The sequence below is a fragment of the Anolis sagrei genome, chromosome 1 (assembly GCF_037176765.1).
Source record: "Anolis sagrei isolate rAnoSag1 chromosome 1, rAnoSag1.mat, whole genome shotgun sequence".
Classification (NCBI taxonomy): Eukaryota; Metazoa; Chordata; class Lepidosauria; order Squamata; family Dactyloidae; genus Anolis; species Anolis sagrei.
In genome coordinates this window covers 152,725,647-152,973,752 of record NC_090021.1, presented here as the reverse complement: position 1 = coordinate 152,973,752, position 248,106 = coordinate 152,725,647, and the positions used below count along the sequence as shown (strand labels likewise).

The following is a 248,106-nucleotide window of genomic DNA, read 5'->3' as shown; positions in this document are numbered from 1 at the left end:
AGGATATTGCAATTAATTATTTTGGAGGAACAACATACCTGCATTAGATGTATTTGACTATCTCTAGATATTTATCTTTTTTATATTTTGTATCCCATTAATTTCACTCAATTAAAATTATATATATATTGAAATATAGCCAACCTTTCACCCTCCATGTTATGGTTGCTATTACTTAGTTAAGAATCATGTGCAATTGCTTCTTTCATTTGGTTGTGGCACAATATGGAAATGTAACTGTACATATAATGTGTTTTACTTAGTGAAATTCTAGACCACAGTTTGAGAAGCATTAGTCTAGGCATTAATAAACAACACCTAAAGTCCATGCAAGGAGAGCTGTAGGTTATGCTTGACTCAAAGGAACTGGCTAAACCACCTGTAAGTATTTATTCCGTAATTCATGCCAAACGTCTACATGTGCTTGAAGGCACATAAGCACACACAGCATTTGCAATTTAGTGCTGATGGAAAAGCTTTCACATTCCATTGGAGGACATAGAGGACATGAAAGCAATGAGGCGTACTTCCAACACTGGTTCCCTTTCTTTGATTTTATTAACACTGAGAAGGCAAGCACACTTCTGCATCAAATGGCTTTTTGGAATCCTATAGTGTATCTACAATGTACAATGAAGCTAGTTTAACATGCCTCAATTATATGGAATCATGGTAGTAGTTCGGCAAGGCAATAGCACTCTTTGGCAGAGAAGGCTGGAGGCCTTGCAAAACGACAACTCAGAGCATTTATTTATTTACGGTATTTATATTCCGTCCTCATCGCGAAGGGGACTCAGGGTAGATCATAGAACACACATACACGGCAAACATTCAATGCCGTTAAACAGACAGGACATACAACAGTTAGAGGTATTACATCGGCATTTTTCCCTGACTTCGGCATCCTGGTGGTTGTGTTTGATTCCGGCCACAGGGGGGTGCTATCTTTCCATCCTCTATGATGAGGAGCTTTGATCACAGACTTTCTCCTTCGTTTGATCGCCAGCATTTTCTGGTATTTCTTTTATGGTGTCATAGAATATCTCCCTGCTTAAGCGGTGCCTAATTTCTGCACTCACAGCTGTTTTCGAACTGCTTATGTGGACAGTTAGATGGGCTGAAAGTCAGGTTCTCACCCCAACCCAGGCTTTGAACTGCCAACTTTTTGATTGATAAGATGTATTGCTGCTGGTGATTAACTAGCTGTGCTAAAGCCTGGCATTCAGCCATAGCAGTTAAAAATAGTGCCAAGCTGCATTATTTATTTATTTATTTGCAGTATTTGTATTCTCTCCTTCTCACCCCACAGGGGACTCAGGGCGGATTACAATGTACATAAACATGGAAGACATTCAATGCCATAGACACGCAACATATATAGAAAGACACACAGAGGCTATTTAACATTCCAGCTTTTTTATGAGGGCATTCTGGCCACCAGGGGAGATGTCGCTTCATCGTCCATTTGTGACACTGATGAAGTACTTCCTCATTCTTTGCATGCTTGCTGGATATTTTTTTATGGCGTTGAAAATTACGCGGTACCTACATTTCCTACTTGACAGATGCAACTGTCTTTCAGGCTGCAAAGGTCGACAGCAAGCTATACAAATTGGTCAGAAGCTCACTCCAACCCAGGCTGTCTTCGAACTCATGACCTTTCGGTCAGGAGTGATCTTAATCCAGCTGACTCTTAGCCAGCTGTGCCACAGTCCCGGTGCGTGCCACAGTCCCGCCATTAATTCTAGTGTAGACACATCCTTAGTCAAGCAACTTTAAACCACACTGATGTAGCAATTTGCAGTCAGCCCCCAGAATCTGCTGGGGTTTGGTTCCAGGACCTTAATGGATATCAAAATCCGTGGATGCGTAAATCCCATGACATACAATGGAGTAGTAAAATAGCAAAAATCAAGGGTCGCTTTTGGGATAAAATAAAAATTGGGGAGCAGATTAAATCTGTGGATGCAGAATCTGTGGATATGGATTGTATGTTAGCCTTTGGTTAACCAGTGCCAGCACCGAAGCCTTCTCCAAATCCAACATTACTAGAGAAGGCTTGAGGGAGGTTGTCATTTCCAACAGGGGGGTCGGGTCAGCATGACACAATAGGTGTATTGGGCAATATGTTGAGCAGTTGCAGATGTCTCCTTTACCCTTGCAAATTGGTATGGTTATACTGGTAGTTCAGTTCCATTAAAAAGACCAATAAAGAAGTTGGAAGAGTTTGCTTATAGGGCAAACATCAGCTTCATCCAACTGCTGTGGCACAGCCATTATGAGGATAAAGAAAGGATTGGAATCTCAGCAAGTCTAATGAATTTCAAAACAGGTCTTTATTGTGAAAGAGGAAGTAATTTCAGTCTATCTTCTGTTTTTGTCATTATGGGATACTGAAAAAAGTGTATTATTTATACCTCCTTCCCCTTCCTTCACTGAGAAAGTAAAGAGAAAGCACTTCCTTTCGGTCAGGACTACTGACCGAAAGTTGGCAGTCGAATGCGGGGAGTGGGGTGAGCTCCTATTTGTCAGCTCCAGCTTCTCAAGCCTCCCACAGGATAGTAAAACACCAGGGCATCTCCTGAGCAACATTCCTGCAGACGGCCAATTCTTTCGCACCAGAAGCGACCCAGTTTCTCAAATTGCTTCTGATAAAAAAAACCTGAGAAATCAGCTCTAATTTATTTAGCGGATTCATCATCATATAGCCAAGTCTTTTCCAGCTCTGGTGGTGCGCATGCTGCACCCAATGTTTAAAATATCTATATAAATAAAAATGTAATGTTCGTTTGTGGGTTTAACATAACTCAAAAACCACTGGATGAATTGACACCAAATTTGGACACAAGACACCTATTAGGCCAACGAGTGACCATCACTCCTAAAAACACTGCAAAACACAACAGAAAAGATGTAAAAAGCCAAAAAACAAACAAAAAAATACAACACATGTGCAAAACCACATAGATACACAAATGCACATATATACGCATATACACACATAAAACACATATACACAGACTGGGCCACAGCAACACATGGCAGGGGATGGCTAGTCTATATAAATAAAAATGTAATGTTCGTTTGTGGGATTAACAGAACTCAGAAACCACTGGACAAACTGACACCAAATTTGGACACAAGACACCGATCAGGCCAACAAGTGATTATCACTTATAAAAACAATGAAAAACACAGCAGAAGGGACTTAAAAAGCAACACCCCCCCCCCCAAATAATAATAATAATAGTAATAATCTATGTACATAAAAATGTAATGTTTGTTTGTGGGATTCACAGAACTCAAAAACCAGCGGGCCAATTGACACCAAATTTGGACAGCATACACTTAACAACCCAATGTATGTCCTTCACTCAAAAAATTGATTTTGTCATTTGGGAGTTGTACTTGCTGGGATTTATAGTTCACCTACAATCAAAGAGCATTCTGAACCCCACCAACGATGGAATTGAACCAAACTTGGCACACAGGACTCCCATGACCAACAGAAAATACTGGAAGGGTTTGGTAGGCAGTGTCCAGTGGAGTTGTAGTTCACCTACATCCATAGATCTCTGTGGACTCAAACAATGATGGATCTGGACCAAATTTGGCACGAATACTCAATATGCCAATATGTGAACACGTGGAGTTTGGGGAAAATGGACTTTGGCATTTGAGAGTTGTAGTTGCTGGGATTTATAGTTCACCTACAATCAGAGCATTCTGAACCCCACCAACAATAGAATTGGGCCAAACCTTCCACACAGAACACCCATGTGGGCCACAGCAACACGTGGCAGGGGACGGCTAGTTATAATAATAAAACTTTATTTATACCCCACCACCATCTCCCCAAGGGACTCGGAGCAGCTTACATGAGGCCAAGCCCAATAACACATCAAAACAGAAAAGCAATAACAAACAATACAAAGCAATACAAAATAATATAAATCACATATAACAATAACACACAAGATTTAAAAATTTATGGCCAGGCCAGATGTAATGATTTAAAATTTAAAAGATAACGCTGGGTATGACAAGATAGGATATATCTCGTAGGAGGGTTTTTAAAAAGTGAGGGTTTTAAAAAGTGAGGGGAACAGTCCAACGCAATCCAATGGTTAAAGTGCATTTGTAAGGACATTATACTTTACAACGCATGCACAAAACCACATATATACACAAACACACACATATACACAAATATATACGCACACAAAATACATATACACAGACTGGGCCACAGCAACGCGTGGCAGGGGACGGCTAGTGTTCCATAACTTTATAAGTGCAATATTCCATCCTGCTTCTTGGCAGGGGGTTGGACTGAATGGCCCATGAGGTCTCTTCCAACTCTTTGATTCTATGATTCTAAGTTTTAAGAATATACAACATACTCAAAAGAAGTATTTTTTTTTTTTTTACAGCTGCAAGTAGGACTCAACTGTGCTTCCCAATCCCACCCATTCCAGGTTGTCCCTTGGAGGGAGAAAGCGCACAGTAGTGAACGCTAAGGCAGGCCTGAGAGAGCCTCACTCTACATTGGCTCTCAGTGAACGCTAAGGCCTAAGACAGCCTCAGGCTAGTGGTCTAGCCCTGCGTAAGGCTGAATGATTCTTTCTGCGCAGGCGCGAATGAAGCTCAGGCAAAATAGGCGTGTCCTCTCGGGCAGCCCCGACGTCTCCTTGCGTCGCTGGTTGCCAAGTGACGAGAGGAAAGCGCGCGCGGTATAGAAAACCTTCCAAGGGACGGAAGCCCGAAGGGGACTATTGTCGCTTTGGCCTCTCCGTTCCACAGCGAGAGAGTTCTGAGGGAGAGTCCAGACGGGCAGGTAGCCGCGCGACGAGGCCGGTGGTAAGTTCCTTAGCGCCTGACAGACTGTGTTTATCCTATTGTACTTGTTGCTTGTTTAAAGAGAGGTGAAGGTAGGGGGTGAAGCCTACTAAAGGGGCTTTATCCCCGCCTCCTGCCTAAAATCCAAGGATGCATCTGCACAAAGAAGTTAACGCAGTTTGGCACCACTTTAACAACCATGGCTTCATGCTGTAGAATCCTGGGAGTAGTAATTTCACGAGTTCTTTAGCCTGCTCTGCCCAAGGCAAACTACCAAATTACATCCAGAGGAGGGCGATTAAAATGATCAAGAGTCTGGAGAACAAGCCCTATGAGGAGCGGCTTAAAGAGCTGGGCATGTTTAGCCTGAAGAAGAGAAGTCTGAGAGGAGACATGTTAGCCATGTATAAATATGTGAGAGGAAGTCATAGGGAGGAGGAAGCAAGCTTGTTTTCTTTTTCTTTTTTGAATTTTAATGTTATTTTATTTTTCTACCAATGAAATGCACGAGTGTTTTAAAACTAAGATTGTCTACAGAAAGGAATGTGGTGATCAGGCCCCTCCAGCCGAGGTTTTTCAAAGCTATTTTGCAGACAAGATCTCGCTACTTCGCCAGGACCTCCCCGCCACAATTGATACAGTGAGAGAACTTGAGACCCCGTGCCACTTGCTGGGCCCATCCTCGACCGGTTCATCCCACTGGATGCAGGGGCTGTCGATAGGCTCATAGCTGCAGCTAGACCGACCACTTGCTCCCTCGATCCGTGTCCCTCTTGGTTGGTGAAATCCTGCTTGGAGGAATTACGTGACCCTCTGTTGAAGATCATAAACAGCTCCCTTGAGCAAGGAGTCTTTCCAGAGGGTTTAAAAGAGGCGGTGGTCTCTCCTTTGCTGAAGAAACCAGATTTAGATCCCTCGGTTCCCTCCAGTTACCGCCCAGTTTCAAATCTCTCGTTCCTGGGCAAGGTGATTGAGAGGGCAGCAGCGGAGCAGTTGCAGCAATTCCTAGATGACACAGCCGGACTAGATCCCTTCCAATCCGGCTTCCGTGCGGGGCACGGGACAGAGACTGTGCTGGTCTCCATCACGGATCACCTTCGATGCCAGCTTGACCAGGGCGGGTCAGCGCTGCTAGTGCTATTGGATCTCACAGCAGCATTTGACACAGTCGACCACAATCTCTTGACCCACCGCCTTGCTGTTGCTGGAATCAGGGGGACAGCTTTAAACTGGCTGTCCTCCTTTCTTCACAACCGTGGACAGTGAGTGGAGAGGGGAGGCCTGGTCTCTGAGAGGTCCCCTCTATCTTGTGGGGTTCCTCAGGGGGCCATTCTCTCCCCTCTGTTGTTTAACATCTATATGTGTCCACTTGCTCAGCTGGTGCGAGGTTTTGGGCTTGAGTGTTATCAGTATGCCGATGACACTCAGCTGGTGCTGAAGATGGAAGGCCGACCAGACTCTCTACCCGATTGTTTCCATCAGTGCCTCGAGGCCGTTACTGGATGGCTGCGTGCCAGCAGGTTGAGGGTGAATCCAGCAAAGACGGAGGTCCTATGGCTGGGTGGACCGGGCAGTGGGGACATCCATCTGCCCACCCTGGATGGCGAGGCGTTACGCCCGTCATCATTGGTAAAGAGTCTGGGAGTCCTTTTGGACCCTCTGCTGACAATGGAGGCCCAGGTCTCCGCCGTGAGCAGAACCGCCTTCTTTCACCTGCGGCAGGCTAGACGGCTGGCCCCCTACCTGTCCAGGGACGACCTAGCTACGGTGATCCAGGCCACGGTCATCTCAAGACTGGACTACTGTAACGCCCTCTACATTGGCCTCCCTCTGTCGGTGATTCGGAAGCTCAAGTTGGTACAAAACGCAGCTGCTCGGCTTCTTGCGGGAATTCCGATGAGATGCCACATAACACCAATCTTACTACAGCTGCATTGGTTACCAATTGAGCACCAGATCACTTTCAAAGTGATGGTACTCACCTTTAAGGCCTTGCATGGTCTGGGGCCGATGTATCTGAGGGATCGTCTCACCCCCTACCAACCCCAGAGATCCCTCCGTTCTGAGGACCAAGATCTATTGGAGGTCCCCAGTGTCAAGACCTTGCGTCTAGCGGCAACCAGACGCAGAGCCTTCACAGCAGTGGCGCCATCAGTCTGGAATGCTCTGCCACCTGAGGTTCGTGCCCTGCGGGACTTACCAGCTTTCCGCAGGGCATGTAAGACATACCTGTTCCGACAGGCTTTTAATGTTTGATACTGTTGTTTTTAAATTGTTTTAAATTGCTTTTAAACTTTGTTAGATTTTAGCTATTCTTGTAAGCCGCTCCGAACCCCAGGGGAGTGGTGGCATATAAGTTTAAATAATAAATAAATAGATAAATAAAATGTGGATCGATCCTGTTAAATTGCTGTTTCCAGTTATTTCCTTTGCTATTATACATTGCTATCCACCTTATCGAACCACTTTAAAAAAATTAAAAAAAATTAAATGGAAGGCTTTTTAGTTCTTGGAACTAGCTATTTTTGGAATAATTTAAGAGGATAGCTACTTCCTTTCTGATAATTGCTCTTTTAAAATAGTTGTGAAACATTTGGTTTTTATTAAAAGTATCTGACAAATAGATGCACCACACGTGCCATGGAGCTGGAGATTTCCTCCTTAGCATACACACAATTGAGAGTTGTAGTTTGACGTAGTCTTTAGCCTTCGCTGCCAGAGTGCTGGTGCCTTGACTGTAAATCCTAGGAACATGGCAGTTAAAGTGGGATCAAGCTGTATTAATTTGACAGTGTGGATAGAAGCAGAGACTAGAAGAGCAGTTCACACCATGTGTTGTCCACAAAAAGGTCCATCTATGGGGGCAGCATGGGGCTCTAGTCCAAAAAGCTTCTAAGGGCCCTTCCATACAGCCATATAACCCAGAATATCAAGGCAGATAATCCACAATATCTGCTTTGAACTGGATATCTGAGTCCACACTGCCATATAATCCAATTCAATGTGGATATTATACAGTTGTGTGGAAAGGGCCTAAGCTGTTGAGTGTTTGGGTGGATCTACACTGCGCTATATCCCTGGATCTGATCCCAGATTATCTTCTTATCCCAGATTATTTGACAGTGTAGATTCAGGGCCCTTCCACACAGCTGTACAAAATCCCATATTATCTGCCTTGAACTGGGTTATCTGAATCCACAATGTCATATATTCCAGTTTGAAGCAGATAATGTGGGATTTTATTCAGCTGTGTTGAAGGGGCCTCATATAATCCAATTCAAAGCAGATATTCTAGATTATCTGCTTTGATAATCTGGATTATGTGGCAGTGTAGAAGGGGCCTAAATCTGAAGTGTTTTTTAAACAAACATCAACAACAAATATGTCTATTACCTGGAGAAATGAAATAATTTCAATATTTGTCATATGAAAATGGAGTCAGTTCTTCAGAATATATGTACATATGTTTCTATGAATGACACAATTGTTATAAGCCGAGTAAGCATTAAAAATGGACTTTTTTCATCATCTTTTGAGATATGAAGAGGACAGGGGAGTTTCCAAAGGTTGCATGAAGTATTTTGTGCGTTTTGTATGGCCAATAAAGGAATAATTCTTTTGTGCACTATTTTCTCTTTAAATTGGAGAAAGTTCTTGACAAAGGTAAAAGTGCTTAAATCTTTTTCCATTTTCGTCCTGTGTTAATATATTCCTGTTTTGCTTTTTCTGATAGCGATTTGCTTTTCTTGTTCGCTACCTCCCCCTTACATTGTAACAGCTTTGTAGATAAATTTCTTCTTTATTGTGAAGTTGCTTGAAAAATGGCCTACCTGCTGTGTTTTGTGAAATAAATGAACAGTAGAAAATGGCATAATTCCATGATGCTTTAGCGAATGTTAACTAACTTTATTTTGCGTAATTGCATGGGATTTGCATAACCATTTTTGTCAGCTGCAAAGGTCTAGCATAGGCTAAGCCAAACTGGGGCCCCCAGTATGCAGTGAAAGGGAATTGGAATGAAGCCAATATGAAACTTTTTTACTGTGTAAATTTCCCATGAAAATTAATTTTATCTGTACTAGTAGAATATCAGATCTCAAGTTCAGCCTTTGCCAAACCTGGAGGAATTTTTGAATTAATTTTCAGGTCTCAGGGAACCCCTGCATAATTATTATATTATAATATTTAGAGATCAAAAATGTTTGGAGTGTTTTTCCAATCATGATCTCTTGCTTAACAGCTTTTTGTGGCACTCCTACAGATCCAGGAAACTCTGGATAAGACCCTCTTCTCTAGATGGGTATTACTTTCTTCCATAATAAGAACAGAATGTATATAAGAGAACAAAAGCTTTCAATGTATCCAAAAGAGCAACCTTACTGTAAAACTTGTATAAGTTAAGTTCCTCTTGTGCTGGCTGCAGCAAAATAATATATTGATAACATATGCCGTCTATTCTGGTACGCTCGCATAGCTGCCCTAGCAAAGGGAAAACCACGCGGCCGCGGAGAAACAGGCGGAGTCTTCGACTGTGCTGGCACAGTTTGCTCTCCCAAGACGCTAGTTTGCGGCAGCTCTTATAGAGCGAGTGCTGAAACTTCCAATCCGGATTGGAGGATCTGTGGTTGCTGCATATTGTGGGAGGAGCTCAAAAATGGTAGTGGCCGCATCCCTGCAATATGCAGCCACTGTATGATAGCATTAAGGGCGATGCTGTACAAGTGCGATAGAAGAAAATCCATTCATCAGGATTCGTGGACCTAATGCGGTCCTGATGGTGAGGTGAAGGGGCACCTCACCAGGAAGGTGTAAATGAAGGGCAGAGCAAGCTGCAGGTGTCCGGGGTGCCCGGGGTATGGAAAAAAGAGATAGAGTGACTCTGGGCCCAGAAAAACACAACTCTTTAACCTGTCTGGCCTGTCCTTGTATCCTTTTACCGTACCTCCTCCTCTGCCTCTCAGATCTCGCTCCTGAAGACTGCAGTGAAGTGGTGCAGGTGCGCATGTGCGAGATCTGAACGGCAGAGAAGGAGGTACAGTAATAGGAAAAATACCATATTAAAATCAAATCTGATGCTTTTAAAAATTTTATTTGGTGTGTGTTGGAAGAGGGGTGGTCTTATACGGCGAGTATATCCCAAACTCTATATTTTAACTGGAAAAGTTGGGGGTCATCTTATATGCCCAGTCTTATATGCCGGAATATATGGGTATATTATGTTGAGGCATCTTATTATTACCGACTGCCTTGAGTTGTCTCTGGGCTGAGAAAGGCAGAATACAAATGTGGTAAATAAATAAACAATTATTAGCAGAATTGCTGCTATGGTTGGAGAAGGGCAAAATCTGTGTATGGTCAAGCGAAATAGAGTTGAAGAGGGGTGGAGCTTAAACACAATCCTGTACTCCTCTTTCAGTTGTGTCAAACATAAGCGTCAGTCGTAAGAAAATATTTCTTTTAGACAAAATAGAGTCTGTCTTATTCTTTGTTGCATTAACTTTGATGAATAAATATATAACTGAAAACAGTCAGGTTTAGCTCAGCAAAAATATATAAACAATGAAGAATAATATTTGAATATATTTTGATGATTTTTGACTGAAAAATTTAATGCTGTTTGCATTTAATTCTGTTTTAATGTTTGTATATTTGTATATTTTAAATTGGATACCAATGTTTTTATGTCAATCTGCTTTGAGTCCCCTTTGGGGAGATAAAGTAGGGTTATAAATAATAATAATAATAATAATAATAATAATAATAATATATTTTACATAGCATTTGTTTTCCTACTGTGTGCATGCATGTGTCTGTCTGTATAGGCAAGGATTTCATTGTCTGCCTAAATTTTCTAGACCTTGACAGCAAGCTCAAACAATTAACCTGCATAGTATGTGTCCTTTGGATATTGTATAGAAGCAGCCATTAGAATCGTTCACACTGCATTTGGTATTAGCTGGAGCATGCCAAAGAGAAGAAATAATAACAAAAAAGAGAATGAAACTAGAATTTTATCCATGTAGCCAATTAGTCCTGCATTCTTATAGGGCACATTTTAAGATTAGATCCTGAATTTGATTTTATTTATTATTTTCTCACTTCAGATCAGTATCCCATCTCTATTTTTAGGGTCCTTCTGACCGTTTGCCCAACAAAATGTTTTCAGAGGAAGGAGCCTGTAAAAGTGAGAGTATTTAGCTTTGATGCAATCTGAGGCAAATGATCTTCTCATTAATTTTTAATATGGTAATTACAGGTTCATTACATGAGTTGGGCACAAAGAAAGCCAGGGCAAACAGCAGCCACCTGGGTTAATGTTACATCCCAAAGGCATTAGTGAATACAGCTTATTTTTTTAAAAAAACTTGTTTACTTTTTTACTATAAAAGGTAATTTAAATATTCTAGTTTTAAAAATGTAGATATGATATATATTCTTTTGATATAAAATAATCAATCTATCTATAAAAAGTGAATGTATGTATGTATGTGGCAATGATGTATGTTTGTGGCTAATTTCCTATTGGCTCTCACTTTGAGACACCACTGTGACCCCCACTGATGATGGACCTGGACCACGCTTGGCACACAAATCATCCATGACCCAGAACATACTGGAGGAGTTTTGGGGGATTGACCCACCTGGGTGGGAGTTGTGAGATCACCTTGAATGCAGGGAGCACTCTGAACCCCACCAATCTGAATGCTACCTTTAGTAACAGAAGAGGTGTCCCACTGAATGCTAGTTGTTTGGTAACAACAGTGGGGTGAGACTATTGTCATCGTTTTTCATGGTGCCTTGTAAGCTTTTTCTTCTTTTCCAGCAGGACTGTTACACTTTTACTGTACAGCAAGCATTTTTACCATAATCATTTTTTTCTCTTTCTTTTATAGTGAAATCCTTTCCCATTCTTAACACAATAGTTAGCCTCCTATTGACCCTATTGACTTTGGTGTCTTTTATTTAGCTCTATTACCTTTCTCTTTTTTCTTCCTGCTGGGATCAAAGAAATTCCATTATCCCGGAGGAGAGAAAAACATTTTACCTTTTGAATGTTATCTGTCAAATAATTTTGTAGCTTTCTGCATGCTGTATATTTTTCTAATCCTATCACTATTTCCCACATAAAAGTAATAGGAAACTGTTGCCATCTTTTTGCATTCTTGTGATATTGAGATTCTTGGAACTTACCTCTAAATTAGCTACTTAGTTTCAAACATGTCACTGGAGATATATATATAGGGGGGGGGGAGAGAGCTTGGAGGCTGACACACCTCAAGATATGGAAAGAATATGCATTTTTTTCTTTTCAGAAGTTGAGTACATACAGGAACAAGATTTTATTTTTGGTTTGTTAGCATATAGTACTCTGATATTTTTTTTTACAGTAGATGAAGTTTTCTTGGGATGGGATTAGATGACTTCACTTGAGGACACTTATTATAAATAATATTTTAGCTGATGGCATGAAGAGCAACTGCTTCAATGGTAAAGGGTTAAAATAGTTTAAAATCATTATACTACGCTACATTTTTTAGGCTGACAGTGATTAAAGTATGTTAGTAATAGCTCAGATGTGTATTCTCAGATGCCTGAGGATATAAACATGTTTTACTATATTTTACTGTCTAAAGACTCAACAAACACATACAATTTACTTTTCTCCCTACAGTCAAAGCTACAATGGTATTCAACTGATTTCACTGTTCATTTGGTCTCATGCTTACAGGAGCCCTAGTAGTATACAATTTAGGGAAATATTATGCGAGAAAGACAGAGATAATAATTTGTGGTTCATATGTAGACCCCAAACTCTGAAGAATTACAAGCGGTTATTTGAGTTGTCAGAAAAATGAGACAACTGTTAAAGTGCAGAACAAAACCCTTATAATGCATTCAAATTCACAGTTTCATTTACCCAAGCTCCAAAAAATAATCCTCACCCTTTGAAATACTTGTGGGCTTCTCTCTAGATCTTGCAGTGTGATTATATGATATTCTTCAGGCCCAAACATGCCATAATCAAAATATATGCTTCAAGTATTCATGGGGATTCTGGAGTGCATCCTCTACGAATATGGGTACATATTATATTAACCAAGTGTTTAAAGTTTTGAATGCATAGAGATTTTTGCTAGACAAAAAGTTTGGTAGCAAAAAAACACATCTCCTCCACTCCTCCAACGTAGCTTTTTATCTTGTTCATTGCTCTTTCCATCTCTGTCCCTTGGCTGTAACTTTGCAACTGTAAGTTAGGACAGCATACTGGTGTGAGGCTCAGAGATTACTACAACAATGTTTTAAAAAAATTAACAATGTTAAATAAATAGTAATAATAATAATAATAATAATAATAATAATAATGCTCTCCTCGTGGCTCCTTGTGATCTTGATACATAAATACGCTCATGTTGGAGCTGTGTTTATTGCCAGTATCACATTTGCATTAATTTTTTAAATTAAAAAATTCCACAATGAATTCATTTCTGTTCCATTTTAAAAACATAGCCTGAAGGTAATTTAATACCCAATATTTTAATAATTTTGTTCATTAACCAAAGTTTGTTTACATTGAACCATCAGAGAACAGGAAAAAATATTATCTCAGTCACCCATGTGGAAAATTTTGGATTTTACAGTAATTTGGATATCTGAATCCAGGCTTTGTAGATACATTTTCTTCATGTAGTGATCATTTTAATCCTTTGTTTAAGGCAGGATGGAATTGCAGGATACTAAGAAATTACTCTAATGTAACTGACAGCTCTATGCTGCCCAGATTATAATTTTATCCCAGATTATATGACAGTGAAGACTTTTATAATCCAGTTCAAAGCAAGATAATCTAGGATCAGATCCTAGGATATAGGGCTGTGTAGATCCTGCCTCAGTTGCAGCCTGATTGCAGTATAAGCCAGCTCCATGAATCTCAATGGAAACCATGTCTTCAGGGACATTGAGATAGGTTGTTATTAGTAATATGTATTTTATAAGAATAATGTGTACTTCCTTTATAATGTTGAGTTCTAGTCTTGTTTTCCTGGGAAGCTTCCATTGTTCCACAGCAATGTATATTTAGTTATATGTCATTCAGTGTTCTTTAAGACTTTTAAAAACATGTAGAACTCCTAGAAATGAAGGATAGCTTGTAACATTTGAAATATTTATTTAAATACTTCTTACAATAATTTTGGGCACATGAGGCAGAAACATTCTTTGTGCTGTTTCTTCCAGCTGAGCTGGAATGTTTGCTCTGTCATGTGCCCAAAACACCTCATCAGTTTCTATGGCATTTTAAATGTAAAAGGATCTTCTGATTGCATATGCTGTGCCTGTGGTAGTTTGGTCCCCATGGCCTTCAATTTCTTTAATATGTCTTGGCTTTTCCTGGAGAGCTAATCTTCTGCGCTATGAATGGGAATGAAAGCCTCGGGTCCTCTATCATATTAAGAATATATATATATTTGAGAATCCACTCTCCTTTTCTTGGGCAAGATGGAAGTTACCTGGAATTAGGTAATCTTTTAACTTAAGTAGATATTTATATATGCTTGAAAATTGAGCTGTTCATTTATAGTGCTATGGATAATAAGAATAGTGAAATGGATTTCTCTCGAAGAGGTTGAGGAATGGTTGTTTGAGGTTTAGGATCATGCTTGCTCTCATCAGCTATTTGAAAACATTTGTCACTAGATAGTTTTCTTCCATATTATGTTCTGCAGTATGAAAATGGACAGTGCTTTACAACATCACATTTCACCAAATTTGTACTTTGTGATTATAATGTTCAGCTAGGTTGAACCACAAACTGTTTCTCAGAGTTAAGGAAATTTAAATAGTTAGTAGATGTGGGTGAGTTTAAGTGGGTGTGCCAAGGCTCTATAGATGATTATAGGTTCCAGCTTCCAGGATGCTTTTCCATTGCCTATGTGGCTCAGGTCCAGGCTATTTGACTGACCACATCTCCCTGTATGAACCTGTCCAGGTCCTGAGATCATCAGGAGAGACCCTTCTCTTGGTCTCACCTCCATCTCAAGCTCGGTTGGTGGGAACGAGAGAGCGGGCCTTCCTTCTCGGTGGCATCTCCTTGACTCTGGAACTCCCTTCTTCCCAGGGAAGCCAGAATGGTCCCTCCCTGTTGTCCCTTTGGCAGCAGGCTAAAACCTTTTTTATTCAGGCAGGCTTTTAAAGAAGATAGAATCATAGAATCAAAGAGTTGGAAGAGACCTCATGGGCCATCCAGTCCAACCCCCTGCCAAGAAGCAGGAATATTGCATTCAAATCACCCCTGACAGATGGCCATCCAGCCTCTGTTTAAAAGCTTCCAAAGAAGGAGCCTCCACCACACTCCGGGGCAGAGAGTTCCACTGCTGAACGGCTCTCACAGTCAGGAAGTTCTTCCTCATGTTCAGATGGAATCTCCTTTCTTGTAGTTTGAAGCCATTGTTCCGTGTCCTAGTCTCCAGGGAAGCAGAAAGCAAGCTTGCTCCCTCCTCCCTGTGGCTTCCTCTCACATATTTATACATAGCTATCATATCTCCTCTCAGCCTTCTCTTCTTCAGGCTAAACATGCCTAGCTCCTTAAGCCACTCCTCATAGGGCTTGTTCTCCAGACCCTTGATCATTTTAGTCGCCCTCCTCTGGACTTTACAGATCAAGTCAGGGAGTGCTGTGGTTTTAGCTTTTTGTAGGTTTTTATTTTTAATTGGTTTTTATGGATTCTAACTGAATTTTTAATATTGTTGGGATTTAATTATGTTTTAATGTTTGCATATCTGTAGATTTTAAATTGTATCGAAATGCTTTTAATGTAAATCAATTTGAGTCTCCTGTGGAGAGAAAAAACAGGGTATAAATCATCATAACCATCATCATCATATGCAGGCTCAGCCTTCAGAACATGAGAAGACTTACAGAAGAAACTGGAACAGTACTTTTAAAAATGTTCCTAGTTAAAAATGTAATTTCACACCCTTCTCACCCACCTCTACCTCCATTTCAAGTATGCGTATTGGTCCTAAAAATTAGCATTTTTGAGATTTTTTTCTGGCTTCTGCCCTAGTTCTGAAATCATGGTTCAGCAAAACAGTGAGAACTACCTAAGAATTAAGTTTGAAATGATTAGAATGGATTGTAGAAATTGCTTATGGGTCACTGAAGTTGTGTGAAGTCTTTCTTCCACCTCTATCCTCTGCCCCAAGAGTCTTCCCTACAGATATTTTGCTCAGTAACTCATTGTTACTTAAAATGCAGGAAAGTAGCCACAGAAAATATTCGTAGAATCATACTTTGACTGACCCCACTTAACCCCTGTACCTAGGTGAAGATTGCTTGGCATTTGGAGAATTGCAATTCTGTCCTACTCATGTATATTCAGAAGTAAATATTATTAATTTCCTTCTGTTTTCTCTTTGTAAGGAAGCATTCATGGGATTGTTGCATTAAATTGGGGCATCAGAATATCTAGTACAGTGGTTCTCAACCTGTGGGTCCCCAGGTATTTTGGTCTTGTTGTTCATTCGTTCAGTCGTCTCCGACTCTTCATGACCTCATGGACCAGCCCACGCCAGAGCTCCCTGTCGGCCGTCACCACCCCCAGCTCCTTCAAGGTCAGTCCAGTCACTTCAAGGATGCCATCCATCCATCTTGCCCTTGGTCGGCCCCTCTTCCTTTTGCCTTCCACTTTCCCCAGCATAATTGTCTTCTCTAGGCTTTGCTGTCTCCTCATGATGTGGCCAAAGTACTTCAACTTTGTCTCTAGTATCCTTCCCTCCAATGAGCAGCCGGGCTTTATTTCCTGGAGGATGGACTGGTTGGATCTTCTCGCAGTCCAAGGCACTCTCAGAACTTTCCTCCAACACCACAGCTCAAAAGCATCGATCTTCCTTCGCTCGGCCTTCCCTAAGGTCCAGCTCTCACATCCGTAGGTTACTACAGGGAATACCATGGTTTTGACTAGGCGGATCTTTGTTGCCAGTGTGATGTCTCTACTCTTTACTATTTTATCGAGACTGGACATTGCTCTCCTCCCAAGAAGTAAGCGTCTACAACTCTCAAAAATCACGGCCAGTTTACCAGCTGTTAGGGTTTCTGGGAGTTGGAGGCCAAAATATTTGGGGACCAACAGGTTGAGAACCACTGATCTAGTATAAGGTTGAATCATTGTTATGTGTTTTTATTTCTAAAAAGTAACTTGTAAAGTTTTTGGAGGACAGTAAAAATGGGAGAACTTACCTATATTGATATTGGGTGTGCTGATTTTTTCAGTGTTGAAAATGAATGTTTAGATTTTTATATCTAGTATATCACGAAGACACCAGATCCTGTATGATTTAGAAAACTAAGCAGTATGTAGTGGATATATCTTCATTGAAGCCGTTGACAAGGTTCCTCATGATATTTGTGTAAAATTTCATAACCAAATTTGCAAGTGATACCAAATTAGAAAGGGTACCTAATACCCTAGAGGGAGGAATCAGAATCCAAAATAGATTAGAGTTGAAACTACCAAAATAATTTCATTGGGCTGAAATCCTAGGTACTACGCTTAGGCAGGGAAAAAATGAAATGTGATACATAGACTGGATTTTTTTTTTGGTCGTGTCAGGAGCGACCTGAGAAACTGCAAGTCCCTTCTGGTGTGAGAGAATTGGCCGTCTGCAAGGACATTGCCCAGGGGACGCCCAGATGATTTGATGTTTTATCATCCTTGTGGGAGGCTTCTCTCATGTCACCGCATGAGGAGCTGGAGCTGATAGAGGGAGCTTATCCGCCTCTCCCCGGATTCGAACCTGGGACCTGTCGGTCTTCAGTCCTGCCAGCACGGGGGTTTTACCCACTGCGCCACCGAGGGTTCCCATAGACTGGATGATTGATACCAAACTACAAATTCCAGCATTGTATAGCATTGAGCCATGGCAATTACATTACAGATGTCATCCCTCAAATAGGACCTCCAGATGCTCCTGAAGTAGCTTCCACTTTTGCTTTGGTTCAGCAATAAGATTGCCATATTACTCAAAACTAATGTGCACCCTAATTTGGGGGAGGTAATTTAGCCATAAAAGGTGAGCATTAGATTCGAGTAAATACAGTAAATACCTTGCTAGGTTTGAGGGAAAGCACTGTTAAACAAAAACAGTTGTTTTGTGCCTTCAAGCACCAACTCAGTTGTGGGATTTTCTTGGCAGGATTTGTCCAGACAAGGTTTGTCATTGAGTTCCTTTGAGACTGAGAATATGTGACTTTTCCAAGATCATCCATTGGGTGTCCATTGCTGAACAGAGATGCAAACCCTGGTCTTCCAGAGTCGTAGGCCAGCACCCATATTGTTATACCACACTGGCCCATATGCTGGATTGTATGTGCACTAAGCATTATTTCATAATATAATTGTAAAATGATTAAAAATTAAAGATTTTAATAAAGCTGATTTCAGTAAATTTAGGGAAATCTTGAGTGTGAAAGTTCTTTAGCGGTTCTCTCATGGTTCTGAATAGTAAAAGATGAGAGAGTTCATGCTGGAAGGGAGCATAAAAGTTCCATACTGAAGGCACAATTTCAAACAGTTCAAATGAGGAAGACAAATGGGAGGCCGCTAAAGAACTTTTAGAGGAGCGAAGATTTAGAATAATCATAAATATTTAACAATATTATATATTTAACATTGTTTCTCAACTCTGCTTCAAATACTGTATTCTAATGCCTCATTTTATGTTTTATTTATCCCATGTTTCTTTTATTATTGGTCATTGACCGAAATAAACAAATAAATAAAAAGGACATGTACAAAAAATGGAAAAAGGAAGAAATCAGCAAAGAGGAATTCAAATGAATAGCCAACATGTATAGGAAGGTTCAGAATCTGCTCAGGCTTGCTAGAGAGGTTAAAAACAATAAGACTTTTCTCTTTTTTTTCGTTATGTCTGAAGGAAAGAAAGAGCAAGGAAATTGTAGGGCCACAACCTGGAGAAAATGGCAAAATGCTAAAAGAGATAAGGTAAAACTATTCACTTTACCTTGGTCTTCTCACAAAAGGAAAACATGCCTCGAACTGGAGAAAAGGTAGTAGATAATTCAGTAAGGGAAATGTAGCACAGAGGAGGTAGTACAGCAATACATAGCTAGTGGCTACTCTAAACAATTTCAAGTCTCCACAACCAGCTGAATTATATCCAAGGATATTTAAAGAACTGACAGAAGTAATCTCAGAACCACTGGCATTAACCCTTGAGAATTCCTGGAGACCAGTAGAATTCCCAACAGACTGGAGGAAAACATGGTCAAAAAGGGAGGAAAAACAGACCCAAACAATTACCACCCAGTCAACCTTCAATATCAGGAAATATTCCAAAGAAGATAATTAAATAGAATATCTGTAAGCACCTGGAAAGGAAAGCTGTGATCAAGATAGGCTTCTCAAAAACAAGTCATGCCATACTAATCTGATTTCTTTTTTTGTAGTTACATAAAGGGAATGTAGTGGATATATCTTAATTTCATTGCAGCTTTAGACAAGGTTCCTCATGATATTCGTGTAAAATTTAATAACCAAATTTGCAAATGATACTAAATTAGGAGGAGTACCTAATACCCTAGAGGGAAGAATCAGAATCCAAAAGAGATTAGAGCTGAAGCTACCAAAATAATTTTAATTGACTGAAATGATAGCTACTACGCTTAGGCAGGAAAAAAATTAAATGCAGATTCATAGGATGGGTGACACCTGGCTTGACATGACACCAATCAATGTAAAAGTGATCTAGGCGTATTTGTAGATCATAGGCTGGATGTGAGTCAGTGTTGTGGTATAGTAGCTAATATGATTCTAGGCTGTATTAATAATCATCCTTGGTGATCCCTTATGGCCAATATTAATGTGTTCCAGAAGTAGAGTATTGACGATGAGTCCATAAGTGACTGTAGAGACCTTTTCTGGATCTGCATGGTCTTTTGCAGTGAGGACATACGTTTCCAGATGGAAGACAGTCCCTGTAACAATAGGAGTACAGTGTTCCCTCGCTAATTTGCAGTTCGCTTTTAGCGGACTCGCTGTTTCGTGGGTTTTTGAAAATATTAATAAAAATATTAAATATTTACGCTCAGTGGAGGCCAGGGACCCCGGAAGCATGATGGCCTGAGGCACGGCAGGGAAGGGTTAGGGTTAGGGTCTTCTGCTACCTGCATGGCTCTGGAGGCTCTGCGGAGGCCAGGGAGGCAGGCAAGTGCCCTTGGGATGGGTCAGGAGGTTGGTAAGGAAGCATGGGTAAGAAAATAATATATAAATGCATAAAATAATGTATAAATATTAAAATTAATAGGGCGTCCCTACTTCACGGATTTTCACTTATTGCAGGTGGTTCTGGAACTGAACCCCAGCGATAAGTGAGGGAACACTGTATTGTTTCTAGACTGAGGAATACTGTGTCCAGTTGGGGGCACCACAATTCAAGAAGGATATTGACAAACTGGAACATGAACAGAGAATAGCAACCAAAATGATAACAGGCCAGAAAATCATGTCCTGTGAGGAGCATCTTAGGGAGTTGGGTATGTTTCCCTGGCAAACAAAAGGTTAAGAGGTGACATGATAGTCATGCTTAAGAATGAAAGATGGAGCTAGCTTGTTTTTTTGCTGCTCCAGAGACTTAAGTCATGGCACAATGGACGCAAAGTACAGGAAAAGAGTTTCTTCCTATCATATTTACTCAAGTATAATGCTCCATTGAATGTTTTGCACACCTCAGTTTTGAAGGTCTGCATTACCAAAAAAAAAAAATTGCTGTTGGATCTAATGTGAGGTAGCAGTGGCTGCAAAACTGCTGGTGGGAAGTTGCTTGTAAACCCACCTGCATTGTGGGGCAAGAGAACCCGGTTGCAGTCAGAGGAAGAAGAGGTAGCAGTGGCTGCAAAAAGCTGTGGGATGCTGCATCCCCCTGTCAGGCCTGCTGGGAACCTGTTAGAGGGGTGTGGATTCCCATCGCCTTTTCATGGCCACTGTTGACTTCCCACTAGCTTTTTGCAGCCACCACTGTCTCATCCTCCTCTGTCCGTATCCAGGTTTTCTTGCTCAATGGCATAAGTGGGTTTATGTGCACGATTCTAGCACTCCATTAAGTCCAATTTACACTCCATCAAACCTAATGCACACCATTTAGCCAGTGCACATTACCATTAAGTAAATATGGTAAACATTAGGAAGAACATTCTGACAGTAAGAGTTATGTGATACTCTTTTGGTGTGTTGGAGTCTTCTTCTTGAAGATGGTGGGATTTTGAGAGAGGCTGTCGGGAATGTTTTAATTTAGCATTCATGCTAGGCGGATGTGGGCCTTCTAACTCTATGATTCTTTTTTGGCCAGGGCTGGTGGTAACTGCATTACAGCAACATCTGGGGCTGGGGAACATATTTTGCTCACTTCTGTCTTGATCATTACCTTTCAGACTTGTTGAAAAATAAATTCTGAACTTTTGAAATATGGTACCATAGAATTACTTATCAAGTAGTCAGAATCCAACTTCAAAATTTGGATTACCCCTTTGGAAGCATTTTGATAAAGCAAGGCAATATGCAGTAGCGCTATTCCTTACAGAATCTTCCATATACTATGGACAGATACTAAGTCACTTAAAGGTGTTGTTTGGTCTTGAAATCAGTAAGAATTCCCTTTAAATCATGACTCCATGTTGATTTCTCTGAGTTTTTTTCCATGTCAGGAGAGACTTGAGAAACTGCAAGTCGCTTCTAGTGTGAGAGAATTAACCATCTGCAAGGAAGTTGCCCAGGGGAAGCCTGGATGATTTACCAATCCTGGGGGAGGCTTCCCTCATGTCCCTGCATGGGAAGCTGGAGATGACAGACGGGAGCTCACCCTGCTTCCCGGATTCGAACTGCTGACCTTTTGGTCAACAGTCCAGCTGGCACAAGACTTCAACCCATTGCACCACCAGGGGCTCCATGATTTCTCTGTGACCTAATGCAATATAATATAGTCTGGATCCAGCTATGTTATTTTGTGAAAGTTATTGACTACAGAGGTGATGCTAGTACTCAGTGACTGAATAATGCATGGCAAAATTGTCTGGGTATCCATTCCACAATATACAAAATCCAATTTGTAGAATAACTGTTCACCTCATTTGGAATTAGTAGCTGTAATTCTGTAAGAATGTTATGAAGAGTGAGTGTCAAACAAGGATAATATTCTTGTTTCACAACAGTTGATCATGTTAAATAGACATAAAGGCTTATAAATAATTCCATGGTACAATTTTGTCCAAAATTAACTTGCCAGCTTTCGGTATATTTGTAAGGTCGGAACAATGTCTATTCATATAATAGAATGCTCCTTTTGTAAGTAAGACTTGTAGCTATATTTAAGGAGTGTAAAGGTGATCATAGAGATTGACACTAAAGGTAAATAAGATCATATAGCCACTTCCTTTGTCTGTAACAGAGATTGCAGAGTAGGTGTCTTGGCTCCCTTTGATGTTTTTATAAAACAGATAAAAATGCATAAATTGCTTATAATCAGAGATGAATTAAAGCCAAATAGCATCCCAGAGGACAAAGCACCCCAGGCACCCATCAGCAGCCAAACCAAATGACAGACCCGAAGGAAACTTCAAAGCTGCAAATATAACTGCCAGAGATATCCACAAAGAATCTAGATGCTAATAGAAACCTAATTTTCACAGTTCTGAGGTATCCAGATTTGGCGGCAGGGAAGGGATAAGAGGAAAGGAAAAAAGTGCTCAGACTATTTACTTTTTAAAAATGTTTTGTTTTCCTATTCTTTACAAGAAAGTATAATGTTCTATCAATTGCTTAGGGGCATAGAAAGGTCCAGAAAAGCAATATATTGGTTGTGTGATGTTTTATTTCAAACATCAATATATTACTTCAGAAACAGAATCATATATTTGTTACACATTCTCTCATTTGTTGTATTTGATGTAAAAATATGCTCCATTCCTAAAAGGGCACGCATGAAAAGCAAAAAGACAATTTATGTCATACTGAGATTAAAGCGGGGTGAGGAGGGGGGAGTGTTGCCTGCAGTGGTTAGTATAATTTTTGTTTCAACAGTGGAAGAAAAACTCGAAAAACTACTTTATGTGTGTTTTGAATATTAACCACATATTAATACTTATATTAGTACCACCACCATTTAGTTTGGATTTCTTAGAGGATAAAAAGTTCTTCTGGGAAAAGTTTTGGTATAACAAAAGCTTTATAACAAGTGGTTGGTATATATTCAATGTATATACTTAAACTATATAATTTCTATTAAAACAAAGAGGTTTTGTTTTGGAAACCTTAGAAGTAGCTAGCATACAGCATAACCCAATATTTTATATAATATGGGCATACACAGAGGTAAGAATTGTGAAATTCATGTACCAGGTGAAAGGTGATGAAAATGAAATGTCAGTCTACATTTTTTCTAGAGTGATATGAAGAAGTAAAAACAGCTTCATGTCCTTTTGATATTTGGATATCCTATTTGATAAGCTCTCTTTCTCAAATTACATGCACACACATACCAGAGATGCATCTTCTACACCAGGGGTCCTCAAACTTTTTAAACGGAGGGCCAGGTCACAATCCCTCAAACTATTGAAGGGCCGGATTATAATTTGAAAAAAAGCATGAATGAATTCCTATGCCCACTGCACATATCTTATTTGTAGTGCAAAAAACACCTAAAAACAATACAATAATTAAAATGAAGAACAAATTTAACAAATATAAACTTACTAGTATTTCAGTAGAAAGTGTGGGCCTGCTTTTGGCTGATGAGATAAGATTGTTGTTGTTGTTGTTGTTGTGTACTTTCAAGTTGTTTCAGACTTAGGTTGACCCTGAGCAAGGGATGGGTAAATAATCTTGGAGGGCCATATTTGGCCCTCGGGCCTTAGTTTGAGGACCCTTGTTCTACACTATAGAGTTAGTGCAGTTTTATACCAATTTAACATATTTTAATGGATTTTAAATGAATTTTTTTTAGTTCTGTTTGTGTTTAATTCTGTTTTAATGTTTGTATATTTTAAATTGTATACTAATGCTTTTATGTCAAGCTGCTTTGACTTCCTTTTGGAGAGATAAAGCGGAGTATAAATAAATCTACTACTACTAATAACAATAATAATAATTTTTGTTGTGTCAGGAGCGACTTGAAAAACTGCTGCTGTTGTGAGAGAATTGGCTATGTGCAAGGACATTGCCCAGGGGATGCCCGGATGTTTCACCATCCTGTGGGGGGCATCTGTCATGTCCCCACATGAGAAGCTGGAGCTGACAGACAGAATCCTCCACTTTTGCAGCAGTTAAAGTGGAAAAATGGCAATTTCTCTAATTGTATTTAACACACGCATAAGCTGCCTTTACTGATCAAGTGATTGGGACTGGCTATATGTTCCTTCACTGTGATAGGACAGGTCGGGGAAGTGAAGGGAGGGGGAAAGGAGCACCTGTCCCATCCCCCCCCCCCCCACACACACACACAGTGAGTGAGAGAACAGGCTTGTGCATGCCCTCCTCCCACAATTTCCCCTTTCTCCATCCCACCCATGCAAGTGAGTTGAATGTATCTGTCTGCCCTCCTCTTGTCCCCCTTTGTAAGCCAGCAAGCATGCATGTGAGCTCTCTTCCCGTCCCATGCACCTGGGCCCAGCCACCCTGCCAGTTTGATGGAGAAAAGGAGGGGAAGGAGAGGCTGATCTTATTAAGCAGCCGCTACAAATTCGTGAATAATCAAACACACAAATGGTAAATCTACGAATGAGGCGAGCCAACTGTCCTGGCAAGAGGCCAAGTTGTAATTGTGTCTGTTTAAAAAACATTTTTTCTGTCCATTAACATTCCTCAGGCATATTTTAACTTGGCAAAAGGAGATTTCTTATTCATCTTCCAATAACTTTTCTTATTTATTTTTTTACTTCCCTTCCAAAATTGCTCGGACACCTGGCATTGTAGACTTTGTCCAAAGTCTCAGGTTTGTGTTTACAACATAAGATGAGATTTCAAGTTGCCATACAGTACTTGGTTTCTCTTAAAAACTTTTTTTCTAGATGTACGAACTACTATCTGATAGCTTCTTATGCAACAATTAGAGATGTAACGTGACCTGAACAGACTCTTTGCTGCCACTTGCATTGATCTTTTTTCCTTTACACCAGAAAAGGGATCACAGCTTGGCAGTAGGGTATAGGGTTCCAGTGACTATGAAATAACAACAACAACAACAGCAACAACAACAATAATAAAACTTTATTTATACCCCACCACCATCTCCCCAAGGGGACTCAGAGCGGCTTACATGAGGCCAAGCCCGACAACACATCAATAGAACAAAGTACAATAAGCACAAACACTACAATTAATATAACTCACTTGTAAACAGTAACACACAAGGATTTTAAAAAACCTATGGCCGGGCAAAATGTAATAATTTAAAATTAAAAAAATAAACGCTGGGCATGAACAGAGGAAGGATGTATCTGATAGGAGGGTTTTAGAAGAAATGAAAGAGCAACCCAACGAGTAGTTACAGTGCTTATGAGGACATTTTGCTGGGAATTATTTCCTTATTCAGGGAAGGCATACTGGAACAGCCACGTTTTCAGGCTCCTTCTAAAGCCTGCCAATGTGGGGGCTTGCCTGATATCCTTAGGAAGTGAGTTTCAGAGTCAGGGGGCCACCACAGAGAAGGCCCTCTCCCTCATCCCCACCAATCGTGCCTGCGAAGGGGGAGTGAGAGCAGGGCCTCTCCAGATGATCGAAGCAATCGCGTGGTTTCGTACACAGAAATACGGTTCTGAAACTATATTCATAAACATTCTGACATCAACATTGCGGTATCATTGTTTGCTGTAAATAATGTTACACATTGAGGTAAAAGCTCATGAGTATCTTATGTACATTTGACTCATGAGTATGTTCAACTCACTTTGGGTTTTACATGTTCATGAGACTGAATGTAATTGTCACAATCTATAGTTTTTGCATTTCATTTTTCTACTGCCGCTACTTGCATCTTTTATGTTTTTTTATATAAAGTTTCTTGGATCCAAACTAACCTCTTTGAAGAGTTTCTACTATTTGCAGATTTATTTATTTGGGGTGCTTCTACCCCGCCCTTCTCAACCCCCTAGGGGGGACTCAGGGAGGCTTACAAAAGGCACAATTCGATGCCGACAGTTACAAAATACAATACAATATACAATACACAATTTACCATATACTATCACAGTTATAACTAATTAAAACAATCAACAGTATACTAGCATCAATAAAACATCTAGTAGCCAATGTTCACCAAATCCAAAGTCCATTAACCATTTTGCATTGTCATTGCCTTTCTTACTCTGGTCATTATTGGTTGTCCTTGTCCATCTGCCAGCTTACCCGAAAGCCTGATCCCACATCCAGGTCTTTAGCATCCTTCTGAAGGAGAGGAGGGATGTTGATGTCCTAATTTCCCTGGGGAGCGCATTCCACAGGTGAGGGGCCACCACCGAGAAGGTCCTGTCCCTTGTCCCCACCAGTCTCGCTTGTGATAAAGGTGGGGCCGAGAGCAGCCCCCCCCCCCCAGCAGATCTTAGACTCCGTGGTGGGATGTAGAAGGAGATACGTTCGGACAGGTGCGCTGGGTGGCTTTTGAATCCCACTATTGGAAGGGATTAGAGATTATTCTTCCAAACTGTCCACCTTCCCAGTTTCCCAGACATTTGAAAATGTGTTCTGGAGGATCAAGGGAACCTTTCAGTTCAGTGAGAACAACAGCACTGAGATGGGGAAATGAAGGAAATTTGCATTTCCCTACTTCCTTTTGCTTCCATCAGAAATTAATCTAGATCTGATGCAACATAGATTTGTTTATGCATGCTGACCTAGGCTAACTGTCAATGCATCTGATGAGTTAGGGTGTATTCTGTTAATATTTTACCATAATAAAATTGTTAATATTCATTGACTTTCTCCACCTTAACTAGTATGATGATTTTATTGTGAAATACACACACATAAACACTGTAACAGGCTGACATCCTCTTAGTGACACACATACAATAGTTGCACTGTACATATGGGGCAAATCATTCACCATGGTGTAATGACTGTATTCTGTTTACTGTGGCAGAGAGGTGGTTTTGTTGAATGGTCTGAATGGTCATTGTGCTTTGAAGTTTCACTTGCAGTTGTGCATTGCACATTGTATGGCACCCAGTCATTACATATGTTGTATGATGTTGGTATTCTGCATAGAGGTTGTGTAGTGTTTGCATAGCATGTCTCTGTATGAGTATGTGCTACAGAAAGGGGAACTTTGATTGCAGCCAAAATATCTCTCTTTGTGTCACTATTCCCCTTGGGTGCTGTCATCTTTCATTAAAGCTACAGCCAAGAAAAAAAAGACAGGTTGGCCAGATCCTGTAGTCAGTTGCGGGAAGATATAGCACCTTCAAGAGGAATTCCCACCACTGAGGATTTGTTTAATACCTGTGACCTAAATATTCCTCTTCTCTGTACTGTATTTTCCAAAGGCTCGTAGAAAGGGATTGGGCACTCTTAGGTCCTAGTCCTGAGAACCTGAGTGATGCAAACATGGGATGTTGGGAAGAGCAGAGACTGTGAATTGGTGTGCTGTGACTTGCGGGGTACATCTCTGTGCAGTTATGTAGCTATGGCCTGCATATATGTCCTTCTCACCACAAACATCACTGAGCAAAATTAATTCTGATTACTGGAGCAGATTGGTTAAATATAAGTTCTGAATTAAATTACAGAATGTTAGTTTAGTATCTTAATCAGCTGAAAGAAGACTAAACTATTTCAGGCTAAATTATTTTAATGTTAGATTCATGAGATTGCCTTTAAAAAGGTATTTGGAAACTGATGCTGATGTAAAGTACAGCAGGATTAAGCACAAGTATGTAAGTGATCATTTAGTATCCTTGTTGTATCAACAGCATTGATTCCTAATCTGTGAAGGTAAGAGTCTTGCTGATGCCCAAGTTACATACGTTTCTGATGTTCAGCTAGGCCCTTCGCTATATACATTTTGTGTGTGAGTTGTACCACATATATACATACTTACTTACTTACTTACTTACTTAGGCGATCCCTTGTTTGCCGAGTAGGATAGTTTTCCAGGATCAGTGTTCTGGTGGGTCCATAGGTGACTGTGGAGCCCTATTCTTGATCTGCATCTTCTGTATTCTTGATCTGATCTGTATGTGTGTCTACACACACACACACACACACACACACACACACACACACACGTACTGTATATATTAACTCTTTAGAGGGCTTCACTTCAAAATAGAAATATTTTTCAAGAAACATGTTTCAGCAGTTATCATCAATGACTGGATAAGAGACAGATTGTGAATATATGTCAACTTGACTTCTTTTGGAAAGGTGGCATGTAAAAACGAATCTTTGAGTACTGCAACTCAGGGTCATGTGGGGCCAAAGAAAAGAAAAAGCATAGGCTGACTTAGACTTTACGTAAAAAGAATCAATGAAAGTTTATTTATTTCATCTATTAAGATCATTTCAACTGTGCAGCTTATTTACCATTGTGTACGTAATTCCCTTTGGAATATTTTACAGTCAGTATATCATAATTCTTCCACTGAAACATTTTTAGCATACTTATGTTTAGAAAAAGAATTTATACCTGTACTAGATTTCAGCAAGAAATTGTACATGAGGCCTGGAATAATCTGTTTTGGAGCATTGAGAAATTGTGAAGATTAAGATACAATAAAGCAGATAATTTAAAAATCAATAAGAGAATAGCCGAATGTTTGATCTTCCTGTGAAAAACTTTGTGTTGCCACTAGATGGCACCATTGCGTAAAGTTGTGTTTTGGTTACTTTTTGCTTTTCTTTCTTTTTTGAATTGGAGGTATTTATTTTGAAAGTTCTTGCAGAGTTCTTGACATTACCAGTTTGTTTACCAATCCTGATCGAATGCTCACATTATATAGATATAGATATTGTAATTAAGCCAATGTTTGGCAAGTTCTGGATTCACGTAAGTCATAAAAGTTCAGGATATTTGTATCAAAAATATTTATTTGCCAAAGCTTGGTGGAAATAGGCTGTGTATTCAAAGAACATGATCTGCAAGGTAGAGACTTTCAGATTCATTCTGAAAATAGTAAAACAGACTTCCCTTGTATTATTTTAAACATACCTTAAAATGCCTTAGGATTAAAGCAATTATGTGTAATTCAATATTGTCTACATTGGGAGCTGGTTGTTGATTCAGTGAAAACATGAAATACTGCTTTTTCTCTGCTTGGAATAATTACCCTCCCCCCCCCCCCCCCCCGCTGCCAAGCTCCCATCTAACAAAAATTGTGCATTCTTCATGTAATCCCAAGATATTAAAATAATTAAATTGTGTATTAACAGTTTTAATAATGACCTGTAAAAGGTGTTTATAGCACTTTGATATTGAAAGAGGAGAAAGAAAATATATTGGCTGTGAGTGCACAATGTTTTTTTTTTTTGGAGTGGTGTACGTGAATTAATAGATGTCTTTCTAGAGTAAAGGCTGACGATACTAGTCATGTTTGTGTTTAGCAGAAGGTTTTGCCCTTCAGTTCTTTTCTTCTCTCTCTGTTCTTCTCTTGCAAGTACAATCTTGAATAAGACTTAGAGATTATCTTGTCTACTGAGAGAGACAAACTGTATCGAAAACCATATATTGTTCCTATAGTTATGTGAGTAATGATTTTTAATTGTCTTCAGAAAACTTACGAAACTTCTGCAGTCATAAATCATGCGTAAATGTTTTGCAATTCATATAAACTATGTATTTCTCATTACATATGCTGATTCTTTTACTAATAAATATGGCTATAGATTTAGATGAGCTAGAAACTGCTAAAGAACTGGTGTTACTTGCTAAGTTGTTTTGCTGTAACACTTCAGTGTGTCAGTACACATTCCATTGATTTAAATGGGGCTTGGGCCAGGGAAGCCATGGGAGAATTAAACTTTCTTGCCTAGGTACTAATAACCTATACAAGGGTGCTTATTATGTACATTGCAAATGTGATAAATGCTGTGCAGAGAACACCTCTCCCTTCTAATTGCAGAAACACCATTCGGGTAATTGGACCTGTATTGCTTTCATTGAGTAGAACACATATTTGGGGTGTGTTTTGCAACTGAGAGAGCTGACATGTTGTTGGGAGGATATAGTGTGACTAAATAGTACATCTTCAGTGGAAATGAAGTGGGAGGAAGACAGTATCACAAATCTCATAAGTTTTATAATACAAACTAACATCTGTCTGCCTATTGCAATATATTGAATGTGTCCTCAGTGAAATATGCACCAGGAGCCAAGGATGTAAATTTTTGGATGATTCCCTTTGGCTGTGCTCCTCTTATCCCATATAAAATCTCACCAAGAGAAGCTAGATGCTTGTGAGCTTCCTGGACCTGAAGTAACCTTCAAATGATTAGTTCCGATTTTATCTATGTTCTTTCTCCTGGAGAAAAAAAAAACTTGTTTGCTGTTAATTGTGATATGGAGCCCTCCTTCAAATCAAGGAATAGAAAGAGCTTGTTTTTTTCTACATAAAGATTGGGAGAAGCATTTGTATGGGCTCTCTTAGTAGCAACAGGCTTTCCTTGAAATTACATGGCCAGCAATAGATGAACCAAAGCAGTGTCATTTTTATCTGCAAGTTAGTGTTTATCTCGTACATCAGGGAAAGGAAGGTTCTTCTATTGGCCTTTTTGGTGCTGAGTAAATTGTTCTTTTGGTTGACTGTGAGCCTTAATACAATGTCCCCAGAGCAGAAAGTGTATATGTTACTTGCCTACTATTCTCTCATGTTCACAAGTTCTAAGATCACTTAAAAACTGCTGTCTAGTAACAGAAATTATAATTTAAACACTTTTAATACCATCACCCTAAGGCAGAGGAGGTATGCCTGTTTGGTTTGCTTTTTCAAAAGCTAGCCATCAAACTGTTTTTTCAAGTTCGAAATAAAGTTTTCAGTATCTCAAATGCATGTTTTTTTTTTCTCGTGAAGCGGATCTGAAGCAATCTTGCACATTTATAAAATGTGTTGGTGGATCTGTAGGCAATAATTCCTTCTACTTTGTTGATGGCACAGGATTTTCATACATCGGAGCATTAACTCGAAATGCTAGTGAAACTAGTAAGATTTGAAAGTATATTTGGGGCATGTTGAAGCCCAAATGATTTCTTGGAACAGCATCTTGAGGCAGAGACAGTGTTGATTAAGATGATTACAGTTACCCATTTGATAGGACTGAGTTTATTTATTTATTATTTACGATATTTCTGTCCTGCCTTTCCTGAACCCCAAGGTGACTCAAGGCAGCTTACAGCCAGGCAGCCATTTGATGTCTTAACAATATATACTTAAAACCACATTTAAAGCAGAATTATAAAATACATACAACAAGATCTTTAAAAACATATAAAACCAATATCCTCATTGTTAGCGTCATTGTCCAAAATCATCATCTGAGTTGTTCCAATATTCAATTTCACATTCAGTTCTGTTCTGATGGGCTTTAATATAACTTTGACTGGTTATTATGGAAGGCTGAAACACAGTCCAGAATAAGAAATCCCAGTGGCTTAAACCCTATACACAGTTGCACAGAGGACTACTGCAAGAAATTTAAACTGTTCCACCTTATTGTTCAGTCATTGGAGCTAGAGCAATTTCATCTATTACACATTTATTTGGGATCAATAAAGTTCTGGTTTAGACCAGTGAAATAAAATTATAATTAAAAGATGTCCTGAGATGTCAAATTTTAGTACTAGTATAAGACATTTCTGTTTTTCAGTGATGTGGGGTTTTTAATTAAAAAAATAGACATTTTCTGTGCTCTAAGGAATGTTATCTGATTTACCTATTTAGCCTAAATATATGTTATATATGTAATTTTCTCACTCTATTCCTTGTCTCTCTTTCAGTTTCTCCCCAGCTTTTCTAGATAAAGTATGGTTTTGTTTTGGTGGCTTTTTCTGAACTGGAGAAAAATGTGAACTTCAGAAGAGGCCTGTTGGTCCAGACCAAAGGCTTATCTAGTCCAGCACTTTGTTCCCACAGTGGCCGGATAGTTGATACCTATAGGAAGCATAAGGACATAGAGTCCCTATGACCAGGAACAAATTTAGAATTACATACTGCTTCTAGTATTGAATGTAATATATGGCTACTGGCCACTGGTATCCTTATCCTCCATTGACGTGCCTGATCACTTTTTTAAAGCCATTCATGTTGGTGATAGTTGCTATATTCTGTGGTAGCACATTCCATCACTTATCCATTTACTGTTTGAAGAATTTCTTCTGATCTGAGCCTTCCCCCTCTCAGTATCATGAGACCTGTAGCTTTAGGAGCCAGGAATAAAAAAAAAAATCAAGACCTGGCTGCTGTCAGAGCTACTATGTAGGGATTCTGTCAGATTTTTTTAGACAATTATACTGCTTTGACTGTAAAGCAATTATGCATTTTCTCTGTCTTCTACCCTGCTCTTCAAGTTCTAAAATCTGGAAAGTATGCCCATGTTAAGGGCCTTCTGGTGGTGCAGCGGATTAAGCCACTGAGCTGCTAAACTTGCTGACTGAATGGTTGGCAGTTCGAATCCTGGGAGCGGGCTGAGCTCCCGCTGTTAGGCCAAGCTTCTGCCAACCTAGCAGTTCAAAAACATGCAAATGCGAGTAAATAAATAGGTACCACTTGGACGGGAAGGTAACAGTGCGCCATGCTGGCCACATAACCTTGGAGGTGTCTACAGACAACGCCGGCTCTTCAGCTTAGAAATGGAGATGAGCTCCATCCCCCCAGAGTCGGACACGACTAGACTTAATGTCAGGGGAAACCTTTGCCTTACGCCTGTGTTAAAAAGGGTTGATGGCAACTACAGTCCAACAACATATGGAGGGTTTGCACTGTGCATCCCAAGTCTAGCTCAGTGTCCGACAGCAGCTCTCCAGATTTTCAGGCAAAGTTTCCACCCAGCTATCTCGGTAAATACCAAGGTACTTACCTGTCACATATCCCACAAACGGCATGTGCTATAGTTCTTCCCTAAAGTCTGAGACAAAAAGACAAATAGTAAACTAGTGTTTTGAATTGTATATATATTAAATAAACTGTGTTTATACTAAATAGTATACATTTAAAATACTATAAGGTTATTTAGTATACTGACATACCTTAAAATAAGAAACATGACTCTCCTTGAGATTAAAATGAAAATTTTAGAATACGCAAAGCAACAGGAAGAACATTTTGCTTTGAAAGCTGTTCTTAATTCCTGCTTAATTACAAATGTGTTGATTGGAAAATAAGCATTCTAAATCATTTTGTATGGAAGTTGTTGTGTTGTTAGTTAAAATAGACTTGTTCATACAGAGTGACAAAAAGGCGAAGTGACTGCTATGGGTCCATCAAGATATCTAATGATAGATGTGGGACTAATTAGCTCAGCTATACAAAGGGTGAACGGATGATGTTAATTGTGCTAATTGATGCCTAATTGGTGCCTGCAGTAGTAAGGTTACACATATTTTGTTATTTGAGAACTCGGCAGTCTGATAAAGATTTTTTGTAAGAGAGCAACAAACTGTTATAATGACAGCATCAATCTAGGGGCCAAGATGAGAAAAAAAAAATGAAACCCAGATTATGTTTTGTAAATTAAAACAGAGAAAAAAATATAGATGCACGAAGAGCTGAAACATGAACTGAGTCTTTTGACATTCTTTATGTGAAGAAAACCATACTTTTTGTTTAGAAATTTGGCTAGGTAGGTATGAGAAGGTATTCGTTTTTATCTTAATATATTGATATGGATCAGGATTAGTTAGGTGATTTTTGCCATTATATATTTGTCCTTTAGCTCTAAAATAAACCTCCTGGCTAAAAATGTTTAGTTGGCTTTTTTCATAAACTGAAGTAAATTTGAAATAGTTTGTGAATATTAATACTTTGCTCACCTCAAATTCTAGCAACTGATTTCAGATAATGTATGAACAAGTTTAAAATAATGAGCCTTCATATAGACTGATCCCAAAGATTGTTTGGCCTCTATTAGACCATAAATGGGATCCTGGTCTTGTTAGTAGCATAGTATATATTCTGTCTTTTACCCTACTTCTTGCCATTCCTGTAATGAAAGTTGCTTCATTTTTGTGGACTTCACTTGGGTTATGATTGATGGGGGCCAGGAGGAAACTCATCCGGTCTCCAGATTTGCTTATGGGAGCTTGGGTTTTCCTCTTCTCATAGGAAAGGCTTGTTGACTGGTATATTGTTATTGATAAGGCAATTTATTTATCACTGTTGCACCCTTCTGTTTCATACTTCAGAATACCTTCATTAAGAAAACAGATCATACCTGAAACTAAGTAGAGGTAGTTTTCCATAGAAAAGAATGGCGGTCATGGGTCACATAGTTGAGTGTAGAGATTGGTTGGCACCTTATATTGTAGTTATGTATTTGTTACCTAAAGTTATAGATCTTTATGTGCTCCCTATTCAGATATGCTGCATGTTCATCCTTGTGGCACAATTGTAAATACTCCCTGAAACCACTTACGTTAGAGAGAGCAATGGAGGTCTACAGTGTGGTTGAGTGTTCATGCCATAGATCTTTGTCCCTCAGAGTGGCTCCCTCGAGTTTAAGTGAATTCAGGTTTAATGTGAGTCTCTTAAAGCATTTATGTTTATGTTTACATAGTTACAAATGAGATGTAGGATCTCGGCTGTTACTACCAGTATTTGACTTGTTAGCAACAGTTTGTAATCTAAACAAAAAGATGCTTCTGGTAATAGAGCATTCTGGTTTTTATATATATTTCACGAGTTTTTAATTATTTTAAAGCCTTAAAAGCAATGTTTCAATTCCACTGATGGTTGAATGCTTTTTCACTTTCATGTTTCATATTGTTACGCCAGCTCCACTGGCTGCCAATTAGCTTCCGAGCACAATTCAAAGTGCTGGTGTTGACCTATAAAGCCCTAAACGACTCCGGCCCTGTTTACCTCTCCGAACGTATTCTCCCCTACGAACCATCAAGATTACTAAGATCATATGGAGAGGCCCTGCTCTCGGTCCCACCAGCCTCACAAGCGCGGCTGGTGGGGACGAGGGACAGGGCCTTCTCGGTGGTGGCCCCACGATTCTGGAACTCTCTCCCTCTGGAGGCCAGAACCGCCCCATCCATCCTAACATTTAGGAAACGAGTGAAGACGTGGCTGTGGAGTCAGGCCTTCGAGGAATGAGACAACACCATAGGACTCTGGATGGAAGTGGATATAGATCCATCTTATTAGGACGACTGACCACTGTAGTTTTATATTTAGTGTTTTTAAAGTTGTTTTGTAATTTGTGATATTTGATATTTTAATGAATGTATATGGTTTTATGGCTGTAAACCGGGCTGAGTCCCTCAACGAGGTTGAGAAGCTCGGTATACAAAACTGTGAAATAAATAAATAAATAAATTGTTCTAGGTGATTGATTTTAAACTTTTTTTGTAAGCTGCTTTGAGCCCCTTTGAAAGAAAGGCAGGATACACACACACAAATAGTTTCGTCCAGTCCCTCCAATTTCTTTCATATATTCCCTTTCTCTAGTTTGTATCTTGTTTCAGCACAATTTCCTAAACATTGTTGCATCCCTCCCAGTTGATTTCAACTTAAGACAACCCTTTCATCAATCTTCTATGTCATAAGATGCATTATAAATAGATTTGTTCAAAGGAGGTTTGCCACTGTCTTCCTCTAAAGCAAAGTTATGTGACTTGCCTGACGTCATCCACTGGGTCTCTGTTTCTGAGTATGATTTGAGTACTGGTCTTCCAGGGTCATAGTCCAACTTCCAAACCATTATACCACGTTGACTCTTTTTCTAAATATACTTACGATTGTGACTATAGCAGTGATCCAAAACACAATAGGATGTTGATTGAGGTATATTAGTGCAGAAAGCAGGTACTATTGCATTTTAAACCACTGCTGTAGTCAGTCATTTAAAAGATTTAAACTATGTAGTACAAAAAATAATATTATATGATGTGAAAAGTATATAGTTTGAGTATTACAAAGTCAAATGAGGATTTTACAACTTAATAAGAGATTAGTTAAAGTTTCATCCATATTCAGCTAGCATAATTTATATGTTGACAAATAGGTATTCATAAATGTAAAAGACTGATGATACGTATCAGGATATTAAACAATGGTATTGCAACAAGCCCTTCTTACAGCATGAAAGGTTTCATTTTAGAGATTTAGAGATATTCAAAGTAGTGTGTCTCATCACTGAACTACCTCACCTGTACTTTATAGTCAGAAAATATTCAGATTGTGTTTATACGCACAAAACATAAATGCTGTGAACACAATAATTGCAATTCAGATTCTAATAGGCTACTAATTTATACCTGCATGTTGTATCGAAACGTAATGAAACATCACAAAAGTCAGGCAATTAGAATGGGATTAGTCACATCAAGCCAAATAATAATGAACATATAAAAAGCTAAAGGAAACATTGGAGACAGAACTGAGGAGCCAGTGAGTTTCTGGATAATTGCTTCATTTCTTATAGTATATTCTTCAAATGTAAATTTGTAACTGCCCAGTAAGAGAAAAATAAAATTAATGACACATACAGAACTTTATCAGATAGACCACTGTATACAGCCTTCATGGTTGAAACATTATCCTTATGACTCCAGGTCCATTAGTAATACATTTCATCCCATTTTTCATTATTGTCGGTATATCTATTCAGATCATCATGTATATACTATATGCATCTACATATGCATTTCATCAGTGTTAAATAACAATCAGAGTCTGACCTTTCCTGCGAAAAAGTTGTTATAAAGAAGTCTTGAGCTCTTTTATTTAGTTGGCACACCAAAAAGAATTGGTTTGCTCCTATACTCAAGGATACTTTTTTTAAAAAATCCTCATAAATAAACAAACTGATTGTAAACTGAGAATTAGTTCATGCATATTAACAGCTATTTTTGTGGGGTTAGTTTTTTGTCTTTATTTACTTTTTAAAACTATTTGAAGTTGTTGAAATTTTGTTCTTAACTGCCATCAAGTCATCTTCAAGTGATGTGAAAAGAGGTGTCTTTAGCAGATCAGTGTCAACACTGACAATTTATTAATATATGATCATATCAGATGTCAGAATCTAGTGAACTTTTTCATGGACAAAGGTGGCCCACCTGGCAGTTCTTGTGACCATTTGCTCAAAACTTTTCCCTAGGGGATGTGAAAGACATTCTTGTCATGCTTGGAGCCCTCTGAACTCCCCAAAATGGTTTTTCTTAAAATGACCAAGTATGCTGTCTCGGAGCCCAAGAAGGTCCAAATGCCCCCATTTTCCCAGAGGGCCTATGAGAGCATCTGGGAGCAAGCTGATTTTGGAAGGAACAGCCCTGCAAGGTCTCTTGAAAGGCGAGTGTCTTCCCTAGTCTTCCAAAGTTGCCTTCCCCTGAGAGTGAACAAATACAGCTGTAAACCTGTTGCTTCTAATATTGGTTCTATCCCAGTGGTATTCTTATATAAAAAATGTGTGCTGTACTTGATTTCATCTTCCATTCATAACTGAACTTTTTTGTTGTGTCAAGTTTTTGACAATGGTTTCCAAAACCAAACCAAATCCAATGGTATGTATATCCTTCCAGTCAGAACCAGAAATTTGAAGAGGGTAAAAGTGGTCACATGTTCCTTAAATCTTCTATGAAAAATCAGAGTTTGATTGAAAGAGTCTAACCAGAGCCATTAAGAAAAATAGCAAATTTAGATGAATTCACGCAAAGTGCAAATAGGAAAAGAGCTGATTATACATCTGCATTTATGCAAATACCTCTTTCTGGTATTTAATTATTTGCTTGTCTGATTTTGATTATTGAAATGGTTGTACATGTACATATGTTTCTTCAAAGTCTTTTTGTCTTTCCTCTCTATACAAGTACACATAATAAACCTATACATGTAGCACTGCAATCTTGCATCATTGCAGTGTAAACACTGATGGGTCTTTTCTTTCTTTCAGAGGAGGTAGGCATATCTCAATGTAAATGTTTTTTTAAAAAACTATATCTTCCTGTTTGAAGATCAGAAAAGAATACAAAAGCAAAAAAGGATTATTTCTTGTTTATATATCTTGTGAAGCGAAAGACTGGGGCATGAGTATTGTAATTATTTTCTGATGTAATGAATGCAGCTTGAAATAAAATATTCCAAGTACACGTCCCTTTTTTCTACATCATGAAAATGTTTTGCCACCATAAGATGCTTTACGCCCAGGCACTTGACTTCAGTGGTAACTAAAGCATCTCACGTGGCTGCAGCATTTGTATAAAACATTCTGATAGTATCAAGTTTTATAGTAACATGATTATAAATATGACTGTGGCAAAGGTAATATTTATTTTGCACAATACAAACACACAAACGGAATACACACAAAGACATGCACAAACAAACAAAAAACAGCTCCTCTATGACACTCCCAATCACAGTCTGATGGGTTGTATCTCTTACTAGTTTAGATACCCGGTGATGCTTATGTTAGGGATTCTGTAATGATAATTATTAGAAGTGATCACTGTTTGCTTTAGATTTTATGAATGGTCCCATCTGAAAATTCACAAGGATGTGGGTAAATTACTATTCCCATTATCATCTGTCAGTGCTCCCAAACTGCACCAGTAGTTAAACTTGGTCAAGACAAGTGTATCTGATTTGGTCCAGCTCCATCGTTGGTGAGGTTCAGAGGTTCAACTCCCATCATCCTGAGTTTATTTCCTGAACCCCTGCCAGTATGTAAAGTTGGTCATGATGGGTATGTGTGCCGATTTTAGTCCAAATCCATCATCAGTGGGATACACAAGGCTCTCTGGAAGTGGGTGGACCCAAATTCCCATGCTCCTCTGTCATGCCCCCCTTCCCATCAGTATGTAAAGTTGATTGTTGGTATATATGCCAGTTTTGATTAGGATTCATCATTGGTGTGGGTCAGAGGGCTCTCTGGACTGAAACTCACATCATTCTCTGTCGTATGTTAGACGATTCAGACATCTGTATTCCGCAAACTGATAAACATCTAATAAAAAGTAGCAGCTGAGTATTAGATTAAATAGTCAAATAAAATAAATGCTTTTGGGGGGAAATCTGCATAAACAGATATTGTTCAGATTTGAGCTACAGTAACTTCCTATAGTTTCACAGATATTTTTTGAGATTTGGTGTTTTATATTAATTGATAAAGGAACATGGAATCTGTTGAGTATATGAAAATTAAAGCCTTAGAGCATTTTCAAACTCTATGTTTTTCCAAAAGAAAATGCTAAGTGTATAATCCTATTTTGCTAGTGTTATACATGAAATGTCTTAAAATTGAAAGCCTTATAGTTATTATATGACCACTTGTAATTGCCCAAGATAGGACTTATTTCCAGTTCTTAAAAATGTGAAGAATTAATTCAGTGGAGCATGAAACAACCTCTCAGCAAATGGAAATAAGTTTACAGTGTGTGATTTTCAGGCTTCCATTCTTAGGTTATCAGATAATGTATTTCTTTTCAGTGATTATTGTATAACCCATTATTAGGACTTTTTTCTGACATTATGGGTTTTGGTGTGGCATTAAAATCAATATACAGTATGTTAAGTTCTATAGCCATTGATTCATTGCTGTTAAACGTCATTTACAAAAATAATGTTGGCAAACATTTTAAAAGTTTACAAAACTCTGTCCTCACCACCATATTGTTAATTTTATTAATGTTTTGCAGTTTTAAACAAAGAGAGTCAGTATTTTTTTTTCTTTGGAAGCGATTCATTAACAAGTCTGTAGGAATCCTGCCCTCTATCCCATCATGAAGTAGTTCAAGCAGTTGGATCTGGATTTGAGGGAATAAGGAGTAAGACTGCATAATGAAACATACTTTGAATGGAGAATGCAATAGGTATATTTCAATTAATAAATACGGGCAATCCCAGAGTTACAAACATCCAACTTACAAATGACTTATAGTTAAGAACAGGGGTGAAACAACAGGAAGTGAGAGAAATCTACTCCTAGGAAGGAGAATTCATTTCTAAAAGAGTTATCATGGGGAAAAGATGTTGAGAGAATCTGACCTGATTGAAGACGTCAGGTCTGGGTGGGTGGGGGGTATATAGGAAGCTGATGGGAGCTCCTTTTGGCAGTTGCCCTTCCAGCCAGCAATCCGCCCACCTACCTTTAACTTAGTTTGGTTTTTAGTTTCTCCATCTTTGCCACAACTTCAAGATCTGGTCCTGGATCCAGATCTAGAAGGAGCAGTACTACTACTATGGCATTAGCCATGACAAAGGGAGTCACCTACTAGAGACTGAGTGGTGCACTCAAAATGGGTCCGGAATGGCTGTTGGATTAATGCGTCACCGGTGGTGAGGGACAGAGCTCTGTGTGGCCTCTCACCAAGTCATCCCATTAGTCTCTGGCTCTAATCTGGAGTAACAATCTCATTGATAAACAGGCAAGTTAGTTGATGATGAGATTCATGTCCCCTGTATAGTTCTTCAACCTTGTTGTGAGCTATAACCAATAAAGTTGTGGTTTTGGCATCCCAATGTATATTCATCTGTGTATATTTTTGGGGATGCAGCAGTCTCTCCCTCTGTTCACATGAAATCCCCTGAAAAGAGTCGAGCAAAGAAGAAATGGGGAAGAGAATTTGCCTTCCTTCTGCTGTTGCCCCAATGCTGTTGTGGTGGCCGGGAGAGCTTTTGCACAGTTAAAACTTGTGCGCCAGCTGCACCCGTACCTTAGGAAGCCTGACTTGGCTTCCTAAGAGTGGTCTACACTCTTGTTACATCCCGAATAGACTACTGCAATATACTCTAAGTGGGGTTGCCTCTGGAGACTGTCCGGAAGCTTCAACTAGTCCAACGTTCGGCAGCCAGGCTGCTCACTGGGGCTGGGTACATGGAGCGCCCAACGCCCTTGTTACGCCAGCTCCACTGGCTGCCTATCAGCTTCCAAGCACAATTCAAAGTGCTGGCTTGGGACTATAAAGCCCTTAACGGTTCTGGCCCAATTTACTTGTCCGAACGTATCTCTCGCTGTGAACCACCTAGGGCCCTAAGATCATTTGAGGAGACCCTGCTCATTGTCCCCCCATTGTCACAATCGCGTCTGGTGGGGACAAGGGACAGGGCCTTTTCTGTGGTCCCCCCCCCCCCCCGGCTATGGAACTCCCTCCCAAGTGAAATTAAATCTGCTGCATCCCTCTTGACCTTCACGAAACAAGTAAAATCCTGGATCAGGCCTTTGGAGAATAGGCTGACCTACTGACGTGTTGACTTATTTAGAACTGTTGGACTGCCCTTGGATAATGATTTAAATCGGTGACCACTGACTATTTGTTGTCTGTTTTTATATTGTTTATACGGTTTTATACTGTGTATACTGTTTTATATTGTTGTTATTATTACATTGCTGTTAATTGTATATTTATGTTTTGATGTGGGCGCCATGGGGTGCCACTTAGTTAGCCGTCCTGAGTCCCTCTGTGGAGGTTGAGAAAGGACGGGATATAAAAGCCCTAAATAATAATAATAATAATAATAATAATAATAATAACAACAATAATGTGGATTTTAGAATTGGTATTTGGGACTCAACAACTGGGTGTTAACAGAATGAGAAAAATAACGGTGTGAGAATGAAAAAGAGAGAGAGAACAGAAACGTATGGTTAAAATAGGACCAGGTAGATATACTATTAAAGATAAACCTAACCTTATACATGAACTACAGTTTCATTTATTATTGCCATGTAATATTGGTGATTCTGCTGGGCTTCGTAATTAAGACAATTCCATAATAGGATTGTTTATATTTTTGTGACATGTTCAGCAAGTTGATATGCTTTTCTGTGGTGAATCCAAGATTGAGGACAGTAAATGGAATGGTCAAAGTTTTTCTTGTGACATTTTGCCACTGAGATATTATCACTTTGGTAAATCATGCTAGCAACAACTTTTCTTTGTACTGAATTTACACTTCTGTTCTCTATTGGAAAAAATGTTTTTTGCATGACTTGTATAAATAAATATGACAAGGCTCTATTTTCTGAAATCTGCAACACTTACCTCTTGGTAATATTATATCTGATTGGAGCTAATATTTATCTCAAAATCTGAAATACAATGCTGAGTTATCAGGTGAGCTTCCAGGAGCAGCTCTCCTTGGTGAAGGAGAAACTAATGTAGAAAAAAGAAGCCTTAATGTTTTATTACTGTTTTTCCAAAATCAAATTCTATACAGGTATGCAAAAATTATATGCATTGCATCTAATAAGCAATAACATGGATAGCAATAATAACATTTAAAAATAAAATTCTGCTCTATTAATTGCAATGCAGACAGATTGAAAATTATAGGTCTGCCTTGAATTTAGTGAGTGTAGTCACTATCATATTTTTAATGGAAGGTGGTTTTTTTGTCATGTCAGGAGCGACTTGAGAAACCGCAAGTCGCTTCTGGTGTGAGAGAATTGGCCGTCTGCAAGGACGTTGCCCAGGAGACGCCCGGATGTTTTGATGTTTTACCTTCCTTATGGAAGGCTTCTCTCATGTCCCTGCAATGAGAAGCTGGAGCTGATAGAGAGAGCTTGTCCACGCTCTCCCCGGATTCAAACCTGCAACCTGTCGTTCTTCAGTCCTGCCGGCACAGAGGTTTAACCCACTGCATCACCGGGGGCTCCTAATGAAAGGTTTAAAACCTCCTCTTTAAAGGAAACATTTAGTGAAGAAAAGCTTTGTTTATCTGCTGTACTTTCTGCTAGGCATCATCCACTCTAATAAATAGAGTAAATGAAACAGTATTTTGGTGCCCCCCACCCCCAACCAATCACTGATATATATTTTCTGTTCATCATGGGAATTCTGTGTGCCATATTTGGTTCAATTCCATCATTGGTGGAGTTCAGAAAGCTCTTTGATTGTAGGTGAACTATACATCCCAGTAACTACAACTTGCATATGTCAAGGTCTATTTTCCCTCAAGAGCGCCCCTGGGCAAAATCAACTATACTGCAAATGCTTACTTTGCATAATGGTTGAGCCGCCCCTGAAGACCCCCTATCCAAAAGAAAGCCTGCAAGAAAAGTAGGTTTAAAAAGTAAACATCAACATAACTTATGAAATCTCTAGCCCTTGCATTTTGGTTATGAAAACCTTAAAAAAATACAATAGATTCTCAGTTAGCCCGCACCATGTGGATTGTAGATGCTGGATAAATCTAGTTTCTAGATACTTGAGATAGGCCTAACGGATACTACAATCACATACTATACCATATCATAAACTCCGTATTGACTTGATATTGATATTGAAATATAGTAATTTTTTAAAATTAAGGCAAATAAATACATATGGAACTTAATATGACTGTATTATAAACACATTTTTGTAGACACAGTATACAATTTGAGTCAGTTTTTCTTCCTGGTTGTTTGAGTTCTGAGAATTGACTGTATTTATTGCTCTCGGGTTTTATAAACAGTTTTTTTTTCCAGCCTAACATTTTTGTGTTCATTATTTTTACTCTAGAACTAGCTGTAAGCTGTTTCAGATGACTGTCCTTCTGTGTGAGATGCACCTTTGGTCGCTGAAGAATACCTTGCATGTTGAAGGTAAAATAAAAGTTATCAATCCAGTTCTTGAGTTCTACCAAATCATTTTTTCACTTCACCCATTCAGTCCTACCATTCAGCTCCTGACTGCCAATTGTTTCTAAACATGAAAAAACACTATACTCTGGCCTAGACAGATCTTCTAAAGAATAAGTCTTTCCCAAACAATGGTACAGGCACACAAATTTTGGCATAACGAAGGCTGTTAGAGTGCATCACTGGCTTTTTGCACTTTAAAAAGAAAGATATTTAGTGTGCATTGCTAGTCTTGTATTTATAGCAGTGGGCTCCGTAGCAGCCTTTTGCTACTTTAGATTTTGCAGTAAAGAATAATCTGCCTGTGAAACTTCCACCCAGATGTTTTTGACCCATTAACTGAGGAATAAACCTGTCAGATAGGGCAGATTACTTACTTCCATTACTTTCTTACTTTCATATGTGAAGAGTGTTTAAAAAAGGAGGATGGCTAGTTATTGTGCTATTACACACACGTTGATTTTATACCCTATCCTTAACAAGCCCATCTACACTGACTATTTAATGCAGTTTCAGGCCAGTTTCAAAGAAAGTGATTTTCTGTGCAGTTGATTACATAAGATCTCTTGGAGCCAGTTTGGGGTCCAGATAGGGATTAACAAACCACAGAACACTGATGCACACTTTTTCCCCACGCACTTTTGTCGGAGTTTGTTGTCTGGCTGCCGCAGTATTCAATGCAGCTTTGAACTGCATTGAATAGTTGCTGTAGATTGGGCATTTGTTTCTAACACCAAAGTTGGTTTTATTTTTATTCCTTGGATATTAATTTGGTGTTACGTTTCCTTAATTATGTAGATCAAGACATTGGAGTCCACCATTACTATGACAAAAAGGAATCGGGTAAGATATATATATAAATATATATATATAAATATATATTATAGATATATAGTAATATATATTTACTGATGAACATTACTCCCCAAATCCTTATTTTTTCTATTGAGAAACTATAGTAAATTGTATTCATTGATTAAGATAAACATGATTAACCGGAATAAAGCAAAATCCACAAAAATGTGATACCTTTCATGGCTAACAAAATGTAAAAACCATGTCATGCAAGCCTTCAAAGCTCTGTTAGATAGATATTAAGATATTAAGACATCATACTGAAGAAAATAAAAGTGATGGAGTCCTAGGCCTGCATTTTTATCAGATGTTGTAAAACAGCAGCAACTTAAAAAACAAAACAAAACAAAACAGAGGGTGCATCTACACTGTAGAGATAATGTCCATATAACTACACCACTTTAACTGCAATGTCTTAATGCTATGGAACCATAAGACTTGTAGTTTTACCAGGTCTTTAATCTTCATTGCCCAAGAGGTGGAGCCCCTGGTGGTGCAGTGGGTTAAAGCCCTGTGCCGGCAGGACTGAAGACCGACAGGTCGCAGGTTCCAATCCAGGAAGAGGCGGATGAGCTCCCTCTATCAGCTCCAGCTCCTCATGCAGGGACATGAGAGAAGCCTCCCACAAGGATGATAAAAACATCAAAAATCATCCGGGCGTCCCCTGGGCAACGTCCATGCAGACAGCCAATTCTCTCACACCAGAAGCGACTTGCAGTTTCTCAAGTCACTCCTGACATGACAAAAAAAAAGTGCCCAAGAGTGGTGATGTCTCACCAAACTACAGCTCCCAAGATTCCATAGCATTGTGCCTTGACAGTTAAAAGTAGTGTCACACTGCATTCATTCTACAGTGTAGATGCACCAACAACATCCAGGATCCCAAGTGTAGATACTTCACTGCTGCCGATGGGGTTTAAATTTGACTAGCCTTTTCCCCAGTCATCACATGATCAAAAATGGAGTAGCCTTTGTCTCATTGAGATCCCTCCAGACCAGCTGAACAGTAACACTATGTAACACAATTTTTGTTCCTGGGTTATAAAAGTCATTTCCTAATTGGTTCTATCATAAAAACATGGAAAAGGTTGTTAAACTGCCAAAACTTTGTTTTTGCAGGACGTCCTTCAACACATTTTGCTATAGTTTTTCAATGAATATCTCACCAAGTCTCAACCAATTCAACATAGTTTGTGGCAGCCACAAAAACAAAGTTTCTAGAGTATAACAACTACTTTCAAAGTAAGGGCCGTACAACTAAACAAAAAATAACACTTTCAAACCAGGAACCGATTTTTTTTCAAAATGTGTAATCGAAACAACATATGCCTCAAAATGTAAACCAATAACCCTATACCTTTTTTTCTTTGTTTCTTCTCTCTTTTTCTGGAATCCTTTCTGGAATATTTTGTTCTCAATAAAAATAATTAAATATATATATAAGCTTGTGACTCAAAACACCATTACTTTTCTTCTCTTCTGTATAATCTTAAAACAGCTTTTGACTGATGCAAAAGCCGGTGGAGCTTTGAAAGCTTGAATGAAGTTATTTTTGCATTTTGTTTAATCAATAAATAGATTACTCCTTTATGGAATTTGTTTTATTTCACTGTATGGCCAGCTTGGCTACTCTTGAATACTACAATTAATCTGACATATTTTCAGGGGGAAACAGGTATAAAGTGACATGTATTTAACTTGTAGAGCATAATAGGTTTCAATCTATCATTCCTTCTGTCTTTTCCTTGCAGACATACTCAGATTTTTTTTTTGCCCTTCCTCTTCTTCTTCTCCCATCTTTTAGAATATTTCCATGATAGTTTTCCATAGTTTTGTTCTTGCTGAATAAATTCTGATCTTGAATTTGATAATTTTCTTCTTAGATCAGTATGGCTTACTTTGCTTTATAAATGCGCCTGAGCTTCCTGCATTTCTATGCACTTAATTAGAACAAAGTATAGATTTGTATTATTTTTAAATGTAAGATCAACACATGCATTTCAGATATTTTAATTTTCTGTAAAAATATAGGTTATGTAACGTGATATTTTAGATTGATATGTGCTCCTGTTATCTATCTATCTATCTATCTATCTATCTATCTATCTATCTATTTAGAGCTCCAGCAGAGGGCATTGTAAATTCATAGGACTGCACTTTTGTTGACCTCCTGGGTCCTCCTTACCTGGTGTTTGAAATAGGTATTTCAGAGTGAATCAGTTTGCTTTATCTGATTAATCTTTTTAATCCTAGAAGATTCATGATGGACTAAAAGGTCTATTCAGCTAGAATAAAACTTCCTGTTTTAGTGCAGATTAACATGCTGGCTTGTGTCTTGTGCTGCATCCACAACTGAATCCCAACTAAAAAAATCTGTCAGCCCAATGACAGATTGACAGAAGTTTTAGTTGGAATTCAGTTCACCGATCAGTTTATCTAATTAGACAAAAACTTCTACATTATTAGCCCTCTATAGGGATTGCTTAAACTCTTATTTCATTGCTAATTTAATCTTTCAGGAAGGGAAAATGTCTGAACTTTTATTCTCAACCACATTTCTGTATTATTTGAAAAACAGATATCATTGAGCATTTTACTGACAACACATGTGGAGATTATTCAACTTTTGAATTTTTTCTTTTTCTAGAACCACAATTGAACTTTGACCATTTGCATCAGAAGCAACTGTTAGCAGAATGTAAGCATTATTTTCAGTTTTCATGTTAATAGTGTACCTTTTTTTTCCTGGGGCTTTCTTTTTAAAACTAGCTGCAGTGGTAGTAGTTTTGAATAGAAACAGAGGAAAGGGGTTTATTTGAATTATTTTAATTTGTCTTTGAATGTCATTTTAGTTTTCCCTGCTGGTTGCAGTTTCGATTATGATAAGGTTCTGTTAGGTAGGAATATAGCTAGAATTGAATGGATTCAACAACCCTCCTCCTACTTGATTCTCAGTGTAAAATCAAAGGGCACATCTACACTGACTACATAGGTCAGCGTAGAGCCAGATCAGCCCCGTGGTGGAGCAGATTTTCAGTAATGAAGGGCAATGGCAGTCACCGTCCTCTCTCACCCTCCGTGTCAAAGTGATATCTGGCCACAATATGGATTCTGCCTGTCTGCTGTCTGCTGCAGTGACGTTGGTCAAGGTGAAGGGACACTCTTGGAGGGGAGTGGGGAGAGAAAGGGACATTTCTACTCTTCCTCGTCTTGCCTTGCCCCATTCTCCTAGTCCAGTAGTTCTCAACCTGGGGTCCCCAGATGTTTTTGGCCTACAACTCCCAGAAATCCCAGCCAGTTTACCAGCTGTTAGGATTTCTGGGAGTTGAAGGCCAAAAACATCTGTGGACTCCAGGTTGAGAACCACTGTCCTAGCCAATATTACTGAAAGTGAGGGCTGAACAGATGAGACCCATGGCATGGATGGAGACCATCATGGAGTGGGGAGTAGGTGAGGATGGTTATCTCTCCACTACCAAAGGCCCAGCAACTCTCTGACCCAACTCACCTTGAGCGAACTCCACCACTCAAAATGGTGCTCTACAGTTCTAGCAAAGATCGAGGAATTGGGCTATGATAACGATTTCCTGAACTTGCTAACTTTCACTGAGATCTTTACCCTTATTAAAAGGAGGCTGCTAGAAAGGGACTATAACCAATTGTTGAGGTGAGGATGGTTAGGGTTGGTGTCCAGCAGCACCAAAAAGTTTTCAGTGCCTCTGGGTGATCAGGTCTACCTCATACCTCTGGAGCAGCTGGGGGAGTCTCTGTTTCACCCATATCTGGACCAGTTCATCATATGATATGCTGAATAGGCGCCAATAATCGGCGCCAATTACAGGCTGTCCCTAAGTTACAAACAAAATAGGTCCTATAGATTTGTTCTTAAGTTGAATTGTATGTAGTCGGAACAGGTACATTTTTTAAGTGTAACTCCAACCACATGTACACACACACACGCACACACACAGATACCATGTTGTTGTTGTTTATTCGTTCAGTCACTTTCGACTTCTTCCTGACCTCATGAACCAGTCCACACAAGAGCTCCCTGTTGGCTATTGCCATTCCCATCTCCTTCAAGGTCAAGCCAGTCACTTCAAGGAGACCATCAATCCATCTTGCCTTTGGTTGGCCCCTCTTCCTTTTTCCTTCCATTTTTCTTTAGCATCATACTGTAAATAAAAAAATAAAATAAAGCCCAACTGGAGGGAAGAATAGTAGAGGCAAAGATGAACTACTTTGACCACATCATGAGAAGAAAGGAAAGATTAGAGAAGACAATGATGCTGGGGGAAATAGAAGGAAAAAAGAAGAAGGGCTGACCAAGGGCAAGATGGATGGATGGGATCCTTGAAGTGACTGCCTTGACTCTGAAGGAGCTCGGGGAAGTGACGGTCGACAGGGAGCTCTGACGTGGGATGGTCCATGAAGTCACGAAGAGTCGGAAGCGACTGAATGAATGAACAACAATAAATAAATAAATAAGGTAGCATTATTTGGAAAAAGTTATTACCAATGCAATTTCAGAGTTAATGAGAACGAATCTCCTTACAATAGCTAAAACGTTTGTATTAATCCTTTAAAAAAAGGAATTGGGGGTGGGAGTGGGGGAGAAATAAGCCAAAGTTATTAGAATTTATTTTATAGCATTAGAACTTATTTCACTGGATGGAAAGCCTGATATATCAATCATTCTATTAGAAGGTTGGTAATATTTATAATGTATTGGGAAAACATAATTTAGGATCTGATTCATCATAATGTATTCTTCAGTTTTAGATTATCAGGATATGTTTTGAATTAAAAAGTGCTACTAAAATATGAAGCAATATTGATGTTGATTATAATATTTCCTATATATATTTCTTTTGCTAGCTCGAGATTATCCTTGGGTACTTAAGAACAAACGTCCAGAGAAGCTGAGGGACACACTTAAGGAGCTAGAGGTACCTTTCAGACTTTTTCAAATCACAATCCAGGTTTTCAAATCTCTTTCAACAGCTTTAATTTTCATAAAGGATCATCCCTTCTGGCGATGAATCCGCTTTTGTGTGGTGGGCTACCCAAAACAGTTGCATCTTTGTTTAAAATGTCAGACAATCTTTTCCCCTTGAAAATCAGAAGCACTTTAGCCACAAGTAAAATGTCTACAGCCATTGATGCACTATTTTCTGTTGTTCTCTAGGAACTGATGCAAAACAGTCAGTGTGTGCTGTGCAAATGGAAGACCAAATACGTCTGTCAGGTAAATATTTTGACATGCTTTTGCAATGTTCTGTCAACAGAGATTAACAGTTGACAAGGGACTGATGCAGCAGGACAAAGTTAACTGCTAGCATATCATTAGAATGATCATATAAGAGGTTTTTTTAATGCAAGTCTTGATGTTAACAATTGTAGTAAGTAAAATAGTAAAATCCATCTTGGTAAAAATGACTGTATTTGCATAGGGAAATAACAATATAAAATGCACAGTGCCTTGTAATGTCAATTAAAGAGCATTTTCCACGATATTTAGGTTGCAAGGCCCTGATGGTAAGCTTGGTTGAACTGAAGTGGGTTTACTTTTGAAGAGTCATGCACTGAATTACACTGTCAGGATCTTCAAAAGAGATCTACCTGGAAATAAGAATTCAGTTAGAATTGCATAGGAAAACCTTATATGTTATATTTAAAGTGTTTTATTGAAGCAAATACTTGAAAAAACGCATGATGACAACAAGACATCTAAACTAACCAGCTAAGAGTAGTTGTCCAGTGACGTGAAGTGACGTCAGTGAATCATATGTCTGTATTCTGTATTTACATAAATATCTATCTATCTATAAATATGATGCATCTGTTCACATCCTTGTTAGCAGCATAGAAAGTGGGAACAGGTTGGAATCTTAAGTTGTGTGAGCCAGCATGCTAATCAACAGCTTTCTCTGTTTAATGTATTTAATTCATTAAAAGCTAGTGCTAGCTTTTTAGCCTTCCTTATTCTATTTTGAACAGACATGTCCTTGAGCTTATCATGATGTAACAAAGAATTTTGACTTTTGAAGATTATTAATTTATAACCTAATTATAAAACAGCTACATTGAGACCTGCATTACAGCCAGTTTTACTATAAATGCATTGAATTTTTAGTCATTGTAGATTTACTTTCTAAAATAAACATTAGTCTGCTCAGTTCTAAAGAGATTTACTCTTACCTTGTAATGTTAAGATACCTAACTGCAAAATCCCAAGTTATAAATAAGATAATGAACCTGGTAGTAATAGTATGTTAAATTCATATTCTGCACTAATATCTTATTACAGAGAAAGCCGCATCGAAAACAGTGACTCATACTTTTTGCTAAATTTCCAGAATGTTGTTCTGTTAGGTACTTAAAATGATTATAAAAATGTACAATCTTTGTTCTTTGGCAAAGTCTCTGAAGAGCTAAGGCTTTATCTTTAATCTATTTACCTAGAAGAAAGCAAGACTTTCACTTGGACATACTTGTATACGTTTATTCTGATGGTCAAATAGAGCTGACAAGATGGGATCCCTGACCATTCAGCAGCTCGCTGTAAATCATATGCACAGTCTTTGCGGACAAAGTCACTCTAATCCATTACGACTTGGATTCCATGTTAATGGCAGTCCCTGAAGATATAACTCGAGCACCTGCTTGTCTGGTTTTAATGAATTTATTTCAATTGGTGCAGCCTGAAGATGTGGACAAGATTCTTGGAAAGGCGAGAGCAACCACATGCATCCTAGATCCCTGCCCATCCTGGCTAGTAAAGGAGGCCAGAGGGGGTTTGGCAAAGTGGGTGAAGTTGGTGGTTAGTGCCTCCTTAAAAGAAGGCAAGATTCCAGCGAGCCTAAAGGAGGCCATCATAAAACTGCTGTTTAAAAAACCATCACTGGGCCCCACTCAATTGAACAACTTTCAGCCACTTTCCAATCTCCTTTTTTGGGCAAACTCTTGGTACATGTGGTGGCCTCGCAACTCCAGGTGTTGGAGGAAACTGATTATTTGGATCTGACGCAGTCTGGCTTTAGCTGGGACATGGAATTGAAACAGCCTTGGTTGCCTTAGTGGATGATCTAGAACCCAACAGGTGGAGTGTGTCTCTGTTGGTTCTCCTGTACCTTCCAGTGACCTTTTATAACATAGACCATGGTATCCTTCTGTGACATATGGCAGGAATAAGTCTTGGAGGTACTGTTTTACAGTGGTTCCAGCCCTTCCTGGAGGGCCACTCCCAGAAGCTGTTGTTGGGGGATACCTGCTCGGCCCTGCTGCCTTTATCCTGTGGAGTCTCGCAGGATTCAGTATTGTCTCCCATGTTGTTTAACATCTACATGAAACTGCTGGGAGAGATCATCCGGAGTCTTGGAGTTTGATTCCATCTGTACGCAGGTGATGCCCAACTCTATCACTTCTTTTGCCTGCTCCTAAGGAGGCTGTTCAGGTCCTGAACCAGTACTTGGCAGCTTTGATGGTCTGGATGAGGGCAAATAAATTGAATTTGAATCCAGACAAGACAGAGGTCCTCCTGGTCAGTTGTAAGGCCGAACACGGTATAGGGTTACAGCCTGTGCTGAATGGGGTTACACTCCCCCTCCCCCCCGGTCCAATTTTCTAGTTTATCTAAATTCTTTTGAATTCTGTTCCAGTATTCCAATATGTTAACGAACCCGCTTTCCTCCAATCCATTATCTATGTCATTGATAAAAATGTTGAGCAATGCTACTAGGACAGAACCTTGAGGCATTCTAATCAAGACTTCCTTCCATAAAGCTCCATGCAAAGGTACCCATATTCCCTGGCCTTTCAGGACCACATACTGTCAGCCATCAAATGCTGGTGGAACAGAAAAGTCTTTACTTATCCATGAAAATAAAATAAGGGAGTAAGTCCTGAGTCTTGAGGCAGTCACTGAGAAAGCCCTTGTTCCAACCAGATGTATGTGCTAAATCTCATTCCAACCAGATGTATGTGCTAAATCTCATCCTGCTTGTCAGGCCCCTTCTACACTGCCATATAGTCCAGATTATCAAAGAAAATAATACACACTATCTGCTGTGAACTGGATTATATGAGTCCACACTGCCATATAATCCAGTTCAAGGCAGGTGATCTGGATTTAATATGGCAGTGTAGAAGGGGCCTCGGTTGGTTTTGAGTTTAAAGTTACAAGCCTTTTCTTGTATCCAGCCTGGCAATCCTAATACTCAGGAGACACCGGGGGAGTGGGGGGGGGGGGTGTTTGGGATGGGTTGTGCTTTCATTCCTCCGCTTACTTCCTGGTTGCCTCAACCCACAGCAAAACAGCAAGTGCCAATAATAGTTGAACCATATTACTACTTTCCTGTTTAGTCTGGCCATAACCTTTAAAGTTACAGCCACAACAGAAAAGGAGTTCAGCTATCTTTTGTTGAGTTATAACTATAATATATCTTAGTTTTAATTTGATGAATGGGGAAAGGTACTTATTTTGGGCAACTGTTTATTCATAGCGAGTTCCTTTCATCTCTGGATATTGGAGGAAATTGTTGTAGGCAGTATTATTATTTTTTTGAAAAACTGTTCAGTTTCTTCACATGGCCTGTAAAATAGCCTTCTCAACTTTTGGAGTTTGTTGTTCTTCAAAAAACTTTTTCATTTATATTTTTGGGACAATTATAAGCACTAGTCAAACATTGCTGGGCTATAAGGTCATATTATCAACTTGGGAATAAATTGTGATTTTATCTAATCCAGCTGCAACATGAGGATAAATTGAAGTTTTGAAAGGTTGCAATAAAAGCTGGAATAGTGTGACTGTGTCTAACACTTTTAGTAGGACAAAACCTTAAAGGACATCTGCCATAAAACTGATGGAGCTTTCAACCGCCTCCCAGATGATTATCCAAAAGATATATTTGCCAGATAAATAAAAAAGGGGAGTTGCTGTGGTACGGTTAATGTTTTATAAATAGAAATGCTTGATCTCGATATGTATTGACTAAGCTCTGAACAGGTATTTGAATTGCTTAAGTAGCTCTAAGAATTAATTGTATTTTGTGTAATGTTTTGTATTTTGTAATGTGCTCATATATTTAAATGATAGCACTAAATAAACAAATACCATCTGTATACGTGTATGTACTGCCACAACATTTGATGGTCCTGATATGAAGCATATACTTTGGATAAGAGTCTATATCAGAACAGAATATGAAGAAGCAGAACGGTTTTCAGTTAGCAAAGGAATCAAACAAGGCTGCATTTTGTCAGCCTGTCTGCTTAACAATACAGAAACTAATTTGACCCAAAGGAAGGAGGAGTGAAAACATCACAAACATGTAGATGACACCACATTACTTGCAGAAACATCTGCTGATGTGCATTGGGAAGGAAATAGAGACGGGGGGCAAAGACTGAATATTATGAAAATAAAAACATGACCACAGAAGAATTATGCTATTTTAAGTGGGTGACAATGTTCAAATTGTTCAGTGTTTTCTATATCTTGGTTCAGTCATTCATCAAAATGGAGGCTGCAATAAAAAAAATGAAAAAACATTGAAGGCCCCTTCTACAGTCATATAAAATCTAGATTATCTGCTTTGAACTGGATTATATGCCAGTGTAGACTCATATAATCCAGTTCAAAACAGATAATGTGAACTGTCCGTTTTGATAATCTGGATTATATGGCAGTGTAGAAGAGGCCTAAAATTTGACATGTCAGCTTTGAAGTAACTAGATCCTCAAGTGAACAATAAAGTCTGGACTGCCCTTTTTTTGTGAAATCTGGACAGGAGTAGGAAAAAATAATCTCATTTGAAATGTGCTGGAATCAAGTTCTTCTTGGACCACCAAAAATGATCAAGCTTAGAAAAGTTGAAGGGAGTAGAAAAAGAAAGATTGGAAAGTGGGAACCAATTCCAATCAAGAATATGGTAGAAGAAAAAGTTAAAGTGTTTTTCCTGCAAACTATCTCATCTATTGGAGGCCGTGACAGACTTTGTATTTCTAGGTGCAAAGATTACTGCAGATGCAGACTGTAGCCAGGAAATCAGAAAACGCTTACTTCTTGGGAGGAGAGCAATGTCCAGTCTCGATAAAATAGTGAAGAGTAGAGACATCAGACTGGCAACAAAGATCCGCCTAGTCAAAGCCATGGTATTCCCTGTAGTCACCTACGGATGTGAGAGCTGGACCTTAGGGAAGGCTGAACGAAGAAAGATTGATGCTTTTGAGCTGTGGTGTTGGAGGAAAGTTCTGAGAGTGCCTTGGACTGCGAGAAGATCCAACCAGTCCATCCTCCAGGAAATAAAGCCCGACTGCTCACTGGAGGGAAAGATACTAGAGACAAAGTTGAAGTACTTTGGCCACATCATGAGGAGACAGGAAAGCCTAGAGAAGACAATTATGCTGGGGAAAGTGGAAGGCAAAAGGAAGAGGGGCCGACCAAGGGCAAGATGGATGGATGGCATCCTTGAAGTGACTGGACTGACCTTGAGGGAGCTGGGGGTGGTAACGGCCGACAGGGAGCTCTGGCGTGGGCTGGTCCATGAGGTCACGAAGAGTCGGAGACGACTGAACGAATGAACAACAACATCTCATCTATTCCACTGCACCAAATGTTCATTTTCAAAAACTTTAAAGATGTGGATAACATTGCATCTGGTTTGGCCATACAAATATGAAAGCAGCAGTAATGCTATCTTCATTAGCATTATTTATTTTTCATATTCAATGAATATGTGTTCAGAGTAGGTGGAATTGTAGCACTGGTCCACTGCCAATTTATACATATTCCCTTTAAAGATCTGTTCAGTGCTCATGCACAAACAATTGTGCATGTAAGACTCTCTTTGCAACCGAGAACTCTGAATATATGTTATCTCTTTCCCCAGGCCTCCACATCTGCAAGGTATTTTTAATACATACACACATTTCTCTACAGCCATCTCGCTGCCTCAGTATAAAAGAGAGGTGGAACTGAGATGCATATATTGATGATAGCTATTTCCCATCCAATGTTATGTGGACATTAAAGACAACACAAAAGAGGCTAAAGGAAAAAGACACTTAATAAGAGTCAGAGGTCATGAAGGAAGGGGTTGCTAAAAGCACAATCTCAAAAAAAATCTTGGAAAAAGAAAAAACGGGAAACATCAGAAAAAGCCAATGTCGCAAAGGAAGTGGAAAGAAAAAAGTAGGTATAAAGAATGGAAGAAAGGATGAATCACCTAGGATGAATACAGTTGTTTAGCTCAAGTGGTTAGAAATAGCAAAAAGGAAAGCTAAAGCTCAGCATGCACTGAGATGGGCTAGGCAAGCCAACAAAAAGTGTTGTTTTTTAGATATATTTGAAACAAGAGGAAATGTGGGTCTTCTTCTCAGGATCAACATGTATTTTGCATCACTTTTTTTTTTTACTAAAGGGGAGAACTGGGTTATCATGTGTAAGCATATACCTTGGCAAGAAATCCAGAATTCAAATCAAGATAAGGCAATAGTCAGGAATCGCCTAGTTACTTTAAATGAGTTCAGATGTTCAGAACCAGACAGACTGCATCCCAGAGTATTATTATTATTATTATTATTATTATTATTATTTACTTTATTTATATTTTCTCAGCCCTCAGGCGACTCAAAGCGGTGAACAACATCAATACAAAACATCACGAGACAAGGATAGGGCAATTAAAAACAATTGTAACATAAATCATTAAACATCCGTATAACAATCATTAGCGCCTCAACAGTAAAATCAGAATCCAGTCTCATCATTCATTATTCCATATTCCTATGTTCAATTACACTGTTTAATCAAATGCTTGTTCAAACAACCAGGTCTTCACTTTCCTCCGAAATGCCAGCAGGGAAGGGGCCAATCTGATATCTGCAGGCAGGGCGTTCCACAGCCAAGGGGCCACCACTGAGAAGGCCCTGTCTCTCGTCCCTGCCAAGCACGCCTGTGATGCAGGCGGGACAGAGAGCAGGGCCTCCCCAGATGATCTTAGTGTCCTAGCCGGTTCATGGGAGGAGATGCGTTCGGAGAGGTAAGTCGGGCCAGAACTGTTTAGGGCTTTATAGGCTAACACCAGCACTTTGAATTGTGCCTGGTAGCAAACTGGCAGCCAGTGGGGCTGGCGCAACAGAGGAGTAGTTAGCAACCTGGCTGCCGAACACTGGACCATTTGAAGCTTCCGAGCAGTCTTCAAAAGCAACCACACGTAGAGAGGGTTGCAGTAGTCTATACGGGAGCATGGACTACCGTGGCCAAGTCAGAGTATTGAGGTAACTTGTCATCCATTCACTCTCAGAACCAGTGGCTGTCATTTCTGAGAAATCTTTAACCCCATCCACAGACATTATAATCCGGCTGGAAGCTGGCTTGAAGTTGGGGTGTCTACAAAACGTTCATCTCCAATGTTGCAGGATGCGACCTCCAACCTGCATCCATCCGAACATGGCTTATTAAAAAAACATTTCTGGAAATTCTGGAGTGCACCATAAAATATGCCGAACTTAATCACTGTGTAAACAGTGCAGTGCTGCAAAGCAGAAGTATTTAGAGCGCTTGTCTGGACAGGGTTAAAGCTGCAGGAGTCACAGATGGAACCCACATAAACAGCTCAGAGGGAAGGTAAACAAACCTCTCCAGCAAGGAAAGAACAACCAGATTCCTTGCCATTACAGTGTTGTTGCCAAATAAAAAGCCAAGATACCTTCTTGGAGGGCCTTATATCTTTCCATATTACAGAAAAAAAAGCCTTTGTAAAGATGTTCTTCATCTTTTTTTCTTATTCCAGGCTATTTCCATAAGACCTCTCCCTTCCAAATTTCAGTTATGGCAGATAATGGTCAATAAATAACAGACAGGAGGGAATAGTCAAACAAAGAGAAGATGTAAATATAATATTTTGAAAATAACTATACACAAAATAATTTCAGTATTTAATATATCATATTTAGTTTCATGATCCAATTGTTATATATATCATGTGCTTTAGTTATATTATTTACTTAGTGATATTGGTTATTTTAGGTTAAGGTTTCTCTTGTATTGTATATAATTATTTTCATAATTTTATATTTATAATCATTTCTTAATTTTGTTTGAGTATTTCCTCCAATGTTTTGTTGGTGTTTTGGGGTGTTTTGTGGTCCTCCCATAGTTCTGTAGCTTTGCCTTCAATTTTAAACAAGAAAGAGATTCCCAAAATCAACATGATATATCAGTTCCGTAGATGAAGGTTTGGCCATACCTGATATTTTGTATGACTTCTAATTTTTTAGAATTAGAATTTTGTATGACTTTTTAGAATTTTGTATGACTTCTAATTTTTTTAGAATCTATTTTTTCAGAATTTTTTAGAAGGTATGGTATTTTGTATGACTTTTGTATGACTGTATTTTCATGACTTCTAACTGAGCCGTTGTATTCCTATTATTAAAGAAACATATTCTACCAGATGGGCCCATTCAGAAATAAACAGCAACAGTTCAGTAGACTTTAATCTCATTTTCTAAAAAAATTACTAAGAAACTGTAGAGAAATGTTTATTATAAAGTGTTTATTATACTGTGTTTAAACTGTATTTATGTTTTACATTGGTTGCCATGTCCTAGCTGTGAGAGATAGGTTGCCATGGTGACAAGGCAGAAGAGGAGGTGGGCGGAGCTTAAGGAGAAAAAGGTTTGAAAGTGACAGTTAATTTTCAGTCAGGAGGATGAGACCCTGAGAGGAGGAGCAGAGTCAGATAGGACTCTGGAAAAGTAGTTCAGTCAGGAGGATGAGACCCTGAGAGGAGGAGCAGAGTCAGATAGGACTCTGGAAAAGTAGTTTAGTCAGGAGGAAGAGACCCTGAGAAGAGGGCAGAGTCAGTTAGGGCTCTGTGGTGTGAAGCAGTGTAAATTCAGTTAGTTCTTAGTATTTGTGAATATTTCTTCAGCAAGGGAGCTGAAGGAGAAACCTCGTTAGATTGCTTGAGTAAAAAAGAATCTAACAGAGGGGGTTTTAGGATCGCCAGTAGTGTAAGACTGGAGATCAGTGGTTTGATCCGGTATAGGACAAACAGTGAGAATATTCACAACAAGGAACCCTGAAATAATAAAGCACTTCACTGTAGAAGGAGTTTATAAGATTGTAACATCTAAAGCCTGAATGTATCTCAACCAAGCCATATTGTAACCATCAAGCATATGCCAAGCTCAACATCTCAATATTGCAACAATTACGCTTTGTTTAACAATAAACTTGTTCTCTTGGTATTTTAAACCTGCCTCCTCCATTGATTTTACGTTCGGTGCATTCCACTCTACCAAAGTTACCTCACAACGCAAATAGGGATAAACAGAGACTTTAAGACCAGCGTCTCTAAACATATTGGTGGCAGTTTAATTTAATAGCAATCTAGGAACTTTCTTACATTTTTGGTAATCCCATTTGGTGGGATTAACGACTTTACATTTTATTGGTGGCATTGATACGTCTTTACATTTTTGGTGGCAGACGACGGGATTCGTGTAACAACTGATCGAGTGCCTTAAGTTTAATTTAGGAATAAGTTGTGAGGTAAAAGTTGTTGAAAACATGGCTACCAGGCGGCAGAGAAAGCTGGCTGAGGAAAGAGAGGGAGACCAAGAAGAAAGTTCGAGCTCTGAGACAGAGACAGAGCCAGTGCCTATGTCAGAAATGGCTTTTAAGTACAAGTTAGAGATGAAACGATTGGAGATGGAGAGAGAGGCAAAACAAAGAGAATTTGAAGAAAAACAAAGAGAGAGAGAGCTGGAAATGGAGGCAAAAGAAAGACAAAGAGAGAGAGAGTTGGAGATGGAGAGAGAGGCGAAACAAAGAGAATTTGAGGAAAGACAAAGAGTGAGAGAATTTGAACGGGAGTTAGAATTGAAGAGAATGGAGTTTGAGCTAGAGAAACAAAGATTGGCTTTGTCTCAAACATCCAGTGATATCCAGGAAGGGAGATCTGGAGGAGATACCCCAGATTTGACAAAGAAATTCCCTAAATTTACCAAGGACGATGACCCAGAGAAATTTCTAATATCTTTTGAGAGATGTTGTCGAGATTTTGGGGTGGCTAAAGAAAAATGGATGACATACCTAAGGCCTCAGATAAGTGGGAAACTTTTGCAGATTTATGGACAGATGCCTGAGGAGTCTTATGGAGACTATGATCTGTTTAAGAAACAGATTCAACAAGAGTTTAGATTGACTCCTGAATATTACAGATTTAAGTTCAGGACATTAAAGAAAGATAAAACACAAAGTTTTGCTCAGGTGGCCTCTAGATTGTCTCAACTGTTCGATAGTTGGATAAGGACGTCTGAGGTGGAAGATTACCAACAGCTGAGAGAACTTTTAAAGCTGGAACAGTTTTTTCAGTTAGTGCCTTATGATATTCGCTGGGTGATTCAAGATCGCAAACCATCCACTATTGTAGAGGCAGCGGTTATGGCAGATCAAATAACAACCTTAAAAGAAGGATTCAAAAGGGAAGATCCGCCAAATGACAAAAGAACAAACAGGCAGCCATTTTATCCACAACAAACGCGCCCACAGCAAGAAAAGGGCTCTGACTTAGAAAACACCATCTATAGGAGGCAGAGTGTAACAAGACAAACTGCTCCTGAGGTAAAAAGACGGTGCTTTCAATGTGGAAAATTGGACCATATAAAATATCAATGTCCCCTGTTAAGGAAAGAGAAAACAACCCTATTTGTGAATAAAATGAAAGAAACACCAAAGGCAGAACCAGATACTGTTTCAAAGGAGAGTTCAGGCTCAGAGCCTCAAGAGAAACAATGTTTGTTCATCTTGTCAGGCAGCCCATCTAAAGATTACTTAGAAACCATTTCTATTGATAACAAAGACAGGAAAGGACTTAGAGATACAGGCTCCGAAGTGTGTATAGTGCACCCCGAAATAATACCTCAGAAATTTCAGCAGCCAACCTCTGAAATAAGATTAAAAGGTTTAGGACCTGCGATACCAACAGCAGTGGTGACTTTGCCAATAGAATATGAAGGATGGAAGGGTATGTGGGATTTTGCAGTCAGTCCTGACATACCATACAAATGTTTAATTGGAAATTATTTGGCTGAGAAGATTGAGAGCTGGAGGATGGCGTGTGAGGAGAAAGAATGTAACAACGAAAGCCCTGAACAAAAAGCCATGTGTTTTGCCATACAACAAGATGGGGATGAGAGTCCGGAATCCAGTGCTACAGTTGCTGAGCTTGTTAAGAGGACGGGAGGAGTTGAAGAGATTCGGCAGGAACAAGGACCCGATGTTTCTCTTAAACCTCTATTCTCTTTAGCTCAAAACCCCACAGTATCGGCAAAAGAACAGCCCTCCGAGTTTGTGTTAAAGAATGGTGTCTTATATAGAGAAACCAGAAGTGTGAACTCGACAGAAGGATCAGTAACATGTAGTCAAATTGTAGTGCCTCAAAGTTTTAGAGAACAGCTGATGAGGGTGGCACACGAAAACCCTCAAGGTGGACATTTGGGTGTGAGGAAAACCACGAAGAGAATCACTAAGAACTTTTATTGGCCTGGCATGTTCCAGAGGATCAAAGAGTTTTGCCAGTCTTGTGACATCTGCCAGAGATTGAGTACTGGAAGGGATAAAGTTAAAGCTCCTATGATCCCTATGCCAATAATTGGAGAACCATTTTACAGAGTAGGCATTGACATAGTGGGTCCTCTTTGTAAACCAAGCAGACGTGGTTACCGATACATTTTAACCATGATTGACTACGCCACAAGATATCCAGAGGCTGTAGCTCTGACTAACATCGAGACAACAACAATTGCAAATGCACTGTTATCCATTTGGGGAAGAACTGGTTATCCTAAAGAATTGGTTTCGGATTTGGGAACCCAGTTTACTTCCAGGCTTATGTCGAAATTGCTTGAGTTATGTGGAATCAGACACCTGACTTCAACAGCTTATCATCCACAGACAAATGGACTAGTTGAAAATATGAACAAGACTTTAGTCAAAATGATAAAGTCTTACAGTCAAGAGAAGCCATACGACTGGGACGTCAAATTGCAACAACTGTTATTCGCCTACAGGACCGTCCCTCATGACAGTACTGGCTACAGTCCATTTGAATTGCTATATGGAAGGAAAGCTCGTGGTCCGTTAGACCTGATAAGAGAATATTGGGAAGAAAGTCCGGCGACAGATCCAGTTCCAGTGTCGGAATATTTAAAAGATCTTCAAGCAACAATGCGGCTAGCTAGAGACATTGCTCAAGAACATTTACTTGCGGCTCAGCAGAGACAAAAAGACTATTATGATTCTACTGCTAAACCAAAGATCTTCAACATCGGAGATGAAGTTTTATTTTTATCTCCCAACAAAACCAACAAACTTCAATTGGATTGGTCTGGACCCTGGAAGATCATCAGAAAGCACAACCACATAAACTATGATATTTTTGATGAACATTCCAATGTAGAAAGAAGAGTCCATGTAAACATGTTAAAGCCTTATGTTGTAAGGTCTGCGAATGTATGTTTTGTTGTTTCGGAAGAGGAATCCGGTCCCTTTTCTTTTTGGGAGGGTGATCGTAAACAGTACAAAAATTTAGATCGGGTAGATATGAACATAGAATTGTCCCAACCACAGAGAAGAGAGGTTGTGGAAGTTTTAAGTAAAAAATGGCATTCTGATGAATGTAGTATGTCAACAAATGAAAATGGCTAGATAATGTGAAAGGTACGAATAACAAATTGTTAAGATGGAGTTTGTGTTTACAGGATTTTATATTTGAAATTAAACATGTTTCAGGTAAACGAAACATAGTTGCAGACGCCTTATCTAGGATTCCATAGGTTAAAGGTTTGTATGTATGTGTAATTGAAATGTATTTAACCATAATATGTTTCCCTTTCAGAATTGATGCATATGTATATATTGTTGAATAATATGTGGGATTATTTTTGCCATTCTAGGATTGAGAATGGTCCAAAAATAATTTTTCTGGGGGGGAAGGTGTAGAGAAATGTTTATTATAAAGTGTTTATTATACTGTGTTTAAACTGTATTTATGTTTTACATTGGTTGCCATGTCCTAGCTGTGAGAGATAGGTTGCCATGGTGACAAGGCAGAAGAGGAGGTGGGCGGAGCTTAAGGAGAAAAAGGTTTGAAAGTGACAGTTAATTTTCAGTCAGGAGGATGAGACCCTGAGAGGAGGAGCAGAGTCAGATAGGACTCTGGAAAAGTAGTTCAGTCAGGAGGATGAGACCCTGAGAGGAGGAGCAGAGTCAGATAGGACTCTGGAAAAGTAGTTTAGTCAGGAGGAAGAGACCCTGAGAAGAGGGCAGAGTCAGTTAGGGCTCTGTGGTGTGAAGCAGTGTAAATTCAGTTAGTTCTTAGTATTTGTGAATATTTCTTCAGCAAGGGAGCTGAAGGAGAAACCTCGTTAGATTGCTTGAGTAAAAAAGAATCTAACAGAGGGGGTTTTAGGATCGCCAGTAGTGTAAGACTGGAGATCAGTGGTTTGATCCGGTATAGGACAAACAGTGAGAATATTCACAACAAGGAACCCTGAAATAATAAAGCACTTCACTGTAGAAGGAGTTTATAAGATTGTAACATCTAAAGCCTGAATGTATCTCAACCAAGCCATATTGTAACCATCAAGCATATGCCAAGCTCAACATCTCAATATTGCAACAATTACGCTTTGTTTAACAATAAACTTGTTCTCTTGGTATTTTAAACCTGCCTCCTCCATTGATTTTACGTTCGGTGCATTCCACTCTACCAAAGTTACCTCACAACGCAAATAGGGATAAACAGAGACTTTAAGACCAGCGTCTCTAAACATATTGGTGGCAGTTTAATTTAATAGCAATCTAGGAACTTTCTTACATTTTTGGTAATCCCATTTGGTGGGATTAACGACTTTACATTTTATTGGTGGCATTGATACGTCTTTACAGAAACCATTAAAGAAAGCATAGCATCCATTTCTTTACACTATGCTACTCATATGAAAACAAAGGGCACAAATCCTGGCCCTGTACCTTCCTCTATTAGATCTCGCTTTTTACTCCCCAAGTTCCAAGCAGCAGATAAATTTACACAGTTTCAGGAAAAGAGGAGATATGGAATTTACATGGTATACATGGTCAAGACCTAACACAGCAGGTGATTTAATTGTCCCAACTAGATCAAACCAAATGCCACTGATTTCAAATAGCTCAGATTTCCTCCTTTTTCTTCATACCTGATAGTCACAGGGGAAGTTCCCAAAGCTCTTACCTTTTGCGAAGCTAGCCCCTTCTACTTTGCCATATACAATCCAGATTATCTGCTTAGAACTGGATTATATGACAATGTAAAATGATATAATCCAGTTCAAAGCAAATAATGTGGATTTTCTGCTTTGATAATCTGGATTATATGGCAGTGTAAAAGAAGCCTCTATTTACACAGGTGATTAGCAACTGAGACGAGGAGAAGCAGTGTGTATGTATAATTGTTTTACAGAAAATTAATGGAACTGGGCAATATTTCAGAAGAGTCTGGTAATCTGAACTGGAAATACGACATCTTGGAAAATTGCTGGCCTTACATAAGATCCTTCCACCCTTATAAATCACACTTTATGTCAGTGAGTTTTTAAAGTCATACATAAATGGTTACTTAAACCCAATATAGTTACTGAGTGTGTTAAAAAATCTCAATAGATTGTTGGAGAGGGTGTAAAGTTGTAGATTACTTGTTATACATGCGGCTAGAATGCCTTAAGATCTAATATTTCAGGTATAATGGTTTGGTGCAGGTTTCTCTTATCACCAATCAAAAGGTTAAAGGTTAGCCTTAACTCTTGTTACATGAATGTTCTATAAAGAATATAATACTATATTTCTTCGAATCTAAAACACTATCAATTGTAAGACGCACACTAGCTTCAACACCACCAACACCTGTACCTTGTTTAATGTTTATGCTATTTGTGTATGAGATTTATTTTAATTGCTTTGTATTGTATCTGTTATTGCTTATATTGCTTGTATTGTATTGTGGGCTTGGCCGTACCGAGTTCCTTGAGGAGATGGTAGCAGTTTTTATTATTATTATTATTATTATTATTATTAACAGAAAAAAGTTCTTTTTCCTTCTCTTTCTTTTTCTCTGTGTAAACACATCCTGTAATGTAAACAATAAGAGTAGACCAATTCTCGCTTATGATAAATACTAAGCTTAGTGTTGTACGAGTGTCTGTCTGGGACACTCGTACAACATTAAGCTTAGCATTTATCATAAGTGAGGATTGGTCTACTCTTATTGTTTACATTAACAATATGCAGCTGCCAAAGTCTCCATTGCATCAATCTGAACTATGAAACATACATCCTGTAACTTAGGCACAGTTAGGTTACACACATGGAAAAGCAAGGTATGAACAACAGTTTGAACATGTATTGGGTCTCATGGAGTGGTGGCTTGGAAACTTTACTCCTCCTGATGTTTATTTATTTATTTACTTACTGCGCTTATATACCGCAATTCTCAGCCCAAGGGCGACTCATTGCGGTGTTTGAAATATCCATGTCCAGCATTTTGACACATTGCCCAATGTCCATGCGACGTGTTCATAAATCCAAAATATCTGGAGGACCAAAGCATTGGATAAAGCTTAAGAAGCTTTGAAATAGAAAGTATACAAACTAGTTTGTCCTCTTTCTTTGAACCTACCATCTTAATGGTTCTTCCTCTCCATTTCTATTGGTTTGTTTGTTTGTTGTTTTGTATATTGTGCACTATGTTTTTGGTACCTATATAGTTGACACCATAAAAAAAACCCTCTGTCTCTGTAAGGAACATTCTCATAAGCAAATTCAGGGGTAGCCTTGTTGACCATACAGCAAAATGGAATAAAATCCACAAAAGTACTGCGTTATTGACAGCCAAATTGCACAAATGACTTCATGCAAGTTTTCAAAGCTCCACTGGTTTCTTATCGGGCAAAATGTTTTAAAAAATAATGAGAAGAAAAGGAAAGTAATGGTTTTGGAGTCACAGGCCTACATTTTGTATCAAAATTACAGATTTTAAATGCAGACAGAAGCTGCTACCCTCTTGACCACATGAGGTCTATGGCCCCATCTACACTTCCATATAAAATCTAGATTATCTGCTTTGATCTGGATTATATGGCAGTGTAGATTAATATAAATCAGTTCAGATTAGATAATCTGGATTTTATATGTCTGTGTAGATGGGGCCAGAGACCACCAACAGTCCAATTTAAACTTCAGCGTCAGCAGTGAAGAAACTCCTTATGGGATTCAGAGTGCTTTTGTCTTTTGTGAAGCGACAAGTGCTTTTCTTGGGCAGAAAACACTGAATTTTGTGACTTTACAGAAGCATCTGATCTTTTTTGCTTATCTACCTTTTCACAAAGCAGCAGGATGGATTTCAGCAGAAGGATTTCAGCTGTGAATAGCAACATCTGTAGTAACTATTTTACACATAAATTATGGGACATTATGTTGTATAGCGAAGTATATCATTCTTAGTTGTAGCAGGTGTATTTGAAGATCTCAGTATGTTCCTCTTTCTAATTTTCTTTTTTTTTTCAGTGAAAAAAGATCTCATTGTGAATCTGATATTTGTCAGCTGAGCTTCAGTGTGTGATTTCCCCCCAGAAATTATAGATTTTAAATGCAGTATTTTACTGATGAATTACATTACTTTTTTCTTGTGTATTTGGATTCAGCTCCTGTTTCATTCAGGTATACTGGTATCCCTAAGCCTTTGTGGGCCACAGCTGGAGCGAGTGGTGATTGACAGAACCCTGATGGGGAAGCTCATCTCCGACACTATCAGCGATGGTAATTATACCCATGTGCAATTCAGTTGCCTACATTTACAGTGGAACAGGAGGAATAGCATGTCAACAGGCAGACCAATTATTACCACTGGGGACATGGAAACACAACAAGTAATTACATATAATGCCATAGTTACTACCCTCAGGACCAAAACCACTTTAGAAAAAATATTTAACATCAAAGTTTCTTTTCTTAGCAAGTATTGCACTTTTTCTAAATCTCAGTTCCCTGTGAATTCTCCCTCAAAGGTATTAAAGTTAGTGCATCTAGCCACCTCCCTCCCCCTGAGTTGAGTGCTTCAGTCTATACCCACAAGCGTATTAAAAATAAATAATAATGTAGCAGTGATGAATGTCAGATCTCAGTTAATGCTACTGTCTTTCAATGGCAGGAGCCAGCTAAATGCATCCAGCTTAGTATTGTCAGGTATGATGGGAAACAGTGCTTCAAATTCTGAGTAAAAAGGGCTCTTTCCTTGACTTCTTCCTAAAAGCTATTAAATAATGGTGTTAGAATTGAACATAGAATCTTGGTTTAGATCAGGGGTCCTCAAACTTTTTAAACAGAGGGCCAGGTCACAGTCCCTCAAACTGTTGGAGGGCCGGATTATAATTTGAAAAAAAATAAATGAATTCCTATGCACACTGCACATATCTTATTTGTAGTGCAAAAACACTTTAAAACAATACAATAATTAAAATGAACAATTTTAACAAAGATAAACTTATTAGTATTTCAATGGGAAGTGTGGGACTGCTTTTGGCTGATGAGATATTTATTTTATTTACAGCATTTCTACCCCGCTCTTCTCACCCCCGCAGGGGGATTCAGAGCGGCTTACAATGGCAATGATTCGATGCTGCAATAATTACAATTATAAAAGCAGAATAAACTCATACAATACAACACATTAAAACAACATTAGTTATCCAATCATAAAGGCATTTCCATTATAACAACCGTCTCGTCTAATTCACTGTTCAGGTACCGTTATATCCATTTGACAAAAGCCTGGTTCCACAACCATGTCTTCTTCTGAAAGAAAGGAGGGAGGATGCCAATCTAATTTCACTAGGGAGCGAATTCCACAGGCGGGGGGTCACTACCGAGAAGGCCCTGTCCTTCGTCCCCACCAGCCGCATTAGTGAAGCTGGTGGGAGTGTGATTATAATCTGATCTAGATGGATTTGCCCTCCTTTGGATGTTCCAAATTTGCTTCTTATATTTTCTCAGTATATGTATGCTTATGCAGACTTCTGAGGAGGAATTAAAAGGAACTACTTGCACCAAATAGGTTTGAACTTGGTAGGTACAAGTCTCTGCATTATTTTGGAATGGATAACAACACAACCTATGACTTGGTTCAGCTCTACATAACTGAAAGGTTCTTTAGTGTAAGTTATAGTTTTGACTTATCAGTGTTGCTCTTTGGACACATCACCTGAAAATTTAGTTTGGTTTTTAATAATGGCACACTACTTTCAGTTCAAAGAAGGATTGCACAGAGGTCTGAAATTATCAAACTTAGAGTTGTCAAAGTATTACAAAACTTAGCCATCTGCTGAATCAAATAAATTTAAATACATTTATTATCTGAACCCCAGTATAGAAATTAGATACTGAAAGAAAGGTGAGCTGATTTACACTTAGTAAAAAAAGAAAAGAAAAAAAAGGGGGGGGGTATTTAAATTATATTTCAGCTTTATTCCAGCATGGGACCCAAGATGTTTTTATTCAAGTCATTTTTCTTTTCATGGAAAGAAGGAAAGACTATTGTTGCACTCTGGCCTGAATTTGCCTTTGCACCCTGCACCACACAGGAGTCCAGTAGTACTAACTAAATAGTTTATTGATGAAAGCATATATAAAAAAGCAAAAGGCAATATAAAAAGCAATGTCCAAAAAGGAATAGGACAAAGGCTTTTAAAAGGCAATAGTCCAAATGTCAGTGTTCTATTTAAAAGTGAAACATGAAAAAACAGGAATCAAGACATAGACATCAATCCATAACCATAAACACAGAAACTTATTCCAAAACATGAATCCATGAGCATGAGCTCAAGACTTTTCCAAAGGTCTTAGACATAGACTTGAATGTGGAACAAGAACAAAATCCAAAGTGTACATGGTAAGGCAGCATTGTCTGCTCTAAACTTTTCAGTAAACATCACTTTTATTGGGTTGTTGTAGGTTTTTTCGGGCTATATGGCCATGTTCTAAAGGCATTTTCTCCTGACATTTCGCCTGCATCTATGGCAAGCATCCTCAGAGGTAGTGAGGTCTGTTGGAATTAGGAAAAGGGTTTATATATCTGTGGAAAGACCAAGGTGGGACAAAGAACTCTTGTCTTCTGGAGCTAGGTGTGACTGTTTCAACTGATCACCTTGATTAGCATTTAATTGCCTGGCAGTGCCTGGAGCAATCTTTTGTTGAGAGGTAATTAGATGTCCTTGTTTGTTTCCTCTCTGTTGTTGTGCTGTTCTAATTTTAGAGTTTTTTTAATACTGGTAGCCAGATCTTGTTCATTTTCATGGTTTCTTCCTTTCTGTTGAAATTGCCATACATCAAGGGAACCACTGACCGCATAGGGAAGCTGATGAGGAAACACAACATACAAACTATCTACGGACCCACCAAGAAAATCCAACAAATGCTACATTCAGCAAAGGACAAGAGGGATCCTCTCACTTCTGCAGGAGTCTACCGTATTCCATGCAGCTGTGGACAAGTCTACATAGGGACCACCAAACGCAGCATTGCCCAAACACGAATCAAGGAACATGAAAGGCACTGCAGACTACTTCAACCAGAGAAGTCAGCCATAGCAGAGCACCTGATGAACCAACTTGGACACAGCATATTATTTGAGAACACAGAAATGCTGGACCACTCCAACAACCACCATGTCAGACTACACAGAGAAGCCATTGAAATCCACAAGCATGTGGACAATTTCAACAGAAAGGAAGAAACCATGAAAATGAAAAAAAATCTGTAGACTTGTCCACAGCTGCATAGAATACGGTAGACTCCTGCAGAAGTGAGAGGATCCCTCTTGTCCTTTACTGAACGTAGCATTTGTTGGATTTTCTTGGTGGGTCCGTAGATAGTTTGTATGTTGTGTTTCCTCATCAGCTTCCCTATGCGGTCAGTGGTTCCCTTGATGTATGGCAATTTCAACAGAAAGGAAGAAACCATGAAAATGAACAAGATCTGGCTACCAGTATTAAAAAACTCTAAAATTAGAACAGCACAACAACAGAGAGGAAACAAACAAGGACATCTAATCACCTCTCAACAAAAGATTGCTCCAGGCACTGCCAGGCAATCAAATGCTAATCAAGGAGGTCAGTTGAAACATTCACACCTAGCTCCAGCAGACAAGAGTCCTTTGTCTCACCCTGGTCATTCCACAGGTATATAAACCCTTTTTCCTAGTTCCAACAGACCTCACTACCTCTGAGGATGCTTGCCATAGATGCAGGTGAAACGTCAGGAGAAAATGCCTTTAGAACATGGCCATATAGCCCGAAATAACCTACAACAACCCAGTGATTCTGGCCATGAAAGCCTTCGACAATACATCACTTTTATTTTAGGTCCACAAGCCATGAAGTCATGCTTTTGACATCTGATCTGTTTCATGGATTTCTCATGGAGTCTCTCTGACCTCCGTAATCTGAATCTCTCCTTCCTGAGATCAAGTCACATACTGACCTCAGGTGTTTTCCCAGGGGAAATATTTTTTTCCTTCCCGTCCTCATCTTCTGTTGCCAAGGAACAGCCAGGGGAAAGGTCTTCTCTATCTTCCAATGCCCAAGCATCTCCACCTCCTCCCTGCTCTGAAACCATTTTTTTTCTGACCAGACACAAGCCCATCCTCCGAGACAGAATCCTGATCCAAAATCCTTTCAGTTCCCACATTGGAAAGCCCACCATTCCTCACAACCTCTGACTGAACAATTCCCTCGTCTTCAACCTCTGGCTAAACCAGAACAACTACTGTATATCTTTAACATTTCCTTTCTCATTCACTTACCTTATAGTTATACCACAGTCAACATAGCCTTAAAATTCTTTCTCCTTTCAGTCTCAAAAAAATCTTCATTCACATGTGAGATTTTCATAGAACCTAATTTTTAAATTCATTCAGAACACTATGTTGCATATTTTTATCTGTATCTTGAAAAATCTTAATACAAATGTATATAAAAAAAGAACACTGTGTTGCACTGATTCGCTCGCTGTCACACTGAAAGCAGGACTACATATTTTTATTTATTTATTTACTATATTTGTATACTGCTTTTCTCAGTCCCCAGGCGACTCAAAGTGGCTACATTTAATCGGCTTCTTCCTATATCTCAGCATTTATTTTATCATTTTATCATTGCTTTAGATTTCATAGAGAACCAACGTAAAATTCTGGCTGTTTCTTTCTGCCAACTAAAAGGTACAGGTCACTGTATCTTTGTCTCAGGGTGACAAACAGTGAAGGGGCACATTTGGAGTGGACAAATGCCCTCAAGGAAAGAGCTCAAGTGCCATCTTGTTAGCCTTCCCTTCGATCACCCATTCAGTATGAACCAAGCTGCAACATCTTTACATGATAACAGAGAGAAAGATGGAGAAGAGGAGGAATTTTAGAACTATACATAATGTACTGTTTTGCTTTTAGTTGAGTGAAGGGCAGCTCTATGAATGCTGTTAAGTCAAAAGAAATTTATTTTTAAAGCTCTACACAAGTAATGTAAAACAATCCACGCATATTTATATCTAATGGAGGTCAAAATGAGGACAAAGATCTCAAATTCTCTCTCTATAGTTGGCGCAGACTGTGAACAAAATGCCGCAGCAATGTTTTTATTCAGAATTGAATCAGAAATGGGCAAGCAATTGCAGATAATACATAGTAATTTAATAGCTTTCAGAGGGATTCACAGAGTTAGAGTTGGCTATTAGTTCCCACTCTAATGCACAGTTTTGCATGCAGTTCTTTAAGCCTCATCATAGGTTTTGTCCACAAAGGGTATATGTATATTTAAATGAATTATTATCATTATTTTTGAGATATTTGGAGTTCAGTTTATAGAGAGACAAAGATAAGTAGAAACTGCCTGACATAGTCAATAAGGACTTCCCTTCTTAGATGTTCCAGTGTTATAAAAATACAGTGAAACCAAAACATTGATACTTCTTTATTTTAACTGTAATTGGACTTTTGTATGGAGACAATTGTCTGAACACTACAGCTCTGTCCACTGTGATTTAATTGGCTTCTGATATGCTCAGATTCAGAGGTGAAAGAAGATTTTTTTAATATGTCAAGGCCAAAAGTTTCTCTCCTGTTGCTTAATAGCATTAAAAAACCTGACTTCTGAGGCAGCATCTGGCATATCATTGATATCCTCCTTTTTACATTTATGCTTGGCTGCAGCTGAAAACAGCATTTTTGCTTCAACAATGAAGGCAATCGTTGAAGGGAGTTACACTCCAAAATATAAAAGAAATGAAGAAGAAAGGAATATAGGAGGTGAAAGCTATATCATATTACAGCAAGTATTTGGTACATGATAATTTATTCAGTTTTATTTGATATGAGTGCTCTGTAAGCTTTATTTTTCATTACCAGCCAGATCATGACAAGATGAAACACTGATGTCCTTTAGGAAATCACAGGTGCCTGAATGTTATATTTTAAGAAGTAGTATTAAAATATTCTTTTCTTGCTCTTTGAATCAGTGGAGTGCTAGTAATTTGTGTTGTTATTACTAACAGATATTACAATTTTCCCTTTGTTTTTCAGCTGTTCTCACAGATAGTTTCATGATCTTGACATTTTGGGAACAATGCAAACTCTGTTTCATTCAGTTTACTAAGAAGGCAAATTCTCCTGATGTAAACAAAAGGCCTGAAAAACTCTCATCCCTGGAATATAAGGTATAGTCTTCAATTATGTTTACAAATATTATAATTGTGTACACCTATAGTGTAATTACTTACCACTTAGTGCAACTTATTTTAAAAAGCAATATAACTGATTTTAAAGTTGTTTCTGAGTCTACACTGCCATATAGTCCAGTTCAAAACAGATAATCTGGATTTTATTTGTCAATGTAGATGGGGCCTGAGACTGGATCTACACTGCCATGTAAAATCCAGATTATCTGCTTTGAACTGGATTATATGGCAGTGTAGCCAAGACTGTAGCCAAGAAATCAGAAGACATTTACTTCTTGGGAGGAGAGCAATGACTAATCTCGATAAAATAATTAAGAGTAGAGACATCACACTGGCATTGAAGGTCTGCATAGTTAAAGCAATGGTACTCCCTGTAGGTTACTATGTAGGTTACTATGGAGGTGAGAGCTGGACCATAAGGAAGACTGAGCGAAGAAAGATAGATGCTTTTGAACTGTGGTGTTGGAGGAAAATTCTGAGAGTGCCTTGGACCGTGAGAAGATCCAACTAGTCCAAGAAATAATGCCCAACTGTTCACTGGATGGAAGGACATTAGAGGCAAAGATGAAGTTCTTTGGCCACATAATGAGAAGACAGAAAAGGTTGGAGAAGATAATGATACTGTGGAAAATGGAAGGAAAAAGGAAGAGGGGCTGACCAAAGGCAAGATGGATGGATTTTATCCTTGAAGTGACTGACTTGACCTTGAAGGAGCTGGGAGTGGTGACAGGGAGTTCTGACGTGGGCTGGTCCATGAGGTCATGAAGAGTTGGAAGCAACTGAACAAATAAACAACAACAAGACTCATATAATCCAGTTCAAATCAGAACATGTGGATTATTTGCTTTGATTATCTGGATTATATGGCAGTGTAGATCCATCCTGAGAAAGTTTGAAAATTCTTCCCTTTTAAAAGGAAGAAAAATAGTTTTGAAACCATTATATACACTTTTAAATGGCTGCCAGCAATAAAGTACCATATATTCTGGCGTATAAGACTACTTTTTAACCCAAGAAAATCTTCAGTGGTCGTCTTATACACAGGAGTCATTTTATACGCGGGAGTAGTCTTATACCCTGGAATCGTCTTATATGCGGGAGTAGTCTTATAGAGCGGGTGCTGACACTTCCAATCCGGATTGGAGAATCTGTGATTGCTGCATATGGTGGGGGAGCTCAAAAATGGCAGTGGCAGCGTCCCTGCTGTATGCAGCGACTGTATGATAACATTAAGGGCGATGCTGTACAAGTACAGTAGAAGAAAATCCATTCATCAGGACTTAATGCGGTCCCGATGGTGAGGTGAAGGGGTGCCTCATCAGGAAGGTGTAAGTGAAGGGCGGAGCAAGCTGCAGGCGTCCGTGACGCCCGGGGTATGGAAAAAAGAGAAGAGTGGCTCTGGGCCCAGAAAAACACACCTCTTTTACCTGTCTGGCCCGCCCTTGTATCCTATTACTGTACCTCCTCCTCTGCTTCTCAGATCTCGCTCCTGAAGACTGCAGTGATGCGGTGAGGTGCGCATGTGCGAGATCTGAGAGGCAGAGAAAGAGGTATAATAGGAAAATTACCATATTGAAATCAAATCTGATGCTTTAATTTTTTTTTATTTGGTGTGTGTTGGAAGAGGGGTAGTCTTATACGGCGAGTATATCCCACACTATATTTTAACTGGAAAAGTTGGGGGTTGTCTTATACGCCCAGTCGCCCTATATGCCGGAATATACGGTATGTTTTGGCTGGATTAAGGGTTTAGTTAAAACATTAAGCCAAGTCTATATTTTCCCTTGTGTATGCAGAAGCGATATCATGTTGTAACAGCCTGCAGGAGTAGTACAGAATGATCCTGATATTTGCATAAGAGAATACTTATGAGAGTCTGGCAAGTGTCTTACTTTTTCCCAATGCTATATTGATACATGGGTTTACTTGTAGAATGTGCCAAAATGATTTACTAGGTCGGGTTTTTATCTTACCACCTGATTTTCATTTTATTTTGTTGTTTAATGGGCTGTGTATCTTTAAGGCTGCTTCTTTTGTTAGACATTTTGCCAGGTTGCATCATAACTTGTTTGTTGGAATGCTCTCTGCTAGGATGGACATCTAATACATTTTCCAGGCTGTTTCAGTTCAAGGCCCCTTTTCAGTACCGACTTGTGTTTGCAAGATTGATCCAACCTCTGTAACATGGATTTGAGACAGTTCACTGTTCACGAGGAACTGAGCTGATATGTTGTTTACTTCAAAATGATGCACACTTGTGCCTTCCTGGGTATTTGTTAAGCTTAGGTTTTGCAAACCACGATCCTGATCTATAGACATCTCGCCTAACCACAAAGCTTCATTAGGATCACGTTTATTATGCTAATTTATTTTCAAAATTTGTGATTCATGTGGCTGTTAGCCATGTTTGTGGGTCCTTATGTATCTCCTCACACATAGGGGAGCAGTATAAGATTATTAATGTCATCCTTAAAAAAGAGAGGAACAAAATCACAGCCCATTATGAGCAAAAGAATCAAAGGATAATCTCTAACACAATTCAAAGACTGTTTTGGTAATATCTCGGGATTGTGAAACGTTTATGTCTTAATATTTGTAACTGAACATTACTGCAGTTTTATTATTTCTTACTGACTGACTGCAGTGCTTATTCATATGTGTGTTTAACTGGCCTTATTTACTGTCCGTTCTAAGAATATGTTACAGAACAATGGATGAATATTTTTTTAAAGAATCTTATTTTTATTAGGACCATATAAAATCACAAAACAAAGAAGCTAGTTTTTGGATTTTCGAAAACCTATTGGAAAATGAAGTTGCTAATAGAGGGCATTTTTCATACTTTGCACTTGGTTATTAATTGGAAGCTACAGTCAAGACCCAGTCCCTTTCTACACTGCCAGGTTTTTATTTTTATTTATTTTATTTTTTTTAATATCAGGAGTGACTTGAGAAACTGCAAGTCGCTTCTAGTGTGAGAGAATTGGCCGTCTGCAAGGACGTTGCCCAGGGGGACCCGGTTATTTTGATGTTTTACCATCCTTGTGGGAGACTTTTCTCATGTCCCCGCATGGGGAGCTGGAGTTGACAGAGGGAGTTCATTTGCACTCTCCCAGGATTCAAACGTCTGACCTGTCAGTCTTCCGTCCTGCCGGCATGAGGGTTTAACCCATTGTGCCACCAAAAATCCAGATTATCTGTTTTGACCCGGATTATATGGCAGTGTAAGCTCAGATAATACAGTTCAAAGAAGATAATGTGGATGTCTGCTTTTCAATCTGGATTATATGTCAGTGTAGAGGTGACCTCAGGCTTGGTAGAGTGTTTGTCAAGGAACTAGACAAGATTTTGAAGTGTAAAGATATATTAATGAATATTAAAGTTAGGATTGTCCATGCCATTGTATTTCCCATTTCTATGTATGTTTGAAAAATCTGATAGGAACAAAAGCAATTCCTTTGAATTGTAGCACTGGATAACAGCTCTGCAGTGACTGTGGATTGTTAAAAAGATAAATAAATGGGGTCTAGAGCAAATCAAGCCAAACTCTCTCAAGAATCCAAGATGATTAAACTAAGACTGTTGTACTATTGGCATATTGTGAGAAAATATGATTCCCTAGGAAAGGCAATGCTTGGTATGGTAGAAGGCATTGGGAAAAGGGGAAGACCAGATTACAGTTATGGCCCTTCCACACAACTATATAACCCAGAATATCAAGGCAGAAAATCTCACAATATCTGCTTTGAACTGGGATTGAGTCCACACTGCCATATATTTCAGTTCAAAGCAGATAATAGGGATTTTATTCAGCTGTGTGAAAGTGGCCTTAGAGTCAGTCAAGGAGGTCATGGATTTGACCGAGCAAAGCTGTTAACAGAATGACCTGGAGGTCTCTTATTCATAGGTTTGCCATAAACCAAAATTAATTTGACTGTGATTAATAACAAATAGAAGTGAAAGCCTGATCTGCAATAAGTCACAGATTTAAAATGGTAATTTTAGGAGATTCTTTGTAGTTTAATTACACTGCCATATAATCCAGGTTATCAAAGCAGATAATCCACATTATCTGCTTTGAACTGGATTATATGAGTCTACACTGCCATGTAATCCAGTTCAAAGCAGATAATCTGGATGTTATATGGCTGTGTAGAAGGGCCTAGTTAGGCTTCATGTTAAGTGCACATAATCACAGGTTGAACAAAGGAAGAATGGACATGAAATGTATATCTTTCTGATTTTTCTGAAAGAAATTGTAGAAGTTACATCAATCTCTCCTATTTTTTAATTAATAAGGACCTTAGACTACACTATGGATTTCTTTTGATCCTAAAATAAATTACTATTATCTAAGAAAGTTCCCCACCCACATCCTCTTTTCTAGATCAACCTGTAAATAAAGTACAATAATAATGGGTTGTTGTAGGCTATATGGTCATGTTCCGGAGGCAATTTTTCTCCTGACGTTTCGCCTGCAACTATGGCAAGCATCCTCAGAGGTAGTGAGTAGTGAGACCTCACTACCTCTGAGGATGCTTGCCATAGATGCAGGCGAAACGTCAGGAGAAAAATTGCCTCCAGAACATGGCCATATAGCCCGGAAAAACCTACAACAACCCAGTGATTCCAGCCATGAAAGCCTTCGACAATATAGTAATAATATACTTTATTTACATTCCGTCCTATCTCCCTTAGGGGACTCAGGGCGGATTACAGAACACATATACGGTATTCAATGCTATGATACAATTAACAAAGATAGATGACTAAATAAATAATTCCAACTATTTATTTATCGTGTCATCCGCAACCAGAACATTGTATTACATTTCTAACAGAACAAATAATTCCAACTGTGACAAAAGGAAATCAGTATCCATGTACTCACTGAAGAAACAGTGAGGACAGGAAAATGAGTGATCAATGTGACAATGATAAAACTATGTGATTTCACTCTGTGAGCTGAGCTATGCCCACGTATCACTAAAGTCAATGTATCATTTTAAGTGACATCACCAATATCTGGTATTTTCCTTGGGATCACCAGCTTACTCAGTGGTGCTCAAGTGTTTCAAAAAGTAGAAGAATACCTTTTCTTCCCCATCCTCAATCTTTCCTCAGAGTATTACAAACGTGAGCTTGGATTTTTTTTTCTAATTTCTTCATAGATTGCAATGCTTAACAGTATTCATGTATATGAATGTATCTTAGAAAAATAATTTATCCAAAACGAAAACCATGCACTTTTAATGGTGTCTTGTAAAAGCAACATTGGCCATAGCACACAGTCTTGTCAGTATTTCTTTAAGTTCCTCCTGAGTCACCTATTCAGCTTTTCTGCTACCAAAGTGGACATCTCTCCTGATCTTGAGCACCCCCATTTTCTTCCTCCTTTGAAAGGAAAACACCTGGAAATACAGTTGTCTTTGCCTTGCCTTGCCTGACACCATAGCTGTTTCTGAATCCTGCAATTATAGCCCCACTCCTGCTAAAACCACCCATCAAAGCATAAAAATAGTTGCTTCGAGTTATCTTATAGTTTCCAACTGAAAGCTTGGTGGACTCATTTTTTGGGTACCAATTTTTCTAATATTGTGGGTATATTAACTGATGAGATAGTTCTGCTGGCAGGAGACTAGTACTGATCTTTCCCAGCTTGATAAACATCCCTATTAACCTTTCAGAGAAATATATTAATACATACAATACATAAAACAGAATTCATACAAAGTAGGAAATCGCTTACAATTCTCTACTTGTTTCCTCAAATATTGCCGAATCAAAGTAACCTGATAGTCTTAATTTAAATACAGGCAGTCCCCAAGTTATGAACAAGATAGGTTCTGTAGGTTTGTTCTTAAGGTGAATTTGTTTGTAAGTTGGAACAGGTATATTTTTGAAGTGTAACTCCAGCCAGATAGATAGATAGATAGATAGATAGATAGATAGATAGATAGATGTAAGTTGGATGTTTGTAACTCCAGAATTGCTTGTATATTAAAATATTTTCATATGTTTAAAGGTTGAAAAAATAAGTAAATAACCCATCTAATTTTTAAAATTGTATTTATTTATCTTTTATAATAAGCAGTCTGGCATCTCCTCACACGAGGGGCAGAGCATATTGCCTGCATGCTGCAACCTAGCATATATAGTATGAAAGAAATCATGGCCTGGGTTGTTGTAGGTTTTTTTGGGCTGTATGGCCATGTTCTAGAAACATTCTCTCCTGACGTTTCACCTACATCTATGGCAAGCATCCTCACAACCTCTGAGTCCCTTTGGGGAGATAGAGCAGTATATAAATAAAGTTTTATTGTTGTTGTTGTTGTTGTTGCCATAGATGCAGGTGAAACATCAGGAGAGAATGCTTCTAAAACATGGCCATATAGCCTGAAAAACCTACAACAACCCAGTGATTCCAGCCATGACTTACTCCCAAAATTTACTCTTTATTATTAAGTAATGGTATCCGATCCATTCTGTCCAAATAAAGGATTTGCAATAAAAAAGTAGTCGTGTATACCTTAATATGAAGAAGAAGACACCATTAAGATCATTTAAAAAACATCAAAACAATTTGGGCAGAAATAGAAATAAACTGGGCAGTTCTCGCCCTCCCTCCTTCTTCCTTTCATTATTGTTTATTCTTTTACTGAATTAATGTACTACCTCCCCCCTCTGCTCACAAAGATTACAGGCTAGTTTACATAAAAATGTAAATAAAACATATTTTTATCATTAAAACATTATGTTGAAACTATATTAATTGTTTCATAGTAATTTCTGAAGCTGATATATCTTATCAGGGAAATAGCAAATTTAATGGTGCAATTTAAAGTTCATTTTGGAGGGGTATTACAAAAACAGAGACACACGCATCCAAATTACTGTAAAAAAAATTGAAGATCAAAGAACTAATTGTTAAATACAATCCACGAGGAGTACTACCTGTTATGTTAAATAGTGTTTTTGACAGTGAACAGCATCAGTCATTTTTGGGTGTCAGGGCATTTTTCATATTTAAATAAAATAAGCACCCTAATTATTTCTAAACATGTTAATATGTGATAGCTTTTATTCTTCTAAATAAATTTCCTAGAAGGTTAAAACTCTTATTCGAAAATCATTGCTCATTTCACAAGTTTTTCCTTTCTGTGCTATTTAATCCATTTCAATTTACCAACCGGAGGAGAGAGTGTAAGGAGTTAATGTTTACTGTGAGAGAACAACAGTGGTAATTACTTTGATTCCAGTTCCTTTTGATGTGTATTCAGGGGATGAAGAGGTCAATAATATTATGACCATGCAAATAGAAAGGGGTTCTCTGTGGCCATAAAACAGCCAAGGATTATTAAAGCATTAACCTTGATTTTTAATGGGCCTTGGTTGAGTGGTGAGATCACAATTTGGATGAGCCTGATTATTTACTAAATACAATACATAAATGCAGCAGGTTCTTAACACTCATTGCACTCTGGCATTATCGCATTACTGCCATCCTTTGTTGCCTTGCAGACAGGAATATGAAAGCAATCTGTCATGTAGTGAGACTGGCTCCAGAAGCATTTCTCTGATAAGAAGACCCCCTGCCCTTTGCTAGTGTCTGGTCCAGTAGGCTTAGCCAAGCGCTTAATCCCCAGAAAGTGGTTCGATTATTGCTGACCAGCAATAGCAAGATAGGTTTTTTTCTTACCCCCCTAGCTATCAACCTTCCATTAATTCCTTAAGCAGAAATGTGGTGCAATCTATATTTCCTTGGCATGTGTCACACAGATGGTGTACTGCTCATGTTTTCAAATAACCATGCTCCAAAATAAGATAGTTTGAATAATAAATTCCACAAATCCTTTTGGAGGAATAGAAGCACACAATTCTCAAGAGCCCCGCAAACTTTACGCATGGTGCTGTCGCTCATCCATATTACTTGGTGAAAAACATATCCTCCCTTACAGTAGTCGGCGTTCTTAATCCAGAAGAAAAAATATACATTCTGTTCAAACATTGTAAGCGACCTTTTAATGTTTAATACTGTATCTGGAAAGAGTAGCCTTAGCCTTTGGTCAGCATTGCAGAACCTAAAATATGAGTAGCCGTAAATCCTTACGTGTAGGTCGATGCTTTCAAGTAACCATGACTGTACATTTTTGTATTGATTGAAACCACAGCAATAAATTCTTCTTTAATTTGAGTGACCCCTGTTCCTACATAAAACTCAGAGCATAGGTGTGCCTGTTCAAAAAGAGAATAGTATAGTATTTATAAGTACAAATAACAGCCAGTGGCTGAAAACACCTATGAAGCATGTTTCATATTTATAAACCTAACTAGCCATCCCCTGCCACGCGTTACTGTGGCCCAGTCCGCTGATCTGGAAAACAAAGTAATGAGAAAATGTTGGTTTCTAATATATGTAATTTCTTTATGCTTGTGGGTAAACAGTATTTCTGTTGTTTCTTTGTCATTGTTATAATAATAATAATAATAATAATAATAATAATAATAATAACAACAACACTTTATTTGTACCCTGCTACCATCTCCCCAAGGGACTTGGTTCGGCTTACATGAGGCTGAGCCCAAATACAACAATACAAGCAATAATAACAACAATACAAGCAATTCAAATAAAAACATAAACAATAAAAATGTAACAATTAACAATAAGACAACACACAATTAAAACTGTGGGTAGGCCAAATGTAAAGTTAAAATTGGAAGTAATGCCAGGGCATGGGCGAAAAGGTGAAAGTGGCATTTGTGGAAAACATACAAGCAGACCTAAATGTAAAGTGCTTTGGAGGACAAAGTGCTACGTTGATGTGGAGATTGTCTGGTTTGTCTACTCCTGAACATGCATCATATAGTTGTCCTTCTTTAGGGGTCCCTTTAAAATCTATGATCTGTGTGTGTGTGAATCATATCTATCTATCTATCTATCTATCTATCTATCTATCTATCTATATCAATGGCTGGATGATTCTTTGTCAGGAGGGCTTTGATTATGTTCTTTTGCCCTGGTGAAGGGAGTTGGATGGCCTTAAGTATTTTCTGTTGGTCAGGGGGGTTCTGTGTGGGAAGTCTGCCCCAATTATATTGTTCGTGGGGTTCAGCATGCTCTTTGATTGTAGGTGAACTATAAAGCCCAGTAACTACAATTCCCAAATGTCAAGGTCTATTTTCCCCAAACTCCATCTGTGTTCATATTTGGGCATATGGAATATTCATGCCAAGTTTGGTCCAGATCCATAATTGTTTGAGTCCACACTGCTCTCTGGATGTAGGTGAACTACAACTCCCAAACTCAAGGTCAATGCCCACCAAACCCTTCTAGTGTTTTCTGTTGGTCATGGGAGTCTTATTTGCCAAGATTGGTTCAATTCCGTCATTGGTGTTCAAAATGCTCTTTGATTGTAGGTGAACTATAAATCCCAGCAACTACAACTCCCAAATAACAAAATCATTTTTTTTTTTGAGTGAAGAACATACATTGGGTTGTTAGGTGTATGCTGTCCAAATTTGGTGTCAATTGGTCCAGTGGTTTTTGAGTTCTGTTAATCCCACAAAGGAACATTACATTTTTATTTATATAGATTCCTAGATATTTTCAAAATTAAGTTTAAACATTAACTTTGGGTAAAGTGCATCAAATGTCTTCTCGTATTAATCCCATTAACTCCTACAGAAAAATTAAGCACAGTTTTTAAAATCTCATGTTGAAATCAGAAGGTTTGAAATCAGACATGAAGAAAAGCTATTTACATGAAAGCATGTACAGTAGGCTCTCAATTCTTGCTGTGGTTAGGAGTGTAGGATCACTGTAAGCAGGCCCTAAGCCATTGGGGGCGGGGGGTGTCAAGGATTCATCCCACCCACCCCGAAGTGTGTCAGTTTATAAAAACCTGATTTACTCATGAATTGGTTAACCAGTTAATTAAAAAACCATGAATAAACCAGGTTTTTTAACCTGACACATTTGGGGGGGGGGTGTTGAACCCTTAACACCCCCCCCCCAACCCGGCTACAGGTCTAACTGTGAGAATGGAAAAACGCAGATTTTGAAAATGGTTTTTTAAACTAAAGGCAGCATCTCTCAAGGAATCTCAAGGTCCTCCAGCATGCCTCTATAACAGTGATTCTCAACCTGGGGTTCCCAGATTTTTTTGGCCTTCAACTCCCAGAAATCCTAACAGCTGGTCAACTGGCTGGGATTTCTGGGAGTTGTAGGCCAGAAACATCTGGGGACCCCAGGTTGAGAACCACTGCTCTATAATCAACATCCATGGAGAATTCATAGATCTCTAGAAAGGACATACAAATCAACTCCACAAATAATCAAATCCGCAAAAGTTAAACCCAAACACATGGAGGGCTAACTATATCAAATTGCATGATATTATTATTTGAAACACAACAAGATGAGCCCACAGAAGACAAGATCACTCTACTGGCCGTACAGTGTGGTTAAAAACAGATGAAAATATAATAAATACAATTAAAATAGGCTTTAAAACTCACTGTCTCTTCCCCCCCACCCCATTTTATTAGCCATTTTTACTCATATATATGAAAAAAAACCCTTATACAGAAGTTTTGAAAAAGTTAAAATGAATCCAGTTCTTAGCTACTCACCCAATTCTCTCTCTACAAAGCCACATAATGATGCACTAAGAATTGAATGCTCTACAATATTGCAGCTGTACTCCCCAAAGCCAACGTTTCTATCCCTGGAGCTCATTCTCTCCATGCCTAAATCTTTATTTACCTAATTTAAGTCAGCATTGCCTAGTCCATCTGATAATCTCAGGTTCTCTTTCATATTCTAATGACAAGCAAGGGGCTCCAGAACCTCTATGATGGTTGCTGTTGGATGAATGAAACCTCTCTAGGAAGTTATGTCACCCTCTCTTTCCTCAACAGATTCATTGTCCCTGTTTAGGTTTTTTCAGTGGTGTTGTGGAGGCAACTTCAGCCTCTGTGTTATTACTGGTCTTCAACTGGATTAAAATGGATCTATTCAATCCCCAATAATATAGAGTTGAATGGTTAGATATATGACAGCCATCTTCATGACAAGGACTACTTAAATAGATATTATTTCCTGGACCAATAGAGTGACCCATTCAACCAAACAGTTAAAGAAGTGAGAGTAGTTTTGACATGTGTAAATTTATATTACTGGCTGATGAACTGTGTTAGAGATGATACATATAGAGTTAGCAAAAGAGAAAGGGTAGGGATTGGTAATTACATTGCTGTAGCATCTGCCATCATTCAGTAATTGCCCTGGCCATTGGCTTGACCCTCTGTGAATAATTTTAACATTATGATAAGCTCATTTATACATTGCATTATCTTGTAGCCTTCTGCCAATGAGTAAGAGCAGTATATGCTACTCTTTCTGTCCCATTTTATCCCATATCCTAACCATCACATGAGATAGATTACTGATTCAAGCTAAGAGCTTTATGATTAAAGGATTGAATCCAGATCCCTCCAGTCCCACACCATATTGGCTCACTCTTAGTTAATAGCATGTTAACTAATTTACTCCTAAAAACATCTTACAATTTTTAAAGTTAATTATATGGATGCATTCTTGAAAAATCCATTAAAATCACAACTGGAAAAATATTTGGAGCCATTCTCAATCATTAATCAAACTGACCTTCAGACTAATGTCCAATCTACACTGGCCATTTAATTCAGTTCGAAGCCAGCTTCAAACTATGGTGGTCCAATAACAGACTCTTACAAAAGCACATAAAGGAAACCTCTTAATATACATCAGAACTCTGTGTTGTGTGTAATCACCATCCAGGCTTCAAACTGGTTCCAGGATTTCTTATGTAATTATCTGCACAACAAAACTACTTTCTTTAATACTGGTATGAAATTGCATTAAATGGTCACTGTAGAGGGGGGTCTTAGTTTAAGCAGAAAGCTCTACCAGTTTACAATTCCATATTTTTGTGGTTCATTCACCCACCAGTGCTGCAGCATTGTTCCCTATATTGTAAACTACGGTACTCTGGCATTTAAGATCAGTTGTGTGGCTTCACCAACAAAACACATCTTAGAACACGTTTACAGGTTACAGAAGAACAGCTTGTGTTAAAGGACCTCACATACTCCATTATTGTGGCTTCGTAATTGCAAATAACACCAAAACTCATCATCAAGCCCAGTTGACAAGACAAGTAGATGGATACTTGAATGCTGCAAGCTGTAAGGCTTATGCTATAGCTTTGTTGTTGTTTTTTTTCCAATTCTAACCAATCAGCCATAAGTGGACCACTATAACTTATTCCTGCATGAGAAAATATCTACTTTAATTGAACATCTTTTTTGGGATAAAAAAAATATTTTAAAAATCAATCTTGTCAATTTCTTCAGGATATTAAGAAAGCATTTTAATTCACAACATATACAGAGAAAACCAAGGAATTTCTAGTTGGATTTTTCATTATCACAGAGTAATTGAATTGGATGGGACTCCAAGGATCACTTAATCCACCTATATCAAATAAGTTTTAGTGCACATTTTGTTTAACTTTGATGTGATCCACTTTGGGTTCTGTTTCAGAAGAAAGACAGGACATAAATAAATGGTCCACCAGACCCATCCCATGCAGGAATACACAGTTAAAGTACTTCAGATGTGGCCATTCAATCTATGTTTAAAGACCCCCAATGAAAGAGAGTCCACCATTTTTAGAGGGAATCTATTTCACTGCTTCTTACACTTTGGATCCCAACCCCAAATGGGGTTCCCTTTGCTCAATGCTGGGATCATGAAAGATTTGGCAATAGTAAAGTATTTCTGAACATCACCCATTTATACACATCTGTTAGCAACAATGTGCAGGGTTTACTCTGCTGAAGATATTTCAGCCTTGCAAATGCTGTTTTATTTTCAGTAAATGTTTGATTGTATACCTATTTTTATACTATACTTACCTAGGGTGATGTGAAAATTTATTGGGCAGAAAGGGGTCGCAGTGGGAAAAGTTTAAGAAGCCCTGGTCTATTCTACTGTCAAACAGCTCATACTAGCAGGAAGTTATTCCTTACATTTTGGTGGTACCTCTTTTCTTGTAGTTTGAAACTGGTGGTTCAGTTTCTGGAGCATCAGAAAACAAGCTTACTTCATCAGAACAAATGGATTTGATCCATGAACATTTCAGCACTCTTCATCTGCATGAGGAATTGTGCTAGTTCCTCACTAAAAACATTCTAGATGGAGGCTATCAGGGCTCTATATCTTCCTGACAACTTCTCCCAGATGCAATCCTAAACTTCTTCATCATCGTCCAAGAAAAGGTGGTTGAAACATTTCTTAAGTCTATCTCATTAAGTATTATCAGCTTCCATCTTGGTAGAAAGCAAACAAAACAGTATTATACTCAGTCAAATTAATATTCTTGGGAATTTGTCCATGGGACAGTTCAGCAGAAGGGTCTTCTCCATTTTACAAGCCTTTCCAAAACACATGGGACAAATCTGTACTGGAAAAGGATAATGCTTTCTTCATATAGCAAGCAGTATAGGTGTTAGCAGTATTCTGAACTGACTGGTTGGTGCTGGTTTAGTATCAAGGTGCATGAAAATGACCCACAACTTTTTGATCGACAACTTTCATAATCATTCACCATTTCAGAAATGGTCCAGGCCAAAAAACATCTGCAGTGCCACAGTTGTCCATTCTCTATTAAAGCTTATTGGGCAGCTGTCTCTCCTTTTAAAAACATGTCTCTGTCATTTGAAAGTTGAATCCTACATATGTGCTTTGACCTTTTTATGTCATTATTTTGAAAAACATAGTGCTTACTTGTCTGCCATGAGGAACCTTGGTGCAGTAGTCTGTCTTTCCCTGGCAGTTAGGGAAGGGCTTGTAACAGAATTTACAGTTAGATTTCGGTAGTATTCGGTTTGAGCAGTGAGAGTTTATCAAACCACAAAAAGAAGAGCAGTCATCTGGGCATTGATTGAATGAATGGAGTGAGGTCCAAAACAAACTTTGCCTTATTCCAAGGAAGGAAGGGAGAAAGAAAGAAACTGGTTCTGCTTACATGGTCTAAATTGCTACAACATGTCTGAGCTATGTTTTCATATTGCACTTGAATCAAGTCAATTAAGCATGCATTAATAACTAGCCAAATCAATTTCTGCGAGAGTTCTTCCCAAAAAGTAAAACTGAAAGCTGATTTCAATTTTATAATTTTTTTAAAAAAGTATGCACATACATATACACATCCAACTAACTATTTTGTTGTGTGTGCATATATGTGTGCACACATGCAAGCATGAAACAGTAATAATCTAACTGCATGAGACAAAATTTAAACGGTTGTAGCCCAATTTACCTGTCCGAAAGTATCTCCCCTTACGAACCACGGAGTACTTTAAGATCATCTGGGGAGGCCCTGCTCTTGGTCCTGCCTTCGTCACAAGCACGTTTGGCGGGGACGAGAGACAGGGCCTGTTCAGTGGTGGCCCCTCGGCTATGGAACGCCCTCCCTAGGGAGATCAGATCTGCTCCCTCCCTCTTGACGTTTCGGAGGCAAGTTAAAATGTGGCTATTTGAGCAAGCGTTTACAAATACAGAGTAGCTAATAGGAAATCAAATGACTTGATAATAGAACTGGGCAATGCTTGAGAATAATGAGACACTGATGATGTTGTTTTTACTGCTTTTGTGATGTTTTATACTGTTTAATGTTTTTTTTAAATCTATATTATGCTTTATGTATACTGATTTGTTGGAAACAGCCTTGAGTCGCTGATTGACTGAGAAAGGCAGTATACAAAAACAGTTAATAAATAAATAAATAATAGAGTACAGTGATCTGATTTTAAACTCCGTGGCATATGCTGATGTATTAGATGAACTGTCTGCTGCTCAACCTAGAATTTTAAAATTAATCATATGTATTGATATCACTTTTATTATTTATTTATTTAAAACATTTATATTTTGCCCTTCTCACCCTGCAGGGGACTCAGGCGGAGCACAACATATATACGGCAAACATTCAATGCCGGGACATAAAACCACAAATATATACAAACATTTAAATAACTTATATTCACATTAAAATTTGCTTAAAAACCATCTCAGGGCACCATTTTGCCTCATTGCACTGCCCCAAAGACTTGGTCCCACAGCAAGGTCTTCGCCATCCTTCTGAAGGACAGGAGGGAGGGTGCTGATCTAATATTGCCAGGAAGGGAGTTCCATAACCGGGGGGCAATCACTGAGAAGGCCCTGTCTCTCGTTCCTGCCAACCGCGCCTGTGATAGTGGCGGGACTGAGAGCAGGGCCTCCCCAGAAGATCTTAGTTTCTGCAGTGGTTCATAAAGGGAGATGCATTCAGACAGGTAAACTGGGCCGGGGCCATTTAGAGCTTTATAGGCCAAAGCCAGCACTTTGAATTGTGCCTGGCAAGTGGAGCTGATATAACATGGGAGTTGTGTGCTCCCTGTCTGCTGCCCCATTTATTAACCTGACTGCTTCTCGTTGGACTATTTGATGCTTCCGAACCATCTTCAAAGGCAACCCCATGTAAAGCGCGTTGCAGTAGTCTATCCTGGATGTAACGAGAGCATGGACCACCGTGGCCAAGTCTGACTGCCCAAGGTACGGGCGTAGCTGGTGCACAAGTTTTAATTGTGCAAAAGCCCCCCTGGACACCGCCGCAACCTGAGAACTCCCAAGCTGTGAACCTGTGACTTCAAGGAGAGTGTAACCCCATCCAGCACAGAATGTAACCCTATACCCTGTTCGTCCTTGCGACTGACCAGGAGGATCTCTGTCTTGTCAGGGTTCAACTTCAGTTTGTTCGCCCTCATCCAGGCTGTCACAGTGGCCAGGCACCAGTACACGACCTGGACCTTAGCATCTTTTGTAATTTCAGACATGAACAACATAGAAACAAAGTTTCTAAAGGCTTCAGTTTAAAAAATATTGACTTTTAGTTTGTTCTGAACCAAGCCAGTAAATATGAAAACACTACATTTTAGAAGATGTTTGTCAGATTTGGGTTCTTCTGTCCATCAATATAGAGCTGTTACCAGTTCTTCCATAATGTAAATGCTATCTAGACAAATAGGAAGTACTCTTTGTTATGAACTTAAATGTATTATGGTGGTAAGTGGATATGTAGTATTATGTTTTACACTTGCTTTTCAAAATGCAAATGACGCAAGTTGATGAATTCATTTATTTTCTTACTACTTATTTATATAATTCATTGATTTTTAAAGTATTTTTATATAACTCTTATTCTTCAGATCCTTCTTTCCTTATGTATAATTAATATAACACAGCAACACAACAGAAATATGTTGCTGCTCTTTGTTTCAGAGATAGGGCACTGGGGTTGACAAGCAATAGTTATCAAATTTGGATCAGACTGAACTGTTCCAGTCCATGCCATCTGTTATCCTATTCTTATGTAAGAGGGATTCTCCATTTCTTTTCCAAATTGCTGCTACAGTTGAAAACCAAAATTCACCTGGGAAATAAAGAACCTGTTAGGCAGATGAAAGTTTTACAGACTACCAGTGAACTGTTTTGTGTTGACTGTGTTTAGATAATCTATAGTTAGGTGTATATGATATAGTCATTTTGCTTAATGGCTTTGCTTTCCTAATTTTTTAAATATATTTTTAATATTATTTTTCCTCAGATATCTTATGTTGATATACCAGGACCAGGTCTTGGAAGTAAAAGACTGAAACGTCATTTGGCAGTAAATAGTGTACAAGATATGGTTATTTGTTGGTGGTCATCGACGAAGGTTGAAATGTGGCCATGGACTCCTGCCTCTAGTGAGAGAGAGAGAGCCAACTTACTGCTCTTGAAACATGAACGTGGCAACTTGGAGGTAATACTGTAGGTTGAATGTGGGTAAATGCCATTGAATAGTGTCTTGTACCAATGAAAATTAGATATTTATTTATTCATATATTTAAATCACATTTACCCTTTTATTAGCTGAAAAGACTCCCATTATGGCTTATATAAATAAAAAATAATTCCTTCTCATAGACTTGCGATCTGGGCTGCATTAAAAGGAGTCTAGTTTCTAGATCTAACTAAGTCATGGTGCCTTTCTATTCTGCTTTGGTCAAACCTCACCTGCAATAACACTGTGTCCAATTCTGGACACCACAATTTAAGGGCAATATTGAGAAGCAGGAAGGTGTCCAGAGGAGGGCGACTAAAAGGATCAAAAATCTGGAGACCATGAATCCCTGTGAGGAGTGGCTTAAAGAGAAGGGTATGTTTAGCCTGCAGAAGAGAAAGTTGAGAGGAGACATAACAGCCATGTTTAAATATTTGAAAGGCTGTCATAAGGAAGAGGGAGCAGGCTTGTTTTCTGCTGCCTTGGAGACTAGGACTCAAAGCCGTGGGTTCAAATTACAGGAAGGAGATTCCACCTGAACATTGGGAAGAACTTCCTGACTGTAAAAGCTGTTCAACAATGGAACTGTCTGCATCAAAGTGTGGGGGAAGATCCTTCCTTTGCCATCTGTTGGGGGTGCTTTGATTGTGCATTTCTTGCATGGCAGGGGATTGGACTAGATCAGGCATCCTCAAACTGTGGCCCTCCAACTGTTTGGGCCTCCAACTCCCAGAAGCCCTAGCCAGCTTGTTCCATGGTCAGTAATTCTGAGAGCTGGAGGTCAAAACAGCTGGAGGGCTGCCATTTGAGGATGCCTGGACTATACGGTCCATGTAGTCTCTTCCAACTATGAGTTTGTGATCTGAAAGATTCAACACAAATGGAAAACGTATAGGAAGCAAAGTCCAAAAGTCAATGGTATTGTACAAGTTCTTAAAATGGCAGAGCAGTTGTGTAACCACTGCATTGAACATATCTTGGGCTAAAGTGTGAATGCCAGCCATTTTTCAAGTCTTTGAGGAGGAAGGTTTTGCCTCCACTCCTATAAATTCACTTGCTGCCAGTATTTTTATCCTTTCAGACTGAGAATGGCGGTATAGAAATGTAGATAATAATAATAACAACAATAATAATAATACACCATACACAACCTCAAAATCGAACTGCAAAGGCTCTGGCATAAACCAATACAGGTGGTCCCAGTGGTCATTGGTGCACTGGGTGCCGTGTCAAAAGATCTCAGCCAGCATTTGAAAGCAATAAACATCGACAAAATCACGATCTGTCAACTGCAAAAGGCCGCCTTACTTGGATCTGTGCGCATAATTAGAAAATACATCACACAGTCCTAGATGCTTGGGAAGTGTTCGACTTGTGATTTTGTGATACGAAATCCAGCATATAGATCTCATTTGCTGTGACATACTGTGCTTTTGTGTCAATAATAATAATAATAATAATAATAATAAATAATGTGCTGCCCATGGGTTTAGTCTAAATTGTAAGAATGTGGGATAGTTTGGGAATGAGCACTATTACTTTTATATTGTTTTCAATTCTGGTTTTATGATATGTTTTTAATTATCATTTGGTTTATGATTTACATACATCAGGTATTTTGTTTGTTATAAAACGGCCAGTAGGATTTTAGGAATTGTGGGAGTTGAAGTCCAAAACACCTGAAGGGTCAAAGTTTGCCCATGCCTGCTTTAGAAGGATCTTTCTCTTTTACTCTCATGGCTTGTTCTTAGTCTTGAAGCTCTTCTGATGTCTGTAGGGGAGTATCCATTGGCCTGTAGAGCCAAGTTTAGGAGGTTCAGTTCACCTTGGAGTGGTGTTCGCAGATCCTGTTTGCACGATCTGTCTGGGCTTTAATTGTACTTCTTCTTTTAGCTGGGTGATGGTTGGAGTTTTTATGTAAGTATCTATCAGTTTGCATATTATGTGGCCCAATTGTAAATTTGGTTTGCAGATGACTAGGACATCTAGAAATTATAGTTTTCCTTCTTTTTCCCCCATGATAAATTGGATGTTTGGGTGGATGTTGTTGATGTGGTCTAGGAACTTGTTTAGTTCTTCTTCTCCGTGGCTCCAAAAGAAGATCTAAACAAGTTCCTGAACCACATCAACAACACTACTGTGGACAAATATCCACCTAGAGAAAAAGTGTTCTTACCATACATTCGACTCGACTGATGAGATTGTTTTATGGTTTTAATAACTGTTTTGATATTTGACGATGTACTGTTTTTAATATGTTTTATGTTTATACTGTGATTTTACTATTGTAGTTGTAAGGCATTGAATTTTTGCCATTATCTATGTGTAAACTGCTTTGGGTCCCCCTCGGGGTGAGAAAAGCGGTATATAAATACTGCAAATAAATAAATAAATAAATAAACATTAAGGGAACCACTGACCGCATAGGGAAGCTACTGGAACATGGCCATACAGCCTGAAAAACTCACAGCAACCCAGTGATTCCAGCCATGAAATTCTTCGACAACACATTTTACTTCCATTGCTGCCATGTTCCTGCTATGTCGATGGTGCTGGCAGATAAAATGGAAATGAAATGATAATAATGAAGATGATAATAACAAAGAAATTAGAAATGCAATTTGTAAACAAATGAAGAAAACTTGCAGGTAGTGCCTTGAGTCTTAAATCCATGATGGGAAAACAAATGCACATTTCTTCAAAAGTGGATATAACAGCTCCCGTGTCTTGAAATTCTCACTCAGCATTTCTAATTTGTTTGTTCATTGCAGTTTCATGGTGCGAAATTAAACAAGTGTTTTTTTTAACACCTAGAAAGTAAATCAAACAGTTTTCTCATCTTAAAGACAGACAATTCAGTCACAGTACACTTATTTTTATAGTGCCTTTATTGTCCTTTTTAATCTTCCTGGTAAGCCAATTTTCTGCTTAAAATCTACTGTTCAAAAGGTACTTACTTCTGTATGTAGGCTTTATTTATCCTTTTCTCTGTACTCTCCTGCATAATTATGCAATTATTTATGTGCCTTAAATTGTGACCCATTGAAATAAGAGTCAGGGTTAGTAGTTTGATACCAAACAATATGATAAAAGAGCACCTATAAGCAAAGAAATGCTTTATTAACAAGATTAGTTAAGCTTCTAATGATTCCTTTTCTTTTTCTATACCTCTTTCCTCTTGGAGTAGAATAAATAGTCAGTGCACCTCTTTTTCTTGATGAGCTAGATTAGGCTACTAAAGTTAAAATGTACAATATTTCTATCGTATCACCATTCATTTTGAAAATTAATTAAATTAGACTGCATGTTTTTTGATATCACTATCTACCACTTCTTTGCATACTGCTAGTTTCTCAATTGTTTCATTTCTATTTAACCATATTTATATTCTGGCTACAAGATGGGCATGAAAAAGAAAAGATGTGTGCTGCATTCAGTGACTTAAAATACAGGCTTCTCCCTTATAGCAGCTTCCTCTGCTAATCATTTGCTGCTGTTTATAAACTGAAAGAGAATGAAGATTTAAAGGATGCACGATGGACACCTCGCAATTCAGACTGGGTGGTAGATTGCTCATATACACAAAGTGTTATTTGTGAGCTCTTATATCACGCACAAATACAGTAGAATTGAAGAATAGAACTTTAAAAAATGTTGCAATTGCTCTACTTGAGTTTCACACAAAGAGGGAAAACAAATTCTAAATAGCTATCTCCATTTAAAACAGGAGGGAGTAAATAGATAAAAAATTGGGCTTGTCTGTAAAATAGTTCGAGAAGTTCTTAGTCCTCTTTTCCCCCCTTCAGAACAACATAAAGAACAATGAAGGTTGTGTATGTTTTATTTTGAAATGTTTGCCTGATATGAGCAGAAAATACAAATATTTTAAAATAAATGTATAGCAAGATGAGCTTTGGGTTGTTGTAGGTTTTTTCGGGCTATATGGCCATGTTCTAGAGGCATTTTCTCCTGACGTTGAGCTTTGTTTTATAACATGGCTGATTTGTTGCTCCTGCTTTGTGCCTTTTGTCATTGAAATGGTGTATGGAAAAAAAACATACTGTAATAAGGGTTTTCTTTGGCAAGATTTGTTCAGAAGGGGATTACCTTTGCCTTCCTCTGAAGCCCCTTCTACATTGCGATATAATCTACATTATCTACTTTGAACTAGATTATATGAGTCTATACCAGGGGTCCTCAAACTATGCCCCCCCCACACACACACAGGAGCGCCCCCCCCACACACACACACAGTGCCCCTCCCTTGGCTGGCTCACGCTATCGGTCAGGCCCGATGGGCAGCGTGAGCCAGCCAAGGGTGGCTGCTCCGCGTTGCCTACTCTAGCATAAAGTACCTTGCGAGGTGCTTTACGCGAGTGTAGGCTGCACGGTGCTGCTCCTCGCTTGGCAGGCTCACGCTGCCCATCGCTGCCCATCTTGCTGTACATCAAGGAAACCACTGGCCGCATAGGGAAGCTGATGAGGAAACACAATATACAAACAATGTATAGACTCACCAAGAAAATCCAACAAATGCTACATTCAGAAAAGGACAAGAGGGCTCCTCTCACTTCTGCACCATACAAAAATTAATTCCAGAGTACCTCCTACACTAGGAGTCCCCAAACTAAGGCCCTCCATAAACTTGAGACTTAGGATCACCCTAAGCCTGAAACAACTTGAAGGCATACAACAACAATAACAGCAACAACAATCTGAGGGACCATAAACTGGTCCTCAGCTTAAAAAGTTTGAGGACCCCAGTCCTACTCCTTCTGAGCATTTGTTTTCATGCACAGTGGACTACAATAAGAAGGAGATGCTTTCTAATTCCATGACAGTGACTATCGAGTGAATACATTTCCCTTTGTTGGCTATAGTGTGTACTTTGGTTCTTTCTAAAGCAGATAATGCATTTGATATATCTAAAACTCTAGGAGGAAAGTTTTTGAATTGATGACTTCTTGAATTGGTAATGACCGTTCACTGCTAACTTGATGACTTTTTGAATTGGTAATGATAACATTTTTATTACATTAAAATTTATGAGGCAACCGTGTTCAGCAGTTAAAAATATAGCATAAGTCCGGTGTAAATCAAATGTTACAAAGGTCTGGAAGGCAACAACACGTCTTATTTCTTTCAATTATTTTGTTATTCCTTTGTAGATAAACAAAGGAATACATTTTACAAAATGTATTAGTATTATTGTATTGTATTTTATTGTGCTGTGTTTTTATGCATATGGCATTGAATATTTGTCTTTGTTTTTATGATTGTATATGGCATTGAATATTTGCCTTTGTACTTGGGAGCCGCTATGTGTCCCTTCGGGGAGAGAGGGCAGGTTAGAAATACATTATTATTGTTGTTGTTGTTGTTGTTGTTGTATTGATGGGCGTGGCCTCATGTAAGCTACCCCAAGTTTATTGTTGTTGTTATTATTATTATTATTATTATTATTATTTGAAACACCACAAGATGAGTCCACAGCAGACACTCTGCTGGCTGTTGTATTGGATCACACATCGGGCGCTTCCCAAGTGTCTAGGACTGTGTGATGTATCGGCGAATAATGTGTGCAGATCCCAGTAAGGTGGCCTTCTGCAGCTGGCAGATGGTAATCTTGTCAGTGCCGATTGTGTTTAAGTGCAGGCCAAGGTGTTTAGGCACTGCATCCAGTGTGCCGATCACCACTGGGACCACCTTTACTGGTTTGTGCCACAGTCTTTGTAGTTCAATCTTTAAATCCTCATATCATGTCATCTTTTCCAGTTGCTTCTCTTCAATCCTGCTGTCACCTGGGATTGTAACATCGACAATCCATACTTTTATTTGTTTTGTGGCATTGAAAATTTCTGCTGTTTCTGTAGTTGTTTTGCTTCCAGTTGCCCTACAGGCCCATGCCCTGGTTGCCCAGCAGTGGGTCCTGGTTCCTGTAGCCCAGTTGTCGACGACTGAGCCAGTATAGACTTCTTAAGAGTTTGTTTCACCATATTAAAATGGGTTGGGTTCATTTAGTTCTACTTCTCAGTTGAGATCACTCTGGCTTGGTTGAAATGGTTGGTAGTTTATGCTACCGCCAGCATAGCTCTCAACATCATAGAAGCAGTTAAGCCTCCCGCCAACGACAAGGCGGCACCCAATGGGGGGGGGGGGTTGTTGTTGTTGTTATAGTATATTATTTTGACCCACTTAAAATCAGAGCTAGTAATTTATAAAACTTGGTTTTTTTTCAGATTCTCAGTTATATACGCACATCTGGGGATCCGCTTGACGTCACCTTTAGTTCATCTCACCCTCACCAGATTCGTACCGTAGAACACTCTTTAAGTGCAGATCAAGAACCTATGGCAGACAGCTGCATTTATGAATGTGTTCGGGATAAAGTTCAGTGTGTGGCGGTCACTAAAATACCACTAGTTTCAAAGGCTATCAGCTGTTGCAGGAACATTACAGAAGACAAACTTGTTCTGGGATGTGAAGATTCTTCCATTGTTCTGTATGAGGACTATCGTCAATTAACCCTCTTGGTACAAGCAGAAGTACTGCCCACTTTCATGTGTTGCCACCCCAATGGAGCTGTAGTCTTGGTTGGCAGTTCACAAGGGGAGCTACAGATGTTTGACATAGCACTGTCTCCAATTAAATTGCAGCTTTTAGCTGAAGACTTCTCCCCCAAATCAACTCTACAATTTAGTGAACATTTTAATGTATCAAGTAGTCTTTCCCAGATTCAGTGGGCTGCCTCTCAAGTTTCATATGAGACCATGGGTGGTACTGATATACACAATCTTCTATTACTGAGATTTCACAAAGGACCCATTGGAGTACTTCATTTTAAAACTGGTAAGTTGATGCATTTGTTCATGGCAGAAGTATTTCACATGGCAGAAGTATTTCTCTTCTGTAACTAGCTGCTCTGATTGTAACTTTTGTTGTATTAACAGAAAATGTTCTCTGCTTTTTTATACTGATGAAATTAGTAAACAAAAAAAATACAACCTAGAAATTAAAAAACTAAAAGCATTGTCAATAGTGTTGAACTAAATGTCAGTTGGACTAAATATGAGCTATGTATTCTATAGATGAACTATTTAATCATTAGCAAAATTTCTATTAGCAGATAAAATTATGGAATTGTAATTTTTGTAAAATGCTCAAATTAGTTAGTATTAACAACTTGGAGATAAGCACACTCTAATTTCAAATTAGCAATATGCTTAACACCCAAGCATATTTGAACATTTAGTCACTTGTTACTCAGATAATGTCTTAAATTGGGGAGGGGGGGGGGGTTGTCAGTAATCATTACTGTGAAGCAAATGAGTTCCATCTTGTCCAGTAGTGTGTTTTAACAGTTGTAGACATCTACATGGAATGCTAATTAAAGCCATTCTTTGATGTGTTCTTGCATGTCTATTTTTAAATGGCTCTAAATTACCCAGTTACCTGTCAAACAGAAGGCACTCTTCCTACATCTCTCTTGCTTTTCTTTAGTGCTCCCTTGCGACTTCTACTCACTGCAGCTTTCCAGAAAGCGTGGCTTTCCCTTTCCTATCTCTAGCACATTTGTGTTCTTGCTGAAACAAACAGACTCTCACTAGAGGGATTTAGTGGCCTTTCTGCTAATTGCAAGCTTCTAAACTTAATTGGACTGTCTCCCAGGGCACTGTTTCTAAATCAATTAGGCAATGAGTTGGCTGTCACCTCTCTTACCGAAGTAGGTCACTTGGAAATGCACCCCCAAGAGAAGTCAAGCACCCAAATGGGAAGATGGTGACCTCCATGGCTGAAAGTTATTGTTTTTTAAGGTTTTGTTGTCTAGATTTCCATTAAATTGGTTCAGTGCTTGAGAGCTGCTTATCTCAGCTCCACTTAATTCATTGGGTAAATTGGAATATAAAATATAATATATTTTATATAAATATTTTAAAAATCTAAAAGAATGTATTTGTAGGCTATATTTAGTTTAATTCAGTGAGCTCACTGGTTACCCAATTAGAGCTGGTGTTTTACCTATTTCCCCCTCTTCTACTTTGAAACATATTGCTGTATTGTAAGAGGTGATATGGAGTCACATATATACGTCTACACTGAGAAGGGGGTTAGTGCCATCTCAGGGTCCTTCCACATATTATTTATTTATTTATTTATTTACAGCATTTCTACCCTGCTCTTCCCACCCCCACAGGGGGACTTAGAGCAGCTAACAATGGCAATGATTCGATGCCACAATAATTACAATTATAAAAGCAAAATAATAATAATAATAATAATAATAATAATTTTATTTGTACCCTGCTACCATCTCCCGAGGGACTCGGTGCGGCTTACATGAGGCCGAGCCCACAACACAACAATAAACAATAACAGCAATAATACAAAAACAATACATAACTCGTAAGCAAAATAAGCAAAAAACAATAACAACACAACGCATTTAAAAACCTATGGCTGGGCCAAATGTAATAATTAAAATATTAAAAAATAATGCTGGGCATAGACAGGTAACATGTAATTGGGATAAAGGTTTTGGAGAGGGAAGAAATGTGCAGACAATCTAAAGTCATTATTAAAGTGCATTTAAGGACATCTTGCTGGGAGTTTCCTTATTCTGGGAAAATAAAATCCTACAATATAATGCATTAAAACAACATTTGTTATCCAATCATAAAAGCATTTCTATTATAACAACCATCTGGTCCAATTCACTATTCAAGTGCCATTATATCCATTAACCAAAAGCCTGGTTCCACAACCACGTCTTCAGTTTCCTTCTGAAAGAAAGGAGGGAGGACGCCAATCTAATTTCGCTGGGGAACGAATTCCACAGGTGGGGGGGGGGGGTCACCATTGAGAAGGCCCTGTCCCTCGTCCCCACCAGCCACATAGCCATGTTGTTGTTCATTCGTTCAGTTTCTGACTCTTCGTGACTTCATGGACCAGTCTACGCCAGAGCTCCCTGTCAGTCGTCACCACCCCCAGCTCCTCCAAGGTCAATCCAGTCACTTCAAGGATACCATCCATTCATCTTGCCTTTGGTCGGCCCCTCTTCCTTTTTCCTTCCTTTTTCCTCAACATCATTGTTTTCTCTAAGCTTTCCTTTCTTCTCATGATGTGGCCAAAGTACTTCATCTTGGCCTCTACTATTCTTCCCTTCAATGAGCAGTCGGGCTTTATTTCCTGAAGTATGGAGTGATTGGATCTTCTGGCGGTCCAAGGCACTCTCAGCACTTTCCTCCAACCCCACAGTTCAAAAGCATCTCTCTTCCTTCGCTCAGCCTTCCCTATGGTCCAGCTCTCACATCCGTAGGTGACTATGGGGAATACCATTGCTTTGACTATAATCCAGAATATCAAGGCAGATAATCCACAATATCTGCTTTGAACTGTGTTATCTGAATCCATACTGCCATATTGTGCAGTTCAATGTGGATCTTTATTTGATTTTATATATGTAAAAAGGACATTGAACATTTACCTTTGTTGGAAGGAGGTGATGATTTCTATGGTTTTGTTTTTCTCCTGGGACAGGTGTCATCCCTAGAGGTCATTTTGGCCTTATGGCAATGATCCAGGAGTATATTCATCAAGATGAAATTCATGAGGCAATTAATATACTGAGTGGCATGAACTGGAACACAATGGGTGAACAATGCTTTGTGAGCCTAAGTGCCATAGTAAACTACCTCCTGAGGCAAAAGCTGACTGGCGAAAGAGAAGGTTGGTTGTGCTGTCTCTCACATTTCTAATTTTAAATTAATTAAACTAATGGCATTTACTTTGAACAGATAGCTTTATATTTAAAATTATGTTTATTTTATGTTTAACTTTCGACTAAAGTCAAAAAGTAGCATACAAATAGGGATTTTTCAACAGGTGATGTTTCACTGGTTAAACTCAAATTATGGATTTCCTTCCTACAGGAGGTTTAGTTGACCCCTTCCCCCCTTTACTTCTGTCTAGCAAACCTTTGATTTATAATTTATGTGGTAGATAAAGCTTTCATTGGAGTTATGGTATATTTTAATTGTGTTTTATATTGTTTTCACTTTGTGTTGTTAATCAAACTGTTATTTAATTATGTTTACCTCCAGTACAAATATTTTTAGCGGTAAGTAAAGGAAAAGATTTTCCTTTGACATTAAATCTAGTCATATCCAAATCTGGGTCATGGTGCTCATCTCAATTTCTAAGCCGAAGAGCCACCATTGTCCAAAGACACCTCCAAGGTCATGTGGCTGGCATGACTGCATGCAGTGCTGTTACTTTCCCACCGAAGCAGTACCTATTGATCTACTCACATTTGCATGTTTTCGAAGTGCTAGGTTGGCAGAACCTGGGGCTAACAGCGGGAGATCACCTCCTCCCCGGATTCAAACCGCCAGCCTTCCAGTCAGCAGGTTCTGCACCTTCGTGGTTTAACCCCACTGCGCCACCACAACCCTATATTTAGCTGTACCCTATTTTTAACTGCTTGTAGAACACCTTAGATCCTGTACAAGGAGATAGGATGGATATAAAAATAAATCAGTGCAGATACTGTTAACCATCATGAATAAGGACAGAACTTTTTAGTTTGTAGAGACATTTTGTTGCAGAGTCCCCACACATTTTAAACTTTCAGTGTAGACATTCATTTGCATTGTTGCCTGAAAAGTTGTAAACAATTCCATCACATTTCAGACAGCTGCAATATAAAGTTTTTACAAATCAAAAACAGACAGGACAAAAAATGTGTGTGAATCTCAATTGCTTTCTCACGAAACTAAAAAAAAAGTCCCTGTTAGTAGTGGGGTAAAATAAGTCCTATGCCATTTTTTCGGTGAAGTAAAAATGCATCCTATTTTCAGTAGGTTGGTTCCGTTTGTGGGGCTGCTCACAGGGGTCAGAAAAAAAGAAGTTATATTAAATCCTCTTGTTCTGATCCTAACCTTTAATATATTGGGATTCTCAAAGAAATCCGAAATACCTCACAACTCAATCAGTACTTACACAAGGGTTTCTTTTTTGTCCTAGCTCAGGGGTCCTCAAACTTTTTAAACAGAGGGCCAGGGAGGGCCGGATTATAATTTGAAAAAAAAATTAATGAATTCCTATGCACACTGCACATATCTTATTTGTAATGCAAAAAACACTTAAAAACAATACAATAATTAAAATGAAGAACAATTTTAACAAATCTAAACTTATTAGTATTTCAATGGGAACTGTGAGCCTGCTTTTGGCTGATGAGATAGGACTGAACATGAGGAGGAACTTCCTGACTGTGAGAGCCGTTCAGCAGTGGAACTCTCTGCCCCGGAGTGTGGTGAAGGCTCCTTCTTTGGAAGCTTTTAAACAGAGGCTGGAATGGCCATTTGTCAAGGGTGCTTTGAATGCAATATTCCTGCTTCTTGGCAGGAGGTTGGACTGGATGGTCCATGAGGTCTCTTCCAACTATATGATTCTATGTTGTTGTTGTTGTTGTGTGCTTTCAAGTTGTTTCAGACTTAGGTTGACTCTGAGTGAGGGCTGGGTAAATGACCTTGGAGGGCTATATCCAGCCCCCGGGCCTTAGTTTGAGGACCCCTATCCTAGCTCATAAGAATTACGGAAGGTAGACACTAAGCTATCAGTTCAACAGGAATAGTAGTTAAACTTATTTCTGTTTAGCAATATTAATATAATAATAATAATAATAATAATAATAATAATAATAATCCTTTATTTATACCCCGCTAACATCTCCCGAAGGACTCGGTGTGGCTTACAAGAGACCGAGGCCCAACACATCAATCAAACAACAGTAGAACAAATACAACAATAAATAAAACTCATAAAACAAACAATAAACATTAAAACAATACCAATAAACATTAGACAATAACACCACGACACATTTAAAACTAAGGCCGGGCCAAATGTAATGATTAAAAAAATTAAAAATGCTGGACATGACAGAGATAGTTGGAGATAGGTGCGGTGTGCAGACAATCTTAAATCTCTAGTAAAATGCATTTGGGACATGATGCTTGGAGTTTCCTATTCTGGGAAGGCACACTTGAACAACCACGTCTTCAAGCTCTTCCTAAAGATTGCCAATGTTGTGGCTTGTCTGATGTCCTTGGGGAGAGAGTTCCAGAGTCAGGGGGCCACCACGGAGAATTTCTTAATTTCTGTAAGCATAATTGAGAAAGAAACAGAACAGCATTTATTATCATGTTAGTGGATCAAAAAACCCATTAAGGCTGTCCCTTTTATTTAGTTAGTGTGTTTTTGTTTTCCAGAGGCAAGTGACAATGAAATGCATCAACTTCACATATTTCTTGGTGAATGCCCTCAAAGTCTGTTTCCCCATCTTACTGTTATCTCCTGTAGCCTACATTGACGTCTAAAACCTCCTTAGATTAACAGATCAATTCAAGGCTCAGGCTCATCTCGGCTGGACCCTGTTGGGATCACTCTCCAGTGAATAGCTGTGTGTGAGAGAACTGAGCTATTCCCAGGATTTAGATTAAGCAGGAAAGCTTCATGCCATGTCTCAGCATGCAGGTGCAGCTGAGCACCAAGCTCTTCGTTTTGTGGGACGTAGGCAGTGTGCGAGAGGATGTGGGGAACAGCCGATCTTACAGAAATTGCTTGCTTCCCAAGCCTGCTCCTGGGCCATCAGGCCGAGGCAGGCAATCCCTGCACTACTGTGTGAGAGACAAGGTGGATTACCATAACCTTTACTGGAGCAATAGACAAGGTCAAAATCTCCTCTTAGAAAACTTCTGAAAATGCACAGTAGAAAAATGAAAAGAAAAAAGGGAGGCATTTTGTGAAACTTCAATTTAGAATATGCGCATTACATATAGTTATCTTCTCCGCTTCTCCCTCCATGCAACCTGGCTAATGTTGCTTTGTAATAAACAACTGCTTTTTTTGCCATCCGGGATTTATTCTAAAAAGGTCTAACAAATCTGTCATGGTAATTTGTTTTCTTTCGCAGAGCCCTTTCATTTGGAATGATGTGACGGTTATCTTGGAGATCTTCATTTCTGCCGTCAACATCAAGCTGAGATATCTAATGAATCTATAACTGTGCTAGTACTTGTATTCTATGTAGGCTGGGACATTTCAGAGGTGCAAAATGGGCTGTAAGGAAAACAGCAACAGCAAGAGAGTGTGGCTTTGTTTTTTTTGCTACAACATGTTGCATTACATTTTAATCAAAATTGATTTAATGTTTTGAAAGAAAACACCTTGGAAGATCAGCTTATCTCACTGTTTAGATTTAAGATATTTCAAAACCCAATTTACTAACATGTTGCTTGTACTCATACCACTCAACTATTAGCGCCTTCTGGCCTGCATTAAATAGTCTTGCTTTGTTTGGAACTAAGGGATAATTATCACTAAATGCAGAAATACATAGTTCAAACAAACATTCATAGTAGCAAAATGGAGAGATTTATGTCCCCTCCTTTAAAGCACTTAACAAAACTTTGATTACCTAAAATTGAAATTGCCCATCTTAAAAGAAACATGTCTTTCTCAAATCAAATTGTATTTGCACTTAAAGGAAGAAAGGGAATTTTATCTGTTCTATTTCCTTTGCATTTGAATGTCATTTGTATGGCTTAGCTTAGGATATCTTAGACCAGCGTTTCTCAACCTGGGGGTTGGGACCCCTGGGGGGGTCGCGAGGAGATGTCAGAGGGGTTACCAAAGACCATAAGAAAACACAGTATTTTCTGGGTTGTTGTAGGTTTTTCCGGGCTATATGGCCATGTTCTGGAGGCATTTTTTCTCCTGACATTTCGCCTGCATCTATGGCAAGCATCCTCAGAGGTAGTGAGGTCAGACCTCACTGCCTCTGAGGATGCTTGCCATAGATGCAGGCGAAACGTCAGGAGAAAAATTGCCTCCAGAACATGGCCATATAGCCCGGAAAAACCTACAACAACCCAGTGATCCCAGCCATGAAAGCCTTCGACAATACATTGAACAGTATTTTCTGTTGGTCATGGGGGTTCTGTGTGGGAAGTTTGCCCCATTTCTGTCGTTTGTGGGGTTCAGAATGCTCTTTGATTGTAGGTCAACTATAAATCCCAGCAACTACAACTCCCAAATGTCAAGTTCTATTTCCTCCCAAACTCCACCAGTGCTCACATTTGAGCACATTGAGTATCCGTGCCAGGTTTGGTCCAGATCATCATCATTATTATTATTATTATTATTATTATTATTATTATTATTATTATTATTATTTGTCGCAGCTATCAAACTGGGGTTCCAAACATTCAACCCCTTCTTCGGAAGTTGCGCCCTTCATCCAAGGAGGAAAAACCCAACAAAAACAAACTGTCTTTTAGCAAAGAAATATTTATATGACGGTATTTACAAATAAAGCAGTGCCCTTAGAATATTCAGCTGCTTCCACACGATGGCTTGTAAACACAAAGTCCTTATCTCCAGATAAGACGCCACAGTCTTGCTCTTCAGACGTTGTAACGATAATATACCTTCAGCAACTCCAGCCTTGAGCTCCAAACTCTCTCTCCAATCTTCAACCTTTCTCCAACCTATTTCCAGCCTCGAGTAACACAATGTACTTAGTCTCTATTAGTAGTACTTCAACTCCCACAGGTGACTTGATTGTTGCTGGCCATACAATGATTGGACATGATTCTTACAATCACTTACCCATTTTTTCACTTAAGAAATGACCTAAACGATATAAAACTCTGACATTATTATTATTATTTGAAACACAACAAGATGAGTCCACAGCAGACAAGATCACTCTGCTGGCTGTTGTATTGGATCACGCGTCGGTCACTTCCCAAGTATCTAGGACTGTGTGATGTATTGGCGAATAATGCGTGCAGATCCCAGTAAGGTGGCCTTCTGCAGCTGGCAAATGGTAATCTTGTTAGCGCCAATTGTATTTAAGTGCAGGCCAAGATCTTTAGGCACTGGGACTACCTTGACTGGCTTGTGCCAGAGTCTGTGCCAGAGTTGTTGTTGTTGTTGTTGTTGTTGTTGTTGTTGTTGTTACTATTATTTATATCCCACTTTTTCTACCAAAAAGGAGATTCAAAGCAAATTACAGTAAACCCATTGCAAAAATTTAAATTGTAACATATATTAATGTTAAAATAGAATTAACTATTAACAGTTTGAAAAATAAACAGTTAAAACTCTTAAAACCATTAGGAATGAACAAATGAAACATTTTATTATTACTGGCGTGGGGTAGGGGAACGGGAACGGGAGTCCAGTGTAGAAATATCCCAAAATGACACTATGGATGCAAATATGTATGATCTGGGATTTACAGTCTTTTATGAATCCCGGCAAGATTTGTAGTTCAAAACATGTATTTTTACCCAAAAGCAGGAAGAGCCCGTTCTGCTTTTAGAGTTCTGTCTTCCATGCCCTGCAGCTGTCAATAGAAAACTCCAGGCTTCTGTATGAAATCTTAAAATATTTCTGCCCAGAACAAAATGCATATCAGACATTATATTTATTAAATGCTTGAGGAGAAATTACTGTCGGTTAGGAAGTACTTAAAACAGACATTCTTTGGAAAGTAGCAATTACATATCACGACAATGTTCATCTGGTAACAACACAAGCCACCCGGTATTGTGCCTGCATAATTCTGAAGGTGTGGTGAAGTGCGTGTTAAGGCATCTTCCATTCCCCGAGGGGCCATCACAAGAAAAAGCTCCTCACCCATCAACCTATGGCACAGTGGAGAATTTGTGACTTTTTGAATTCTTTCTAACAATCAAGAAGCAGCCCAAAATGTAAACTAGGGGTTAATTTTTTTATTTTCAAATTTTATCATGTTGATGAGTTGTTGCTACTTGCAAGTAATTAGAAATCCAAGGGTTTTTCTAAGCTTCTGACAGCTTTTTGTTGTTGCTGCTCCGCCTCATCATCAGCCCTACCTCGAATGATTGCTTATACACTGATTTGTTTTTATAGTAGCTGTCACATTTTTATTTCATCTGCCCGGCAATAAGTTCATATTTTGTCTGCGCTTGAAAAACCTGCCTGACTGCAAACATGAGCAATTTCTTGAGTGAAGCTGATCTCCTTGTTCCACGGCTGTTGTGTTTGAACTCCACAGCACAGCTTGAGGCCACCCTCGGGACCTTCTACGTGCCAAGAAGGCCTCTGGCCGAGACAACGGTGCTGGAATACAGGGACCAGATCAGCAGATACGCAAGGAGGTTCTTCCACCATCTGCTCAGGTGAATGACAGCCCTGCCTTTCATTAACTCCACATTAGTTACACATTTCCATAACCTTACACTTTTAATGTGGTTAATGCATCTTCATAAGAGACCACCCTGGAAAAATATGCCTTTATTGTCATTCTTGTTTGTTTTGTCAAATCTTTTTTTCCATACACTTATTTACAAGGTGTTATTCTGTCAGCAACTTGTTCTTTAGTGTCTCTTTACTTTTCAGTTCTGTGGAGACTTGACTGATTCCATAGTAGTTTCTTACACTGTTTTTAAAATGTAGATTTGTTCTGGTTACCAAAATTAATTACGTAACAATACTTCATTGGGTCCAGTCTTATTGCTCTCCCTTGCCTATTCAAATAGAAATCGCATATGTGCTATAGAGAAAGCAAGTTTCAAAAATATATGCAAAAATAACAAGGAAATAAAAATGTCTTAGGTTTGTGAAAACGTCACTGATAATAATAAGTTTTAGGATTGTCTGCACATTGCACCTACCTCCAAAAACCTCTACATACCTCCTGTCAAGTTCAGCACTTTTAAATTCTGTCCATCACATTTGGCCCGGCCTTAGGTTTTAAATGCGTCATGATGTCATTGTTTTTAGTGTTTTATTGTTTTGCTTGATGTTTATTATTTGCTTATGAGTTTTACTGTGATATTTGTATTTGGTTGTTGTTGGCGGCCTTGGCCTTTGTGAGCCTCATTGAGTCCTTCGGGAAATTTTGCGGGGTATAAATAAAGATAATAATAATAATAATCAAAATTATGATAACAAAATATCACTACATTTTAAAAAACCCAGCATAGATTCAGTTGCCAGAATTATGTGGAACAAGATACAGAATATAATACGTTTATTTACTTTTACATATTTTCCAAAATTGTAATTCATAATTACAGGTTATATAATTGTTTAATGTAGACAGTCTGTAATTTTCAGTTATGACTTTTAAAGTCTCATAAAACTAAAAAAAAATACTATACTGTGTGTTTTGCTCTTGTTCTGTGCTGCTCCAGGCAGCATGTATCTGCTTTGGGAACATAAGACCTTTTGCTTTGCTTTTAATTTTAAAATATTTTTTTCAATACAATCTACTTCTTTGTGTGAGTTATATTAATTGTATTGTTTATTTTGCTTATTGTTTGTTGTTTTTATTTATGTGTTGTTGGGCTTGGCCTCATGTAAGCCACTCCGAGTCCCTTGGGGAGATGGTGGCGGGGTATAAATAAAGTTGTTGTTGTCATCATCATCATCATCATCATCATCATTATGGTAGAAGAGGAGAAAGTTCCTGGTTCAGACTTCAAAAAAATATTAACACAACCAGAGCAATTTTCTAACAACTTAAAAAACAGTTTCCTTTTTTATACCTACTTCAGACTCGTATTCAGCATTTTCTCCATACTTTTCTCTCTCTTCTTGTCCCCAAGCCACAAAACAGGGAAAGAGTACGTTCCTAAAAATGACGCATCCCCAATTTCTAGCATTATGTGTCTCGTGTCAGAAAATCTTAGTTTGTCTACATCTTAAAACATATATTGTGATTCTCTAATACTGGAAAATTTACCTGTTTCATGTCAATTTCCATCTTAAAAGTTAACAGATTATTTTTTTCTTGAATCAGTCTTAAATGTGTAGTTATTTTCATGTCTACATTGATTTCTGAGATTGGAATCTGTTAGCAGTGTTTAACAATAGCACTTTTTCACTCAATTGTTTATATAAATTCTGTTTGTTCTTTGTTTTTTTAATCATTTTCTAGTGGTTATTCTTTCATGTTTTGTGTTCTTGTGGAATTGTTTGGTTATTTTTGGAGGAAAAATATCAGGAAAATTTGAGGACTTAACCAAATATAATCCTGTGTCTCTTTTCACTTTTCTGTTTGGAAGAGGACAAGTTGACCTTCCTTTCCTGCAGCCTGTAATGTTCACAGGCTGCAAAGATTATTGATGAAGGCCAGCTGATATGAACTGCAGCTAAGAATCTCTGCATAAAAAGATGCCTGCAAGATATTGTTCTTTGGGAACAGTAATGTTGAGCTCTGGGACCTGTGTCTTAGTTGTTATCTCTGGGTTGGTTCTTGGTACCTTATTCCTGTGATCCCGTCTTGTACTCTGCTGAACCTTGAAACCTTGTATTTGGACTCTGAACTGACTTCATGTCTTGAGTAATGGACTTGAATATTGGTTAGTACCTTTGAACATTAGTTTACTCTACTTTCCTGACTTGATTTTGGAACCCTGACTACAGATTGTGCCTTTATATCCTGGGACTTTGTTTTGTATTACCTCAGCTGCGTGCTTTATTTCCATTCTGTAGTCAACCCCTGAAAAGAAAGACTCAGTGTTTTAAGTCATTTAAGTAAACTGGTTTTGGCACATCTTGAGTTTCTTTTGGTTGAATTCTGCCTTTGTTATCAGACAAGAATCCTAGAATATGACAATTTTTGTATTAAATATTATTATGCATATAGTAAGAATTGAGTTTCTAAATAATGCCCTTAAACCCTAAAAGATAGTTGAATTATTTCTGGTGTAAGGGATCACAGATAATTATTTAAGTGAGTATTCTGAAAACTGTTATCAGGCATCCTTTGTTGAATATATTTCACGTTTCATTCTGGCTTGTAAACTTCATCAAAATGCATTTATAGTATACTAGCTGTCCCCTGCCATGTGTTGCTGTGGCCCAGTCTGTGTATATGTGTTTTGTGTGTATATGTGTGTGTGTGTGTATGTGTGTCTGCGTATATATATGTGGTTTTGCATATGCGCTGTATTTTTCTGTGTTTTCAGTGTTTTTCAGTGTTTTTATGAGTGATGGTCACTCGTTGGCCTGATAGGTGTATTGTGTAAACCAATTCGTCCATTGGTTTTTGAGTTATGTTAATCCCACAAACGAACATTACATTTTTATTTATATAGATTTGAGGATGTGAATTTCAGTGGTTATGATTGAGACACTACATGAGAGAAGCACCCCAAATAGAGTTATTGCTCTGCTTTAGAACACAAGAGATGGAGTTGGCCCAGCTTAGATTTAAATTTGCCAGTCCAAAATATTATTTCACCTAGTGAAATGTTAGATCATCTTTCATTCCATAACAACACTAATGTTTTTCTTAAGCCGGTTCTACTGCAAATTTTAATTTCACTCAACTTTGATTTAAGTTTCTGTGCACATAAATTTGAATTAAACATGTGGAAAGAAAAGCAGACAAATCATGTTATTTCCAATTTTGAAAATCTTGAGACAGTATGCTGATATAAATGTTTGTATCACAAAGGAACAGCAGTTACATTGTAGTAACTGAAATTTAGGATCTAGTTCCCAGCTGCTACAAGGTTAACACCTGTAGCTAAGTACTAGAGCAATGGTTCTCAACATGTGGGTCCCCAGGTGTGTTGTTTACAACTCCCAGAAATCCCAACCAGTTTACCAGCTGTTAGGATTTTTGGGAGCTGAAGGCCAAAACATCTGGGGACCTACAGGTTGAGAACCACTGTACTAGAGTGTTGTTGTGCTGTAGTGGTTTGAGTGTTGTAGTAATAGTGGGAAAATACATGTAGGACAGGACAGTTTCCAACATTGTCAAATCTAGGTGGGACAGGTGAAGACTGCAGTCTGAAAACTTGAAGATTTGTTGTCAATTGGTATAGATATTTTAAAGCTATATACTATAGTCCTCAAGTGATGAACCAGATGGATTCTGTAGGTTTGTTCTTAAGTTGATTTTGTTTGTAAGTTGAAACAGGGACATATTTTAAGGATAGCTCCAGCCCTGTATGCATTCATGTATGCCTTGGATAGCATAGGAAAGGGTTAACATCCCTGTGGTGTTTATTTTGCTCTCTGTGCCCCTGTTCAGAAGATTTCCCTCTCTGTGATAATCGGATTTTTTAAAAAGGTGGCTTGTTGTGGAAACAAGGATTTGGTGATAAAGCTTCAGTGGAGACCCCCTTTCCTCATGATAACTCTTTCTGGAGTGAATTTTCAGGAGTGAATTAACTATCCCTCCCAGTTTGAAGTCATTTGCAAATTTGATATGCCTTCTATTCCATCATCCAAGTCAGTGGCATCCCACTGGTCATTTTTCTCAAGGATGAATAGGCGCCAGTGGTAGGCACCCTTTGAGTTAACTAATTCCCTTTGAGTCAACCTAACAAAAGTATTGTCTCGCTCACATATTCCTAGCTTCTTTGTGAGAATCTCATGAGAAACTTTTTCAAAGGCCTTACTGAAATCAAGATATACTATATCCACAACATTCCCTTCATCGACCAAATTGTAAAAAAAAGGGAGAGATAAGATTAATCTAGCATGAATTCTCTTTGAGAAACCCATGTTGACTTTTTGTGAGTATGTCATTCCATTTTAACTGCTTACAGAGTGTCTGTTTAATGATCCGTGTAGAATCTTTCCTGGTATTGAGATCAGGCCTACTGGGTGCCATTGTTTTTGTCCTCTTTATTCTCCTTCTTTGAAGATGGGGACAACATTTCCCTTCTTTTCTTGTTTTCCTGGAATTCTCAAAGGCGATTGTCATTGTTCCTTAGACATCCATTCTTTTTTGGGGGGCAGGGGGTTGGTTTTTTGTTTGTTTGTTTGTTTTGGTGTCCGGAGCAACTTGATAAACTGCAAGTGGCATCTGGTGTGAGAGAATTGGCTGTCTGCTGGGACGTTGCCCAGGGGATGCCTAGATGTTTGATGTTTTACCATTCTTGTGGGAGGCTTCTCTCATGTCCCTTCCTGAGGAGCTGGAGCTGACAGAGGGAGCTCAACCCGCTCTCTCTGGATTTGAACCACTGACACTCCTGCTGGTACAAAAGTTTAACCTATTGCGCCACTGGAGGCTCCAACATGCATTCTGATTTTGTTAAATATCTTATTTTTCTTTCTAATTGGAACTGTTTGAAATTGTGCCTCCAATATCTTGCTTTTCAGAAACTCCCATCGATCATGAACTCCTTTCTCTTTTAGTATTCTTGACCATGGAATCACACTCAGTTTTTCCATAAGTTGATTGAAGTCAGCTTTATTAAAATCCTGAATGTGTGTCTGACTATGCTTGACGTTTCCTTTGTGCAACATAACAAACTCTAGAACGTGCCTAAGGAACTCACCACCTCAACACCATTTATCAACTTATCACTGTTGGTTAGTTTTGTTGCTTATTTGTTCAGCCGACACCAGAGCTCCCTGTCAGCTGTTGCCACCCCCATCTCCTTCAAGGTCAAGCCAGTCACTTCAAGTCCCTGTTGGGTTTAGTATCAGGTCAAAAATAGCTGATCCCTTGTTGCTCCTTCCATCTTATGGACATATATAAGAGCTACGTATTTATTATACGCGTTGCTGTGGCCAACTTTCCCTCTGTTTTTCTCTTCTTTCTTTCTTTCTTTCTTTCTTTCTTTCTCTCCTTCCTTCCCTCCCACTTTCCTTCCCTTTTTTCTTTCTTTCTTTTTCTCCTTCCTTCCTTCTCTTCTTCTTCCCTTCCATCCCCCACATTTTCTTTCCCTTCCATTTTCTCCCCTTTCTTCCTTCTCTACCTATTCTTGGACTGCAACTTCCAGCAGTCCTCCTGATCAATCTATCTACCTAACTATCTCTACTTAATCTAACTATTTGGAGGATTGCTAGGAGTTGCAGTCCAGGAGTAGGAAATTGGAAATATGCAGGGGTTGGGATGCTCTCAAATAAATCCAAGGAGGAGAAAGCTTGCAGTTTGGAAGCAGTACATTTGCATCCTCTTCCTCTCCTAAAGGGCCTGGTCTAGGGGATGCTGGGAGCTGTAATCCAGAAGACAGTGTGGATAGGCTTTTGTGTGTTTTGTTTGCCAGAGGAGTCGTTTTTGTGCATGTACTGTAGCGTCTTTTTGCTTTTGGGCTTTTAAAGTCCCTTCTGTGTTTTTCAGTGTTTTTGTGAGTGATGGTCACTTGTTGGCCTGATAGGTGTATTGTTTCCAAATTTGGTGTCAATTCGCACAGTGGTTTTTGAGTTATGTTAATCCCAGTGGTTTTTGAGTTATGTTTAAGGAGCTCCACTGGCTGCCGTTCATTTTCCGGTCCCAATTCAAGGTGCAAGTTCTTACCTACAAAGCCCTGAACGGTTTGGGACCTGCCTACCTGTGGGACCACATTTCTGTGTACGAACTCACACAATTTCTTCAATCATCTGAAGAGGCCCTGCTCACACTCCCACCGCCTTCGCAGGCACGATTGGTGTGGACGAGGGAGAGGGCCTTCTCGGTGGTGGCCCCTCGACTCTGGAACTCATTTCCCAGGGATGTTAGACATACCCCAACATTGGCAGTCTTTAGGAGGAGCCTTAAAACATGGTTGTTCCATTGTGCCTTCCCAGAATAAGGAAAACTCTCAGCAATATGCCCTCAAAAAGCACTTTAACACTGACTTTGGATGGACTTCGTTCCCTCATTTCTCTTGAAAATTCCTATCCCAGTTATATGTTACCTTGTTCACGTCAGCATATTTTCAATTTTAATCTATGGCCCGGCCATTTTTAAAAACTGTTTATATGTCACTATTCATTATTGTTTTTTGTTTATGTGATTTATATGATTTGTATTTTATTGACTGTTTTATTAATGTTGTGTTATTGATGTTTTGTTTGATGTATTTTGGGCTTGGCCTCATGTAAGCCGCACCAAGTCCCTTGGGGAGATGGTAGCGGGGTACAAATAAAGTATTATTATTATTATTATTATTATTCCACAAATATTACTTGATACTTATATTCCAGGCTTGAGCCTGGAATTAAAATCAGATTTCAAGATTTGGGTTAAATTAAGTTACTCAGATTCCTGCCCTTCTTAATGGTGGTGGAGGTGGGGTTATCACAAGAGGAAAACATAATACAGTATAACCTATGAAAGTACTGTGTGTAAGTGAAGTTTTTCTGGCATGATATAGTTATACCCACATTTTTTAAAAGCAAAGATGAGGTGTGTGAAGAGAGGGAAAGTGTATCAATCCTGTAACTCCTGCTAGAAAATGTTTTCTGCACCTTGCTGGGATATCGCATATACACTGCGGGGATTTATAGCAGAAATAACAACTCACCCTTAACTACAGTTGCTTCTGCTATAGTGCTGTCTTTGGTGTGTAGACATGCTGATATGTTTGCTCAATAAAATGTAGCTTTCAAGACATACTATAAGTTTACATGCTCACCGGAGTGAGAGGGCTAAAGCTGAAACAGAAGAAAAGCTGAAGAGAATTAATGTAATAAAAGCTGGGATTTAACAGACAAGGTTGAGCAAAATAAGTGTGAAACAACAGGTGTCATCAGCTCTTATCAGCATTTTTAATTAACATCTGTTTTCAGCCCAGAGTACTTTGGAACAGTATGCTGGAGTGTGCCTGTATTTAAAGATAAAGGTAGACTGTTGAGAAGTTGCTAAAACAGTGAGAGATTGGGGAAAAGAAGAAGCAGGGACGAGTGGTGTGTGGTGGGGGTATTTGCAGCTTTGACGAACCCAAAGGAAAGCTATTTTAGCAACATCCCTGCAAGATATTACTATGGCAACAACATATATTCTTTGAGGAGAATAAGAATGATAAAGAGTGTGGGAAAGAAAACTAATAAAAAGAATTGTGGGATATGTTTCAGCAGCCACCGCATTGTTCTTAGAATCATTCAATTAAAATTGCAATGCCGTGTATCCATCCAGTTTCTTACATTAAGAATCTCAGAACCTTACAGAAATTCACAAGAGCTAAGGGTAAGAGTGGGAGCTCACCCCATGCCACAGATTTGAACTGCCAACCTTCAAGTCAGCAGTTCAGTGTTGAACCCTTAACTGTGGTTCCCAACCTGTGTCCATGGGCCACCAATGGTCCACAAGAACTGTTACTACACCGTTGCAACAAGAGCAACTGGTCTCACGAAACATTCTTATACTGCCAAGGCTTATTAGATACTAGCCGTCCCCTGCCACGCGTTGCTGAGGCCCAGTCTGGTGATCTGGAAAATAAAGTAATGCGAAAGTGTTGGTTTCTAATATATGTAATTTCTTTTTGCTTGAGGGTAAACAGTATTTGATTATGTTTTGTTGCCCTGGAGAAAGGAGTTGGACTGGATGTCCTTAAGTATTTTCTGTTGGACATGGGGGTTCTGTGTGGGAAGTTTGCCCCAGTTCTATCGCTTGTGAGGTTCAGAATGCTCTTTGATTGTAGGTGAACTATAAATCCCAGTAACTACAACTCCCAAATGTCAAGGCCTATTTCCCCCAAACTCCATCTGTGTTCCCAGTTGGGCATATGGAATATTCGTGCCAAGTTTGGTCTCGAGCCATCATTGTTTGAGTCCACAGTGCTCTCTGGATGTAGGTGTACTACAACATCCAAACTCAAGGTCAGTGCCCACCAAACCCTTCTAGTATTTTCTGTTGGTCATGGGAATTCTGTTTGCCAAGTTTGGTTCAATTCCATCCGCCCTTTGGGGGAGATAGAGCGGAATATAAATAACGTTTTATTATATTATTATTATTATCATCATCACCATTATCATCATCATTGGTGGAGTTCTGAATGCTCTTTGATTGTAGATGAACTATAAATCCCAGCAACTACAACTCTCAAATGACAGTTGTCATTTTTTGAGTGCTGGTCACTCCTTGGATTAGTAGGTGTCTTGTGGCCAAATTTGGTGTCAATTCGCCCAGTAGTTTTTGAGTTATGTTAGTCCCACAAACGAACATTACATTTTTATTTATATAGATGGTTTCCTGTGGGTGAGCAGATGGCGACTACTGGATGGCATATGTTCTGTATCAGAAACTAGAGCTGTTGTGGTCTATCCAATGCGATTTTCTGAATTAGCACCCCAAATAAGCAAACTGAATCTAAAGTTGACCAAAAACTGATTGGTACTAATGTTGTAGAGTGGTCCCTGGTAAAAAAAAAAAAAAGCAAAGCTGGGAACCACCGGTTTAACCCATTGCACCACTGCTTCAAAGCAGATAATCTGGATTTTATACAGTTGTGTAGAAGGGGCCGGAGTTGGTAGAATTAAACTTAAACATATTTAAGTTTACTTCCTCAGATCTATGGAGTGAAGTGCCTCGGAACAGATCTTTATAGGCAGACTGTGTGTGTGAATAGCCATGGAAATACAAAATGTGTGGGTATGGCAATAAAATGGCACGTTCAAGATTTGACAATAATCCTTAGGGGACCAAGGAAGATATTGCCTAAATACAAGATGTCGAGACACAGTCGCCTTAAAGAGCCACACACAGTAAAAGTTCCAAAGTAAAGTTTATTGCAACAAAAACAGAAGCTCAGAAACACTTAACCTTCAGTGTTTCTGGCCAAAACTCAAAAAACTAACCAAACTTGGTTCAAAAAGCCAAAGGAAATATAATCCGGATTAACCAAAGAAAAAATCCAGATTAAAGCGCAGTACTTAGCAGCAAACAAACAGCGCTGCACACAAACAGTTAACAGTAAGCAGAAACCACTGAAAGAGAAACCGAAGCCAGCCGAAGTCCAGAAGTCATCGTAGGAGCAGTCCAAAGAAGCGTTGTTACCAAGTCCATCAAGCAGCGTCGCCGTTAATTCAGTCCAAGATTCAGGAAGGGAGAAATTCGCACTCACGAGAAGTCAATCCAAGTCAAAACACACAGGAACAGGAACTCCAGGCTGCAGAACCCGGACCCAAAGCCCAACAGGAAAACAGGCAGTGACAAATCCACACGATACACGAACATAACCAACACTTTGCCTTCTGCAAAGATTTCCCATTTCAGAGCCTACTTTTATCTTACACATCATCATCAGAAGATGAGCTGACCTCCGCCCCATCATCATTTCTTACAGCTGTCCTTGTCTCCTCATGGATGAACTCCTGTTTCCATCCCTCCAATTACACCATCTTCTGTCAAGGCTTAGATCCCCCCCCCCCCCAAGACTCAGATGTGTTACCTGTTTGCCAATCCTCATTACCAGAGAAACCCATGAACGTGTCACTAGACGTTGGCTCTGCACATACATCTTGTACCTCTTTAACCTTAGTCCAGTCCAATGCGTCCTCCCCATCCTGATCACTCCCAGACCCATCACTTCCAGAGAAACCCATAAATGGTTCATCATCTGTGGGAGCAGTAAGTATACCCCGAATTCTCTTCCTCTCACGCTCTTCATCCGATTCCTGCTCCCAAGTAACCCTCTTCATACCTCTATTCCCATCCACTGTACCTCCTTCCTCCCCCTCACTCATCGACCCTTCGTCTCCAGAAAACCCTTCAAATGAGTCTTCGTCAGTAGGCGCCATAAGTATATCCTTTTCTTCTGTTCTTCTTCATCTGACTCCTGCTCACGAGTAGCCCTTTTTCCCCTTCTGGCACTCATACTACTGCTTGCAACGTTACTTACATGCTCTACTACAACACAAGATGAGTAGATAATCATATAAATGGTAGAAGGAGTTATTAGAATGTAATGTAATGCTGGCTGGGAACCAGAAAAGAGATGTCATAAACTGGCCAAGAGGACCTTTGTGAGGCTGGATTGTTAACTAGTGTAGTGTGCAAGGAAAATATGGTTCGATCCACTGTTGATGGACTGGAGCTTGTCGGTATATTCCAATTCCACTGTTTTTCTTTCCAGTTTTATTACGTTTTTGTCCAAGAAAATCTGTTTTAAATGCATAGATGGAATCCTTATAACCTTGGAACTAAAACAATATGTCCAACATTAATTTGGGAAATCTAGGAGATTAATTGGCATCACTAGAAAAATGTATGACTTGATTAGTTAATTCCAAGCTTTGACACAATTGTTCAGTACAAAAAAACTCACCACATAGTAACTTCTGCCTTAAGAATTAATCGTGGTTTTGTGTTTCCTGATCTGAAATGTCACAGAGGTAGGACTATAAAGAGGAGATGTAAAAGTCCTCTCCTGAACTCTTGCAGACTTGTTGAACTTTCAAGAAGAGGAAATGCTTAGTTAGGGGGAAAGATTGCTGCCAGAGAGTATTCTGTTCAAATGTTTAGTAAGTTAAGAGCCAGCAAATTATAATAGTTTGAATATTGGACTAGGACTCTGGGGGGCAGAGTTCAAATCCCTGCTTGACCATGGAAACCCACTCGGTGATCTTGGGCAAGTCACACACTCTCAGCTTTAGAGAAAGGAAAAGGCAAGTGGTTGGCCTGGATGGATCTTGTGATCTCTTCCACCTCCATGATTTTATTATTCTACTTTCTACTTGGAGTAAAGTTTATTGATTAGTCCACTGACCATAACAACAGTAAAAGTCAAAAAACCAAGAAAATACACAAATAGACACTAATCACTGTCCTAAAACTCCTTGTAAATCAATGCATGGCGCACCAGTTCTTAAGAATAGGGCTCTAACTCTGTAAATAAGATCAGGCTGTGATTTACTTCCTTTTTAAGCAATTTATCTTTTAAAAAGCTCTGTACTTGCTTCTGAAAGTCTGATTTTATAGACAAAACTAATAATGGAAGCAATATGTGTTTAAATAGTTCTTGTTTTTATTCCAAATGGAGTTGATATTCCATCAATAATACATTATTTAAATCTTTCTCCATTCTTAATTTTTTTTGCATGTAGATAAGGAAGCATTGTTTCCCATTTTGTCAAACTAGGCCTATTGTTTCTGTTCCAAAAATTGTTAATAGAAGAATTTATGAGGAAATTGTTTCTAATGAATAATTAATAGTACTTCCTCAGACATGGGCAAGCTGCCTAGAAAATGAACGAAAGAGTGAATTATTAAATTGAAATATTAAATAAAATAACTGAATTAAAAGTAATCACGTAAGCTTTGAAGGAAATCTTTGGTAGCTGTACTTGATTTAACCTGTTTTCGTGATCCGTTCGTGTGCTTAAATACAATTACTTGGCGTTAAATAAATGCTCGAATGATATTCCAAATAGTTACCAAATTTGCATATACATTTCAGAATTTGAACAAATTAAAAGTTCATTTCATTTGGATTTGATTACATGCAGATTGTTTCCCATATTTATTACTCCTATTGTCTTTTCTCTGGAAGGATTTTAACTTCTCATTTGCATACCACACATCATCCTTCACTGGACTTCTTGATGAGGCAGGTCCTAAGACTTCTTCATTTATACAGAAAGGCTTATAAATTAAAATTGTGGCACAGCCCTTCTGCTACAGACAATTTTCTTACATTGTGCATTATTACTGAAGATTGGGGAGGAGGGGAATGTAGCTGTACTCCTTTTATCAGCTCAGCACCAGGAATATGTTTACATGGTTAATGAGCATGTCTAAGACAGCTTGTTGGTTGTAACTCATCACTAAAAATATTTTCCACTATTGGAATACATTCCCCCATCACCAAGTAGGTAAAAGTCGAAAAGTAAAATCATGAAGTCAGGCACACATGCCCTCCAAATAATGTGCTTCATATTTATGTTTTTGCTTCTTCACATGACACAGTCCTCAAAGTTAGATTGACTATTGTCAAGCACTGTGGCTGTGATCAAAAGGAATGCATGGCGGTGTTTGACAGGTATGCAGTATTTCAGAGGTGGATGGAGGTCTTTTTAGTTGCCCCACCTTCCTATATTAGTCCTCCCACCCATTTCACCCTGAAAAAAGATCAGCTCTCAGAGGCTCTTCTGTAGTACTTAACATATTATTAGAACTTGTCCGTAATATTGGTAGTAAGTAACTTTGTAGTACAAGTAGATTTCATGAGTCTTTTTTAAAGCTTTCTCTACCATCTAGTTTTTCATGCAGACACATGCATGAGGAAATATACATTATATTTAGGCTTAAGGCTTTTGCTATTAAGAGAAACCCTTTCCCCCTTTTCAATGCTCCTAAATCATCTCTCTCATGGTAGTTAGTATTGAACCAGAGCCGTCTCACCTGATGTATTGTCTGTTGATTCAGATAACTAGTAGTAATGACTGTATTTATTAGTAAATAGTTCTATAGTGGGTTAGTGTGAAATTTTCAGGCTATATGACAATGTTCCAGTAGCATTCTCTCCTGATGTTTTGCCTGCATCTGTAGCTGGCATTTTCAGAGGTTCTGTTGCTAGTGAGGAAAATGGGGTATATACAGGGTGAGGCAGCATAACTTCCTTTTTTAAAATGTGCACCATTCAGTTGGTTGAAGACGTAGCGGAGCGCTAGTGGTCTTGTTTGAGGGTCAGGAGTATAAAGTTTTGTCCTGACACAGTTCAGTTGCCATCATGCATTGGAACAGTGAGGAGCATGCTTTTGCCATTGAGGCCTACTTTTCGAGGTGATGTTCTGTGATCACAACCCAGCGCGCCTTTTGGAATCGCTTTAATTTAGCCCCATTGGCCCCTGTCCCGGGCCGGAAATCAATTGTGACGTGGGTCACTACATTCAGACAAACTGCAAGTGCGACAAGACGAGGAACTGGAGTCTCTCGGTCTATTAGATCACCTGAGAACATTGAGGCAGTGAGAGCTTCAGTGTTGCGATCACCACGGCGTTCTGCGTGCAAACATGCGTCTGCCCTTCGACTTTCTGATCGTTCTGTGAGTAGAATTCTTCATGATGATCTTCATTTCCATCCTTACAAGAGGGCAATTGTGCAGGAACTTTCAGAACGTGACTTCAATTCTCGGAGGAACGTGTGTAAGGTTCTTCTCGAAGTTGTTCCTGAGGACGGTATTGTTTTTTTTAGTGATGAAGCCCATTTTCATTTATGTGGATCCGTCAACAAACAAAACATGCGCTACTGGGCTGACAACAATCCTCGAGAATTGCATCAAAGGCCTTTTCATTCACCTAAAATCACAGTGTGATATGCAATTTCCTTAGCTGGAATTATTGGTCCCTGGTTCTTTGAGGAAAATGAAATCGCAGTGACAGTGAATTCGGACCGGTATGTAAACATGTTACAGGATTTTTTTTCCCCACGGCTAGATGGGACTTAGGGGACATTTGGTTCCAATAAGACGGTGCAACTGCACACACTTCAAGAGCATCGATGGCTGTTTTGAGGGAACACTTTCCAGAGTGCCTCATCTCAATTAGGGGCGATTTGAAATGGCCAGCCCGCTCTCCAGATTTGGCCCATTGTGATTCTTTTCTATGGGGTTTTTTGAAATCCCGTGTTTATGTGAACCGTCCAAGGACCCTACAAGATTTGAAGACCAACATCTAGGAAGAAATTGCCAACATAACGCCTGCTGTGCTGGCAAGAGTCATGACAAATGCCAGAAATCAGTTTACTCAGTGTATGAAGAATGGAGGACGTCACCTACCTAATTTGATCTTCAAAACTACGTAAAACAAAACTTTAGGTATGTGCCTACATTATAAAAAAAATTCTGATTCATACAATGGGTTTTATTAAGTTTTGAAAAAAGGAAGTTATGCTGCTGTACCCTGTATATATTTGCCGCACCATCCCTGCAAATGAAAAAGCCACACACATGATTGAGTTAACTAAGGGCAGCTTTTATTATTGTTACCTAATTAAGAATCAATGCCTGCCATGGCTCCGCCCAGAGGAACTACTTTCAGGCATGCCTTTTTGGTGGCGGAGGCGGCAAAAACCTGTGGAAGGTCCAGTGTGGGAGAAAGAGGCCTTGTCTGTTTGAAGCAAGTGTAAATGTTGCAATTAGCAAGCTTGATTAGCATTGAGTAGGAAAGTCAATCAGTGGGGGTATTTGCATAGGTAGCTTGGTTATTGTGCCTGGAGACATCCTTTCTTTGGGAGGTGTTGACTGGCACTTAGTTGTTTGCTGTCTGGAATTCCTCTGTTGCTGAGTGGTGTTTTTTTATTTACAGTCTTGATTCTGGTGTTTTTTTAATACTGGTAACTAGATTTTGTTCATTGTCATGGATTCCTCCTTTCTGTTGAAATTGTCCACAGGCTTGTTCTCCTATACTTTCTCAGTAATCATTCTTCATTTTAGGGGGCTGTCTACATTGACCACTTAAGTCAGTTTCAAACTGGTACTTTAAAAAGTGTGGGCTTTTTGGTGCAGATTAATTACATAGGGAATCCTGTAATCAGTTAGAGGCCAGATGGTGATTACATAAACCACAAAGCAATGATGCGCATCCATGACCTTCTTTCACGTGCTTTTGTTTTGTTTGTTGTTTGGCCCGCACAGTTTGAAACTAACTTTGAATTACATTAAATTAGGGGTCCGGGGGCCGGATATGGCCCTCCAAGGTCATTTACCCGGCCCTCGCTCAGGGTCAACCTAAGTCTGAAACGACTTGAAAGCACACAAAAGAACAACTATCTTATCTCATCAGCCAAAAGCAGACCCACACATCCCATTGAAATACTAATACATATATATGTTTGTTAAAATTGTTTCTTATTTTAATTATTGCATGTTTAAAGTGTTTTTGCACTACAAATAAGATATGTGCAGTGTGCATAGGAATTCATGTTTTGTTTTGTTTTTCAAATTATAATCTGGCCCTCCAACAGTTTAAGGGACTGTGACCTGGCCCTCTGTTTAAAAAGTTTGAGGACCCCTGCATTAAATGATCAGTGTAGATGGGCCTGAATAGCCATCACTTTAAGTTTGAAGAAAGAGTGGCTTGCTGGTGCATTGTTGATATGAATATTACTCATGGTTATGAATTTTAAATATGCAGTCCTGGGTTACATTTAGCAGAAACTGAAATGCAATTAATTAGGATGAAAACTGTATGTAATAGTTTGATAGTTGCTTTTGCTTGAGTAGGGAGACTGTCAATTGTGTTTATAATTTTTTTTAATATTCTTTGGATTTTTTTAATGTGGGAATTTAGTTTAGTGTTAGTTTTAGCTGGTAGGGATAGGGAGAAGAGATGGGAATATTATGGAGGTTTTCTGTGTGGATTCTTTTAATTTTTCTCATTTTTGTCTCTCTTATTATGTTATTTGTTATTATGAAAATATAACAACAATTGAAAGAGGAGAGTGCCACCTCATTCTAGACTACAGCTATTTTAATACATATCTTTTAAAATATATGCTTTGAGTCCTCCCAGGGGTGAGAAAGGCAGTATATAAATACTGTAAATAATAATAAATAAAGATATTCAATTATGAAGCCTAAATTCAGAATTCCAGTGCAGATAGATACATAGATAGATCAATCAATCCTTATTTAATAATAATAATAATAATAATAATAATAATAATAATAATAATGACTTTATTTATACCCCACCACCATCTCCCCAAAGGAACTCTGGGCAGTTCATGAAAGCACCCAAGAATGCTGAATATAAAATAAACAATATATCATTATAACATAAAATTATAGAAACTACCACAACGAACGCACATATAACATTACATAATAATAAAATGTTTAAAAGTTATGAAACACAGAAGTACCTGCGGATAAAACTGGCTGTCATCAATTAACGAATGAAAGTGTCGGAGTGAATAATCAGTCTACACATGCACCCATTTCAGCCTACTCAAGGTCAAAGACTCATTTAGAAAGCCATGTTTTTAGGCTAGATTAAAAGGTTTGGAGAGTGGGGGCTAACCTAATCTCTCTACGCGGGGCATTCCAGAGCTGGGGGGCCACCACTGAGAAGGCCCTCTCTCTCATCCCCAACATCTGTACTTGAGACAGTGGTGGGACCAAGTGAAGGGCCTTCCCGGCAGATCTCAGAGCCCACGCCAGTTTATAGAAGGAGATACAATCTCAAAGATAGGTTGGACCCAAAGCATTTAGGGCTTTATAGATAATAACCTGCACTTTGAATTGGGCCCGGAAACTTGTCAGAAGCCAATGGAGCTGCTTTAATAGGGGCGTGGTATGCTCCCTATAGCTAGCCCCAGTTAGTAATCTCGCTGCCAACCTTTGCAGTAACTGCAGTTTCCGAGCTGTCTTCAAAGGCAGCCCCACGTAGAGTGCATTACAATAGTCTATTGTGGAATGGACTACTGTACCACCCTGAATTCCTTCAGGGAGAGAGGGCAGTCTAGGAATAAAGTTTTGTTATTATTTATTACATTTGTTCCTCTTTGACTTTCCTGCCTTGAGCAGGAACGTCTGAAGGAGGCTTCTCCATGTTCACTTCTTGTGCTCAGACTCCTGTATGATCTAGAACTTTGTTTTATCAAGTTTGCTAATTGTAGGGAGTCTCCTCTGTTTAGTAGATATCCCTTTCAGACCTCCCTGCCCAACAAAGGGAATTCAAGAGCGAAGAAGGTCATCCTGGTAAACCAAAGAACTCTTTGTACCTGTTAATGCGTGATTCTTGAGGAATCGCTTTTGATTGTTCTAGATCCGTGGTTCCCAACCTTTGGTTCTCCAGGTGTTCTGGACTTCAACTCCCAGAAATCCGAGTCATCTTACCACTTGTTAGGTATTGTGGGAGCTGAAGTCCAAAACACCTGTAGGACCAAAAGTTAAGAACCACTGTTCCAGGTGGTTTTTGAAGGACATTTTCCAGTTACTGAGATGTTGGTAAGTAGCTTTGTAGTTTTTAACATATGCCAGAATGTAATGAAATTGAGAATACTGATTAGTTGCTTATTTACCAGTTTTCTCTCACCAAATTTAACAACTTTTTCATTAAAGGAATTATGCAGTATTTGATGGAGGGAAAACTTGAGCTGTTCTTACAAGCTATGTTCCCAAGTTGCCTTCGTCTTCCACATCTCCTCAGTCCAGCAGTTGCCTCTCTTTAGGTATAGTATCAGACTAGCATCATTACGCCAAAGAGTTCAATCAATCCTTTTTGTTTCTCTTTGTTTTGCAGGCATCAAAGATTTGAAAAAGCATTTCTACTTGCTATTGATATAGGTGCCCATGACTTATTTATGGTGAGTTATTTCTAAAGGATTTTCATTCTTATTACTACTTCGCTGCCATAGGATGAGTTGAATCAGTAATTTGCATTCCCAGTTGATTTTTTGGGTTGCTTGCACTTGGTACTTTGATAATTTTACTATCAAAAAGTACTTTATTACTTTCTGTCAGCAGGCTCTAGACATAATCCATAAGAAGAAATTACTAACAATAGCCATTCACAACATATCATTGTCACATAATAAGCAGTTAACATGATAAACATGATGTTGATTTTCACTGAATTTTTAATACCATGATATTTAATTCTTTTTTAATGTTGATATATGTGTAGGTTTTAAATGGTACTGAAATGCTTTTAATGTAAGCCACTTTGAGTCTCCCTGTGGAGAGAAAAAGTGGAATCTATATATTATTATTATTAGGGTTATCTATATATTATCCTTTGTCCTAGGGGGATGTACTCCTACGACAAAAATGTTGAATTAAGACATATCTGTGGTCCTTCTCTCAGTCCTGCCACCATCACAAATGCGGTTGTTGGGGATGAGGGAGAGGGCCTTCTCGGTGGTGCCCCCCCAGCTCTGGAACACCCTTCCCAAGGAGATTAGGCAGGCCCCCACTTTCCGCCTTCTGCAGAAATCTGAAGACTTGGGTGTTTAAAAAAGCTTTTGAAAACATCAAGTCCCTATTGGTTTACGCAATAATGATATAGCACTGCATTTCTTCCTATGTCTTTGTTCCACGGCTACAGTTTTGCACTATCCCACTCCCTTGCCTTTTTGTTTACATTCTGGTGATGTTCTTCAGTTCCTTGTTGCCATAGGTCAGTGATGGGCAACCTTTTGAGCTTGGTGTGTCAAAATTTGCCAAAAACCTGAGCATAACTTGGGTGGGGTGTCAACTTCGAGAACCCCCCCCCCCCCCCATAATTTTGCAATATTTATAGTTTAAATAAGAAAAATGTATATTCCATGCCGAGTTATGGAGTGAACAATGCTCAAACATGCAGATGTTAAATGTGTAGAGCCTTTTACAAATTTAAGGCTGGAATTAGATTGGCTCTTATAAGGTGTACTTCTCTGTACGCGACCGCATGTGGCTGTGTGTCATCAAAAATAGCCATGCTTGTCAGTGCTGACACGCGTGTCATAGGTTCACCATCACGGCCATAGGTTATTGTGCGCTGTTTTTAATTGTTGGTTTATATGCCATACGTTTTTTTTAAATTTTATTGCACTTGTATTTTGTGGTTCATTTTATGTTCTGTTTTAGGCACTTTGTGCCATCTGTAAGCTGCCCCTAGTCCCCTCGGGGAGATAGTGGCAGAGTACAAGAATAAAGTTGATGTTATTATGATTTGAAACACAACAAGACGAGTCCACAGCAAACAAGGTCACTCTGCGGGCTGTTGTATTGGATCACATGTTGGACACTATTATAAGTGTCTGATGTGTGATCCAATACAACAGCCAGCAGAGTGACCTTGTTTGCTGTGGACTCGTCTTGTTGTGTTTCAAATAATAATAATAATAATAATAATAATAATAATAATAATAATAATAACAATAACAATAACAACAACAATAATATATAATAATATATAATAATAATAATATATTATTATTATTGTTATTGTTATTATTATAAGAATTATTATTATTTTCTTTAATGGAAAAATCTAGGTACGGATACTTTAGATAAATAAAATGCAGCTTCTTTAAAGTGCTAAATAGTTTTGCGAAGTATTTTCATGAGCCTACTTGACAGGCTATTGAATCAACTAGCCTCAAGCCTGAAGAAGATAATAGGGTCATTTTTGGAGGGTTCATCCCTTACAGTCAGATTTTTCAAAGTGATACAATTAATATGTCTTACAAGCAAAGAGCTATAATCCCTAGGTATGAAAGCGAAATGCATCCAGTGGCAAAGGAGGATGGGTCGAAGCCTAAAGAAGAAAAAGCTCTTAGATTTTGGAAAGGATCCCGATTTATTGACAGCTGTTAAAGAGAGGAGTCTAGCACTCAGCTTGGCATAAAATAGGGATTTTTAAAAAGTTTCTAGCCAATTAAAAGGTTGGACTGGAAAGCATTCAAATCTTGAGGGTCAAATATTGAATAATTGTATTGCTTTCCCTGCTTTCTATGTATTATTTATTTATTTGAAATGCTAATATCTCCAATTGTCAGAATTCCAAGGTGATGTATCCATTAAACCCATTAAAATAGCTAAGTCAATAGTGAAGATAAAAAGTCTTCATAAATCAAATGTTGAAAACATTAATGCATAGTCAGATACATTAACAGCTGCCAAAACACGATCAGTGTTGGCTCCCGTTGTACTACATGGGAAGGAATTCCAAAGGCAGCGTGCCATGATAGAAAATGCCTTTCTCCTCGTAACAGCCAGATGAACCTATGCCAATAGGGGCCCTTGGTCTATAAATCTCTGTGAACAAGCACTGATACAGCAGAAGCATATCCTCAGGTAGTCTGGTCCCAAGTTCTTAAGACCTTTATGCATTAAGAACATGGCCTGGCTCTGTAACATATTGGCAGCCAATGCAATATTATTATTATTTTCGAAAAGAACGACATAAAACAAATTCCCAGACGTAATGGAGAGGTTGACAAGGTTTTTCAAGCCCACAGACTGTTATCCCTTCGTTCTGCTCCATGTTGGAACCAATGTTCTGGAGGATTGCGAGCCTTTGGATAGAAAGCTGAAGGATCTTTATGCCTACGGCTTCCTAGACCATAGTCTGAGGTTTAATGAAGTTGGGCTTCTGGGAAGGAATGGTTTTCACCTCACTGAGGTTGCCAGGAATGCTTTTTGCTAAGAGTCTCACAAATCTGACGCTGAATTTATTTATTTATTTACAACATTTGTATCCTGCCCGTATCAGCCCGAAGGCGACTCAAGGCAGCGTACAAGTCGGCAACAATTAGATGCCGTATGTAAAAATACATACATCAATAAAAAGCAAAAATATCATAATACATTTAAAAACCATAAAAGCAATGAATAATAAAAATTATAAAAACTATGTCTTCTTATTCAAATCCTCAACCGTTCCATCGTCTTAGCCGTTCCTAGTTCATTTTCCGATTTGAGTTTTTCTGGTCATGCTGCGGTTCCAAAAGCTTGCTCAAAGAGCCAGGTTTTCACTGTTTTTTGAAAGGTCAGGAGGGAGGGGGCCAATCTAATATCCCTAGGCAGGGAGTTCCACAGCCGAGGGGCCACCACAGAGAAGGTCCTGTCTCTCGTCCCTGCCAAGCGTGCTTGTGAAGCAGGCGGGATTAAGAGCAGGGCCTCCTCAGACAATCTCAAGTTCCTGGAGGGTTCATAGGGAGTGATGCGTTCAGATAGATAAGCTGGGCCAGAACCGTTTAGGGCAGTGTTTCTCAACCTTCCTAATGCCGTGACCCCTTAATACAGTTCCTCATGTTGTGGTGTCCCCCAACCATAACATTATTTTTGTTGCTTCTTCAGAACTTTCATTTTGCAACTGTTGTGAATTGTCATGTAAATATCTCATGTGCAAGATGTATTTTCATTCACCAGACCAAATTTGGCACAAGGTCCACAATATGCCCCAATCTAAATACTGGTGGGGTTGGGGAAATGATTGATTTTGTCATTTGGGAGTTGTAGTTTATTTATTTTATTTATTTATTTAGAACTTTCACGTTCACGGTGGTCTTCTCACCACCGTGGCGGGACTCAGGCCGGTTTCCAACAATAATATCACAAGCAATCGTTTAAAAACATCACATTCCATAATACACTAATACATTAAAATACCAAAAATACAATCATATAATTACAATGGCCAAGTCATCACAATAAAATCGTTGTTCATCACCATCCATCCATATAGCCACGAGTTATTGATTCACTCGTCAAATGCCAGTTTCCAGAGCCAGGTTTTCACCTGTTTTCTAAAAGTCAGGAGAGAAGGGGCAGTTCTAATCTCCAGTGGGAGGGAGTTCCAGAGCCAAGGAGCCACCACCGAGAAGGCCCTGTCCCTCGTCCCCACCAGGCGCGCTTGCGAGGCTGGTGGGACCGAGAGCAGGGCCCCTCCAGACGATCTTAACAACCTTGATGGTTCATAGGGGAGAAACCGTTCGGACAGGTAAACTGGGCCGGAGTCGTTGCTGGGATTTATAATTCACCTACAATCAAAGAGCATTCTGAACTCCACGAATGATAGAATTGAACCAAACTTGGCATACAGAACTCCCACGACCAACAGAAAAGACTGGAAGGGTTTGGTGGGCATTGGACTTGAGTTATGGAGTTGTAGTTCACCTACATCCAGAGAGCACTGTGGACTCAAACAATGATGGATTTAGACCAAACTTGACAAAGATACTCAATTTGCCCAAACTTGGCAAAGATACTCAATTTGCCCAAACTGGTGGAGTTTGGAGAAAATGGACCTTAATATTTGGGAGTTGTAGTTGCAGGGATTGCAGGCTTGTTCACCTGCAATCAACAAGCATTCTGAACCCCAACAATAGAATTGGGCCAAACTTCCTATAGAGAACCCCAATGACCAACAGGAAATACTGTGTTTCCTAATGGTCTTTGGTGACACCTCTGACACCCCCTCGTGACCCCCTCAGGGGTCCCGACCCCCAGGTTGAGAAACGCTGGTTTAGGGCTTTATAGGCTAAAGCCAGCACTTTGAATTGTGCCCAGTAGAGGGATAGCTAATACGCCAAAAGACAGATCAGAATTCAAAATGACTTTAATAGACTGGAAATAGACTTTAATTAAATTTAATTAATGTAATTAAAGTTTTTAATTTTAATTTCTTGGTAAGTTTTTAAGCAGAGGCTGGATGCATAGCAGGGGATTGGACTGGATAGCCCTTGTGGTCTCTTCCAACTCTATGATTCTATCCCTCAGGCTCTCCTGAACAGGCATGATATCTTGAACCTGTGGAATTTGTCATCTTGATAAACAGATTTTGATAATGATTTATTCTGACAAGCAGTGATTACTGATTGCTTCTGACTTGATCTCAATTTTAAAGTCTTGCTCAATATTTTGAAATCTTGTTCCGATGTTCTGCCTGGCAAGGTTATGCCTGTAAATCATTAATAATGTAAACATGCCTCCATCCTCCTTGTTTCCAGAGTTCTAAGATTAGGCTGAAACTATGACTCCAGTTTTCAAAGTTCCTAATCATCTTTCGTGGCATTGTAGTTAGATTTAGGTCCAAAACCTCATTTGGTATTACTGTTATGTATGCCGATGTTACTGATAAGGCTATTCACTTCTTTTTAACTGGCAAGAGTAGAGTTGACCTCTGTGCTGTTGCTAAAAATCACAGATTGGTTCCACCAGTTAATGTTGTTTCCATCCTTAGTTCTTTCTGTCCTTTTGAATTGTCATTCCCCATTTTGAAAGATGTGACACTCAGTTTGGGGGCTTGAATTTCACAGGCCATGGAAATACATTTTGTAAGAGCGCATCAACAGCCTTTCATTCCTTGTTTCAGGACCACTAATATGGCAGATTTGAGGCAGATTTGAGATTTAGCAATTAACTTGCTAAGTCTTTTGAAGTATGCAGCCATCTATCTGACTATATAACCTTTGGGTTGTTGTGAGTTTTCTGGGCTGCATATCCATGTTCAAGAAGCATGTCCAGATGTAGACACCAAAGTCCCCCAGAAGTTGTTCCTGGGTTCTTAAATACCATATCCAGCAGCTTTGTCAGGGAGAGATGGTAAACCAGCAGTACACAACAAAATCTGACTCTTTGGCTCTGTGTTCGGTGACAACCTTCATTTCCTGTTCCAGAGCCTTCTGTAGAAAGAGATGGATCTGTTTGAACCACGATGCATTTCCTGATCCATTAGCACTCTGGTCTTGGCTGGTGCTGTCCTGCTGATCCCACCCAGGTCAGCACTCAAATCATGTTTGTACATGCCACATTGCCTCCTTCATTGATCAACAGATCATTTGTGGGGATTATCTTATTTTGTACCAACCTGGCATTAAGTGGCAGGCACCGGAGGGATAGAAGAAGAACCAAAGCCAATGTCCAAGGTCTCCATTTTTGAATGAAGGATGTGGGAGACTAAAAGTTCAAAAAGTAGCCCTTTCTTTGTAAGAATTTTTTATTCAATTTTGTTCAGGCATAGAATTTATTTCTTTAAAACATTTATGCACCATCCTTCTCGACCTCCGCAGAGAGTCTCAGAACAGCTTCCAAACAGGCAAGAATTCAGTGCCAAACATAATATAAAACACATAATAAATACATCCACAAAATTAAAATACTTCTAAACATACATTATTTATTTATTTAAAATTAATTAATTATAATTATAATTAAGAACCTGCTCACCAGATTAAAATCACCAGAATTAAAATCATCATCCAAAGCAATCCAAGTCTAATCCAATGAATCTTGTCTTTCCCAGTAAACAAACTATTCTGTGAACGCCTGATCCCATAACCAGGATTTAAGCTTATTCCAGAAGGTCAGGAGGGAGGGGGCAGATCTGACCTCATTGGGGAGGGAGTTCCACAGCCAAGGGGCCACCACAGAGAAGGCCCTGTCTCTTGTCCCCACCAAACGCGACTGCAATGGTGATGGGACTGAGAGCAGGGCCTCTCCAGATGATCCTAAGGTCCTAGATCAGGGGTCCTCAAACTAAGGCCCGAGGGCCAAATATGGCCCTCCAAGGTAATTTACCCGGCCCTCGCTCAGGGTCAACCTAAGTCTGAAATGACGTGAAAGCACACAACAACAACAACAATCCTGTCTAATAGCCAAAAGCAGACCCACACTTCCCATTGAAATACTAATAAGTTTATATTTGTTAAAATTGTGTTTCATTTTAATTATTGTATTGTTTTAAGTGTTTTTTGTACTACAAATAAGATATGTGCAGTGTGCATAGAAATTCATTCATGCTTTTTCAAATTATAATCCGGCCCTCCCAACAGTTTGGGGGACTGTGACCTGGCCCTCTGTTTATAAAGTTTGTGGACCCCTGTCCTAGATGGTTCGTAGGGGGAGATATGTTCAGACAGGTAAACTGGGCCGAAACCGATTAGGGTTACATAGCTGAGCACCAGCACTTTGAATTGAGCATGGAAGCTAATAGGTAGCCAGTGGAGCTGGCGTAGCAAGGGAGTTGTACGCTCTCTGTACCCCACTCCCGTGAGCAACTTGGCTGCTGAGTGTTGGACTAGCTGAAGCTTCCGAGCCATCTTCAGAGGCAACCCCATGTAGAGTGTGTTACAGTACTCTATTCAGGATGTAACCAGAGCACGGACCACCGTGGCCAAGTTAGACCTCCCAAGGTATGGGCGCAACTGGCGCACAACTCTGCAAAAGTTCCCCAGGCCACCGCCAAAACCTGGGGTTCCAAGCTCAGTGGTGAGTCCAGGATCACTCCCAAACTGCGAAGATAGAAGATACGTTTATGAAACCAACATAAAATTTAATTACATTTCACATTTTAGATTTCTCTGCCAGAATGCTTAAGAAGCTAAATGCCAAAATAAGAAGTGTAAATTTCAGCACTCTTCCAATGCAATTTGCAGCAGGAGCACGTTAAAACTATTTATTAAGAGTTTCAATGTGCCAGTTCCATGAGAGTCATTCCTTTTAACTTCCTGCAGCACAACAGGACAGTAAGGTCCAGTGGAAAAAGGCATTTGTGCATTCTGAGTCTCCCAGCAAATTGTTGTAGATCTGCAGCTGATTTCATTGTTTTGAGAGAGAGAAAAAACAATAGGGGGAAAACCTTTGAGAGTCACATATGCTCAACTCTTTTGCATAATGAAGACATTCTGTTTAAATTAAGCTTTGACACTAGCAGCTAATATCATTTATCCTATTAAGCTACTTGCCCTGCTAGTTTGATCTTCATATTTAAATTCTATGTTAAATTGTACAATTACATTCGTCTTTTATGGGTTATGAAAATTCTTTTCTAATTATACAAAAAGAAATTGCATGAACCTTTTAATGCTTTTGAATGTACAGCTCTAATCATCTAGCTTATTCTATCTAATTAGAAAGATGTGTGTGTTGTGATAAACCTTCCTAACTAAGCAGGCTTCAAAAGAATATATTGAAAATCTTGTACTTCTGAGAAAGTAATTATATATGTTGTATTTATTATATGCAAATGCCCTTGCTCCCCTCTTTATATTTTCTAAAAAGTCAGCTTTCCCCTTTCCTATTGTTACACAACTTCCTTCTTTCTACGTGTAGAAGCTCTTGATATTGGAGACCAAGAGCAAAATCCTGTAGTGTTTATTAGGTAGTGAATCTCATTCATTAAGTGAGGCTAGTTAGAATCGTAATTGTAAGGCTGCACCCCAATTTTCCAAAATGCAAAGCGCTCAGATTTCAAGTTCTGTGTGATTGTTTCAGAACTGGGTTATTGTAGGTTTTTTCGGGCTGTATGGCCATGTTCTAGAGGCATTCTCTCCTGACGTTTCACCTGCATCTATGGCAAGCATCCTCAGAGGTAGTGAGGTCTGTTGGAACTAGAAAAAAGGATTTATATATCTGTGGAATGACCAGGGTGGGGCAAAGGACTCTTGTCTGCTGGAGCTAGGTATGATAAGAGGCAGACAAGAGTCCTTTGGCCCACCCTGGTCATTCCACAGAGAGAATGCCTCTAGAACATGGCCATATAGCCCGAAAAAACCTACAACAACCCAGTGATTCTGGCCATGAAAACCTTTGACAATACGTTGTTTCAGAACTGTTGAGTTACTTTACTAGTTGTTCAATTGAGTTACTTTACCAGTTGTTCAAACAGCTTTATCTGGCATAAGCGCTATCCTTTTCAAAATATAAGGACATGACTTTGTAATTGTGATTGTAATTTTATATTGTTAATGTATTTATATGTTTTCCCCCTTTTATTATGATGTAATTATGATGTTGTTGCCTGTTGTTTGTGTTCTTGGTTTTACTTTGTTGTAATTTGTTGTTTGGGCTTGGCCTCATGTAAGCCGCCCCGAGTCCTAGTTGGGGGAGGTGGTGGCAGGGTATAAATAAAGTTTTATATATTATACTAACCGTCCCTTGCCACGCGTTGCTGTGGCCCACTCTGGTGGTCATGGGGGTTATGTGTGGGAGGTTTGGCCCAATTCCATCGTTGGTGGGGTTCAGAATGCTCTGTGATTGTAGGTGAACTACAAATCCCAGGAACTACAACTCCCAAATGTCAAGATTCTATTTTCCCCAAACTCCACCAGTGTTCAGATTTGGGCATATTGAGTATTCATGTAGAGTTTGGTCCAGATCCATCATTGTTTGAGTTCCCAGTGATCTCTGGATGTAGGTGAACTACAACTCCAAAACCAAAGGACACTGCCCACCAAACCCTTCCAGTATTTTCTGTTGATCATGGGAGAACCGTGTGCCAAGTTTGGTTCCATTCCATCGTTGGTGGGGTTCAGAAAGCTCTTTGATTTTAGGTGAACTATAAATCCCAGGAACTACAACTCCCAAATGACAAAATCAATTTTTTTGAGTGAAGGACATACATTGGGTTATTAGGTGTCTTGTGTCCAAATTTGGTGTCAATTCATCCAGTGGTTTTTGAGTTCTGTTAATCCCACAAACGAACATTACATTTTTATTTATATAGATTATTATATGACTTTAACTTTGTGTTGCTACTAACCCCTCAGGCAACGTTCCTGCTGTCTGTTTAGCTTATTACAAAACATAGGCTATTATACCGTATATACTCAAGTATAAGCCGACCCGAATATAAGCTGAGGTATTTAATTTTACCACAAAAAAACTGGGAAAACAGATTGACTCTAGTATAAGCCGAGGGTGGGAAATGCAACAGATACTGGTAAATTTCAAAATAAAAATAGATACCAATAAAATTACATTAATTGTGGCATCAGGAGGTTAAATGATTTTGAATATTTACATAAAACTGTAATTTAAGATAAGACTGCTCAACTCTGATTAAACCGTTCTGACCTTCTTCAATGTAAATGTGCTTACGTATCCTTTCAATAAAAATAGAGTAAAATAATAAATGTAATAATAACAATAATAGAATGACATAATAAATGTAATAATAACAATAAAATAAAATAATAAATGTAATAATAATAATAATACATTTATTATGTTTTTATTTTACAGAATAAAATAATAAATAACCTTGACTTGAGTATAAGCCGAGAGGGACTTTTTCAGCCCAAAAAAGGTCTCAAAAACTAGGCTTATACTCGAGTATATACAGTAATATTTCCCTTCTCTGTACAACCTCTTTTTCTCTTGCTGATGGCTCACTCAGATTCAGGATACTACTTCCAACTCCAGCGCTTATATCTTTTTTCCCCCCTTGTTCTTCATTACATCTTTTCTTTCTTTTTTCCTTTCTTTAAAAATAAATATCTTTATTACTGCTACGTATGCCTCTTTCTCCTCCTATCTCTTTCCAAGCTGTGCTCCGTACTTGGAGACTGTTCCTCTCTGTACCTGGAGTTTGTATTCAAAAAGCCAGTGAGGACTTTTGCTTTTTGTTCCTCCTCGGGTTTCAGATGGGGAGTTTCCAGCTGCTTCAAACCATAATTACAAGGCTTTGTAGCAAATGGAATTCGAGTGCAATTTTACTTTTGTAAAGATTTATCTAGTTGTATAGTTCATCTACTAAACATGCTTGAGAGTATCTCTAAATGTTAAGATTATATAGCTGAATTTTTTATTGATCTCAGATATTTAAAAAAAATTAAAGTCAGGCTTTGTGACAGCACTTCTTGAGTGGCTTAAACAGGACAATTATTCCAGCTCAGGACAGTGAGAGATAAAGGTCAGAAATTATATATATATATATATATATATATTTTCTACTGGCGTCCCAACGGGGAAGCAAAACTCTAAAACCCCTCCACAAAACTCTACCAAAATTGCCATGCCCCAAGGACAACCCACTAGGTACAAACTAATCCACTCAGAAATCAAAACCACACAACAACAACCACAAAAAACGGCAAAACAACTGAGCATGCGCACTGGCGCAAACTCCCCAGCGCGCGCGCACGCATGGCCCCTCACACCCCCCCCACGCGGCACACACGCGCGCGCGCGCGTGCGCCCCTTCACACCCCCCGCGTGGCATTAGATCCATAGAATAGAGTTGAAAGGGACAGTCGAGAAGTAATGAGAGAAGGAGGGAAAGGGGGAAGGAAGGAGAAAAGGAAATAAAGTTAAAGGAAACAGAAGGAAGGAGAGAAGGAACAAAAGACAGAGGGAAGGAAGGAAGGAAAGAAAGAGGGAAAGGGCCCGCAGGTTGGTTGCGGGAGAGGCGCGCCATTCCCCACAGACACGCCGCCGCCAAAAAGGGGCCGGCCAAGCAGGACGCCCCGGTGAAGGAGGCCCACAACATCACCTTGGCAACTGGGACGCCCCCCCCGCCCGCCCACCCTGCAACCCCCACCCTGCCTCGCCAGGGGGATCCGAGAGAGGGAGAGAGAAGGGGCGCGCCGGAGGCAGGGGTTTCCTACTGCCGCTGCTTCCAGACAGGGGTCTGCCCCGCTGTCATACCGGTTGTGGGTCCACCACCTAATGCGGGAGCAACATCACGGTTGGGAAGGGTGAGGCAGAAACAGAAGGAAGGAGGGAGGGAGGGAAGGAAGGAAGGAAGGAAGGAAGGAAGGGGAGAAAGAAACACAAGGAAAAAAGGGAGGGAAGGAAAGACAGAAGAAATAAAGGAAGGAAGGAAAGAAAAAAGGAAGGAAGGAAAGCAGAAAGAGAAGACTGAAATGGATGGATGGATGGATGGATGGATGGATGGAAGGAAGGAAGGAAGGAAGGAAGGAAGGAAGGAAAGGACAATACATCTATCAGGCCATTGAGTTACCATCACTCATAAAAACACTGAAAAACACAGCAGACGAGACTTACAAACCCAAAAAACAAATCCACTACAATGCATGCACATAACCACATTGTTCCCCTGACATTAAGTCCAGTTGTGTCCGATTTGGGGGAGGGGGGGGTGTTGGTGCTCATCTCCATTTCTAAGCCCAAGAGCCAGCGTTATCCATAGACACCTCCAAAGTCATGAGGCCTGCATGGAGCACCCTTACCTTCCCGCCAGAGAGGTACCTATTGATCTACTCACATTTTCAGGTTTTCAAATTCCTAGGTTGGCAGAAGCTGGGGCTAACAGCAGGAGCTCATGCCGCTCCCTGGATTCAAACCTCCAAACTTTCCGTTACCAAGTTTCACAGTTTAACCCACTGCGGGCTTCAGCATAACCACATGTGTATTTATGCATAAACACATACACACACACATATACACATATATACACACAAAAAACACATACACACAGATTGGCCACAGCAACGCGTGGCAGGGGACAGCTAGTATATATATATATATGCACACGTGCACACACACATATTATGTCAAGGGGGAAATAGTAGTGTGTCTCTGTGTGTGTTCCACTGTATGTTTTCTTGAAGCACATCTATCTTAAAATTGTTTTTTATTTAGAGACATTTCTATAATAAGAAATAAATACTTTATGGAAAACAAATGAACAAAGACACGGAATCCTGGTTGAGAAACAAGGGATTGCTTTTTCCAGTTATGTCAATTAAATGGAATAATACTACTACTACTACTACTACTACTAATAATAATAATAATAATAATCTTTATTTATACCCCGCCACCATCTCCCCCAACAGGGACTCAGAGCGGCTTACATGAGGCCAAGCCCAAGCAACAAATTACAATACAATAAGATACAAATTGCAATAAAATAAACAACATAACATTCAAGTATAAAACATCAAAGCATAAAAACAATATAGGCAAAACATGAAAAAGCAGTAAACCAAACATAATGACAGTGAGCTGGCCGCATGTACCTAAAATGATTTTAAAAATCAGGGTGAGATAAAGGAGCAGAACTATTTGTAAGGGAGAACTCATAGAGAGACAGGGAAATAAACCTTCGTACATGTGTAAAAAAAGTAATTTAGTTCACGCTTAAATTTAGTTAAATTACTAAATTTAGTAATTTAGTTCATGCCCAATCTGATCAATCTCTGTGTTTTAAATGTTGTGATTTTATTGTTGATGTGTTCTTAAAATGGTTTTGTATTGTACTTTATTTTATTTTTATATTTTTGCTGTGTTTGTTGTATATTGTTTTACTGTATTGCTGGGCTTGGCCTGTAAGCCGCCCCGAGTCCCCTTGGGGAGATGTTGGCAGGGTAAAAATAAAGTTTATTTAGATTTATTTATATTAAATCATGTGATCAGTCTGCAGAGTTTGCCGATTGCTTGTCAGGTCAGAGAAGACAGCCAAGGTGCCCCGTGTCCTTCTATAATTAATTGTTGACATAATTAATAAAGAGTATTCATAAAATACCTTTTTTGCATGCATCACAGACACTTACATTGCATGTGAGTTTTTCGAATAACCAAGTGTTCCGTACTCTTCTGGGATTATTTCTTGGGCTGCTGTAAGAACTTATGCAAGAGCTATCCTGTCTTTTAATTGACTATTGTTAATGAAATACAAAATAAGAAAAGTGCAGAGCAGAAGTAGATGGTTTGTTGTATTATGCGCAAAATCTGATTGATAGCTGCAATGTAAATACACTTTTTCAAATGTATTAAGTAAAATTGCATATAATAATAAAATGAAGATAAAAATACATATAACTCACCAAAATACACTTCTGCCTATTAGTAACTACGAGGGATATCCGGAAAGGAATGTTACAAGATTTTTTAAAATACAAAGCATGAATATATTTTAATAACATTTCCATGGATTATAGCATAGGTATTACATTTTTTTTTCTACATAGTCACCATTCAGTTCAGTACATTTTGTCATCCGTGCAATGAGTTTTTTTGATGCTTGTGTCATAGAAGTCTCTCTCCGCCTTTTTCAGCCAGTTCGTCACTTTGATTTTCACCTCGTTGTCGGAAAAGTGTTTTCCACCCAGGTGTTCCTTCAATTTAGTCAACAGATGATAGTCACTGGGTGAGAGATTGGGGCCATGAGAGGGGTGGCTTAAAACATCTCAACCAAATGAAGTCAACATCTCTTGTGTTGCATGAGTGGTGTGTGGAGGCGCATTGTCATAAAGGAGACAGACAGAAGGGAAATGAAATGAGGATGCTCATCTCTAACCTTCACCACAACACCAGTCAATGAGCTACTGGCAACTAGCAATGCTCATTCGCTTCCACTAGTTTCCCGCTACACAGCAGTGATACCAACTCCCCCCTCGAAAATTCCCCATAAGAGCTATGTGTCTTATATTCTTACTTTCCGGATAGCCTTCGTATTACAAACTACTAAAAGAATACAAAAACAAAACACACAGAAGACAAAAAAATTGAAAACATTACAAGCTTGATTTTCCAAACTTCCTACTGATAGTGAATATCTTTATAAATCCATTTTACCCTATATTTGTAGTATGTCACACTTCTACCTCCTGTTCCTAACCATTAATTTAAAAAACCCACATTTACCATTTTCTCACCTTTCTTGCAAAATTTTGTAAAACTCTTCAGTGATTTTTCTTCTTAAAATCTGTAACTTCTCAATTTCTACCACACCCAATCTTCTTGTGATGTAATTTTCATACACTTCCAATTGTTTTCTTGTGTTGAAATTCATAAAGGTGTTTTGTGGCATAGCCCCAGTTTGTATGGATTCTATATTCTTAACACAGCTTGTCTCACAATATTAAAATCATTATTCATGTTCACTTTTTCATACCATAAATAATCATGCCACCCAAACCTCAGGCCATACTCCTTTAAGTCTAGCTCCTATTCTTCAACATTGTCCAGTCCTTTACCAAACCAAACAACATGCAGAAAAGTACAGTTTTAAATCCAGAAAACTTGGTCTTCCTCTCTGCTTAGAATTTTGGAGAACTTAGTATTCCACTTTTGTTTTTTTCCTTTTGCCTTATGAAATTTGGCAGATCTTTCTACCATTTTTAAATGGTAGCTATTTGTCAAAATTGGAGCTGTCTGGAATAAAAAATAACATTTTTCGCAAACTTTCATTTTCCTTATCACCAATAATCTCCCCAACAGTGACAGATTAAGTTTATCCAATATTTTATCATATTCTATATTTTATCATATTCTATATTTTTACATAATTATGTAAATAATGCCGAATTCTGGTTTTTCACTGCGATTCCTAAATATTTCACTTTTTCTTTCTTAAAACCAGACAACTCCATCAATTTCAATTTGTCTCCTTTAGTCATATTCTTGGTAATTGGTTTAGTCACCTGTATATTCTTTTAACATTTTTAGCAACATCTCAGTACTATCCAGGTGATTTTCTAATGCAATCATTAAGTCACCTGCAAATTCCCTTAACATAGATTTTCTTTTTTATATATTCTACTATTTCATCCTCTATTCTTGTAGATTAGCTTTTTTTAATACTGTGAGATCCATAATAAATAGCACGGAAAGAAGGGGCAACTTTGCCTTATACCTTTCTGAATTTTACACGAATTTGTTAATTCTTTATTAACTAAAATCTGTGCTGTTTATATATCATGAATTGTTTTATCTGCCCAAAACTTTATTTTCTAAAATTTCAAAAGGAAAATCCCAACTCAGATTGTCAAAAGCTTTTTCCACATTCATAAAAACCAATTTAGTTTGTTTCTCATTGTGTTTTTTCAGATATTCTGAAATAGGTGTCACACATCCTGTATTATTTCTCAATCTTCTTTTTAGTTTAAAAATGCTGGTTTTTTGTGAATAAATTCATGTAGAACTCATTTAACCCTTTCTGCCAAAATTGAAGCAAATATTGCCGTACAGCCTGGAAAACACACAGCAACCCAGTGATTCCGGCCATGAAAGCCTTCGACAACATATTGAAGCAATTTTGGTAAACTCTCCATTTTAAAAACAATTCATCCACTTAATAGGAGCCCCTGGTGGCGCAGTGGGTTAAACCCCTGTGCCGGCAGGACTGAAGACCGACAGGTCGCAGGTTCGAATCCGGGGAGAGGCGGATGAGCTCCCTCTACCTGCTCCAGCTCCTCATTCGGGGACATAGAGAAGCCTCCCACAAAGATGATAAAACATCGAATCATCCGGGCATCCCCTGGGCAACGTCCTTGCAGACAGCCGATTCTCTCACACCAGAAGTGACTTGCAGTTTCTCAAGTCTCTCCTGACACGACAAAAAAAATCCACTTAATGTCCTGGAAACCAAAAACATACCAATTTTGAAGAAAGATCTATGTCAGGAAAAAAGTAGTCCATAACATTGCCATATTTAAATGTCTAGGCATCTAGCATCCCTAAATATTTCATTAAGTCAAAACAAGAATTTGAGAGTTTACCTTGTGTATATTTAATGTCTTTATCAGCTTTTCTCTCCAACTTAGACTATATTTTCTGTAAGTGTATACAACCATATCCACTAATGTTTTAATTCCTTGCATAACAGTTTGTACCCCCACATATCTACCAAGATGTTCTTTTTCTGGTGCCAGTTATAGATTAGCATAAAACACAACATCTTTCTTCTTTTCCGTTGCTGAAGCAAATTCTTCATTCATTTTTGGGTTATTACAAATACTTGACATCTGCTGTTGTTTTTAAAATATGGGTTTCCTGTAGAAAAATCAAATCATGGTGAAACTTCCTTAATTGATGAAATATTCCCTTTCTTTTCTGGGGAGCATTCGTTTCTCTAAAGTTCCATGTAATATATTTTAAAGAGACCATCAAATTATCCGAGTCTTTATATACTAATTCCTCCATCTCTTCACTCTTCCTGTTTACCTCATCTCAGTCATGTTTTATGTGTCTACCGGTTTCTCCTCTCCTTTTTCTTCTCTTTCTTCCAACAGTTTCATGCATTTTTTTAAAAAATCGGCTTTCTGCACAATATTAAATGTATAATGTTGTTTAAATTAAAAACCCTTCCAAATTCCACTGTCTAAAGGAAATTATATTCTGCTTCAATTTACCAGTTAGAAAATATTGTTCTGATTTTTCTTTGAAATTCTGATAGAGATGCCTTTCCTTTTCTCCAACCTTCTCTTTGTGTTATTTTGCTGTACAACCTGTTTCCATGTCAACTTCTGATGAAAGGAACAATATCTCTTGTGAGATTGCATTGAGTCACTACCCATGAACTTATATGATATACGGTGTCCAATTCAAGTTCCAAATCATCTCCTTCCATCTTCAAAAAGTTACAAGTATATCAAACATTCTGTCACATATATTTTCATTACAGTGTTCTGGGATTCTTCCGAAGTCATCAAAGCAAAAAAGGGTCTAGAAAGTTTCGTGTTCTTTTTGTCCAGTATTCTTTTAGTTTCTCTGCTCTCGTCTCTGGAACTCTACTTTTTCATTTATTTGCTTCATCTAATTCCACTTTCAAATATCCTTTAAAATCAGATTCCATTTGGTATTTAACTGATTGAAATTCTTCCAAACACCTTTGGTTCGTACCAACAGTCTTTGGTGGCATTTCCACGTATTCTTCTCTGGTCTCAGTGACTTTGTCCTCAGTGGTTTTTAGCCTTTATTCTAGAGGTAGTCCACATTGTGACAGTTTTTATCAATAAAAAGCAACAACAGCAGGGAGGGGGGTGGTTTACTGTATTTTACTAGTTGTACGATGCAATTTTCCTGTTGTAGTGGCTTCAAAAGCTGGCTGCATATTACAATAGATGATATTCTAGATTAGTGCTTCTCAGTCTGTGGGTCCCCAGATGTTGGCTTTCAGCTCCCAGAAATCCTGATAGCTGGTAAACTAGGGACCCACAGGTTGAGAACCACTGGTCTAGATTCACAGGTTTGGGGGAGGGGGCGTAAAACAGAAAAAAGTGCACCTATTCCAGACAAGGGAGAGGATGAACAGGTATATCAAACCCCACCATCTTGTCCTCAGTCAGTCTGAGCTAAAGCCACTTTCTGCTGCCTCCCAAACAAGCCCATAGACTTAGTATGAAAAAGCCCCAGAAATCTTGTTATCTGCTGGAATCCCTTCCACTAAGCCTATGGGCTCTCTGAGGAGGCAGCGGATGCTGAGGACAAAATGGTGGGGCTGGTGGAGAAGCAGAATATTCTAATATTCTAAGAATTGAAAGAAAATAAATTGAAGTATTTAAAAGGTGTGTGTGTATCTTGGAATCTAAAATTCTTTTTTCCCCAAAATCAGCACTCCAAAAATGGACTATACCTTGATGGCATCCTAGATTTAACGAAATATGGAATTTGAATGCAGTAATTGAGTTCCACCACCAGATGTCATTCCCTTCCCATTCTTTCAAATCAGTGCTATTTACAACATGGTTTAGTTCAGTCTCTTCAGTTCTCAATTGTAGTAATAAACAAACCAAGCCAGACAACCTTGTTCTTATTGCAGTCTATGCAGAGGCGGCCCTAGGTAATTTTCAACGGTAAGCAAACAGTATTTTGCCCCCCCCCCCAACCAATCATTGATATATATTTTCTGTTCCGTGTGCCATATTTGGTTCATTTCCATCATTGGTGGAGTTCAGAATGCTCTTTGATTTAAGGTGAACTATACATCCCAGTAACTACAACTCGCATATGTCAAGGTCTATTTTCCCCCAAGAGCGCCTCAAGAGCACCCCTGGGCAAAATCAACTATACTGCAAATGCTTACTTTGCGTAATGGGTTAAGCCGCCCCTGAGTCTATGGTATGTACTATCTTTCCCATGGTTTTAATAATAATTAATATGTAGTCCTCTTAATTAAAAGAAATCTAGAAAGCCAATAAAGTCAAAGACTCTTTGTAATCTATCCTCCCACTTCACCACGTAGACTGCTTGTATTAATTCAGAATGATCCCAATTAATTTTAATGAGCAGTAATATTTTCATGATTAAATTTACTCATTTTCACTCCACTGTCAGCAGAAATTGTGTAAGATAAATTCCACCATCAGGTTCTGAAAGTTCCTTTAAAACATAATCTAGGTGAATCCTTTCCTTGATTGTAGAAAGTTAACTTTGCAGAGCTTTTGTCTGATTCTTGGGCAGACAATCAACATGATGATGCAAGCTGACAGTAATATTTCCTTCTGTTCCATTAATACGCGTTCACCCAAACATGGCTTTTGGGTCATCAGGAATGCAAAACTGAGACACACGTAGATAATCCTCAGGTCCCCCTATGCCAAGGTGGAACCATTCATCAACTATGTTTTTTTATGGTAGCAATTGTTATGTCTGGCACTTATGTGGGGCTACGGCACGTTGCCATTTCAACCTGAAAACCAAAAGCATTCTGTTGTAGGACAGTCTTAACCACACTTTGTTATATGAATCTATATTTTTGCAATCCCTCCAGCATATAAACTGCTTTGAGTCCCCCAAGGGGTGAGAAAAGTGGTATATAAATACTATAAATAAATAAAATAAATATAAGTGGATCACTTTTTGCCTTTTCTAGATAATTGAGAAAGCATCAAATAACATTTACCGTATATACTCAAGTATAAGCCGACCCGAATATAAGCCGAGGCACCTAATTTTACGACAAGAAAGTTGGAAAGTGTATTGACTCGAGTATAAGCCGAGGGTGAAAAATGCAGCTGCTACTGAAAATCATCAGTAATAACAACAACAACAACAACAACAATAATAAAAACTTTATTTGTACCCCACTACCATCTCCCCAAGGGACTCGGTGCGGCTTACATGAGGCCAAGCCCTCAGTACATCAATAAAACGAAGGCAATAACAAAATAATCAATACCAAACAGTAAAATAAATCTCAACAAAAATAAACAATAACAATAACATACAAGCATTTAAAAAACCTATGGCCGGGCCAAATGTAATAATTAAAAAATTTAAAAATAATGCTGGGCATGAACAAGGTAGGATATAACTAGGATAGAGGTTTTAAAGAAAGATGAGGGCGTGCAGGCAATCCTAAATCAATGTTAAAGTTAAACTGCGTTTGGGGACATATTGCTAGGTTAAACGTATTTGTGTATTTACATAAAACTGTAATTTAAGATAAGACTATCCAACTGTGATGAAACCATTATTCTAATCTTCTTCAATGTCAATGTGCTTACGTATCCTTCCAATAATAATAGAGTAAAATAATAAATGTAATAATAATAATAATAATAATAGAGTAAATAATGGAAATTTAATAACAGTAATAAAGTAAAATAATAAATGTAATAATAATAATAATAATAATAATAGAGTAAATAATGGAAATTTAATAACAACAATAAAGTAAAATAATAAATAATGCATAGAATAAAATAATAAATGTAATAAAATAATAGTACAATAAAATAATGTAAAGGTAATAATAATAGAGTAAAATGATAAATGTAATAAAAATAATACTAATAACAGAGTAAAATAATAAATAACCTTGACTCGAGTATAAGCCTAGGAGAACCTTTTTAGCTTAAAAAGGTGCTGAAAAACTAGGCTTATACTAGAGTATATACAGTATGTATACCTTTGAGAACTCCTTCCTTTGTCAAGAGGGAGAACCATATGATAACTAGTCAGTCATGGATTTTAATCCTCAGAGTTGACTTACCATAGCATTTTAGCAGATTGACCCCTTCCATGTGGATTTTCCAACAGCGTCTTGTAGCCTCTTTTGAGGTTTGTTGTACATCTACATTAACATTTTAAATCCATCCAAGTGCTAAGGATTCCCCAATGGAAGGGTAATAACTGTAATTTTGCAAGGATGCTCCAATTTTCCTGTTGGTGCTTCTTTCCCAGGAATCTTGGACTAGAAATCTCTAAGAATTGCTTCAGTTCTCATTTGTGGTAAATATTTACCTGAAAATAGAACTGCTCAGTTTCTGTTTAACCATAATGAAATCCATTGAAGTTTTGCAAGGCAATACATAGGGTTTACTATAGTTGGAAGTGGCATCTCCCATCTAGGCAATCTCTCCAAAGATATAACAACATATCATGACCTAGAGCAGGCCTGTACAACTTGCGTGGAGTTAAGGGGCCAATGTTTGATAGGCTAAGCCTCTTGGGGTGCAAATATGTTTTTAGTACTTTCCAAGTAAGGTATAATTATAATTGATGACTAATTAGGATTATTGATGTTGTGTGCTTTCAAGTTGTTTCAGACTTAGGGCAATCCTATCACAAAGCTTTCTTGCCATGATTTATTCAGAGGAGGTTTGTATTTGTCTTCCTCCGATTCTGAGAAAGTATTACTGTCCTGAAGTCACCCAGTGGGTTCAGAACTTATAGTCCAAGCTTCACGTGACTACATCATGCTTTCTGAATTCCTTCCTAACTCTTCTTTCACCTTCCTCCTTTTCTCCCTTTATACTTCTTTCCTTCTTTTTCCTTCCACCTTCGTTTCTTTTTTTCCTCATGCCTTCCTTTCTTTTTCCTTCCTTCCTCCCTCCCACCTTCCTTCTTTTTCCTTCCTCTTTCTTACTTTTCTCCCTTCCTTTTTTTCTTTTTTCTTCTTTTTCTCACTTATTTTTCTCCCTCCTTTCCTTCCCTTTCCTTCCTCTCTTTCTTCTTTTTTCCTTCCTCCTGCCTTCCTTTTTTCCTTCTTTTTCCTTCCTCTTTCTTCTTCTTCTCCCTCCTTCCTGTTTTTCTTCCCCTCTTTCTTTTTCTTTCTCCTTCCCTCCTTCCCTGTTGTTCCTTCCTCCCTTTCTTCTTTCCCCCTTCCTTCCATCCTTCCTTCCCAAGGGTACATGGTGGCAGGAGTAGGGTGGTGTGTGGTGTGTGTGGTAGGGGCAGGACTTGTGCTGTGGGGCTGGGTCTCCGATGCTCCTGAGGTATGCAGCAGGTGGGACATACGCTGCAACTTTTTTTCTTCCTTTCTACTATGGATGCCAGTGGCAAGCCTGGGGGCAAGTGGAGGGAGCAAGCAGTGCTCAGCGGGCCACAGCAACGTTTGCATGTTGTGCAAACCAGTCTTAGGGAAACATCCTATTGAAGCCTAGCTGCTGCAAAGACAGGACATACAAACTTTTCTACACTATACCACTCTCTTAGTTTTGTCATCAACCCCTGCCGTACTAGATGGAGCAAGAACATTTATTTTCACTAATACCTTTTGTGTGACATAAGAAGAAGTGGAAACTGTTGTTGTTTTTTTACATTCTCAGAGCTTTTAAATATACAGTGGAACCTCGACTTAAGAGTGTCCCAACATAACAGTGTTTCAAGTTAAGAGCTGTTGCTTCATCTTGGGTGTGCTTTGACATACGAGCAGCATTTTGAGATAAGAGTAGCAGCAAAGGGAGTGCTACCGCGAGAGGACAGGGCTTTGGGGCTTCAAGGGAGCAGCCTCCATGCCTCATGCTCTTATCCATTTTGGGAGAGTGCTGTCCGCTTTAAAAAACCTTGGGCTAGTTGATTTTGTGTGGGTTTTTTCTGGCATGTTTGGCTTTATGAAGAGAGAGAGGGGAGAGAGAGATCAAGAGAGGGAGGGAGGCTGAAATTAGTACAGTATGAGGGAAATGATGCTTCTGCCTCTTCACTTTGTGCTTCCTTGCCACAACTTTGTGCTTTTTCCATTTTAAAGTTGATCTTTCTTTTTTTATTGTTACATGTAAATGTGCATTTATACATTATTTCTTATTTGTAAAGTACATTTTCTTATTTCAAAGTTGCAAAATATACTGCAAAATAAAACCAGAACATAAACAACAAGCAACATCATCAAAATTACATAGAAAAAAAAGTATAAACACAGTAGCAAAATAACATTCCAATAAACACAATCACGATAACAGTGGGCGGGGCACATGTACAGGATAAAATGATTAAAAAACTCTAATGAGATAAAAATAGGAGCAGGTTATTTGCAGGGAGCTCATAAAAACACACAGGGTTGTGGAATTAAACTTCCCATTTGGAGGGTGTGTACTCCAGTGGCAGGAGCATTGACGGGAACAATAGTGTCATGTTGTGCACCTACTCGCCAAAGGCGCAGTGGAAGAGCCAGGTTTTAAGGTTCTTTTTGAACATTTCTAGTGAAGGGGCTTTCCTGATCTCTCCAGGTAATGAGTTCCAGAGTCGGGGAGTCACAGAGGAGAAAGCTCTCTCCCTTGTGCCCACAAGATGAGCTTGTGAGATTGGTAGGGGCGAAATGAGGGCCTCCCCGAGGATCGAAGGGCCCGGGTTGGTACGTGGAGAAAGATATGGTTACGAAGGTAGGCGGGTCCCAAATGGTTTAGGGCTTTATAAGTGATAACCTGTACCTTGAATCGGGACCAGAAAATAAACGGCAGCCAGTGGAGCTCCCTAAACATGGGGGTCGACCGCTCCCTATAACTAGCCCCAGTTATTAATCTGGCTGCCGAACATTGGACAAGTTGTCGTTTCCGGGCCATCTTCTGATTGTATTGTCGAAGGCTTTCATGGCCGGGATCACTGGGTTGTCGTAGGTTTTTCCGGGCTATATGGCCATGTTCTGGAGGCAATTTTTCTCCTGACGTTTCGCCTGCATCTATGGCAAGCATTCTCAGAGGTAGTGAGGTCTGACCTCACTACCTCTGAGGATGCTTGCCATAGATGCAGGCGAAACGTCAGGAGAGAAATTCTGATCAATATTCAGCAAATACCCAAAAGAATGATGGTAAATGTCATTCTATATAACAAGGAGGTTGGGATAAAGGGAATCTAGGAGCATCCAAGCCTAACATTTATTTTCCCTTGAGTTTTTGTGGATTTCAGTCCATGAAATACAGAAAGTTGGCACTAAATGAACCAATTAAAGGTACTACTAGACTCCTTTCCCACCTTTTCATTTCCATTTTATGTTGCAACAGACTAGCTTAGCTGTCTCTTTGAAAACTGCCACGTGTTTATATGGAACTGAAGTGATCTAAGGATGTCACTACATTCAAAATAATTCTTAAAATGAAGCTGTAAAGTTATGTTATCAGCATACTACAAAGGGGGATTTGTAAGTGAATGAGAATGAAAGTAGATGGATTTGTAAATTGTCCTTGTAATCTGCTGAAAGGCTGAGTAAAATAACAACCATAATAAACAAAGCTTTGCCTTAGACTGCCTAGTGAAGTGAAGTTTGAATTGGGTATTTCCAAATGATCACATTTTAAAGTGCATTCAGTGCCACGTCTCATATAAGCAGCTGGCTGAAAAATCTGCTGTTACAGTAGTTATTTGAGAAAGAGAGAGATGTTACTAGAGAGTTGTAGCACCTTCTTCTTAACATTTAAGACTTAAAGTGTTCATTCGATCAAAGCTGGTGTCGTTCAATATATTATAATAATAGCAGTCATGTAGTTCTCTGAAGAAATACCACATCAGATATGAATAAAACAATGGCTATCAATTCCTTCAAAGTCCAAATACCACAGGAAAGGACACATCATGATGAATGCCACCTACTTTTATTGGGTAGCAGCTAATCCTATGTACGACAGCAAGGATCAAGTAATATTAAAGTTGTTGGTTTTAAATCCTTTTGTAGTGTGTTCTAGCTTTCAGATGCTGACAATTCAAAAGGGCACCCTCTCTACTGCTAGAGGGGGGACAGGCCCAGGGAATAGGCACTTTAATAAAAGTGTCAAATCTTTAGTGTTTCCCCTGATCCGGAGAGAAAAAGAAAATTCTGAACAATACTTGGAATTTTGCCCAGAATTATCCCATAAAGATAGTTGTATATCACATGCCTGTCAGATGCTTTGAAAATAATGAGATGACTTAAATTAACAAAAGCAATAATATTCAAATAAGAGCACTGGGAGATTTCTTATTATCCCTGTTAACCATTCTATGTTTTTTTTGTTTTTTCTATATACGAAGTTACAGATATATATATTTTAGAATAAAATGCTCAGTAATGTGCCATAAACTTCCTTTTTAAAAATATTTTGTACACTTATGAAAACATTCGTAAATTACCTATCACAAGTGAGATTGGTGGGGACGAGGAGCAGGGCCTTCTCGGTGGTGGCTCCTTGTCTGTGGAATTCGCTTCCCGGGGAAATTAGGTCATCAACATCCCTCCTCTCTTTTAGAAGGAAACCAAAAACATGGATATGGGACCAGGCCTTTGGGTAATCTGGCAGACAGACAAAGGACAATGACGACTAGAATTGGATAGGATTTGACAATGCGGAATGAACTTATGGATTCTGAGCTTGGCGAACGTTGATCATTAGATTGGTTTCTATTAATTGTGATGTATAACTGGATTGTTTTAATTGTTTTATAATTGTTGTTGATACATGTTTTATCTTATTATCTGTTTTGCTGGCATCGAATTGTGTCTTTTGTAAGCCGCCCTGAGTCCCCCCTCGGGGGTTGAGAAGGGCGGGGTAGAAATGCGCGAAATAAATAAATAAAATACCTGTCCGAACACATCTCCCCCTATGAACCATCACAGAGATTAAGATTCTCCAGGGAAGCCTTGCTTTCCGTCCCGCCATTGTCACAGGCACAATTGGTGGGGACAAGAGTCAGGGCCTTCTCGGTGATTGCTCCCCAGCTATGGAACTTCCTTCCTGGTGAGATCAGGTCGGCCCCCTCCCTCCTGTCCTTTAGAAGGATGGTAAAAACTTGGCTGTGGGACCAAGCTTTCGGGACAGGGCAATAAAGCGGCAATAGGAAAGATGACCAGGCCAATTAGATTTGACGCGAATGGCTAGGACAGTTTTAAATGGTGCATTTTAATATTCTGATTAATGTTTTTTAATGTTTATGTATTGTAAGTGAATCTGTGTCCCGGCATTGAATGTTTGTCATGTATATGCTGTGCTCTGCCCTGAGTCCCCTTCGGGGTGAGAAGGGTGGAATATAAATATTTTAAATAAATAAATATTTTAGAATAAAATGCTCAGTAATGTGCCGTAAATCTCCTTTTCAAAAGTATTTTGTACATTTATGAAGACATTCACATATTTAACTTTTAGAGGCAGACAATATTAGCTAATTATGTGTTAAAGAATAAGAATTCTAACCGTGGCTGCAAGGTTATCAATCCTTCAAATTACGTTTGAGAAAAGATAGGTGCTGTATGCATTTTCAGACAGTCCCCAAGTAACAAGATAGGTTTGTTCTTAAGTTGAATATCATAACAGGTACATTTTAAGTGTAACTCCAGCTTTAGATAGCATAGGGAAGAGTTAACAGCTCTGTAGTATTTTGATTTGTTATCTGTGCACCTGTTCAGAAGGTTTCACCTCAATTTCTGTCCTTGTGAAATTTTGAAAAATTTGGCTTGTTCTGGAAACAAGTGTTGGTGAGAAAGCTTTAGTAGACACTCCTTTTTTCCCATGATAATAACTCTTTCAGAACTGAATTTCCCTTCCTAGGGATAGGTTTTCACTTCCTGTTGTCTCACCCTCACTCTTAACAAGGAGTTGTTTTTAAACCAGGTTCCTATCTTTCAGAAACGTTTTTGAAACTTTTTTTGCAGACATTATATAAAATTGAAATATTATAGTCTAAATCCATGTTATGGCACATTGATATGTGACAACTAGAGTAGACCCGTTGGCTCAGTTGAATTTAAATAAGTGTCTGTAATGTTATCCAGCCTGTATGAGATCCCACTCATAGGGCTATAGGTCTGCCATACTTGGGAGAGTGCCTCTCTTGAGCTTTAACTGATACACACGCTGTGAATCTGCCTATGGAAGATGGGTTTATCTGTAGTGGTTACATTAGGTTACTAATTGCTAATTGATTTACTAATTAGATTACTAATGAACATTGCCCTGGTGCAGACTGTGATGGCTAAATTGTTTTCTGCTATGTCTTGAAAGACAACATATCACTAGTCTTCTATCACCTGCATTGACTTCCAGTTTGCTTACATTCTCCATTCAAAGTGCTATTCTTACCTATGTAGAAACTACCCATCCTTGCTGAACACCACCCTTGCTGAACTCCTGACTGACACCATGGCTGTCCTGTATGTCGTTAAAACCAGTTTTTTACTTGGTTTTTGGGGTTATTTCAGGGTTTTGGGGTTGGTTTTTTTTTTTTTTTACATTTTAAGGCTTTTTGCAGATTTGTTTCATGGTTCATGTACTTTATGTAGTTTACGAAGTGATAAAAATGTTGTAAATAAATTAATTGGCTAAAACATCCAGTATAATTCGTTGGATCTACTATAGCATTTGGAGTAGGAAATTGATATAGGGATATTTATATACTGTATTTATACTCCAATTTTTATTTTACTCTTGAGTACCATATAAAAATATGTTTGGCAAAATGACACCCAAACAGCAGCAATTGATTGGCAATGTGACATTTGAAGGATAGCAGCAACTTCCTGTAGGATAACTGTGCCTGGACTCATTATATTGCTATTGCTTGCCACGGTATCCTCTTTTTAGGAAACATTTTACCATTACAATATACTATTCTTTTCTACAGTGAAATGTTATTTATTCCCAAATGGATGTGTGCAACTATTTGTGCACAGGGAAAGGAAGAACGAGTGTATTAATTAACGCGAAGAAACAGATGGTGATAACAAAAAAAGAAGAACAAAAGAAAGATTCATGAAATCAAAGGGAAATTTAAACCAAGAGTGGGAATGCTCCACAACCCACAGAAATTTAAAAAATTGGAAACAGTACATGGATATATAAAAGAGATGAAAGGGTAACAGATTCATTTGAGAAAGAACCATATGAAGATGAATTTCCAATTTTGGAAAGTGAAGTGGAAGTTCCATTTGGAAGAAATAAATCACCATGAACAGATGGAGCCCCTGGTGGCGCAGTGGGTTAAGACCGACAGGTCGCAGGTTCAAATCCCAGGAGATTGTGGATGAGCTCCCTCTATCAGCTCCAGCACCTCATGCGGGGACATGAGAGAAGCCTCCCACAAGGATGATAAAACATCAAAACATCCGGGCGTCTCCTGGGCAACGTCCTTGCAGGCGGCCAATTCTCTCACACCAGAAGCAACTTGTAGTTTCTCAAGTTGCTCCTGACATGACAAAAAAGAAACATGAACAGATGGCATAGCAATAGATGTGTTCAGTCTACAGCAGTGGTTCCCAACCTGTGGTCCGTGGACCACCAGTGGACTACAAGAACAAAAATATGGTCTATGGCCTCACAATTACTACATCGTTGCCTTGAAACCATGTGGGAACAAGAGCAACTGGTCTTGCGAAACCCACTTTTAGTGCAGAGGCAACCGAGATGTCGGGAGGGGAGAGGCTGACTAACCACGAAATATTACTAATACCACATCAGCTCTAGGTTATTAAATAAGGTTTTCTGTGGGCGAGCAGATGGTTACTATTGAATGGTATATATTCTGTATGTTCTATATAGAGCTTATGTAGTCTATCCAATGCAGTTTTCTGAATCAGCACCCAAATAACCAAACCAAATCTAAAGTTGACCAAAAACTGATTCATAATCCTTTTGGTACTAATGTTGGAGAGTGGTCCCTGGTCAAGTGGTCCCTGGTCAAAAAAAAGGTTGGTAACCACTGGTTTACAGAGACAGAATCTACTCCGTATTGTTGAAGGCTTTCATGGCTGGAATCACTGAGTTGTTGTAGGTTTTTTTGGGCTATATGGCCATGTTCTAGAGACATTCTCTCCTGACGTTTCGCCTGTATCTATGGCAAACATCCTCAGATGTAGTGAGGTCTGTTGGAACTAGAATCTACTCTAGTTCTAACTAAATCTTACTAACAAATATGGAAACAAAACAATCGTCCACAGATTGGAAATGCTCAATATATAGTTCAATTCCCCAAAGAGGGGACACTACGGATTGCAATAACCAGCAGGCCATTGCATTAATTGTGAATGCAAGCCAAGTGATGCTCAAAAAATACTTTGAGTGAGAAATGCCGGATGTCCAAGATGAGTTCAAGAACTAAAGAAGCACTAGAGTTATATCGCAAACATGTAATGGAGCTCACCAAACAATTTCAGAAAAAAAACAACAACTTGTGCTCTTTAGATTATACCAGAGCCTTTGATTGTATAGATCATGAAAGACTATGGATTGTGCTTAAAGAAAGTGGTTTGCTGCAACAGTTGATTGTTTTGATGCACAACTCAATACAAGAGTCTTTTTTTTTTATCAGGCTAGGCAACCTGTGAACTATCGAGTTAAGTTTACTTGCTATGAAATATTGGTTATGTAGAGGCATTTGAATAGCTTGGAATTGTAGCGTATGGACACAAATAGTTATTTGTGTTCTTCATTGCTGACGAAATTCATACGGCTATCTAATGACATGGCATTTAGTTCAATGTCTAAAATTAACTAGCTGCACACAGACTAAACTAACAGAATAAACCTCTTATCTTTTTAAGAACTTGCTCAGGGCTCCTTTCTGACAATCTTATTACATCATGAATAGAGGAAGTACAATATTTATTGCAAATTCTTATTACTTTGCCTCAAGGTGTACATTCTTCTAAAACCACACCTGGTTTAATCTCAGAAAGAGTACTAAGTATATATGGACTACTAGCATTCTGAGTTGTATTCATTCATATTTCACTTGTGTTCCTTATACCATGTAAGGTTGTTTCATAGAATCATAGAATCATAGAATCAAAGAGTTGGAAGAGACCTCATGGGCCATCCAGTCCAACCCCCTGCCAAGAAGCAGGAATATTGCATTCAAATCACCCCTGACAAATGGCCATCCAGCCTCTGCTTAAAAGCTTCCAAAGAAGGAGCCTCCACCACACTCCGGGGCAGAGAGTTCCACTGCTGAACGGCTCTCACAGTCAGGAAGTTCTTCCTAATGTTCAGATGGAATCTCCTCTCTTGTAGTTTGAAGCCATTGTTCCGCATCCTAGTCTCCAAGGAAGCAGAAAACAAGCTTGCTCCCTCCTCCCTGTGGCTTCCTCTCACATATTTATACATGGCTATCATATCTCCTCTCAGCCTTCTCTTCTTCAGGCTAAACATGCCCAGTTCCCTAAGCCGCTCCTCATAGGGCTTGTTCTCCAGACCCTTGATCATTTTAGTCGCCCTCCTCTGGACACATTCCAGTTTCAATGGACTATTCCTGTCTGTGTTTTAGTTTTACAATTTAAGAACAGCATTTACATAATAATTCTTCAAAGAAGTCAAGTATTTACTGTTGTGTCCCTTTAGCTTTACCCTTACATGATTTATAACTTCCTAGAAGAATAAAAACAAGTTTTACAAGTTTATTTGTAGGTACTTGAGTAGGGATTATTTCGTATAATTAATAGTGCAAACTCTGCAGAATACTTATAAATCTATTTGAAGACTTATCCTGCTTGCAGTGGAAATTTTGACATTTTGAAATACTCTCAAACTGGACTGCTTCTTCTAAAAATGCTCTATTAGCCACAATTAAAGTAGTAGAGAAATAGAAAAAACATTTTAAATAATCAGAGAAAATCTATATTCCTTGGCAAATACAATAACTGAGTAACCGTTTCAAAACAAAGTTCAGCAAATTAAAAAGAAATAAAGAAAAGCAAAAATGACTGTAATGTCCTTCATAAAGTGGAGAGTTTGAGGTTCTAGGGGTAACTTTGCAGATTAGATCATGGACCACAAAATATTGCAAATCTGTTAGTTCAGGGATAGACAACTACCAGAGGTTGAGGAGATACAGTGGAAACTGAAAGATGGAAATATTTCCACCACATAAAACTCAGGATAAACCCATACATCCCCTGGGTGGATGGAGAGATAATTTTTGGTACATTTTGGGGAAGGAGCTGGAATTCTCTGTGGTCCTGTTTGACATGATAGTTGGGTTCTATTTTATTTTCTCCTTGAAGGAGTTCCAACACGCACAATTTTCCTGCATATGCCCCTCCTTAGCAGACTTCAAGAAAAATCTGAAAACCTGGCTTTTTCGATGTGCCTTTGAAGAGTGACCTTGCACACCAGTTGTGTTGCCCCATCTACAGTGTTCCCCCTATGACGCACTCCCCCCCCCCATTTTAAACTGAAAGTCTGTCCCCACTGTTTCGCCCCCCCCCCTCATTTGCATATTTCCTACTCCTACCTCACCCAGGGTTTTAGCATTTTATCTTTTCCATTTGACCTGCCCACCCTATTCAATTTTATATTGTGTGAATTCGTTTTATTATTTCATTTTGTTGTTGTAATTTTTTTTCTGGATGTATTTTGTTTGCTATTTTGTATTTTACTGTGTTGTATTGTATTTTTAGAATGGCTTGGCCTCATGTTAGCTGCCCCAAGTCCCCATTGGGGAGATAGTGGCAGAGTATAAATAAAGATGATGATGATGATGATTATGATGATGATGATGATTATGATTATGATTATTATTATGGATGTGATGTGATGTGAAAATTGAGCAATATAGTGGGATAATTTGTCTGTTTTGTAAGCTACACCTTTCCTATCCTTGCATTAGCATGAGAAATAAATGGAAACCACATATTGGAAGGGCAGCTATTAAAGAACTAAACAAGATTCCAAAATGTAAAAATATAATAATATATTTTAGGATTGTCCAAACAATGTATGGTTGTGAAAGTTGGGCTGTGAAGAAAGCTGATAGGAATTTTTAAAATGCATTATCTCAGAACTTACATATAGTTTTTGTTATGTTAAAATGGCTCTATGGGTTGAAGTCATGCTCTTTCACTGGCAAGTGTATTAGCAAGTGCTGTTCAGTTTAACATGCTCCTCCTGATGTGTGTGGAGGATGTCATTTTCATAATTCACTCCTACTTCTGCAGCCATCAAAAGTCCCATCTGCATGACTCATATGAGTCAGTCCAGGAGTGAATGGAATCCATAATGTCCATTCACCAGGACATGGGAGAAGACTGCTTAGCGCTGCCTTGTTATGCATTAAGTTGCAGAATGCTCCAGAGCTTATCCACATTTTGGGCCAATATAAACAGTAGTGTTGCTTCCTATTTGGGAAGTGGCTGTGGCTGTTTGCACCACCATCCCGATTTTCCATAAGCTGTGAAGCCCAGGGACAACCAGGCACCCATCATTCTGATCTTTGTCATGACCACTGGGCACAAAAATGGAGGTGTTCATCACTCAGCTCAAGGGATGACACTAACTGGAGTGGCAAAGTCCTCCCTGCTGTCACATCACTTTGTCACTCTGCCTACAAGGAACCAAGTGACACACACCATTTTTGTGCCTGCATATCCAGGACAGTAGGGACAAGCTAAGTGTGGTGACCTGGCAGTGCTGAACCAATGGTGAAGTCAAACCAGTTCTGGCACTACTGGACCATGCAGACACCATCCTGACTCCAAGCTAGCTTGGTGGCTGACCATGCAGACCATAACAACACTGATCACTGGTACCCCACTCCAGATATTTATCATCATGTGTGGCACATGTAGATGCCCCCAAAGTTGTTGTACCGCTCTTTTCTAATGCCCCCTTGGGAAATTTGGTTTTAGAGGTTGGTTTTTAATGTATAGGCTTATTTGTTGCATCCCATATGTGATTTGTGCTACAAGATGATAAGAGTGCGCGTCTCTTTTCTACGAAAGAAGTGCCATACCTTTTTACAATCCTAGAAAGTTTACATGTAGACACCCCTCAACCCTTGCTAGTACTTGGCTGTGAATGAATTCTGGGTGCTATATGTTATATTTCAGAGAAAGGAATGGGCAAAGCCACCTCTGAGTATTCCTTGCCTAAGAAAACCCAATGAAATTCATGGGCTTCTCCTAAATTGATAGGAGACTTGAAGTCATGCACACAATTTCAATTCAGGCAGAAAGGAAGATCCAAAAGCACATTGTGCAACACAGCTTAAAGGGTAGTCACTAGTATTCACAGAGACAAGCTCTTCATATTTCTCCCTTTAGACACCGCTTTCCTTGCCTAGGCACACATTTTAATCAAAATCTGATTGATTTTATCTGCAAAGAAACCAGAAATTTTCTCACAGCAGGAGAGACTTGCATCAGCAGCCAAGTGAAGACAGTCTGGATTAACCAGACTACTTACCACCTGGAACAAATCCAGTGATTGAGGCTTCGCAGATAACACATTCGAAGCAAAGGAATATTTCCCTTTTTTATCATCACATAGTAATGACATAAGCTATATTTCAGATAACTTGATTTAGTAAAATAGACTAACTAGATTTTTCTTTCCATCCTCTGTTGTCATTTGTTATTTGTCTTCAAGTCATAAATAAAATGGAAATCCAAGGATTAAACCCCTTGATAGTTAAAGACATAAGACCAAGGATACCAAAGAAGCAACACAATGTAGTTTATTCTAGCACCTTTCAGGTACGGGATATGTTTGCATGTATGAAATTTTAAGCAGGGCAGGCACCAAGCTCTTTTCAGCAACAAAATATGTAGTGTTTACGCTTCCTTCAACAAGGAAAACAAATATCTCTTTTTTTCCCTCATCTGTCTTCCTCCCACATGTAAAAAAAGGAATATTTTAGTCTGTATTTCCTTACTTTGAATAGGGAGAACTGGTAACAGTACTGTGGAAGCTATGTATCTTCTCTTTCTGACTCAGCTCTAGACTTTTAAGGGCCAGTATCCTTTTAAAATAAGCCAGCCAGGCATCATGGTTTGAGCATTGGACCACAACTCTAGAGATAAGGCTTGAATCCCTTCTCAGCCATGGAAATCTGCTAGATGTCCTTGGGCAACTCACACTCTCTCAGCCTTAAAGACAAACTCCCTCGAAACAAATGTTGCCAAGGAAATCCCATAATAGGGTTGCCATCACCAAGAAACAACTTGAAAAGACACAACAGCAATTGCTTTGACGTTCTGATGGCAATAAGTGTCATGTTGGTGCATCAGTAGTGGCATGGTTATTAAGAAAGGCCAGAAGTACAATTTGCTGCTTGATGGCTTACCCCAGGTAAATAAGATCATGCAAAACTATGTTATTTATTTATTTACTAGCCATCCCCTGCCATGCGTTGCTGTGGCCCAGTCTCTGTATATGTGTTTTGTGTGTGTGTATATGTGTGCATATATTTGTGTATATGGGTTTGCGCATTTATGTGTGTGTGTGGTTTTGCACATGTGTTGTAATGTATATTTTGTTTTTTGTTTTTTTGGCTTTTTAAGTCTCTTCTCCTTTGTTTTTCAATGTTTTTTATGAGTGATTATGAGAGATTACTCACCGGAGCGTCATACAGGGAGCATACCACCCCTCTGTTATGTCAGCTCCACTGGCTGCCGATCCAGTTCCAAACACAATTCAAAGTGCTGGTCTTGACCTACAAAACCCTATATGGCTCCGGCCCAGCGTATCTGTCCGAACGCATCTCCCTCTACGTCCCGCCTCGGAGTTTAAGATCTTCTGGGGAGGCCCTGCTCTCGGCCCCACCTCTATCACGAGTGAGATTGGTGGGGACAAGGAGCAGGGCCTTCTCGGTGGTGGCTCCTCATCTGTGGAATTCACTCCCCGGGGAAATTAGGTCATCAACATCCCTCCTCTCTTTTAGAAGGAAATTAAAAACATGGATTTGGGACCAGGCTTTTGGGTAACCTGGCAGATAGATAAAGGACAATGACGACTAGAATTGATAGGAACTGACAATGTGGAATGAATTTACGGATTCTGAGCTGACGAACGTTGAGCATGAGATTGATTTTATTGATTGTGATGCATAATTGATTGTTTTAATTGTTTATAGTTGTTTTAATTACTGTTTATATATGTTTTATTTTTATTGTTTGTGTAGGCATCGAATTGTGTCTTTTGTAAGCTGCCCTGAGTCCCCCCTCAGGGGTTGAAAAGGGCGGGGTAGAAATACGCGAAATAAATAATTGTCACTCGTCGGCCTGAAATGTGTCTTGTGTCCAAATTTGGTGTCAATTCGTCCAGTGGTTTTTGAGTTGTGTTAATCCCACAAACGAACATTACATTTTTATTTATATAGATTTACGATATTAGTAGCCCGCCTTTCTCAGCCAAATGGCAACTCAAGGCGGGTTACAGGTTGGGACAATTCAATGCCATACATTCATAAAAGTGCCATTAAAAAAATCAACATTACAATATAAAACACAAATGTTAGTCCGGGCCAAGAGGGTAATTAAGTCAATTGCTACTAGGTACCCAGTCTCAGTAAACACATACATTTGCATTCCGCCTTTTTCCCCGGAGTAAGATCTAAGGCAGCTTCTAAAACAATTAAAAATCTTAATCTTATAAACAACACATAAAACAGTATTAAAAGCCTTTTAAACACATGCACAAAGTTAAAAAGAATAAAGTATCTCCATAAAAAGCTCTTCTGCTTACATTTAAAAACTTGCTTGATTAGGAATGTCTTTGCCTGCCACAAAAAAGAAAGCAAGGAAGAGACAATGTATTGTCGAAGGCTTTCATGGCTGGAATCACTGGGTTATTGTAGGTTTTTCGGGCTATATGGCCATGTTCTAGAAGCATTCTCTCCTGACATTTTGCCTGTATCTGTGGCAAGCATCCTCAGAGGTTGTGAGGCAAGGGAGGTAGACAGGTGATGAGTGAGCAAGAGGGGCAGGCAAGTGGTGAGTGACTGGGGGGGGGAGCAATGATTGACCAGGGGGCAGGCAAGTGGCGAATGAGCAAGAGGGGCAGGTAAGTGATTAGTAAGTGAGGCGGTAGGCAAGCGACGAGTGAACAGGGGCAGGCAAGTGGTGAAAGAGCGAGAGGGGCAGGGGAAGCTATGAGTGAGCAAGGGAGATGGGCAGGTTATGAGTGAGTAAGAGGCCAGTCAAGTGGCGAATGAGCATGGGGGTGGGCAAGCAGTGAGTGTGTAAAGGTGCAGGCAAGCGGTGAGTGAACTGAGGGGTGGGCAAGGGAGAAGTGAGCAGCAAGTGAGTAAGGGGCCGGGCAAACGAGCAAGGGGTGGGCAAGCAGGCAAGCGTGAGGGGGCAAGAATAAAGACATTAAAAAGCAACAAAGGGGCAAAAAGAAATGGTATAGGGCTAAATACCCTAAAGGGAGCAGTTCCCAACTGATTTTGCAACTTACTTTGAGTCAGGCTGGTTAGTACTCAAATGAAAGACTGATGATAAAGGCCAGGTCCTTTTGTCTATATTTTGGAAGAAGAAACTGACAAAACCATCTCTGACAGTGTGTTGGAATAAAACATTGTTGAAAGAACGGGAAACAAAAAGTCTATCTTCGATAGGAAGAAAGTTCTAAAATCTAGAGCAGGGGTCCTCAAACTATGGCCCGGGAGCCGGATACGGCCCTCTAAGGTCATTTACCCGGCCCTTGCTTAGGGTCAACCTAAGTCTGAAATGACTTGAAAGCACTCAACAACAACAACAATCCTATCTCATCAGCCAAAAGCAGGCCCACACTTCCCATTCAAATATTAATACGTTTATATTTGTTAAATTGTTTTTCATTTTAATTCTTGTATTGTTTTTAAGTGTTTTTTGCACTACAAATAAGATATGTGCAGTTTGCATAGGAATTCATTCATTTTTTTTTTCAAATTATAATCTGGCCCTCCAACAGTTTGAGGGACTGTGACCAGGCCCTTTGTTTAGAAAGTTTGAGGACCCCTGGTCTAGAGTAACCATGAAGAAGACATTGCCGTATGCCCCCCCCCCCCCCCCCCCGGATATGCTGTTGAGAGTAGCAGGATCAAAAGAAACATCTTTCTCAAAGATCTTAATGTTTGACTCATATGGGAAAGATATGAAAAACTAATGATAAAGAGTAAGCACAGCCTGGAAATGATGGGGAAAGAGATATATCTTACTGCTGATCATATGCATTCTTTGCTACATTATGTTCAGCCACTTCACAGTTTGGGTTCAGCCATATATTCACTGTGTTATCTCTCTGCTTTTCCTATATCTAACTGGATTTGCTCACTCATACAAAAACAACACCCAAAGCAGCTATTCAAGGTTTGGTTAGAATGCAGGGTTGAGAGCTCTGTTCTTTCTGTTCATAATTAACACTTTATTCATTACTTTGTGCCAGAACAGAAGTACGAAGAGGATAATAAATCCGCATTTCAAGAGAGCAACACTGAGAAAATTATAAATATAGCCTCATCACGTTCATCTGTGTTTCTGATCTAAGCAATAAAAAGCCCTTTTTCCTTTCAAATTCTCCTTTGTTACTTGCCCAAGATTCATTTTAGATTAATCTTTTATTTTGCTTTTTTTCCAAAGGACATCCATTACTTTGCACTAGATAAGGATGAATTGGCACTAGCTGAAGTGGCAAAGAAAAAGGCTAACGACATTGACACAGAATCAATAACGACTGCGGCTGGTAAGAATTAATGCTGTTTTTAAAAATGGCTTTTTGTTTTAATCAATACTTGTTCTTGTATCACTGTCATGTTATGCTTGTCGCACCGTTATTGGCTAATTGGAATTGTTTTGGGAGGCGAGAGGACAAGGATATGGCATCTTTGCTGAAGAGGGAAGAGGGATGGATACCCGTGCAGAAACAGTCTTTACAAAGCAAGAAGGATAGAAATTAACAAGTTATTTCCGTATTGTAAAAAGAGTGAAAAAACATTCAATCTAGAAACACATATTGATAACATTAAGAACCTTCTTTTAGAGTCATATGTGCGTAGGTGTGCTGGTATGTTTGTAACAGGAGCTCCAACTTTATTTTCTTTCTATTAACTGTTTGCATGCATTCCAAAGTTTCAAAGGAAGCAAAAAAGTGGCTTCCTTTGGCTTGCAGTCATAGGGCAAGCCACCTGTCTATCATTGTTAAGTTTGCATCCGCCCCTTCTCCCAGGGAGATGGAAAGGGAAGAGGGAGCCATTTTTATTTAGCCTTAGTGAGGAAACCTAAGTTAGAGAATGTGGACAAACTTCACCTGCAGAAAAGCTTCATTTCTCATGACATTCCGGGGGGAAATTCCCAAAGCTCTGGCTGGGAGCTTGCAGCCTCTTAGCCTTACAGCATCTGAAGGAAATAGCCCTAAAGTCTTAAAGAAATTCCAGAGGGAAAACAGCTTTACAGACCCAAAGAACTCCAGCTGGAGAATCTACAAGCTTTGTCTGGTAGGTTTACTTGGTACCAAGACGCAGTTTGGAATCGGTAGTAGATCCCACCCCAAAAAACTTAGATAACAGACAGCCTGGGAGAGGTTAAAAAAGGGTTTTCCTCTCAAAGAACGAGGGGTATTTTTTAAGTAAGGTCCGTTTTGTTGTAGACACTGGTAGTTCGCGCGCATACCGCAACGAGCGCGTGCGTCGTGTACCGGCATGCCTCGGGAACAACTGTGCTCAGTTTCCACTCTGTAGCTAACCTGTATGGTTCTGTTCTGTGCTTTAAAAATGTTTAAGACTATCAACTCACCCTCCGCATGTGAGGTTCGCTCAGTGATACGGTTTTTGTCAGCAAGGAACCTGCCTGCTGCAGAAATTCATCAACGGATTTGTGAAGTGTACGGTGATACTGTTATGAGTGAAAGCAAAGTGCGTAAGTGGGTACGACAATTCAAAGATGGCCGTGACAATGTCCATGATGAGAACCGCTCCGGTTGCCCTTCTTTGATTACAGACGATTTGGTGGCTTCAGTTGAAGCGAGGATTTATGAAGAGGGTATTTTAAAATTGGTTCAGAGGTATGATAAGTGTTTGAACAAACTTGGCAACTATGTCGAAAAATAGAGTGGAGTATGTACTTTCTGAAAATAAATTTACTTTTTTGAAATAAACTTTCGTTGTGTACTTATGTTCCAACGGACCTTACTTTAAAAATACCCCTCGTATAAGAACAATTAATGAAGACAGTTGCCTGTCCCTTGTGGACAAGATTAAGGAAGCCACCAGTTGATTTAAAGCCTTGAAGCATTTGTTTGACTCATTGAAGATTTGAGAAATATCTGTTTAATTTGTTCAATAGTAAAGGACTTTGTTTAACCTTTCAAGCCATCTAAAGACCATTTCTTCAGGAAAATCCTTGAGGGCCTCTTTCGTGGCGCCCTGGCTTCCCGCTGGGCACAAGGTGCACGTCCTATTTCAAAAGACAATCATTACAGGCCCAGTGCGTGACAGAACAGTAGGCCTCCACCGAGCATCCTTCAGTCACCAGTGGGTTAAACCCCTGTGCCGGCAGGACTGAAGACTGACAGGTCACAGGTTCGAATCCGGGGAGAGGCGGATGAGCTCCCTCTATCAGCTCCAGCTCCTCATGCGGGGACATGAGAGAAGCATCCCACAAGGTTGATAAAACATCTAAATCATCCAGGCGTCCCCTGGGCAACGTCCTTGCAGACGGCCAATTCTCTCACAACAGGATGTTCCGGACACGACAAAAAAAAAAGTCGCCAGTTCAATTCTGTAAGGACTAATTTCCAAAATATTCGTTTCAAGCAATGTAGCATCAACCTCTATCAAAATACATAGACCAGACATGCAAGGCCCAGACAGAGTTTTGAGTCTGCAACAGGATTCTTTAGTATTTTGAATTCTAGAGGCATATTCAAGTAGATTCATATATTACGCCCGAGTACACCTATCTGGCCATGTCATATAAAATAGGACATAACTCCAAGGAAAACACGCATTGCTCTCCTTTCTAACTTTGCTCTTGTATCACTTTATCATCACTACATTCGTGGGGGAAACAACATCCTTCAGTAGAAAAAGTTGTATTATCGGTATAAATGTATGTTATCATGGCAAAATGGTTGAGAATAAAACAAGACACACACATGTGTTTTAGTCTTATATATGTCTTTTAACAAATGCATTTTGATGGTTCAATGTTTTAACTATGTTGCATCCTGACTTGAGAAGAGGCAAGTAAGAAATACATTATTGTTATTGTTTAGGATGATGATGGCTATCTTCCTGGTGTGTGAACTATTTCTTTATTTCTTTATGACATTTATATGCCGCCCTTCTTGATATTTGGGAGTTATAGTTGCTGGGATTTATAGTTCAGCTACAATCACAGAGCATTCTGAACCCCACCAACAATAGAATTGGGCCAAACCTCCCACACAGAACCCCCATGTGGGCCACAGCAACGCGTGGCAGGGGATGGCTAGTGTAATATAAAATATATAATTATAATATTGTAATTTTATTAGTGTTATATTGTATTACATTATAATATTATAATTATTATATGTATATACAATATATTATATTATATTATATTATATTATATTATATTATTAGAAAGCACAGGAGACAAGATGGAACTTTGTATTGTCAAAGGCTTTCATGGCCGGAATCACTTGGTTGTTGTAGGTTTTTTCGGGCTATATGGCCATGGTCTAGAGGCATTCTCTCCTGATGTTTCGCCTGCATCTATTTCAAGCATCCTCAGATGTAGTGAGGTCTGTTGGAACTAGGAAAATGGGTTTATATATCTGTGGAATGACCAGGGTGAGACAAAGGACTCTTGTCTGCTGGAGTTAGGTGTGAATGTTTCAACTGACCACCTTGATTATCATATAATGGCCTGACAGTGCGTAGAGCAAAATTTGGTTGAGAGGTGATTAGATGTCCTTGTTTGTTTCCTCTCTGTTGTTGTGCTGTTGTAATTTTAGAGTTGAAACATTCACACCTAGCTCCAGCAGACAAGTCCTTTGTCCCACCCTGGTCATTCCACAGATATATAAACCCTTTTTCCTAGTTCCAACAGACCTCACTACTTCTGAGGATGCTTGCCATAGATGCAGGCGAAACGTCAGGAGAGAATGCCTCTAGACCAGGCATGGGGAACCTTCGGCCCTCCAGGTGTGGTGGACTTCAAGTCCCACAATTCCTTGAGGCTCGGCATTCGCCCCAAAGGCTTACCTTGGCCCAAGGAATTGTGGGAGTTGAAGTCCACCACACCTGGAGGGCCGAAGGTTCCTGACCCCTGCTCTAGACCATGGCCATATAGCCCGAAAAAACCTACAACAACCAAGATGGAACTGTCTTGAACTGTAGCCCCCTCTCTCTTCACTCTGGCCAGAACAGCATTTGGTGCCGGGTTGGGGGGGGGGGGGCTTCCAACTGATGATATAGGCAGGAAACAACTGTCTTCTGCTCCCCTCTCTCTTCACTCTGGCCACTCGGGGGGGGGGGGGGCGGTGGTGGTATATGATATAACTATGCATGTATGTGATGTAAACAGTGGTTCTCAACCAGTGGTTCCCCAGGTATTTTGGCCTACAACTCCCAGGAATCCCAGCCAGTTTGCCAGCTGTTAGGATTTTTGGGAGTTGAAGGCCAAAACATCTGGGGACCCACAGGTTGACAACCACTGATGTAAATAATGTGTCATTGTACTTTCTGTTTGTATATTAATATCAAAAAGCAAACACAATAATATTTATCTACCAACTCCTTTATTCTCATAAAGTTAATGGTATTTTCGCTGAGTTGCTTCAGATCCTACCATAGAGGTAGCAAACCCTTTTCTTCTATCTCAAATAAACCAAATCTAACAACTTTGCATCTTTGTTAGCTAACTCTTATACTGAAGTTCGTCATCTAGTATACTATCCCAAGCCAATAATAAATGCTGTTTGTCATATATGTCCTTCTCTTGCTTTTATAAAGGCTTATACACACTGAACAAAAATCATTGAGATGCTGAAATGGCAACTTACCATGCTGCATTATTTTTCAACTTAATATAGCTTCTTACTGGGACACTGTTTATTAAATGCATGTTCTCAATACACGAGAAAGGGCTCTCTGTCCAGTGAAAATTAGAGATGATATTATTTCACAACTCCTGCCGTTTCTCTATTGCTGTAGTTTCTCTTGATTTCAAGAGATCAAAGCATTTTTAGTTTCACTTGATGTTGTAGAAGGAAAAACAAGTTCAGCTGATTTTCCTGCTGCCTCCTGTCTGTTGCCTAGGCACAAACTAACATTGCAAAGATTAATTTGATAAAAGCTTTTTAAGAGGCCACAGTCTCAAAGGGCTTTTTATGTTTCAAATCCCATGTGAGTACATCTTCCGGCATTATGAGATCAAAATAACACTTTTAATTCTGAGAAGTATAATGTCCTGTTCCTCATTCAATTCCCTTCCAGTTCAAAATGGAAAAAGCTGGCTGCAGAGAATAATTTTGAATGAAGCACTCTGTAATTATCTGACTCAAAATTTCCCATTCCTGTCCACTTTAATTTTCTTACCCTAAGTATTGCAATGTTTAGATATTCTATTCCTTGTTTTACTACGTCTAACTTCCCCCATTCATGCTTGCTATCTAAGAAGAATGGGACATTTTGAGTAAGAGAATTATATAGTGTTTTCCCCAGGAAAGTAAAATCTAAGAAGAGATTGGGTGGCATTTATAGTGAGGGGAGATGTAGCAAAATCAGTAAAGGAAAGCAAGGCATGTCAATAAGCCTTCAGGGAAAAGCCATTAGTATAAGCATAATCCAAGTTTATGTTCCAACTACAGAAACAGAAGAAAAAGGGGAAAAAACCAAATTAAACATGAGTCAACAATGTTATGCAGCAGCTTAAAAAGCCAATGGGATTTTGGGCTGCATCAAAAGGAGTATAGTATTATTATTATTATTATTATTATTATTATTATTACTATTACTATTTATTTATTTATTTAAAACGTTTATACCCCAGTCTTCTTGACCTCCGCTAACAGCAGAAAATCAATACACAAATACAGCTAAAAACATAATAACATCATAATAAGTTAAAATGCAAACAAAATACATAAAGCCAAATCGCCAAGATAGTATCCAGATCAAGGGAAGTCATGCCTTTCTATTCTGCTTTGGTTAGAGCTCACCTGGAATACTGTGTCCAGTTCTGGGCATCACAATTTTAAAAAGACATTGACAAGCTATAAGGTGTTCAGAGGAGGGCAACTAAAATGATCAAAGGTCTGGAGACCATGAATCCCCATAAGGAGTGTCTTAAAGAACTGGGTATGTTTAGCCTGCAGAAGAGAAGGTTGAGAGGAGACATGATAGCCATGTATAAATATGTGAAATGAAGAGGGAGCAGGCTTGTTTTCTGCTGCCCTGGAAACTAGGACTCTGAGCAATGGCTTAAATTACAGGAGAAGAGATTCCATCTGAAGATTAGGAAGAATTTCCTGACCATATGAGCTGTTCAGCAGTGGAACTCTCTGCCTTTGAGTGTGGTGGTAGCTCCTTCCTTGGAGGCTTTTAAACAGAGTCTTTTTGGCCATCTGTCAGGGGTATTTTGTGCTTTTCTTGCATGGTAGGGGGTTGAACTAAATGACCCATGTGATCTCTTCCAACTCTATTATTCTATGACTATGATTCTGTTTATGGCAGAACAAGGCCTACTGTTTAGTAGAATTGTGGCTGCCCTGTTCTTTTTCTTCAACAACAAACCTTATTAAATAAAGACCTGTACTACTACCACTACTACTTCTGATGATGATTATTACAATTGTATCAACAACAATTATTATTATTATTTTATTGACACAAAAACACAGTATGTCACAGCAAATGAGATCTATATGCTGGATTTTGTATCACAAAATCACAAGTCAAACACTTCCCAAGTCTCTAGGACTGTGTGGTGTATTTTCGAATGATGCGTGCAGATCCAAGTAAGGTGGCCTTTTGCAGTTGACAGATGGTGATTTTTGTCAATGTTTATTGTTTCCAAATGTCGTCTGAGATCTTTTGGCACAGTACCCAGTGTGCTGGTATGGCTGTACCAGGAGCCTCAGCTTCATTTTCTTTCTATTGAGTGTTTGCATATATTCCAAGGTTCCATGCATTTGCAACAAGGTGGCTTCCCTTGGTTTGCAATCATAGGGCTAGCCACCTGTCTATCATTGTTAAGTTTTGGTTCCACCCCTTTCCCCAGGGCCATGGGAAGAGAGGGAGCCATTTTTAGTTCAGTCTTACAGTGGAAAGCTAAGCTACAGGACATGGATTAGCTCCATCCGTAGAAAAGTTTCATTTCCTACAGCATCCGGGGCAGAAATTCTGGGGAAAAACAGTCCCAAAGCTCTGGCTGGGAGCTTACAGCCTCTCAGCTTTACAGCATCTGAGGGAAACAGTCCTAAAGTTTTGGAAGAAAACAGTTTTACAGACCCAAAGAACTCCAGCTGGAGAATCTACATAGCCTTGACTAGTAGGTCTACTCAGGACCCAAGACGCAGATTGGAACTGGTAGTAGGACCCACATCAACAAAACTTAGACAGTAGATTGCCTGGGAGGGGTTAATAAAGGGTTTTCCTTGTTAAAGAAAGAAATAGTTCTCCAAGCAAGGTGCCTGTCCATTTTGGGGCAACTTAAGAAGCATTTGTTTAATCTGTTGAAGATCCAAGAAGTGTTTGTTGTTTTATTGAAGACCTAAGCAGTAATAAAGAACTTTGTTAAACATTTCAAGCCCTTTAAAGACTGTGTATGGGAAAATCCTTGAAGACCTCTCACCCATGGCACCCCGGCTCCTCGCTGGGCACAAAGAGCACGTCCTGTTTAAAAAATCAATTATTTCAGGCCCAGAGCATGGCAGAACACCCAGTGTGCCAATGACCACTGGGACCACCTGGACTGGTTTATGCCAGAGCCTTTGCAGTTCAATTTTGAGGTCCTGATAATGGCTGAGTTTTTCCTGTTGTTTTTCCTCAATGTGACTGTCGCCTGGTATGGTGATATACAAATAATATTATTATTTAAATAATAATATTATTATTAAAGGTGGCATACAAATATTATTATTAGTATTAGTATTAGTATTCTTTCTTACCCACCTCTCTATTATCTTTATGTTCATGTAGAAATATCTTCTCCCTTGAGCTATCTAGCTTGCCATAAACAGACTTCATTTTTTTCATGCTTTCCCAAATCAATTCAGTGTTGAGGACAAATAAAACTGCAATTAATGTTTCTACCAAATGCACTGGGTGATCCATTTACCACCCTAGAACAAAAACTGACTGCCATAGACCAAATGGTCTTCTCCGTCACCTGTGCAGTTAATCATATTTATTCATAAGGGACTCCCATGAGACTTCCCTCAATTAAAAATGCATGAGTGGGTTGTAGTCCAGGAGAAGGTTCACATCGTACCTTCCTAATCAAGGAACACTTCTATTTAAACCCCTTCTTGACACATATGATTAGATTCCCAAAGGAGCCGACTTTCTCCCATCATCCATGAGAACAGGAAGAACAAAAAATAGACAGCTTTTTTTAGGAAAAGCTGAAGAACATAAGAGCTGTGCTGGTTGTAACCAAAGACACTTGATCCTGTAAATAAGATATAGCCATCATGATTTGTAAACATAGTTTGCCCTATGTATTTTTCTAATTTATTTTTAAAGTTGATGGCTGTCATCAATACATCAATACATCAAATTGTAGCAAATTCCATAATTATAACTATGCACTATGCAGACAAATATTTTTGTCAGTACTAACTATCCCACAGTTCAACTTAATTGTACCTTCTGTCCATTTCCCTACTACACCAATCATGCTTTGAACTGGGTTACTGAGTCCACACTGCCATATATTCCAGTTCAACGCATATATTGTGGGATTTTCCGCCTTGATATTGTGGGATGTATGGCTGTGTGGAAAGGCTCTTAGCTTGTTATAGGCTGCGGTGTCAATCTGAAAGTATTCTAGTTGTTATTTTTTATTTGCAGATTAAATATAGTATCATAGTCAAAGCAATAGTCTATATTTTTAAATGTTTATGTTTTTTTTATGTGCCTTAATTGTTTTAAATTTTATTATAAGTTTTTAAATTTGTTTTGGAAGCCACTTTTGGTCCCATTCTGGAAGAAAGACGGCATACAAATGCAATAAATAAAAATTAGAATAGTCTGGTAGTAAGTACTTCATTAAGGTGTCATTGGAGTGGAGACATATTATTTTACCAACAGATAACATTGTCCATGAGGTGCATTCAAAAATAGTAGCTAGGTCCAGGGGGAAAAGCCTGGAACTAGCTACTAGTTAATGAAGTTAATGAAGTTAATGAACTTCAAACTCGATTCATTACTGTAACGGGTTATCTATTTGGCTATTGTGCTGGGAATAGAGTTCTTAAGGGGAGTTTAGGAGGACCATAGATGAACCAACATCCATTATGGTAGACTCTCTTCTCATACATGTTAGTGTTAAAGGTAAGACTAGATTAAAACTTGGAAGCAATAAGGCAAACATGACATGTTGACTGGAGGATATAAGGTAGAGTAGAGCAAGTGGGTGCAAAAGGAACTTGAAGAAGAGAGGAAAAAAAGAGGAGGAAGCAGAGGAAAGTAGAGGTATTGTCAAATATGGAGGAATGGGAGGTCAGGGCATGAAGTAAGAGTTCCCTCCTCCAGTCCTTAACCTTTCCAAGCCCTGAAGATGCAGCCAAGGTTGAAAAGGTGAAGGAGCAGTCAAGTAAAGTCATAGTTTGGGAAATTCCAGTTACAACATTTGCATCCAGTGAAGGGGACTTAGGACCTCATCACACGATGGAAATTCAGTGCCCTGTGATGCTTCTGCCCCAGTTGACGCCACCCATCGAATTATGTAGCTTCACTTCTGTCAGGGCTCCATAGCTGCGTAGGATGCTGCGCTGCCAACACAGCACCCTCCCCTTGCTCCATTTGGAAAAATGGGGCTACTACTACTTCCCCACATATCACAGAGAAGCGTCAGCTGATGATGAGGCAGGGTGCTGGGATTGCCCCACTGCCCCCCGATTTGCCACGGAGGAATTGAATGAGGTTGTCTACAAAAACGTATGCTACCAACTCCTTTCTCTCAGTCACAAAGAGACTACAAGCTCGCTTTCCTTAGTGATCCAGACTAGCATTAGCGGAAAGGGCAGGAAAAGGATGGCAAATCTCTTTCCATGCCATTATTTATCTGGATCTACTTTGCCTTGTTTGTTGTTTTTCTTCCTTTTGAAACACAATTCCATTTTTCCTTTGGTTTTGAAGCACTCTTCTGATGATATATCCAAGATAAGTAGAACTTCCTTGGCTGAGATGACAATGAACATTTTTCCTTTGTCACAAATTGATAGCTTGAAGGGATTACCCCATCTGTAGCTGATGTTAGCAGCCTTAGGACAGCTCTTTTCTTTTCCGCACTTTTTTAATGCTGTGTCCTAGAAAGGTGTCATATGCTCTGTAATGCTCTGAACTCTTAGGTAAATAATAGTGAAAACCTTCTAGTAGTTTGCTGCCACCAATCTGGGTATTTTGTTCCCCAGATAATGATATAGAACTTCTGTAGACAGAGGCACTTTGAGACAGTTGTTGTTAAATAAAGAATAAAGTTGTTTATTTGAGAGAACTTCAATAATACAGGCGCTTAATCTTAACGGTTGCAAAAATGAGTAAAAGCATATGGTTACTTTAAAAATAGTTTAAGGCTTAGTTTCAAAACAACTCTTCACTCCCTCAGGAATCTAGCAGACTTCCCTCTGACTAGACTTCCTTAAAACTCCAGACAGTCCTTTCCCTTGGATCTGTCTATTCTCTAGACTAGCTATTCTTCCTAATAGCTATCTATCTTTACTAATTGGCCAACTTCTGGCTTCTCTGACTTCTCTTCTCCTAACACATAAACCCTCTCCACTCTTCAAACACCAGACCCTGACTGAGCTGTCAGATTTTAAAATGCACCTACTTCAAGGCTTTTTTTTCTCTGCACTCTAGCTAGGCTCTGCCCACTCTCTCCCAATTACACAGCTCTCCACATTTCCCTCCAGGCTGCTCCTAAGCTCCACCCCCTCTAGAAAATGGGTATTCTAAGATGGCTGCCTCCATGCACCATCTCATAAAATGGCTGCTGAACTTCCTTGGCCTACATCCTGAGCTTTCCCCGGCCTAAAAAGGTAGGGAATTCATCACACATGTCCTGGAGGTCCTGTGGAAGGCTGGTAACAAGAGCTTCCTTTGCTGTAGTAGTACTACAATCGATCACCAACACAGCACATAGAAAATGTTCAGGCTGTTTTATTATGATTATGCCACCAGTTTAAGTGTTTTAATTTGCTTTGGGTGAATGGTAAGAGAGAGCTACAGGGGTAGACAGTCATATTGCTTGGTGTCCGCCACTCTATGCAGAATTTGTTTATTTATTTATTTATATATGTGGGGTATTGTATACCGCCTTTCTCAGCCTGCAGGCAACTCAAGGCAGTTTACAGTTGGCAACCTAGAAAAGTATTGTTTGGGTTCCTGCTGGAAGCTCAAAAGAAATAGAGCCAGCCTAACTTCCTTGGGTAGAAAGTGCCATGGTTGAAGTGCTGCTACAGAGAAAACCCTGTTACATATACCTCTCCTCTTATTCCATGATAACTAGGTTTGTTCAAGAGTTTTAAGGATTCCATCAAAGGCTTTTTGAATGCCCAAGTAAACAATCAGAGCTTGGAAAAGTTACATGTTTTTGGCCTACATCCCCTAGCATCTTGGCCACTGATCCTGTACAAGCATTACAGTTTGTGAAACAGGATTTCCCATTCCTAGTTTATAATAAAGATTATTTATTGCTGTTCCATTTCCTGAATTCCAGAAAGGAGGAGAAAAATGCCAGACCTCAAGCCTCCCAGCTACAGTTCCTAAAATACCAGTGCATTCTAGCAGCATCTGTTTTGGGCAGTTTTCCGTTACTTTGGCTTAGGTACTTCCTGTGGTTCTAAGAATGACTCAGTTGGGGCTTCTCCATGACATGCCACTTGAAGGGATACAACTTCTGCAGGCTAAACATACCTAGTTCTTTAAGACACTCCTCATAGGGATTCATGGTCCCCAGACCTTTGATTGTCTCCTCTGGACACTTACCAGCTTGTCAATAGCTCTTTTGAACTGTGGTGCCCAAAATTGGACGCATTATTCTAGATGAAGTCAAACCAAAGCAGAATAGAGAGGCACCATGACTTGACTTCCCTTGATCTAGACACTAGACTCCTTTTGATGCAGCCCTGCATGAATTCCACCATCCACTGCAGATACCAAGGGCTTGAGATAGTAATTAAAATTTGGACATTTTATATAAAATTTTACTGACCATTTAAAAATGCCATCATTATTAAATTCCTGTGGAGGTGAATAACTCACCTGCAAAACATTACTACATTAACTCTTTCAGTTTATGCAAAAAAAAAAAAAAAAAGACCAGGATGGTTTCCTAGACCAGCTTCCAACAAATTACACTGCATCCCAGCAAGATGAATTTATTTTAACTTTCAAATGAATTGCTTTCACCCCAAAGGGATTCGTGTTAAGACAAGACAGCCCAATAAGTGCTGCATAGTTCAAAGTCAAATTGTGGAGCTCCATCCTTTTAAAAAGAAGCTGTATTACCTTTGTATGTTATGGTGACATCTGTATCAGAATGTCTTTTTTGGAAGGAAGGGAGGAGGGAAATGTTGTGACAATTCTACAGTTGTGACAACTTAGAGCTGATTTCCTCAGTAGTCCATTGAATCATGTAATCTATTTACACACACAACTTTCTATACTAGATGTATATATACATCCCTTTGGGCTTCGTGAAGTGACAGTCAGGGCAAAACAAGGCAGCAGGTGGGCCTGAAAACATAGCAAAATATCTATAGTATCCTGCTCAGATATTTGGAGGTGCCATTTGACATCGACAAGTTGGCCACTCCCACTTTTTCTCTCTGTACTTGTATATTTATATTTTTACTCGGACTAGATGTATATAGTACGTTGTGTTTATATTGTGTGTTTCGATAAGGACAATTGGCTGATCAATAAAAATCCAACAACATTGGCATTAGGGTTGTTGGGTTTTTTACTCTTTGAGTAGTACAAAACTTGCAATGAATGCTTCCCTTTAGGATTTTAAAACATGAGTTTTGTCTCGAGGATTTGCACCAACAAAAGGGGATTCTGGTAAATGAACTGTTAAGAACCACTGCTCTGGATAATGTAGAAAGGAGAAAACAGTACTAGCAACTACGGATCATCATGTTTGGGGGTGTTCAGGTGCCCAAAATATGTTTCTTAGTCGACTTGTTTAGCCAAATCAAAATTCTATCATTAAGAATTACAAGTTTCAAGAAGGTATACTTACGTCCAACAGAAGAATAACACTGATGTTCTGGTTAGCTACTGACTACTTAACTACAGTGTGATCCCACCAAGAACAAGAATAGTATATTGTCGAAGGCTTTCATGGCTGGAATCATTGAGTTGTAGGTTTTTTGGGCTATATGGCTATGTTCTAGAAGCATTCACTTCTGAAGTTTTGTCACAACCTCTGAGGATGTTTGTCATAGATGCAGGCGAAACGTCAGGAGAGAATGCTTCTAGAACATGGCCATATAGCCCGAAAAACCTACAACAAAGAGCTTGCCAAATAAGGAGAGAATCTAAATGACTGAAGAAAGAAAGACACACCTGACGTGAAGAAGATTGGAAGTCATACTATATATATATATATTCTTTTTCTCATATTATACCCCCTCCCCCCTATCCATCTCCCCTAAATCCCATAGTACCAACATCCCCTTATCCTTATCCCCTATCCCGCATCATCACCATTTGCTCTATCACTCTATTTTTCCTACTTTCCTATATCTTAGACATGCTCCCCCTCTTTTTATTGTTATTTGAAAACTTTAATAAAACACATTTTTTTTTAAAAAAAGAATAGTATCTATAGGTAGAGAAGTCTTTAACTACTGCTGGCTCAAACCAGTTAACAAACATGCCTTATTTTAAGGAGTTATCCACAGAGTTGTTTTCCCAATTTTTTGCAATAAAACATCATAGCAGAAACATACTAGCCAAAATTTCCCTGGTGTGAATAACTGTAATTTTCATGTACATGGTGGTGTTACTACTACTACTACTACTTCTTGCTATTATTATTATTATTATTATTATTATTATTATTATTATTATCATCATCATATAATAATAGTAATAATTGCAAGTCTGGTAAGTAAATATAGGTTACACTTGTGTTTCACTTACAAGAGAAATGGTGCTCACTCAGGAGCAAATGTGTGGAGAATTTCAGCCACATGTTATTTGATCCCCTGCATTGTTACACCTGGGTGCACTCATTAGACCGAAGTTGGCAAAAACATGTACTTGTTAGCAGTTGGTATGCACACTAAGTTTATAACCTTTCTTCTGTTTACTCTCTGAGATATAATGTGATGTGACAAGGTGTAACACATCACAGACGTGATATGTCAGCTGAGGAATTTCAAGAGGAGCTGTTTTCTTAGGCATGAAAATAGGTGAAGTTTTAAACAGTGCTTTCCTGCACATTAATAGTCAAGGGGAGTATTTTATCTTTATTTTTAATGAATGCTTCAGATAGAACATTTATTAACTGTTGATCTAAAAAAATAACTATCAGGTCAGAGATTTACAAATTCTAGAAGCAGATCAAGAACTAATCTCAAAGAAGAAGTAAATATGAAGAAGTTAAAATGTAGGAACTAGGCTGAAGCATAGAAGTCTCAACCTCCCAGTAGATTTTTAAAACTTTTTTATTTTTTTTTATTTTGGTAGAGTATAACATTACACATTCACACTATAGAAAATAATGGAAAAAGATCAATAAAATTTTCTCACATATTGACTCATATCATTCCTGTCTGACATGTATTATTCACCTTTCTATTTCTATAATTGTCTGTTACTACTTATATCTATCAGTTTTTTCCTCGTCCCTTCACCCCCTCCCTCTGGGAACAGTTGTACCTCTCTTTTAAATATTATGTTATTTGTTCGATCATGAAGATGGTCTGATTCAGTTCCTTATATTTCCCTTTCCCTTTTCCATTTCGAGTTCCAGTTCACCTTAGAATATCCGTCCGTATATTTAATTCTCTTTTCCACAATATAATCCTGCATCATATAATCAGCTAAGTATTCATACAAATTTTTTATCTCCTATTTTTTGTGCTCTTTCTATCCTCGGGCAAACATTGCTTGTGCGGCTTCTATCATATATTTTTTAATTTCATCCAATTCTTTATTTCCACTTTTACCTTCTATTTTCTGGGTAAAAAATGGGTTTCTTAAATTATTTATATTTTTATCCCTAATATTTCCTCCATCTGACATATATACATACACACACACCTTATCACAGTCCCACATTTAAACATTTTCATCTTTGCAACCGGCCCTGCCCAACGTGATTGATTATTATGATTTTATATTGTATTTGTGCCTATTTTGTACTGTTTTTTTAATTGATGTATTATTTTATGTTGTATATTTGCTTTGCTGTGATTGTTGGACTTGGCCTCATGTAAGGCGCCCCGAGTCCCCTTGGGGAGATGGTGGCAGGGTATAAATAAAGATTATTATTATTATTATTATTATTATTATTATTATTATTATTATAGAATCATAGAATCATAGAATCAAAGAGTTGGAAGAGACCTCATGGGCCATCCAGTCCAACCCCCTGCCAAGAAGCAGGAATATTGCATTCAAATCACCCCTGACAAATGGCCATCCAGCCTCTGCTTAAAAGCTTCCAAAGAAGGAGCCTCCACCACACTCCGGGGCAGAGAGTTCCACTGCTGAACGGCTCTCACAGTCAGGAAGTTCTTCCTAATGTTCAGATGGAATCTCCTCTCTTGTGGAATCTCCCTTTTACCCACATTTATGGTAACATTGATGTACTTTTTGTAATATAGGCTAGTCGATGTGGGGTTTGAGACCATTTTGTTAGAATTTTATGTTGTGTTGCCTTAATCCTTAGGTGTTGAATTTTTAAAATCGTTTTTATCCAATTTTCAATATCCCTCTCATTACTATTCAATACCTCGATCAGTATAGGTTTCCAATTATATTGTTTTTCATATATATATATGTATGTGTGTGTGTGTGAGTGTGTCCCACAATACCTTTCTCATCTATTTTCCATTTTAAAATTTGGTCTAGATCTGCTTCTGGGTTTCCCTTCTCTTCCATTCTATAATCCTCTGTGTCATTCAATACCATGATAACAAGTTATTTTGTCCACATTTAAATGTTTTTGAATATTTACATAAAACTGTAATTTAATATAAGACTGTTCAACTCAGATTAAATCATTATTTTAACCTTCTTCAATGTAAATGAATGCAACATTCCTGCTTCTTGGCAGAGGGTTGGACTGGATGGCCCATGAGGTCTCTTCCAACTCTTTGATTCTATGATTCTATGATTCTAAATGTGCTTATGTATCCTTCCAGTAATCACCATAGTTTATTTTAACTATACATTTTGGGGAAAATGCTGTGTGTATATGAAGAAGGAAAAATGGGAAAGACTGGTGCCAAGAGGGAAGGAGAGGAAGGCACGCATTGCACCGAGACAAGAGGAGAGGAGGGTGTGTGCTGTGCGAGAAAGGAGGAAAGGAAGGAGAGCTGGGTGGCTGTTGGAGAGGTGAGGGTCCTGGCAGGAAGGTGTGGGGCTGAAAAAAGCCCTTCTTTCAGCCCCACGCCTTCTCGCCAGAACTTCACTCGAGTATAAGCTGAGGAGGGCTAAAAAAGGGCTGAAAAACTAGGCTTATATTTGAGTATTTAACAGTACTTTCTCTTTTTCATCCATATTTTAAATTTAACATATCTTGTTTTGTAACTAGTCTTTGGAAGATAAAAACAGTCTGCAAGTCTGATTGCTGACTGAGGCACACATTTCTGTAGAAATTGTATTTTGAGAAAGAAAACAGTTTTATTGTAGGGAATGCACATTCCCCTGAACGTGCTGTTTGCACTTAAAGTGTTCTGTGTTGTGAGTGAGGGCCCTTCCACAGTCATATAACCCAGAATAGCAAGGCAGAAAATCAAACAATACCTGCTTTGAACTGGGTTATCTGTGTCCACACTGCCATATATTCCTGTTCAAAGCAGATAACATGGGATTTTATTCAACTATGTGGAAGGGGGTGAGAGTAGAAGTGCCATTTCTAATGTCTGTGTTGTTATCAGCATACACACTTTTACAAAATTCTTTATAAAGTTTGATAATCATTAGAAAGGGGGACTGTTTCAATTTATCCCATTGTTTAAAATAAATGTTTCTGATTAATCTGTTAACTGGGGCAGCCATACCCATAAAAACAAAATGTGCCTGAACATGCACAGAGTTGTATTCCTCCCATCACTAAGTAGTCATACATCTGGATCAAAGGAGGGTTTGGGCACTTAACACCTTTGTTTTTTACTTTTCATGTGAAAAAAATTATAAAAACAAAGATTACGCAGTATAAAAACAGAGCATTTAAATATAAGTGGTTCCTTGCCAAATGCATGCTCCATGTTTACATAGTTACCTGTCTTATTCTTCAGTCAGAATAAAAGGAAAGTCTATTCTGTAGTGTAGATTGTTCTGCAAACACCATATCTGCACGATACAAATGTCACTCAACACACTTCCAGAAAGTCTTTCATCGCTTATCTTAAACCGATGTTGAACACGAGCAATGTATCATATTTAAATACTATAGTATATATCAAAACATCAAGGTTAGGATTTATTTATTTTAAATTTCCCTGCTGATTTCAGAGTCTAACTACTGATAACATATATGGTATAAAACAATACGATAGAATAGAATCAAAATTCCATCTCGTAGTAGAAACCAGGTGTACAAATTGCTCAAGACTGCAACCACAGCATTTGAGCCTCCTTGTGGAGAGAAAAAGCAGGGTATACATAAACATAAACATAAACATAATAATAATAATAATAATAATAATAATAATAATAATATCGTAATTCCAAAATTGAGTATTTGCTGCTGAACGGAGCCAAGCACATATATCAACTTTTACGAATCTCTCCTTTTTTTCAAATTTCTATCTTATCTACATTGTCTCTTTCTGCTAAGCTGTCAGATGAGAAGGGGATAGCCCAAATGTACTTCATAAAGGAGTTGTCTAGCTATTAACTCAGGTACGACTATAGATCAAGGATGAGAATCCAGACGTCAGGTTTCTTTACCCCTTGAGATCTACTGTGTTACACACACATACACACACACGTATAAATGGAACTGGAAATGGTTGGGAATTCACTCTGGTTTTTAAAAACTTTTGAGAGAGTGAAGTAAGGCCTCATATGCCCTTATTGACTGGTCATGCTTACAAACAAACTTAGCAGGTGACGTACATAAGTGCTGAGCTTATACCAGGGTTGAATGAAAAGTAATGCCTCCATCTTAGTTCCTTGGGTCTGGATGGAAATATTTTAATAAGTCAAACGCAGAAATAATCTTTAGAATGTACTCTTTAATTACCACTATTCACTTTTCCACATAATCACCAGACAATTGGATACATTTCTGCCAAAGATGAACAAGTTTTCTGAAACCGTTACGGAAGAAGTCGACACTCTGTTTCCATAACCAGCATCTCACAGTTCTCTCCCATTGTGCACAAATCTTCCAATAGCCAAGCAGAGCAATATGTGACCCACACATTCTTGTGAAATGCCGATTATGCGTGAAAATTCTCTCGTGATACAACGATTGTCCTGAATCAATCTATCAACCTTTTGCTTGTGAAACTCGGTAGTTGCTGTCATAGGACGTCCAGCTCTTTGTTTGTCACGCAAGTCAGATGTTCCCACCTCAATATCTTTAAACTCACTCGCCCAAGGACGCACAGTACTCACATCAACACAATCACCATAAACAGCTTTCATTCTCTGATGAATCTCCTTTGGGGTGACACCTTCTGCCGTCAAGAATTCATTGACTGTACGTGGCTTAAGTCGCATTGACGGATCATCTGCGCAGGGTTCCATACTTCGCACTTTAACAACACAACTGTTCAATGCTAAGGCTTCCCACCAAAATGGAATTGTAGAGGAGAGTCTACTGAACAAGCCAGTACCTGCCACATACCAGTGCTGCCATCTATTGAAGAGTTACAAAAGTGGAGGCATTACTTTTCATTCAACCCTTGTACGTGTTATCTCCAATAGCCCTTAAGACACATGGAATAAGTTATATTCAATGAGACATACTTTTGAGTAGAAATGAAGATTATTGGACTCCCACCTGTCTTGGAAATTCCGTTTATCTGTGTTTGCTTTAAAGACTTTGGGCATTGCGTCCACGGAAAATAATATTGGGCACTGGCATGTCTGTGCAACAAAGCATTGGAACAAGAAATGGGCCATAAGTATATAACAGAAAAGCCAATGTTTATATCTGCTTCAGTGACTTTAGTAGCCACACACCTTTTTGTAAATTACAAACTGTCAGTCATGGTTACAGAGTGTGTTTAAAGCTAGTCAAGTTCTGATACTGAAAGCTCTTTTATGTCTACTCCCCTGAAGGTATATTTAGAAAAGGCCTCTCCGTTGCCTTCTGTGATGTAGCATTTTTCTGACAAACATGGAAAGGCAGCTGCTAGGGGTTTTTTAACATTCATATCATCCACTACCTTTAATATACTACATAAACTGCATGAATGTTTGTTTAAAATCAGTATGTTCTCTATTTTTAAAATTCTAAATAAATTATACAAATGCTTATATATCCACTCTAGTCCAGGGTGATGCTGCAGGCCTTAAAGTGTGTCTTACAAATAAGGAGCCAGCATCAAGAGTGTAGTTCTCCACCTTGTGAATAGGTAATTATCACTTAAAAGTTATATATATATATATATATATATATATATATATATATATATATATAACACACACACACACACACACATGGATGCGTTCCCATGTAACCATGGTTTGCAAGCCAGGAGGAGGAGTAGCAGTGTATAATATCAAGAATGTTTACATTTGTGAGTGGGATCTATGACATAAATCCTGGAAGTAAAGTTGATAGTATCTGTGTAAAAATTAAGGGGGAAAGAAACAACAAAGACGTAATTGTAGGAGTCTACTACAGACCTCCAAGGCAAACTGAAGAGTTGGATGATGCCTTCCTAGAACAGATGTAGTAATGGGAAATGTTAACTATTCTGATATTTAGGAAATACAAGCACTGCCAAGAATATCAGGTCCAACAAGTTTCTCACTGGCCTTGCAGACAATTTTATGGTCCAGAAGGTGGAAGAAGCAACAAGGGAACCGTATATTTTAGATATGAGCCTAACCAACAGTGACAGCCTTTGTTGTTGAAGGCTTTCATGGCTGGAATCACTGGGTTGTGGTAAGTTTTCGGGTTGTATGACCATACAGCCCGAAAAACTCAGAACAACCCAGTGACAACCTGGTAAATGGGGTGGAAGTGGTGGGTTCCAGATTGTATTATACAGCAGGGAGTGAAAGTTGAGCGTAATCAGACATGGACTCTAGCTGATTTCAGTGAACTTGTGGGGAAATCCCACAAGTTTGATCCCATGGTCTGGAATACTAAAACAGAAAGGAATTCATAGTGGATGAGAGTTTCTGAAATGTGAGATATAGGAGGCACAATTTCAAACATTTCCAATGAGGAGGAGAAGTAAGAGGTATCTAAAGTAATCGGAATGGATGTCTAAGGTACTGTCAACTAAGCCTAGATTTAAAAGGGACATGTACAGGAAAAGGGAGAAATAACCAAAGAGGAATTCAGAGGAATTGCCAGCATATACAGGGAGGAAGTTGGAAAAGCCAAGTGCAGAATGAACTCAAGCTTGCTTAGAGAGATTAAAAAACAACAAAAGGGCTTTTTTGGTTATGCCCGTAACAAAAGTAAGAACAAGTTAGTGGGCCACTGCATTGCAGGAGGTGGGGACAGAGAAAAGGCAAAACTACTCAACGCCTTCTTTGCCTCAGTCTTCTCCCAAAAGGTTCACAGTACTCAACTTGGGGATAATAGAGCAGAGAATGCAGTAGGGGATATGTAGCACAGTATAGGTAAAGAGGCAATAGAGGAATGTCTGGCTAATCTAAATGCATGTTTGTCTCCACGGCCAAATGAATTACATCCAAGGATATTAGAAGAACTGGCAGAAGTAATTTCAGAACCAATATTCTCTCAAAGTGGCTAATAAAATGTGGCTAGACTAGAGTTTCTAAAACTTTTTCCATTCCTGACCCCTTTTTGCCAGAGAATTTTTGATGCTCTCTGGGAATATAAGTATATAAAACAGGCATACAATAAAACTTTTACTCATAATAAAGCATAAAACCATTTATTTTAAAACAATTATTTTATATACATATATTTTTACCATTTATTAAAGATAGAAGCAAATGTGCACACTAATGAGACTTATTTTTACTTTAAGAATTAAACCCTGGTGAAATATTTGATAATAAAGGATATTGAGCATCTTTAACATTTTCAGAGTTGATTACTATTTTGATGTTATAATTGTCAGTGCTTAGAACGCCGTTTCAAATAAATACGTTGTGCATTAGGACTATTTCAAACATTGTTGGAAATTCTGTCCTAATCCCAAGCCAAAATCATTTAATGTTATTTTAGAAAACTCAAGTTTGGCTTGATAACTAGGCAAATTTTTCTTCAACTTTTAATGGCAAACGAATGACATTTTTATTTCAATTATGTAAACTTTATGAACACTTTAATTTCTATGGCTCCAACGTATGCAGTCTAGAGAGTTGTAGTTTGCTGGGGCACCAGCACTCTGGCAGAGAGGCTAAAATACTTCGTAAAATTACAAGTTTTATAATTTGATGTCATTGAGCCATAGCAGATAAAGTGATGCCAAATTGTGTTAATTCTACAGTGTAGTGCACCCTAGCTCTCTCCCTTATTCTCTCCTGAACTGTTTGCAGAGTCTGAGGCCCTGCGGAGATGCCCATGGGTCCAGTTGAGAATTGAATCTCCCAGTTTCACCTCCCAGCTTCTCCCCCTGCTTAGGAGAGGCTAGGTATGGCATCTAGTGGTCTGGGATGGTACTGCAAACCATGAGGTTTTTAATAACTAAAATTTCCAATCACAGATCTGAGATTAAAATATTATCAGTGTAAAATTTCAGAATCATAGCAGATTGCCAGAAAGCCATTTGTATCCACATCAGGTTTCAGGACCACATTCTCCTTTTTTGTTATTAGAAATTGGAGTTCAAATTGTTAGTCATATTGTAATTTTTTTTTGTCGTGTCAGGAGCGACTTGAGAAACTGCAAGTCGCTTCTGGTGTGAGAGAATTGGCCATCTGCAAGGATGTTGCCCAGGGGACGTCCGAATGATTTGATGTTTTTATCATCCCTGTGGGAGGCTTCTCTCATGTCCCCGTATGAGGAGCTGGAGCTGATAGAGGGAGCTCATCCGCCTCTCCCCGGATTCGAACCTGCGACCTGTTGGTCTTCAGTCCTGCCGGCACAGGGGTTTAACCCACTGCACCACCAGGGGCTCCATATATTGTATTGTATTGTATTGTATTGGATACACATTATTTTTGTCCTTTTTTTAGTCTCCAGGTAGTTTTTTTTTCCATTTCATTTTTCAGTAATTAAAAAAATAAACCAGAACCAGTCTCTTAATGTAGGTTTTGCTTCTCATTCTTTTTTTCATCTTCATTACTTATGCCATTGCTTTTCATGATCTGTGGAGAATATCCTGTGAATTTTGGCATCCTGTGTTATGATCAACCTACGTGCTCTAGTTGGCAAAAAAAATGTATAGAAGATGTTACAGAAATTGAAATTTATACAACTTACCTGTCTAAACGCATCTCCCCTTATGAACCTTAAGATCGTCTGGAGAAGCCCTGCTCTCGGTCCCGTCATCATCACAAGCACAGCTGGCGGGGACGAGAGACAGGGCCTTCTCAGTGGTGGCCCCTCGGCTATGGAATGCCCGTCCTATGGAGATAAGATTGGCTTCTTCACTTTTAGCATTTTGGAAAAAATTCAAGACATGGCTATTCGAGCAGGCATTTGCAAATACTGAGTGACGGACATAAGAACGGAATCAACTACAAGATGGGTTGTTGTAGGTTTTTTCAGGCTGTATGGCCATGGTCTAGAGGCATTCTCTCCTGATGTTTCGCCTGCATCTATGGCAAGCATCCTCAGAGGTAGTGTGGATGCTTGCCATGGATGCAGGCGAAATGTCAGGAGAGAATGCCTCTAGAACATGGCCATATAGCCCGAAAAAAAACCCTACAACAACCCAGTGATTCCAGCCATGAAAACCTTCGACAACTACAAGATGGATTGGACATTGTTTTAATGAGTATTTATTGAATTATGTTTTATTACAGCTGTTATGATTTTATTGATGTTAAAGTATTTATATTGTAACTGTGTTTTTGGTGGTATTGAATTTTGCCTTGTAAACCGCCTCGAGTCGCCGGAAGACTGAGAAGGGCGGTATACAAATACTGCAAATAAATAAATATTTTCTACATCTTAGATTATGCCATTCAGTAAAATATTGATATATATTAATGGCAGAAATGACAATAATGTTTGCTTTCTATGGAGATATAGCACTCCCATCTTTTTTTTCCTCAGGAGTGATGGTGCAAGGAAAATGCCTTTTAGTTTTTAAAGAGGAAACAGTTTTACGAGGATGTGCTTTGCAAAAGCCTCTCTTGGCAAAAGCCTTGGGGGATGCAGGTGGGCAAGGGAGCGTCCCTGGAGTCACGTGTGGGGTCCGTAGGTACCTTTGGGCCTGACCACATCATGACAACCGTATCTGGGGAATGCGAACACCTGTAGACGTCAGATGGCTAAGCCCACATCAGTTTTGAAGTGACAAGAAAGGGTGAGCATCTGGGTCAGATTTCAGTTGCTTGTCAGCTAAATGTGTGCACTGGGCCATTAAAAATTTGGCCAGGCATATCTTGTCAGTCCAGCCTTTCATGCTGCTCTTAGAGGAAAGCCGTAACTTTAAAGTTCTGCCTTTCAGTTAAAAGCCTTGTTATTAAGGGAAAATTGTGAGGTATGTGCATATAGATATATGAGAGGTCAGCATGAGTCAAGACAGTCTTTCAGCTATCAGTTATATCTGCTGCCTGTTGAATTTGCATTCCAAAAAAAACCCTGCAAATCACACAGTAGCCTCAAACTTTCATACAAGAGTCTCAAGGCTTGCCTGCATCATTATGGAATGCACATTAAAGCAAAACAGCATGTCAGCCTGAAATGTATTTGTTCCACCTGGCTTAAGTTTGGCATGTCGAACTCTTTTTGCTATTAACTTTTTTTCATCAAGGGGCCATATGCACCTCGCACCATTACCGAGAACGTTCCCTTAAGTTGTTTTATTTACTTGTTTAAAAGGAACACAATAGAAGAAAAAGCCTTTTCAAATCAGTGTCACTTCTTCCAACACAAAACACCTCAAAGTCTTTCGCCAGTTCTTTGGCTAAAAATAGTATTGTTGATTTAGCCTTCAGCCAAACTCCAAATTAAGCTCTTGGCTTATCGAGTTCTTAGAAGTCTTTCAGCATACATACAGTAACTATTATAAAGCTTTATTATGATGAATGTTGTAAAATCAGAAATTAGGGAGTATTATTATGTTTTATTTATTTGTTTGTTTGCTTATTTATTTATTTACCATATTTATATGCCTTTCTCAATCCAGAGGCGACTTAGGGCGGTTTACAAACAGCAAAATTCAATGCCCCAAATAACATAAAATATAATGAAAACATTAACATATACTATAAACCATATAAAAACAATAGAGACAATAAAAACAGTAAAACATAAATCCTCAACGTCTCATTACTAAAATCATTTTCCAGTCGTATTGTCCAATCGTTCCATGGATCTGAATTAGCCTGTTACACTGCATCTGCAAATGCTTGCTTAAAAAGCCAGGTTTTAACTCTCTTTCGAAATGTTCAGAATGAGGGGGCCGATCTGATATTCCATAGCCAAGGGCCGCCGCCGAGAAGGCCCTGTCCCTCGTACCTGCTAGTCGCATCTGCGAAGGAGGCAGGACCGAGAGCAGGGCCTCCCCAGATGATCTTAGAGACGTAGATGGTTCATAGGGAGAAATGCGTTTGGACAGGTAAGCTGGGGCAGAACCGTTTAAGGCTTTAAAGGCTAAAGCCAGCACTTTGGATTGTGCCCAGTAGCAAACTGGCAGCCAGTGGAGTTGGCGAAGCAGAGGGGTTGTTCAATCCCTTAACGCCACTCCTGTTAATAACCTAGCTGCCGCCCACTGGACCATTTGAAGCTTCCAAGCCATCTTCAAAGGCAGCCCCACGTAGAGTGCGTTGCAGTAGTCTATACGGGATGTAACCAGAGCGTGGACTACCATGGCCAAGTCAGACTTCCCAAGGTATTTATTTATACTCTGCTTTATCTCTCCTGCAGGAGACTCAAAAGTGGCTTAACATAAAAGCATCACCATACAATTTAAAATATACAAATATGCAAACATTAAAACAGGATTAAATATAAACAGTATTTTAAAAACCATTAAAACATAGTCAAAGTTAAAAACCCAGCACCCTATGACTTGATTTTAGTGCTGACTGTAGGTAAACACTTCACCCCTTTGTTTTAATATGCTGTTTTATATTGTTTATTTTGTTATTTCATATTTTGTTATGATGTATTTTGTTATTGTATGTTTATTATGCTGTATTATTTTGGGCTTGGCCTCATGTTAACCGCCCCGAGTCCTCTTTGGGGAAATGGTGGCAGGGTATAAATAAAGTGTATTATTATTATTATTATTATTATTATTATTATTATTATTATTATTACAGTATAGGCAGCTCACAAGTTACAAGCATCCAACTTACAAATGTCTCATGTTTAAGAACAGGAGTAAGACAACAGGAAGTGAAAGAAATCTACCCCTCGGAAGGGAAATTCGCTCCTGGAAGAGTTATTATCATGGGGAAAAGATATCTCCACTACAGCTTTATCACCCATCCTCATTTCTACAACAAGCCAATTTTTTTTCAAAATCCAATGATCCAGGGACAGAAAGTGAGGTGAAATCTTCTGCAGAGGGGCACAGACAGCAAAATGAACAGGACAGGGGTGTTCACCCTTCCCTATGCTATCCAAACCAATATAAATATAGTTGAGATATATATATCTGGAGTGACAATTCAGAAATGTACCTGTTCCGACTTACATACAAATTTAACTTAAGAACAAACCTACAGGACCTTTTTCGGTCATAACTTGGGGACTGCTTGTAATTGGGATACCCATAAATTAAAGTTGGACATTACATTTTTTTATATTACTCTCACTTTCAGCAAAAATAGTTACAATATAAAAATATAGTTTACTTGGTTTAGGCTGAATCAGGTTGAATTAGTAAAGTATTTTCTGGCATACAAGGCAACTTTTCAACACAAAATACAGAGTTAGGGATATACTCACCGTTTAAGACTCCGCATTCGCTGGGGGTGGTGGCCTGCTGGGCGGTCCCTGTGGCCCCTTTTTGCTCTACCCACTCTACTTTCAAGGTCCTCCTCCACCCTGCTGCTTACCTCCTCCAAAGGCCACTGGGCTTGCCTTAAGCCCAAGGAAGCGCCTCCAGAAGATGACTCCCAGCAGCCCCGGACAGCGGCGTGCCTGGGATGTGCTTGCTGAGGCATTCTGGGAGCTGTAGGAGTCAAGGAACTACGGCTCCCAGAATGCCCCAGCAAGCACATCCCAGGCACGCCGCCGCCTGGGGCTGCTGGGAGTCATCCGAAGGCGCTTCCTTGGGGCTTCCTTGGGCCTAGATGAGTCTAGTAGCCTTCAAAGGTGAGCGTCGGGGGCAGAGGAGGGCCATGAAAGTAGAGCAGAGAGAGTGGCAATACGGCCTGCCGCTCCTCCTCCCCGTGCCCTCCCTCCGCCCTCCTCCCTCCCTCCTATGGTAGTTGGATTTTTTCTTTTAATTATTATTATTTTAATTTTATACCCAGCATACTAGACGACACCCGACTTTTCATAAGATTTTCCAGACCTAAAAAGTCATCTAGTACACCGGAAAATATGGTAATTTGTACAAACTTTCCCAATCATAGCATGTGAAAAACAGAATATGTTCTGATTCTGCTTCAGAACAGACACATTGAACTCCCACAAAGGCTAGTGGAACTTGGAAAAGGCTTAACAATGGCTGAATAATGCTTTCATGGCCATCGCATTGGACCCAAAACTGGTGAAGATGCATAATGTTAAAACTTAGTGCATCATCACCAGTTTTTCTTAACTAGTTGTCACAGCATAAAAATGACACATGAATAAGACACCACTGTTGTTATTGTTATTGCTATTACAGAATGAGTATCTCTTATCCAGAATTCCAAAATCTGAAATATCCCAAAATCAGAAATTCTCCACATCGGTGGCTGAGATGGTAACACCTTTGCTTTCTGATGGTTTGATGCACGCAAACTTTGTTTCATGCACAATATTATCACAAATATTGTGTATAAAATTATACACAGGTTATGTGGGAAGGCGTATATTAAGCATAAATAAATTTCATGTTTAGACGGGTCCTCTCCAAACTATCTCATTATGTACATTATGCAGATTTTCCAAAATCTAAGGGAAGATGCAAAATCCAAATTACTGTGGTCCACAAGCATTTTGGCTAAGGGATACTTCAATCTATATATTTAGATTACCATTCTGGTTTCCCTGAGAAGGGAGTCCTAGAGTTCAGGAGCAACCTCCAAGAAGGTCCTCTTTCACAGTCAGGTTTATGACTGGTGGGACCAAGGTAAGATGATCTCAAGACTTGGGCAGTCTTATAGGAGTCTGCCAGATAACCCAGATCTGAGCCACATAGAGTTTCATACCTAGGCATTAGGTTTCTCAATATCTAGTCACGGACCGTGATCTCATCACATTCTTGCTTCCGTATATGCATGTACACATTTTAATATGACTGTCATCTATTGTCGTCATCACAACTTTTTCCATTTTATTTTTATTTAAATGCCTCTGTATTTATATGTGATTCCATGGTGTTTTACGGTAATTAAAAATTTAAAATACAGCACATAAAAAACCTCAGTGCGGGGCATGTAAACAGCCAGCAGCACTATTTAAAATGACTGAGCAAATAAAAAAATTCAGCCTGGTGCTTCAAAGTTAATTGTGTTGGCGCCAAGCATGACTCCTCGGGGAGAGCATTCCACAATAAGGGCACCACACCTGAAAAGGCCTCCCTCCCTCTCTGGCTGTCTGGTTGACCTACGTCTCACCTGCAGTAAAGACGGCACTTCAAAGAGAGTTTCAACTCACATGAGAATACAAGCTTCAAGAATAGTGAAAAGTGTTGTATGTACACATGTATGTACGCGCACACACGCACATACTATAATATCTATAACGCTTGTAGAGCTGTCTGTCCAGTTTTTAATGTCTGCAACCATTTGGTCCTTTCAAATAGGAGTGGACTGTTATAGAAGGCTAGGGGCTACACTAAACATTTAGGAGATATTGAGGGCCTGAACCACAGACTTCACTGGGGGGGAGCACGTTCTTGCCCTCTAAGAATTGTGGAGCGCAATTTTGCCATGTTTTTAGGTTCCCCTGAAGCATTTCAGTTACAGGAAGTGGGCTTTTTTCCAAATAGGAAGTTACTTAAATGCATCATATTACAAACAGTGGTGTCTTAACACTTGGGCACACTGGGCAGTTGCCCGGGAGGCCATGAGCATAGAGGCCCCATGCTGATCTATGCACAGACCAGAATGTAACATTAATTTTCCAATCACAAACCTCGACATTCAGATCTCCCACTAACTTGAAAGAAGTATAAAATATATGAATTGATTGGGTTCTTGTAGGTTTTTCGGGCTATATGGCCATGTTCTAGAAGCATTATCGCCTGACGTTTCGCCTGCATCTATGGCATGCATCCTCAGAGATTGTGAGACCTCACAACCTCTGAGGATGCTTGCCATAGATGCAGGCAAAATGTAAGGAGAGAATGCTTCTAGAACATAGCCATATAGCCCGAAAAACCTACAAGAACCCAGTGATTCCAGCCATGAAAGCCTTCAACATATTACTTGATTGCTTGAGAATCCATATCTGTACCCGTGAGAGAGTACTACTGTTTTTATTGCTTGCGATATAAAAGCAGAATATTGTAACAGATTCACGGGAGGCAATTAATAGCTGGGGACAAACATTGCTGACAGTGTGCATTTCCATTATCGGAAGCAGAGCCTCTGCTGTTTGTGTTCCTCAAATTCTATTTGTGTGGTGAAGGGTTAGAACAAGTGTGAGAAAGTGATGTGGGGGAAAAGAAACTGTAGACTATACTAAGTGGTACCAATAAATATAAGTTTATTTTATCAATCATTTAGATGTTTATTCCTGTGGGTGGTTGTGGTTGTTTAGGCAGGGCACAGTGCATTGCTTTGCCCAAGGGCCTGTATATTACTGTTAAGATGACCCTGATTACAAAGTAAGAGATTACAAGTAAACCTTAAGAGACTGGGTTGTTGTAGGTTTTTCGGGTTATATGGCCATGTTCTAGAAGCATTCTTTCCTGATGTTTCGCCTACATCTATGGCGAGCATCTTCAGAGGTAGTGAGGACCTCACATGCTTCTAGAACATGGCCATACAGCCTGAAAAACCTACAACAACCCAGTGATTCCAGCCATGAAAGCCTTCGACAATATATTGAATTCCTTGGCTTCCCATTGATGTTGTATTGGGTGCTGTGCGGTGGTGGGAATGTCGAGGGATGGGTGTGTTGTTTTGTGATGTGTGTTCGGGAAAGCATTGAATTTCATTGTACAATGACAACAAAGTTATTCTATTCTATTGTTAGCCATCAAAAGCATTCATTCAGCATTAGGAAAGTGTACTGTCAAGGTACTCCTGTAAACAGTTTATGCCAAGACCTCTTTCATGATTTTTCCGAGAACAATCCTATGCATCTCTACTTGGAGGTAAATATAACTGGGCATAACACAGACTGTTTTGAATAGACATGCACTCTGAGATCCCCTTGGGCAAATGGATCACTTGTTTTACATCTCTTGAATGTGGTAAATCCAAACGTTTAATTTGAAATTAATCACATTGAAAATTTCTCTGTTTACCAATAGCATGTGCCATGCATTTTGGGAGGAAAGGATTTAATATTTAGTGCTGATTTACATATATAAATGTTTTGAGGTTTATGAAAAGGCCTACAAAACTCCTTTTAGATAAGGGTTTATCTCCGACTAGGCACACATTTTAGTAATTTTACACATATCTTGCCCTGTGGTTACTTCCAAATAAGTCGAAATAGGATCCAAACTCCGACAGCCTGTATTCATCATGGAGTCATTGTGTCCCATGGGATTCTCAGTGCTCACCTTGGCAAGCCCATCTAGTTCAAGGACATGGTGTGATATCCCAGCAGAAGGAAAACGAAAATTCCTCCGTATTCTGATTCCCTGTCATAGTTAGCATTACATGTATATAATGTCTTCTTGGAAAAGAACCTAAACAAGCTTCTAACTTCAGGCTATAACTCTAATCCTCTATTTTACATTGCTTACCACCTTGTAGTATATCTCTGATCATCCCACTTTAGTGAGGGTTTTTTTCTTGTTGCTATTTTTGTCTTTGAACAGGCAGTGATTAATCTGATTTGGTAGTTCATTAGGATGCATTTGCAACTCCTAAAGCACCAAAACCCCGCATAACTCTTCTAGTTTATCTCCAGGAGTGTAACATTTATTAAGTGTATTGAATTTTTCCAAAATCAGCATGAAGATTTCTGATTAAATGTTTGCTTCAGCATTTTAAAGGTCTTCCTCTATCCCTGTTACCTATGTAAACAACCAGACTGTGCAGAATTGGAATCACAGACCATGCAAACGGCAAACATATAGAAAGAGTACAAAAATGGCTTATCTTCCACTTACCGAGTTTGTTTTTCATGCCAAAGAAGTTGTTTTAATACAAGGGCCGCTGCTACTTTGTAAAGATTGTAAGAGTTCCCGTCAAGTAAAACTGTCAGGGCTACAAACAATACTTAAGAGGCCACTTTCATTCTTCCATGCCCTCACATGCCTTCAAAACGTATTTCATCATGGAAAACGCTGCCGAGATTTAGGAAGAGAAATTATTCTTGATCCGTTGGCAGAGTGCCAATACAAAGTAGGAGTATGTTCTTTGTGACATACAAAAGTACATTGCGAAGGTCTACTCAGAATGCCCCGAAGGCCAATTCGGGTGAACATTTGTGATAAACGTCTTGTGGGAGTAAGTGGCTGGTTTTTCCAGCCAGGCTAGCAGTGATCATCCAATTAAAGAGGGAAGCCAGGAAGCATCAGTACTCAATGTATCTGGCTTCATTCTGACTACAGGCAGTCCCCAGGTTGCGAGCAAGATAGGTTCTGTAGATTTGTTCTTAAGTTGAATCTACATAAATAAAAATGTAATGTTCGTTTGTGGGATTAACAGAACTCAAAAACCACTGGACAAATGAACACCAAATCTGGACACAAGGCACCTACAGGCCAACAATTAACCATCACTCATAAAAACATTGAAAAACACAACTGAAGAGACTTAAAAAGCCAAAAAAACAAAAAAAATACATTACAACACATGCTCAAAACCACATATATACACAAACACACATATATACACATATACTTAAATATACACACACACATATACTCAAATATATACACACACAAAACTCATATACACAGCCTGGGCCACAGCAACGCGTGGCAGAGGATGGCTAATAAATAATAATAATAATAATAATAATAATAATAATAATAATATATTTTTGTCGTATCAGGAGCAAGTCGCTTTATATAATAATTATAATAATAATAATAGACTCCTAGAGTTCAAAGGGACCCCCAAGGGTCATCGTCTACATAAATAAAAATGTAATGTTCGTTTGTGGAATTAACAGAACTCGGAAACCACTGGATGAATGGACACCAAATTTGGACACAATACACCAATCAGGCCAACGAGTGACCATCACTCATAAAAACACTGAAAAACACTGCAGAAGAGACTTAAAAAGCCAAAAAAAAAAACCCCCACACATTACAACGCATGTGCAAAGCCACTCATATATACACATATACACAAATATATACACACACAAAACACATATACACAGCCTGGGCCACAGCAATGCGTGGCAGAGGATGGCTAATAAATAATAATAATAACAATAACAATAATAACAATAATGGACTCCTAGAATTCAAAGGGACCCCCAAGGGTCATCGTCTATATAAATAAAAATGTAATGTTAGTTTGTGGGATTAACAGGACTCAGAAACCACTGGACGAATTGACACCAAATTTGGATACAATACACCTATCAGGCCAACAAGTGACCATCACTCATAAAAACACTGAAAAACACTGCGGAAGAGGCTTAAAAAGCAAAAAAAACCCCAACATTACAATGCATGCGCAAAGCCACAAATATATACACTGACAAAACACATATACACAACCTGGGCCACAGCAACACGTGGCAGAGGATGGCTAATAAATAATAATCATAATCATAATAATAGACTCCTAGAGTTCAAAGGGACCCCCAAGGGATATCGTCTATATAAATTAAAATGTAATGTTCATTTGTGGGGTTAACAGAACTCAGAAACCACTGGACGAATGGACACCAAATTTGGACACAATACACCTATCAGGCCAACGAGTGATGATCACTCATACTGAAAAACACTGCGGAAGAGACTTAAATGTTCATTTGTGGGATTAACAGAACTCAGAAACCACTGGACGAATGGACACCAAATTTGGACACAATACACCTATCAGGCCAACGAGTGACGATCACTCATACTGAAAAACTCTGCGGAAGAGACTTAAAAAGCAAAAAAACAAACACATTACAATGCATGCACAAAGCCACACATATATACACATATACACATATACATAAATATATACACACATATACATACATACACACACACACACACATATATATAAGCTTTGGATAGCAGATGGCAGGGTTAACACCCCTGTAGTGTTTGTCCATGTTCTTGCTTCCTGTCCCTGTGATACTTGGATTTTGAAAAATTTGGAGTGGAAAAGAAATCCCTAACTGAAAAGAATGGTTAATCAAAATGATAGAAATTAGAAATATAGATAGCTTGACACAACAACTTAGACATAAACAAAGCAAAACAGCAGTAGATTGGAGTTTGTTAACAAAATTTATGGAAAAAGAAAAAATGGAAATTTGGATATAAATGTTATGGGGAGAATAGACTTCATACCCACAACCTCTGAAGAAGAAGAGGATTTAGCATATAAGAAGTGCGAAATGGAGAAGACACAACCCAGAAATGAGAAGATGGGAAGCCGAAGCCAAAGCCCCCCCCCCCTTTCCTTTTCCTCCAAATCCTATTGCCCCCTCCCCTACCACCACCTATCCCTTCACTTTTTTGCACCTTCCCTATTTTATTACCCTTCTCTCCCTTTTGTAAATGAAAAAAAAATCATTAAAGAGATTTTTTTAATTGGCTTGTTGTGAAAACAAGGATGGTGAAAAAGCTTCAGTGGAGACAACTTTTCCCCATGATCACTCTTTCAGGAGTTGTTTTCCCTTCTTAAGGGTAGATTTCTCAGACTTCCCGTTGCCTTGCCCCCGTCCTTAACTATGAGTCATTTGTAAGTCAGATGTTTCTATCTTGGGGACTGCCTGTACTTGCCTCATGAAATAGCCTCGCCATTTCTTTGCCTTGGCAAATAGATTTGTTCCAAGGAGGGTTTGCCGTTGCCTTCCTCTGAGGCTAAGAGAATATGATTTACCCTGGAATCGGCAGCCTCAGATCCTGGACAGTTGGATCCAAGACATGACTTTTGAAGCAGCTGCACCTCTCTGCTCTTCCCCTGCCTCTGTTCTTCTTAAATCAAGCACACTGGAATTCTGTATCTCTGCCAAGAGCCCTTGATGATTCAATGTTTATTATTGTTCCAAATTATTTACAGTTACTCACACTCAGAGATCTCTCTAAACTGAGTGTGAGTAACTGTAAACAAGAGTGAGATCAAGCATATGGTCAGGCCTTTTATCACATTGTACTGCGTGCTTATATCTAAGTTGATACCCCCGGACATGACATCTGTCTTACTTGATCAGAGATGTTATTCTGGTCTGGCCTCTCTAGGCACTGAGTGATCTCATCTGGCCAGGGTGGTCCATGCCTTAGTCACCTCCAGATTGGGTTACTGTAATGCACTCTACATGGGGCTGCCCTTGAAGACGGCTCGGAAATTTCAATTGGTCCAGCAGGTGGCAGCCAGGTTACTTACTGGGGCGACTTACAGGGAGCGGTCAACCCCCCTGTTTAAGAAGCTCCATTGGCTGCCATTCATTTTCCGATCCCAATTCAAGGTGCAGGTTTTGACCTACAAAGCCCTGAACGGTTTGGGACCTGCCTACCTGCGTGACCGCATTTCTGTGTACAAACCCACACAATCTCTTTGTTCATCTGGGGAGGCCCTGCTCTCGTTCCCACCTCCCTCATGGGGACAAGGGAGAGGGCCTTCTCCATGGTTGCCCCTCGACTCTGGAACTCACTCCCCAAGGATATCTGACAAGCCCCCACATTAGCAGTCTTTAGGAGGAGCCTGAAAACGTAGCTGTTCCAGTGTGCCTTCCCTGAATAGAAACAATCCCCTGCAAATACTCTGAGAAGCACTTTAATTACCCGTTGGGTTGCTCTTTACTTTTGATTTAAAACCCTCCAGATAGATACATCCTCTGTTCATGTTATTTTTAAAGTTTTAACTATTACATTTGGCCCAGCCATAGGTTTTTAAATTCTTGTGAGTTATTGTCTACTTGTGAGTTATATTAATTGTATTGTTTATGTTGTTTATTGTTATTTTATTATTGCTTGTTGTTTTTGATGTGTTGTTGGGCTTGGCCTCATGTAAGCCGCTCAGAGTCCCTTGGGTAGATGGTGGCGGGGTATAAATAAAGTTATTATTATTATTATTATTAGTAGTAGTATTATTAGTATTATTAGTATTAGTATTTTAACCCCATGCTACCAGGCACATGTCTTGAGAATGATTTTCTCCTGGCATATAGCTCCAACAATCAATTAATAAAGTCATCCAGTGAGTTTCCATGACAGAGCTGATATTTGAACTCTGGTTTCCAGTCATAGCCCAATGCTCAGACAATTTCTACTTATCCATGAGTAGAAATACTGAATTACTATTATACTTTTATTTTATTTGAATTATTGTTTCCCATTTTGGGTTAAGTGAGTCCTCAGTTGCAAGGAAGGATTGACATTTCAAAGTTTATTTGTCATCCACCCTAAGCTGGTTAAATTTTTTGGTATTGAGCTGAAGTGACAATAAAAAAAACTTCATTTTTTCCCTATCAATTTAGAAATTCCTGGACATAAAGGCGGAGAAGATGCTCTAAGTGAAGCTTTTGCAGATCTGAGTGTGCTTCCACAACGGGAACCGAAATGTCCAAGCAATCTCCCACTCTCCACTATGAATACTCGATCCTTCCCATTTACAGCACATAACAGTTCTACTAGGTAACGTACTCAAAGCATGCAGAAAGCATTGAGATATTTGAAGAAGAATGTGACATTTTAGTTATTAGTGCCCTTTAGCATGAGTGGCATGCCACTGTCCTACTATTTAGAGACAGAGGGTGCATCTACACTTAATGCAGTTGGGAAACAATTTAACTGGCATGACACAATGCTGTGGAATCACAGGAGCTGAAAATTGAGTCCCTTCTACAATGCCCTATACCCCATGATCTGATCCCAGATTATCTGCTTTGAACTGAATTATATGTTTCTCTACTTCCAGATAATCTGGGACAAAAAGATAATCTGAGATCAGGTCCTGGGATATAGGGGCAGTGTGGAAGGAGCCTTGGCGAGGTATATTTGGCATAAAGTACACAATGTAGAACTAGTCACCTAGCAATTAAATATACAGTAATTCCTAAATGCATATTACAACAAGGGGGAAAACTTTGAAGATAGACCCCAATTGTACTAGAAATGTTATAGATTATACTTAATACAGTAGACTCTCAGTTAACCAACACCCATGAGGATTATGAGCTTCTGATGGTTTGGGAATTACTATTAAAAGTAGGCCTAATTACTATACCCCATAGTATATCATAAATTCTGTACTGACTTGAAATGAATATTGAAATGCAATAATTAAAATGCAAATTGAGACAAATAAAGACAAGCCTAACTTAATATAACACAGTTTTACTGTATTATACAAACACTTATTTATTTAAAGTATCATCTATATAAATAAAAATGTAATGTTCGTTTGTGGGATTAACAGAACTCAAAAACCACTGGGCGAATTGACACCAAATTTGGACACAATACACCTAACAACCTAATGTATGTCCTTCACTAAAAAAAAAATATGATTTTGTCATTTGGGAGTTGTAGTTGCTGGGATTTATAGTTCACCTACAATCAAAGAACATTCTGAACCCCACCAACCATGGAATTGAACCAAACTTGGCACACAGTTCTCCCATGACCAACAGAAAATACTGGAAGGATTTGGTGGGCAGTGTCCTTTGGTTTTGGAGTTGTAGTTCACCTACATCCAGAGATCACTGTGGACTCAAACAATGATGGATCTGGACCAAACTCTACACAAATACTCAATATGCCCAAATGTGAACACTGGTGGAGTTTGGGGAAAATAGAATCTTGACATTTAGGAATTGTAGTTGCTGGGATTTATAGTTCACCTACAATCAGAGAGCATTCTGAATCCCACCAACGATAGAATTGGGCCAAACCTCCCACACAGAACCCCCATGTGGGCCACAGCAACGCGTGGCAGGGGACGACTAGTTTCTTCAATATTTTGCTGGTTGCTTGAGAGTTTTTCTGATTACTTGAATTCTGATTAACTGAGAGTCTGTTGTAGTTAAGTATGGATTTTAACTGATGTTTTTAGTGTTGTGTTTAATTCTGTTTTAAGGTTTGTAAATTTGTTTAGTTTACACCGTATACTAATGCTTTTATGTCAAGCCACTCTGAGTCTCCTTTGGCGAGATAAAGCAGGGCATAAATAAATTATTATTATTATTATTATTATTATTATTAATATTAATAATAATAATAATAATAAGCAGCATTCTGGTTTAGCATTTCATAACACAGCCTAGATCACTCATTCCTATTCTGGTTTATAAAAAATATCATTTTCCAATTTAGATGTCATGGGTAGCAGGGTTTTAAAATTATTGATGGAGGCCTATACATACCTACCATATACATGAAAATAAGCCCCATTGACCTCAATGAGACCTAAATCTGAAGATACCTGTATAACTTTGTACATCAAACTGGAAAAGATAAGTGGAGAGACTAGGAAGGCATATGAGTTGTTCTCGGGCTAAAAAAATCATGATTGATTGTATCAAGATTGCTATATCTAAACTTCACATGTATGACACTCCATTTTAAGCTCTTTTTATTAGGTATCAGGTGAATTGATTTCATTGCAATGTGCTTAGAACTCCTGCCCAGTTTTGTTCAAATAAAAACTAGTTAGGTTACAGCATTACTTTAAGGCTATAATCTAAGCTTGAATCTTTGGAAACAAGTTCCCTTGAAAGCAGTGGGAATTAATAACAAGGAATTAACATACTTGCTCTCCTGAGTGGAAGAACTGAACAATATTCTGTGCAACCAGTTTACCGCAGTATATGTGGGGGGTTTTTTTAGAAATCTCCATTTCCAATTCTTTAGTGTAACACTCATTGCATGTCGTAGTTCATTGGTAGCTTTTGGGTTCTGATCAGACCAATAGTTCTCCCACTTATTTATTAATTAATTATTTATTTAAAACTTTTATATCCCGATCTTCTCAACCTCCGTAGAGGGACTCAGACCGCCTTACAGCAAGGATTACAATCGAAAAACATCATATACTAACGAGTTAAAATACATATTGATTAAAATTACAAATAAGCCAAATCGCCAAGATAAAATCATGTCCAACTCAGTCCGTATGTGTGGTTGATAACTTTGTTCTGTAGCCGGTTTCAACCATTACTCTGGGAATGCTTCCTTCCATAGCCAGGATTTCACCAGCCTCCTGAAGGACAGGAGGGAGAGGGACAGATCTGATCTCAATAGGGAGAGAGTTCCATAGTCGAGGGGCCACCACAGAAAAGGCCCTGTCTCTCGTTCCCGCCAGACATTAATTTAATATCTCGGCTTAATATCTTGTGTGCTGCAGGAGATTGGTTAAGGTTGGCCATCACAATCTGTCCATTTGTAAAACTCTCCACAATATCTGGAGCTACATAACCTTCCTTTCCCTCCAAACTAAGATTAGTGAGCTAGGAAACTTAAACAGATTGTATTTATTTATTTGCTTCATTTGTATACCGCTCTTCTCAGCCCTCAGGCTGAAATGTTGGAAATGTTTTTTAATGTAAACCGCTTTGAGTCTCCTAGTAGAGAGAAAAAGCAGGGTATAAAGGAACATAGTCATAACAACAAATATTGTTTCATTATCTGGGTAACAAATATTGTTTCATTATCTGAAGTGACTGGACTGACCTTGAGGGAGCTGGGGGTGGTAACGGCCGACAGGGAGCTCCGGCGTAGGCTGGTCCATGAGGTCACGAAGAGTCGGAGACAACTGAACGAATGAACAACAACATCTGGGTAAAGGCCAGAAGGGGGTGCTAGAGCGAGAAGGATAGTATATTTTACAGGGACAGAGTTGAAGAAGTTAAACAATCCCGCCCCCCTGTTTTCCTGTCATTCCCCCCGCCCATGTTGTCATTGTTGAAACAACCGTCATTTAATTATTAATAGTAGTAATAATAATAATAATAATAATAATAATATAAAACTTTTTTTATGTACCGCTCTATCTCCCCGAGGGCACTCAGGGTGGTTTCCAAGTAACAACATCAAAACCATACAGAGTAAACAACGTAAACATAAAATTAACAAAATAACATAAGCATAAAATTATCACAACAACACTGTATATTAAAAGTAATCCTGCCTGTTCTTTATGCCTATTTATTAGGGCGAGGGAAAAAAGGATCAGAACAATTTGAGAGAGCCGGGCCAAGGCTAGTGCAAAATCAGAATCTGAGGGGCCTGGGGATTGGGTCCAGTACTATAACAAACTAATAGCAATAGTAGATACGAGGCTGTGGCTGCTCATTTCAAGGGCCTGTTAGAGGAATAAACAGGGTAATAGGTAGGAAGTACAAGGCCATATTCAGACAATGTCTGGGGCTGGGCTAGAACTGGTCATTTTCAAAAACGTGTTGAAACTACCAGGTCTTCAAGCTCTTACGAAAAGAGGGGAGGAACGGGGCCTGTCTTATTTCCCTTGGAAGGGCGTTCCAAAGGCGGGGGGGGTCACCACCAAGAAGGCCCTCTCTCTCTCTCTCTCTCGTCCCTACCAATCATGCTTGTGACGATGGTGGAAGCGAAAGGAGGGCCTCCCCGGAAGATCTTAAGAGTTCGCGCCGGTTTATAGAAAGCGATGCAATCGCGAAGATAGGCGGGGCCCAAACCGTTTTATTCATGAAATGGGAAAGGGCAGGAGTGGGAATAACCAGCGAAAATGGTTTTCGCGGGAAATTGTTTTCCTCCTTCAACCCCTCTCCCCTCCATAAAGTAAACTATCCTTCTCTGTCTAGGCCCCCTTTAGGAGTCCATAATGGAACAGTACCTAATAATAATAATAATAATAATAATAATAATAATAATAATAATAATAATAGAGCCTCCAAGCATCACTCTTTCTTCTTATCACTAGCATCCAAGTGTGTAAACAAGCCGGATCCTAAAACAAGGCAGATCTTCTGTCTCTTGAGTTTACTTCATCTTAAGCTACTAAACACAAAAAATAAGATTTTCAACCACTGATTCGTTGAACTTCTGGAGTCACAAAAAACTCTAGCAAACCTTTATCTGATTCCCATAGAGAACCACTGCTAAAGGCTATAAAGCTGAGAAACGGCATATTCGCAGTTAAAATTAGGCTTGTGCAATTCATCTAGAGGGTGATCCGTTTTTGGTATCCGAATTTTGTCGGACACCCAGATCCGAAAGATCCGGGAAGAACCGGCCAATTGGTGTCAGTGGGGAACTTACAAGGTTCCCCTTTCCGTTCCTGGGCTCCTTTCCTTTCTTCCTTTCAAAGGAGCCTGGGTTTCCGCAACAGGTTTAAGGAAGTACCCTTCCTGGGACCCTTTCCTTTCTTGCCTTCAAGGGAGTCTGGGTTTCAGCAACTGAGTTAAAGAAATATGCGTACTCCTAAATAGAAAAGCAGAAGCTGCACCCCGCAACCATGTGGGCCGTTTTGGGCAAAAAAACACATGGCAGCTGAGCCCTTCCTGTTACAGCCAACCGAAGAAACTGAACAAGCAGATTGGCCGCAGGGAAGCGATCAAAACGAAACTCTGCACAACCCTAGTTAAAATGCTTTACAAGTGAACATAATGTACCAATTCAAAGAAATAACTCACATGTATTTGCTCATTGTCAAATTCCTTTCTCTCTATCTCCCTATCTCTATATAGATAGATAGATAGATAGATAGATAGATAGATAGACAGACACATACAACTTCACAAAATGTCACGTACCTTTCCTGTCCAATAGAGATTTCTTAATACGATATGACTTGCAAATCTGCTGGGGATATGTTTCCAAGACTCTCTGTAGATACCTAAAACCATGGGTAATATCAAACCCAGTATTTTGACTATACTTAAGCCTAGAGAGGTTCACAAGCATTTTCAGAAGGGAAATGCTTTTTGAAGCATGGATAAGTGAAACCATGGATATCATGCCCATTGATAAGAAGTTCATGGTGTACATCTTCCTTTACAGTACACTTTAATCCATTTTCTTTTCCTGTCCAATAGAGCTTTTTGTATATCTGTAGAATATAGAGATTTCTTTATATTTGTAGTATATAAACCCGAAGTTTCAATTACATTCTGAAGAGGGACCAACCACTAGTTGGTGCTGTCCTCTTAAATATATGGAGCCAAGTACTGTATTTTATGAACACTGGTAATCCACGGGACTCCCCAAATCCCTAATCTCTTTATGCAAATCTTTAGCTTTCTCTGCATTTCTGCAATTGTAAAATGAGGATAAAATCCTACCTATATAATAGGGTTGTTATGAAACAAAATTAATTATTGGACGAAGATTATCATCATTATTATGCTAAAATGTCCTTTTGAGAGACAGTCTCTCTTAGGCCCCACCTACACTGCCATATAAAATGCAGAGTATCGGCTTTGAACTGGATTATATGGCAGTGTAGACTCAGATAATCAAGTTCAAAGTAGATAATTTGGATTATCTGATTGATAATCTGGATTACATGGCAATGTAGATCCAGCCTAGACAGCACTAAAAACTAGCCACCAGACCCTCAACAGTAACCAGTCAGTACTTTCTTTTACAAATGAGCCTGAGATTTACAAGCAATTAATGTAAACCAGCATTGGCATTAAAAAAAAATCATTGTGACGTTACTTGCTTTTGTTCACTGATTGGAAATTGGAAGTCCCTATTAATACACCACACATCCCAAAGACATCTGTTAATACATCCCGCTTGCGCTCTTTCTGTACGTTCTATTATTCCAATGTATCCGGTGGCGCAGTGGGTTAAACCCCTGTGCCGGCAGGACTGAAGACCGGGGAGAGCGCGGATGAGCTCCCTCTATCAGCTCCAGCTCCTCATGCGGGGACATGAGAGAAGCCACCTACAAGGATGATAAAACATCAAAACATCTGGGCGTCCCTTGGGCAACGTCCTTGCAGACGGTCAATTCTCTCACACCAGAGGTGACTTGCAGTTTCTCAAGTCGCTCCTAACATGACCAAAGTACTAATGAAAAAAAGTAATGATACATATCTACTCATATGTATCCCACATATGTTCTTAATATTGTCTACAAAATAATCTGAATTTTAAACCATCATTTTAGTGTCAGTATTAAGATATTAAATATTTCACTTCTGTTTGTTTCCTTGCTGGCAGGTATGGCACATGCCATGTTTGAACAACTAAAATCCCCTTTCTTTTAATAAATTATTATTATTATTATTATTATTATTATTATTATTATTATTATTATTTACCCACCTCTCCTTGTGACTCGAAGTGGTTGTTCTGCCCCCATGCTATCTTAACTACTTGGAAGGTGAACTGGCTGCACAGGGAACAGATCTTAAACTATATAGTTGAATCAAACAAGAATTTATTAACTGACAAGAATTTTAGACTTTCTCACCTAAATCTCACTACAAAATCTTTATGAGGAGAGGTAAAGTCTTTGAGAGATAGACACAATTCTGGCCAAACTGAGGCTCTTGTATCTTTATTTTTCTTATTGTCTCTTTCTTGTATGGTGTTCAACTGTCTCTAAGATGGTCTCAATATTTAACTCTGACTGGACTTGAATACAGCTCCCCCTGGACTTGCATACAACCCATACAGCTCCAAATGAACGTGTTATTTGTAGACCTTCTGACCGACCTTCCAATGAAAAGAGTCTGTCTAGACTGGCCCCCAGAAACTGTACATAAAATGTTAATCCCTATAACTAAAAAGGGCCTAACTAGGGGTAAACAGTGAGGGTCTTCATGGGGCACAACAGTGGGTTACACCATAGCTAAAACACATAATCATGATAAAGATTATATAAAATACACATATTGAAGCATATTTCTACAAATACATATATTAAAATATGCAGAACAAAAATAGTAAATACAAGATGCAAGTTTAAAATTCATGATTAAAACTGACTGGGCAGGCCTGATGGTTTTACATTCCTCTTCAAGAACAATTGCCTTTCTTCAAGCAGATGGCTCAATTACTGCTGTGTAATACATTTTCAGTGTTTTGCTCTTACATATCCCACATTTGATTTTTAAATTCCACTTGAAATATATAATTGACTTTACTATAGAGTCTCAATTTACTATACTTCACCATTTGAATTACACTTGAATCACAATGAAATCTCCTGTCAAGCCTCCCTTTTCCAGTATGGCTTTTCTTCTGCTTTAAACAGTTGAATATGGAAACTGAAACTATTTGACAGTCACCCATTTTACAGCTCTACTGACTCAGTTTGTGTTATTATCATATAGAGAAGTCCTGCTTGTCGTGCACAAAACTGGTCCCTTTTCATTTTAAGTGTTTGATTTTCATTCCCTTTTAAGCCTATTTAAATCCTTGATATGCTTTTATTTGCTTGGCCAAATGCATTTCCTTTAGCGTTGTTAATGTCATTTTGCAAAATTTAAATACAAATTACAAACTATTTCCTAGTTGTATTCAAATGAATGTGCTCCACTCCTGACCGTGAGCGTCTACATATCTGTAGTATATAAAGAATGGGGCATCCCTTCTATTGCTACATTGATAGAATGACAACGGCACGGACCACGTTGCTGTCAAATTCATTTTTCTCTGGAACTTCTAGTTATCTTTTTTTTCTCACCTTAGACCTCTGAGCCAGGAGGCAGTGCCAACACATAAATCTTATTAAGGTGTGTCAGAAAGAGAGTTCTGTGAAAAAAATAATGCATGTCAAAACAGTCTAATCATTCTGCTTTGAATCACAGGTGGTGAACAAACTGGTTTACCTGGATAGCATTAAATTGCAGATGATGTTAGAGTGGATCCTTTCTTTAATCTATATTTTGAAAGTATCTATAGCACTTATATAAAGACATTGGTAAATGAAAAAGGATAGTTTTTTCAGAAGGTTCAGAACATGAATACATCTCAAAGTCACTGCTTCCAGATTGTCATCTGGGGCCCACCGTAGTAGAGATGAGTGAATCCGTTCTGTTTTTGTTCCGCTTTTGTTCTGAATTTCAGGTGCCCTCATTCTGTTTTCAAGGAGGCCATTCAGAGTCATAATTAGGAACCCTGAGTTCTGTTTCCATTTTGAGAAGAATCTTCCCAAAAACAACACCGGGGGGGGGGGGGGAAGGCACGAAAACAGAATGTAATTCTGTGCCGTTTCACACACCTCCTACAATGTAGTAGAGCAGTGGGATGGAATTTGAACCAGCAAGACGGCGAGCACTAATAATAATAATAATAATAATAATAATAATAATAAAGGCCACCTTACTAGAATCTGCATGCATCATTCGAAAATACATCACACAATCCTAGACGCTTGGGAAGTGTTCGACTTGTGATTTTGTGATATGAAATCCAGCATATAGATCTCATTTGCTCTGACATACTGTGTTTTTGTGTCAGAATAATAATGATATAATAATAATAATTGGGAAGTGTTCGACTTGTGATTTTGTGATATGAAATCTAGCATATATATCTTGTTTGCTGTGACATACTGTGTTTTTGTGTCAGAATAATAATAATAATAATAATAATAATAATAATAATAAAGGCCACCTTACTAGAATCTGCATGCATCATTCAAAAATACATCACACAGTCCTAGACGCTTGGGAAGCGTTCGACTTGTGGTTTTGTGATATGAAATCTAGCATATATATCTTGTTTGCTGTGACATACTGTGTTTTTGTGTCAGTAAAATAATAATAATAATAATAATAATAATAATAATAATAATAATAATTTTATTTACAGACCGCCCTATCTCCCGGAAGGAATTCAGGGCAGTTTCCAACACTATGGCAAATATTCAATGCTAGGAAAAGGACAAAATAACAAATTGCACCACAATAATGCACACCAAAGAAAATAGATCAGCCATTACTATAAACTTAATACCAAATAGAAATTAAGAAAAAAAAGTTGACAACCCTAGCAAACATAATCACATAATATACACATAATAAAATGTAAAACATAATAAAATGTAAAACAACTAGAACCATGATTGGAGGAAAAATGGTTCCCAACAATTAACAGGCTGAGATAGAAAGATTTACCATATCTAGGTGATGTTCTATCTTTCTCCTCTCTGTAGGCCAATGTGCATAGGTGTGTTTTTAGCACCTTTTTAAAGGTGAGGAGAGAGGGGGGCAGTTGTGAGTTCTTTTGGGAGGTAAAGAGTAACCATGAAAGCCTCCTCTCTCGTTCCCACCAGCTACAATTGAGATGGGGGTGGGACCGAGAGTAGGGCCTCCTCCACAGATTGCAGCACTCAAGCTGGTTTATAAAAGGAGATGCGGTTCTGCAAAAAGTCTGGACCTGAGCCATTTAGGGCTTTATAGGTAACAATCAGCACTTTGTATTTAGCCCGGAAGCACATCGGCAGCCAGTGGAGCTGCCGCAGCATGGGAGTTACCTCCCATGATACGATCCTCCAGTTAGTAACCTGGCTAACGATCTCTGCACCAGTTGAAACTTCCGAACTGTCTTCAAAGGCAGCCCCATGTAGAGAGTGTTGCAGTAGTCCAAACGGGAAGTAACCATGGCCAGATCTGGTGTTTGAAGGTGTGGGCGCAGCTCACGCACAAGTTTTAACTGTGCAAAGGCACTCCTGGCCACCACTGACACCTGGGGTTTCAGGGTCAGCAATGAATCCTCTTCCAACTAACCAGTAGTACCTTTGTTTTGTCTGGATTAGCCTTCAACTTATTAGCCCTCATCCAGTCCATCACTGATGACAGGGACCAGTTTAGGGACAGGACAAACAACCCTGACCTGACTTACTTGTGGGTCCATGTGGTCCTTTCCCAATATATTATGCTATTTAGACTTATTCTTACATAGTTGCAATATGTTCCTAGATAAATCATGGAGTCACATTGTTTAAAGTGGGTTAAACCCCTGTGCCGGCAGGACTGAAGACCGACAGGTCGCAGGTTCGAATCCAAAGAGAGGCAGATGAGCTCCCTCTACCAGCTCCAGCTCTTCATGCGGGGACATGAGAAAAGCCTCCCACAAGGATGATAAAACATCAGATCATCCGGGCGTTCTCTGGGCAACGTCCTTGCAGACAGCCAATTGTCTCACACCAGAAGTGACTTGCAGTTTCTCAAGTATCTCTTGACACGACAAAAAAAATGTTTAAAGTCAAGGAAACAATGAGTTTAACTCATTAGTGGACTTAATTCTTATGTTTTTTCACTCTGTGAAGCAATCAGATTTTTTATTATCTTGTACCAATTTCCTTGAATAAATAACTTATTAGAAATTGAAACAGAAGGGGGTTTTCACCATTCTTTTATAAGAGAGCATAAACAAGCATCTGGCAAATGCTCTACTGAAACACTTTGTAGTGTACTATGCAAACCTTCTCTGCCCAAGCAGTCACCCTTTTAGAAGGACCTTGCTATTCTTTTTACACTAATCTAGCGTGGCCCAGTCCAGACTGATCTTACTTACTCTTCCCACAGCCTTTCGATTCACATTAAACCTGACAGTGTGGGGGACCGTGTCGTCTAAGCAAGCTAGACCAATGTCTGTATCCAAGCTAGAAATAAGTGTACTGCTTTTAGTGCTTTTACTGTTCAGAGCATTTAGGTAGATTTATAAGTATTAGATAAAAGTAGCTAAGTTGCTTTTATCCCCTTCTGGACTTTCCATGTTTGTTGACTTTCATAAAAACGAGATGCAACATCTTCTAAGCCTTTTGGATATATATACGAAATCCTTCCAAGCACTGGCCAATTTTAAAGAAATGTCCAAAGAGGATGGAGTGCTTTAAGCTCTATTTAAAACATAAAAATAGAAGAGTTACAGCAATTTGGCAGCCAAAAAAGCAATTTACAAGTCACCATGGAATCCGCAGCTATGTGTAGGGAAAGCTGATCAAGAGACTATGGAAAAGATAATGGAACCAGAGAGCCAAAGGATCTCTCAGGTTGGAAAGTCACTTAATCTGGTGTCCAGTGAAATCCCTTAGTTTCTTTTCCTGAGCCATTAAAGCTTAGTGGGAAGTGGCCGTTGCATTATTATAGCTTTACGCGGCTTAGGGAAAGCCGGAGGACTGTAGTGTGGCTATCCCTTTGCAGCTGCTTGCTTAAACTGCACTCCTTCATTTCAGTTTATTTGTTTTAGCCATTAATTATAGCAACACACAACAATGGAGCATAATAACTAGCCAGGCAGTAGAGTCGCCGTCAGTCTCTTTAACAAAGATTTCAAAAATCTTGTCCGTAAGAAAAGAGGGAGTTTCAATGTTGACTCCGTCATATACATTTTCGTAGGCTAATGAAACTTAGCACACCAGTTAGCACGCCAGTCTGCAATTATGTAAGCAAATTTCCAACCCTACAACTCACTTGCCTCAAGTCAAAAGGAGGCCTTTGATAATTAAGTTACAGACTCAGCAAAAGGCGGGTCGGGTTATACAGTAGTTCTACAAATGAGTGGATCTTTCCCTATTCGAAAGGCGACACCTTTTCTTCTTAACACTGGAAAAGAAGGGCACACCAATTGTTTTGATATTTTTCTTTTCTTTTCCAAAAGAATTTGTATTTATTTGTTTAACAAGAGGTCATCCTATTAGTGTATGCAAGAATGTGTGAAATATAAATCAAAACTAGGCAATCATCAAAAAAGGCACTCATCATACACAAATCTTGTTTGATTTTTTAAAGAAAACAATTGCCTCAAAACACTGCTAAGTTTGACCAATGCATCCAAACATGAAGAATTAGTATGCATTTTAAAGTATGTAATCCCGTATTTTAGAGATATTTGGCACACACAGTTGAAGACATTCATTGCGAGGGGGGGAGAGCAAAGCTTTTTAAAGTCACTTCTGTGGACTATGCACAGTTCTTTCTAACTACTTAATTTTCTTTATTCTTTTTCCCACAATACATGTTTTGGATTGAAGAAAAAGTCTTCTTCAAAAAAGGAGGAGCAACGAAGGAGCACACAAAGTTATTTTAATGTTTGTTTAGGGAGGGGCTTTTGTGGGCAAGATTTATCCACTGTTTGTGACAGTTTATCACAGTTTTGTTGCTAAGATCTTCCATCATGTATAAGGTTACACCTAACTGCCATTTGCTGCCCTCTGGACAAACAGTCGGAGAGCAGCTCAAAAGCAATTTGTGAACTAACGTTGTTTTCTTTACAGGACCCTTTCTGTATTGAGATCTCAACTCAGTAATACTCAAATCTGCGGTATAATTATGTATTTATTGATCATTGACACAGGCTTTCAGACATGTTTGTTGTTGGTGGCTATATCTTAATTCAGATTCATTGGGCTACTGAAATGACACTAACTCAGGCCCCTTCCACACAGCTGGATAAAATCCCAAATTTTCTGCTTTGAACTGAAATATATGGCAGTGGGGACTCAGATAACCCAGTTCCAAGCAGATATTGTGGGATTTTCTGCCTTGATATACTGGTTTATATGGCTGTGTGAAAGGGCCCTCCATTATCAGTTTGTAAATTGTGTCTTTAGCTGGATGTTGTGCTCTCGATACTTTTATTGGTTATTGGAAGCCATCACTAGAGAGGTTTTACTCTTAAAGGTAGATTATAAATACTTTAATTAATTAATAATACGCAAATAATATACTCAAAATATGTAGATTGCATATTCCTGATATAATAGAGTGTTTTTTAAAGTTTTACGGTTCTCAAAAGATACGTGAAACCTATAAAGTAGCCTTTAGGAGAAATTATCGAGCTTTAAAAAATGAGATCCACACTGCCCATATGCCTTGTTTTGCATCTTAAATATCAGGAAATCAAAGCATTACAAAATGTGGGGACAAAAGCCACAAAAATGGGTGAAGATAAGAGCAAGAGTGCTACAAAAAACATGTTTTGCAATATAAGGGAATGTCCTTTGCATAATACTCTGTCTCTTTTTTTAAAGATCTACTTTTTCAAGAGAAATAGACACAAAGGAACATTCATTCATAAGACAGATTTATACTACATTGCAGATGAACAAAGATGAAGCTTGCTGTGAAACAGGTATGGATACTGACAAATCACAACTATGTATAGCCATGAATGTTTCAACACATTGAAATGAACTTTTAGAATTTATAGTAAGTCTGTAGAATACACATGGAACAATGAAATAGTTTGATCTGACTAATTAAAATTAGTGAAAAACAAAATATCTGTGGGTTCTATACTAAAGTATACCTTTAAAGGGGCCATGGTGGCGCAGCGGGTTAAACCACTGAGCTGCTGAACTTGCTGACTGGAAGGTTGGTGGTTCAAATCCACAGGACGGGATAAGTTCCTGCTGTCAGCCCCAGATCCAACCTAGCAGTTCGAAAATATACAAATGTGAGGAACCACCTTAGTGGGAAGGTAAATGGCACTCCTTGCAGTCATGCCGGCCACATAACCTAGGAGATGTCTACATACAATGCCGGCACTTCGGCTTAGAAATAGAAATGAGCAACACCCCCCAGAATCGGACATGACTAGACTTAATGTCAAGGGGAAACCTTTACCTTTACTATACCTTTAAAACCTTAATTTCTCCTCCTCACAAAAAGGTGAACCTCAAATTAAACATGTTACTACATTCAGGCCAGGATCCTACATTGTCACAATACAGTGCAACTCCTTTGATTCTGTGAAAAACATCATTTCTCATACCACTTCAAGCATACTATTTTGGATAGTTCAGAGTTTCAACTCAAATTCAAGTGTGTTTGCAATAAAACATATATCGATCAAATAAACTGCAATGTTTGCTTGATCTAAGTAGGTAGGTTTATCTTATGATGTTCACACATGGAGTCAAAGGCTAGAGTTCAGAAGATGTGGGGGAAACAATGAAAATCACAAGTGTTGAGAAAAAATTAAAATGAATGGGGGAAAAATTAAAATCCACAAGAATGATGACAATATATAGTTGGTAGAAATAGTACAGACAATGGAAACAGTAGAGAAAATACTGTAACTAGGTTGGTGGTAGCCATTGCGGTGTCTGCACTGCATCCAGCTCTGGTGCAAGGGGAAATAGGATCCTGGTGTCTTGGAGATGTGGACAGCTGGATTCGGCAGGATCTTGTCCAGCTCATTGTCCACTCTTCCAACATGATCACAAGAGGAGATGCCCAGATCCTCATATGTACACTGAAATAAACAGTAATACCTACCCGTCACATAGCAGAGGATACCATGGAAGAGGAATGTGTGAAAAGGACAGCAGAACAGCCAGTTCAGAAAGAAACTGGTATTCTACAACTTGCCAGTTTTAGTTCTAGAGTGGCAAACTAGAGAAATGAGACACTTGTACAGGTACCTTAGAGAAGGCAAGTAGCTGTGCTATGCCACTGCTATATTTCCAATATGCCACCCACATTTTATTTTTCTACAGTGAACAAATGATGATTTCTTAGTAGCCCACGGAAACACATTCAGGCATATTTTATACATAAATATATACATGTGTGTGTGTGTGTATGTGTTGGCATAATTGTAAAGAAGAAACGCGTGTCATTCTTACGTTTGTACTTACTTTACTTCAATATACTAATTGCACCTGCTGCTTCTCAGAAAGAGGAATGCATGGTAGAGACAACAGTACAACTGTTCACTTAAGTAGAATACAAAGTATGGAGTTGGCCTATGTGTATCTTCTTTAAATACACTCAATAATTTTGCAGTTCCTTGAATAGACTTGAACAGCAGCGCAATCCAACATGGGAGAGGGTGTCGTCCCCGTCCCCCGTCCCCCCATTATTCTTTTGGCCCCAAAGACATCCTGCCCCATTGAGCAAGGAAGGGAATTTGTGTGGGACTTAGATCTACATGTAAAATACAACAAGTGTACCTTTACATTAAACTGAATGCCTCTTAGAATTATTTATATCTCACTTTATTTTCACTGAATTAATTACTCCCCCTATGTTTTGTTTTCAGAAACTTCTGAGGAGGCACATGATAAAGAGGTAACTGGCTGTCAACTTACTCAACCATAAAATTTCGAGTTTCTCTGGCAGCACTTCATTTATAAGGCCGTGCTAATCATGTATATACTATAGTATTATTGTACACAGCATTTGAGAGCATACAATATGACAGACATCAGCATAGCAATAGGGGCTATCAAGAACAACCTGAAATTCAACAAATAAGAAGCTAGAGGAAAGTCATCAGGAAAAGAATATGAAGTTGTATCTGCTACAAATACTTAGGCTTCTTTGCAAGGAATGGGAATACAATAGGGAATGAAGCCACTTGAATCCGAGCTTTCCTGATATCAGACCTGATAGGAGCAAAGAATATATAAAATCACACAGGCGAGAGTGCAAATGTAGTTGCATGTTAGACCCATTACAATGATCAAAGCAGGAAGTCCACAGAGCATGGAGAACTGCAACGAAGTTGTCTCTGATTAAGCAAATTTGCATTGGTTTGCAATTAAAGGCGATGAAAGAACACTCCTAGCCACTTAGGGTCCTTGTGACTCTTGTAATAACAGTGGAACAAGGAGCAGCTCCAAAATGGGAATATGAGGGGCAGGGGGGCTGCAGGCTATTTCAGGTCCTCTGAAGATGCAGGCTAAACGTCAGGAGAAAATGATGGCACCTTAGCTGAAGGGAGATCTGGCTTACAGGTAGAAGCACTATGTAGCTTACCTCCGATTTCCAACTTAGGCTAACTATGCAGAAAGATAGTCCTGAAAAGTCCAAAATAATTTAAAGGGCCATCTTGTCTTTCTCTCAACAGAGGTCATATCACAAGGTGACTAAGGAAATTTCAGTTTAGATTAATGAGGTTAAAAAAGGAAATGCTTTGTTTACAATAAATAAAATTCTATTAATAATAGATATAATAGAAATAGTAATAAAATAGTAATAATGATGCATAGATACTTTTACTCATTCAATAAAGTGATGTCAATACTAGTGTCACCCTACATATCTGAAGTGCACGGCTGTATCAGATAGGGGAATACATGGTAGGAGCACACACCTACACACTTCTTGTGCAATCTCCAAAAACGATCACATTTCACGTTTTCAAATACAGAACAGATTTGGGAGAGAAAATCTCTTCAAACATGAGAGATTTGCAAAAGCCAAAGCCCTTGCAGCTTTCAAACAGGAATTCTTAAATCACAGCTCTTCAGAAAAGTTAAGTCATGCCAAGCAAAGATTTTATTTGGACACTAGCACAAGTGTGTTACGGTGTTTGCGGTTTTTGAAATGTACAAGGAAATCTGAAATTGGTTCTCTTGAACAATTGTAAAAGAGCATAGAATAGAGGGGAACTTGGCTGTGTTATGTCAGGCTGACAGCCCTTTAGTGTTTGGTAGGGAATCACTATAGCGTACAGTAACAATAAAAAATACAGCCATGTTGCTGGACGTATGGTTACAGGTATCAGTATGTTTTTGTTATTCAAAGATATTCCTCTATAACATTGTGCTACAGATTATTTTAAGCCTCACTGTTAAAACATGTATACCATGAGATGGAGCTGCTGGTCTTTCTCAATTGATCCCCTCTGATGTCTGAAAATTTAAATTGAAAAAAAAAAACCCTTGCAAATGCTATTTGAACTTGCCAACACACAAATAAGCCTGAAGCAGCCTTAACTTGCACACTTCTGCTGCCAACTTTTATACCTCCTTACTCAAATGACTCAATTATATATTGAATGAGGCAAGTTTCCTTTTGTTTGGAGTTCCACGCCTAGTTTTCTGTACATCATGAAGAGTGAAGCATACATATGCAGGTATCAAAGGAAGCACTGCCTCATCAGAGAGAAACACGTTCTCTAACGAAAACATGTTACTGTATATTACAAAATATCCCCATATGTTCTGGAGGAATGACAGGATATAAATGAATATTTTAGTAGTCGTTGCTGTAGTCATTAAACTGCCATTAAAAACGTTTCAGGATTTTGCTCATGAATACAAAAGTATGCACACTTGAAATTGGCATTTGTGAATTATTTTTAGGAAATACGATCTTCTAGAACAAAGTTAACAAATGAAACAAAAAATAGAAATTAGTCTGTTTTGAATTAATACTTGTGAAAGCTGATCCTTGGCATCTTGAATTTGTCTAGAAAGTGGAGAATGCAAGTTTTAAAATCTAGAGTGTGCATTTGATTCATACATAGTAACAAGTATTAATGTTTTCTGTCTACAGGAAATCAGAGAAAGCAACTCTGTCAAAGTGGTGCATTTTGGACTGGTGTAAAACAAAAATGGTAATTCTTTATACCCTTAAAGAAAGTTAAGGTAGTACTCACCATTTTCTGAGGTCAAAGGGAGCTTTTGTACTGTTTTAGATTCAGGTAGTCTTGAAATTTTATAGCTCACCGGCACCTATGAAGCACTTTTAGTGCCTATTGTTTATTTCTGAGAAAGTTTTTTTTTCCATGTCAGGAGTGACTTGAGAAACTGCAAGTCACTTCTGGTGTGAGAGAATTGGCTATCTGCAAAATCCTTGAGTTTTCCAGGGAATGCCCGGAAGTTTTACCCTCCTTTGGGAGGCTTCTCTTATATCCCCATATGGGGGGCTGGAGCTGACAGACGGGGAGCTCACTCTCCTCCCTGGATTCGAATTGCTAACCTTTTGGTCAGCAGTCCTGCTGGCACAAGGGTTTAACCCATTGTGCACTGGGGGCTCCTCTCTGAGAAAGTTAAGCAAGTGGTTAGATCAATTCGATTTAAATGTACTCAACTTTGACAGGACCCGTCTACTGTTTTTAAATACAGCTTAGTCCTGAAACCCATTTGAGCTTTGTCTCTCACGTGCTGCTCTGCACGTTCCAGTGTTTCCCAACCTTTGATCCTCCAGGTGTTTTGGACTTCAACTCCCTGAAATCCCAGCTAATTTACCAGCTGTTAGAAACTGTGGGAACTGACGTCAGAATACCTGGAGGACTAAAGGTTCAGAACCACTGGGCCAAGGCATTTGTCCACTAATTAACAAAATATGTTAACACCAGCAAGACATAATATAGCCCAACATTTTTTTGTTCCCCTCTACTCATTACTTCATGCCTTGGATAGGTCACACTTACAAGGTCATATTTATTTAGTTGGAGACCAGTACTTACATCATTGACTCATATATTAAAGGGGTGAAAAGATACCTTTACTGGAGGCCTTACTGACTGTAGAATAGTTCCAAAGTTTTACTAGTTATATTAGTTATATTACTCAGATCAATTACACTATGTAACAAAATTTGAAAAAAAATCTGTTCCTGGTTTGAAAGTTTTGTTTCCTATTTAGTTATGTGATACTTATTTTGGAAGTAGTTGTTATACTCCAGGAACTTTGTTTTTGTGACTGCCACAACTATGTTGAATTCGTTGAGCTTTTGAGATATTGATTGAAAAACTATAGCAAAATGTACTGCTATAACAAAGTTTTGTCAGTGTAATAAAAAAATTTCCTTGTTTCTATGATAGAGCCAATTAGGAAATTACATTTATAACCAAGGAACAAAAATTGTGTTACTTAGCGTTATCATTCTGTTTATCTTCCTCTCTCTCCTATGCTTTAGTGATAAATAATATAAAGTTTATATAGAAAGAGAGCAAGAGAGCATGAAATAAAGTTTGTTTCAATCATAAGCTGTATAAACTTTACATTGCTTACAACAAAAGCAAAATCCTAAATGATTTCCAATGTATCATGTTTTTAGAAATGTTTTTAATTTTTTTCAGCAATGATCATAGTGTATAAGGGCAACAATAAAAAACATATTTTCTACACATGGAACAGTGTTTTGGCCACAACTTTCTCATTAGAGATTCCATTAGGTAAGCACACAGCCCAAATGCTAGCCATCATTAAAGACAGGGTGTCTTTCTAGCATGACGTTAGGTTGAATGTGGAGACAGGGTTTCCCATTTTGCAAAAATGAAATAAAAATGTTTTTGTACGTCTGTACGTCTGGCTGCATGGTTGTTCCACTTCCACGAAGGCGGCAATTGTTTCCAAAGAACTTGCCCATTTTGGCTCACATCCTCACATCTTAAAAAAACACAAAAACAATCCAACATAAATTAAACAGCACTTTACAGAAATGACTTGCAGGATTATGAAGCAGAAAACTCAAGGAGTTCAAAAACCAAGGTATAGAGCACACATAAGCAAATTTTGGCCCTCCAGGTGTTTTGGACTTCAATTCCCACAATTCCTGAGAGCCAGTAGGCTGCAGGAGTTGATGTCCAAAACATCTGGAGAGCCAAAGTTTGCCCATGCCTGGCATAGAGGTCCCCAGAAGACCTCCTGTTTTTCAACAAACTATGCCATAACGTACAATGAATAAACTCTTCCTTAGGGTAAGTGAGTGGGAAGACTCATTCTGAACTGGCTTTGTGTTACTTGTAGAGTTACCAGCTGTACTGCTACCCACCTCCAAGGTCAAAGCCAACCAAAATGATGGGGCCGTGGAGCTCAGCACAAGAGTAGGGCAGTGCAAGACCCCAACAGCCTCCTTCAACGCCTCTCTGCCTCCTCGTCTGTGGCACAAACCGCTGTGAAAAGACACCTGAGCATCTTAGAACTGCCTACTCCTCCCAAGCTATATGACTGCAGAGTGAAACTTCAACTTAAAGTTCTCCAATTGATATCCTAATATCATTTTAGCAGATCGCATCTTCACTACAAAATATCAACTTTGAATAAAACTGCATTGTGAAGGAAAATGCTCTCAGCTTTGCTATCTCCCGTTTAGTTTAGCTGACTAACTACTACTTGACTTGCTTAAAAACCTAGACTACAGAATATTTATTGCATTTTAAGGTATTAACAAAAATGGATTGTGAAGGAAGCATTCTGTTGTATTTGCCATAAGTGTCCCTTTGCATTCATGTATTAAGAATGGCTTTTCTCCTCTGTTCTTCTCTTGTGTCATCTGAAGACTGGTGTGATATAATACAAATTTAATCTTAGCCATTCAAGTTTGGGATCGAAATTAATTGAAATTTAGTTATGCCACTAAAATGCACTCTTGCCAAATAAAGAGATGGAAATTGATTTTTAATATTTTGATTTTAAGAGCATCTTTTTTCGAATCTGCATTTGAGATATTTGGAGGAGTTTTTAGGTCCTCGGTTTTGTTTTTAAAAAAAAACCTTTAGAAAGTGTACAACACTTGCCTTGTGGATGATAGATTTAGTAGCAAGAAGAGGGAAATAAAGCACAGAGACTTATCAGTAATAGTCAGACGAATGCATTAAATCCATGCTGAAAAGCTTATGTCCTCAGCAGACAAAAAGTGGTAAAATGCATAAGATGCTCAGCCCTCATTGGGGGAAGGGGGCTATTAGTAACGCGGGAGCTATGAGACAGATACGTCATTAACCATGCTCTATTCCACCATGTATAGCTGCGTATAAAACAAAATGGTTTCTATGCTTCTTTACAATTGCTTGAGGAGAGCATATGGCTCACAAGATATTACATGTAAATGCACTTTCCTTGGTAAATGCAGTCCAACAACAGATCAAGGGAACCTTTTGCTTGTTCAACCTAAGGATGCTAAAATACGTTACTGAGCCACGGAGCTATTTTGCTGAATTGCAGCCATATTTCTGTCAGTACAAGTGATGGTCTATATGAGGGATTAATCTGACACCAGACAGTGATCCTTAATCCTTCAGTATATCATAATCTATTTACTTTGCATGCTAAGAGGATTTTGGTTTTAAAATATACAGGAAGTGATGCTAGAAATGCACAGAAGATCAGGAATGCCATTTCCTAAAACCTCAGTTTCGAATACAATTCTTTTATGGATTTCTTGGAGTTCTGTCCTTTCAAAGCATTGAATAGAGATTTAGCTGGAACCAGGCATATGTTTCTTTTTTTGTACAATAGCCCTACAACTGTGTTTCTTCCTGCTACTACTCCACCACTTTTGTTCGTGTGCTTGTATGCCGGTTGTAAGACATAAAATGAAAGCTTTTCCTCTACTGCAGATCATTTCCAGCGGGATGACATGCGAGACTTTTTCTTGACAAAATCAAAGTCGATTCCAAGCCTTGGGCCATTTTTATATTACTGCTGGGTTGATTTATTGAAAGCGTTTACAAACTCTACATTCAGTCCCCAAAATATATTAATAATAAATAATAAAACTTTATTTATACCCCGCCAACATCTCCCCAAGGGGACTCAGGGCGGCTTATATGAGGCCAAGCCCAACAATCACAGCAAAGCAAATATACAACATAAAATAATACATCAATAAAATAAAAAGGACAAAATAGGCACACAATACAATACAAAATTACAATAACTGATCAAGATCGGCAGAGCCGGTTGCAAAGATTAAAATGTTTAAAAACTCTAGGTGAGATAAGTAATGTAGTGTATCTAGAAAGAGGTTCAAGTGGGATGAAACAATGGGGTTTAATTGCACTAGAGCAGGGGTCCCCAAACTAAGGCCCGGGGGCCAGATATGGCCCTCCAAGGTTATGTACACAGCCCTCGCTCAGGATCAACCTAAGTCTGAAACAATTTGAAAGCACATCACAACAGCAACAATCCTATCTCATCAGCCAAAAGCAGGCCCACACTTCCCATTGAAATACTAATAAGTTTATATTTGTTCAAATTGTTCTTCATTTTAATTATTGTTTTAAGTGTTTTTGAACTACAAATAAGATATGTGCTCTGTGCATAGGAATTCATTCATGTTTTTTCAAATTATAATCCGGTCCTCCAACAGTTTGAGAGACTGTGACCTGGCCCTCTGTTTAAAAAGTTTGAGGACCCCTGAACTAGAGGATGAGATAAAGTGCATCCAAGGGCATTTTATGCCGGGTTTGATCAAGGTCAGGGATTATTATTCACTCATTCACGGAACACCGGAATAGACAGGTTTCTAGGCTCTTCCTGAAGACTGCCAGGGTGGTTGCTTGACTAATTTCTCTGGGGAGCTAATTCCAGCACCGAGAGGCCACCACAGAGAAGGCCCTCTCCCTTGTCTCCACAAGTCACGTTTGCAACGGGGATGGGAGCGAGAGAAGGGCCTCTCTGAAAGATCAAAGGGATTGTGTAGATTTGTAGAAGGAAATGCGGTCACGAAGGTAGGCGGATCCCAAACCATTCAGGGCCTTGTAGTTAAGAACCTGCACCTTGAATTGGGACTGGAAAATAAACGGCAGCCAATGGAGCTCCTTAAACAGGGCAGTAGACTGCTCCTTGTAATTTGCTCCAGTTAGTAGCTGGCTGCTGTTCGTTGGACCAATTGAAGTTTCTGGGCTGTCTTCAAGGGCAGCCTTACGTAGAGTGCGTTACAATAGTCCAATCTAGAGATAACTAAGGCATTGAACACAGTGGCCAAGTCAGACTTCACGACTTGCTGTGGAATACATTAAAATTGCAATCCTTAATACAATATTGTAACAATACAAATTAGACAATGTTGCAATAAAATCACAAGAATGTAAACATGACTGTTCAAGCAACTACATGGCTGCCAGTCATTCAAAGTTCCGGCCTAGCTTACCTGTCCAAATGTATCTCCCTCTATGAACCCAGAGGTCATCTGGGGAGGCCCTGCTCTTGGTCCCACCTCCCTTGCAAGTGCGATTGGTGGGGGCGAGAGACAGGGCCTTCTCAGTGGTGGCCCCTCCGCTATGGAACTCCCTCCGCAATGAAATTAGATCAGCACCCTCCCTCCTGGCCTTCAGAAGAAAAGTAAAAACTTGGCTATAGGACCAAACCTTTGGGCAGTAAGCAGTACAAGGAATGATCAGGGATTATGTGCTAGAGATAGGATATTTGGAACTGCCTGGACTACAATTGTTGGATTTGAATGTTTATATGGATATGTTTTTAATTCCATGTTTTAATGTTGATAATTGTATGTTATTATCATCACGTTAGGTTTCTGTATGTGAGGCATTAAATTTTACCAAAATTATGTCAGAAACCACTTTGAGTCCACTGCTGGGGTGAGAACATTGCTTGTTTGCTGAAAGAGCTTGGAGAAAAGCTCTCACAAGTTCTCAATTCATGTGAAGTTTGGTATGATTGGAGTTGCTTTTGAATAATTTCAGATCCACTCACCTTTAAGATTTTAAAAGCAACTGTATCTAAATAGAGATCAGAAACACATTTAAAATCTGATATACATAAGCCAGACAAAGCTCTAGCAGCTGTCTTCCACTCTATTTCAGGCTTTATAGAGACTCCAGGTACAAGACATTGCATTGAACAATCTAAAGTTTCCCAAGACATGGATCACCTTAAGAAGGGTATCCCTAGCCACAAAAAGAGAGCTAGTGAACAAGTTGAAGCTAGCAAAAGGGATTTCCAAGCTACCAAGAAGACTACCTGCGGTATTCCAGCTCACCAAGGCTAAAAGTATAGGGATCCTGAAGCAACTGTAAACTGTACGCCTGCGCCTTCAGGGAAGTGAGGCCCCACTCAGAACAGTCTGAGCCCAATTTCTAGGCCCTGGAAACATGCACCTGAAGTGTCTCCATCTTGAAGGTTTCAGATTCTGTTTTCAGATCCTCATCCAACCCATTACTGAATCCAGATAATGACTGAACTCTGCCACAGACTCACCTTTCTAATGAAAAAACAAATACTAATGACATCCCATTTAGTATCTATTGGATGCCTTCATCCAGAAGCTTCATGTTCACCATGAAACTAGATTAAAACCCTTCTGCCTCTGGCCATTTTATAGAAAGATAACAAATCTCCCAGTGCTGCTTTTTGAAATATGAGTGTAATGACTGTATGCTGTACACAGCACAGAAATTGTCTAACAAGATATGGTGTCAAATGCCACTGAGAGATCAAAGAAAATTAACAGGATTCAATTCTCCATCTGTTTCAGTAAAGCTGAGGCAGTGCTGAATCATGGTCTCAATCGAGATAGAAATGAGTCCAAATAATTTGGGGTACCATGCTACAAGTTTGATTCACGTTTTACCTGGTTACCAAGCAGGCCACCTGACACCCATTTGGACCACCATTTAGCCACTTTGAATCTCCTTTGTGGAGAGAAAAGCAGGCTATAAACATAATGATGATGATGATGACGACGACACAATATGAGGATTTAAAGAACGAACTGCAAATACTCTGGCACAAGCCAGTAAAGGTGGTCCCAGTAGTGATCGGCACACTGAGTGCAATGCCTAAAGACCTTGGCCTGCACTTAAACACAATCGGCGCTGACAAAATTATCATCTGCCAGCTGCAAAAGGCCACCTTACTGGGATCTGCACACATTATTCGCTGATACATCACACAGTCCTAGTCACTTGGGAAGTGTCCGACGTGTGAACCAATACAACAGCCAGCAGAGTGATCTTGTCTGTTGTGGACTCATCTTGTTGTGTTTCTAATAATACTAATAAGAAGAAGACAACAATGACGACTCTGGCACAAGCCAGTAAAGGTGGCCCAGTGGTGATCGGCACACTGGGTGATCTTGTTTGCCATGGGCTCATCTTGTTGTGTTTCAAATAATGATGATGATGATGGTGCTATGTTCAATAAATCTGACTTGCAAGCAAGCTTTTAGGCAGGGAGATGCTTTCTGCCATAGAGCCAGGGTAGGGAATTTTTTTGGATCCCTGGTCACCTTGGGAAGAAGGCAAGCCTCATTTTATAATAAACTGGAATTTTCCTTTGAAAGTCCCCCTTGTTGACAAGGAAATGGTTTCAATGTTGCATTCAAGAAAGCACTTCATGTTTATCTTCTTACTTGATATGAAGATAAGCCTTGCCAAATTGTTGCAGAAACCAAGATATGAGCAAAATGCAGAGGCGCTCGTGTGAGGTGAGAGAGTGAGTCAGAAGTAAGGGAGAGTGAGCACTGTGTATAGCAGAGGCATGGAGAAGGCACATTACGAGGGTGCCTGGTTGAAGAAGGGAGGAGGAAGAAAGAATGAGAAGTGTGGGTAGTGGAGGGCAAGATGTAAAAGGGAAGCATTGGGAGGCGATGTATTGGGAGGGGATGTATTGAAGCAAGAGGGAAAGGAGAAAGCTATGTGAACTGCGTAGCACAAGAAATAAGGGGTGGGTGCATTGTGAAGACAAAGTGAGCCGAGAGATGAAAGAGGAGGGCAAGGAGAAGATGCCATGCAAGTAGTATAATTGGGGGGGGGGGGGGAGAGAGAACCCTGCAAGGTGAGTTTGCCAAGATGTCATGGTGGCTCATGGTCTTATGGGAAATCTCATGACCAAGCAGAGATTTAAGTTTGAATGTGTTGATCAAAGTCCAGCACATTCAATATCACTCTAATGCTGCACCCAGTTTCAGTTGTAACTGTAAAATTGTTATAAAATCTAGACATAGTGAAAGAAAAATGTATTAACTAATGTTCTGAATTTACATACTTTTTGAGGAAGTAGCATGTGGAAACTCCAACAATGCTTAAGGCTGGATGGATGTCCGCCACCCACATAGACATGTTGTTCCAAAAGGGCTTTATGTGCTTACACAACAGACTTGTCGGTCTTCTGGGCCCAATGCTGCCTTTTTAATAATGGTGTCATTCCTGATCCTTTTCAGATGACTAATAAGTCCCTTTCCTCTTTGAAAGGGGGATTCACACAGTTTAGATCAGGGGTCCTCAAACTAAGGCCCGGGGGCCGGATGCGGTCCTCCAAGGTCATTTACCCAGCCCTCGCTCAGGGTCAACCTAAGTATGAAACTACTTCAAAGCACTCAACAATAACAACAATCCTATCTCATCAACCAAAAGCAGGCCTACACTTTCCATTGAAATACTAATACATTTATATTTGTTAAAATTGTTCTTAATTTTAATTATTGTATTGTTTTTAAATGTTTTTGCACTACAAATAAGCTATGTGAAGTGTGCATAGGAATTCATTCATGTTTTTTTCGAACTATAATCCGGCCCGCCAACATTTTGAGGGACTTTGACTTGGTCCTCTGTTTAAAAAGTTTGAGGACTCCTGGTTTAGATGGTTACTTCTAGAATAATACATTACCATTTACTTTTGTTCAAGGCCTCTGTAGTTACATTTTTTTAAAACCCATTTCTCCAAAATGACTAACACCTTGTTGATTTTTTTAAAAAAATCTTAAATATTACAAGTCACTGGCTTTCATTCAGTTTATCATCACTTGATGGCTCTACTGCCTTAAGACTCAACACTGGTTATTTCAAGAGCAAAACATAAGGTATAAAATAAGCTTTGGTGATATTGGGATCCAAATGTTTACCCTCAATATCCACCACAGCTTGCATTGAGATGGTGAGGCAAAAGTTTTTTGGGGAAAATCAGAAGTAACCAGGCTTGTCTGGCTGGGACGTGAGGTGTACAACCACAAAACCACTTTTATTTTATTTGGGAAGTTGATTTTGAAAGTAATATAATTGGGGCTTGTGGCCCATTGGCAGTGTTACCTGTCAAAAACAAAAGACTCAGGCAGAAATGTCCTCAACTTTGCCCACTCCTGCAGTACTTGAACCAAGTACTATTACTTCACCACCATCAAATGAGCCCAATGTTTTCAGCTACTCTGAAGACAAGGACTCAATGGAGCAATGAGTTCAAATTACAGGAAAGGAGACTCAACCTGAACATTAGGAAGAACTACCTGACTAAACTGTTCAACAGTGGAACTCTGCCCTGGAATCCAGTGGAAGCTCCTTCCTTTGAGGCTTTTAAACAGAGGCTGGATGACCATCTGTCGGGAGTACTTTGTGCATTTCCTGCATGGCGGGGGTTGGACTAGATGGACCATATGGTCTCTTCCAACCCTACAATTCAAAGTTCCACAATTATAAATGTAGCTAAAAGGTTACAGTTTTGCTGCAAACAAATTTGTTGGGTTGCTATTATAAAAAGACACCATAATTACTGAAACAATTACAAACAGCTAGTAACTTGTAACTAATTGCTCCCAAGCAATTAATAACCATTTAAAAGTCATCCAGTAAATTCCAGCAAGATGTGAATAGACAAGGTGTCAAGGGAGAAAAACAGCAGGACTGGAGAGCCTCACAGTACCACAACTAAAGCTGATCTAATAAATCTATTTTCTTCTTTGCTCTGGACACTCCCACTGTGTTCCAAAGTGACCCATTTAAGGTGGAATCAAGTGTCAATCTTATTCTCCATCTTCATCGCGAGTGGAGCATTTTTCTGAAGCACAGAGTGTTTGAGGATCAAGACATTCATAGGGAGACCAAGATGCTTGTTTATAAAGCTATTGTCCTCCCAACCCTATTATACGCCTGTGAAACATGAACCACCTATAGGCATCACAATCCTGCAAATCTTTTGGGAAGACAGGCAGACAAATATCAGAGTTCTGGAGGAAGCAAAGACCACCATCATTGAAGCAATGTTCTTTTGCCATCAACTTTGCTGAAGTAACCACATTGTCCGAATGCCCAATCACCGTCTCCCAAATGCTCAACTCAAGAACAGAAAATGAAATGTTAGTGGACAGGAAAAAAGATTTAAAGATGGGCTTAAAGCCAACCTTAAAATTGTGGCATAGAAATTGAGAACTGGGAAGTCCTGGTCTTCAAGCATTCTAATTGGAGGTCAGCTGTGACCAACAGTGCTGTGGAATTCAAAGTGGCACGGATGGAGGGCGAAAGGGAGAAACATGTCAAGAAGAAGGTGCATCAAGCCAGCCCTTGTTGGGAACACCTTCTATCTGGAAACTGATGTCCTCGCTGCAAAAGAACATACGGATCCAGAATAGGTCTCTACAGTCACCTACAGATCCACGACCAAGACCCTACATTTGGAAGGCAATCATACTAGGACATGAAGGATAGTTGATGAGAGATTATAATGACCCTTCCAATATGAACAATGACATCTAAGTAAATCCAAATAGCTTTACCCTCACTTTATTAACTTTATCACAGCTGGGCTCTCAAATATATATTTTTCACAAGATTTTGGTCAATGATGCGATGTTTCTGGATTGCAAACCCCATCCAGTTTATCTCATGGTGAGCAATGATAGGAATTGCAGTACAGCAGAGATGGTCACACATTCTCTACTGGACACTCAGAGGATGCAGTGGTGATAGGAATCACTTAACCAAGTTCAGTTCCTTGAGGTAAATGCAATAAGGTGCTCTTTATCTCAACGTAAATGCCATGAGACAGGTTCTGTCTGCCCTCTTTGTGGTAAAAATAATTATGGGAGTTGCCTGTTCCAAAAAGTGAAAGAGTTCATTGAATTCTGCAAGTGTCTGTGTGTGGGAGCACTTAGCAGGCCCACTGCTCTGGTAGCCTCCTTCAAGATAAACGTCATCAGGAAATGCCCTGACAGTGATTGAGCAGTCACATGAAGAAAATTGCAGCCGTAGACCTCAGAACTTATCTTCCATCACAAGCACCATTCTTGAACAATGCGCTGAGCTGACAACATGCACAGACCCACCTTTGTCACAGCAGCCATGAAACCCTGAGGCTTTCCAACACTATGACAGAAACTTCCACACCCAACTTGGGCAAGCAAACTGATGGGCAGCAGGGTCACTGGAAATTCAACAAAATCACTACACTACCTCCCTGTGCCAAAACTGTATACAAACAGTGAAACTCGGTGAGGGAAATAAATTATTTGCGGCAGCACTATGGCTTCAGCCCTCCAGGCTATGTCAGCCTCTTTCAAATGAGAAAACAATGAAGGAATCATGAGACCCTCCAAACATTTTTGGATTGCAAGCCTCAGCAGCTATAACCATTATAGTCAATTCTGAAGAATGCTGGAATATGCAACACTGGAGGGTTGCATGACTTCCACACCTGCGACAAAAAAAACTCGGCTGAAAGACATTGTGCTCACTGATTTTACCCCAGAAATGGATAGTACACAACATGGAAATCCACCATATTCTTCATACTAACATAGAAGTCTCCACAAAATCAATAGCTGTGATTTTTTATCTGTGCAAGAACTATTCACAGGACAATTATATATTTTAACGTTACAAGTTTGTTTAATACTAGCCGTCCCCTGCTACGCATTGCTGTGGCCCACATGGGGGTTCTGTGTGGGAGGTTTGGCCCAATTCTATTGTTGGTGGGGTTCAGATTGCTCTGTGATTGTAGGTGAACTATAAACCCCAGGAACTACAACTCCCAAATGTCAAGATTCTATTTTCCCCAAACTTCACCAGTGTTCACATTTGGGCATATTGAGTATTCGTGTAGAGTTTGATCCAGATCCATCATTGTTTGAGTCCAGAGTGATCTCTGGATGTAGGTGAACTACAACTCCAAAACCAAAGGACATTGCCCACCAAACCCTTCCAGTATTTTCTGTTAGTCATGGGAGAACTGTGTGCCAAGTTTGGTTCAATTCCATCTTTGGTGGGGTTCAGAATACTCTTTGATTGTAGGTGAACTATAAATCCCAGCAACTACAACTCCCAAATGACAAAATCAATGTTTTTGAGTGAAGAACATACATTGGGTTGTTAGGTGTCTCGTGTCCAAATTTGGTGTCAATTCGTCCAGTGGTTTATGAGTTCTGTTAATCCCACAAACGAACATTACATTTTTATTTATATAGATGCTCATATTTTTTTTGCACAAGACATCACTGTACATCCTTTTTAAAGACTTATTTGTTTTGCCAACTATGTGTTGAAAAGAATACCTGGCTGAGAAATAGGAAACACATATCACTGATTACAGGCTCAGAGGGTCCAGGAACTGAAAGAAAGACAATTAGCAAATACTACAAGATGTGTTCAGAATATAAGTTCTGAACTGAAATTCTTCACTAATATAGTTCACATGCCAAGAAAAGCTGGATTCTGTAACGAAATGCTATCCAAGGAAGATGGAAATAAAATATATTTGCATATAATTTTATTTACCTTGCATATTTTATACAATTATGGATCAATAAGGGCCTCTGGACCATAATAAAATGTTGTTGTTGTTATTGTTGTTATTGTTACTTGAATTATAAAGGCTTATTTTGCATGCATTATTCTGCTGTTCACAGAATGAAGTTATGTGAACAAGGGCCCATCTTTGTTCACCAACCTTGTTTTTATACATTCGCAGACTCCGAAAGTCACTAAGCAATGCTCAAAATCCGATAAGATTTATCTTTGCAGTCAAATCCTTTTTAGTTTTGGTTTTGGGAAGGGACCATTAAATTGTACATTACATTTCAAATGGTGTATTTGAACACCAAAAGGCTAAAAAAGGTTCCTTTGACGTCTGCTTGAAAATGCAGCCAATATTCTTTGCCAAGACAATTCAAACTACTTTAACATTTCAAGCTGTGTAATCACTGGATATTTAACATTACAAAGACATTGAGAAGAATAGTTGTGAATATAATACATGGTTCTCCCTTGAGTGTGGCCATTCACCAATTGCTCTATTTCTCTATAGCAGAGATGGTTAAAAGTTGGTTCATGAACCACACATGGACCCCTTCCCTAGGCCTTTTTCAAGCCCCACGACATTTTGTCCATAAATGTAGATGTTTTGCTGCTCTAGGAGGACTCCAGTTTTTGGTTTAGAGATGTCAGAGAGCTCCCAAGCTGACCTCGCACTCAAAACCCTCAAAATGAAATCAGTATTGGGTTATTTGTTCACTTCTGATTTTGTTTAGTTTTGTTGTCACCATCCTTTTTTGTTTCATTTTTTTCAGTGCAATCAGGCTGATAGACAAATTTTCACATGCTTTCATCTCTGACAAAGTTTGCCCACCCTGTTCAACAACAGGAGTGGGCAGCAAAGACGGCCACATCCCTCCTTTCAATTTCTTTATTACAGCGTTTCTCAAACTGTGCTCCTCCATGTGTATTGGACTTCAGCTCCCAGAAATCCCAGCCAGTTTACCAGCTGTTAGGAATTGTGGAAGCTGACGTCCAAAACATCTGGAGGAGCAGTTTGAGAAATTCTGCTCTATTAAAACAGAAATGTCCAAATATGGCTGGTGGGGGGGGGGGGGGCAGCTTGGGAGGCTATAGAAGCAGGGGAGGCTCAACCCATTACGCAAAGTAAGCACTTGCAGTATAGTTGATTTTGCCCAGGGGCGCTCTTGGGGGAAAATAGACCTTGACATATGCAAGTTGTAGTTACTGGGATGTATAGTTCACCTAAAATCAAAGAGCATTCTGAACTCCACCAATGATGGAATTGAACCAAATATGGCACCCAGAACTCCCACAACCAACAGAAAATATATATATATCAATTATTTGTTGGGGGGGGGGTGTGCCAAAATACTGTTTGCTTACAGTTGAAAATTACCTAGGGCCGCCTCTGTATAGAACTAACATGAGGATGCAAGTGAAACTTTCTCCATTCCTACTGCAGCAAGTAGCAGTATCTACTTCTTAAAAGGGAAGTATCTTTTCATCCCAGAGCTAAAAGGGGAACAAATCAAGGGCACATCTCTAGATTTGATGAAATTTCAATCTCTCATTTTAACCCATTACAGAAATCCTTTCTGGATTGTGAAAGACTATATTAAGAGATCAGTGGCATTGGATCCATCACACAGTTTCCTCCATGGCTCTCCAGAGATGTTCCAAGATATTGATCACCAGACTTATAAACTAGCTAGCATTGCTCCCCCGATGTGCGACGGGAAGTTGATGCTAATTGCGAGAGAAATAAGGTTGAACACTGTGAAAGCCACCCACTGTGTGGCTATCGGCCTCCTCCCAGTAGACTCAAATCAGGGAAAAGTTTCATGAGAACCACCACTCCTCTAAATGTTCCTCCGACAACAGCAATAATATTCCTGTGGGCAGAAAAATCAGGCAATTCCAACTGGATGCCCCCCCCCCCAAAAAAACAACAACAAAGGGCTTCCTCCAGGAACAAACCAAGAACGGGCAACTTGGAAGTCCCTGAACAGACTCGGGAGTGGAGTGGACAGATCGAAAGACAACCTGGCAAAATGGCACTACCTAAAAGAATCCTCGACCTTGTGTGACTGTGGAGCAGAACAAAGAACTCCAAATCTATATGCTTGCCCACATTGCCCCCACCTCATGCACAGAGGAAGAACTATTTAAAGCTATTTAACTGCTTGTGCTCCCTTTATTTTATTTATTTATTTATTTATTTATTTATTTATTTATTTATTTATTTATATAATGCTTTTGACACAAAATAAATAAAAACCAGACTTATCAGTGGAAAACAATTCCAGAGCAATTAGGAAATAATTTGTATCTTAAAAGTCCCCCTATAAAGTCATTTCTTTAGCCTAGTTCAGCTCATCCCCCGGTTTATTCTCATCCAGTCCAGGACAAAATACTAAATGCACAAATGTAGCCTTCTACCTCTTGCCAGTTGTCAAGAGCCTTGACCTCTAAACTCAGGCAGGAATGTACAACAGTCAAGATCTAATCAGTTAATCCACCATAGTACCAAAACTCAAGGGAACAAGCAAGACAGAAAGCCCAATGTCCAGTTCAGGGACAAGAGCCAGTTACCAGAAATCCAAGTAACAAGGTGAGCCCACAAGTTCAGAGTTGATGTCCAAGAACAGTCCAAACAGGTGCAAGAGTTCAAGGTAAGGTCTTGGCATGGCTACAGCCAGCAATCAGGCTCTTTAAATGTTACTTTCACAGGTAGTCCCTGTTGCCATCTCTCTTCTCAGCAAGCCTGAAGATCTCCTCAGTTGAGACCTTTCTCTTCTTAATTCTACAAAAATAGTTAACTCTTCCTCAGTTTGCTAAACAGAAGTCCATTTTGTTTGGCCAATAGGCCAAGTAAGTTGTTCCTTCTGGATGTGGCTGACCAAGTTGCTGTTCCTGGCTAGGCTCTAAATCTACAGCTGAACCATCACTCAGTAAACTCTCACCCACACTGTTCATGACACCAGATTGCAATTCCCAGGATTCCTCATCATTGTCTGTCCTGGCTAGTCGTCCTGATGGGAGTTGTGGACCAGCAAAATATGGAGAACCACACTTGCACTAAATCAATGATCACAGCAATAACTGAGACAGGCCTGTGGCCCAAATCCTCATTATAGTCCCAAACCAAGTATACCCAATAAATTAATTGTTGAATTGTTGGGTTGGACTGGATGGCCCATGAGGTCTCTTCCAACTCTTTGATTCTATGATTCTATGAATGGTGAGTCCATGCTTAAATTAATGATTCTAAGAACATACTTAGGATTCAGTCCCATGAACCAACTAAGGGTGCTTGCATTTGAATGCCAAGACTTCCAGAACTAGAAATACAGCAGGCTGTGATATAAAAAGTAGCATGACATCAGGTAGTCTTTCAATTAATGTTATTTACGAGCATCTCTGGGAACACCATGCTTCCCTCTGACTTTAAGCAAATGTAAAACTTAAATAGCTCCAGGATTATCTTAGCTTCAGACAAGGTGTGGGAAGTTCCCATTGCTACCAAATCTTCTGCTGTCAAATTGAGAAAAAATGCATTTCTGGGCTAGTGTTAGGGCCTCTCTGCTTTTCTCTTAAAAGACGAAATGCACACTAGACTGCCCACTGTTGGCAGATGTAAGCCTGCTAAATAAAAAATCACAGTTGAAAAGGCCGATTCCAGTTGAAAAGGTCATTTCAGTACACCTTTGATAAACATAATCATCTCATCAGCAGCCTTTGCTCTTATGCAATGCAAGGCAAGCCCCACCCTGGATTGTACATGAAGGCAAGGTGTGTTTTTTGGAACATGACACTTCACATCCCTGCCCTTGCCCTTGCTTCCCAAAGAAAAACAATTCAAGCTAGGAACCAGAATTCCACCTTTTCTCCTCTTGGAAATAAATCATTGTCATGGAAAGATAGCTGGGCTTCCTACCAGTTGGTATGCTTTGATGAAGGTTTGAAAAATGAATATACAATTAGGGCCAATAGGGTCTCAAATGTACATCATTATTAAAATAGCAGCTTTACACATTCCTCTTTTGCAGTCAACAATGTTTAGGTCTCTGACCATCTCCAGTGATCCCATGATGTCAGGATGACCATTAAAAATAAAGAAAAATTAACTGTAATATATTTGATTGTGAATTACCACCTTCCTTTTAGTCACAAAGCCAAAGGCCTACTATTGCCTCTTGCCAGCTCAAAACACACAGCATCAAACCTAAGGGTACATGCAAGAAAAAGCAATCAATGCACTCCAGACTGATGGTCATCCAGCCTCTGCCTAAGCAACTCCAGCAAATGAGACACCCAATGATGCATATTCCACTATCAATTAGCTCTTACTGTTTAGGTTGAATCTCTTTTCCTGCAATTTGAATCTATCTGGAACAGAGGAAAACAAGCCTCCTCCCCTCTCCAATGTGCAATCCTTTCAAATATTGAAACAGGGCTGTCATATCTTTTTTCAGCCTTCTCTTCTTCAAGCTAAACCTACCCACTCCCTAAGCATAAGCATAATTGTCTAAGGCCCCCATCTGCATTATATGGTCAATGTAGGCCAGGCCTGGGCAAACTTCGGCCCTTCAAGTATTTTGGACTTCAACTCCCACAATTCCTGAAGTTTGCCCATGCCTGATGTAGATTCATATAATACAGTTCAGTGCAGCTAAACTTCATTATTTGAGTCTACACTGACCAGATAATGCAGTTTCAAACTGCATTATAGGGCAGTGTAGACAGTGTATGAAACCACTGTTATATCCCGCCCCCCAAACTCAGTTCATTCACTTCCCATGCTTATTAAAATGGCTCTTCAGGGAAGGCTACCTTCTTGCATCACTACTTCATATGTTAAAATATAAAAATAGTAATTCTTTTAGGACTTTGTAATGGTGATCATTAGTTGCCAGATCCTCTGAATTCAAAGCTTGGGTACAAATTACTTGGACTGTATCTCCTTTTATGAGCTGATTAGAGCTCTAAGACTTTCTGGAGAAACTTTCAACTACCTTCTCAGGTTCACTTGGTCAGAACAAGGGGCAGGGCCTTCTCATTTACTGCTCTTAAACTCTAGCTTGCCCTCCCTATGAAGAACGGAATGGCTCCCTCCTTGCTCTCCTTCCACTGACATAATACAACTTTTTAGCAACACACACATATATACAGATCAAACTTCTGGAACTGATTTCCATTTGTTTCTTATTGAGAGATACTTATCTAAGCAAAATACGTTTTGTGGTTGTAATGAACAGCAACTCTTTTGAAGCCTCTGGAAGCCTGGAGTTGTGTTCTTCTTCTGCAGTACCTAGCAGTGAAGGATTGTCCTATTGTTTATTGATCCCAGCCCCTCCCCGCAATCCAACAGAAGCTGGATTTTCTTCCTTTCTAATAAGTCTTGAGGCTACCTTTGATGATCTCCAACTACACTCACCAGCTGCATTGGCCATTTGCTGCCATGTCCACTGTGGATAGATGGCCAGATACATAAGACACTCTCACAGACCATTCCAGAAAGAAAGGGGCCCGAGCTACCTCATATACGCACCTGCACACTGGCCTCATTGCATAACTTGAATTTATGGATTTATATCCTACTAACAAGGCTGTTTCTTTGCTGCAGACATCTTCTGGTAGAATCTAGGGGGAGGAAATACCCAATTCATGCCAAAACATGCTCTAGCATGGTTAAGCCTTTGTGAAGTGAGAGAACCACAATGCAACACATGCCTTTAACACACTTAGAGGGGAGAAGTAAAGGGAGTGCACATTGCCACCAACCCGGGGGGGGGGGGGGGCACTGCCTCACATTGCATTTATAACATCAAAAGCCATGTCTGTTGTATCTACCAAATTATGGCATCACTAAAGATGTAAAAACAATCTTCAAAACCATTGCATTTGTACTACTCTTACAGCAAGGACATCCTACTTGAATGTACTACTTTCATTCCACATCAAAGAAGTTTTACTCAGGTACAATGGACAGAGAATGCTAAATAGTTGCATGAGACTTAAATCCATTTAAATTGAAATGGTAGAATTTAAGCCAATTGACTTAAATCTCAAATCTAAACACATTTCTTGGAAGCTAACTCAATTTATTTCAGTAAGACTTTTTTTTCCTAAGAAACATGTATAGGATAATCATCTGTGTACTTAGAAATTTATGTGGCTCATACAGGTTCAAAACAGATACTCCACAAGATTGGACTGCCTTTTTGTCTTTAAATAAAGAATTTGTCAGATTTTCATGTTAGATGGGGAAATATACTATTGTTTGCTGAAGTACATGATTTTAAACTTTTACGTATTTCTGTTCAGGAAGAAACACCATTCAAACAATGTTCAGATCAGAGGGGTCACCAAAGACCATCAGAAAACACATATTTCTGATAGTCTTAGGAACCCCTTTTGCAGAGAAGACTGAAGATCTCTCCACCTGTCCTTTTCTTCTTTTTGGAAACAGACAGTGAATCCTCCCATCAAAAGCCTTCCTCCTGCTGTGATTGGCTGGCCTCTCAGCCAAGGGGAGGGCTGTTTCTGAGACTCCAAGCAGGGAGGGGAGAGCAGCCTTGCTTGGCACATAGCAATGTGGTGCACATGTGTGAGTGAGGGAGCATGTGAGGCTGGAAGGAGGCTCACATCCTTTCAAGGCAGAGGGGAAAGCATCATTTGGATTTTAGATTAACTATAAATCCCAGCAACGACAACTCCCAAATGACAAAATCAATCCCTGCACAACCCCAACAGTATTCAAATTTAGGCGTTAACAGGTATTTGTGCCAAATTTGGTCGACTGAATGAAAATACATCCTGCAGATCTGATATTTACATTGTGATTCATAATCGTAGCAAAATTACAGTTATGAAGTAGCAATGAAAATAATTTTATGGTTGGGGGTCACCACAACATGAGGAATTGTATTAAGGGGTCGCAGCATTAGGAAGGTTGAGAAACACTTCTTTAACTAGTGTTTCTTACATTGTGAGCGCTGTATGGATGCTATATTATATTGTATTACGTGTCCATAGGCACATCATTGGCAACAAGTGACATGATCCTCCCTTCCCGCTCACTAGTGTACTCACATAGTGTGAGTACACTATGTTGAAATATTGGTTAGGATCCTATTGGACTATAACCTCCCAACTATAACAGACCCATTGAATCAATTGCTAAAAAAGGAGTCAACCATTAAATCCAACCAATCCAATGACTCTATTCTAGTAAACGGCAATATTAGGATATAGGCCATTCTAATTTCTCTCCCCCTCTTCATCTGATAGAGCTAAGTGACCTCTGTCATCTTAACCTCCCCCAGCAAAGACATCTCCATGAGTAAAAAAATGTCCTTTCTCCAATATCATTGCATTATCATTTGACGAGCCTTTTTCTCATACATTTCCTTGCTTGACTGTGTGCTTCTACAGTGGTGCTTCTGGCCTCTGCACCTGTAAGCCTTTCTTTCCACTGAACTCAGTGAAACTTATTTCTACATTATTGGACTGAAGACCAACTGCATGAGTTCTAGATTCTGAACAAAGTTCAGAAATATTGCAACTTCCATGTAATATCTACATCTTTTTCTGGGCTCATTGGATGCAATCCATTTCAACATGACTACAGGGGCATTGCTCATAAAATTATAGCATATATATGGAAATATTCCTCCCTCTGATAAGATACTATGGAATGAAATTGTATTGCATCCCTGCCCTGTTTGCCAATGCGTCCCTTGTCCCCTGCTGATTTCTTGTGTCTGCTTAAGATGGTAATCTCTATGAGATGGAGACCTGCCATACCTGTTTTTTGTAGTGCTATGAACATAATTGGTGTTACATAAATTGTTAATAATTGTGGGTATTTATAATGTTTGCTATTAATTTTTTGGTGTCATTTCAAGTATATAGTTTTGCATCCTTGGTTATAATGCCAGCCCTAATCAAAATGACAATAGGGTCCTGCTCTGAAATACACATCAAAAAGTAGGCTGTCCACCTCATAATTACCAGTCATAAGTAATTACACATACAATCTCAAAAAACTCAGGCGAATACTAGGCAGGTGCATGCAGTAATTATTTTACAGTGGGAGAAGGCAGCTAAAGGCAAAACAACAGTGAAGGGAGAAACATTTGGAAGGGTTATCTTTGCCCTTTTGCTTCAAACATCAAACATTCACAGTTCAATACATTTCATTTGCTCAGAAAACAGATACTGTTTTATTACAGGAAGGATGCACTCTTCAATTCTTAAACATATATAATCACATCTTGTACTACTGTTCCTAGCACTTCAGAAACAATTATAGGAAAAGGCCTAGGAATGTTTGCTAATAACTGCTTTAGCATCATCATTGTTCAGAGTTCGGAAAAAGTGGGAAGGGGAGTCATTATTTTAACAATCCTGGACTGCCCTCCTTAAGTAATTACATGTCACTGGATACAGAAGGGTCTGGCTTATAGAGAATTCATTCCATGTTAGTTTCTGTATGAGTGTTTGTTCTCAAGCAATTACCAGACAATTTGAAGTGGCCCCAAATGTCTCCCCTTAGATTTCTAGACCCAAAAGCAGGGAATCTCAGTAAGCATGTCCATTTGTGTAGAGAAACAAAGGAGAGGAAGCGTTTTCTGGAAGTAGGTAGGGTGGCCTATAGGAGAGAAAATCTAGTTGGCAGATTTATTTATTGGCAAAATGCCATTTCTCTGATGTCTACAAGAAGGAAAATAACATTAGGAATTACATTATCTATCCTCAAAAAATATGCATGTTTGCCTTACACAAAATATTTCACTAGTTGGCTTAGGACCTCATCCTGAGACTGGGGAACCATCTTACTCTGTTCTGTCCCATTGAGCTCCATCTTCTGGGATGGCCAGCCATCCCACAGCCTTTCTCCCTTGAGGTTCATCTTTCCCCTGTTTTCCTCAGTTTGGAAGATGCATTCTGGGCTCTGAGACCCACTGGAAGTGCTCTTATGTCATGTGATGGCCTCAGTGAACTTCATTTCCAACACGCATGGAAACAAAGTCCTCAATCCATGGGATGAGGTCTATAGTTAGAGAATGTAAAATTCAAATGCTATTAAAACACTACCTCCACCACCGCAATGACCAAATCTAACCAAATTATTCCAATGTTGGTACAGCCTCTGTCAGTAGAAATAAAATCATAAGAGTTGGAAGAGACCACAAGGACCATCCAGTCCAACTTCCTGCCATGGAGGAACACACAATCCAAACACCCCTGACAGAATAGTTATTCCATCTTCCAAACACAGCTCCCATAAAATCTGTTCCAGGTTGATAAAAATCCATCTACAGTTGGTCTCTGAGGAGTGCAGAGTGCTAAAGCATGATTAAGGGGTGAAAAAATCCTGTCACAGTATGAAAGGATTGTGACTTGAGTTGTGCAGGTCATCCACTAAGGCAACCAAAGCCATCTCTGTTCCATAACTAAGTCTAAAACCAGGTTGAAATGGATCTAGATAATCAGTTGGATCCAGAAACCCTTGGAATTGGAGGCCACAATGCACTCCAATATCTTGTCCAAAAGCAGAAAGTTGGGCACAGGCCAATAGCTGTCCATCACAGAGGGCTCAGGAGCAGCCCTTTTAATAAATGGCTGTCTCCTTTTGAAAGTCTCCCCCCTCCCTCCCTCCCTCCCTCCCTCCCCCCCCCCCAAAAAAAAACCTGGTCTGTTTGATAAATCAGGATAGGCAAGGATTATTTCTTTGTAGCCCACATTACTCCATAGTAGGCCTTCTAATAGCTATAGCCCATGCTTGGTCAGATTCACTTCAAGTCTTCCACCAATTTGTTCTAGTTTCATCTCACCCACTTCATCACCACCTACCCCTGGGACCCTAGGAGGCTGTAAGAAGCAACACTCAGGAGCTATTGTGTTCCACCGCCTCAACTATTTTCCCATTCCAGAGGTTAGCCAGAGTTTCTATAGAATCAACTTCTGAAGTGATAGGAAAATCCCTAAGAGCCATCAGAAGTCCATCCAGATCCATCAGCCTTCTGGGATGACCACTTTAATTGGTTCCCAGCTCCTGTTGATGTTTGGAGTCCCAGTGAGTCTAAACCTGATCAGGTAATTATCAGTCCATGGCAAAAGAACTGTAGAGTTCATCCACATCACAATAATCATCAGCCCAAACAGAAAACAAGGACTAGACACTGCTTGGGACAGACCCATGATACTTATGGAATTCTAAGCCACCCCTGACAGGGCAGTCTCAGCATGAAAATTGAACTTTCTCAGCACTAGTACTCCAACTCCATCGCCAAACCCGAGACCACCCTGGCAAGCTCAGGAAGAGAGATTGTTGAGCAGCAGGGTGGGTGGTACACCAACAGAATCCCTATTCTGTCATGGCTACTCAGCTTTAGGTATACACACTTAAAACCTGCATACTGTGAGATGAGGTACATGCTCAGGGAAAGACAGTTGTGAGGCCGGTATCAAAAAGGCAATCCCTGAATCCCTCTTTAATGGACAACTATCAGCTAGTGCCCAACCTTCCACTTCTGTGAGCTCCCCCAATGATACAAGTTCACAGTTTGGAGGTCCTCCTGGATTCATTGTTGAACTTGGGAGGACCCAGGTTTCTGAGGTAACCAGAATTGCCTTTGCACATTTAAAACGTGTGTGCCAACTGTGCTTGATCCTTGAGACTCTGGCCACAACGCCATATGCCTTAGTTTTATCCCATTCAGATTACTGAAATGCATTCCCAGGAGCTTCCGCAGCAAACAAAAGGGTGGCCAGATGCTGTTCCCTGTAAACATGGAAGCAATCGCTACAAAAGGCAAAAAACACAAGATTTCCAGTTGCAGGAATATTGTGGTTTTGAGTTGAATATGTGGATCTTCACATGTCTGTGTGTCCCTGCAATTGGAAATCACTGAAATTTTTATCTAGGTTTGTTCCTAGGTTTTAGATATTTGTTCCTGATTGGTCAGTTCCTACAAAGGTGGTGACACTTAAGTAGAAGGCAAAAACTTTGTTTGTGTGACAGAAACTTCATGAAACACATGGAGGACACATTTTCTCTGCCCAGGACAAAGTTGTGCCCTCCTAGTCAATGCTGTACATCTTTTCACAAGAAAAGCAATCAGGAACAGTCATGTATAACCCAGAAACAGCATCCTGTTGTTTGATGCCACAAATACACAACCAAATCTGTCTGGAAAGATGGCCATGCAGCCAGGCTCTAAAAAGAGTAAATAATGACAAAGTTCTGTTCCTGGCTTGAAAGTGTGTGCTCCTGTTTGTTTGCCCAGTGCTGACTAAGGCAGAAGTGATCCTACCCCAAAAACTTTGTGTGGAAGATACTTCATGAAATGTCTGCATGGCACAATTTCTCTGGCCCAGACAAAGAACAGAACTTTGCAGTAATTCTCCACATATCTGCATATTGGGGTTTGTTTGTTTTTTTAAGTTTCCGGCGGAAATCCTGTGACGACCATCTTGGGAGCCTCTAAATCTTGCAACAAAGCATCAAGTCTGGACAACGGAGGCAGAAATCCTGGCACCAACAGGTTTGTATGTGGACCTCTTCTGAAGTCCCGGGATTTTTTGCCCCTGTAAAAAACCCATGATTTAGCGCTGTCTGAAAGCATCCTTACTGCTGTATAGAAAAAACTGGTATGTAGAGATGAGAGTGATTAACCTCCTCCCCAGTCTCATTCAGCCAGGTCTCAGCAATACAGGCCAGTTTAGCATGAATTGCACTTGTTTTGTCATTTACTGACCTGTCACTTAACAACACCATCACACTGATAAAGAAGCCAAGGTCCAAGGTGGTGGCAGCAGCAGGAGCAACAACCTCTTCCTCCCTACAGCTTCTTGGTCTTCCTTTGTATCTCTCTGCATTGGTGCTGCATAGCTAAAACCCTTCTTTTAAGTCCCAGGCAGCTGTGCAAAATGGTATGCACCACCTGCTGGGTCAGGGCCCCAGCTCTCAAAGAATAGAGTCTAGTAATGAAGAAGCCTTGCTAGAAAGGTTAAAAACAACCCAAATGATTTGTTTGGTTGTATTCTGAGACATTCAGAAATGTTAAGGCCATTGCAGGCAGATGATAGTGAAAAGTTAATAAGGGGCAGAGATAAAGAAGACATAACTATTCAAGACCAAACACTGATTTTACCCATGGATATTTCAGTAGACCTGTAAGAAATGCTTACAGACAAGCTCTATGTTAGCTTTGAAATCCATTCCGTCTCTCTGGTAAAACCAAGCCAAGCGAATCAATAGGACTGCATGGCAGCATGTACCCCAGCCTCAACAAAGACAACAGTAAAGGCAGGGGTTTGTGCTTTTTCGAAGTCAAGTGTTTGCTTGATTTTTCCCCCAAATGTTGAAACATTTGAAAGCATAATGTGTCTGCATGTAAGTCACTGGTGTGCAAGGCTTCTACATAACAATCACAGCTGAAACAGGGCTGGCAGGAGTCCAGAGGGAGCAGCTGAGCTGGATTGATGTTTGCAACCAACTGAGAGGTGTTCAGTTTTAGATTTTTGGCTGGAAATCTAAACCAGCCACACATCTGAACTGCAATATTATTTGTGGACTTTCTATAGAGCTATCATATGACAGTCACAATGCCCAAACCCTCCCTGCAATATGGAAATAGTGTAGTGTCTTGGCACATGGCTATATGGTTGTGTCCTGGAAAAATGGTATTTGGCTTAGAAAGGTATTTGTTGCAAATACCTTTCTAAGCAAATACCAAAAGCAAAGAAAAACCAGGAAAAAAATATCTTTAGTGTCTGTTTGGGATTAAAGTAAGAATCCATGTCTTCATCATTTTACCTTGTTGTTTCACATTTCCCACTTCTACTGTAACCAATACAACCGGGGAGAAAAAAGGCCACCATTTCAGAAGTCATCTTCTTATCAGAGTTCAGCTCAGGGCCCTTCCACAGAGTTATATATTTCAGAATATAAAAGCAGAAGGGAGAAAACGTGGAGGCAGTGACAAACTTTGTATTTCTAGGTGCAAAGATTACTGCAGATGCAGACTGCAGCCAGGAAATCAGAAGAAGTTTATTTCTTGGGAGAACAGCAATGACCAATCTCGATAAAATAGTGAGGAGTAGAGACATTACACTGGCAATGAAGATCCACATAGTTAAAGCAATGGTATTCCCCATAGTAACCTATGGATGTGAGAGCTGGGCCATAAGGAAGGCTGAGCGAAGGAAGATAGACGCTTTTGAACTGTGATGCTGGAGGAAACTTTTGAGGATTGCCTTGGACTGCGAGAAGATCCAACCAGTCCATACTTCAGGAAATAAAGCCAGACTGCTCAGTGGAGGGAAGGATAGTAGAGACAAAGATGAAGTACTTTGGCCACATAATGAGAAGATAGGAAAGCTTAGAGATGAAAATGATGCTGGGGAAAATGGAAGGAAAAAGGAAGAGGGGCCAATCAAGGGCAAGATGCATGGATAGTATCCTTGAAGGAGCTGGGGGTGACAATGATTGACAGGGAGCTCTGGTGTGGGCTGGTCCATGAGGTCACGAGGAGTTGGAATGAATAAACAACAACAACAACAACATAAAGGCAGAAAATCCCACAATATCTGCTTTGAACTGGGTTATCCAAGTCCACACTCAGATCATGTGAGATTTCCTTCCTTGATATTCTAGGATATAAGGCTGTGTGGAAGGGCCCCCAGAAGAACAGCTGAAGGCAAACAATACATAAAACAGTGTGTTTGTCTTCATCTGCCTGGGTCATTCGCTTCCTAAACTGAAACTGGGCTCTAAAAATCTATCATTTTGAATATAAATATTTTATGGCTTCTTGCAAGTCTCTAAAGGTGCATCCAGATTAGTTTAAAATCCCTTAATATTCAGATGCTTGGAATAAATCTAGCTTCACCTTCCGGCAGAAACGCCAATATTTCCTTGTTCTCCTGACCCCAAACTCAGTTTTCCATATTTATTTCTGGACTTCATTCTCCTGATCTACAAAAAGGAACTGCAGAACGAAACAGATTTCATTGGTGGGAAGAATTGAAAGAAAGACAAAGTACTGTCTCATTGATGTCAATGCTCTAAGCTTTCCCAATCTGCCTTTTCCTTCCTAGGAGGAAATGAACAAGTGTGACAGCTCAAAGGTCCTAATTGAGATGAAATGTCCCAAAACACATTGCCAATATCCCTGTGCCAGCTGGAACAACTCTGCCTTTGACAGATAGAAGGTGTGGTATTGCACTTCCAGCCATTTTCAAACTAGGTAGACCTGCAGGTCTGTTTAAGGTCTTTTTACATCACCTCTATCCCCATACCAAATAAAAATAATCAGAGTAGTACAATACCAGTTTTTTTTAAAAAATGTTATTTGCAAACTTTTAAAAGAAATCTAAAAATATGCTTAAAATGTATCTTGAAAACAGATGTTGTAAACTCCATATTGGCTGCTCTTGCTTGACTGTATGGAGTGCTTTGTCCTTGCATTCCCAGGGCCCTTCCACACAGCCATGTAATATTAGGTAATATTAGGTCAGAAAATACCTCAATATCTGCTTTGGACAGGATTATCTGAGTCCACACTGCCATATAATCCAAGTCAAAGCAGAAAAAGTGGGATTTTATTCATCTGTGTGGAAGGAGCCCCTGATGCAGGAGTGAAATGAAGTGCAATGTTTTTTTCCTCAGGAAATTGATAGACTACATTAGCTCTAGTTTCTTAGATATGGGAATCATGATTTTCTATGGGCAAGTGTTCTGTATTGTTATCTCAAAAATCAGAGCTGATAGGGTGACATTTGTTGGAATTAGCAGATCAAATATACCCAGAAATGGCTCTAACATATGAGGCCCCTTCTACACTGCCATATAAAATCCAGATTATCTGCTCTTAACTGGATTATATGGCAGTGTAAACTCATATAATACAGTTCAAAGTAGATGTGGCTTATCTACATTGATAATCTGTCTTGTGTGGCGGTGTAGACGGGGACTGTGTGGTAGCCAGTATTATCTATGCCACTAAACTGTTCACTTTTCTGGATCTGCTCATCTCCCAGCATCCTTTACCATTTTCTCTAATGTCTGTGGCTGCTGGGAGTTGCAATCCAGCAACCTTTTAAGGGCTGCTTAAATCCTATTCTTGCTTAATCATAATCTAGTCTGGCAATACAGAACACTATCAGCACTTAAGAATAATGTGGTGAGAGAGAAACTATTATCTTTCTAACTCTGTAATTGTTTTAAAACTTAATCTTCTTTCAAAAGTTCCACTTGTTTTCTTTTCTTGTTGCATGTCCAGCTTCCGATAAAAGGGAAGAAGCTAACACACTCACCAGTAGCCATTGTGTAAATGTATTAGCCAAAGGTAAAACAAATGTTTATTTTAGTATGCAGAGTGACAATGAAATAAACATCTCCCCATTTGGACAGCTGATTAGCTGAAAAATGTAACCTAGAGGAGTCTATAAGAATGAAAGCAGGGGATGATGTTATTAGAATATAAGCTAACTTTAAGTGTAGCTCCACCCCACCAATGCAGCTCTTTTAAGTTGGCAAGCAATCTGCTGGTCCCAAGCCAAGATTTGGGGGTCTGCTTGGTCTCCAGACAGGTCATTAAAACTCATTAGCTTTACAAAAACCTTGCTCCTGGCAGAGGATGAAAACTGTCAGAGCTGGTTTGTTTGTATGGACTCTGCCTCTGTAAACTCTCCCTTGGGCTCTATCAGAATGGGAAATTAACCATCCAAACTGAACAGGACACTACATTTCTATCCAAGTGAGAACACTGCCATATGAGCCAGATTATCAAATCATACAATCCACATTATCTGCTTTGAACGAGATTATATGAGTCTACACTGCCATATAATCCAGTTCAAGGCAGATAATCTGGATTTTATATGGCAGTAGAAGGAGCCAAAGCCTTTTCATTCAGCAACTCCATTCACAAACCTTTGCAATGCCCTTGGGAAGAGTAGCTTTCACTGGGAGCGACATGTCTGCAGGCAAAATGGTTTCCTCTTCCCCAGAATCACAATTGGCACTTGTTATTCCTCAGATCAACAATAATTCCATAGTTTAAAAGTCAGGCTGCTCCCAAGGCTTGCAAAGCATATATGGAGGAAGCATCCTTGGCCAAAGATCGAGGAAATAGATGCATCCTTGGGTGATCACATGGTGTGAGAGGGAAAGAGTTTGTACTTTGACTTCAGTGGAACTGAAATGCCTCCACAGGCTGCTGATGGGGCTGATGTGTTTATGTATATGTATAAAAAGCATTCCCTTACATTGCAGTTGTATGCCAGATCTGCCCGAAGCAACTTCTCAACAGACAAATCGGAAATACTAAAGCAGAAAGGGGAGGGGGGAAGAGAGAGAAAGGAAAAGCTTTTAAAAAGCCACTGGTTTATTACAAAAACATTGACAGGCCCTTAAATTATCGCAGTGCTCCTGGGCACTGGTACAATGCCTATTTTCCTGTGCATTTCAAAGGGAGGAATGGAGCAGACCTGTCTCCCCTGGAGCTCATTATTAAGATGTATTCTCAGGTGACTGCAGACAGGGTGAGTGTGCCTGGACCCAAATTACCCTCTGAAGAAGGAAGGAAAGAAGGAAGGAAGGAAGGAAGGAAGGAAGGAAGGAAGGAAGGAAGGAAGGAAGGAAGTCTTGGGCTGTAGATTGGTTTCAGGGTTCATTTATGTACCCATATCATGCTTCTGTCCCCTCTGGCCCCTTCTACACCGCCATATTAAAATCCTGATTATCTGCTTTGATCTGGATTATATGGCCTTGTAGATACATATAATCCAGTTCAATGTGGATGATCTGTTTTGATAATCTGGATGATATGGTAGTGTAGAAGGGGCCTCAAGATTCTTCCACACAGCCATATAACCCAGAATATCAAGGCAGGAAACCCCACATTATCTGCTTTGAACTGGGGTATATGGCAGTGTGGACTCAAATCACCCAGGGCCCTTCCACACAGCCCTATATCCCAGAATATCAAAGTAGAAAATCCCACATTATCTGAGTGTGGAGTAAGGGCCCATTCACACAACCCTATATTCCAGAATATCAAGGCAGAAAATCCCACAATATCTGCTTGTGGGATTTTCTGGCTTGATATTCTGGAATATAGGGCTGTGTGGAAGGGCCCTCAGATAGCCCAGTTCAAAGCAGATATTGTGGGATTTCCTGCCTTGATATTCTGGGTTATATGGCTGTGTGGAAGGGCCCTATGTCCTTCAAGCAAGAATGTGAAAGGATTGCATCCAAGGTTCTTGCAATATCAGTGGGGGTGAGGTAGGGAAATGGGTTGAGTTCTCTGCACTGCATTGGGCTGGATTATAGGGGTCTGCCATGCAATCCAGTTCAATGCAGTTGAACTGCATAATGAGTCAGCCATATAACCCAACTCAATGCAGTTAATCTGTGTTTTGAAACTGCATTATATGGCAGTATCATTGGCCCTTCTATACTGCCTTATAATCCAGATTATCCGCTTTGAACTGGATGATATGAGTCTACACTGCTATACGATCCATTTCAATTTAAAAAAAATAAAGCTTGTGTGAGCTTCTTCGAGTCTTGTTCCTTAGCAAATATTTCATCCCTAAAGATTTAAACATCCAATGTATTGAGTTGGCAAAATGTTCAACAAATAAGAAAAGATTGTCTTTTTACACTCAGGGCCCTTCCACACAGCCCTATATCCCAGAACATCAAGGCAGAAAATCCCACAATATCTACTTTGAACTGGGTTATCTGAGCTCACACTCAGATAATGTGGGATTTTCTGATTTGATATTCTGGGATATAGGGCTGTGTGGAAGCGCCCTCACACCAACATGTTATACTTATATACCGCTTTCCTCATTCCTCAAAGCAGTTTCCAACATAATCGAGGTCGAGGTCCTGAACCGGTGCTTGGCCGCTGTGACGGTCTGGATGGGGGCGAACAAATTGAAATTAAATCCAGACAAGACAGAGGTGCTCCTGGTCAGTCGCAGGGCCGAACAGGGTATAGGGTTACAGCCTGTGTTAGACGGGGTCGCACTCCCCCTGAAGACACAGGTTCGCAGTTTGGGTGTGATCCTGGACTCATCGCTGAGCCTGGATCCCCAGGTTTCGGCGGTGACCAGGGGAGCATTTGCACAGTTAAGACTCGTGCGCCAACTGCGACCGTACCTTGGGAAGTCTGACTTGGCCACGGTAATCCACGCTCTGGTTACATCCCGCCTTGATTACTGCAACGCTCTCTACGTGGGGCTGCCTTTGAAGACGGCCCGGAAGCTTCAACTAGTCCAACGGGCGGCAGCCATGGTATTAACAGGAGCAGGGCGCAGGGAGCACACAACTCCTCTGCTGTACCAGCTCCATTGGCTACCGATCAGCTACCGAGCCCAATTCAAAGTGCTGGTTTTGACCTTTAAAGCCCTAAACGGTTCTGGCCCTACATACCTATCCGAACGTATCTCGGCCTATCAGCCCACCAGGACCCTAAGATCTTCAGGAGGAGCCCTTCTCTCCATCCCGCCTGCTTCACAGGTGCGGCTCGCGGGAACGAGAGATAGGGCCTTTTCTGTGGTGGCCCCCCGGCTTTGGAATGCCCTCCCTATTGAACTAAGATCAGCCACCTCGCTAATGGCATTTCGGAAAAATCTAAAAACTTGGATGTTCGAGCAAGTTTTTAACTAATTTCCGATGTAAGGTTTTTTGACCATGGACTTGCAACCAAGGATAACGAACTGAACTACGATTTTAACTATGAGATGTTTTCGACTTGTATTGGTGGCCCGATACTAAGTATGTTCATACTATGTATGTTTTATGTCTTGTATTTTGATATCTTATTTTATATTTTTAAGTGACTATTGTATTTTAACAAGTTGTAAACCGCAATGAGTCGCCGCACAGGCTGAGATATTAGCGGTATACAAGTGTATCAAATAAATAAATAAATAATCAATGGCAAAATTCAATGTCTTACATGTATATATGTACATTATATACATATACAGAACTGGATCTTTTAAACAATGAATACTTACTTTTTGGTTATTATTATTATTTCCTCATGTGGGCAGACTCTCTGAATTCAGTTCAAGGCATTTCATTGGCATCCTGAAACTGCATGTTATGGCAGTGTACACCCAGCCTCCCTAGCCTAGGAAAACCCTAGGAAAACGATTTAAAGGGTGCCAGTTTTCTGGGCCCTTCCACACAGCCATATAAGAGGATATCAAGGCAAATAATCCACAATATCTGTTTTGAATTGGATTATCCGAGTCCATACTGCCATATAATCAAGTTCAATGTGGATTTTTACAGCTGTGGAGAAGGGCCCTCCACTGCAGGCTCCTTTCTTCGGGTGGGCTTCTCTTCTTTCTCACATTTTTCTCCAGCTTGACCCATCAACTTCCTCCTGAGGGACACTACAGACTGAAGGCCCATTAATCAGTGGTTCTCGACCTGTGGGTCCCCAGGTGTTTTGGCCTACAACTCCCAGAAATCCCAGCCAATTTACCAGCTGTTAGGATTTCTGGGAGTTGAAGACCAAAACATCTGGGGACCCACAGGTTGAGAACCACTGTAACCCATTGCGCCAGCAGGGGCTCCAATAATGATAATAATAATAAATGTTATTTGTTACCCGCCTCTCCTAATGAGAGGAATAAACTTTCTGCTTATTGTAGGATCTCCAACAATAGCAGTGGTCCTCAATCTGTGGGTTTCCAGGTGTTTTGGCCTACAACTCCCAGAAATCCCAGCCAGTTTACCAGCTGTTCGGATTTCTGGGAGTTGAAGGCCAAAACATCTGGGGACTCACAGGCTGAGAACCACTAGGCCCCATTTTATAACTCAGTGCTGTGGGGATCCTGGGAGCATGGATTCAACCCAGTAAAACCTAACCTGGGCCTCCTGCTGCTGCTGTTGGTCAATTCCGTTCGCCTTCCTTCTCTGACGGAATAGCTCTTTTCCAGGCCTCAAACTTACCTCACGTCTCTCACCTAAAGTTGGGTTTTGAAGCCATGCATCCCGCCTCAGAGGTGAACAAAGAGAAGACGCCTCAGTGCCATATATCCCAGTTCAAAACAGGCAATGTGGGGTTTTATTCAGCTGTGTGGAAGGGGCCTATATTGCCACACCATCCCACAACATTGAGTCCCGCCTCTGTTTTGGTGCTTCGAGGGGAGGCGCTTCGAGGGGAGTGGGAGGAGCTACGGTAGACGTTGGCCCCGCCCCTTCTCCCCTCTCCTCAGAGCCCTCGCCTCACAGGGGCCGCTTCAAACCTAAGAAGCCGGGTGTGGAAAAGGGGGCGGGGCCTGCTTCGAGCGAGGGAAGGAAACAAGTCGCACGCGCTCCAGGGCCCGCCTCGCGCCTCACATGGGCCGCTTCAAACCTAAGCCGGGTGTGAAAAGGGGGCGGGGCCTGCTTTAAACGATGCAAGGAAACAAGCCGCATGCGCTCCAGGGCGCTCGCGCTCTTCCCTCCCGCCGTTGTGTGCCATTACACCAAGCACAGGCCCCCTGATGCTCATCAAAGGCTTCCTTTTGTGGGCGTTTGAGCTGGCTTGGGGCGCTCTCCCTCCTCCCTCCCCCCGCGCGGGAAGGACGACTCTGAGGCGGGCTGTCATCCGTGGGGTTTTTATTGTCGGGGATTTGGGGGGGAGGGGGGGAGGAGAGAGGCGGGAGGCCTTGCTTTACAGTTCAACAGGTGCCTGCCGCCTCCAGGGCCGGGACTATCCGCTTTACACTTTCTCTCTGCGTCTCTTCCCGCCTCATATGCAAATACATGACGCGAGCCCCCTCCCCCCGCCCTTCAAAACAAAAAAAGTCAGGGGGAAAAGCTTGGCGGGGCTCGGAATCCCCGAATCCAGAGGGGTCGCGAGGCGCTCTATGTACACGAGGATGCCCACGAGGCATGGGGGGGGGGGGGCTCTCCAGAGACCCAAGGGAGAGCCCCGAGGAGGAGTGAGCGTCTCTCCATCCATCCCAAGCATCTCCTTCTGAGCCGCTCCAAGTCCCGAGGGGCGAATAAATAGCGGTCCAGGCGCGTTGCTTCTGTCCGAGAGCGGGGAAAGGAGGGGAGGGGGTTTGGCGTTGGCACGCGGCGGGGTGGGGGGCACGTATGTATATAGGTCGCTCTTCCCCTGCGATCACAGGACCTGGAAGCGCCAGGAAGCCTGGTCCTTGTAGTCGAGGCAGTCCGCAGAGCTGAAGTTGAGCTTCCAGGGCGAGTGGGCGGCGGCGGGGGGTCCCGGGGCGGCGGCGGGGCTCTCCTTGGCGTAGTCCAGGCAGTCGGGGGTGGCGGGGCCGGCGTTGAAGGCTAGCGCGGAGCCCCCGTAAGCGCCGGGGGGCTGGTGGTGGTGATGGTGGTGATGATGGTGGTGGTGGCTGGAGGCCTGGCCCAAGGCTGGGTGGTGGGCGTGCGGGTGGTGGGGGGCGCCGTGCGGGGCCAGCGGGGCGGGCGCCATGGGGCCCAGCTGCGGGTGGTGGGCGTGCATGGGCAGGTAGGAGCCGCACTCCACGCCCCCGAAGTAGGAGGAGGCGGAAGCGGCGGCGGGGGGCGGCGGGGGAGGGGGCGCCGCTGGGTAGCCCTGCCCGTATCCGCCCCCGCCGCCGCCCCCTCCGCCGGCACCGCCCCCCGCGCCCTGCCCGTACGGCATCGGGTAGGCCGCCGCCGAGAGCGAGCGCTGCATGCAGGAGGCGCCGCCGGGGGCGAGGGGCTCGGGCAGGGCGCCGCCGGGAGAGATGGAGGCCGGGCTCCAGATGGAGGAAGACGAAGGCGCGCTGCTGCTGCTCAGCGGCGCCGCCGAGGACGACGACGACGAGGACGAGCCGGGCGCCCCCGCCGAGGAGGAGGACGACGATGAAGACGAGGAAGAGGCCGAGGAGGAGGAGGCGGCCGCCGGAGGGGTGAACTGTCCACTGCTCTCGGAGCCAGAGCTCTCCCGCGCCGGGGAGGACTTCTTCTTGGCCGGGCGGCTCTTGGCCCCGCCGCCGCCTCCCCCGCCCCCGGCCCCGCTCTGCTGTTGCTGCTGCTGCTGCCGGCACTTGGCCCTCCGGTTCTTAAACCAGACCTAAAGCGGGAGAGAGGAGCAAGCGGGCACGGTCAGTCCTGCCAGAGGGAGGGAGGGAGGCACCCACCAAGCCAAGCCACCAAGAACATCCAACCAATGCTACCTTCAGCAAATGACAAGAGGGATCCTCTCACCTCTGCAGAAGTCTACATAGGGACTACCAAACGTCAATCAAGGAACAGGAAAGGCACTGCAGACTAACTCAACTTGAGAAGTCAACCATAGCAGGTAGAAGCCCCCAGTAGTACAATGGGTTAACCCTGGCATGGGCAAACTTGGGCCCTCCCTCCAGGTGTTTTGGACTTCAACTCCCACCATTCCTAACA

The 248,106-nt window shown here is 39.5% G+C and overlaps 2 protein-coding genes across 3 annotated transcripts in view; one reads left to right on the top strand and one right to left on the bottom strand.

The window, feature by feature from the left end:
- Window positions 1–4,677: 4,677 nt before the first annotated feature.
- On the top strand, window positions 4,678–215,878 carry WDPCP (WD repeat containing planar cell polarity effector). Its single transcript, XM_060784552.2, has 19 exons — window positions 4,678–4,860; window positions 43,497–43,579; window positions 44,414–44,458; window positions 47,118–47,168; window positions 49,349–49,419; window positions 49,659–49,718; window positions 66,221–66,335; window positions 72,142–72,275; window positions 88,991–89,188; window positions 95,449–96,058; window positions 98,747–98,935; window positions 105,318–105,441; window positions 123,179–123,242; window positions 160,349–160,451; window positions 195,332–195,488; window positions 208,765–208,865; window positions 210,780–210,808; window positions 213,023–213,083; window positions 215,224–215,878. Exons 2-18 carry the CDS (start codon window positions 43,519–43,521, stop codon window positions 213,071–213,073), a joined length of 2,163 nt encoding a protein of 720 aa, XP_060640535.2. The 5' UTR covers window positions 4,678–4,860; window positions 43,497–43,518; the 3' UTR covers window positions 213,074–213,083; window positions 215,224–215,878.
- Window positions 215,879–246,328: 30,450 nt separating this feature from the next.
- Window positions 246,329–248,106, bottom strand: part of OTX1 (orthodenticle homeobox 1) — a 17,964-nt gene continuing 16,186 nt past the window's right edge. For both annotated transcript variants that reach the window (XM_067469511.1, XM_067469513.1), the window contains one exon: window positions 246,329–247,780. In XM_067469511.1, coding sequence (XP_067325612.1) covers window positions 246,857–247,780 — 924 coding nt within the window. In that variant the 3' untranslated portion in view covers window positions 246,329–246,856. The remainder of the gene's footprint in view (window positions 247,781–248,106) is intronic.

What these genes read in the sequence shown, in the direction of transcription:
- WDPCP (XM_060784552.2), top strand. Translation starts at nt 43,519, where the DNA reads ATGACTGTCCTTCTGTGTGAGATGCACCTTTGGTCGCTGAAGAATACC. An exon ending in GAAGCAACTGTTAGCAGAAT is followed by an intron (nt 47,169 to 49,348) that starts GTAAGCATTATT and finishes TTCTTTTGCTAG; the next exon opens with CTCGAGATTATCCTTGGGTA. An exon ending in GTGCCCATGACTTATTTATG is followed by an intron (nt 123,243 to 160,348) that starts GTGAGTTATTTC and finishes TTTTTTCCAAAG; the next exon opens with GACATCCATTACTTTGCACT.